We start from the raw sequence: 243793 nt of genomic DNA on the forward strand, positions 1-243793 counted from the left end.
TGTTATGTAAGGCTGCAGAAAAAAACAGGACCCAGTTTATCTACCAGGCCAGAATAAGTGGAGGCAAATGTCCCCAAATCCTGCCTGTGATGACTTCTGTATTGTCATTGCAGTGATTTCTTGGTTTCTTTGGTCTCTTTGTTTTCTCCTATTTCTTGACATTAGCCTAAAAAGTGAGTAAAAACTCATTTTTTGCTGGCTTTGCTATTGAAGGAGTTCTGTGTTGAGTTGTGAGAATTTCCTAGTAATATACAGTTTTTGTCTGGTTCTAAGTCAGTATTTATTTTTGTTAGAGACTCAGTATGTTCTCAATAATCACCTTAGAAGGCATTTTCACACTTATACTTGAATGATATATGGATTGTAATTTGTACAACTAACCTAAGAAGCAAAGAGATTTTGCAGAAATACAAAGATTAAGGCAACAAGCCCCATTCTGCAGAAACTGAAGCTTCAGATGACAGGCTTTCTTGGCTTTTGACATTTTTTTCAACAGCCTTTTAAAAATTTCTCTCTACTGGGGATAGAAGTTAAGTCTGGTAAAGACATTATTTAAGTGCCTGCCCTGCTATTCTTGTGGGAAGCGAAATGACACTGATCATGAAAACCAATTATATAGATAAAGCCAGTGTGTTGGATTTGGAACTTACTACTTCACTTGGTGATACAGGAATTTCCTATAAAAGACCAGAGGGATATATATATTAACTATGACCCAGCCTACACACACACACACACACACACACACACACACACACATATATGTATGTGTGTGTATATATATATATATATTTTTTTTTTTTTTGAGACAAAGTCTCATTCTGTCATCCAGGTTGGAGTCCAATGCGTGGTTTCTGCTCACTGCAACCTCCACCACCCAGGTTCAAGCGATTCTTCTGCCTCAGCCTCCCAAGTAACTGGGACGACAGGCTCCTGCCACTAGGTCCAGCTAATTTTTGTATTTATTTTTATTTTTTGAGACAGAGTTTCACTCTTGTTACCCAGGCTGGAGTGCAATGGCATGATCTCAGCTCACTGCAACCTCCACCTCCCGGGTTCAAGTGATTATCCTGTCTCAGCCTCCCGAGTAGCTGGGATTACAGGCATACACCACCACGCCTGGCTAATTTTGTATTTTTAGTAAGATGAGGTTTCTCCATGTTGGTCAGGCTAGTCTCGAACTCTCAAACTCAGGTAATCCACCAGCCTCGGTCTCCCAAAGTGTTGGGATTACAGGCATGAGCCACCGCACCCAGCCAATTTTTGTATTTTTAGTACAGACAGGATTTCACCATATTGGCCAGGCTGGTCTCAAACTCCTGATTTCAAGTGATCCACCTGCCTCAGCCAACCCTGCCTATGTTAATAATACAAGTAATTTGACATGAGAAAGATAATTCTATACACTTGCAATCTTTCCTTCTTATGTTTTCTGAGGAAAAGATCTAAATCACTTTGCTAAAAAGAGAGGACAGATAGTGAAAATACTCTTTACCCATTTTAGGGAAGATACTGATTTAATATATGAAAGATAAACATTAAACATCAAAGATGCAGTTCAAATGTTAGATCAGGAGATACATGCTTGACATCATAATTTGTGGTTTTGGAGCTGGAACAAACAGTAAGCCTGAATACGTTTAATATTAGACTTAGAAAATAAGCGTGTTTTTAATGGACCAAAAAAGTTAAAGAATTACTGACAGAGATCCCTAAGGGCTAGCACTATGGATTCATAACCAGAAGAAAATGAAGTTTAATGTTGAGAGCAGTCCTAGGCGCACATCCAACTGAGGAGAAAATACACAAGGAAAGATGGATGAGAAGTTTGAAGAGCTCAGGGATTTGCCCATGGTGGAGGCCTTGGTTGGCACTGGTGCTATAAAGACGAGATCTGGAAAATTACACATCCCTGTGGGTACTGGCAGCTCCCTCTTGGTGGACAGATACTCTGATCTCACTTTTTATGACGATTAGACTTTAGTTATAATTGGTGGCCAGGTGTGGTGACTCAAGCCTGTAATCCTAGCACTCTGGGAGGCCGAGGTGGGTGGATCACTTGAAATCAGGAGTTTGAGACCAGCCTGGCCAACATGGTGAAACCCCATCTCTACTAAAATACAAAAGAATTAGCTGAGTGTGGTGGTGCACACTTGTAATCCCAGCTATTTGGGAGACTGAAGCACAAGAATCGCTTGAACCTGGGAGGCGAGGGCTGCAGTGAGCCGAGATCTCACCACTGTACTCCAGCCTGGGCGACAGAGCAAGACTCAGTCTCAAAAAAAGACTTTAGTTATAATGGTCTTTTATAAATTGTTTGGATCAAATATTTAGGTTTTAGGGGTTAGGGCTTCAACATATGAACCTTGTTCAATTATAATTTATTTATTAATATTTATTTATTTTTATAAATTCATTTTTGTTTATAAATTTATAAAAATTTATTTATGTATAAATTAATTTTTTATAAATAATAATTTATAAATTTTTATTATAAATAAAAAGACTTTAGTTATAATTGGTCTTTTATAAATTGTGTAGACCAAATATTTATGTTCATATGTTGAAGCCCTAACCCCTAACGTGATGGTATTTGAAGGTGGGGCCTCTTGGAAGATGATTTGGTTTAGATAAGGTCTTGGGAATGGGACCTCTCTGATGGGATTAGTGCCTTTCTGAGAAGCAGAAGAAATGGAAACTTGCTCTGTCACCCCCATGTGAAGACATTGAGAAGGCAGTCATCTGCAAGGCAGAAAGAGAGCTCTCACCAGAACCCAACCATGCTGGCACCCTGATCTTAGACTTCCAGCCTCCAGAACTGTGACAAATTGATTTCTGTTCTTTAAACCACCCACTCTATGGTATTTTGTTACTGGCAGCCCTAGCTGACTAATACATAAATTTGCAAAGATCATATACTGTAACAACGTTCATTTATAATATGAGGAAGCCGATCCCTTCCTCTCACTGCCTCAAGGCAGTGAGCTGGCCTAAGCATTATTAAGCCTGCTCCTCTCTCACTCAATAAGCAACTCTCCGCAATTGTCTATGTAGGTGCTAGTAGGAAGAGGGGGTAAACTAGCTGCTACTTTGGCACCTAAGTTTGGAAGGGTGAACAGAATCATTTGTTTGTCTCAACAACTGAATACATTACTCATATCCAGAAAAGATCATGCAGAAAATTCAAGGCCGTTATGTTGTCTAATTCTGCAGTGTAGGGCAGAAGAGATACTCAGATCTGGAGCTGCCTGCCAGGTGCCAATTTGCATTAAGGGCTGGAGAATTTCATGGGGAAAAAAGTCTTCTTCTTAAGGAGGAGAGAGCCATGCTTAAGCGGCTTGACCCAGGAAAAATGTCTTAGACCATGGAGAGGAGGAGAGGAGTGCTCCCTAGAATAACATTGAGTCTTTCATTCTCATCTATGTCTGGCACCATCTCAACAGAGACTGTCAGTCAGAGACCAGCTTCATCTTATCATAACTGAACGTTGTTACAGTATAAAATCTTTGCAAATTTATGTATTAGTCAGCTAGGGCTGCCGGAACAAAATACCATAGATTGAGTGGCTTAAAGAACAGAAATCTATTTCTCACAGGGAGATGGGGAGGAAAGATTGCAGCGAAGAGGGCCTCTAAGTAGAAACCCAAACAAATATTTCACTCAAACCTCTGTGAGACATAGGAAAAACACAGAGCTAGGCAATTCTGAGTTGAAGGCTCCAAATCTCAGCTCAAACATTTACTGGCCCTGTAACTTGGGCAAGTTGCTTTAAACTTCCTATGCCTCAGTTTCCACATCTACCAAAAAGAGCTAGTGATTATACCTACTACCTACCCCACTGGGTTAGATTAAAGGAGATAATAAAAAACAACACATTTGGTGTCGTGCTCGGCAAAGAAAACCAACAATGTAGTTGGTATGTGTCATGATTAAGTACAGTGCATACTGTCACAGATACAGAGCCAGTGCGACAGAGAGAGACAAGAACCTTGTCCACTTTCCAAATGAATACCGATTTTGGAGCTTTGTTACCTCAAAGGTCCCTGGCTGCAACAGGAAACAAGCAAAAGAGAGTTGAGAGAAGAAGACAGAAGCAGCAATTTAGATGTCATTAGAAGTTCAGGTCCAGTTCAAAATTGTTTCTTGGCATTCAGCACTATACATAGCGCATCACAGGGATACAGATTAATAAGTGATACGTAAATGAGTGCTTGGGTGAATGAATGAACAATCAGAACCACGCGCAAAAGCCACTCTGCATAGTTTGGGAGGACACTTTGCAGGCTCTTTGCAGCCCACAATGATTTGAATTAATAAGCAATTCAAACTTTTCTTGGAAAAAAAAAAACTACTTAGCTGGAGCATTTACAGGGTGGGAGGCACTCTGCTAAGAGCCTTATGAGTGTTTGGTGAATGTTGTATGGGTGCCAGAGCAAATGAAGTCAATGCTGGGCAGGTCCTTCCAGAGCTTGATAAAATCTGACCAATTGGGTTCCCCTATCTAAGATCTTTGTGTAATCCTCCCAATGACTTTTTGAAGGGTCACTGAGTTCTGAGCTCCATTTGCAGATGAGGAAATCTGCCTATAAGTAATATAAAGTAGCAGAACCAGAATTACAGCACAGCTGTATTAAAACATCACTGAACTGCTCAGTTTTATAACTAACCTTCCCCAACTTCTATTCTTTCTTCTTTCTCTTTCTTTCTTTCTTCTTTCTCTCTTTCTCCTCTTTTTCTTTCTTTCTTTCTTTCTTTCTTTCTTTCTTTCTTTCTTTCTTTCTTTCTTTCTTTCTTTCTTTCTTTCCTTCTTTCTTTCTTCAAGGTCTCACTCTGTCACTCAGGCTGGAGTACAGTGTGCAGTGGCACTATCATGGCTCACTGCAGCCTCAACTTCTTGGGATCAAGCAATCCTCCACCTCAGCCTCACAAGGAGCTGGGACCACAGGTGCATGCCAGCATGCCTGCAACATTTGTATTTTTTTGTAGAGACAGGGTTTTGCCATGATGCCCAGGCTAGTCTCAAACTTTTGAGCTCAAGGAATCTGCATGCTTTGGCCTCCCAAAGTGCTGCGATGATAGGCATGAGCCAGCATACCTAGCTTAGGGGTTCTATTTTTCATCAGATGCAGGATTGGCCCTCAAGAGTGATAGAGAATTGTCAACTCTCAGAGCTAATAGAAAAGTCAGAGATCACTTAATCCTACAACTGGATTTTACTGACTTGGAAACTGAAATCCAAGAGGCACTATGAAGGTCCCAGTGCTGGCTACTGGAACATTCCACATACACCACCTCTCCCACAGGGAAGTCAGGTTCTAAAGACATTTTGTTATAACAATAACTCAAGTTAAGTTGTATATCTCACCAAAATAATACTGAAAAAAAAATTAGTGCAAATGAAATCACAATTCATAAAGGTACTCATTCTTTTTCTTGGGTGGCATAATTTTTAGCTGTGACTAACATGCACTCGTATTTGCTTGTGTATGAACAATAACAGGAATTCTAACGACAGTGGTAGGTATTATATTTTTATACCCAGCCTTTCATCTCAGATGTATAAGCCATGTTAGCTTCATCAACTCATTAATCATGAGAACACTTCTTTGAGGTTCTCTCAGTGGGTAATTTTATTGCCCTTTTTTATGGGCTGAGAAGCTGCAACCAAAGTATGGTGACATCCCAAAGTCACTTGACAAATTGACAGAAAACCCAAAACGAAATTTTTCTTTCATGCTTGCGGGCATCTATCCTCCAGATCATAGAGCATTATTTATTACATTAGTATTTATATATCCTCATAAACTTTTTTAGTAAGACAATAAGTTTATTAAGATTAATATTTTAAAAGCCAATTACTTCTTCTTCATATGCATCTATAAGGTGCTGTTTCTAACATTTCCTTGCATCCTATCCTCAAATTCATCCCATTTTTAAAAATCCTGATTTTTTTCACAGTCCTTTCTTTAAGACTTTTTTAAAGAGCAGTTTTAGGTTCTCAGTGAAGTTAAGAGAAAGGATAGACGCTTCCCATATGCCCCCTTCACCCACATGCATGGTCTTCCCAATATGAATGTCCCCACCAGAGTGGAATGATTATTAGAATTGCTGAACCTACATTGACACATCATTATCATCAAAGTCCACAGTTTACACTAGGGCTCACTCTTAGTGTTGTACAGTCTATGAGTTTAGGTAAGTTTATAATTACATGTAGCCATCATTACAGTATCATGCAAAGGATTTTCTTTTCTTTCCTTTTTTTTTGAGACAGAGTCTCACTCTGTCACCCAGGCTAGACTGCAGTGGCACAATCTTAGCTCACTGCAACCTCTGCTTCCTGGGTTCAAGCAGTTCTCCTGCCTCAGCTTCCTGAGTAGCTGGGATTACAGGCATGCAGCACCATGCCTGGCTAGTTTTTGTATTTTTAGTAGAGACGGGGTTTCACCATGTTGGTCAGGCTGGTCTCAAACTCCTGACCTCGTAATCTGCCAGCCTTGGCCTCCCAAAGTGCTGGGATTACAGGCCTGAGCCACTGCACCTGGCCATGCAAAGGATTTTCAATGTCCTAAAAATGCTCTGTGCTCTGCCTATTCATTCCTGCCTTCCCCGAACCCCTGGAAACCATTGATAATTTTAATTGTCTCTATAGTTTTGGCTTTTCCAGAATGTCACTTGGAACCATACAGTACATAGCCTTTTCCAATTGTCTTCTTTCACTTAATAATATCCATTTAGGTTTTCTCCATGTCTTTTCATTGCTTGATTTCTTTTTAATGCTAAATAATAAGCCATTGTCTAGATGTACCACATTTTATCCGTTCAAGTCCATCTCATTTTTAACTGGGCACAGAACCTTAGTTACTAATGATACATAATTAGGAGTAACTGATGAGATGAACAGGCATGCCTGCTTGAAGTTTAAGAAAATTTTACTGTGAAGGGACTTTGGGCTGAGCCACAGGAAGAAGAACTTCCTTCTTGAGCAAGGATCTCCTTTTCCTCTTTCCCTTCCTTCTGTTTTTTCCTCTAGTCATGGGGGGGTTTCTAGGAATTGCTGGCTCTTTCAGTGTGTTTTATTTCAAGAGAAGTGAGGCATGGAAGAAAGAGCCTCAGCTGAGCCAGTTACTTGGGTTCTCTGGGCTTCAGTGTCTCTAACTGTAAGATGACAAGGCTGGAGAGATGATTTCAGGGGTCCCTCTGAGCTCAGCTAACCCAAAATTCTACCTTCTTTGATTTCATCTTTGACGTCTGCTTCTATCTAATGGTTTAAAAGGCAGGCTTATTTTATACATGTCAGCAAAAATAGTTTGCCTTACATTTATTTGAATGTTCCACAAAACCAAATCCTTGTTTCATGGCCCATAGTTTATATCATTTTATTTTCACTTATTTTTCCTTCTTGCTCTTGAAACTCCAACAGCCTGAGAGTCTGGCAATCTTCAAGACTCTTCTCAGATGTTTGAAATGTACTTGGTGGTACTAAATATTTGCCAAAGTCTGTGAGTTGATGGAGAAATCAAAACAGACTGGTTTCCACCAGGGTTACTGCCATCAATTTTGCCGTATTCCAGACTCAGTTTCCTTCCAAGGATATTCTTACAAATGCCACTACCAAATTTCCATCTTTAGGATCAGGATTGACTGCCTTATTCATATAAGAACTTTTTCATGAGTCTCTCACAGCAGTATAATAACAAATTTTTTCCCCAAAAAAGAATTGTATAGGCGGCCGGGCGCGGTGGCTCACGCCTGTAATCCCAGCACTTTGGGAGGCCGAGGCGGGTGGATCACGAGGTCAAGAGATCGAGACCATCCTGGTCAACACGGTGAAACCCCGTCTCTACTAAAAATACAAAAAATTAGCTGGGCATGGTGGCGCGTGCCTGTAATCCCAGCTACTCAGGAGGCTGAGGCAGGAGAATTGCCTGAACTCAGGAGGCGGAGGTTGCGGTGAGCCGAGATCGCGCCATTGCACTCCAGCCTGGGTAACAAGAGCAAAACTCCGTCTCAAAAAAAAAAGGACTGTATAAAGCAAAATCCTCATAATTAATCTGGGATACAAAATTATGAAGGTTCAACCGAAATCTCATGCATTTGGGTAGCTTTAGGAGCAGATCTTTTCTAGATTGTTCTAAATCATTAATCTGGGTTACAAAAATATTCCATCTACACTGTCAGTTACCCCCAGATCTGCCTGTCACCCCCTTTTTAAAGTAGTCTTTATTTTTTTCCAGCCTTGGCATCTTTATTGCATAAATAAACTTTATTTTTTAGAACAAGTTTAGGTTCACAGCAATTTTAAGTGGAAAGTACAGAAAGTTGCCATATTACCTGACCTTTTTTAGTGGCCTAAGCTGGTTTGATTGAATTTCTTTCACTGACAAGCAACAGAATTCTAACTAACACAGAAATTTAAATGACTCGATGATATATGTATTACCGGATCTTTAAGTATTATTATCAAGATGATAACAAATGCTTCTTACTTTCATAAGCACTTTCAGTTGGCAAAGTTGTTTAAAATTAAATTTTCAAGGCCAGGCATGGTGGCTCCTGCCTGTAATTTCAGCACTTTGGGAGGCTGAGGCAGGCAGATCACCTAAGGTCAGGAGTTTCAGACCAGCCTGGCCAATATGGTGAAACCCTGGCTCTACTAAAAATAGAAAAATTGGCTGGGTGTGGTGGTGCACACCTGTGGTCCCAGATGCTCGGGAGGCTGAGGCAGGAGAATCACTGGAGCCCAGGAGGTGGAGGTTGCAGTGAGCTGAGATCGCGCCACTGCACTCCAGCCTGGATAACAGAGCGAGACTCCATCTCAAAAATAAATAAATAAACTAATGAATTAAATTAAATTTTTACCCACACCATTTGTGTTAGCTGTTAATTAAGCATGAGTCCCTTCAGCCTGTCATCTGTCAGCCCCCTTCCTTGGGATCTCTGTTTTACTGAACATTCAGGCACCAGATTCTCTGCCTCCCCTCACTTCAAACTCCCTTGCTTTTCTCCACCCCTGCCGGTCTCTGTGCCCTCCCCACGTGGGCTGGCATTTCTGGGTTCCTCTGAAGCAATGTTTTGAAGGATTATTGTGAAACTACAGACTTTTCTGTGAACATCTACATGGGACACAGTTCATGTTCTAAGTCAAGCTTACACAGCATGTTATTTGTGTAAACAGATTAAATGTTACAACAATGTTCACTTCAGAAAGCATTAATTACTTTACATTTCTTCTTATTAAAAAATCGTGGCTGGGTGCAGTGGCTTAAATCTGTAATTCCAGCACTTTGGGAGTCCAAGACAGAAGGATCACTTGAGGCCAGGAATTCGAGATCAGCCTGGGCAACACAGTGAAAACCCTGTCTCTACAAAAAATAAAAAATTTTAGCTGGGCATGGTGGCAGCCCCTGTAGTCCCAGCTTCTCAGGAGGCTGAGGTTAGAAGATCACTTAAACCCAAGGTCAAGGCTGCAGTGAGCCATGATCATGCCACTGCACTTCCACCTGGGTGACAGAGCAAGACCCTGTTTCCAAAAAAAAAAAAAAAAAGAAAAATCAAAACCAAACAAAAATCATAACCAAGTTGACCATTCCTTATTAATTCTTCAAGGTGGTTCTTTCTTCTGGCGTATCTAAAAGTGGTTTTAAATATTTACACAGTGATCCTTTTACTGACTTTTCCAAGGGGCCTAATTGTCTAGGAATTGGTAAGATATATTAACTAGGGTTGTGCTTTCTTTGTAAGCCATAGAGGAGAGCTGAAGGAGGCTTTACTCTTTAATCTATTTTAGCATCACATTACCTAGCATGGCGTACCAGCTATCTCAGTCATATAACAATCCCAGCTGTTGAATTGCCCTCAGCGTACCATAGGACAGTTTAGATTAGAAAATGAAAAAGAATTGCATGTCCAATTGAAGTGACAGGGAGGAATTTGACAGCAAGTAAATGCCTGTTTTTGGAAGGCAGTGCGCTTTCCAATCAGACAACCCTCCTCTGTCCAAAAGTGCTGAGACAAATGTGTGCTTCTAAACACTGGGTCGATTTTGTTCCTGGAACCAGTACACAAGTGTTAGATTTTTAAAACCGCATTACTAGATCAAGGGGAAGCTTAGTGCAGGCTTCTTTTAGGAGAGCTGGGACATACACTGCCCTAGATTCCCATCACCTGCCCCTTTATGTTCTATTACATGTTGAGGGAAAATAACTTCACCCTCCTTCCCTTTGTTTTTCTTTCGGTGCAAATGAAGTCAAGGGCAGTTCTGGGGCTGGGTGGGGACAGGCGGAGTCTGTGCAGTACCGGAGACTTTCTTTAATGGTATAAAAGTAGCCCTGAGCTAAATGGCTCTGACAACAAGATTAACTATTCAAACCAGGTGAGACTTGTTTTTCCATTCATGACAGAGCAGGTTGGAATTCACTTCAGTTTACTAACCCTATGTTTATATTGATTTATTTCAGGAAAATGAAATAAGCTTTAACATTTGGACTTTTCCAAGCAGTTTCATAGGAATGTATGTTATTCTCACAAATGCTTTTGGCTTTTAAGAATTTTTTTTTCTGAGTATAAACATAAGTCGTATTATAAATCATTGTGAAAAAACTTTAGAGAGCATCAAAGAAAATAAAAATTACCTTTACTACGATTCCCATGCAGAAACAACTTCTCTTGATCCTTAGATTTACGTATTTATTTATTTAGTCCCTTAGAGCTCCTACATTTTAGTTTCAAAACATCCCTTTGAAGAAGGTAGGTCAGGAAGTGTTAGGTCAGTTTTGCTGATGAGGAAACTGATGAAATTTCATGACATGTCCAGAGGCCCACAGAAAATCAGCATCAACCCTCAAGCTGTCCCCACTGTGGCCGCCCTGGGACACTCAGAGATGCCCTTCTTTGTAGATCAGTTTACTTGCTCTGTGTCTTCTGCAACCACTGCTATCTTCCTCAAAGGGGAGGGAGAATTTCTTTTTTTTTTTAAATGATTATGGTATGAGTTACTCCTTGTTAGTCCCAGGTTCTATACTTGCAAATTCACCTACTGGCTAAAATTTCTCGTAGTCCCCAGACCAATCAATCTTCCCTGTGCTCTCTCAGTCACTTGTGGACAGGCACAGAGCAGGGAAAAATGTGAGCCCATCCCGACCCCTCCCAGCAGAGGTCAAACACACTGGCACTCTGTATTAGTATTGTTGCTGCTGTGGTTGTCATTGCCTAATAATAAATGGCATGGCCTCTCAGTGGATTCAGCTTATGCAAGCGATTCTGACTTACAGGAAGAAGAACTTCCTCCTGCAGATGCTACGAAGCTGTCTCAGAGTTTTTGATGACCTCAACCCCGGCACCCTCCAGAGCACCTCTATCCCCCTCCGATTGCAATTATTCACCTGTTCCAAACTCTGACACCTGTTACCTGAGGCTTTCTGTCACATGCCTGGTTCTCTGTGAAGCATCAGGATAGTCCATGCACAAGTTAGGGCAGGCTTGTTTATGGTCTTGCTTTGGGAATGTTTATGTCAGAGTCCTAAGGGCCTGGCCATCAGCCCTGCTTTCAACATTGTTGCTTTCAGGAAATGTAGGGTAATCCATGCAAGAATGTCAGGTGGATTTGCAGATTAGACCTCAATGCATAACAGTGTTCTTTGAGAGAAAAGTATTTACCTTTCACGACTTGCTAAGAAAAAATACAACTGATTTGTGCAGAAGTCCCAGAATTTCAGTACAATAAGCTTAAATGAATCCGAACATATACAGATTTGCTTACTCCTTAAAGAAAACTTAGTTTCAAAAGAACAAACTCACTTGAGAAAATGTCTAATGAAGGAGGGAGAATATTTAGAGAAAGAGTATTTTTTCTTTCTTCGGGAAATACTAAAACTTATTTGTTCTAAGAAATTCCAAATGGGACTGATGACAGGCATCTAACATGTAATGAAGTAGTTCAGTGGGTAGCAAATAGATGTTTTGTTTTTATTTAATGTGGATTGCAGTTTCATAATAAGGACAGTTATGTTGCCAACCAAAATAACCTTAACTATTGAATGATAATTAATTTCTTATTAAATTATTCTAGGAAAATAAGAGCAAAATAACTTGAGAATAAACAAATTATATTCATTTTGATACTTTTGTTATGAAAATAATTATTTATGCTTAAAATATATATCTTCATTATAACTGTCAGTACAAAAATACAATATGTAAAAGATGTTAAAAGTCAAACACTGTGGAAAATCAAATTATCATAGCTGACAGACGGCAACCACCACTCTGATGAAGCCAAAAAAAATGTAGTTCAAACAAGGATCTCCTAAGAATTGTCAATAACTGCCTATATCAATCTCAACCGTAATAAGAGATATGCAAATGAAAACCACATGGAGATGCTCTGTTTTTTCAACCCATAGATTAGCAAAACCCTAAGAGTTTGACAACATGTAATCCTGGCAGGGCTAGAGGAAACAGGCTTCTCATACATGGCTGGTGGGAGTGTCATATAGTGATTTGGCACTATCGAACATAATTACATTTGCAGTTACTATCTACTCCAAAAGAATCTCAGTTCTGGGTATGTGTTATGCATATGTACCAGCACTCATAGGAAAACACATATGTTCAAGGTTATTCACTGCAGTGTTGTTTGAAAGAGCAATGACTGGGGACAACCCATGTGTCTAATAAGGGGATGGTTGTTCAAACAAACTGTAGTTCTTCTGTATAATAAAGTACTATGCCTCAAAAGAACAAGGGGACAACATGAATGAACTTTGAAAGCATTATGTCACCTGAAAGAAGCCAGTCACAAGGACCACATTTTGTATGATTCCAGTGCCATAAAATGTCCAGAACAGGCAATCTACAGAGATAGAAAATAGATTGGTGGTTGCCTTGGGCAAAGGAGAGGGAGCAGGGTGGGGAGGCTGGGGAAGTAGTGGTTAAAAGGTACAGGGCTTCTTTGGAGGCAACAGAAATGCAATAAAATTGATTGTGGTGATGGATGCACAACTTTGTAAATAGAGAAAAAGCCACTGAATTGTGTACTTCAAATGGTGATGGCATAGTATGTGAATTATACCTCAATAAAACTGTTTAAACAAATAAAGGCCGGTGTGCTCACGCCTTTAATTCCAGCTCTTTAGGAGGCTGAAGCGGGCCAAAATAAATATAATTTGTTTATTCCCACTTGAGGTCAGGAGTTTGAGACCAGCCTGGCCAACATGGTGAAACTTCATCTCTTCTAAAAATGCGAAAATTAGCCAGTAGTGGTGGCATGCACCTGTAATCCCAGCTACTCAAGAGGCCGAGGCAGGAGAATCACTTGAACCCAGGAGGCAGAGGTTGTAATGAGCTGAGATTACAGCACTGTACTCCATCCTGGGAACAGAGCAAGACTCCATCTCAAAAATAAAATAAATTTATTTTAAATAGATAAATTTTATTTATCTATTTAAATATTTAAATATTTAATAAAGGATACTTACAAGAATATTTAAATAGATAAATAACATTTAAAAATAAGGATGTTCACGCTGATATAGAAAGGTCTGTAAGATATTTTACATAAAAGAACAAAAGGCAGAGCAGTCAAGTTATTGTACAGTCTTTTGAGTAGAAAAGGTGGAAAATAAAAATGCATCATTTTTTCACATACATAAAGAAACACTGGGATGAGGTTGTACATGAAGCTAATGAAAGAGCTCACTTTGGTGAAGAAGAATGTAGACAGAGCCAAAGCGTCCATGTATTTGTCACTGTACTTCTTGGCTATCCATATTAATTTGACATGATTGGTTTAGTTAATGTACATACTTTAGCACTATGTCTCAATCAACAACATTTTAAATTATCCAGACACATAATACATTATTTTTCCTAGCCAGACAGCTTTATCAAAGTGCCCAGAGAGTTCCTATTTGTTCTAACAGAAGATGTTTGCACTTGGACTCGTCAAAATGGTGGTAAAAGTCACTGCTAGAAATACGAAAAGATACACGCTGGATGAATTGATGAACTGGTTTCATTGAGCAGGTGTCCCTGAACTCTAAAGAGGGTGTCACTCAGCCTCTGTTCTGATTCCTCAGCTGTGTGCAAGGAAGTGTCGCACTGTGGCAAGGATTCCCAGCATCCACAGATTGTCACCCACTTGCTGGCTGATGTGACCGGAAAGGCAAATGATGGCAAATGACATGTGGAACAGACTCAACTTCAGACACCACTTTGAAGCAGCAGCAGCAGCTGTCAAGTTCTGCTTTGTGCCACACTTATGAAAGAAAATTATAATTCACAGGTTTCAAAATATTAATACAATCTCGGCTCTTTCAATGGATTCTAATCCATCTCCACAGTGGAGACAGATCAAAACCTGGCACTGCACACCATTATGTTGTCTAACAGCTGGTGGGAGGCACAGAGTTGCCTCCAACGCATCAGCTAGGTAGAGCAGTTCCACAGTTAACAGCACAGCTGGTCTGTAACCGTGTCCGGGGGATTCACTTTTGCAATGTGTTTCTCTAGGTGTTCTGTTGGGTTGTCTGTCTTCAAAAACACTAATTTCAGATGTCAAAGCATGTCATTCCTCTTAGGCCACAAGGCAGTAAATTGTCCAGTTACTCCATTATATTAGGATTAGAAAAAGAATTATAGTTAATAAGGATTAGAAAAAGAATTATAGTTAATAAAAATTATGGAAAGTCTTGTTAAATTAGTGGTAAAGGACTGATAGGATCTTCCTTCCTTCCCTCCCTCCCTCCCTTGTGCTCTCTCTCTTTTTTTCTTTCTTTCTTTCTTTCTTTCTTTTTTTCTTTCTTTCAGACAGAGTCTCACTCTGTCCCCAGGATGGAGTGCAGTGGCATGATCTTGGCTCACTGCAACCTCTGCCTCCCAGGTTCAAGCGAGTCTCCTGCCTCAGCCTCCTGAGTAGTTAGGACTACAGGCATGTGCCACCACACCCAGCTAATTTTTGTATTTTTAGTAGAGACGGGGTTTCGCTATGTTGGCCAGGATGGTCTCGATCTCTTGATATCATGATCTGCCCATCTTGGACTCCAAAAGTGCTGGGATTATAGGCGTGAGCCATGGTGCCTGGCCCAGGAAGTGCATTCTTTCATAATACAAATTGTTAACAGTACTAACATCCTTTTTAAAAAAAATACCTCATAAATGCCAGAAAACTAAATATACTGTATAGAAAATAAGCCTTCATATAAAAGTCACTTGTACCCTGCTTAACTCTATGAGAGGTGGGGAGGTGGATAGGGGAGATGAAGTCACCCTAAAATGAACTCACTGTTGTCATTTTTTATCTATTCATTCTATTTAATCCAAACTGCAGTATACTACAGGGTCTTTTTTTAAAAAGAACAATTCTTAGATTAGGGAAAATTAGCATTAATTTCTGCATTTACATCATTTATGTTACCTTGTCCAAAACATTTTCCTCTCTATGTTTGCCCCAAATGCCCTTAATCTGAGTTTTGCAAAATAACTTACGGTGAGATATTTATTCCAGACAAGATTGACAAGGAAATATATTAAATGAAAAAAGAACATTGCAAAAAAAAAAAAAAAATAGTATGTGTAATACATGTTACCTTTAAATGTAAGCTTAGAAAAAAACTAGAAGAAAAATATATATCAAATTCTTTTTTTGTTTGTTTGTTTTGTTTTTTGCTTTTGAGACAGAGTCTCTCTCTGTCGCCCAGGCTGAAGTGCAGTGGCACGATCTTGGTTCACTGCAATCTCTGCCTCCCAGGATCAAGGGATCCTCCCACTGCACCCTCCTGAGTAGCTGGGATGACAGGCGTGCACCACCAAGCTCGGCTAATTTTTATATTTTTAGTAGAAACAGGGTTTCACCATCTTGGCCAGGCCGATCTTGAACTCCTGACCTCAAGTGATCCACCCACTTCAGCCTCCCAAAGTGCTGTGATTACAGGTGTGAGTCACCATGCCTGGCCTCTGTCAAACTCTTAACAGTGATTGGGGAGTAAGAATATTTTAACTTTTTTATTTCACTTATCTGCAATTTTTTATAGTTAGCATAATGATTTTCTGTAGTCTAAGAAATAATAAAATCCTATTTTAGAAAACAGACGAGAAATCTAAAAATGGGAGTGGGAGAACTGATAGACATCGATACCTAATAAGTCAGAAGACAGCCTTGAAAAGAGGTCATGGTTTCTGGTACAAATGATCCTTTCTTGTTAGTTTTTTATTTTTATAAAAATAGAGACAGGGTCTCACTGTGTTACCAAGGCTGGTCTCAAACTCCTGGGTTCAAGTGATCTTCCTGCCTGAGCCTCCCAAAGTGCTGGGATTACAGGCGTGAGCCACTACATCCAGCGGCAAATGGTCTTAATACAAAACCAAATTTCTCTTTTATTCCTCTTCCTCAAAATGGGTAGTTACACATAAGATAAATTAAATAGCTAGATATGGCACCATGGATGATTGATTTCTTGTCATTACTTCTAAAAAGTGGTTTCAATAAATCAAGGTACTTGCATTGTAATATACAAATAAGGTTAACTGATGGTAGGTCAATTCTTAAAATAAAAACAACCAAAAAAAAAAAATCTGAGAGCTTTACTTGTACTTTATATTCCAAACAAGCAACATTCCATTGGAAATACTTAATTGTTTGATTAGGTAAAATAAAATAGATTTTATCCAAAGATAATTTTTAAATACCAGTAACTCCAATTTTGTCATCTCAGTTAATAAACTTATTCTATATTAACTATCTAGGGTTCTAGAAACATCTATTTTTAAAAAGAAGTAACTTTTTATGGCTTAAGAGAAAAATGTTTAAAATTAATTTTGAAGTGGCTATGATTTTTTTAAAATGCAGCAAGAACGTATGTCTAATTATGTATGCTTGATTCAACCTACAATAATGCCATATTTTCCCTGACATAGCGTAAGAATTTCTGTTTGTATTTTATGCACCTAATGGAATCCACTCCCTTAGGTGCATAAAAAGCACAAACAGAAATTCTTACTCTATGTCATGCTCCATTCAATCATTCATTCAGTCAGCTCTGTTGAGTTTCTACTCAACACTTGCCCTGGAGAACGTAGCAGTGAGCAAAATTCTTCCGGTTTTCCCTGCCTTCTGAACTGTGGATTCTCTGGTCCAACTACTTGTTCTGAAACTGTTAGAGACAAGGACTTGGAATCTCCTTCCTCCGTGTGCCCAGCCACCCAATAGGGGATAGGAAGGCAGGTGAGGGAATCCCTGCTTCGGCTTCCAGGGGCCAAGTGCTGCTTGTGGAAGGAAGAACATCTCTCTCTCTTCCCTTTCTTCTCTCTCTCTCCCCCTCTCTCTCTTTCTCTCAGATTCTTGCTCTGTTGTCCAGGAGAAGGGGTCCTCAGTACTTTGGAACTAACTAGTCAGTTAATTCCCATTCATTTAAGCACATGTAGGAAGCCCAAAGAGCCATTTTTTTGTTTTTTGTTTTTAAGCTGGAGTCTTGCTCTGTAGCCAGGCTAGAGTGCAGTGGCGCAGTCTAGGCTCACTGCAACCTCCACCTCCCAGGTTCAAGTGATTCCCCTGCCTCAGCCTCCTGAGTAGCTGGGACTATAGGAGTGCCACCATGCCCAGTTAATTTTTTGTATTTTAGTAGAGACGGGATTTCACCATGTTGGCCAGGATGGTTTTGATCTCCTGACCTTGTGATCTGCCCCCCTCAGACTCTCAAAGTGCTGGGATTACAGGCGTGAGCCACTGCCCCCGGCCCCAAAGAGCAGTTTTGAAGGGAATGGGTACCAAAACACTACACTGACATCCACATTATCTTCTTTCTCTCTCTCTCTCCTCCTACCCTTTTTTTTTCCTCTCTCTCTTTCTCTCTCTCTGAGACAGAGTCTTGCTCTGTTGCCCAGGCTGGAGTGCAGTGGCACGATCACAACTCACTGCAGCCTCAATCTCCTGGGCTCAAGAGGCCCCATCTCAGCCTCCCAAGTAGCTGGGACTATAGGTGCACACCACCATGACTGGTTAATTACTGCATTTTTTGTAGAGATAGGTTTGCGCCATGTTGCCCAGGCTGCCCTACTGTCTTTAATGGTGTTTAACATCACTCCTGCTAAATCAATGGCTTCAAGACTGTTTCTTATATTCCCTTGTCTTCCCCAGAAGAGTTTACATAGCACATGGCTTCCACAGAGCAATGGTACAATGAACGTTTGTCTGTATGTGTTGCCTTCTTTCAGGAAGAGAACAGCCACACATGATGATCGGCAGAGTGCGTGAGTTAAACGGCAGAATCATGAGGACATTCCAGTCCTACTGGGGTTGACTGCCTGTGTGTGGAGTTGCACCTTACCCCTCTACTCCTTTTTTATCACCTCCCTTTTCTATCCACATCTCTAACCAAGAAAACAGTGCAAAGGCAAATTTCCAGATTGGATGCTTCCAAACCAGCTTATCTGTACCCTTACGGATGTACCAGTTAGAAAACTATTTTGTGTTTCTCTTTAAACAAGCTCCTGAATCCTTCCTTGAGCAATAAAAACAACGAATTTCTCTTACTGTGAAAAAAACCTTCAGAAAGTAATTACAAAATTGCACATAGGTAACAACCTATAAGACCTATAAGAAATATCCTCTTGGTGTTAGAAGAACTCAACCTCTTTGGTATAGTGATATGATTTCCAAAATTACATTTGCAACATCAGGCAATGAAACACAGTGAAATTTTAATAAATTAATCCTAAAATAACTTGGTTATAGCAGAATGTCATCTGAATTTAGAAATGGGAAATCCTGAAGTATATGGCAGAAAAGAATTTTCCTATGTACAGCAATTTGCCAACAACTTCAGGAGGGAACTGAACTCGAAGCTATGTTGTCAATGTGCAGAGTGTTCATGTCTAGAACTTGGTAAAATGGCTCCCTTTAAGGTTCTGGCTACAGTTGAATGTGAACCTAGAATGAATGCCAGTAGGTTTCGTTAGGCTATGGGGCCCATCCTACCTGACACCCAATCTCACCTCACACCTGAGGCTCCTGGGATTGGGATTCAGGCCAAGAACATCTGTGCACCTCAAAGAGATTCCCACTGTACGACCAAGTGGCTTCCTGCTAAAGTACTCTCCAAGCAAGTGGTAGGTCAGTTCTAAAAGGAGCAGCTGACCTGTCACGTTAAAGGGAATGCTGATTCAAAGAGTTACACCTGGGCCACACCTACACCTTCAGAGCTGCATACTTACCTCAAATCTCCCCATGACCCGGGAAAAGAAAGCAGAGGTAGCTGAAAGACTGGGTCACCTGTCACCATAGTTGGGTCATCTCTCATTGCATCAACTAAAGGGTATTTTCTGGGCAGTAGATAAGCTGGGATTTTAGCATACCAATCCACTCCATTCTTTAAATATTGTCTAGAAAATTGGAAAAATAAGGCTGAGTATGGTAGCTCATGCCTATAATCTCAGTACTTTAGGAGGCCGAGAAGGGTGGATCAGTTAAAATCAGGAGTTCGAGACTAGCTTGGCTAATATGGTGAAACCTTGTCTCTACTAAAAATACAAAAAGTAGCCGGGTGTGGTGGCACTTGCCCATAGTCCCAGCTACTCGGGAGACTGAGGCAGAAGAATCCCTTGAACCTGGGAGGTGGAGGTTACAATAAGCCAAGATTGTGCCACTGTACTCCAGCCTGGACGACAGAACAAGACTCCATCTCAAAAACAGAAAAAGAATATTGGAATAACAAAAAAGAAAAGGAGAAATCATTTTTCTCAGTGCCACTCAGAAATAGGAAGTTTACTGCGTTTTAGTCACTGGAGTTAAAATAAGTCATTCATCATCCTCTTCCCCTATCTTTTAAGAATCATCATTACCATCAAGTGTCACTTAATAAGGATACATTCTGAGAAATGTGTCATTAGGCAATTTTGTTGTTACTTGAATGTCATAGATGTACTCATACAAACCTAGATAGTATAACCTGCCACACACTTAGGCTGTATAGCACAGCCTATTGCTCCTGGCTACAAATCCTGTGTAACATGTGATTGTACTGAATACCGTGGGCAATTAAAACACAATGGTAAGTATTTGTACATCTAAGCATAGAAAAGGTACAGTAAAAGTACAATATAAACATTTTTAAAATGACATACCTATTTAGGGCAGTTCCATTATAATCTTACGGGACCATACTGTATATATATATGAGCTCCATCTTTGAGCAAAACATCGGGATTTGACACATGATTTACTTTAAAGCAAGTGAATGACTGATAAAGTAATAGGCAGAAAGTTGGTCATTGAATAGCTAGAGCTTTTCCTAAAAAAATAAAATAAAATACAAGGCCAGAACTGACTTTTAAAGTTTTCAAGTAATTTACTTCAAAAACAATACTAGGGCAATTTTTGCCGAAGGCAGATGGCATCAAGTTCAAAAGGAATAAAGACTTCATGGCTATGTCTCCTAGAGCCAACGGAGATAAGCTGCAGGAAAGATTATTTTGAAGGAGGAGGAAGCTTGGGGGAAAGATAGTGACCCTTTTACATTTATTACAATAGCATTAACTTGAGCAAATAAATATCATCTGTATTTATCTGCTGAGAGTTCAGAGACCCTGGCAGCAGTCACAGAAGTCTGTCCTAACAAGATTAAACATTTTAAAAAATGATTTCTTAAGTGTGGACCCTAGGCAGCCTTCCCCTTCACCTTAGGTATATGTCCTGCTTGTCAGGCTCCTGTTTTTTACCTTTGTACTGTAGGAAAAAATTCATAATTCCTTTGACACATGAAGAGGATATTTCAAAAGCTGCAGTTCATCTGAAGTGTTTCAGGTGCAGCAGGGGAGGCTCCTTGGAGAACCTCGATTATTGGGTATTGTCAGAGCAGCTCATTGTCCCTCTGGCTCAGCAGGCTCACACCACTGCCCATCGGTGCCCAGGATGATAATTCACTGCAAAGAGCCAAGGAAATGGTTAGCTAAGCTCCCTGAGGCCTGGTTCAGGATCTATACTGACTCTACGGTACAGTGTTTACAAGAGAGATGGTGCTCAGTAAATATTTGCTGAGTGATGAACAAATGAAGGCATGTCAGCTCTTGGGCAGCAGCCTGGAATCACTTCTGGGTTTTTGGTTCAGGATCTATACTGACTTTTCCAGGATGTCCCTTGATCACTGAGTGTTGACTTTTGCAGTGCAAATGTGGAAAATGAGTCCCTCCTCAGAGCAATTCTCAGGCATGAGGACATACAGCAGACCCCCATGAGGAAGTTTCGGCTGTGAACATCATGCCTTTCTGTTCCTGGGACCAGCCACAGTCCAAGAAACAGACAGTTTTACAACATGGTGAGACGACGTCTTCGCTGTCATTTCATTAACAGTGCAAAAGAAAAGTGTCCAGGACATCACCCTGAGACTAAGACCTTTGGAGCCTTAGAGGGATACTTTCTGGAGACAGGAAGTCTCTCTAGAGTCATTGTCAAAAGGCGATTTGCCATTACAAGTTCTTGACAAAGAGTGCCTAGAATTCGTACATAATACATAACCCAGAAAAGAAAACACAATGTCCAGTATGTATCAAAGGGCAGCTAAAAACTGGCTTTTCATTTGTCAAAATGCTAAGTATACTTTGGATTTATCCTCAGAACAAAGTTCTGCTTGTACTACAAATATTTATTCTAGTAACATGAGTACAGCAGGATGTAGGGCCATAGAATAGTTTGTGCAGTGGAACTTTTTTTGAAGAAGGGGAGCTGGTCCACGTTTGAATATGATAGCAGATTTTCCAGTCACATAGTATTTCTCTTTCCCTCTGGATAAGGTGACATCTGGGGGGAAGTGTGGTAAAATTTGGGATAGGCAAGGTTGCTTTTTAATCTTTAATGAAGGTGCCTTGTAAATGACCTAATTCTGGTTGCTTGTAGGTGTCACTGACTGACAGAGAGGTTTATAGAATGTCCCACAGATACACTCTGCCCCTCACAGCCCAGGAGACAGGGATGTTCCTAAGCCCCAAATACCAAGTGAAGGCTGCTCTTTGGGTATGTACTAACACAATTTTAAAATAGAGGGAAAAGAAAAAGAAGAAGAAGAAAAGGATGAACATGGGAAGAAAGAAAAAACAAAATTACCCAAGCACGGTGGCGTGCACCTGCAATCCCAGCTACTTGGGAGGCTGAGACAGGAGAATCGCTTGAACCCACGAGGCAGAGGTTGGAGTGAGGTAAGATAGCGCCACTGCAATCCAGCCTGGGTGACAGAGGGAGACAAACAAAAAGAAAAAACATAAGAAAGAGAGAGAAAGAATGAGGGGCACTTAGAATAGGAAGAGGAGATCATCGGGGAGGGGATTAAAGGCCTTTGGAGGAAAGTGTCCGCAGCTGAGATCGAAGTAGCGTGAAAAAAGAATTTGGCAGGGAAAGGGGGCACACAGACAGCATTGTGTGCGGTGTTTGGGTACTTTGTGATGCAAAAGCAGGCTGTAGCCTGAGCCCCAAGATCAGGTCAGGTTAGGGAACAAAGGCAGCATGTAATGAGTATGGTGAGTCAGCACGCACCTGAATCTGGATTGACAGTGGAGGTCAAATTCATGGAAGAAGGCAAATGATCCCAAAGACTCGGATCTGTCTTCTGGAAAAAGACAGCTTGGCCCAATGCAAAGACCCAGATACAGAAACACTGCAATAGTGTCAACTATGAGCCAGCATGGACAGCAAAGACGATCCCCTGCCACCAGGTCTAGGTCGATTCAGAGAGGAGTCAGTGGCCAAACTGACTCAATCCCAAACCAGCCTCTGCCATGGCAGGCACAGTCTTTGAGTTGTGAACATAATGGAAATAACTCAAAACACTCAAACACTCACAAAAGTAGAGAAATATGGGGATCTCCCACAGATAACTCCTGGCGAGGTAGCAGACAGGCAAAATAATGTTGAGTAAGACAGACGTGTCCCTGCTCCACCGTTTGCCGGCTGTGTGGGCTTGTCCAGTTCCCTTCTCCTTTACTTGAGCCCCTCAATTATTTGGGGCTCATCTTTGGCCAGCGTGCACTGGAACAACAGCCAGTTATTTATACCTGGTGTTCATTCTGACTAGTCAGTGCTCAAATCATACCACTTGTTAAATATTTCTAGTTTCAGTCATTCTGGTGATAATAATGTCCATTTCATGGAGTTATTTTGAGGACTCTAAGTAATATGCATAAAGCATGCTGTACTTTGCCTGACACTTACATAATAGCCGTTATTATTTTATTAAAATAATTATCAGTGCTGCTAACTGTTATGAACTAAATTGTGTCTTCCTCCACCCCTGCCAAATTTATATGTTGAAGCCCTAACCCCTGATTTGATTATATAGGTGCTCCTCAATTTTAGATGTGGTTATGCTCTGATAAACCCATCATAAGTTGAAAATGTTTTAAGTCAAAAATGCATTTAGTACACATAATCTACTGCATGTCATAGCTTAGCCTAATCAACCTTAAAACTGCTCAGAGGCCAGGCGCAGTGGTTCATGTCTGTAATCCCAGTACTTTGGGAGGCTGAGGTAGGCAGATCATGAGGTCAAGAGATCGAAACCATCCTGGCCAACATGGCGAAATCCTGTCTCTACTAAAAATACAAAAAAAATTAGCTGGGCGTGGTGGCACATGCCTGTAGTCCCAGCTACTCGGGAGGCTGAGGCAGGAGAGTCGCTTGAACCTGGGAGGCGGAGGCTGCAGTGAGCAGAGATCATGCCACTGCACTCTAGCCTGGCAACAGAGTGAGACTCCATCTCAAAAAAAAAAAAAAAAAAAGCTGCTCAGATTACTTTTATTATCCTACTGTACTGTCGGGTGAATCATCTAACACAAAGCCTATTTTATAATAGTGTTGAATATTTTGTGTAATGTATTGAATACTGTACTGAAAGTGAAAAACAGAATGGGTATATGGGCACTCGAAGTATGGTCTCTACTGAACTTGGATCTTTCCCACCATTATGAGGTCAAAAAATCATAAGTGGAACCTTGTAAGTTGGAGACCTTCTGTATCTGGAGATAGGGTCTTAAGGAGGTAATTAAGGTTAAATGGGGTCACAAGAGTCAGTCTCTGATCTGACAGAATTAGTGTCCTTATAAGAAATGAGACCCCAGAGAGCTCCCTCTCTTTCTCTCTCTTTCTCTCTCTCTATCCTCTCATGCACACAGGAAATGCCAGGTCCACGTGAGGACAGGATGAGAAGGTGGCGGTCTGCAAGCCAGGAGGAGAAGCCTCACCAGAAACCAGCCCTGCCAGCACCTTGATCTTGAACTTCTGGTCTCCAGATCTGTTAGAAAATAAATCTGTTGTTCGAGACATCCAGTCTCGAACTATGGTATTTTCTCATAGCAGCCGGAGCTGACTAAAACACTGATTGATTTGCATTTGTAGACAAAAGATGGATTCCTTGTAGGTGCTGCTGGCAAAATAATTGACTTGTTTGTGCCCCACAATTTAGACTTGGAAATCGTCTGAATAAGATTTTATTTTATTCCACCTCACCTAGTCAGAGATGGATGTGTCTTCTGACTCATGGATAAAAAACAGGACAATCCTATAAAGAGTTCTGCAGGGATCAAAATATCTGGGAGGGAGCCTTATGGCCTTACATAATCCACATCATGACCTCGCGTTTCTCCTTCGGAACACCAGGATGCTCTTTAACTGGGTTGCAAATCTTGTTTTGTTTCTGGGGAGCTCAAAATAACATGTCAGAATATACTTATGTACATTAGGTTGGTGCAAAAGTCATTGCGGTTTTTGCAATTACTTTTAATGGCAAAAACCGCAATTACTTTTGTGCAACCCAATAACATATCTCTGGAAGTAAACACACACAACTGGTAACAAACTGTCTTCAGAGGAGAATTGAGAATAAAGATGGCGTTTTTTTTTGCAATGTTTCTGTACTTTATGCTTTAAAGGAAGTATTTCTGCATTAAAAAAAAAAAATACTAGTTTACGGTATTTCTTTTTATACCTCTTGAATTTTGACCATGCTCAGACATAACATTTTACTGAAGGAGGAGGGGGAAGAGGGTAGAGAATCTTTATTTTGAAAATAAAGAGAAAAAGGATGTCTTCCAAAAAGTGACATAGCAATTTTTATCACGGGTTTTTGGGATTCTTTTTTTTTTTTTTTCTTCTTCTTCTTCTTCTTCTGAGACAGTCTTGCACTGTCGCCCAGGCTGGAGTGCAAAGGCATGATCTTGGCTCACTGCAATCTCTACCTCCCGGGTGCAAGCGATTCTCCTGGCTCAGCCTCCCGAGTTCCCGGGATTACAGGCACCCACCACCACGCCTGGCTATTTTTTTGTATTTTTAGTAGAGATGGGGTTTCATTATGTTGACCAAGCTGGTCTTAAACTTCTGACCTCATGATCCACCCGCCTCAGCCTCCCAAAGTGCTGGGATTACAGGCGTGAGCCACAGCGCCCGGCCTGCATTTTGGGATTCTTGACCACTAACAGGGAATCTTGTTTTTGGAAGAGCAGTAGATTTAAAAGGAAGAGAACCGCAGCTGCTTCTTCGTACCATGGATGACCCTCTGTCCTGCCCAGACCCCACAAAACTCCACCATCCTCCTGATCCTTCCAACGTCCCCACGCCATCTTCATTGACTTGACACGTTCTGTCCAAATGCTCGTTTCTTTTTTGCATTTGCATGTCTCCGGGAGCCTTGTGCTGAATCCACTCATTCTCTGAGACAGACAGATCTGGACTGGAAAGGCGAGGGGAGACTGTGACTAGCCGGAAGAATCCTCGGCTCAAGAACAAGGTCCGGCTTTCCAGCTATTGATGGGTGTGCTGTGAGTCGCCAGTGGGTTAGTCTGCGGGGAAGGAGCAAGAGCTTAGAAACGCCTCTTTTCAGACCAATTTAGGAAGGTGTTTGGCCTCGATCCTAATAGTTGTCAGACGGGGCCTGTGATGAATGAAATGATCGCCCGAGGAAGCCGTGAACATTAGGAAGTTGTGTTTAATCCGCTGCAACTGTTAAAGACTTGGCAAACGTTTCCACGGACGCGCAGTCGGGAGCACACAGTGTCCAGGCTCCGTGTCCCTGTCGGAGGCAGTGGTTTTGTTCTGTACAGTTCAGCTCGAATGAGCCAAGCAGCGAAGGCACCGAGTGTCCTACTTACAACGAGGAAGGAAAGGCTTGGGCCTGAACAAAGACGGAGAGCGGCCCCCACCAAGGGCTGGCCGCGTCTGTTTCATTTCCCTTCAAATCCTGTCCCTGAGTGGAAATATTCATAAGGAAATTCCTCATCTCTGTTTTTAAATTTAACTTAGTAAAACAGAAGTATGGACGAGGAACAAAAAAAGCAACATACTTTCAAATACCGCTTGTAAGGAAATACTTCGGAAGTTAATTTCAGGGGCATTTTTTAGTGGAAAAATATGACCTTTCAGTTTCACGGAATGAAAGATGGGATGAAACTAGAATTCTCTAAGACTGACTTTGAAATGAAAATATGGTGAACTCCATTAGTTTGGAATAAATTGTGCTAATTTAACCTCTTTTAAAAACCATCAGATTAGAAATGTTAAAGAAATAAAGTTTGGGGTTTTCGGCTTTTGAATATGTCCAGGGTTAGTAAGTAAAGATTTTCTTTCCTCTTCTTCAAATGACTAGATAAATGAGAGCAGATTATTTGTAAGTAAAATTGTTCTTTTAAAGTTGTAAAACATTTGTTTTCCAAATGATTTGAGCAAAGTCAAAAAATAGAGCTTCCTTATATTACTGTTAGGAGGTTTGGTTTTTCCTCGACCCCACCCCCATTGGGTAGATTTAGGTGGGGGAGGCTGGGGGTGGGGGCAGAGTGTATTTATTCACTGGGACTGCCATAGTGAGGTACCATACACTGGGTGGCTTAAACAACAGATATTTATTTTCTCACAGTTCTGGATGCTTGAAGTCCGAGGTCAATGTATCAGTAGGTCTGGTTTCTCCTGAGGCCTCTCACCTGGACTTGCACGTGGCTGCCTTCTCGCTATGTCCTCAGGCGATCTCTCCTCTGCATCCACACATCCCTGCTATTTGTGTGGCTGAATTTCCTCTTCTCATAAGGACACCAGTCAGGCTGGATAAAAGCCCACCCTAAAGACCTCGTTTTCACTTAATCACGTCTTTAAAGGCCCTATCTAAATATAGTCCTATCTTTATTTCTTTCTGTCTCCTTTCTTTCTCTCTCCTTCCTTCCTTCTTTTTTTCTTTCTCTTTCTTTCTCTTTCTTTCTTTTTTCTTTCTTTCTTCTATCTTCTTTCTTTTTCTTTCTCTTGCTCTGTCTCCCAGGCTGGAGTGTGGTGATGTGATCTCGATCTCACTTCACTGCAACCTCAGCCTCCTGGGTTCAGGTGATTCTCCTACCTCAGCCTCCCAAGTAGCCGGGATTACAGGTGTGCACCACCATACCCAGCTAATTTTTGTATTTTTAGTAGAGACAGAGTTTCATCATGTTGGCCAGGCTAGTCTCAAACTCCCGACCCCAGGTGATCCTCCTGCCTCAGCCTCTCAAAGTACTGGGATTACAGGTGTGAGGCACCATGCCTGGCCTAAATATAGCCAACTCGTAAGTAGTTTGGCATATGAATTTTTCAGGGGACACAGCTTGGGCCATGGCAGAGGAAACACCTAATTCAGTCCAGTTTATTCCAATTCCATTATTTAAACAGTTCCTTTAGACAAATGCTGGGTTCCTTGAGGTCTTTTCCTCTTCTTCTCCTCCTGCCTGCTCCCCTCCAGCATGGCCTCTGGGGTTACTGGGGTATATGTGGTTTATAGCAGGGGTCCCCAGTCCCTGGGCCTTGGGCCAGTACTGGTCCGTGGCCTGTTAGGAACTGGGCTGCACAGCAGAAGGTGAGTGGTGGGCAAGCGAGCATTACCTCCTGAGCTCTGCTCCTGTAAGCCCAGCTCCTGTCAGCTCAGCGCCAGCACTAGATTCTCAGGAGGCCAACACTATTGTGAACTGCACATGCGGCAGTTCTCGGTTGCACTCGCCTTATGAGAGTCTAACACCTGATGATCTGAAGTGGAGCAGTTTCATCCCAAAACCATTCCTTTGCCACTGTCTGCAGAAAAATTGTTTTGCATGAAACCAGTCCCTGGTGCCAAAAAGCTGGGGGACCACTGGTTTACAGGACCCCGGCGGGGATGATGTTCCATGCTTGTCTGCTGGATCCACACTGATCTCCACAGAGGGACTAGTGTCCTTCCCGGTCTGGTTGAGAGCTGAGATGTTCCTGATCCCATTCTTGGAGGAAGATCCGCTGGTTCCTCTAGCTGGCACCTGTGGTGCTGGTGTCCCTGGGTCTTGGGATCTCCAACTGCTGATCCAGACCCCTGCTGGTCCACTGCACACTCAGAACAGCCATGCCCTTCCTTCCAGGCATATGAGGAAGTCTCATTCCCGTGTGTGCCAGGCTTTGGCGAGAGGACCACTGCCTCAGGCTCACCTCATTCCTGGCTTCTCACGTGCCTGCCCACCATCATCTCAGGCTGAGTTACACATTCCCAGCTTCAAACCTGCAGCTTCAGTTCTCCTGGGGGTCCGAGATGCTCTGGCTTCCCCAAATCTAGCTGAGTCTTTCTCTCTCTTCTCTCACTCAACACACACACACACACACACAGTGGCCCTCAGGGAGCAGCTGGTAGCAATCCTTATTTAAACTTCTCTGCTTTCCCATTTTCTCTCTTCTTCTACTTCCCAGATGTGGGTTTCACTTTCCCTTCATCATATCCTCATAGCCATGAAATGTGAAAAAGAATGACATATTGGTTTTTAAAGTTTTAAAAAGTGAAAGGACTTTTTTTTTTTAATTTTTAAGGAAGGAACTTTATTGTCCAGCCTTAGTTCTTGATATATAAGTTTAGTAACTAAGTTAGTAATCTTTGCTGTCACTCCCACGCCCTTTCTCGAGTCTGATAGTCAAGCTGATGGTGTTGTTGCATTTGATGCAGTTTTTAAATTTGAGTCAAATCTCAGAAGTAACTGAGTTGCTCTACTGAATATTTGCCTTTTACCTAAAGTCCTGAAATGTCCTGTTTCAGTGGGTGAGAAGCCCACGGGGAAATAAAGTTTGTTTTTTTGTTTTTTGTTTTGTTTTTTAGACAGAGTCTCGCTCTGTCGCCAGGCTGGAGTGCAGTGGCACGACTCCTCACTGAAACCTCTGCCTCCTGGTTCAAGTGATTCTCCTGCCTCAGCCTCCCGAGTAGTTGGGACTACAGGCATCTGCCACCGCGCCCAGCTAATTTTTGTGTTTTTAGTAGAGACGGGGTTTCACCTTGTTGGCCAGAATAGTCTCGATCTCTTGACCTTGTGATCTGCCTGCCTTGGCCTCCCAAAGTGCTGGGATTACAGGCGTGAGCCACCACCCCGGCCGGAAATAAAGTTTATAGGAGATGAAGCCGTACTTCACGTACTTCACAAGTGTACCTTCCTTATACTCATTTGTGAAGTCCATGTGTATATCACAATTGGAACAGGATTCTGAGCTCTGACTGGTGCCTTTACCATTTCATCTTTGCTTTAAAATGCTCCTGTGATGTGACATTTGACAGGTTACTTAAACCTTTGAAGCCTAATCTTCATCTGTAATATAAAGAAAATAATACCATACCAATAAAGTTATTGTGAAGATTTTATAAAACAATGCTTGTAAGTCCCAGATACCTTGTCAGCATTCTGTAAATATGAATAATTATTATAGAAAACAGCTACTCTGTTGAACCTGGTGGCTTACACCTGTAATCCCAACACTTTGGGAGATTGAGGCAGGAAGATCACTTGAGCCCATTGAGCCCACGAGTTCGAGATTTCACTATGATGCCTGAGCCACATAGTGAGATCCTGTCTCTACAGATTTTCTTTTTTTTACAAAACAGCCAGGCATGTAGTGTACATACCTGTGGTCCCAGCTACTTGCAAGGCTGAGGCTGAGGCTGATGTGGGAGGATCTCCTGAGCCCAGGAGGTAAAGGTTGCAGTGAGCTGTGATTGTGCACTCTAGCTTGGGTGACAGAGTGAGACCCTGTCTCAAAAAAAGAAAGAGAGAGAGAGAGAAGAAAAAAAGAAAGAAAGAGAGAGAGAAAGAAAGAAAGGAAGGAAGGAAGGAAGGAAGGAAGGAAGGAAGGAAAAAAGGAAGGAGGGAAGGGGAGGGGAGGGGAGGGGAGGGGAGGGGAGGGGAGAACCCAGCTACTCAAGGCTCATGCTTCCTAGGAAAGTTTAGAAGATGCAGCCTTGAGTGGTAGCCCCTTGGAACAACTGTTCTGGCTCTGTTCCATCTTCCTAGAGGCTCAGGAGTTGGAATTCTTGGTCACCCAAACAGAGTCCGCCCTGTTTACTGATGTCCCCATGTGAGTAAATGGAAGAAAATAATCTAGTCAAGGAGCATGAGGAGGTGCAGCACTATGAAGCCTGAGGCTAAACAATGGGACGTGATCCTGTGGGGAAAGAATGTGACACTGTATGGCGGGAAGTCAGGGGGGTGTCACATTGGACATCAGGCACTTGGCTGAAGCCAAAAGTTAGTGAGAGCGTGGGTCAGAATCTCCTGCCCACTTCTGAGTCCTCTCAGCTGAGCCTTGCTGCCGAGCAAGCATCATACACAGGGTCAGTACTCTTCCTTATGAAAAGGTAAAGGGGCTCCTGCCAGCTTCATAGCAGGCTTCAAGCTCAGCCAGGCCTGCTTGTCTGGATTCTGGACATTCTGGATTCATTTCAGAGAAAGAGAGAAAGACTCAGCTAAATTTAGGGAATCCCAGGAGCAACAGGGCTAGTGACCTATGTTCATGAATATGACATAAGGAGCATCTTGAACCCTTAGGAGAATTAAAACTACAGGTTTGTAAGTTGGGGCAAACACAGCCCCGGCATTAACTTTATTGAGGATTAATTTCTAGACATTGCAGTGAGGCTTGACAAATTGACATACCTCTTAATCATCACCACAGTCAAGATACAGAAACTTTCTATCATCCCCAAAAGTCCTGCCTCTTGTTTAAGAGCCCATCTCTCTACCTGTGCTTCTCCCAAACCGAAGCTTTATTGAGATATGATTGCCATATCATACAATTCATCCATTTAAAGTGTGCAATTCTGTGGTTTTTAGTATGTTCACACAGTAGTGCAACTATCTTCACAATCAACTTTAGAACATCCTAATCATCCCCAAGGCTGTGCACAGTGGCTCACCCCTGTAATCCCAGCACTTTGGGAGGCCAAGGTGGGCGGATCACCTGAGGCCAGGAGTTCAAAACCAGCCTGACCAACATGGAGAAACCCCGTCTCAACTAAAAATACAAAATCAGCCAGGCGCGGTGGCCCATGCATGTAATCCCAGCTACAAGGGAGGGTGAGGCAGGAGAACTGCTTGAACCTGGGAGGCAGAAGTTGCAGTGAGCTAAGATCGCGCCATTGCACTCCAGCCTGACAATAAGAGTGAAACTCCACCTCAAAAAGAAAAACTCATCCCCAAAAGAAACCCATTACCAGTCATTCTCCATTTCTAGACAACTCTTTTCTCCCTCTCTCCTCCCCAGCCCCTGGCAACCACTAATCTACTGTTTATCTCTAAAGATTTTGCCTCTTCTGGACATCTCATAAAAATGGAATCTTATGATTTGTGACATTTTGTGTCTGGCATCTTTCACTTAGCATTATGTTTTAGAAGTTTGTTCATGTTGTAGTATGTATCAGAACTTCATTCCTCTACATGGCTGAATAAGATTCTATTGCATGGATATATCACGGTTGTCTATCCATTAATCAATTGATAAATATCTGAATTGCTTCCATCTTTGAGCTATTATGAATCATGCTGCTGTGAACATTTGTGTACATGTTTTGTGTGGACATATGTGTTCTTTTCTCTTGGGTATATACCTAGGAACGGAATTGCTGGGTCATATGATAAGTTCACGTTGAACCTTTTGAGGAGCTACTAGACTATTTTCCGTAATGACTGCACCATTTTCTTTCCCCAACAGCAGTGTATGAGGTTTCCAATTTCCCCACAATCTGGCTAACACTTAGGTCTTTATGATCATAGCCAGCCTAGTGGGTGTGAAGTGGTGTCATATGGAAAGGAGGAATCTTGGAACCAATGACCAAAATTATGAAAATTGAGGTGAATTACATCCCAGGACATTATTTCACTAACATAATGGCACTAACAATGAGAAAGAAAGAAATAAGAGCAGCGAAAGAGCGAACAATCCTCTCCCTGAATTAAGTAGGAATATTTAAATGTGCCAAAAGAGCTACGGAAAACCAAAACATGTTATCCTCCTCGAATTAGGAGACATTTGCTTAATTAACGTCAGTCGGTGCCCTGAATCGTTTTGCTTCCTGTTCGTTTAGTCACAAAAATGAAATAGGCTACAAAATGTCCTGAAGACTATGTTATGCAAATTAAGTGTTGAAGCAGTGAGACTCTTAATCAGTGGCTTTCAAACATTGTGTATTCTTACTCACAGTAAGGAATATATTTTACATCAAAATCTGGAACAGACCAGGCACGGTAGCTCACACCTGTAATCCCAGCACTTTGGGAGGCTGAGGCTGTCCGAGCACTGGAGATCAGGAGATCGAGACCAGCCTGGCCAACATTATGAAATCCTGTCTCTACTGAAATACAAAAATTAGCCAGGTATGATGGCACATGCCTGTAATCCAAGCTACTTGGGAGGCTGAGGCACGAGAATGGCTTGAACTCGGGAGGCGGATGTAGCAGTAAGCTGAGATAGTACTTCGGCACTCCAGCCTGGGCAACAGAATGAGACTACATTAAAAAAAAAATCTGGAACACACACACACACAAACACACACACACATGCACACACACACATGCACACACATGCATACACACACAGTAACAGAAGTTTCACATTAATTACCTCTACTATAGGGAATGCACTCTGATCTTTTCTTTCTAACCTATTTTATTTTATTATCTTTCTCATTAAAAAAAAAAAAATGCTGTTACAGACCCATTAAGTTAATTTGATGACGAGCTAATGGGTTGCAGTTCATAGTTTCAAAAGTATTTATTAAGTGGCCTATGTGCAATGTCCTAATTTCTGAGGCCATACCTTCCTCTGCTGTTTCTGAAAAATCTCGGACCTCAGTTACACTGGAAACTTTATTGAGCTCAAGCCCGCAATCAGAGTTTCTGGAATGTAAACTGGACTTTCCAGCTATGTTTCCAGAGGTTTTCTCCCATCTCCTAAGGGCGTTGTGGTTTCTAGCCCTCCTCCAAATTGCCTGAGAAACCACAGCTCTTGGCAAATCAGGATGGAGTCTTCAGGCTAACCGCTCCCTGCACACACCCATCTCTTGGTGGTGTTGCCTTTGGACACTACCAAGGCACCAGCATGGGTTCCACCTCCACTTGTGGTCAGAGTTGGCTTGAGCTCTGTCTCCTCTCTACCAGACTAGGCTCCCTTCTGCTTCTACAGCTGACCATAGCATCCCTGCTTGGATACCCTTCCATCTTGCAGGGATGCCAAGGCAAACCCTTGTTCCTAGGCCACTGTCCACCTTGTCTCTGAGGTTATGCTGGTGTGCAGGAGACTGACCCTCAATCTGAGGGCTCCAGACCCTTAGCCAACCAGGATTATGCTAGAATAACTTCACAGAAAGGAGATGCCAGTCTCAGAGGAAGCTATTCAGTGGGGGTCTCCATCCAACGTGCTGGGGTTGAGACTTCTCCCGACATTCTTCCCCATGTTCAAAAGCGGGGCAATGACCACAGGTTCTCTCCTGGCTTGGGGATACACTCTGCTTCCCCAGGCCACTCTAACACACTTTATGTGTGCTAGAGGCAAGGGGAGATGTTGACCTAAATGTCAACCTAGATGTTAACCTATTGGAAATCCCAAAAATTCTCTTCACAGGCCCTGGGCTAAAGGACACAGCTCTTTGAACGAATATGGATCTAGGTCTGAAACAATGGTCATCAACTACAAAATTGTATTAGAATTGCTACGCAAAACTCATTCCAAAGTAAAATCATCTTTTCTTACAATGACATCAGTGTGGGATTGATTCCAGAATACTATTGACTCACAACGAAAAGTAAGAGGCTTTGATACTGTACACATATAAGGGAGCGTTCCGTGCTCCTAGTATACCAACATCTATACAGTAAGTACTTAGAAGGATACTTGATTATTAAATGTAGGAAAGTTTAAGAATATTAACTTAGATGACGCACTAAAAGTTCTCCAGGTTGGAAGGACTCTGGAGTGAGTTATTCTGTTGCATTGGCTCTTTGTATTCTACTTTTCCTGGGTAAGTTAGAAATGCATTTAGCTACAACTAACAGAATATCTTTTTTTTTTCTTTTTTTTTTGAGACAAGGTCTTGTTCTGTTGTTCAGGCAGGAGTGCAGTGATGCAATCTCAGCTCAATGCAAGCTCCACCTCCCAGGTTCAAGTGATTTTCGTACCTCAGCCACCTGAGTAGCTGGGATTACAGGCATATACCACCACACCTGGCTGATTTTGGTATTTTTAGTAGAGACAGATTTCTTTTCCTTTTTTTTACCCCCCAGTAATAATGAACGTGATTGCTATAGAAACAGATTTTTACCATGTTGGCCAGGCTGGTCTCAAACTCCTCGCCTCAAGAGATCTGCCTGCCTCGTCCTCCTAAAGCGCTGGGATTACAGGTGTGCACCACCACACCTGGCATAAATAACAGAATATCTGACTGCACTAGCTTATACAAACAAAAATGTGTTTTTCTCACACAGCAACGTGTCTGTAGGTAAGCACTTGCTGGCTTTGGTTTAGCAGCTCAGTGATATCAGAACTAATTCTCCCTGATTTTCTTGGCTTTTCCTTGTGGTTTTAAGATGGCTTCTGCAGCTCTTAGCATCCATCTGCATTGCAGGCCGAATAAGAGAGAGGGTGGCCACCAGCTACATCTGTCCCTTCTTATTAGGAAATCAAAATCTTATCCAAATGTCGCAGCAGGGAATTTCTCTAAGATCTAAGGTCTAAGGTTGTAACTGGGTCGTCTGTTCACCCTTAAGTAAAATTAGATATAGTTGGAAAGAAGGGAAGTAGAGGATGGATATTGACTAGGCATTGTGAGTGATGGCCAGATTTCCTCAATCAGTGACCATTCATACTTGCTTGAAAATCTTCAGGGAAAGGAGACAGACTATTCCATTTTTGGCAGGTCCAGAAAGATGTTTTTATTTTGAATCGGAATCAGCCTTCCTCTAACTCACCCCTGTGGTTGCTGGTCCTGCCCTGTGGGATAGATACAAGTGGATTTGAATACTTCTTCCTGATGACAGCCATACAAATATTTGAAGACAGATGTCATATCTCCTTCTTTTCTCATTCACATGAAGCATCTCCAGTTGAGTCCTCATGGGACATAACTTTAAGAGTTGTGTTTTAGATGCTCTCCTTTGAACCTACTCCAGTTTATCAATGTTTCTATTAGATTTCATTGTCCCAGATTACACTGCTGGTCAAGGGGTAGCTTGTGAAAAGCCAGAGACGTCAGATTATTATTTCCACTTTCTGGATTATCTCTAAGGTAGTTCAAGTTTGTATCACCTTCTATGTACTTCCTGCTCGGGATGGAGCCAACTAAAGAACATGCATCTTTCCCACCTTTAATCTTCCTTTACTTATGTAATTGGACTGAAGATCCTAGAACAAAACTTAGAGTCACCATTAGTATATTTCATGGTGTTAAATTTGAGTTGTATTTCTAATTTATTTGAGTTATTTTCAGATTTCAATTCTGTTATCCAGGGCCTTTGATTCCTTCCAGATCAACATTATCTGCAGATGTGGCAAATTTATGCTGTTTATAACTCTGAGGAGATCAGGGTAGAGTCTCTCAACCTGTCCCCAGTGTCCACTTTAGTTAGGGGGTTAAATATATAATATATAATAAATTCATTATTATTAATGAATATATAATAAATATATTATAATTAATATATAATAATAAATATATAATAAATAATTTATAATACAATACAATATAATTATAATATAATATAAAATAATATAATATATAATAAATAATATATAATATAATAATAAATATATATAATAAATAATATAATAAATATATAATCAATATATAATAAATTCACATAGTGATCATTCGGCTCACACTTCACCTTTTGTCCTAAGGACGTTGTGAGATCCTCTTTCAACTGCTTTGCAAAAATTCAGATCAAGAGAAGCTGTCTCCTAATCAAATAACTGGTGAAGTTTACATAGAGGACTTTTTACCCCAATGAGTCCACACTAGCTGCTAAGAGTACCAGTTCCCCTTCAGAGTTCTTCTAAATTAGCCTTCACCTATGCTAGTCCAGAATTTTTTATGATTATGTTGTCCTTCTAATACTGGATACTGAAGATCCAGAGCAAACTTTGGAGCTGAATCACAGCAACTGTTATGAAATTGCACATTAAACCAGGGGTATGCATAAAGGCAAAGATTATGTGTAATTAGAGTGATTTTTGAAAATCCCTTAAATGACTCACAAAGTATAGTATGCATGGCACACCATGTACAATCTTGTACAGTAAGTCAAATCATGAGAACCACTGAGTTCTCAAGATACTAAATAAAAGTATTAAAAAAAGTCCATCACAGAATATTTTAAACATTTTATCAAATCCATCTCTAGGAGTACATGAGGGAGGTAGTGAATTCCAAGGTATCCCTGTTTGTCAGTAAGGTATATTTGTGTTGTTTTAATATGAATACTTTATTGTTTATTTATTTATCTTGAGATGGAGTCTCGCTCCGCACCCCCCAGGCTGGCATGCAGTGGTGCAATGTTGGCTCACTGCATCCTCTGCCTCCTGGATTCAAGTAGTTCTCCTGCCTCAGCCTCCCAAGTAGCTGGGATTACAGGTGCGCACCACCACGCCCAGCTAATTTTTGTACTTTTAGTAAAGATGGGGGTTTTATCATATTGTCCAGGCTGGTCTCAAACTCCAGACCTCAAGTGATCTGTCCACCTAAGCGATCTGTCCACCTCAGCCTCCCAAAGTGCTGGGATTACAGGCATGAGCCACAGCACTCAACCCAATATGAATACTTTATAATCTTAATACATATTAATAGATTTTTTGCTGGTATGAGTATTGAAATGTTATTACCTATGAAAGTGCCTACTACAAGATCTGACACCTAGGAGGTGTTACTAGATTTGAATCTAAATCTTTCTCAATTAAATACTTATACACACTATTCTTTGAAAAGTTGAAGAAAAGGTTTTGGACATTACCATCTTATTTTTTCAAAGCAGCCTCTTCTTTTTTTCACCATGGGCATTGACCTTGTGATGATTTCTTAGTGTAAGTTGATCCTTATCATCAGTGCTTTTAATAAATTGCAGAGTTGAAAGATGAACTTTAAGAGGACAGTTAGTTCACATAAGTATCTCCATTATTTATCAGTCCTGTGATCTTGGGCAAGTTAACATTTTAGAAATTATTTCCCCATCTTCAGAAACGGTTATTGATAACTACTTCAACAATTTAAGTCATATATGTGAAGCACCTAGTCCAGAGTAGATCCAGGTCCCAAAGTCATATTTCAGGAAAAGATAACTTATTTCAAAAAGGGTTCTAAAGGAAAATTATTTCCATGAGAATTAATGTAAAAGTTCATCTAACTAACCAGAAACCCAGCATTCAATTCCCTTTATCCACTAATACCACTGACATGGCTTGGCTCTGTGGCCCCATCCAAATCTCATCTTGAATCATAATCCCCACATGTCAAGTGGGGAACCTGGTGAGAGGTGATTGGGTCACGGTGCTGGTTTTCCCCATGCTGTTTTCATGATGGTGAGAAAGTTTTCACGAGACCTGATGGTTTTATAGTATTTGGCAGTGCCTCTGTTGCTCTCTCTTCTCTTTCCTGCCGTCTTGTGAAGAAGTGCCTGCTTCCCCTTTGGCTTCTGCCATGATTGTAAGTTTCCTGAGGCTTCCCCAGCCATAAGGAAATGTGAGTCAATTAAACTCCTTTTGTTTAGAAATTACCCAGTCTTGGGAAGTATCTTTATAGTACTGTGAGAATGGACTAATACAATTGCCTTGAACCACATTAAGTACGAATTTAAGATGAATTACACATATGATAAAACATAACGAAATGTTTTATGTAATCAGTCTTTCCTTTAAAATGTTGACTATGTATACATTTGTTTTTTAGGGCTACCATGACAAAGTAACAAAAACTGAATGACTTAAAAAGAGGAAATTTGTCATCTCACATTTCCAGAGGCTGGAAGCCTGAAATCATGGTGTTGTCTAAGCCGTGCTTTTTCTGATGGCTCTAGAGGAGAATCTTTCCTTGCCTCATTTAGCTTCTGGTGTTTGCCTGTAACCCTTGGCATTACTGGGCTTACAGAGGCATCACTCTAGTCCCATGGCTGTCTCCCTGTGTGTCTTCACATCATCTTTTCTTTGTATCTGTCTCTGTATCCAAAGTTCCATTCTTTAAAAGGATACTGATGATAATGGATTGGGACTCAACTCTGACAACTTCATTTTAAGTTGACTTGATCCAACTTCCAAACAAGGTCACATTCTGAAGTAGTGGGGGTTAGGACCTCGACATGCCTTTTTAGGAAACATAATTCAACTCCTAATGCTGGGCGTGAGCAAAGAATTATGGAGTCATACCTAGCTATTTGAGCAAAGGTAATGGCCATAGAAGCTAACGTCAGAGCAGTAGGATTTGGGCAGGAGGAGAAGGTGGAAAGGAAGGATTTTCCACACCCACATCTGTTAACACTACATTTGTAGAGGCCAGATGCACGTGAAGGCTGAAAAGTAGAGCTTCTTCAAGGCCTTAAAATGTCACCATTTTAAACTAAGAGTTAAGAAAGCTTCAAATGTCTACTGCTTTTCACTATGAATCTTAGAGTTCAGAATAACAAGATAAAGACTTTACTTTTTCCTAGCTGACATCATAGTGTAACTTAACACAGATTTATAGCAAATATATTTAATGTGTTCAATACAAATTAGCAACGGAATTGGATAACAGTTTGACACATAATGAGAAGCTACACTTATAGTCAATAAATATTTGTTATTTCCTCCCTTCTGTTGACTGTCAATTCCCCCAAAGCTAATTTTGTTAGACTCACTGTAGCGAAGGAAAACACCACCTTGACAGATAGATACTGTCTCAGAAGGAAGATTCCGAGAAAAGCTATTTAGAGAACTTGGGGTCAGGCTCAAGTGGCATTAGGCTGATTTTTTACCACAGGGAACTAATTGATGCTAGGCATAGTTGATGACATAATAGTGTAGTATTGACAGACCCAGAGAGAGAAGGCTTTGATGAGATACACAAACTTTTTCTCAGGTGAGCAATCTGTTTCTGATAGGACAGCTGGTTTCCCACATGAGCAAACTGTTTTCCTAAATAAATGAATTTGCAGGAATCTCCTGCAGCAAATTATTAGAAGTCAAATTATTTATTGGTTTACACATATCTTCCCCAGCAATAATTTCCAGAACATATCAACATAGGTGTCATCAGTTCTTACCTCTCTCATATTTTGCCATTGAAAGTATGGTGAAAACCACAACAACTTTTGCACCAACCTAATACAACTTGAAATGTTTTTATTTGAGGAATTCATGTTCAGTTATCTTTAACAAGTGAAACTATTCATACTTTAGAGCACTACTTTCAGTAGATGAGAGCAGCTGTCTCTTTTTGCGATAGAAAGACCACATTCATATCAATAGTCCTTTTTAAAGAGGTATCCGTAAACCTGTGGTCAATACGTGGGGCTAATCATATGACTGTCATAGGTTTGGTTTCTAGGCAGGCCAGAGACCCTTTTGCTGTTTTATAACCGTGACTATAGCTGTAACTTCACATTTTCCATTATGTGTGCCATGAATCATAAGAGAGAATAAATCGAGAGACTTTGAATGTATGCTAATTGAACGAGGGAAATCTATCTCCATAACCACAAACGGAACTCAAAGCACATAACCCTCAAAGAAGCATTTCTCACAAAGCTCAGCACATTGGCCAGAAAGCCAATACGTTCCTCACTTGCTGTCAAGGTTTACTGACAACGTATAAGTTCACTGAGTTAGGAAATATTAATATGATAGCATTGGAAGAAATCTGCATTATCAGTACTGGACATCAGAATGGAAGTATGCGGGAAGCCGGGTTAATAGACAGGTGTGAAGCTGCCAACCTATGAGATTTTTCTCTGAATAAACAAACTATGCTAAAATAGCAACCTTCCCCTTAATAGCAGATCGGCATTTCTTCACATCGGACCGTCATGTTTTCTGCAATAGCAATCACCGATTTGACAACATAAGAATCATTTCTGATTCTCATTTTGAGACAAGATATTCCACTGGAAATGTTCGAGCATGGGAATGTATTTTGATATAATATTTTTGACACCAAAAATGAAGACCCAGAAAAAACAGTCTCTCTTAAGAAACTCTAAACAACATGGCTTGAAGCTTTTTTTCTTTTTGAGACTGGGTCACTGTCGCACAGGGTAGAGTGCAGTGGCACGACACAGCTCACTGCAGCCTCAGCCTCAAGGGCTCAAGCAATCCTCTTGCTTTATCCTCTTGTGTAGCTGGGGCTACAGGAGGGCACCACCAAGCCTGACTATTTTTTTTTTCTAGAGACATGGTTTCACCATGTTGCCCAGTCTAGTCTTGGACTTCTGGACTCAAGTAGTCCTCCCACCTCAGACTCCCAAAGTGCTGGGATTACAGGTGTGAGCCACCATGCCCAGCCTTATGGCTTGCAGCTTTAAGAAAAATCTCTTTTTTCCTTTTTTTTTAAAAATTTTTTGAGACGGAGTCTCCCTCTATTGCCCAGGCTGGAGTGCAGTGGTGTGATCTCAGCTTGCTGTAATCTCCACCTCCCACGTTCAAGTGATTCTTCTGCCTGAGCCTCCTGAGTAGCTGGGATTACAGGCCTGTACCACCAAGACTGGATAATTTTTGTATTTTTAGTAGAGACAAGCCATGTTGTCCATGCTGGGCTCTAACTCCTGACCTCAAATGATCCGCCCGCCTTGGCCTCCCAAAGTGCTGGAATTACAGGTGTGAACCACTGCACCCAGTCAGAGAAATCTCTGACAAGGCAGCCCGAGAAGGTGAATATTTATAACTGTAACTTTGATGGTTATTAGAGAAGAATAAAGAAGCATATTTGCAACTGCGCATGAGATACATCCTCATACAGAAAGCTTAAACCGGTCTGTTGGCGAGCTGGTGAGAGGCAGGGAAGAACTGCCCCAACAATAAACATAGTCACATCCTCAAGGTCACAGGCCGCGTGTTTACTTTGAGACAGGTTCCTGACTTGCCAGCTGGCTTGCTTTCTCCTTGATGACCTCAATAGAACCAGGACTTGCATTTCTCGGGTCATTTGGATGATTGCACACACTTTGGTGTATCATACAAGTGTATTATACTTCTTGCTGATAGAATTTTGTTCTCTTTCTAGAATGTTCTTCTTCTGAACATCAGGATGCCACAAGAGGTTGATGGAGGTGATGAGAAATGGGTTGAGTTCCCCTGACTCTACCCTTCTAGGCTGGTTTTAAATTCTGATCCTCTTCCAAACTCCATGCTTTTTCTAATGCTAATTTATTCATTCACTCAACAACATTTCAGAACCTCCTATATGCCTTTATCAGTCAGAAACCCTAGAGAAAACAGAGGAAGCAATTAAGAGCTCTAGGAGAGTTTAATAAACAGACTGTTTAAAAGGTTCAGGAAACATATTAGGGAAACCACAAGGAATAATGTAGCTGTCTCTGTTGCCATCCCTAAGCCTCGAGGGACAAAAGGATAAAGCAGCCGCTCTGTGAAGACGGCCACCTCACAGGAGCTGTGATCTTGGTTGCAGGACTGAGCCAGCTTGCAGCAACCCTGTAGGGAGGAAGCCAGGGAAGTAAATATCCTACCTTCATCCTCCTCCCTCTCTCTGACCTGCTGTTAATGTTTCCCACTGGTAGAACCATAGGTGGATTTGCCATGAAGATGTTGACTGCTAACCAGCTGCACCTATCATGTACACTGGCTCCTTCTAAGGCTCTGGGTGGGTCCTAGCAATGTTCACACGGTCATGTGTTTTTGTAAAATGTCCAAATGTAACACTTTTTTTTTTTTTTGACAAAGAGTTTTGCTCTTCTTGTCCAGGCTGGAATGCAATGGCATAATCTCGGCTCACTGCATCCTCTACCTCCCAGGTTCAAGCGATCTCCTGCCTCAGCATGCCATGTAGCTGGGATTACAGGTGCCTGCCACCATGCCACGCCCGGCTAATTTTGTATTTTTAGTAGAGATGAGGTTTCACCATGTTGCTCAGGCTGGTCTTGAACTCCTGATCTCAGGTGATCCACCCGCCTTGGCCTCCCAAAGTGCTGGAATTACAGGAGTGAGCCACTGCACCTGGCCTTTTTTTTTCTTTTTTAAGACAGGGTTTCACTCCCATTACTCCAGGATGGAGTGCAATGGTGCAATTTTGGCTCACTGCAACCTCCACCTCTCAGGCTCAAGGGATTTGCCTGCCTCAGCCTCCCGAGTAGCTAGGAGCAAAGGTGCACGCCACTGCACCCAGCCATTTTTTTTTCTTTTTTTTTTTGTATTTTTTGTAGAGATGGGGTTTCACCATGTTGCCCAGGCTGGTCTCGAACTCCTAAACTCAAGTAATCCACCTACCTTGGTCTCCCAACGTCTGGGATTACAGGCGTGAACCACCATGCCCGGCCTCCAAATGTAACACATCTTAACTGCAGCTAGTTAAGTCTGCTGTCTCTTCACCTTCTAACTTACTCTCCACCAGACTTCTATATCATGTGGTGCTGAAAATGATCATGGGTATTTGAAGGGTCCCGCTGAGGGGAAGCTGCGTTGGAGATAGGCTTACTTTGCGTTTTGGGGGAAATGTGTGCGGTTCACAGTCCTATCTGTGTCTTTGCCTTTCCAGTGGAGGAATTTTCAGGAATACCCTACCATCCTCTGTGCAGGGCCAGAGTCGCACTGTGAGGTCACTGTGTCCTGTGAAGTGTGTGTGTGTGTGTGTGTGTGTGTGTGTGTGTGTGTTTGTGGGGAAGGGGCTCAGGGATAGAGTTGAAAAGATCCAGAAGCCAGTCTTAACATTTCTTCAAATCTTACAGCTCATTGAGGGGAAAAATGAAAGAAAACAAAACACATTGGCAATGTATCTCCCGAATTTACAAAAATACTAGAAATTTAAATGATGTCACCAGTAATAATAGGCTAAGTTCTTTTGTAAAAGAACTTTTACAAAACAGTACACTGTGCCAGAAGAAAAATTGAATTATCGAGTCTCTTCATTGTAAATATTATTACAAGATTGTTTTCACATGAAGAGGCACTCGAGAATTCAGATCACAAATATGGGGGGAATATTATCACAGTGGCATATCAGGAAGTTCATGAACAAAAAACACGATGCTGTTTATCAGGATGTATTTTTTTTAATTGAAAATAAATATTTACTTTTTTTGGGGGACAGAGTCTCACTCTGTCGCCAGGCTGGAGTGCAATGGCATGATCTTGGCTTACTGCAACCTCTGCCTCCTGGGTTCAAGTGATTTTCATGCCTCAGCCTCCTGAGTAGCTGGGACTACAGGTACCCACCACCACGCCTGGCTAAGTTTTGTATTTTTAGTAGAGACGGGGTTTCACCATGTTGGCCAGGATGGTCTCGATCTCTTGACCTTGTGATCCGCCTACCTCAGCCTCCCAAAGTGCCAGAATTATAGGCGTGAGCCACCGCATCTGGCCAAATGTTTACTTTTGTTCCTTATTTTGTATTCATAATTTTATAATCTTTTTCTTTTTTTAAAAAAAAGAAATTTTATCATAGAGTTGGGTGTCTCACTATATTGGCCAGGTTGGTCTTGAAACCCTGGCCTCAAGCAATCCTCCTACCTTGGCCTCCCCAAATGCTGAGATTATAGGCATGAACCACTGTGCCTGGCCAATAATCTTGTTTTCCTAAAGAAAACTCCGAAGATGCTGTAAGCTTCAAGCCTCAATGAAACCTGCTCCACCCCCGCCAGGTCAAACCCACCTAGAAGCCAGAGGCAAAGAGTTGGTTGGTGTCACTACGGGCCAGCTTCCCAGGGCACAGAGCAGAGCAGAGGAGGTGGAGTAGGTCTGAGTTGCAAACAATAGATGCCAGGACTATACCAGACATGGCCTCAGGTGCTGGATTTATCGTGAGAAACAACATGGACATGTTTCCTGCCCTTGAGAAGTTTATTGTTTAGTGAGAGAAAGAAGCTGGCAAACGGGCATTACAGTGCAATCTGCTGAGCACTGTGCTCTGGGAGCACAAGGTGACACAAGAGGTGGCTTCAAGGGCTGCCTAGCAGAAGATGCATTTCTACATGACAGGAATTAAATGAGTGAGTCATTGAAACACGCCCTGAGGTCCCAAATGGAAGGGGAGGGAGATGCAAGTGGAGTGGAGTGAAAATTTCAAAAAGGTTGGGAATAAAGGACATTAACAAGTGTACCGTAAAGTTGTGCTATCATCATGGTCAACTCACACAGAATGCAGACCTGGGCTACTTACTTTTTTTGTTTTGAGACAGTCTTGCTCTGTCTCCCAGGCTGGAGTGCAGTGGCATGATCTCGGCTCACTGCAACCTCTACCTCCTGGGTTCAAGCAATTCTCCTACCTCAGCTTCCTGAGTAGCTGGGGATTATAGGCGCCCACCACCATGCCTGGCTAATTTTCGTATTTTTAGTAGAGACGGGGTTTTACCATGTTGGCCAGGCTGTTCTCGAACTCCTGACGTGAAGTGATCCATCCGTCTCAGCCTCCCAAAATGCTGGGATTATAGACATGAGCCACTGTGCGCTGCCTACTATTTTAATCTGTCAGTTATCAGATCAAAACATATCTGGCAATTTCTGTAATCCCTTTTATCCTTTAATATTTAAAAAATTATAGCAACATTTAAATAATTTTTCCTTTTTATAAAAGTAATGTATGTGGTAATTATAGACCATCTAGGAAATACAGATGAATGAATTGAAAAAGGAGACAGTCTCAACACTATTAACAGCCACTGTTAGCATTTAGGGGTATATTCTTCTGATGGTTTTTCTAGGCATCTGAATCCTTGTGAAAGTTATACTAAACGTGAGAATTTAGCCCAGGCGCAATGGCTCACGCCTGTAATCCCAGCACACTGGGAAGCCAAGGCAGACAGATCACCTGAGGTCAGGAATTTGAGATCAGCATGGCCAACATGGTGAAACCCTGTCTCTACTAAATATACAAAAAATGTGCTGGGTGTGGGGTCAGGTACCTGTAGTTCCAGCTACTCAGGAGCCTGAGGCAAGAGAATCGCTTGAACCTGGGAGGCAGAGGCTGCAGTGAGCCAAGATCGCACCATTGCACTCCAGGCCGGGTAACAAGAGTGTAACTCCATCTCAAAAAAAAAAAAAGAAAATTATAACTCTTATGAGTTATAAGACCATGAACCGGCCGGGCGCGGTGGCTCAAGCCTGTAATCCCAGCACTTTGGGAGGCCGAGGCGGGTGGATCACGAGGTCAAGAGATCAAGACCATCCTGGTCAACATGGTGAAACCCCGTCTCTACTAATACAAAAAATTAGCTGGGCATGGTGGCGCGTGCCTGTAATCCCAGCTACTCAGGAGGCTGAGGCAGGAGAATTGCCTGAACCCAGGAGGCGGAGGTTGCGGTGAGCCGAGATGGCGCCATTGCACTCCAGCCTGGGTAACGAGCGAAACTCCGTCTCAAAAAAAAAAAGACCATGAACCAGCTGCCAGGGAGTTGGGTAAATGTGGGGTTGCAATTGTGGATCTGTACATGATGGTGCCAAGCAAGCTACAGCCTGCCACACTGTGATGGCATGGATACAAACAGAAAGAAGGTTTAACATGTGAGAAGCTAAAGGGAGATTGTCTCAAGCCCTATAACCAAAAGTCTCTTGGTCTAATCAGTTCAAAGGGAATCATCAGGCCCAGAATGCAAATGTAACCTAGTTGAATCATGAGCCAAGTGATTCATCTCGGAACGGTGTTTCCTTCAAAGGAGCATATTCCAGCAATCAAAGTAATTTCAAAAAATCTCAAGCTCTTGGTCTTTTGGAATATCCCAAAGGGATATGTACCCACAGAAGTGTTTCTTTAAAATTTTCTTTCCTTCCCCAACAACGTTATTTAAAGATAAGAGATACCTCTGTGCCATTCACCAGCCCTACCTGGGAAAAAATACACTTTTCTCCGCTCTAGCCTTTGCACTTCCTCACTTCTATTTCCTCCTCCAGTTTTTCCAAGTATGTGCCAGAAAAAGCCAAAAGGGGTCAATCCTGCAAGGAAAGACCCGGTTGGAGGACTAGGGGAGAAAAGAACTGAGTAAGTGAAGCCAAACTCCTTTTTAGCAGGAGGGGAGAGGAAACCTGGGTTCACTCACACATGATTCATTTTTATCCATCTAATCACACAGAGAAAACCATGATCTCGTCTGATGGGGACAGGTATTCTGTGGAGTCTGAAAAAGCAGTGTCAGTCAGCAGCACTCCATCAGCGTCTGGCCACATTCTGGACAGCGGTGGGTTTAGCCGCAGCTCAATCAAATCTGAACCTCACTGTGGGTTCCTCATATCACTGCCCCCCACATCCGATCGGTCACTAAGTCCTGTTCCTTCTGTCCCTGATCAGTTGGGTAACAGGGCTCAGAGCATTTATTGGTACAACGCTGCTTTATTCAGATGCAAAAAACTGAGTTGGAGGCTGTATTAGTTTGTTCTGGCTGCTGTAACAAAATATCACAGACTGTATGGCTTAAACAACAGAAATTTATCTTCTCACAATTCTGGAGGCTAGAAGTCCAAGATGAAGATTTTTGGCAGTGTCAGTTCTCCTGGGGCCTCTTTCCTTGGCTTGCAGCCGGCCACCTTCTCCCTACCTCCCTACATGGTCTTTTCTCTGTGTGCATGCCTGCATCCCGGGCAGCTTTTTTGTTTGTTTGTTTGTTTTTTGAGACAGAGTCTTGCTCTGACACTCAGGCTGGAGTGCAGTGGTGCGATCTCAGCTCACTGCAACCTCTGCCTTCCAGGTTCAAGCAATTCTCCTGTCTCAGCCTCCCGAGTAGTTGGGATTACATGTGCTCGCCACCAGGCCTGGCTAGTTTTCATGTTTTTAGTAGAGACAAGTTTCACCATGTCAGCCATGCTGGTCTCAAACTCCTGACCTCAAGTGATCCAGCCAGCCTCTGCCTTCCACAAAGTGTTGGGATTATAGGTGTGAGCCATGCGCCCAGCCGAGGTGTGTACTTTCTTTGGGAAGATTCTGCCACAGTTTCTTGCTATAGCCAGAGGACTATAGTGTGTATGTGTGTATGTGAGTGAGCATATGTGTGTGTGTGTATGAGTGTGAGAGTGTGTGTATGAGTGTGTGGGAGCATGTGTGTATGTGTGTGAGTGTGTGTGAGAACATGTGTGTGTGAGAACATATGTGTGAGTGTGAGTGTGTATGAGTGTGTGAGAGCATATGTGTGTGTGAGAGCATGTGTGTGTATGAGTGTGTGTGTGAGAGCATATGTGTGTGTATGAGTGTGTGTGAGAGCATATGTGTGTGTGAGAGAGCATATGTGTGTGTGAGTATGAGAGTGCATAGTATGAGTGAAAGTGGGTCTGTGTGAGTGTGTGTGTATGAGAGAGTGCGTGTGTTGGAAACCATTATTCTAAGGGCAGTAACTCAGGAATGGAAAGCCAAATGATGTATGTTATTGTATAAGCTAAGCCATGAGGATGCAAAGGCATAAGAATGAGATAATGAACTTTAGGGACTCAGGGGAAAGGGCTAGAAGGGGGGTGAGAAATAAAAGACTACACATTGGGTACAGTGTACACTGCTTAGGTGACAGGTGCACCAAAATCCTAGAGATCGCCACTAAAGAACTTGCCAAAATCCACCTGTTCCCCCAAAACTATTGAAATTGTTTTAAAGCAATTTTTGGCTGGGTGAGGTGGCTCATGTCTATAATCCCAGTACTTTGGGAGGTCGAGGCAGGCAGATCACCTGAGGTCAGGAGTTTGAGACCAGATTGGCCAACATGGTAAAATCTCATCTCTACTAAAACTACAAAAACTAGCCAGGCGTGGTGGCAGCCAATTTTATCGTATGTAAATTATACCTTACAAAACAGGGAAAATAATGCTATAGAATACCTGATGGCCAGAAATTTCAGTCTTTTGGGAGGCCAAGGAGGGAGGATCGTTTGAGCCCAGAAGTTGAAGTTTGCAGTGAGCTATAATTGTACCTCTGTACTCCAGCCTAGACAACAGAGCAAGACCCTCTATCTCTTATAAAAAAAAAAAAAAGAAAGAAAGAAAGAATAGCTTATGGAATGAAAACATGTTATTGACATATTAAGCAACTGAGAAAATTTTTAAATAGCTCATATAATTCTATATATATTACATATATATAAAGAGAAATAATATAAAATAATAAGTATATACCAAAATGCTAACAGTTTTACCTCTGGATGGATGAGACTATAGAGAAGCTTTCTTTTTTATATTAAGTTTTTTCTATATTTTACTTTCACAACCTTTTTTTAAGATTTTTTTTTTCTTTTGATAAAAATGATCTCTCTATATTGCCCCGGCTGGTCTCAAACTCCTGGGCTCAAGCGATCCTCCAGGCTCAGCCTCCTGAAGTGCTGGAATTACAGGCATGAGTCACTGTACCTTAAAAAGATTTTAATTTAAAAATTCCTTCTGTAACATATGTGGTAGTCAATGACTGGGATGGCCCCTGTTTTTCAGCCCGAAGAGTTTTGTGAGTACAGGAAATACAATTAGAAAAAAGTCACCAAAAACATGTGAGCTATTGAAGCTTTTGTCATCAGAGACAATCTTCATTTATCCCTGACAGCAGTGGGCTTGCATGGACAGTGAGTGTTGACAAAGATTGTTCTTTTTCCTTCTACGTTCCCCTTCTCTCTCATACAAACAGAATTTCAGAATCTCTAGTTTTTAGCTGGGCACATGCCCACCCCAAATTCTGATCACATTTCTCAGTATTCTTTGCAGGCAGGGTGGGTGTGTGACTAAGTTCAGGCAATGGAATGAAAGTAAGTGTTGGAGAGAACTTTCAAGTTTTGCCCTAAAAGGAAAGGCTTATAGCCTCACTCTGCATTTCCCTCCCCTCCCTATTCCCATTGCTTGGAATTGTGGGAGCTGGAGCAGCCATCTTGGATCAAGAGATGAAAGTCACATGTTACAGACAGAAAAGCAGTAAGATTGGAGGAGCCTAGGGCTCCTGATGATTATGGTGTCACCATGCCAGCCTGGACACCTACTGTGACTATTATATGAGAGTGAAATTAAATTTCATCTTGTCTTAGTCACTACTATTTTTTTTAATTTTAGTATTTTTATTTTTATTTATTTGTTTATTTTTTGGAGACAGGGTCTTGCTCTGTCACCCAGGCTGGAGGGCAGTGGTGAATCACAGCTCACTGCAGTCTTGACCTCCCATATTCAACTGATTTTCCTGCCTCAGCCTCATGAGTAGCTGGGACTACAGGTGTGCAGTGTACCTATGCAGTGTACCTGGCTAATTTTGTAAATTTTTTATAGAGATGGGGTATCCTGCTTTTTTTTTTTTAATAAAAAATGCATGTCTCTTTTTTTTATACAGACATGTATCCCTATGTTGCCCAGGCTGGCCTCCAATTCCTGGCTCCAGTGATCCTCCTGCTTTGGCCTTCCAAAATGCTGGGATTACAGGTGTGAGCTGCCACACTCTGAGTCACCACTATTTTGAATATCTATTCCCCATTAAAACTTTCAGTCTATCAGACTTAATAGAAAACATAGTAAAGCCTTTATTTGGGGTCTTTAAAGTTAAAGATTTAGGAGAAGTCATTCTAAGTAATCCCAGAATAACACCTAGATTATTAAAGAAGGCTACTATCTCTAGAGAGTAAAATCCCATGATTTAGCTCCAGAGAACCTATGAAAGAATTCCTTTACTCTTCTGTTTCTATTTCTGAGTTTCTTTGGAACTCCCAAGTCCAGACCTGAAAAAGGAGTCAACCAGGTTTACCTGTGGGCAAGCTCTTAGCTCCTCCAGGGGATCCATGGACTCTGAAAAGATTCAGACCTGACTCAGGATACTCAGGACATTTATAAATGTATTATGATGGATATAATGTGGACCTATCGTAATTGCTGCCATTTACTGAGACCACCCTGTGCAGACATTGTGCCAAGTGCTTTTATGTCAGATCTCATTTCATCCCAAGATACCTTTGGCATGAACTTGTATCATTATATCTTATTTTAACAAAAAGCCTGAAGCTCAGAAAGGTGAAATAACTTACCCAAGATCATACTGAAGGGGGCTGTCTGACTCCAAAGCTAGTTTCTTCAAAAGTTCTAGAAACGGTCGTGGTCTGGAAGCAGCCTTCTTCTGGCATAGAATCCAAAGGCCAGGCCTACCAGAACAAACAAGTCAGCATCAGCCTGTGTTCAAATATCAACCTCATTTTGTCCCTTGAAGTTTGGCTTGGAGGAAGCAGCAAACAGCAGTGTCCCATTTTTTGTTGAAATGCAATTGAAATGGCTCATTGTTTTTTTTAATCCCAGTCCCCTATGAGCCAACAAATTGTCAGGACACAATTGAAAGCAGTTCTAACACAATGACTGCAGAGAGTTTTTGTGATAATAAAATGTAATGGAAGCTGGCAGGGAGGATTTGGGGGCAGTCTTGCTATCTTAATTGTCAATAACGATAATTAGTTTATGTAAGGACATTGCCTTGCTTAGAATTTAGTATTTTTTTCTCTTCTGAAGCTCTGAAGTACCTGTTGTACTTCCCTGGCATGCTAACGTTTGCTTTTTATTTATTTAATTTAATTAATTTATTTCTTTTTAAAGACAGATTCTTGGCCAGGCACAGTGGCTCCTGCCTGTAATGCCACCATTTTGGGAAGCTAAGGTGGGCGGATTGCTTGAGTTCAGGAGCTTGAGACCAGCCTGGGAAATTTGGCAAATTCCCATCTCTATAAAAAATAAAACAAAATTATCTAGGCATGGTGACACATGCTTATAGTCCCAGCTACTCAGGAGGCTGAGGTGGGAGAATCTGGTGAGCCCAGGAGGTCAAGGTTGTTATAAGCCTAGATCGTGCCACTGCACTCCAGTCTGGGCAACAGAGCAAGAACCTGTCTCAAAAAAAAAAAAAAAAAAAAAAAAGAGTCTCACTGGTCTCACCCTATCACCTAGTGAGACTCTTTTTGTAGAAATAGTGAGACTCTATCTTTAAGATTAGCCAATGTTGGCTAAACTTTATTCATAGAGATAGAGTCTCGCTATGTTGCCCAGCCTTGTCTGGAATTCTTGGCCTCAACCTACCTTCCTGCTTCAGCCTTGCAAAGCACTGGGATTACAGATATGAGCCACTATACCTGGCCAGCATTTTAAGAATATTAACAATTTAGGTCTACTAAATATTTTATTTCAAATAGTAGATATTTTTCATGTAGAATTATATTGCTATTAGGGATCGTTATGCCCCAGATAATAAATGGAAAAATGCATATAACTTTGGTAGTTTTGAACAAATAACTGATATGGTTTGGCTGTGTCCCCACCCAAATCTCATCTTGAATTGTAGTTCCCATAGTCACCATGTGTCGTGGGAGCGACCTGGTGGGAAATAATTGAGTCATGGGGATGATTACCCCCATGCTCCTGTGCTTGTAGTAGTGAGTGAGTTCTCACAAGATGTTAAGGTTTTATAAGGGGCTTTTCTGCCTTTGCTCAGTATTTCTCCTTCCTGCCATCATGTGAAGAAGGATGTGTTTGCTTCCCTTCCACCATGATTGTAGGTTTTCTGAAGCCTCCCCAGCCATGTGGAACTGTGAGTCGATTAAACCTCTTTCCTTTCTAAATTACCCAGTCTCAGGCAGTTCTTTCTAATAGCCTGAGAACGAACTAATACAGTTACTGCTAATGTGAGAGTTCCTACATCCTCCTCTTGTTCCTCTGCGGTGTTTCTGCTGTGAATGTTGGACAGAAGCACACTTTGAGTAAAGCATCATTCCCAGGTAAAGCCAAGTCTCTTAAGTACAAAGAGCTCAAAGGTCCCCTCTTGGGCTTGAGAGGGCCCTAGCTGTATGTTCTTGGGGTTTTTTGGAGGTGTTTGTTTGTTTGTTTTTTGAGACAGAGTCTCACTCTGTCATCCAAGCTAGAGTGCAGTGGTGCTATCTCAGCTCACTGCAACCTCTGCCTCCCAGGTTCAGGCAATTCTCATGCCTCAGCCTCCTGAGCAGCTGAGATTACAAGTGCATGCCACTACCCCACCTAATTTTTGCATTTTTAGTAGAGACATGGTTTCTTTGTGTTACCCGGGCTGATCTTGAACTCCTGGCCTCAAGCTATCTACCCACCATGGCCTCTCAAAGTGCTGGGATTACAGGCATGAGCCACCGTGCCTGGCCCTTGTTCTTGTTGTTAAAGGGCAAAGCTACTGATCTCATGCTCCCTTTACCCCATCCACCCATCTCCCATATAGCCTAATTCTAAAACACATGGATAAAGAGAAAACTCATTATGCCTGTTTGCTATCATTTTGATTTCGATCAAAATAGAATTGTTTAGTCACACAAAAGCAAAGAACAGTGCATTTTTTTTTTTTTTTTTTTTTGGAGACAGGGTCTAGCTCTGTCACCCAGGCTAGAGTGCAGTCATAGCCCACTGCAGCCTCGACCACTCGGGTTCAAGCAACTCTCCCATCTCAGCCTCCCAAGTAGCTGAGACTACAGACATGTGTCACCATGACTGACTAACTAAAAAAAAATTTTTTTAGAAATGGATCTCACTATCTCAAACTCCTAGACTCAAGAAATGGATCTCACTATCTCAAACTCCTAGACTCAAGCAGTCCTCTCACCTCAGCCTCCCAAGTAGCTGGGACTACAGGTATGTGTTAACATGCCTGGCTAATTTAAAAAAAAAATTGTAGAGATGGGATTTTACTACACTGACCAGTCTCAAACTCCTAGGCTGAAGCAATCCTCCCATCTCAGCTTTCCAAAGTGCTAAGATCACAGGCATGAGCCACTGTACCCGGTCAATAATATTAAGCATAAAAAAGAAGAATGCCAAATTAAATAAAAAAAAACATAAGCCATAGTAATTGCTGAACTGCCACCCTCTAGAATGGCTTCACCAAGGAGTATATCTTATTCTCTAATTCAATTACAGAAGCAAATTCAACATTCAATAAACATTGACTACATCTGTGTTCCAGCCAGGCAGTGTGCTATGCGTTAGGGATTAAAATGCAAACCAAAAAGCATGCACAAGACAAAGTCATGAATTCCTACGCTCATAGACCTCCCAATTCTACAGGAGGAAATGACCAGCAGTCTGTCATCAGCACCATAAGTGAGGTGTGTGTACAGTCCTGTGGGAATGCAGATATGAAAGAAGACATTCCATCTGCCTGAGATTAGTCAGGAAAACATGCTAAAAGAGAGACGCTTAGAGTGAAGGCATGGAGGACTTTCTGGTAGCTTGCTAAGGGATGGAGGTGGGGCCGGCATTCCAGGGAGAAGTAGTCATATGAAGAGAGGCACATCTGCGGGACAAGGTGTGACTTTATGGATGACTGTGCCCAGGACAATACTGATAGAAAATGCCGAGATATGCTGACGGTTACCCCTTGGCTCTGGGATTAGTGGTGAATCAGTTTCATCTTCATCATTCCCTGTCTTTTCCAAAATTTAAACAAATAGACTTCAGTTGTTTAACGAGGAAAATTATCAGTTTTTCTTTTGGTTTTGTGCAGTGACTGGAGCATTTGAGAATATGGCTAGGAAGTAAAGAGGCCAAGATGCTGAGGGGGAGAAATGATTCTGAAATACACACTCCAGTTAGGGCACCCTCAGAGTTCCCCAAGTTGAGGAGATTGGCCTCTAAGAAAAATGATTCTTAATCCTGGCTGAGGAGCTTGAAAATATGAATGCCCAGGCCTCACCCAGATAGAGACTCTCTGGAGTGGGATTCAGCCCTAGTAATTCCCCCAGAGAAGGCTTTTGAGCAAAGGGCAGGTACGACCAGACACGGACACCCAGGAATGTGTGTGCAATAGTGAGAGAAGCTGGAGGCTGAGAGGAGGAATGAGGCCAGGAGGGAAAGGGGAAGTGCTAAGAAGGGCAGCAGCCAATGACATTTTGGGGCTAGGAGAGGTAGAAATATGCCAGATGAAGGAGAGGGGAAAGGGCATTCTAGGCAGAGGAAACAATGCGCAAAGGCGTGGAGGGTTACAGGAAGCAGGAAGCAATGTTGTGACCAGAGTGAGGTGCAGAGAGGACGGGAGGAGATGAGCAGGTGAGGTTGATGACAGTGGGTTTAATTTATTTTTAAAAACATCTTTGCAGCTGGGTATGATGGCTCATGCCTTTAGTCCCAGCTACTAAACCCTTAGCTTTTCATGATAGACTTTCTTTTTTGCCACTAATCAGTTAAGTGCATGGCTATAACTGTGTATGAGTTAATACTGATTTTCAAATTATTTCATCTTTCAAGTTTCAGTTGTATGGACACTGTAGTTAGTTCTCATTGGCCAATGTGTATAGTCTATAATTTGCTTAACAGAGACAGGCTCTTTCACTCTATTGCCGAGGCTAGAGTGCAATGGAGCGATCTTGGCTCACTGCAGCCTCAAACTACCGGGCTCAAGTCATCCTCTCATGTCAGCCTCTCCAGTAGTCAGGCTACAGGTGTGTGCCACCACACCTAGCTGATTTTTCCAATTTTTGTAGAGATGGGGTCTTGCTATGTTGCCCAGGCTTGCCTCAAATTCCTGGCCTCAAGTGATCCTCCTACTTTGACCTCCCAAAGTGCTGGGATTACAGACTTGTGCCACTGGGCTTTGCCCATAATGTTAGTATTTAGAACAACAGAGTCTACTGGTCTAGATCAGGGGTTCTCAGTCTCAGTATGACTGACTTTTCATGCTGGGTAATTCTTTTATGGTGGGGGACTATCTTGTACATTGCAGGGTATTGAGCAACATCACTGGCCTCTACCTACTAGATGCCAGTAGCATCCACCCTCCACCCTCTTTCATGCCCATTCTCAGTTGTGATGACCAAATGTCTCCAGTCATCACCAAATGTCACTTGGGGACAAAATCATGCCCTGCCTTCAACTGAGAACTACTCGTCTAGAGATCCAGAGTCTAAATTCAGATGGATTCTTCTCAAGTGTCCGTGCATATGAATTCCCTGGAGATCTTGCTAAAGTGCAGGCTCCGGTTCAGTGGGCCAGGAGCGCGGACCCAGAGACTTTGTCTGTGTTAAAAGCTTCAAGGTGATGCTGATGCTGCTGATCTAGGAAGAACACTTCTGAGTAACCAGGCTCTAAATCCCACATATAGTAAGTGCTGATTTAAATGGGATGGGGTCATGTTTATTGTAGCTTTCCATTAATGCACTTGAGAATCGGTGTGGACTCTGAGTATTCCTAGGATCCCTTTATGCCATTTTACAGAATTCATGAATACGGGGCCCACAAACACACTGAAGGCCATCATTGTGTAGCCTGCAGCCTGGGTTAATTTATGATGTAATATTATTCACCTGGAAAGCTTTCTTTAATTGGCACATTGTTAATCCATCCAACTTCAAGAAGAGCAATTATAATTTGATCTTCATGGGCAGCAAATGTTCCCACTTAGTCACGTGACACTTTATTCCAATCACGCTCCACTGTCTAATCAAAGTCCATTTTTGGATCATGATAAAATGTCGTCCCTTTAAATAGCCTAGGAGTTTTTCAGCTGGTGTAAATTCAGATTGTCCAACCAGATGAGCCTCACGTGATGGAACAGATGTGATTTGGAAGAGTTAAGCTGGAAAATACATTTCCCCATATGAAATAATATTTTCTCCAACTTACATCATAGGAAGCGTATGTCCCTTGAAATGATACTTTTAGAAGACAATCCATTAAATATTCATCTATTTCACAAATATTTACTGATCACCACAACAGGCCAGGGACAATGGTAGGAGCTGGCAAGAGAACTATGACCCTGGCAGACAAGAGGTGGCCTAATGGGGAAAGCAGACAACATATGGGATGATGCTGGATAGAGAGACGCGCCCAGAAGAAAAACAGTGATGCTCTGATGTGGGAGGTGGTATGCGTGGTCAGGAGACCCTCTCTCAAGAAATGTTGCGTGGAAGCCGAGATGCAAATGAGAAAGAGATGGCTCTGCAAAGATCTTGAAAGGACATATCTGAGGAAAGCAAAGTGAGGTCATGTAAGAATAGTGAACTGAGGCCGGGCGCGGTGGCTTACGCCTGTAACCCCAACGCTTTGGGAGGCCGAGGCAGGTGGCTCTCCTGAGGTCAGGAGTTCGAGACCAGCCTGGCCAACATGATGAAACTCCATCTCTACTAAAAATACAAAAATTAGCTGGGCTTGGTGGCAGGCGCCTGTAATCCCAGCTATTTGGGAGGCTGAGGCAGGAGAATCGCTTGAACCGGGGAGGTAGAGGTTGTAGTGAGCCAAGATCGTGCCATTGCACTCCAGCCTGGGCGACAAGAGCTGTTTCAAAAAACAAAACAAAACAACAGCAAAAAAAAAAAAAACAAGAATTGTGAACTGAGATAGCAGAAAAAGGAAAGGACAAAGTTGAGAGTCAGAAAAGGAAAGGTTTGTCCCCACTTAGACATTTGCTAGTTCTGGGAACTTGAGCAAAATTCTCTCATCTTCTCTAGGTCCCAGTATCTGTGAAAACAAGGGGAATGACCTAGATCCGTGGTTCTCAAACTTGGCTGCAATTTGGAATCACCTGGGAAACTTTCCAACCACTGATGACTTCATCGGTCTGGAGGATGGTTTTGGGCATGGGGATTTTAACAGTCCCCCGGTGATTCTAATGTACACAGCAGTTTGAGAGCCCTGAACTGATTATCTGTGAAGCTGTGCCCCAACCCTACCGCCTACAGACATAGGCTGCTCCTGCGGGGAAGTTCAGTGACCTCAGCTGGCCCAGCCTCCCCGGGCCTCTGTCGTTACAGCTGCTGAATGTGGGGAGTTGACCTGGATTTAACTATCTGCTTTTATTTTATTATTATTCTATGGCATGGTTAGATTGTTTGCTTATTTAACAACAGGGCTGAAATCCCATCTTGGGCCAACCATCTTTTTCCCAGCTGGAAGAGGTAATGTGATATTCCCTGCAGGGCTGCTTTCTGTCTCTCGGCCTCTCCAAAGCAAATGTACTCTTCCATCCCTTTCAACTGTTGTATAAAAAGAGAGGACTGCAGTCACACAGTCACAGGCATTTCCTTTATAAATGAAGGCAAGCAATGAAATAGCTCTTGGCCTGCCATCCAGACAAACTCAAGACAAATTTAGAAACATCGAACTTGCACCATCCTTTGACAAAACAGAGTGAGAATGTATTTTATTTTGTGCTTTGACCATTATGCACCCCCACCTTTCTTACATTCCTTAAAATATAATCCAAAAAGACAGGTAGTGTTTTCAAAGGCCAAAGCTCACTAAAGAGCTTAACTCTATTAACGACAGAGGCCACTAAATTCCAGCTCAAGCAGATTAGCCTAGTTAAGTCCTTGGCATTAGGGTCTTCTAACACCAGGCCCGCTGAGAAGCTGTCAGCCCTCCTTCTCGAAAATCCTCCCTAAACTCCCAATAATAGCAACTTAATCTACCAAGAAAGCAACAAAGGAGAAGCTCTAAGTACAGCCTGTGCCTCAGAGAAGAGCTACCCTTTGGAATAGAATGTGTGCAGCGTGGATTATTTTAAACTTTCTAGTCATTCTATCAAACAAGTAAAAAGAAACAGATGTAATGAATTGGAATTCATGTTTTATTTTGCCCCAAAAAGCCATAGTACTATCATTTCAACACGTAATCAATATAAAAACGTTATGAATGAGATATTTTACAATTTTACATTCTCTTTATCTTAGCAAGTTTTTGAAATCCTGGGAGCCTTTTACAGCACATCTCAATTCCAGCTAGATACATTTCCAGGGTTCAATAGACCACATGTGGATTGTGGCTGCTGTCTCAGACAGCAGAACCTCAGAGGATCCTCAGAGGATCCTTTGCAGTACTGACAGCAGGGGGAGAAGCAGGGTTGGCTGCGGGGTAGGGAGATGGAGCCCACTAAACATTTTTTTGGACAAATATAAAACATATTATTCTATGTAGGAAAACATGTTAACAAATTTACTTCTTTGTTAAAGAGATCTCATAGTGAGCTGAAATGAGGAAAGGCTGCCTTTGTCCACTTGCGCTGCTGTCATCAAATGCCATAAACCAGGTACCTTTGAAATAACAGAAATTTATTTCTCACAGTTCTGGAGGTTGAGAAGTCCAAGACCAAAGTGGGGCAGATTCAGTGTCTGGTGAGGGCCACCTTCAGGCTCAGGCAGGCACCTTCGAGCTGTGTCCTCCCATAGCGAAAGGTTCAGGGAGCTCACTGGGGCCTCTTTTATAAGGGCACTAATCTCATTAATGAGGACTCTGCCTTAAGCCCTAATCACCTCCCAAACACCCCACCGCCTAATACTGTCACCCTGGGGATTAGGTTCCAACATAAAATTTTGGGGGGACCACAAATACTCAGACCTAGATCATGGTGAAGGCTTTGGAGCCAAATAGATCTGGGTTTAAATTCTGCCTAAGTCAAAGTCATATGATTTTTAGGCAAGCCAAAAAAAAAAAAAAAACACCTTTATGAGTTTCTGAGCCTCACTAACTGTTAAATGGATAGAATTCCTCCTCATCGGACTCATGATGACCAGCCACCTTGGCCATACAATTAACCCAAACTTGTAACACACAATGCAAGGCATGTTTAAGAGACTAGACTGTTAAAGCAAACTAAATATGACCTGAGAAGGACTTTGTACTTCTCTATTTGAGTCCTTGTAAATGAAGTGCAACCTAATGTAATAGGTAGACAAGACTGAAAATCGAACGTAGGAGTATGTGCCTGAAACAATCCCTAAGTTTTGACCAATCCCAGCAGGCATGTTCCCACCACTCACACACTGCCAAGTGTTCAAACTATATTCAAATAAGGCAAACACAGAGCTATACCCAACCCCGTTGTTTCTGAACCTCACTCCCGATTTCGGTACGTTGCTTCCCTTTGTCTACAAATCTTCTTCCACCACGTGGCTGTGCTGGAGTCTATCTGAATCTGTTGTGATTCTGGGGACTGCCAGCTTCGCAAGGTCATTGCTCAATTAAACTCCTTTAAATTTAATTCTGCTGGAGTTTTTCTTTTAATGAGACAAAGCTAAACCTTAACTGGGCTGTAAATTGCTAAGTTTAGGTGCTATGTCAGTATTGGGGGCTTATTAAAATTAACTTAATATTTGGCCGGGCACAGTGGCTCACACCTGTAATCCTGGCACTTTGGGAGGCCGAGGCGGGCAGATCATTTGAGGCCAGGAGTTTGAGATCACCTGGGCAACATGGTGAAACCTTGTCTCTACCAAAAATACAAAAACTAGCTGGGCATGGTGGCGTGCATCTGTAATCCCAGCTACTCAGGAGGCTGAGGCAGAAGAACCGCTTGAACCCAAGAGGTGGAGGTTGCAGTGAGTCGAGATTGGGCCACTGTACTCCAGCCTGAGCAACAAGAGTGAAACTCTGTCTTGAAAAATTAATTAATTAATTAATTAAAGTTAGTACTAAATGTACTAAGTACTTAATTTAGAACTAAATAAGAGACTGGGCATGATGGCTCACATCTGTAATCCCAGCACTTTGGGAGGCCGAGGCAGGTGGAACACCTGAGGTCAGGAGATTGAGACCAGCCTGGCCAACATGGTGAAACCCCGTCTCTACTAAAATTCCAAAAAATTAGCAGAGTATAGTGGCAAATGCCTATAATCCCAACTATTTGGGAGGCTGAGGCAGGAGAATCACTTGAACCCAGGAAGTGGAGGTTGCAGTGAGCCGAGATCTCGCCACTGCACTCCAGCCTGGACAAGAAGAGTGAAACTCTGTCTCAAAAAAAAAAAAAAAGAACTAAACAAGAAAACATCCAGCAGAGTGCTGATCACAGTGGCTGGTTGCTGAAGAAACGTGGCACCCTCTTTGACATGTGCATCCCACAGTACCTTGCATACAGCAGTAAATTATGAGTTCACCACAAAATTATGGCATTAACAAAAGCAGCAGCTGTGACCTGATTCTGATTAAAGGAAAGCTCAAGAGCCTTAAGCCATATATGTTGAAAGAAATTCCAATGCTATTATTTTATCTATGCTTTCCTTTAACTTCTCTGGCTTTTACAAAGGCTATTTGCAGCAAGTTATCATATCAAATGTTAACATGGCTCCAGAATTTACTTTTAGCTTTAATTTTTCTTTTAGGTGACTTTTTTTTTTTTTAATTAAAACAGAAGGCTGTGATTTTATTCTCTCTCGGGCTCCAATTTTTTGATGAAAATCAACCTTCCTCCACTCTCTGCTTCATAAAAATCCCTGCTAATGACTAGCCCCAGTGTGTAGAGTCCTATGGGTCTTTCTGCCTGCCTTCATAAGAAGGGTAAGGAGACAGGCATGGTGGCTCACGCCTGTAATCCCAACTCTTTGAGAGGCCAAGGCAGGAGGATCACTTGAAGCCAGGAGTTTGAGACCAGCCTGGGCAACATCGTGAAACCCTTTCTCTATAAAAAATAAAATAAATAGCCAGGTGTGGATGTATGTACCTGTAGTCCCAGCTATTTGAAAGGCTGAGGTGGGAAGATGGCTTGAATCCAGGAACTGCAGGCTGCAATGAGCTATGATGGCACCACTGTACTCTCTCCAGCCTGGGCCACAGAGTGACACCCTGTCTCAAAAAAAAAAAAAAAAAGAATAAAAGAAAGAAAGAGAAAGGAAGGAAGAAGAAAAGAAAAGAAAAAGCTTAAATTTTATTTTAAAAGAATAAAAGAAGGATAAGGGTTTTCAGTGCAATTTTTATCACAATTCCAATGACACTTTTCACATAAATAGAAAAATCAATTCTAAAATTCACATGGAACCACAAAAGAGCCTGAAAAGCCAAAACAATTTTGAGAAAGAACAAAGTTGGAGACATTTGCTGATTTCAAACTATGTTACAAAGCTATAACAGTAAAAACAGTATGGTACATGCATAAAAATAGAGACTAGACCAATGGAACAGAATAATAAGCCCATAAATAAACCCATGCAAATACAGTCAACTAATTTTTGACAAAAGTACCAAGAACGTGCAATGGGGAAAGGAAATTTTCTTCAATAAACGGTGTTGGGAAAACTAAATATCTACATGCAAAATAATAAAAACTGATTCTTGTTTTATAACATATTCAAAAATTATCTTGAAATAAATTAAAGAATTACATATAAGATCTAAAACCATAAAATTCCTAACAGAAAATATAGCCAAAAAGCTCTTCGCATTGGTCTTAGCAATAATTTTTTTTTTTTTGGCTGTGACACCAAGAGCACAAGCAACAGAAGCAAAAAATAAACAAGTGGGGCTACATCAAAGTAAAAAGCTTCTGTGCAACAATCAAGAAAAGGAAGAGGCAGTTGACAATGGAATGGGAGAAAATATTTGAAAACTGTATATCCAATAAGGGATCGATATCCAAAAAATATAAAGAACTCACACAACTCAATAGCAAATAAGTGAATAAATAAATAATCTGATTAAAAAATGTACAGAGATCCTGAATGGACATTTTCCAGAGAAGACTTGCAGTCAATAGATATATAAAAAGTACTCAACATGACTAATCATTGGAAACATGCTAATCAAAACCACAATGAAATATAATCTCACATTTGTTAGGATGGTTATTTCCAAAAAAAGACAAGGGATAAGTGTTGGTAAGGGTATGGAGAAAAGAAGGCACCTGTACACTGTTGGTGGGAATGTAAATTGGTCCAGCCGTTACCAGAAAATAATACAGAGGTTACTCAAAACATTAAAAACAAAACTATGGTATGACCCAGCAGTTCCACCTCTGGTTCTATAACTGAAGAAAATGAAATCAGTTGAAGAGATATCTGCATGCTCATGTTCTTTGCGGCACTATTCACAATAGCCAAGATATGGACTCAACCTAAGTCATGATCAACAGATGATTGGAGAAAGAAACTGTGGTTCATATATGCAATGGAAGATAATTCAGCCATACAAAAGAAGGAAATTCTGCATTTCTGACAACATGGATGGGACCGTGAGAAATTATGTCCGTGAAATAAACCAGACACAGAAAGACAAATGCTGTGTGATCTCACATACGGAATCTAAGAAAGTTTAACTTAGAGAAGCAGAGAGTTGAAGAATGATTACCAGGGATTAGGGGGTGGGGGAGATGGGAGATGTTGGCCAAAGGGTACAAACACTCAGTTATAAGTTAAATAGTTTCTAGGAATCTAATGTAAAGCATGGGTGGTGATGGATGTGTTCATTTGATTGTGGTGATTATTACACAATATATACAAATATCAATCATCACATTGTGCACTTTGAATATATACTATCTTTATTTGACAATTAAATATTCTAAAATAAAATTTAGAAGAAGGATAAGGGCTGAGAATGGAAAGAAAGAGAAAGATCAAAGACAGAGTTGGCAGTGTTAGGAAATCACCGAACTGCACTTGCTAAAATATACGATATTCTAGAATGCTTAGGAGTTTCAAGAAGACAAGAAATACCTAATTTTAAAAGAATCTGATGTTGATAATGGGGAAGGCTGAGTGTGTGGGGAACAGGGGATTATGGGTACACTTTACTTTCTGCTCAATTCTTCTGTGGAGCGAAAACAAATTTAAGAACATAAAGCAGCCAGGTGTGGTGGCTCATGCCTGTGATCCTAGCACTTTGGAAGGCTAGGGCAGCAGGATCATTTTAGTTCCGGACCAGCCTGGGCAACATGTGAGCCCCTGTCTCTGCAACAAATTTAAAAATTAGCAGGTATAGTGGCTCATGCCTATAGTCTCAGCTTCTTGGGAGGCTGAGGTAAGAGGATCACTTGAGCCCAGGATTTTTTTTTTTTTTTTTTTTTTCTGAGGCGAAATTTCACTCTTGTTGCCCAGGCTGGAATGCAATGGCATGATCTTGGCTCACCGCAACCTCCGCCTCCTGGGTTCAAGTGATTCTCCTGCTTCAGCCTCCCGAGTAGCTGGGATTACAGGCACGTGCCGCCAAGCCCCTCTAATCTGTGTTTGTATCTGTAGTTTTGGTAGAGACTGGGTTTCACCATGTTGGCCAGGCTGGTCTCAAACTCCTGACCTCGTGATCTGCCTGCCTCGGCCTCCTAAAGTGCTGGGATTGCAGGCATGAGCCACCTCGCCCAGTCATCTGAGCCCAGGAACTTAAGGTATCAATAAGCAAGATACTACACTCCAGCCTGGGAGACAGAACGAGACCTTGTCTCAAAATAAAATAAAGCCTATTTAAAAGATGGTGGGACCGAGATCGCGCCATTGCACTCCAACCTGGGTAACAAGAGCGAAACTCCGTCTCAAAAAAAAAAAAAAAAAAGATGGTGGGAAAGCAGTCCGGCTCAGGTAGAAAGCCCAATTACAAACATAGAATGCTGCAATGGCCACCAAGTTATTGTGTGTGTAAGGTTGGCCGCGTCGTGGAGAGTTCGGACACGCCTCCTCCCCCCGCCGGGAGCCCGGGGAAAAAAGCCCCATCAGGACTTACCTGATACCATCCAGGCCCCACTCCCTTCCATCCGGGTCCCACTCCCCTCCATTTTGTCCCACCCACCTTGGCCACAGCCAATCGGATGCCTCCACTCCCTATAAAACCCCGTGCCTGAGAGGAGTCCGGGCGACTTCTCCGGCCCTTCCTGTCTGGATCGCAGAACCTCCTCCGGGAGCCTGAATAAATTCCCTTGCATTGGATTATTTTCGTGCTGGCCTCAGTTTCTCCGTTTCGTCTTCGGCGAAAACAGACCTTACAGTGTGCAATTTATTTATTTTTTCTTGTATTTAGTCATAATGAGACCGAGTCTAAAAAAAAAAGTTTCCAGGAAATACAACAGCTTCAAAAGAGATGGACATAGAGGCAAAGCTTAAATTAAGAATTGCAATTAGCAAGTCAATAAAGGTTTGGAGGTCAGCTTGTGTTGCTCTTGTTTTGCCAGACTTAGAGCTCAGAGGATCTGCAGAATCTTTTTATTTTGGTGGCTGTGAGAAAGTCAGACTGGATTTCCAGTGCCTGGGTTCCTGTCTTAGGGTTCTCCAGAGGGACAGAACTAATGGAATATATATATACACACACACACACACACACACACACACATACATACATACATATATAAAGGAGTTTATAAAGTATTAACTCACACGATCACAAGGTCCCACAACAGGCCGTCTGCAGACTGAGGAGCAAGGAGAGCCAGTCTGAGATCCAAAACTGAAGAACTGGGAGTCCGATGTTTGAGGGCCGGAAGCATCCAGCACGGGAGAGAGATGCAGGCTGGGAGGCTAGGACACTCTTTCTTTTCACGTTTTTCTGCCTGCTTATATTCTAGCCATGCAGGCAGCTGATTAGATGGTGCCCACCCAGATTAAGGGTGTGTCTGCCTTTCCCAGCCCACGGACTCAAATGTTAATTTCCTTTGGCAACACCCTCACAGACATGCCCAGGATCAATACTTTGTATCCTTCAATCCAATCAAGTTGCCACTCAGTATTAATAACATCACAATTCTCATAGTAATACAACATCTAATACAACTGAGAGGATGCCAGAGGTAAATTGCACCAGCTTCCTAGTTTAGGTTTTCTCAAAGCAGCCCCCAAGACAGCTTGAGGGCCGTAGTTTTTTGAGGTTATCTCACTCAGTAAGCACCAGTGAGAAAGTGAGGGCAGTGAGAAGGGATAGAGAGAAAGGTCAACCAGTGGTCTATAAATAAACAGTTTTCCCCTAGGGACCATCAGGGCTCAGTCTGGCTGGGGACCCTCTGAGGAATCATGCAGAAGCTTCTCAGAATTGCCTCCACAGAGAGAAATTAAGTCCTCGTTGTCTGAGGGCTGCCCCTGAGATGAGGAAGTTCCTGGTCTTCCAGGCTTCCCTGAGCACACACACAGAATGGATGCCAAAACTTCTTGAACTAGAGAAAAGTTCCTGGCAGAAAAGCAGAGAGTGGGTCCCCCCACACTGGGGTGGGAAGCTGTTCCTGTGCTGGGCACTGCCCACTGCAGCCACCAATGGACTCAGATGAGCAGAGGGGACTCGGTGGGAAAGGAAGGGAGGGAGAAGGCACTGGCCCCAAGCAGCTCTGCGAAACAAAGAAAGAGAGAGAGAGAGAGAGAGAGAGAGAGGGAGGGAGGGAAGGAAGGAAGGAAAGAAAGAGAGAGAAAAAGAAAGAAAAAGAAAGGAAGAAAGAAAGAGGGAAGGAAGAAAGGAAAGAAAGAAAGAAAAAGAAAGAAAGAAAAAGAAAGAAAGAGAAAGAAAGAGGAAAACACTTATCAATAGATGAATCTTGTTAATTCATAATGATGTCCTGACTCTTTTTATTTATTATTTTTTTTTTTTTGAGAAGGATCTTGCTCTGTTGCCCAGGCTGGAGTGCAGTGGCGCAATCTTGGCTCACTGCAACCTCTGCCTCCTGGGCTCAAGCAATTCTCCTGTCTCAGCCTCCCAAGTAGCTGGGATTACAGGCATGAGCCACCACGCCAAACTAATTTTTGTATTTTTACTAGATGGGGTTTCACCATGTTGACCAGGCTGGTCTAGAACTCCTGACCTCAGGTGATCCCCCCGCCTCGGCCTACCAAAGTGCTGGGATTACGGGCGTGATCTACCGTGCCCAATCTTCTTTTTAAATTAAAACACAAAACCTCTATTTTTCGATCTCCCTGGAGAAGGGAGACTGTGCATGGAAACTGGCTCACTACCACCTGGTGGCAGCTCCTGGGATTGCAGGCAAAGAGCTTTGGCAGATACTATGTCCTAGCTATAAATAATTTAAATCTGATTTATTTCCTTGAAAAAAGTGCCATTGAAAAGTAAGATAAAAATAAAGGCTTTTGTTATGGGATGATACTTTGTGTAGCATAAAGCAAAGTATTATTTATTATTATATATTTAATAATTATTTTATTGCCCAGTTTCCTAATTTGTAAAATGATACTACACAGGAAAGGAAAAGAATGGCAGAAAACAATTGTGATACATAAACAAAACTCATCTTGATGAAGGTTAATTTTAAGGACAACAAATAAATGGTATTGCAGTGAAAAGAAATATTTTATGGATCCAGATCAAATGACATTACAGCACATACGCTAACCTCTGAGAAAATTGAACGGGTTCACTTTTATGACAGGACTTCTCCAAGTCTTTACACTATGGGTGGGTATTGAGAATTTTCAAGGAGGAGACTTAGTTTACAGTTTTCTATCCCTTGACAGTGGCACCAATCAACAACTCAAACCAGTGGGTTTTGTTTGTTTGTTTTTTACTTTTATAGAGATGGGGGTTGGGGGGTTGCTTTATGTTGCCTAGGCTGGTCTTGAACTCCTGGCCTCAGATGATTCTCCCTCCTCAGCCTCTCAAAGTGCTAGGATTTCAGGTGGGAGCCACCACTCCTAGCCTTCAAACTGGTGTTTTCTTTAAATTCCTATTTGGGAATACCTGGCCTGTATAATGCCTAAAATACAGCTGAAGCAAATACGTTCTGTGCTTTATATGAAAATCAAAAACCCAAAGTTTAAAATATGAATTTGACTTTATTTTTGCCTTTATTTTTGATAGAGCAATAAATTTTTCAGGTAAATAAACACTACTTGTTTACTCAAAAGAAAAAATTTTTTTTGAGACGGAGTCTTGCTGTGTCACCCAGGCTGGAGTGCAGTGGCGTGATCTCTGCTCACTGCAACCTTCACCTCCCAGGTTCAAGCGATTCTCGTGCCTCAATCTTCCAAGTAGCTGAGATTACAGATGTGCACCACCATACCCGGCTAATTTGTGTTTTTTTAGTAGAGATGGGGTTTCACCATGTTAGCCAGAGTTGTCTTGAACGCCCAACCTCAGATGATCTGTCCACCTCAGCCTCCCAAAATGCTGGGATTACAGGCATGAGCCACCACGCCTGACTCAAATTTTAATAATGCTTATATGTTTTATGTTGTTAAAATTGTTAGAAAGCATACAAACAAGACAAATGGATTGAAACTGGATGATAGGCTATTTTGGTATGGCTTCTTTATGCCACTTTCTTTTTTTAATTTTTTTTATTTTTAGTAGAGACAGGGTTTCACCATGTTGGTCAGGCTGGTCTCAAACTCCTGACCTTGTGATCTGCCCGCCTCGGCCTCCCAAAGTGCTGGGATTACAAGTGTGAGCCACCATGCCCCACCTCTCTTCATGCCACTTTCAGTGCACTTCCCACCTCACCAAATGATAAGAAGAAGGTAGTATCTTATTCTTTCTGCCCAATCTAACCACCCATATTGGGTTCAAAAAGAACTGAAGTTCTGTTTCTTAAAAGCAGTGGCTTTTAAGATACACTTAGCTATGACTTTGCCTCTTTAATTTCAGAGACTCTTTTAGGAGATTTGGGGAAGTGGGTTTTTGGTAGCATAGATTGGGTCCCCTTTTAGGTATGTGAAATTAGACAAATAAATTTGTTCTGCTTCCTGCCACTCACCAATCATTTTCATTAGTAAACAAATAGCTTTAAAAAAAATGAAGCCACTGAGCTATACATTTAAGAAGAATTACAATGGTAATTTTTATATTATGTATTTTTACCACAATTTTAAAAATTAAGAGTGTTAAGGTAGAAATTTGAAAATATTTCTCACGTCTGTAATCCCAGCACTTTGGGAGGCCGAGGTGGGTGGATCACGAGGTCAAGGGACCGAGACCATCCTGGTCAACATGGTGAAACCCCGTCTCTACTAAAAATACGAAAAATTAGCTGGGCATGGTGGCGCGTGCCTGTAATCCCAGCTACTCGGGAGGCTGAGGCAGGAGAATTGCCTGAACCCAGGAGGCGGAGGTTGCGATGAGCTGAGATCACGCCATTGCACTCCAGCCTGGGTAACAAGAGCGAAACTCCGTCTCAAAAAAAAAAAAAAAGAAATTTGAAAATATTTGATAAGTCACTGGAAGCTGGAAAGGATCCAACTATAATACATTTGATTTCCTTTACTGCTTTTTATTACTAACATCTTAGAGAGTTTCCCTTATTCATTGTTCTTCGGGAAAGGGTATTTTAATAATCTGTTACACCAAATCGGACAGACTGCCAAATTACGATTCATGAGAGACAAGTACCTTGTAAATATGCTGACTGATGCAGTATTTCAGTCTATACCTTAAGTATTCACTTTCAAAAATGCCAAATGATTGTAAATCATCCTGTCAATTACTAACAAAGCAGAATGAAACTTGGTTTGATATCTGTGCCTAAAAGCAGGTCCTGTGATAGAGCAATAATTTATTTTACTGTCCAAAATCCATGGCCGTGAGGTTGACTGATTATCACAGTGGTTGAAAAATACAAAAGTCCTGTTTCAGGAAATGTCCAGCCTGGCCTACTGTCCCTGTACCTGAGAGCTGCAAGAAGCTGCGTGGAGCAACGCACTCGTGTTGTGCTTGGGGAAAGCACAGGCCTGGAAGATTCCCTAAAAGTGTAACAAGAGAATGAGCCCAACTCAAACACACTGAATGGCCTACATCTGACATCATGAAGATGTTTGTTTGATTGATTTTTTGTTTGTTTGTTTGATTGATTGTTGTTTGTTTGATTGATTGATTTTTGAGACAGAATCTTGCTCTGTTGCCCAGGCTGAAGTGCAATGGCCCAATCTCAGCTCCGACTTCTGCGTTCTAGTGATTCTTCTGCCTCAGCCTCCCGAGTAGCTGGGACTACAGGTGCCTGCCACCACACCTGGCTAATTTTTGTATTTTTAGTAGAGGCAAGGTTTTACCATGTTGGCCAGGCTGGTCTCAAACTGACCTCAAGTGATCCGCCCACCTCAGCCTCCCAAAGTGCTGGGATTACAGGCATGAGTCACCACGTCCAGCCTAAGATGTTCTTAATGGTCCAGAAAGAAAGTACCAAAGTAGAAGATCAAACTAAACCCTGGGAGACCTTTATGTCTCAGTCATTGACATAGACACCTGATTGTCTAACTAACAGTTACAGTAAACCATGGTTTAAAAACGTTCCACCTGCCTTCAAGCATGTGCGTACCAATTTGTGAGGCCCTAATGCTCACTTGAACCTTCATAACTTATCAAGGTTGTTCTCTTTGAGAACTGTGCTCCTGCTCCTGTGCCTTAATCTAGTGTAATGACTGGTTGCAAAGAGGAGCTTATGATCCACCCCAGGAGACATCAGACTTATATTCAGTATGTATTTGATGTACTATTTTTTTTTTTTTTTTTTTTGGCCATCATCTAGCTCTTTCACTTCTGTTAAAAAGATCTGCTGATATTGCACTTGAAATAATACAGCTTTCCCTTTTCAGGTAAACACATACATTCAGTTTTGTCTCAGACTGCTATATGGCAATCTTTGTTAATTTCTCTTCTACACCGTACCATAATAGGATACTCAATGTGAAATCAGAACCCAATTATTCTAAACATTTATTTATTTATTACTATTATTATTATTATTATTTTGAGACAGAGTTTTGCTCTTGCTGCCCAGGCTGGAGTGCAATGGCCTGATTGTAACCTCCACCTCCCGGGTTCAAGTGATCCGCCCACCTAGGCTCCCAAAGTGCTGGGATTACAGTCATGTACCAACAAACCCAGCTAAATTTTTGTATTTTTAGTAGAGGCTGGGTTTTACCATGTTGACCAGGCTGGTCTTGAACTCCTGACCTCAGGAAACCCACCTGCCCCAGCCTCTCAAAGTGTTAGGATTACAGGCATGAGCCACTGCGCCCAGCCCAATTATTCTAAACATTTTAGAGGTACTTATTCTAGGCATTGAAAATTTACATAATTTCGGGGACCGGGCAAGAAACACAATCCAAGGGACTGGGGCAATACCAAGAAGATGGAGGACGCTCCGCAAACTGGTAGATGTGTCACTCTTCTAAAGAGGAAGCTAATTCTCAGCTCCAGGAATTGTGGTCACATGGCAATGCTAGTCAATGGTTGGCCGTCTTCTGATTCTCTTTTTTTTTTTTTTTTTTTTTTTTTTGAGACGGAGTTTTGCTCTTGTTAGCAGGCTGGAGTGCAATGGCGCGATCTCGGTTCACCGCAACCTCCGCCTCCTGGGTTCAGGCAATTCTCCTGCCTCAGCCTCCTGAGTAGCTGGGATTACAGGCATGCGCCACCATGCCCAGCTAATTTTTAGTATTTTTAGTAGAGACAGGGTTTCACCATGTTGACCAGGATGGTCTCGATCTCTTGACCTTGTGATTCACCCGCCTCTGATTCTCTTAGAGAAGTTGCAAATCTGTATTTTAATATGAACATTCTTGCAGTTTAATAGGACTAAATATAACATAGCTCCAAGTCTGTGAGCTGCCACTTTGTGGCTTCAGGCTTAAAATAGTTTAAAAATTGTATTGGGTAATGGAGATAAAAGCGCTGCAGGCTGCAGAGGAAACAGCCACATATATGCAGGAGTGAAGGTATAAGGTAAAGTGCTATAATAAAGGTAAGCTCAAGGTTGATGGGGGCACAGGGAAACTAGGAATTTGCAGAAGATCAAACTCTTGGCTCCTCTTGTCTTTGCAATGTGTCAGACATTTATTTGAAACTTGAGCCTGTATGGGCATGGCACATGTCTACAACATTAGTATAAAAGTGTCCCAGTACAATAAGCCTATAGTTACGTCCTGTTTCCTATTATAAAAGCATTCATCTTGGCAGCTGACTGTTGGCTTAAAAAAAAAAAAATAGCAGGCCAAGCGCAGTGGCTCACACCTGTAATATCAGCACTTTGGTAGGCCAAGGTGGGCAGATCACCTGAGGTTGGGAGTTTGAGACCAGCCTGACCAACATGGAGAAACTCCATCTCTACTAAAAATACAAAATTAGCTGGGTGTGGTGGTGTATGCCTGTAATCCCAGCTACTTGGGAGGCTGAGGCAGGAGAATCACTTGAACCTGGGAAGTGGAGGTTGCAGTGAGCCAAGATCATGCCATTACGTAAATTCCAGCCTGGGCAACAAGAGTGAAACTCCATCTCAAAACAAAACCAACCACCAAATTAGACTTTGCCAGTGGTTCTCTACCAGGGATGATTTTGCTGCCCGAAGGACAGTTGGCAATGTCTGGAGACATTTTTGGTTATCATAGCTGGGGGCAGGAGGAAGATGCCACTGGCATCTGGTGGTTAGTGGCCAGGGATGCAGCTATACGTCCTACAGTACACAAGACAGCCCCACCATAAAGAGTTATATGGGCCGGGCGTGGTGGCTTACGCCTGTAATCCCAGCATTTTGGGAGGATGAGGTGGGCAGATCATAAGGTCAGGAGTTTGAGACCAGCCTAACCAACTGTAAAGTCTGTTCTCGCCGAGAATAAAACGAAGAAACTGATGCCAGCACAAAAATAATCCAATGTGAAAGAATTTATTCAGGCTCCCGGGTGAGGTTCTGTGGTCCGACAGGAGGGGCCAGAGAAGTCTCACGGACTCCTCTCAGACGTGGTGTTTTATAAGGAGTGAGGGAGCTGGATTGGTTGTGGGAGAGCAGGACTGCTATTGGTTAAGTTACAAGCCTTTACCTAGGACTTGGCTTGTTGTTGGTTGGAATTACTCGGCTGCTATTGGTTGTTAAAACTCGGCTGCTATTGTTTGTTAAGACTCGGCTGTTATTGGTTGTTAAGACTCGGCTGCTATTGGTTGTAAAGACTTGGCTGCTATTGGTTGTTAAGACTTGGCTGCTATTGGTTGTTAAGACGCTAGGGTTGTCGCACCTTGTTTGCATACTGGGCTCTTTTAAGGGAAAGTCAGGCTGTGCGAGCATGGGAGAAGGGAACAAGCCTGAGCATGTCTGAGCTTGCCTGAGCTCGTCCAGGCTTGTCTGAGCTTTTGAAAAAAGCGGTGGGGGGTGTGTGTCTGTGCTCCCGGTGAGGCAACCGGCCTTACACCAACGTGGTGAAACCCCATCTCTACTAAAAGTACAAAAATTAGCCAAGCATGGTGGCACGTGCCTGAATTCCAGCTACTCAGGAGGTCGAGGCAGGAGAATTGCCCGAACCCGGGAGGCAGAGGTTGTAGTGAGCTGAGATCACACCACTGCACTCCAGCCTGGGCAACAGAGTGAGACTCCATCTCAAAAAAAAAAAAAAAAAAGAGTTATATGGCCCAAAATGTCAAAAGTGCCAGTGATGAAAGACCTTGACCTAGGGGTTTACAGTCACACCCTATAGCAAAATACCAGATACTGCAATGCAGTCTGCTTTCAGATGTACCATGACGGAGAGTTGTTTCTTTCTGTCCTTTCTTCGGCAGTGCCAGGCTAGCCAGGTCTCCTATGTGTTATGCAGGGACAATCTGCTTTTCCTTTGCTACCACTCCCAAACGGGCGCACGCAAAACCAACTCACAGCACAGCAGAACAAGTGAGGTCCTGTTCACGGGACTCAGGCTTCATACATTCACTACTGTTCTTCTTCTTATTACTTAATCATGTCCTGGAGATCTCACCCTCCCAGCTCAAGTAACTTAGCAAGATATTTCTTTCCAATAAACAGGGAGCTTTCCCAAGAGGAATTCTGGTGCAAAACATTTTCATTAACTGGTTGTTTCAAGTGACTGTGGTAAACTTTGAAATCTTATTTGTCAGACAAAAATCTGGCACATCAGTGGACCTTTGTAATGAAACGGATATGAAATTCTGATTTTATCGTTTGGAAATGTTGGAATTTTAATACCTGAAGAGTATTGTAAGAATTGAAACAGCAGCACGTGCAAATACACATCAGATGAAAGCTAACAAATGTGCTATTTTCCTGTTTCCCAAAAACAATACAGCGTTTTGTGAAGCTGGCCTAGTTTTTCTTATGGCTCTTTGTCAATTTTTGACTAAGTAGAGGTTATGTTAAAGGGGATGTGGGAGGAAAGAGAAGCCATATGTGTGCACTTGTGTGTGTGGGGGGGTGTGTGTGTGTGCACGCCGCTGTATGTGTGTATGGATGGTGGCATAGAGGAGGTGAGTTCTGTTACCTCCATGGCTGACAACACTGAAAACATTGAGAAAACCCCATCTGGATATATAGTTCATAAAATATAGCTTTTAAAAAGTATCTACGATTTCAAATTCAAATGAAGGGCAAAGAAATTCAGCTTGATCTAGATTCAGTGAACTGGCCTGAAGGACTATAATTCCCTTCTGAATTCTCATCCCAGCTTTATTCCTGATGGTCCTACCATTTCTCCTTATCTTGTGGTTTTCAGTCAATGAATATGTGATATTCAAGTCAGGATCAGATTCCTCCCTCCTTACCTATGAGGATGGAAACCCGCAGAATTTCCTGTGTCTGTGTTAATACTGGGATAGGAAATATCGTCCTGATGTTAAATAATAAGCAAAACCATCTTTTCTACTGGCTCCAGGAAGTAAAGACTTGCTCCTGAAGGATAAGATTAGAAATGAGCAGAGGCTGAGAGAGAGGGAAGAATGGGGAATTACTGGTTAATCATTACAGAGTTTCCACTCAGTATAATGAAAAGGTTTTGGAATTAGATAGTGATGATGGTTGGACAACAATGTGAATGTAATTAATGCTACTGTACTGTACACTTAAGAATGGTTAAGATGGGTCAGGTGCGGTGGCTCATGCCTGTAATCCCAGCACTTTGGGAGGCCGAAGCAGGTGGATCACCTAAAGTCAGGAGTTCGAGAGCAGCCTGACCAATATGGTGAAACCCCATTTCTACTAAAAATACAAAAATTAGCTGGGCATGGTGGTGTGCACCTGTAGTCCCAGCTACTTGGGAGGCTGAGGCAGGAGAATTGCTTGAACCCAGGAGGCGGAGGTTGTAGTGAGCTGAGATGGCACCACTGCACTCCAGCCTGGGCAACAGTGCAAAAGTCCATCTTTAAAAAAAAAAATGGTCAAGATGGTAAATTTTATGTTCTATTTTGCCACAATTTTTTTTTTTAAAGCCTGGAGGACTTTGCTGCTCTCCCATCTTTTCTTTCCTCCCCTTACCCCATAGTTCTGCACGACAGAGTTTAGGGAAAGGAGAATGCAGATCTCCTGAACCCAAATGCTTTCAGAAAACCAGGCCAGTAACATAAATAAGTGAAACCAGCTAAATGGTCTGCTTTAGGGGGTAGGAGGGATTGGGGTAAAGCGGAGAGCGTGAGCCCTTTCTAAACAGGCACACTCATGGCTCCTCTCCTAACAGTTGTTGCCATACAGAAATGTGAGCCCCAGTGTTGCCAGGCCTTCTCATTTACTTTTTTTTTTGAGACAGAGTCTCGCTCTGTGGCCCATGCTGGAGTGCAGTGGTGCCATCTCGGCTCACTGCAACCTCCACCTCCAAGGTTCAAGTGATTCTCCTGCCTCAGCCTCCCAAGTAGCTGGGATTATGGGCATGTGCCACCCTGCCTGGCTAATTTTTTTGTATTTTTAGTAGAGACAGGGTTTCACCATGTTGGCCAGGCTGGTCTCAAACTCCTGATCTTGTGATCTGCCCATCTCAGCCTCCCAAAGTGCTGGGATTACAGGCTTGAGCCACCACGCCCGGCTTACTTTAAAACAAAAAAAAACAAAAAAAAAACTTTTTTTTTGAGATGGAATCTCACTCTGTCACTCAGGTTGGAGTACAGTAGCACGATCTTAGCTCAATGCAACCTCTGCCTCCCGGGTTCAAGCAATTCTCCTGCCTCAGCCTCCTGAGTATCTGGGATTACAGGTGCCCACCACAATGCCCAGCTAATTTTTGTATTTTTTAGTAGAGATGGGGTTTCACCATGTTGGCCAGGCTGGTCTCAAACTCCTAACCTCAAGTGATCTGCCTGCCTCAGCCTCCCAAAGTGCTGAGATTACAGGCATGAGCCACCGCGCCTGGCCTTAAAAAAAACTTTTATTTTAGATTTGGGGGTACATGTGGGTTTGTTGTACAGATTATTTCATCAGCCAGGAATTAAGCCCAATATCCAATAGTTGTCTTTTCTGCTCCTCTCCCTCCTCCCACCCTCATTTTTTAATAGACCCTAGAAATCAGGACTTTTATAAGAATTTTGTTTTTTAAGTCTGTGTGCCATCTGGAACTTGGGGCAGACGTAGATGGAAGCCGTCTGTTTGCACTTCCTGGTCTTCTGCTGACCCAAGCTTGCAGCTGGCATTGCAACACTGGAAGGCGGTTCAAGATAGGAGAGCGTATTTTTCTGGACTTAATGTATAATTAGCATAAAGGTTACTAAACAGGATGATGGGTAACTCCATGCATATAATAAATATGTATCTATGTGTGGACTATCTATAGACTCTATTTAGCAGTCCTCATTCTTATTCCGCCCATAGGCTTTGTTGATACAATTGTCAGGCATGATCTTGTCTCATTCCCCTGTCCTTTCTGATCAGGAATCCACAACAGTGGTCATGTCATAAATAAAGTGAAGGGAAGTATGAGATTAGGACACGGAAGAGGCCGGTGGGAAGGAAAACCAATAAAAGAAATATGGGATAACAGGTAAAGGAAGAGAAAAAAGAGAGGAAGGAAAGGAGGGATGAAATGAAGACCAAAAAAAAAAAGAAATAGAAGAATCCAGAGTAGAGCGCTAACACTTATTCCACTTCAGTAGGTGCCTGGTGGCTCCCAGACAAATCCCTTTTTCATGTGGGCTCTTCTTTGTCACAGAAGCTGGAGACGTAGTTGTCACAGAAGGTTGAGAAGTAGAAGCTTGAGTAGGGCTTCTTATGCTCATTTTGCAGCTGGGAAGTGAAATGCTGAGAGGTTGCCATGAACTTTATGGTCCACACTTAGGAGGTGAGCCATGCGGGCGTACACATGGGCCAACCTGGTTCCCAAGTCCATGCCCTTCCTGTAACACCTCGTGGTGTGTGTGCAAGAGCAAGAGAGAAAAGAAGTCTGAGGGAAGAAAAGGAAGTGGCGTGTTTGGTGGGTAGCGGGAGAATGCCACCGACCACTGCTCTCAGAGTCTAAATGGCAAAGAGGGATCTTGACTTATTTCCTGTGTTATACTTCTTAGCCTCTGTGAATAACCCACCACCAGCTCAGCTACCCTGATTGTGTGCGTCCTGATGCCGTTGGACTCTGCTGCAGGATGGCATCAGCTGCTCTGAGGGCAGTCCCCAGGGCGGAGGAATTGCTTTTCCTCTCTTCTGCCAAGAGGCATACTAGGAATTGCTATAATATTGACATGTGACTACATTAGGCACAAAAGTGAAATTTGAAATCATCGAATGTTAGAAGCTTCAGAATGAAAGGTGGAGGGAGAACGTGGAAGGAAGTACATGAGATTGGTCACCTTTTTTTGTTTTTTTTTTTTTGAAACAGGTTCTCTGTTGCACAGGTGGAGTGCAGTGACATGATCATGGCTCACTGCAGCATCCACCTCCTGACCTCCTGGACTTAAGCAATCCTCCTGCCTCAGCCTCCAGAGTAGTTGGGACCACAGCATGTGCCACTACGCTCGGCTCATTTTTTTATTGTTTGTAGAGACAGGATCTCACTGTGTTGCTCAGGCTAGTCTCAAACTCTTGGGCTCAAGTAACCTCCTGCCTTGGTTTCCCGAAGTGCTGTAATCACGTGTAGGCATGAGCTACTGCCCCTGGCTGAGCCCAGGAGTTTGAGGTTACAGTGACCTGATTGCACCACTGCGCTCCAGCCTGTGTGGCAGACTGAGACCTGTTCAATAATAATAATAATAGGCTGGGCACAGTGGCTCATACCTATAATCCCAGCACTTTGGGAGGCTGAGGGGAGCAGATCACTTAAGGTCAGGAGTTCGACCAGCCTGGCCAACATGGTGAAACCCCATCTCCACCAAAAATACAAAAGTTAGCCGGGCATGGTGGTGAGGGGCGCCTGTAATCTTGGCTACTCAGGAGGCTGAGGCAGGAGAATCACTTGAACCTGGGGCAGAGGTTGCAGTGAGTCGAGATTGCACCACTGAACTCCAGCCTGGGTGATAGAGCGACACTCTGTCTAAAGTCAATAAATAAATAAGAAATATTCTGTTGTATGAGTGGGGTTAGCAAAGATGATGCCTCATTGTCACATCTTTTGTTTCCTTAAAATTAACTTCAAAATATTATAAAATTGTTTATGAGTTCACAACCACTTGTATAAAAGTTGGTATTTGCCAGGCAAGGTGGCTCGCGCCTGTAATACCAGCACTTTGGGAGGCCGAGGCGGACGGATCATGAGGCGGCTGGTCAGGAGTTCAAGACCAGCGTGGCCAATATGGGGAAACCCTGTCTGCATTAAAAATGCAAAAATTAGCCAGGCATGGTTGGGGGTGCCTGTAATCCCAGCTACTCGGGAGGCTGAGGTAGGAGAATTGCTTGAACCCTGGAGGCGGAGGTTACAATGAGCCGAGATCGCACCATTGCACTCCAGCCTGGGCAACAGAGCGAGACTCTGTCTCAAAAATAAAATATTGGTATATATACACATGTGTATATGAGTGGTGGCTAAAAGTGGAGGAAAACTTTTCACTTCATACTCTTTAATATTTAAATTTTGCATGTTAAAAATATAACATCTACTCCAAATATAAATAAATAAAATAAACATACAAGTTCAATAAGACTTGCTATGTTTGGTTGTTTATTGGTTACTATTTTTCATAAAGAAAATACTGCTAAAACATAAACTTCTGGAAATGCAAAAAATTTTAAAATGCAGCCAAAGTTTTTTCTCTTTAATTTTTAACTTTCTATGTTGATATAATTTTAGACTTACAGGAAAGTTGAAAAAAAAAAGTACAGAATTCCCACATACCCTTCACTCAGTTTTCCTATGTCAACATTGTACATAAATAGTACCATTACCAATGCCAGGAAATAAACACTGCTACCGTATTACTACACTAGACAGACTTTTTGGCCAAAATATTAACCTTGAAGCCCAAATAAGCATTTAAAAATTGCTTTACTAACAGAAAAAAAAAAAAATAGTAAAAAGTTGGCCAGAAAGTTTCTTTCTTTCTTTTTTTTTTTTTTTTTTCTGAGATGGACTCTTTACCTCTGTCTCCCAAGCTGGAGTGTGGTGATGTGATCTCGGCTCACTGCAACCTCTGCCTCCCAGGTTCAAGCGATTCTCCTGCCTCAGCCTCCCGAGTAGCTGGGATTATAGGCACATGCCACCAAGTCTGATTAATTTTTGTATTTTTGGTGGAGACAGGGTTTCACCATGTTGACCTCATGAGATCCACCCACCTCAGCCTCCCAAAGTGCTGAGATTACAGGCATGAGCCACCGCGCCTGGACCGAAAGTTTAGTCTTTCACTGCAGCACCTGAAGAAATTCTTCAATTATTTAGAACGAGAAAAGGGGTCACTTAGGGTTGTCAGTTGTACCATCTTTCTTGTTCCCCACTTTGCTAAGTAAGAGTGAATTTCCTTGATTCCTCATCCATTCCTCACCATGTGCATCTTCTTTGATTTAAATCTGCAGTTTGTTTCCAACTGAGCCCAGGCCAGGTGGTGATGTATCTTCACCATCCCCTCCCCTACTCTTCGTTTTGTGACTTTTAATTTGGGTTCATCAGGATTGCAGCTTCTTCTTCTTCTTCTTCTTTTTTTTTTTTTTTTGATATAGGGTTTCACTCTGTTGCCCAGGCTGGAGTGCAGTGGCGTGATCACAGCTCACTGCAGCCTTGACATCCCAGCCTCAAGTGATCCTTCCACCTCAGCCTCCTAGGTAGCTGGGACACCACACCTGGCTAATTTTTTTTTTTTTTTTTGAGATAGAGTTTCGCTCTTGTTACTCAGGCTGGAGTGCAATGGCGTGATCTCGGCTCACCGCAACCTCCGCCTCCTGGGTTCAGGCAATTCTCCTGCCTCAGCCTCCTGAGTAGGTGGGATTACAGGCACGCGCCACCATGCCCAGCTAATTTTTCGTATTTTTAGTAGAGACGGGGTTTCACCATGTTGACCAGGATGGTCTCGATCTCTTGACCTCGTGATCCACCCGCCTCGGCCTCCCAAAGTGCTGGGATTACCGGTGTGAGCTACTGTGCCAGGCCATTGGCTTGCAGCTTCTGCAGAGGAGCCTCAGGACCAATGCTTCTGCTTCTCACCAAGACTCACCTGGTTCTCCAGCTCCCACGCAGCCTTCTGAGTCAATTCTGCCTGGTCTTAGTCTCTGAAAAATAAATGTTTGATAAAATATTGGTATTGGATTCATGTGCTACTCCAAGAGAAATTTACCTGCATTGTGGAAATTCTATAGGCATTATGGTACAGTGGGATGGTCTGATGGTGAGTCAGGGAGGAAGATAAGGAAACTTGAGTGCTATAGTTTGGATGTTTGATCTCTCCAAATCTCATGTTGAAACTTGATTCCCAATGTTGGAGGTGGGGTCTAATGGGAGGTGTTTGGGTCATGGGGCAGATCCCTCATGAATACATGATCGCCCTCCCTGTTGTGGGCAGGGGAGTGAGTGAGTTCTTACTCTATTCGTTCTCACCAGACCTGGTTGTTAAAATGAGCCTGGCACCTCCCCATCTCTTGCTTCCTCTCTGGCCATGTGGTTTCTACATACACCAGCTCCCTTCACCTTCCGCCATGAGTGGAGAAGCTCCCTGACGTCCTCATCAGAAGTAGATGCCCATGCTTCTAATACAGCCGGCAGAACCATCAGCCAAAAAAACCGATTTTCTTTTATTTTCTTTGAGACAGATATTGCTCTGTTGGCCAGGCTGGAGTGCAGTGGCACGATCTTGGCTTACTACAACCTCTGCTTCCTGAGATTCAAGTGATTCTCATGTCTCAGCCACCCAAGTAGCTGGGATTACAGGTGTGCACCACCATGCCTGGCTAATTTTTGTATTTTTAGTAGAGATGGGGTTTTACCATGTTGGCCAGGCTGGTCTTGAACTCCTGGCCTCATGTGATCCACCTGTCTCAGCCTCCCAAAGTGCTGGGATTACAGCCATGAGCCACTGTGCCAGGCCAACCTCTTTTCTTTCTAAATTACACAGACTCAGGTATTCCTTTACAGCAACACAAAAACAGACCAAGATACTGAGTATCTGCAGAACTGTCACTAGCAAGCTAGGTGGCCTCGGCCAAATCACTCAAGGGCGCTAGGTCTCATTTTCCTGAAAAACAAGAGAATGAGGCTACATGCACAATTCTTAATATTGTTGGCATCGAGGACTGGTTTGAAAATCTGATGAAATAAATCTATAGACTCATACCCTCAGAAAAATGCATACTGTGCCTAAATATTGAAACCACCTTTGCAAAATTATGACTGAGACAGTGAAAGAGGTTAAATTTAAATGACTCCATCTTGCCTTTAACCTCCAAGCTGTCCTTGTTCATTCCTGGGCACAGGTGGAACTAATTTTGAAAGAAAATTAGTTTATACTTGAAAACAAAGATGATTAACAGCTCTTTCCCATAACAAACTTTCTTCTTGCCTAGAGACTAGACTACTAACATTAGCCACAAGATTAGAAATGATGGTTTAGTAGTCACAGAGCTGGAGGCTACAAGAATCTGACCCTCCCTAAAGTGCTCCTATGATCAGTGCTTGAGATATTTTGCAGACTCTACCCTTGATGGATCACCCAGCACCACCCAGATGGAGAAACCGGCCCATCTGATCTTGTGACCCTCCCCCGACGCCCACCCGGGAACTGACTCAGCACAAGAAGACAGAGACACCCCTTGATTTCACCTTCGACCCAACCAATCAGCACTCCCCAACTCACTACCCCTCCCCTCCCACCAAATCGTCTTTTAAAACTTTGATCCCCAAATGTTGGGGGAGAATGATTTGAGGAATAATAAAACTCCCGTCTCCCGCTCAGCCGGCTCTGCGTTAATTATTCTTTCTCTGTTGCGATTCCCCTGTCTTGAGAATTCGGCTTTGTCTAGGCAGTGAGTAAGGTGAATCCATTGGGTGGTTACAGTATTTTCGTATGTCGGAAAAGAACAAAAATATGAAAATATGGGAGGTCACAGACATTACTTATCTTTTCACATTTTGCTCCACTTTCCTCAGGATCTTTGTTATACGGATCAGGGACATGTAGAAAGGATAATTGGATGTAACAAGAGAGGCTGGATTGATTTACCTAAGAAAGGTCAGGGCGCTGATGTAGAAGGTAAGAATAGATCTGGGGTAGATAAAACGTACTTCATCAAAATTACAAAAGTGAAAAACAACCCAAAGCATGGGAGAAAATATTCACAAGTCATTTATCTGACAAGGGACTTGTATCCAGACAATGTGACGAGCCCTTAGCAACTCAGCAATAGAAAGACAAATTGCTAGATTTAAAAATGGGCAAAGAATTTGAAAAGACATATCCCCAGCGAAGGTAGACAAATGGCCAATAAGCTCATGAAAAGATATTCAATCTCATTAGTCTCATTCACCATTAGGGAAATGCAAATTAAAACCCACAATGAGACACCACTTTACATCAACTAGGCTAGAATAAAAAAGGTGAACAGTAACAAGTGTTGATAAGAACACGGATAGTTAGAACCCTCATACGTTGCTGATGGGAATGTGGAACTGACTCAGCTACTCTGGCAAACAATATCTCAGTTCCTCAAAAAGCTAAACATGACCTAGCAATTACACTCATAGGTATGCACCAAAGAAAATTGAAAAGAAATATTCACAGAAAGATTTGCACATGAATATTCATAGCAACATTATTCCTAATTGCCAAAAAGTGGAAGCAGCTTAGATGCCCATCAGACAATGAATGGGTAAACAAAATGTGGAATGTCTACACAACAGAATCCTATTCAGTCATGAAAAGGGATGAAGTACTCATATATTACATGCTGCAACATGGATGAACCTTGAAAACATGATGCTAAAGGAGAGAAGCCAGGCATAAAAGGTTGCAGTATTTCATTTATGTAAAATGCCATGAATAGGCAAATCTATAGAGACAGACAGTAGATTAGTGGTTGCCAGGGGCTGGAAGAAAGGGATAATTGAGAAGGACTGCGTTTCTTTTCTTTCCTTTTCTTTTCTTTTTGGAGATGGAATTTTGCTCTTGTTGCCCAGGCTGGAATGGAATGGTGTGATTTCAGCTCGGTGCAATCTCAGCTCACCGCAACCTCCACCTCCTGGGTTCAAGCAATTCTCCTGTCTCAGCCTCCCGAGTAGCTGGGATTATAGGCATGCGCCACCACGCCTGGCTAATTTTGTATTTTTAGTAGAGACAGGGTTTCTCCATGTTGGTCAGGCTAGTCTCAAACTCCCGACCTCAGGTGACCTGCCTGCCTTGGCCTCTTAAAGTGCTGGGATTACAGGTGTGAGCCACTGCATCCGACCGGGTACAGTTTTTTTTTATGGGGTGATGAAAACATTCTGGAATTGGTGATGGTTGTACAAGCTTGTGACTATACTAAAAATCACTGATTTGTAGCCTTTGAAAAGTTACATTTTAAGGTACATAAATTATATCTCAACAAAAAGAATAGATTTGGGGGCACAGAGGAGAGAAGAAATCAGGATGACAAGGGCACAGTATAAAGAGTTTTGGGAAGAACGAGAAAAAGCAGCTCAACGTATCTCTGCCTTGATGTGTGAAATGTGGGAGAGATGGGAGGGTAAAGAGGAGTTTTAGGAAGCTTGATGTATATTTGGAATATATTCCCACCTCCTTGTGTTACTTATTCTAGAAGCTCCAGAAATTACATAGTTTAAAAAGATTTTGGAATTGGATGTGTGAGTTTGGGGAATGTGGAATTGAACTGGGACTTACTTGGCTTACACATTCATTCAGTCAGCAAATGTTTATTGAGCATCTGCTGAGTGCCAGGCCCTGTTCTGTGAACTGTGGGATGCAGTGGTGAATAAGACAGAATGAAGTGCTACCCTCCTGGAACTTACAGTTGTGTGTGTGTGTTTGTGTGTGTGCACGTGCAGTGTGGAGCTCAGGCGCAGAATTGATGACAAAAGGTACACGACAATTTCAAGTGGTGACAAGTGCTGCGAATAAAGATGGTTGAGTAAACCAATAATGAATGACAGGATTCTGAGGGCTACCTTTGGGGGTGCGGTTCATGGGAACTTAAAGCCTACAGGTTTAGAGATCTTAGATTTAGAATCCTGGATGAGACAATCTCTAGACATCCCTTTTATCTAAGAAAGAAAAATCTGTAACTCATGGATCAGACATGAAAGATGTAAAAGTGACATACTCCAAATTAAAAACAACTAATATAAAATGTCAGTAATTTGGAATGTGCCAATTTGGAATTTATGCTAATGCAAAGAGGGGCTGGGCTGAGATTTAGTTTTGTATTTATCCGTAAAATAGATTTGGCAAAATAAACAGTGTGGAAGTCAGACCACTGAACTGACTCCCTCAATCAACTCATGGGCATTTCCTGAGAGTCTCCTGTGTCCAAGGAACTGAGATGACACTGAGAGGAGACACTTGGTAGACGCTAAAACCGGAAGGAACTCGGGTGATGATGTAATAACGACTTCAATCCCTTCATTGTCCAGAGGAGGAAACTGATATTCAGAAGCCCCAGGGACTTGGCCAAGTTTCCACAGTTTGCTGGTCACAGAGCTGGGCTTACAGTCCAGGTGCCCTAATTCCAGGTTCAGTCACAAGCATTGATTTGGAAATAACTGATATGTTAATGGAAGATTGTCTATTTACTAAACCAAGGACCTGAAGTGCCCTCTGAAACAACACATTACTTCTAATTTCTGCTTCTACCCGTGAACAATAACGAAACAGTATTTTGTTCATGTTTTCCCTTTATTTATTCAGGTTCTTTATGAAACAATACATCACTTCTTAATTCTGTTTTATCCGTTAGCAGTAATGATTGGCTGATTTTTTTCTTGCATTCAGTGTTATACTCGGAACCATTAGGAATGGGAACATCATTTAGATACAGCCCCTGACTTCAAAAAGCTAAATATCCAGAAGAGAAAGTAAGAGATGTTCACAGATAATTATGATGTAGGGTAGATCTTGATGCCACACGAGAGCGTCACCCTTGTCACCAGGTTCCCAGGGAGCTAGGTCACCTCGGCTTGGGTGAGGGGAAAGCAGGAAAATGTATTCTGACTTTACAAAGCTTTAGAGAAATAAAGTCTGGAGTTGATTAAAAACTGTTCAAATCTTTGGGCAAGAAAAAGCATATAAACTACAAGGGAAAATAATAAGCAATTTCCTTAAACTTCCCACCACCCCCAAACAATCATTGTTTAACCACAGGGCTCATTTTTAAAATTGGTTGCGGAGATTTTTAGAAGCCTTAAGCAATATTCTGGGCAAATATCTAAAAGTGCACTCAAGTTGACATCCATTACACCTACGTTAGACTAATGTTAAAACACTTTTAAAAATTCAGTTCCCTCTAAACGGATACCTTTAGCTGTCATGGTTTAAGTTGCAGCTGTAATTGGATAAGGATCTGCTGAAATGACAGCATTACATGTTTTTAATGAGGCTTGATGGTTTGTCATAGAATAAATACTTCAAAAAAAATCAATTTTATTAAGTTATTACTTACATATAGTAAAGTGAGGGTTTTTTTTGTTTTGAGTTTTGGTTTTTTGTTGGTTTGTTTTAAGAGAGGGTCTCACTCTGTCACCCAGGCTGGAGTACAGAGGCATGGTCACAGTTCCCTGCAGCCTCAAACACCTGGGCTCAAGTGATCCTCCCACCTCAGCCTCATGAGTAGCTGGAACCACAGACACACAGACACACACACACACACGCACACACACACACACCTGGCCAATTGTTTTTTGTAAATTTTTTATAGAGGTGGAGTCTCTATGTTGCCCAGGCTGATCTTTTTCTTTTCTTTTTTTTTTTTTTTTTGAGACAGAGTCTTACTCTGTCACCCAGGCTGGAGTGCAGTGGCACTATCTCGACTCACTGAAACCTCTGCCTCCCGGGTTGAAGTGATTCTACTGCCTCAGCCTCCTGAGTAGCTGGGACTACAGGTACATGCCACCACGGCTGGCTAATTTTTGTATTTTTAGTAGAGACAGGGTTTCCAAGGCTGGTCTTGAACTCCTTAGACCTGTGCTGAGTAGCTCACACCTACAATCCCAGCCTCCCAAAGCTCTGGGATTACAGATGTGAGTTACTTAGCCCAGCTCTAAGTGTGTTTTGATGAATGGAACACTTCTTGTTGGGTTCCTCACAATTAGCTATTAGCACACTAAAGAGTTGCAGAACTGAACAAGAGAAGCTGTCTAGGAATCAGTAATAATAGAAACCAAACATTTGAGCTCATCCTGTGTGCTCAGGCAGTAGAGTTTGCTCTTTACATAAATAACCTCAACCACTTCTTTCATTCCTACAGAAAAGGCACTTCTTTAATCCCTACTTTACAGATGGAGAAACTCTAGCTTGGAGGGAAGTTTCTTGGCTAAGGTCACACATCCAGGAAGCGGCTCCCAAACTGGATTTTCCCTGAACCAGCTCTACTACCTTGGGGGAGAATTTCATCCCTTTCTTGCCTCTGTCACTAACTAGTTTTGTGATTTGGGGAAATGCATTCATCCTGAAGAAGGCTGGACTAACCCTCTGCTTCCCAGATGCTTTCACTTCTCTTCCAGATCCCCACCATCCTGGTTCACAAGTAGAAATAAAACACTCTAACTAGCAGTAGCCCCAGGGCCGAACGTCTCAGACAAACAGCTCTAGAAGTTAAAGAAACAAGCAGAAATGCCACATACGCTTGGACATAGCCCAGCCTGCTCCCACGCAAAATCTTCCTTCTTTTTCCCACCCTGAGCAGCTGGCACAGGGGCCAGTACAATGCCATCAAGCAAAGTTCAGGAGGCTAAAGAAACACATGGTGAGGAAGTACATTCGGCCCCAGGCCAGCAGAACAATGTGGCCTCTGTCTTCTGTTCTGGCTTCTCTGGTCTTGTCACATCTTCACAGACCACGAACAAAGAGATTTGAGCTGGCTGAGCCACCCTCGTTCTCCTGGCTTACATCACATCACCCCATTCACTTCCTCCTCCCAGCACCCCCTCTCAGCAATGAAAGTCCGCCATTGTCAGGTAGGCTCCGAGGAAAGTGTACAATGAGGATGGAGAGCTGGGAATAATAAGGATGCCTTTTCTCTGCAGCAGTAGAGTGAGTCTGGAGCCCTAGTTCCAAATTCTGACTGTGCCACCAAATGGCTGTACAGATTGGGGCGCTGAGATTTAAATCTCAGTTTCTGCATTTGGAAGATGAGATTAATAATAACTTCAGAATGCTCCTGTGAAAACCAAGAGAGAGAATGTACGTGAATGCCATGGGTAAATCCCAGAGTATGGCTTCCTGGCGTATTTCCCTTGACAGCACTCTGAAGAAAGGATTAGATTTGCACAGTGCTTTGGGTAAACAGGTAAAGAGGCCCAGAGGGAGTTCTCCCTGCTCTGGGGCTCTGGTAGCCCTAGAGACTCCTGCCACTCCAGTCCTCTCTTGGTAACCCCCAGGATTGAGGGGTCAAAAAGTCATCGCACGTGGAACATTTGTGTGTCAAGGCACACCTCTCGAGAGGCTGCGTTGTAAATTTTCTTACAAATGTATGAATGGAATGGAATGATCACATTGATGTGAGTAACTCATTTTACCTCCCTTCACTCAATACCGCCTAATCACCGAGACGATGATATCGTTTGTAAAAATCACACAGTGGCATATTCGGACCGATGGTGAGGGTAGGGATGCTTTCGGTTGCAAATATCAGAAAGCCTGATTGACCTTGGCTGTATGGCTCTTGCATAACAGGGAGACTGCAGTTAGTTACTGGTGTTTGCTTGGGATGTATCGACACCAGAACTTTGGAGTGGGGTCTTTATAACTCCTTTGGAATTGCCCTTGTGGTTTGCTAAGGTGACCACAGAGAGCTCCAAAATGACATCCTCACACTGTTCAAAAGCAGGAAGCAGAATCTGGCTCCCTGTGCACCAACCTCCTATCAGGTAGGAAGAAACAACCCAGAAGCCCCTAAGCAGACTTCCTTATATCTCATTGACCAAAACTAGGTCACACGTGTATTCTTGGCTGAGAGGAAGACAGACAGGTAGATGGGAGGATTTTCTTTTTTGAGGAGTCAATTAGTAGCGTTTGACTAAAGCTATGCAAAGCATTTCTGTTATAACTTAAAAAGAAAAACAAGTTTCATTTCCGGATATTATCCAAACAAACTGACTTCCAATTATTCAAATATATAAACAAAATTTTAAAACCAGAGGATCTGCAGTTTCTACAACACCTGCCAACCCTCTGCAGACATTTGGCAGCTTGGTTTATGACAGTTTCCTCAGGCTTCTTAAAATAGGAATTCCCACTTTCTCTCATGGAAGTTCTGGGATTCTTTCAAATGTCTCAGGTCTTAAGTCCGAGAGTTCCCTTGTAAGTTGCCTCTTCACCCTCGTGCTTTGATGCTACTCTCACGCTGATTACTTCACATAGAGTCTTCGCGTACATTTACATCCCAACATCTTGTTGGAAAGTAGTCTTTAAAATACGAAGTAGTAATTTTTTGTGATTTTAAAGTATAAAAGATGTCAATATTGAAACCAATACAAATATTAAAATACAGTTTAATGTCATCACGGGCATGGATTAATCAAACAGTCCTAGCTCATAGTGAAAACCAGCATTCTTCTTCTTCCCCTTCTAATCTTGCTTCTAGAATCAGTCATTTTCAACTCTTGTTGCTTTTTCTGTATTTCTACATTGCCTGCTTAAGCTGCTGCTTTTCACTGTTTTATTTTAACCTCATCTGTTGGCACTCTCCCGTGCAAAAGGAGGATTTGACTCCCTCGCATTCTCGCACCTATTTTTCTCCTCCGCCCATCCTCTCCATGGAGTTATGTCACTTTCCTTTTTTAATAAATGTTCCTTTTACATTGCATTCCGTTCTTGTTTTACTGTTGTAAAATTTTCTCTTATCTTTCCAAAAATATCAATTACCATTTTCTGAAGTTTTCTCCTGCTGTCTCCATCTCTCCCACGTTCCTTGTTTGGTAGATTCTCTCCTGTTGAAGCCTTTCTTGAAATGTCTGGTGATTCCTGGATGAGCGCTACTGTCACTAAAAGCTGAGCGGCAGCTCTGTGTGAAGACTGTTGGTGGCCTTTGCTATGGTGTGGCAGATGGGGACCTAGAGAAATTGGAACCTGGCAGGTTTTCTCTCTTCTGTAGCTCGGTTTCCCAGAATGGAACCCTCCAATCTCCTATTGGAGGAATATAAAACTGGCTGCCTAGGATCACGGGCACCTACTGTGGGAAGGGGACTAAGGAATTTACCATCTAACAGGAAGTACTTTACTTTAAGAGTATTGCTTTAAGAGTACTTCACCACCCCCACCCCCTCAGTTGAGCCTGGAGTCCCAGAGCTCAGAGGTTCCTAGAATTTCCAAGAGCAAAGCTCCTGTGCCTATCCAGGTAGGGGTGACCATGCTCCAGGAACCAGGGCAGGAAATCTGAGAGCCTTACTGCTACTTCAAGGGACTTCCCATTCCTCTCTGGATTCGGTTCCCTCCACCCCCAACCTTCAGAGATAGGTGGTGCCTTCCACAGCTCAGCTTCTCCCAGGTTCTGCAGCAGGAATCAGCTTACTCCTTACTGGACTTTCCCTTTCAATTCTCCCTGGCAGTAAGTTTCTGCTTGTTCTGCGCTGCCAGGTCAGTTTCCACTTGTCCATCTGTTTTCCATTTTGCAAAGTAGTGTTGACATCACTTTCTCCTCTTACTCCTCTCCTGTTTTCTTTGGGACTTCCTTACTTTTGACCGTTTTTTGTTTTTTTTTTTTTTTGAGACAGAGTTTCGCTCTTGTTACCCAGGCTGGAGTGCAATGGCGCGATCTCGGCTCACCGCAACCTCCGCCTCCTGGGTTCAGGCAAGTCTCCTGCCTCAGCCTCCTGAGTAGCTGGGATTACAGACACGCGCCACCGTGCCCAGCTAATTTTTGTATTTTTAGTAGAGACGGGGTTTCACCGTGTTGACCAGGATGGTCTTGATCTCTTGACCTCGTGATCCACCCGCCTCGGCCTCCCAAAGTGCTGGGATTACAGGCGTGAGCCACCGTGCCCGGCCACTTTTGACCGTTTTTATTCCTTTATTCAGTGGAGTTTCAGGAAGGAATAAATAAGCCATTCAATTTATGATGTTTAACTGAAAGTAATGAATGTTTAATTTTTAAGTGTCTGATTTTAGCTCAGCATATGCCCACCTACCTATCTGTGCGTGTGTGTGTGTGTGTGTGTGTGTGTGTGTGTGTGCTTGTATTTTGAGAGACAAGACAAATTTTTTTGTCTTAGGTGAGAGAAAGACTACACTTTCCAGCTTCCTTGCAGCTTGTTGTGCCGTGTGGCTAAGTTCAGGCTAACATAATGAAAGTGGAAGTGGTATGTGCCACTTCTGAGCCTCGGCCTTAACACACAACTCCATGCTTCTCCAGTCGTCTCCTGCCGCTTTCCCCATGAGCTGCAATGTGGATGTGGTGGCAGCCAGCTTCAGCTCTACAGACAAAGACAACACCCTAGGGGCTGGTGAACAACAGGATGGAAGAACTTTGGTCTTTGAATGAACACATGAAGCAGAGCCACCCACCATCCCGGATCATCCGCCTCCAGACTATTAGGTGAGAAAGAAATCAGCTTCTTGGTCAGGCCTCTGTCATTCAAGGTTGTCTTGCAGCTGAGCATGTGCTTTCATGCAACTCTGTTCAATGGTTCCCAAAGTGAGTCTATGGCTAAGCTGCATTTCGATTGCCTCGGGCGATTAAAACATTTACAGAATCCCAGATCCCACTCTCAGAGATTCTGATTCACTCAGCCTGGGGTATGGTGCAGGAATCTTTTCTTAACTACCTAGATTTTTCTGATTCATTGCCAAGATTACGAAGCACTGACCTTGTCCAACTTACTAAAAGACGTTTTCTTTACATTCCCACATTTTTCTCCTTCCGCATTCATTTTCTCTCCGTCTCTGTATTCTCTTCCTGACTCTTTTGTTGAAAGTCAAATGGAGACAATTATTTTTGTTTTTCCAGAATCATTTAACCCTGATTTTTCCTTTGGGGAACCACCTATTTTCTATACTCAGTCTACATAGTTCAGACAAACCAGCCTCGCTCATCGTACCCCCGACTCTTGAGAGCACACTCAACCACACAGCGTACGCCAGGGCAATCAACGTATTCCAACCTCTGGACCATACTGATGGTTCATAGATGGGTAAGTCAGTTTAATGAGACCCAATACTAGGGAAAAGAAAAGCTATTCTTTTCCAGGGAATGCTGCCCTTGTGGGATGTGTGCTTGCAGCAGCTGGTAGCCCTCTTACACCAGAAATATGGTGCAAGATTGCATTCTGATGATGGCATTTGTTATTTATTTATTTATTTATTGAGACTGAGTTTTGCTCATCACCCAGGCTGGAGTGCAATGGCATGATATCGCTCACTGCAACCTCTGCCTCCTAGGTTCAAGCGATTCTTTTGCCTCAGGCTCTCAACTAGCTGAGATTACAGGTGTGAGCCACTACACCTGGCTAATTTTTTTGTATTTTTAGTAGAGATGGGGTTTCACCATTTTGGCCAGGCTGGTCTTGAAATCCTGACCTCAGATGATCGCCTGCCTTAGCTTCCCAAAGTGCTGCGATTACAGGCATGAGCCATCACACCCAGCCCTGATGATAGCATTTGAGTATCTAGATCCATGCTTGAATCCCTAGACTTTTCAGCTATGTAACTCAGTTTATTTTCTTAAGAAGGAGAATGTCCTGCCTATTAAGTATATACATGTGTAGTATATTTATAATGTTGTATTATTTTATTATAATTATATATACCTATATAGCTTATATATAATATATATTTATACACCTATACATACATACATTATAATTATAAAATTAACTGTGAAGTTCAAAAACAAGAAATTTCTAAGTAAATGAACAGGTAATATTTTAAAGATATTTTCAAAAAGAATGATCATAGATCAACATATATATTACTCTTCTGTTTTAAATAGTATTTAGGACCAGATCTGGTGGTTCACATCTGTAATCCCAGTCCTTTGGGAAGCCAAGATGGGAGAATTGCTCGAGACCAGGTGCTGGAGACCAGCTTGAGCCACATAGCCAGACCCCATCACTACGAAAAAATTTTTAAATTAGCCAGATGTGGTGGTGTGTGTTTATAGTCTCAGCTACTCCAGAGGCTGAAGCAGGAGGATTGCTCAAGCCCAGGGGTTCAAGGTTTCAGTGAGCTGTGATCATGCCATTGTACTTTAGCCCGGGAAACACAGTGAGACCCTGTCTCTGAATAAATATATCTAGGGTATTTTCATCTCTGAATTTTCAAAAAGCTTATGCAAACAGAACTTTGAGGAATTATGCAGATGTCTATGTTACAGTGCCAATTTTCTGGTTACAGTACTAGACTGTATTCTAGAGTTTTCTCAGGTCAGATCTGATCTAGTTTTGCAAGCACTATAAGACAATTTAAAACAAAAGATGTAAAATACATTAGGCCTCCTGTCCCAGGAGATCAGCAATACAGATTTTCGGCGTTAAAGGTATTTGGTCAACTTTAATTTGCTCATGATAAACAACATGATTTAGAAGCAGGCTTTTCTTGTGGCTCTCAGGAAAATTAAAGTGGCTCTGATAGATTGAGCTTGTCATCACTTTCCAATATCCTACATTCAAGGCACAGAACCTGTATGTGGCAGTACTGTGGATGGACTGCCCAAAGCCCTTCCTACGCTCCTCTCGCACGTGGGCACACCGTGGCCCAAATCCAGTAGGCTGCTTACTTTTGTATAGTTGTGACCTAAGAATGGTTTCCACCTTTTTAAATGGTTGAAGAAAGATCAAAAGAAGAATAATATTTTATGAAAATCATATGAAATTCAAAATTCAGTGTTCCTAAATGGAATTTTATTGGAATACATCCACATTTGCTCATTTATATATTATCCGTGCTGCTTTTGCACTATAATGGCAGTGTTTAGTCTTTGTAACAGAGACCAAAAGGCCTGCAGTGCCAAAGCTATTTATTATCTTGGTAGTTACAGAGAAAGGTTGTTGACTCCTGTAATAGGGAATGAAAATTCAGATACTTTCTCAGCCATTATTTGCAGCTGGGAGTGACCCACATGGCCCATTTCTGACAATGAGATGTCAAGAAAAGTCTGCAAGAGGAATTTTAGGAAAGAAGAGTAGTTCCTAAAGAAAGTAGAGCATGGCCAGGTGGGATTACATGGCTCAAGGCTGTAATCCAGCACTTAGAGAGGCCAAGGAGGGTGGATCGCTTGAGCCCAGGAGTTTGAGGCTGGCCTGAGCAAAGTGGCAGAACCCTGTCTGTACACAAAAAGAAATTTTTTTTTTTAATTAGCCAAATGTGGTGGTACATGCCTGTAGTTCCAGCTACTCAGGAGGCTGAGGTAGGAGGATCACCTGAGCCTGGGAGGTCAAGGGTACGGTGAGCCATGATCAACCAGTGCACTCCAGTCTGGGTGATAGAATGAGACCCTGTCTTAAAAATAAATAAATAAAGTAGGAAACTTTAACCCAGATGTGATATCTGGAGCAGTGGTGACCGTTTTGCCACCTTAATAAAACAAGCATGAGGCTGACAGCATTCCTATCTAGGATATACCTGGGTGTGTTGGTCAAAGATCCAGTGTTTCTTGTATCTGGAGCTGGAGTTGATTTGAAGCCACGTTTAGTTTGTCTAAAGCTAGTCTCGACAATAGTCACTGGGGAGAGAATAATTTAGACAGATGCTTCCACTGGGCAATTCCATTTCTTTAGGAATTTGATTGTTGTCACTAACCACAGATTCCAACTGAGGGGAGCTCAATCTCAGCCCAAATTAAATCTGCCAAGGTGCTTGGAGTAGGAGGGACATAGACACATGTTTAAAAAGCTGTGTTTCAAGATAAAATGTGCTCATTAACTGTGGCGAAGATGTAAACATATCAATAATTGCTAATTCCCACTACTCAGTGAATCTCTTTTTGTTGCAATTTGCTAACTTTATTTGATGTATTTGGTGATCAGCAATTAGTTCTCATCCATATTGACTGTCTGTAGATTTTTGCAAATGGTAACACATACATAGGTAGCCAAAGTATAGAACTTATTTGGTGGATCTTCATTCTCGTTATGTTTTCTGGATAACCGCGCATGGATTCGGTATGGGACATTCCTTATTCCTTTGGCCCAGACAGCTTTGTTGAGCCTGGTATCAATGCACGCATCTGGAGTTTCCATCTCTTTTTTGGAAGATTCTCGAATCTCTTTGAGCACCCAAGGGGCACGCTTCTCGAAGCCCGCTCCGTGAATGTTGATGGTGTATTCTCGGATCACCACCTCGTTGATGGCAGAACAGCCCTTTTTCTTCTCGCCATCCTTCTTTGCGGGAGCCATTCTGCCAGGTCTAAGTTGAAAAGGAAGCTTTTTTTAAAATTTTTTTGAGATGGGGTCTCACTCTGTCACCCAGGCTGGAGTGCAGTGGCACAATCTCGGCTGACTGCAACCTCTGCCTTCTGGATTCAAGCGATTCTCCTGCCTCAGCCTCCCTAGTAGCTGGGATTACAGACATGTGCCATCACACCTGGCTAATTTTCATTTTTTTAGTAGAGACAGGGTTTCACCATGTTGGCCAGGCTTGTCTTGAACTCCCGACCTTAGGTGATCCACCCACCTCGCCTCCCAAAGTGCTGGGATTACAGGCGTGAGCCACCATGCCTGGCCTACTCAGTGAGTCTTTCATATAGGAGAGATAATTTTATTATTGCAAGTGAATATTTAATAGGTCTTGATTGTTAAGTTTTGTAGCAGCAATTTAGATCATGAAATCTCTAGCAGAGACATTCCATCCATAGTCTTTTTGGGAACAAGACATAAATAAGTAAGATTTTGATATGTATATTTTTAACAACTAAAAGACTGAACAAAATAAAAACTTAGAGTAAATGCTATGTAAAGATTCAAGCATTTCCTTACATTTCATATCTTCAATCATATCTTGAGTTTCAAAAGCCACAGGGTCTAGGCCCACCTTCATTAAAAATATGTTAGAAATCCATTATAGGAAAAGTTTTCTCCCTGCGGAAAGAGAAACTGAAGCACAGAAAAGATGGTCACGATCGCAGAAAAACCCTTTCTGTGGGACTCAGACTCTTAGGGAGTAGTCACTCTGGTTAGTTTAAGGCCATTCAGACAAGACAGTGCATTCAGGGAAACTCACAGCAAAATCTCACCCAAATAAACAGAGACCTTCTAGAGCCTTAAGCCGTCATTCAGACTCAACTCCCAGAAGCTGGGAAATTTCAGGGTATCATAGGTTATATAGCTAAGTCGGAATTACTTGTTTTCCAAAAATTAGTTTAAAAGCTGCCCTCTGGAACATTAAAAAAAAAATGTCTCCTGGCCAGGCATGGTGGCTCACACCTGTAATCCAAGCACTTTGAAAGATCAAGGAAGGTGGATCACTTGAGCTCAAAGCCCCATCTCTACTAAAAATACAAAAATTAGCTGGGCCTAATGGTGCACACCTATAATCCCAGCTACTTGGGAGGCTGAAGTGGGAGGATCACTTGGGCCCAGGAGGCAGAGGTTGCAGTGAGCCATGACGGCACCCCTGCAATCCAGCCTGGGTGACAGAGTGAGACCCCATCGCCACACACAAAAAAAATGTCTTCCTACCATCCCTTCCAAAGGTAGAGAGAGCTGCTAGCTAGGCACTAGATACCAGGGTTGTGCAGTATTCTTTGCCTAGGTTGACTAATTTGCCTCGGATCCTACTTTGCCTGGGACTGAGGAGGTTTCTACTGAGGCAGGAGAGAAATAGGACTTGTTTTCTGTGCATTGGTCAGGATTCCCACGGATCAAAACAGGATGTAGTAAAGAAATCAGCGAGAACCAGCTAAAATCAAGATGGCAAAGAAAAGCCTCTCTAGTTGCTCTCGCTGCTTATTGTACACAATTACAATTCATTAGCATGCTAAAAGACACTCCTACCAGAGCCATGACAGTTTACAAATGCCATGGAAATGCCCAGAATTTACCTTATGTGGTTGGAAGAACCCTTGGTTCCAGGAACTCCACACCCCTTTTTTTGGAAAATTCATATCACGCCCCTCCTTTAGCATATAATTAAGGAGTAGCTGTCAATGTAGCTAGCCAGCAATCCACAAGGGCCACTCTGCCTATGGGTAGCCTGCTCTGTCTCTGGAGCAGTCATTTTTACTCTGTTACCTTGCTCTCAAATTCTTTCCTGTACAAAACTGAGAACCCCTCTGGGCTGAGCCCCAATTTTGGGGTGTGCGTACATCACTAGGACAGGAGCTTTTACTACTAAACCAGGAAAGTCTCAGGCAAACGGCGACAAGTTGGTCAGCCCATCTGACTCCTTGGCTTGAGCTTTCCCTTAGTGCCCACCTAAATCTTCCTCATCCTTGCATGCCCAAGTCAATTCCATTCCCTCCGTGACTCTCTTCCAGATCCCTCAGCCAGAACGACTCTCTCAACATGCCCAAAGCACTGGGTTGGTACTGCTCTTTTGACACTGGCTTCGCTCTCGCTCCTATGAGATGCTTCTCGAAGTGTGAGACTCGAGAGGGCAGCACACACGTCCATGCCTCGGCTCTTTTCACCAAGTCAGCGCTTGATCACAATTTTCCATCACACACTGGGAGGATGCACTGAAGCACTGGGCCCCGTGCTGCATCCAGGCTTCTTACTCACTTATTTTGAGTCATGGTCTTGTTCTGTTGCCTAGGCTGGAGTGCAGTGGTATGATCATAGCTCACTGCAGCCTCAGTGGCATGGACTCAAGTGATTCTCCCACCTCAGCCTCCCAAGTAGCTGAGATCACAGGCATGCACCACCATGCATGGCTAATTTTTAAAATTACTTGTAGAGATGGGGGTCTTGCCATCTTGTTCAGGCTGGTCTCAAACTCCCATCCTCAAGCAATCCTCCCACCTTGGTCTCCCAAAGTGCTGGGATTACTGCACCTGCCTGGATGTCTTAATTTTTTTTTTTTTTTTTTTTTGAGATAGGGGCTTGCTCTGTTGCCTAGGCTGGAGTGCAGTGGCACAATCTTGGCTCACTGTAACCTCTGCCTCCCAGATTCAAGTGATTCTCATGCCTCAGCCTCCTGAGCAGCTAGTATTACATGTGCCTGCCATGGCATGTGTAATTTTTATATTTTTATATATATATGTATAATAATTTTTATATTTAGTAGAGATGGGGTTTCCCCATGTTATTAGTCAGGCTGGTCTTGAACTCCTGACCTCAAGCGATCCACCAACCTCAGCCTCCCAAAGTGCTGGGATTACAGGAGCAAGCCACCGTGCCCAGCCTGGACTTCTTAGTGTTTCCTGGCATAAACACACCTTACAGCCTGGGCCTTAGTCCCTCCATGAGAATCTCTGAATCATGGAGAGATGCAGGAAATTCCAATTTAATCTAGTAACCACAAACAAAGCTGAAAGTCATTCTTCAGTGGATTCTTGCCAAATAATTCTGGCAAAGAAATAATCCTGATGGAACTGAGAGAATTAGCAGAAAACACATTACATACCCCCGATAGAGTATCAGACTAAAGTCACTGCATCCACATGTTTTCAAAATCTAGAGCCCAGAGCAAAGAGAAATCACAGGCAAAATGGAAGAGAAATTGCTCCTTTGAAATAATGGTGGCCCTGGGGCAGTTTCTAAGCCTATCAAGATGTTGAAAGGGAAATAATCTCTGCAATAAAGGCAGTCCAAAAAGGTGTGGTAAAGGCTTCCATGAGATCCAAAAGTTTATGATCAACAGTTCCTTATGAAGAGTGTTTTTCTCTGGCCACAATCACCATTTGGGCACACTGCTTTGCATGAGCTTTGTCATCTAAATGTCTAAACTCAGTGACTACAGTCAGGTCATCCTGATGGTTTGTTTCATAGAACCCTCAACAGTAACAGTGGAAACATGTAGCTCTAAAGGTCACCTTGCCTATGCAGATCTGAACAAAGCAATTTTACTATTCTGTTTTCACTTGACTATTTGAAGTTGCTGTAATATCACCCATCAACTTGTCATAGTATTTGAGGGGGAGGAAATGGACTTTAAAAGTCTCTCATAATTTCAGCTAACATCTTCAGCTGTCTGGCTGTCTAGGTAAGAGGTAGAGAATTCATAACAGTAATCAGGTAAATAATAAAAATCCTTATGATAGTAGTCTGATGGGGCTAGGAGAGTTTGAACTTCTGGTATGCTTTGGCTGTGTCCCTGCTCAAATCTCATCTTGAATATCTCCCATAATTCCCATGTGTCATGGGAGGAACCCAATGGGAGATAATTGAATCATGGGGTGGGTTTTCCCATGCTGTTCATGTGAGTAAGTCTCATGAGATCTGATGGTTTTATAAAGGGCTGTTCCCCCACACATGCTTTCTTGCCCGCCGCCATGTAAGCTGTGCCTTTGCTCCTCCTTCATCTTCTGCCATGATTGTGAGGCCTCCCCAGCCATGTGAAACTGTAAGTCCATTAAACTTATTTTTCTCTGCAAATTACCCAGACTTGGCTATTTCTTCATAGCAGTATGAAAATGGACTAATACAGTAAATTGGTAGTGAGTAATGGGGCATTGCTGTAAAGATACCTGAAAATGTGGAAGCAACTTTGGAATTGGGTAACAGGCAGGGGTTGGAACAATTTGGAAGGCTCAGAAGAAGATAGGAAAATGTGGGAAAGTTTGGAACTTCCTAGAGACTTGTTGAATGGCTTTGACCAAAATGCTGATAGTGATATGGACAATAAATCTCAGGCTGAGGTGGTCTCAGATAAATTTAAGGAACTTGGGAACTTGAGTAAAGGTCACTCTTGCTATGCAAAAAGACTGGCAGCATTTTGCCCCTGCCCTAGAGGTCTGTGGAACTTTAACTTGAGAGAGATAATTGAGGGTATGTGGTGGAAGGAATTTCTAAGCAGCAAAGTGTTCAAGAGGAAGCAGACCATAAAAGTTCAGAAAATTTGCAGCCTGACAATACGATAGAAAAGAAAAACCCATTTTCTAAGATGAAATTCAAGCTGGCTGCAGACATTTACATAAATAATGAGGAGCCAAATGTTAATCACTAAGACAATGAGGAAAATGTCTCCAAGACATGTCAGAGGTCTTCACAGCAACCCCTCCCATCACAGGCCTGAAGGCCTAGGAGGAAAAAGTGGTTTTGTGGGCTGGGTCCAGGACCTTGCTGCTTTGTGCAGTCTTGGGACTGGGCACCCTGTGTCTCAGCCATGGCTAAAAGGGCCCAATGTACAGCTCAGACCATTGCTTCACAGCGTGCAAGCCCCAGGCCTTGGTGGCTTCCATGTGGTGTTGAAACTGTGGGCACGCAGAAGTCAAGAACTGAGGTTTAGGAACTTCCACCTAGATTTCAGAAGATATATGGAAATACCTGATGCCCAGGCAGAAATTTGCTGCAGGCATAGAGCCCTCATGTAGAACCTTGTTAGGGCAGTGCAGAAGGGAAATGTGGGGTTGGCATCCCCACACCAATTCTTCACTGGAGCACTGCTTAGTGGAGCTGTGATAAGAGGGCCACCATCCTCCAGTCCCCAGAATGGTAGATCCACCAACAGCTTGCACGGTGCACCTGGAAAAGCTGCAGACACTCAATGTCAGGCCATGAAAGCAGCCAGGAGGGGACAGGGCTGTACCCTGCAAAGACACAAGGGCAGAGGTTCCCAAGACTATGGGAACCCACTTCTTGCATCGTTGTGACCTGGATGTGAGACATGGAGTCAAAGGAATTTGTTTGGGAGCTTTAAGATCCAGCCAACTGCCCTGCTGGCTGGATTTTGGACTTTCATGGGGCCTGTAGCCCCTTTGTTTTGGCCAATTTCTCCCATTTGGGATGGGTATATTTACCCAACGTCTGTACCCCATTGTATCTGGAAAGTAACTAACTTGCTTTTGATTTAACAGGCTCAGAAGCAGAAGGGACTTGCTTTGTCCAGATAAGACTTTGGATTGTGGAGTTTAGAGTTAATGCTGGAATCAGTTAAGACTTTGGGGAACTGTTGGGAAGGCATGATTGGTTTTGAAATGTGAGGACATGAGACTTGGGAGGGGCCAGGGGCAGAATGATAGGACTTGGCTGTGTCCCCACCCAAATCTAATCTTGGGAGGGACCCAGTGGGGGGTAATTGAATCATGGGACGGGTCTTTCCTGTGCTGTTCTCATGATCGTGAATATGTCTCACAAGACCTAATGATTTTATAAAGAAGAGTTACCCTACACATGCTCTCTTGCCTGCTGCCATGTAAGACATGTCTTGCTTCCCCTTCACTTTCTGCCATGACTGTGAGGCCTTCCCAGCCATGTGGAACAGTGAGTCAATTAAAACCTCTTTTCCTTATAAATTACCCAGCTTTAGGTATGTCTGTATTAGCAACATAAGAACAGACTAATACAACTTCTAAAGCAGAAATTGTTCCTTCAGACTACCAGGAAAGGATTAAAAAGAGGCTATACCTTCCTTCAGAGGGATACCATTTCCAAGATAATATTTCATTCAGGCAGCACCAAGTGTGTTCCTATCATCTGTGGCTGAAATGAACATCCCCCAGGACAAGGACACACCATGCCCTGGGATGTGAGAGGCTCTTTAATAGAAAACGTAAAACGTTTAATAAGAAATGTATAATGATAGGTACCTTCCTCTCCTTGTCTCCTGTCCTTCCTCCTCAATACCATTTCATCTCTTCCTTTTCACCTCTTCCCGACTTTCCTGGTCCTTGATCTTACCTCTGAGAAAACACAAGTTCTCAGTGCTTCTTGCAATTCAACTTTCCTCTTTCCCCACTTCTCTTCCTTTTATTTTTCTTTATCCTGGATGATGGACAAAGCAGAAGCCAATGCTAAGAGGAAAAAAATATGTAACAGAAGCAGGTAGAAAAGGGAAGTATGTGGGTTGACGTCTCGTCAAAGGCTTCCCTGGCTGGAAACGTTACCCATTGCCCCCAGAGCTCTCAGTGCCCACAGGCACAGGTACGCTTGTGACCTGGTTTGAAACAGCAAAATGTGTTGCTCTCCATAGAAATGTGCTAGAGCCTCCCTAGGTCACATCCCCAGTGCCTCCATGTAATCATACACTAAGTTCAACCGACCATATCTTACTCAAAACATAAATCAAATTCATCTTTTCTTTTTTGAGACAGGGTCTTGCTTTGTCACCCAGGCTGGAGTGCAGTGGCGTGACCTCTGCTCACCGCAACCTCTGCCTCCTGAGCTCAAGCCATCTTTCCGCCTCTGCTTCCCAAGTAGCTGGGACTACAGGCGCACACCACCATACCTGGCTAATTTTTGTATTTTTTGTAGAGACAGGGTTTCTCCATGTTGCCCAGGCTGGTCTCAAACCACTGAGCTCAAGCAATTCTCCTGTCTTAGCCTCCCAAAGTGCTGGGATTACAAGCATGAGCCATCACGCCAAGCCCAAATTCAGCTTTCAAGGTATAATTCATTGCTAAATGAAACACATTTGCTGTTATTAATGATTTAAAATTTCCTTTGTTTTGGTATTATTTCAATAATAGTAATGAATCTACATCAATATCTCCATCTAAATATGTAATGTATGAACCCTATATAATATATAAACCCTTCTGTAAATCTTGTTACAATTCTTTGAGATGAATGAAAATTCTATATTCATAGATCCTGTAAATTGTATGATTCTGCTCTTATATCATGAACCAACCTAAGATAAATTACACCATTCCTTTACTTCAGCAGCACATAAAATATCAATGCCAGGTCAAACTAAAGTTTAAATTTTCTTTACATCTAGAATTTTTTAAGATGTTGTTGGAGAACTGGAGAAGGCAGCAAAGATTCTTCTTAAATTTGGAACATGTGGTCATCTTATGAGAAACATGTGTCAAGGTACTTAGAAACACACACCCTTAGTATGCACATGTAAGAAATAAAATGAATTTAAAGATACAGTTTTGAAAAGCTTTGTTTCCCCAGCAAATGCTCTATGTACCATAGTAATAGCTTCTAAAAATCAAGACTTTTGACTGCACAAGTGTTTTTTCTTTTAATTTAAATTTAAATTTTGTTGAGATGGTGTCTCCATCTGTTGCTGGCTCACTGCAACTTCCACCTCCCAGGTTCAAACGATTCTCCTGCCTCAGCCTCCCAAGTAGCTGGGATTACAGGTGCCCGCCACCACATCTGACTAATTTTTGTATTTTTAGTAGAGATGGGGCTTCACCATATTGGCCAGGCTGGTTTCGAACTCCTGACCTGAGGTGATCTGCCTGCCTCGGCCTTTCCAAGTGTTGGGATTACAGGCGTGAGCCACTGTGCCTGGCCAGGTGTTCTTTGTAAATACTTAACTCTGACAACAAATATTAGTCCATTTATGAAACTTCCTGGCTTTGTCCTTTTAATAATGGGTATACCATTTTGCCATTATATAAAGGGTCCCCAGGCGCTGTCCTCAGTGCTGAGGATGGCTGCTGTGCTCATTGGATTTTGGAAAAGAGAGATGCTCAGAAACGGCTTTAGAATAGAATCACAACTTAGAGAGACCCAGAAAGAACCTTAACCTTTCTGTCTCGTCCTCTCCTTTAATAGGTAAAGGGTATGCAGTTACTTACCCAGAATCTCACAGCAAACATCACATACCCTCAAGGCTTTTGGGTCCTATATCCAGAGCATGAGGCCTGGCCAGAGGACCTGGTATTACTGTGTCTGAGCCCCACCACCTGCCATCAGGGGTGCTTCAAGCATAGTTTTTAACCCCTTGGAGCCCCAGTCTATAGAATAAAAACAGTACCAACCTCATAGGGCTATTTTAAGAGCTAAATGTCACAACATACATAAAATATTTAACCGTGTATCTGGCACCTCGCAGATGAATAGAAAATGTTGACTACTGTTTTATATGAAACATAATACATAGTATTATGCTACAGTATAATGAAAACACTGGGAAAAATTAAAGTCAAGCAGTATTTTACACCGTAATACAACAGCGTGTTCTTTATCCAATAAAATACTTTAAAAAGAGGATGGAAAACACTGATTTTGATGATGAACACCAGGTACACCAACACGTCTCAAAAATCAAGACAGAAGCTTTATCCTACAAAGCGCTGACATCCAAAGAGAGGCAACTTCATTCTTGACACAGAAAAGGATTTCGCTTTTAGCGTCTTTCATTATTTTGGCAAGTGCCTGACTCACTTGATTTTATACCATAGCTTTATTGAGATATAATTCACATACTATCCAATTTACCCACTTAAAATGAAGAACTTGGGTAGGGGTTAGTATATTTGCAGCACTATGTAACCATGACTGTGATTTATTTTAGAACATTTTTCATTACTCCAAAAGAAACCCCATGCCATTAGCAGTAATTGACTTGATTTGTAATCTGCAATCCTTTCTACTAGTTTTTGAATATTTCTGAATCCGAGGAGCCTCTCTGTTTTTCCAACCACATGAGACCATGGCAGCTGGTCGACTCACTTCCTCGTCCATCCGCAGTTCTTCTTTCATTCCTGCCCACCTGCAGTTTTCAGTTAACCCCGCCCCTGCTTTCTGTTGTATTTTGTATTCCACCAAGAGAAGTTAAAGTACCGACTCCTCACTCTGACAATTTGCAATACTCACAATTTCGCGCCAGTTCTCTTGCCAATATTCATCCCCAATCTAAATTAATTCAGCTTTGCCAAAGTGTGGGAGATGAAAAACATTCTATCCAGGTTAAAAACCACACTCATAACATTATCATTCAGGCATAAGAACACATTTATTGGTCAAAACTTTTACAAATGGAAAGCTTTTAAAAAACACACTACAGCACATCCCATGTAGAAAATATAAAAACTTCACAGTCTCCTATGAAGATTTTAACAAGTAATAAACTGTGTTATTCCAAAGTTTTGAATGACAAAAAGGAGGCAGCTTCTTAGATAAATTCCACCTCTTTTTATTTAGGGAATTAAATTATTTCTCAGAAACACATGACTAAATATCATTGTGATCCTGGATAAATTCCAGTAGCAATTTGATATATATAATTTGTGATTACATTATATATAATTTGTGTTTATATATATATATAATTTGTGATATATACAGATATATAAAACGTGTGTGTGCGTGTGTTTGTATATGCACGTATAGATACACACACGTACGCCAAGAAAGTGAGACAACCATTTCAGCTCACTGCATTTCTGGAGGAACAGAAAAAAGTGACAGAGGCAGAGGAAAAGGCAGAATTATCAGATAAACCTACAGCTCCGAAGAGACATTATTGCCCTGACAGATAAAAGGCCAGGCAGAGACCATAAGATACAGGCAGAAGTGACCTTGAGGATCATTCGCTCTTAACCCTATTTACATAGGAGAGAATGGAGCCCAGGTCACTTAGCCAGTTACTAAAAGATCAAAGGCTGAAGGACTATCTAAAACAGAAGACTGGAGAGTAGAAAAGAGTGGGGCAACCAGGTTCTCGTTCTCTGATTGTCCCTACATCACTGCACACCCATACTGCAGGGGCTGGAATCCGACCAGAAAGATCTAAGGCTCCAAGTTGGTCTGGAAATGGAGTAGGAGAGAATGATGCAGCCCTTGGGAACAGCAGGAACATCAGGTTTATGTCTGTTCTCAAGAGAGCCTAAGATGATTCTTCACCAGAATCTAAGAGCTGTTTTTTTTTTTTTTTTTTTTTTTTTAAAAAAAAGCAGCTGTGATAACCACCCAGCTGAATGAGGCTGGAACCAGAATTGAGTCTGGGCTTAGCACTGTCACTGAGGTGACAGAAGCTTGGCCTCCACCTCTGTCGAGTAACAGGATTGCTCTGGCCTGCATTAATGATCACAGCACGACTGATGAAGACTTTTTTCTGGGTCTGTCAGTTGTCATGGGCATATGACACCTTGCCTTATCCACTCCTCCAATACGTAAGGCTCTAGAGGCTAAACTTGTTGTTGAAAACTTGGACTCTGCCCAAGACACATCACCAAAATAGCTCTCACTAAAGGGAAAAGTCAACGATGATGTATACCGGCCCCCAAAAAGAAAAACGTTCTCAGTGCCAATAAGATAGCTTGCTTCAGCTTCAAGTGGATTTTTAATCACACTCTACTTTTTTTTGACACTTCTGTTTTATAGGAGGATTTTTAAGTTTATTGATCAGCAATCACGGACTAGCAGTATCGCCTGCTCAATCTGGGGCAGAGTAATACCAAGGTGGAGTTATTTTTCATCTGCATGAAACTTCACTGGGGTTCAACTGCTTCATCGGCAGGAGGAATAATTAGGCAGATGGTGAAGTCCCTTCTAGTGCTAAAATTTGGCTTCTTTGGCATGATCCACAAGATTTCCAGGTTAGTGCACAAACATTCCCCAAGAAACTGCTAGAGACCACCTTTGCCTGGGTCAGGATCAAAATGCAAACAAGACCCAGATTTTGCTACTGAGGAAGTCATCATCTTATGGGTTAACATGGATTGAGATAAACTTTCTCCTTTTGATATAAGATTGTAAGGCACTAAGCTGGAGGTGTTTGGGAAGGATTGACTATAACAACAAAAATATAAGATACTAGAGAAATCCCTTTGTTTTTAATATAAGGAACTGCTCTGTGTTTGCTCTCCTAGAGAAACTAGAGCAACTGGTTGGTTATTTTAGAAGTCGCTCTGTTTTTCTCCCTTACAAAGAACAAATTCTACTTGAAGTAACTCCTCCAGCTCTACAAATAGACATTTGGCCACTTAGGTTAAAAAAACAAATATGCTGTAATCCCAGCACTTTGGGAGGCCGAGAAGGGCAGATCACCTGAGTTCAGGAGTTTGAGACCAGACAGACCAACATGGTGAAGTCACCCCATCTCTACTAAAAATACAAAATTAGCCAGGCGTGGTGGCACATACCTGTAATCCCAGCTACTCGGGAGGCTAAGGCAGGAGAATCACTTGAACCCAGGAGGTGGAGGTTGCAGTGAGCTGAAATCATGCCATTGCACTCCAGCCTGGGCAACAAGAGTGAAACTCCATCTCAAAACTAAACAAAAACAACAACAAAAAAAACTACAAATATGAGAACCAGTCATCTTGGGCTACTGGAAAAAGCAGCCAATCAACAAATCTCGTCAATGGTATCTTTTGTCAGAGGAAAAGTATGGAGCTAATGCACCCCAAAACTGTTTTCATCTTTATCACAAACTTTAGTAGGCTGCATCAGTGAGGTAGTTTGAAAGAAATGTAAAGTTACAGATGTGTGGACATTATAACCAGATTCCATCTCCATGCTTCTTATGGATAGAAAGGTACATTCTACAGAAAGCAGGGATTTCACTTTTAATCCTATGCATACAATAAAGGCTCACCCATCATCCCTAAAGTATACACATTTGGACTGTTTTCATAGTAGTTGCCAGGGATTTGCAGCAAAACATCTAGCATCATTTACTGTTCCCCTTTGAAAAGGGCAAACCTGGCTGTCCTTCATAAGCACTGAAGCTGCAACCTTCAATGTGAGCATAATAGACTTAGCTGGTCATCAACAATTTCATATGCTTCTAGCTGCAAGACAAAAGCAATGACTCAGGCTGTACCCAGTATGCAGTGGAAACACAGGGGAAAATGTCCAAATCAAACAGCATACATGCACGTTTTCCCAAGGAAATGTTTCTCTTACAGTGTTCCAGGGTTATTTCTGTTATCATTGTTTTGCCTTGCTGTTTAAAAAAAAAAAATTTTTTTTTTCGAGATGGAGTTTCTTTCTTGTCACCCAGGCTGCACCCAGGCTGGAGTGCAATGGCGCGATCTTGGCTCACTGCAACCTCTGCCTCCCGGGTTAAGTGATTCTCTTGCCTCAGCCTCCCAAGTAGCTGGGATTACAGGTGCACGCCACCACGCCCGGCTAATTTTTGTATTTTCAGTAGAGACGGGGTTTCACCATGTTAGCCCAGGCTGGTCTCGAACTCCTGGCCTCAGGTGATCCACCCACCTTGGCCTCCCAAAGTTCAGGGATTAGAGGCATGAGCCACTGTACCTGGCTGCTGTTTAAAATTTATGTGCAATTACTTAGTAGATGGGAACCTTTACACTGGAAGAGATCTCCATCAAACCATACTAGTGAATATGTCCAATTCTTGTCTGGTAGCAAAAATTCATATCAAAAAATTCATTTGCAATCTACAGGACTATATGGAGCTTACAGGTATGCTTTGCATACATGAATAGATTTCTGGCATGGCTGAATTAAGATCTCTAGATATTGCAATATGCAAAGAGATAACCCCATCATCCCACCCCCTACCATGTGTACTGAAAAATAACATTTTATATATGCCAAAATTACAGTTGCTTATGCCTAGATTTTTAATGGCAAAATTTTAGATAATTTCATGCAAGCAAACTTTTTTCACTTTTTAATGCCTCTGATTTACAAGCATGGGCTTTAACTGCCTGATAGATAATTCAGCTGATGTTGGGTGGTCAGCTTGGCCTCTGAATACTAAGTGTGAGATTAAAACTCATACCTCTGTGAAATCGCAAAGATGATGTGGCATGGGTTTTTAATAACCTGCCCCAAGGGGATACAACTCATGGTTTTTGTTTAGTTTAGTTTAGTTTTGTTTTGTGAGACGAGTCTTGCTCTGTCACCAGGCTGGAGTGCAGTAGCGCGATCTCGGCTAGCTGCAATCTCTGCCTCCTGGGTTCAAGCAATTCCCCTCCCTCAGCCTTCCAAGTAGCTGGGACTACAGGTGCATGCCACCACGCCTGGCTAGTTTTGTATATTTTAGTAGAGACGGGATTTCACCATGTTGGCCAGGCTGGTCTCGAATTCCTGACCTCAAGTGATCTGCCCACCTCGGCCTCCCAAAGTGCTGGGATTATAGGCATGAGCCACCACGCCCAGCCCAACTCATGGGTTTTTAAAAATAAGTGAAAGGCCCTGCTTTGATCAAAACTGAAATAATTTCAAGCCCACGGGTCAGTGGACTCCTGGATTGCTCAACAAGGGTGAAATCAAAGGGATTCTGGCTTAAAAAACTTCCTGTAGAACAATTGAGAAGTTTCCGGGTTTTGTGTGTGTGTGTGTGTGTGTGTGTGTGTGTGTGTGTGTATGTGTGTGTGTGTGTGTGTTGGGGGGCAACATGCTTTCCTTCTTAAGGCACTACCCAGCATGATTGTGCTTTGCCGTGACTAAATCTCAATCTGCGCTCTAGCCCAGAGCTGAGTATTTAAAAATTGGAAACCTGAAGACATATTTCCAATAAGTGGGGAGGCAACTCCATGAAGTTGCCTACAAACACCCACATCTAGCAGTGGACATGGTTTGGAAACAGACATTCTTCTTGTCCACTGACTAGTTACTTAACACTTAGTGACTAATTATCAGAAACCTCTTTCTGACTTGCTCCCTATCAATTGGTTTACCAGTTGTTGATTACCGGTGCAGAACAATCAGACACAGGAAATATTCTCCTTCCACAGTGCAATGGTGTGATCTCGGCTCATTGCAACCTCTGCCTCCTGGGTTCAAGATGTTCTCCTGCCTCAGCCTCCCAAGTAGCTGGGATTACAGGCATGTGCCACCATGCCCGGCTAATTTTGTATTTTTTAGTACAGACAGGGTTTCTCCATGTTGGTCAGGCTGGTCTTGAACTCCCAACTTCAGGTGATGCATTCACCTCAGCCTTCCAAAGTGCTGGGATTACAGGCATGAGCCACCGCGCCCGGTTAGGTGGGTCTTACCTTAAAACAGGTCTCTTCCTATGGTGCAGCTTTAAAAATTCTCAGCTTAACGGCAATGTTTGTTTGCATGTTCAGCTACAAATACATTTATCAAACAAATACTTATTTTGTGCCTACTAAGCACCATAAGCTGACCTGGGCACTGAGGGGACATCAGTAAGCAGGAAGGCCAAAGTCCCTGATCATGCTGGGTCAGAGAAGAATCTGAAGCCTGGCAAACTATGAACTGGACATATCTCACCAGGGAGAGCACTTTCTTTTAGAGAAAATTTTATAATGAAAAGGCCATTCAGGCAGAAAATTAACACCATTTCTATCAGCATGAAACCTTTTTGGAATTTCCCAATTTGGAATTTCCAGAATTTCTAGTCCTAAATCATGTGGAAAAGCCTATCTTCCAAATAGATTTCCTTCTCTACAGCAAAGGAGCATGATTCTAAGCATAAATAGAAGTGAGGAGACAGCTCCCGTCCACATGAGTTTTTGTATGACCGATTCATCCCATTTTGAAAATGGCATAAAAATCCTGCACTATTGTATAAAAATGTGTTGTTGGTATGACCAAAGGCTCAAACTAAGTATTAAAAGTATGTTTAGTCATTAACAAATGACCTGTTCAAGCAGAAAAAATATTTCCTCTAGCTGTATATGGCAAACTATTTTACACACTGTCTTCCAAATGGCTGGCTGTGGTGAACGCCAGCTGTCACACTTCACGAAAACGCCACCTTAAGTTATTGTGATGTTTAGTAAAAGGGTCTAATTATTATTATTATTATTATTATTATTATTTGAGACAGTCTCACTCTGTTGCCTAGCCTGGAGTGCAATGGCATGATCTTGGCTCACCACCACCTCTGCCTCCTGGGTTCAAGTGATTCTCCTGCCTCAGCCTCCAAGTGGCTGGGATTACAGGCATGCACCACCACGCCCTGCTAGTTTTGCATTTTTAGTAGAGATGGGATTTCTCCATGTTTGTCTCAAACTCCCGACCTCAGGTGATCCACCCACCTCGGGCTCTCAAAGTGCTGGGATTACAGGCGTGAGCCACCACACCCAGCCTAATTTTTGTATTTTTAGTAAAGATAGGGTTTTACCATGTTGGCCAGGCTGGTGTCAAACTCTTGACCTTAAGTGATCTGCCTGCCTCAGCCTCCCAAAGTGCTGGGATTACAGGCGTGAGCCACCACGCCCGGCCTAATTTTTGTATTTTTAGTAAAGACAGGGTTTTACCATGTTGGCCAGGCTGGTCTCAAACTCCTGACCTTAAGTGATCTGCCTGCCTCAGCCTCCCAAAGTGCTGGGATTACAGGCAAGAGCCACCACGCCCAGCCAGGTCTAATTATTTTTTGAAGCTTTCTTCTGTTTTTCAGAGCACATGAATAATTCTAAACCTGCTCATAACCTGTAAAATGATTTAGCCTTCATAAGCAAGGAAAATTATTAAAAGTCTGATAGTCATCTCCATCCTTATCCTACAGTCATCTACTGTGCTTGTATTTACCACGGATACATCAGCATTCATCACCATAAATGATACTTTTCTGTTGCAAATCTGATGCCACAGGCAAAAGAAAAAATAAACTTATGTAAAATTTTTATTCCCACAGTTGTCCTTCTTTATGCCTTATTCCAGTCCAGTCATTTAAAAATGAGAGTCTCGTGCTCTGAAATGCCATACTTTACTTTGTGCTCCTCAAATAATTTCCTAAGTTCCTCCATATAGGTCTGATGTAACTCCTCAATCTGCTCCAGGGTCGGGTGCAGAGTCTGACGCACAGGGATCGGGCGGCCAACTGCAGAAACAGAGAATACATCATATGTGAGGAACTAAAACCACCCCACCACAGACCGCCGCCTGTAATGCACAGCTGTGGACACGACTGCCAATCAGAATCCCTGGAGCCTGCTCATCCAATCCTTGTTTCGTTTCACTGGCTGCCTACGGTGGTCACACCATTCCATCCGATAACAAATAACTTTCTTCCGCAGCAGACACTGCATTGTCAGGACCCTGGTGGTTTTGACTTGGAGTCAATGAGCTACTGTGCTGACTGCAGCTGGGAGGTGAGTGGACATAGCTGTGTGTCCACATCACCAGCTTCCTCCCTCTGGGACAGTTGACAGCCAGACCACAGTGCCCTGATTATTACTGTGAATCCTCGAGTCACATGGCAGTCCTGTAGTCTCTCTCTCTCTCTTTTTTTTTTGAGACAGAGTCTTACTCTGTCGCCCAGGCTGGAGAGCAGTGTCACAATCTCGGCTCACGGCAACCTCCGCCTCCTGAGTTCAAGCAATTCTCTTACCTCAGCCTTCCACTGAGTAGCTGGAATTACAGGCTCCCACCACCATGCCCGGCTAATTTTTTTTTTTGTATTTTCAGTAGAGACAGGGTTTTGCCATGCTGGTCAGGTTGGTCTTGAACTCCTGACCTCAAGTGGTTCACCTACCTCGGCCTCCCAAAGTGCTTGAATTACAAGCATGAGTCCCCCTGACCTGGGCCTAGTCTGTCTCTTTTGAATGTCTTTTTTTTTTTTTTTTTTAAACAGAGTCTCACTTTGTCACCCAGGCTGGAGTGCTGTGGCTCGATCTTGACTCACTGTAACCTCCGCCCCCTAGGTTCAAGTAATTCTCCTGCCTCAGCCTCCTGAGTACTGGTGCTACAGGCACACACCACCACACCTGGCTAGAATGTCTTTATAAACAATTAAAAACTATATATCTTCACAGCTAAGTATCTATATTAGAGAAATACACAAGAATTACATGGATTCCACTGTTTGTAATAGTGGATAACTGAAAAACAACTAATGTCGCAATAGAAAAGCTGTTATATAAACCATATAATAGTCATTCAATAGAATCCTAGGCAGAAATTTTTAAACAGTGAAATAATATCAATATAAATATGTGTACACAAACACACAAATATACACATTTTAGATGTCTAAAATGTATTGTGGAAAAATAATTTGCAAAATAATACAGCATGATCCATTTTTGAAAAAACAAGTTTATATTTCTAGAAGTATTATAAGTTTTTAGTGCATGGGAAAAGTCTGGGAAGAGAGAGAAACATTTTTCAGAAAGGAAGTAGGAATGGGGAAATTTCACTCTAACTGTATTATATAAATTTTCTGCAAATGAGAATGCATTTGTATTTTTCCAAATATACTAACTAGTTAAAAACAAATCTGGCAATCTCTATACATATTTTAAAAGGTGTTTACATAATGACATCTCACTTGTCTGATTTTTAGAAAATACAAAAATTCCCATGGCTTCGGCGCTTGCACTCACTGCGCCCCCTGCTGGTCAGATACTGCTACTGATGCCAAGCGTTGAAAATCTACAGGATGTGCAATGAGGTGGCAAACTGCTGCCTCTGACCTCATTAGCTTGGGCATGAGGTCAGGTGGGCTCTAGGTAATGAACAGGACTCACAGTGGAGCGATCTTTGTCCTACCCTGAGTCACCCCATGTCACATACGAAGCTCTGATTCATGTTAGTAAGAGTAGGCGGTTAGCTAAGCAAAAAATGAGCAAATGTTAAGTCACAGAGAAGGAAGAAAGTGATAAATGACATCAGTATGGGAGCTGAGGGGGCACAGAGAAGGACACACACACACACACACACACCCTTACTGCAACACTAATATTCTCAAATTCCTAAGAATTCAACCAGATATAGCCTCAAAAATCTCAAGTGGTTTTCTTTGATAGCTTGCCTGTCAAATTTAGTAGACATAAGTCCTGTTTAACTCAATGCAAAGAACTGGAAGCAATCATATCACTGTCAATCGTGGTTGGAGACACGGATTAGCAGAGGCTAATGTAGTGATGAGGTGGAATTGGGAACAGGAATTGCACAAAATCACCAGGCTGGGCTGGGTCAAGTCACAGTTCACCAGCAAGTGCACTGGGCAAGTGACTTTCTCTCTGGCCTTAATTTTCCTTCCTTCCTTCCTTCCTTCCTTCCTTCCTTCCTCCCTCCCTTCCTTCCTTCCCTCTCTCCCTCCTTCCTTCCCTTTCTCCTTCCTTCCACTGGGCAAGTGACTTTCTCTCTGGCCTTAATTTTCCTTCCTTCCTTCCTTCCTTCCTTCCTTCCTTCCTTCCTTCTCTCCCTCCCTCCTTTTTCCTTTCCCCTTCCCCTCCCTTCCCCCTCTTCTCCTCCCCTCCCCTCCCCTTCCGTATTAAACTGGGCTGGAGTGTAATGGCGGGATCTCAGCTCACTGCAACTTCTGCCTCCTGAATTCAAGCAATTCTGATGCCTTAGCCTCCCAAGTAGCTGAGATTACAGGCATGTGCCACCACACCCAGCCAATTTTTTTTTTTTTTTTTTTTTTTGTATTTTTAATAGAGACGGGGTTCACTGTGTTGGCCTTGCTGGTTTCGAACTCCTGGCTTCAAGTGATCCACCCGCCTCAGCCTCTCAAAGTGCTGGGTCAGTGTGAGCCACCAAAGCCAGCCTCTCTGGCCTTAATTTTCACATGCATAGGATAAAAGAGTAGAACTCCAAGATCGTGAAGCTTTCTTCCTGTTGCTTGAGGAAGATATTGAGAAATCTACATGTAAATCTACTAGCACATTTGTGGTTTTATTGAAATAGTTTCTGTTTTCTTAGTGATATTATTCCAATGAGAGAGTCAATGTAACTATGCAGGGTGAGTGTAGGGGACTAATAAAAAGACACAGTGGTCTAAGAAGATGAAGTGTGTTGTTCTCTGCTTACTTTAGTTAGGACTCAGACGTTCTGAATTAGTGAGTCTTCTTTCCTCTGAGCTATCCTATAGCTAATTTCAATCCTGTTCTTTTCTCATTAATAGTTCTACTACATTTCAGATGGTTCCTCCACGTTTAAGCGATCAACTTCCCGAGTAGTTGGGATTACAGGAACACACCACCATGCCTGGTTAACTTTTATATTTTTAGTAGAGATGGGGTTTCCTGTGTTGGCCAGGCTGGTCTCAAACTCCTGACCTCGGGTGATCCACCCGCCTCGGCCTCAGAAAGTGCTAGGATTACAGACATGAGCCACTGCGCCCAGCCTAGAGTGAATTTATGATCACTGTGAGATAGAAATAGTCTACTTGTCTTTGCCTTATTTAGTTGCAGGAAAAGTGAGGAGCTGAAAGTTCCTAAACTACACTCAAAAAAAAAAAAAAAACCCAGGAAATTAATATGACTTAAACCCAGCATTCCTGCCCCTGCTTCCTAAATTAACCCCAAACTGGATTAAAGATTAAGAAATCTTTCTTAATTGCTTTTTAGAGATGAAGCCAGAAGTAACAGAACACAGACCATAATCATACCTTTACTAAAGAACTCAGAAAAGCCCATCTTAGGAAATGAGGTTGAAAGCTGTTGGAAATAGATGCTCAGTGCAGCAAAGAAAAATTAGCACTGAGACAAAGGATCTTTCAGCAATGCAAGTTTTACTTCCTGGACTGCAGGAAGGGTACCCTTGCCAGCCATCTTGCCATGAGAGTACAATAAACAAAGGAAAACACACAACTTCATCCCTTGCGCATTTGGGGTCATCCTTACTGCTGTGTCTGATCTCTGTTGGCTGGAGTCAGACCTTACAATTAAACTAAAACCCGATTGGCTAACGACTTAAAACTTTTCTAAACAGGTAAAAGCAATGGAGAGCTGGGACATGGCTGTAAGCACATCCAGCTCAGATATTCTGGTTACAGTACAAGGACATAGAATGTACTACGTGCCTGTAAGCATGGCATGTCTGACAGCTACATAGGATAGGGCTTAACAAAGTTATTAGCACACTTATTCTTTAACAAGAAAGGAAACTTAAAAGAGGAACTTTACTACTTCCCACAAAAGCTACCAGCCCATTAGTAGTGGAAAACAACCTGCTACCAATATAGTTCAGCTCCAATAGAGCTGCCCTGAAGCTAACTTGTGCCTGTGTTGGAAATAAAGCTATTATCCATCAAGAGTCTTCTAGATGTCTGTAAGTCAAATCCCTGGAACAACCTGGCAAGGCGGCCATTACTGTCCACGTTTTACAAATGAGAACAAGGGACACAGGAAGGCTAATCAGCCAGTCCATGGAAAAACATCATGAACCCGAATGGCAGTGTCAGAAATATAAAACTTCAGGGAATTAGCTCCAGCCAAAGGCAGAGAAATTAGGATACTGAGGTATCCATGCACCCTCATGGCTCTGAGATGGTCACTTCACCTTCTGCAAAAGGGAGGACAGATGGAGAGAACAGCTGATCAGGGCCTTGGCCCTGAGGGCCCCCAGCTTGCCTCAAATCCTAGCCCTGTCGTCAGAGGCACTGGAACCAGTGCAATTCCATCTTGAACAGGGGCTGGGTGAAATAAGGCTGAGACCTCCTGGGCTGCATTTCCAAATGATTAAGGCATTCTGAGTCATAGGATGAGATAGGAGGTTGGCACAAGACACAGGTCATAAAGACCTTGCTGACAAAACAGGTTGCAGTAAAGACGCCAACCAAAACCAAGATGGCAATGGGTGACCTCTGGTCATCCTCACTGCTACGCTTCCATTAGCACCATGACAGTTTACAAACGCCACGGCAACGAACGTCAGGAAGTTACCTTCTACGGTCTAAAAGGGCAAGCATAAGGAATCCACGCCTTGTTTCACAGATAATCAAGAAACAACCATAAAAATGGGCAACCAGTGGCCCTTGGGGCTGCTCTGTCTAGGGAGTGGCTAGTCTTCCATTCCTTTGCTTTCACTTTATGGACTTGCCCTGAATTCTTTCTTGCGTGAGATCCAAGAAACTTCTCTTGGGGTCTGGATCGGACCCCTTTCCTGTAACACTATCATAACCTACCCATAATCCCTTAGGCCCAACACTCAGTTACTTGGGGTCTCAGCCTACATCAAAGATCTAAAGAATTACAAGCTTTCATCACATTTAACTGTTACTTATCATTAGAGCTCAAGGTCTTCATCTGCAAAACCATATAAAAAACATCCCAGCCATACCCAACTCCAGTGCTGTGAAGGTCAAATAAAAAGATCTGGGCTGGGCACAGTGGCTCACGCCTGTAATCCCAGCACTTTGTGAGGCCGAGGCGCGCAGATCACGGGGTCAGGAGTTCGAGACCAGCCTGGCCAATATGATGAAACCCCGTCTCTACTAAAAATACAAAAACTTAGCTGGGTGTGGTGATAGCACCTGTGGTCCCAGCTACTTGGGAGGCTGAGGCAGGAGAATCGCTTGAACCCAGGAGGTGGAGGTTGCAGTGAGCCGAGATTGTGCCACTGCACTCTAGCCTGGGTGACAGAGCAAGATTCCATCTCAAAAAAAAAAAAAAATCTACTTGGAATTGTTCTGTACTGAGTTATTGCTAATTGTTATATTCTTAAAAGGGTCCCTGGAGCCCTAGAAGACCAGAATTTTCTCTCTCCACAGAAAGATCTTTTCAGTACTAAGGAGAAGAAAAAATGTTTTCAACATAAGACTAAGCTAGTTGCAAACTTCTGCAAAACTCCCTTTTTCAAAACAAAGGGGGAAAAAAACAGCTGCATCAGGCTGCTCTTGGAAATAGAATTCCTTGCCCTGGAAAAAAATCTGCCAACGCCTACTTGTGGCAGAGTCAGGAATCACAGCTTTTGTTTATGCTGCACTGCTTTTTATAGCTGGTACGCTCAGCTGCTCTATTTTCCAACTCCCTCCAACAATTCAAGATCACTTATGCACATATTGCCTTACACAGCAATCTTGCTCCAATTTCTACGGTGCTATGCTGTGTTTAACTAAGATAAGGGAGCTTTGTGGGCTGTGGTAGGTATATGCAGCTGGAGAAGCATTTAGAAATGGGCATTATTTTTTTTTCTCGTGGAGGCAAGTAGTAGATTTTTCATAGCAAAAAAAAAACTTTGTTGTATTTTTCTGTACTCATAAAGATTCCATAGAGTTGACTGCTCTAATAGTCTCATGCAGGAATTGCTCTTAAAGCTGCCACATAGCTGTACGCCAGAGAAAAAACAGGCAGGGACTATGTGGCCAATGAGGGTTAAAAAGAACAGGAACCGGGTTGGGCGAGGTGGCTTACGCCTATAATCCCAGCACTGTGGGAGGCCAAGGTGTGTGGATCGCGAGGTCAGAAGTTTAAGACTAGCCTGGCCAAGATGGTGAAACCCCATCTCTACTAAAAATACAAAAACTTAGCCAGGCATGGTGGCAGACACCTGTAATCCCAGCTACTTGGGAGGCTGAGGCAGGAGAATCGTTTGAACCTCAGAGGTGGAGGTTGCAGTGAGCTGAGATCATGACATTGCACTCCAGCCCAGGCGACGGTGCAAGACTCTGTCTCAAAAAAAAAAAAAAAAAAAAGAGCAGGAACCTGGGTGTCAGATGAAGCCAGAGCACAAATCAGGGCTCACCTGTAGCTTATGGTGGAGGCTCAGAAGATGCCCAACGTTCACTGAGCATTGATATGTCGTCCTGGGTGCTGAAAGGTGGAAGAATATGCCATCCTAAAATATGCCACTTTGGCACAGAGATTATTTCTAGCTAAAGGCACTGAAAAAAACAAACCCTCAGGTACAAGAAGGGCTGTCTAACCTCCCCTTTTCTTCTTGAAAGCAGGAAACAAAATTCCTCGTAAAAGATCGCCTCCCTGTAGCAGGAAGGAAGAAACATTATCACCAGAAATGTGGACACAGGCCAAGAGAAATCTGTTCAGACCTTGTTAAAACAACTGATCTTCTTTTAGTCTCTCCACTGACTTCAGCCATTTTTCCACAATTGCCTTTCCTTGCTGAACCTCGTATATAAACTCAGCCCTTGCCACTTCTCTGGGTCTTCATTTTCTTATGGAGGTTCCCACATGCTTGCAAAACTCTGTGTGCTTTTCTCTTGTAGGCTCATGTCAACTTCATTCTCAGGCCCAGCCAGTGACCCTAAGAGGATATAGGCAAAGTTTACAACATACAACACCTCCCCTATACCACGCTAGTGCCCTTCACAATATTATTTTCTTTAATCCCTTTTATGTTACAATGAAAACTTAAATTAAGTTCCTTTTTTCTTTTTTTTTTTTTCTATTTTACTAAATCCCTTAGTTAGTCTGCCTTTTTTTTTCTACACACTTTTCTTTTTGAAACAAGTTTCACTCTTACTGCCTAGGCTGAAGTGTAATGGCACCATCTCGGCTCACTGCAACCTCCGCCTCCTGGGTTCAAGTGATTCTCCTGCCTCAGCCTCCCGAGTATCTGGGATCACAGGCATGCACCACCATGCCTGGCTAATTTTGTAATTTTTTTTTCCTTTTTAAAATGAGTATATATTTGTCTAATAAGTGGAAAAATACAAATAAAAACAAATCATGATTAGTAAAGCATTTCTCATAATTATTTTAAAATGTCTTACTTAGCATAATGAATGATGCATACAGCTATAATTCATCCATCCTTATTTATTTTTTGCATCAGGGTCTCACTCTGTTACCCATGCTGGAGTGCAGTGGCGCCATTTCAGCTCACAGCAGCCTCAACCCAGGCTTAAGCGATCCTCCTGCTTCAGCCTCCCCAGTAGCTGGGACTAATTTTGTATTTTTAGTAGCGACGGGGTTTCTCCATGTTGGTCAGGCTGGTCTCGAGCTTCCGACCTCAGGTGATCTGCCCGCCTCAGTCTCCCAAAGTGGTAGGATTACAGGCATAAACCACCTTGCCCGGACTTTATTATTTATTTATTTGTTTAGAAACAAGGTCTTGCTCTGACACCCAGACTGTAGTGCAGTGGCTGGAGTGACTGCAACCTCCACCTCCCGGGTTCACTCTGCATTTTTCCCATCAGAATATAATAAGGACTTGAAACACAATGGATTATGTTTGTCCTCATGTGGTTTCAAACTAGCTTTATTTAAATAAACTGCATTCCCTTATCTTTTTTATTTAAAAAAAAGTCAAACCTTCAGAAGGAATACAATAAGCACTTGCCTACCCCCATCCAGGCGCATCAGTTTCTAACACTTTGCGCACATGTGCACACATATGTGTACGTATATACATATGCAGTATTATTTCTATTTTGTAGGGCCATTTGAAAGTAAGTTGTGGACATCAATGATTCAATCATGTGATTCATCCCTAAATACTTCTGCAGTATTACTTAAAAACAAAAACAGTGTTCTATATAACAACAGCATTATTATACTCAAGAAAAGTCACCTCTTCACAATATTATTTTGTACTTAATCCAAATTGAAACTTTATCAATCATCTCCTACCATTCATAGTTATTATTTTCTTGTCAATTCACAACAGCTGTTGTGTGTCTCTGAGGACCCCCTCCCTCTTGTCTCTTATGACATTGATTTCTTTTTTTTTTTGAGACAGAGTCTCGCTCTGTCGCCCAGGCTGGAGTGCAGTGGCGCAATCTCAGCTCACTGCAACCTCCACCTCCCCGAGTCAAGCGATTCTCCTGCTTCAGCCACATAAGTAGCTGGGACTACTGGTGCCTGCCACCACGCCTGACTAATTTTTTTGTATTTTTAGTAGATACAGGGTTTTACCGTGTTAGCCAGGATGGTCTCGATCTCCTGACCTGACGATCTGCCTGCTTCGGCCTCTCAAAGTGCTGGGATTACAGGCATGAGCCACTGTACCTGACCAACACTGATATTTTTAAAGAGTCCAGGCCAGCTGTTCTGTACAATGTCCCACAATCTGGATTTGTCTGATTATTTCCTCACGATTTGATTCACATTAACATCTTGGCAAGTTACTTATATAGGGAAATGGAAACACATTTGAAAGCTCTCAACAAGCTGGTCAGGAGGCCTTTATTCCCTTTACCAACCTGCATTTGCCTAGCACCTGGAGTCTAGAGTGCCTTCCCAAGTATCATGACATTTAATCCCCATAATAACCCTGTGAGAAGACAGAATCAGTATAACGGTCTCTTCTTTCATAGTTCTAAACTCTGAGGTTCAGAGAAGATAAATGAAACATTCAAAGTCACTCAGAGTCAGACCTCAAACCCACACCACTTCCTTCTGTACATCCAGCTGCCACATAATAAATGACTTCTCAATGCCAAGATCAGTCTCTATGTGGCTAGTGCCGGAGCATCAGCCACAAGCCATCAAGGCAAGCCTATCAATGGAAATAACCCCTTCTCTTCCCCTCACCCTACTCCCCTCCCCTCCGCTCCCCTTACTCCCATCCCCGTCCCCTCCTGTATTCCTCTCCCCTACCCCTATTCCCCTCCTTTTCCCTTCCCTTCATGTGATTGCACATGAAATAGAAACCACTTATAAAGTGATGGTAATAAAATCCTAGCCTAGCAAAACAGACCAAAAACAATATTTGACTATATCTGAATTTCACTTAATGGGCTATCCATGGTGAACATATTACTTCCAGCTTCATATTAAGTTTATAGTTTTAGTCATTCTGCTATTAGTGCCAGGCTCAGCACTTTCTCATCTTAGCTCTCCAATCCTCTTCCAATCTGAGAAGCTAAATATTTTGCTCCTGGGTTTTTATGTTTGTTTGTTTGTTTGTTTTGAGATAGGGTCTTGCTCTGTCACCCAGGCTAGAGTGCCAGGGTGCAATCATAGCTCACGCCAACCTCCAACTCCTGGGCTCAAGTGCTCCTCTTGTCACAGCCTCCCAAAGCATTGGGATTACAAGCACATGCCACGGTGCCCGGCTAATTTTTAAAATTTTTTGTAGCAATGAGGTCTAGCTTTGTTGCCCAGTCTGGTCTCAAAATCCTGGGCTCAAGAAATCCTCCTGTCTCAGCCTCCCAAAGTGCTGGGATTACAGGTGTGTCCTACCACGCTTGGCTAACTCCTCAGTATTTTTGTCAACATGGTCTTCACCCTCCTCCTCCAACTGGATTCTCCCAAACATGCAACTTTTTAAAATAAAATGAGTCTAACTAACTGCCAGAATCGACAAGGAATTCAAACAAATCAGCAAGAACAAAACAATCCCATCAAAAAGTGGGCTATGAACATGAATAGGCAATTCTGAAAAGAAGATACACAAATGCCCAATAAATGTATGAAAAAATGCCCAACATCACTAATGATCAGGGAAATGTAAGTCAAAATCATAATGCGATAACCACCTTACTCCTGCAAGAATGTCCATAATCAAAAATTCAAAAAATAATAGACGTTGGTGTGGATGTGGTTAAAAGGGAACACTTCCACACTGCTGGTGGGAATGTAAACTTGTACAACCACCAGGGAAAACTGTAGAGATTCCTTAAAGAATTAAGAGTAGAACCACCATTTTTTCTAGCAATCCCACTACTGGGTATCTACTCAGAGGAAAAGAAGTCATTTTGCGAAAAAGATACTTGCACACATATGTTTATAGCAGCACAATTTGCTATCGCAAAAATATGGAACCAGCCCAAATGCCCATCAATCATCGAGTGGATAAGGAAATTGTGATACACACACACACACACACACACACACACACACACACAACATGGACTACTACTTAGCCATAAGAAGGAATGAAATAATGGCATTTGCAGCATCCTGGATAAAATTGGAGACCATTGTTCTAAGTAAAGTAACTCAGGAATGGAAAACCAAACATCGTATGTTCTCACTCATAAGTGGGAGCTAAGCTATGAGGACACAAAGGCATTAAGAATGATACAGTGGGCTTTGGGGATTCGGGAAAGAGTGGGAGGTGAGTGAGGGTTAAAAGACTACACATTGGGTATGGTATACACTGCTCCAGGGATGAGTGCACCAAAATCTCAGAAATCACCACTCAAGAACTTATTCATGTAACCAAATACTACCTGTTCCCCAAAAACCTATTGAAATTTTAAAAATTAGAAAATAAAATGAGTCTATAGCAGAATATATATAGATAGCTGCAAAAAAAAAAGCTTTTGCTATAGAAACTGATGCCTATGTGAACTGAACATGATGAGGACATTTATCACACAGAAATTTTAATCCATCCATAAACTCTGATAGAACTTGTCATCAAAGAATTGCTGTTAAAATCAGCTGGCACAAAGAAATAGATTTATTATGAGTATTAGAAACTTTATTTCAAAAATTGGATTTTATTTTATTGTAGTTTAACAGCAGTATCCGTGTTTTCTTTTTTTGTTTGTTTTTGTTTCTGTTTTTTTGAGACAGTTTCACTCTTGCTGCCCAGGCTGGAGTGCAAAGGCTCGATCTCAGCTCACTGCAACCTCCACCTCCTGGGTTCAAGTGAGTCTCCTGCCTCAGCCTCTTGAGTAGCTGGGATTACAGGCATGTGCCACCACGCCTGGCTAATTTTGTATTTTTAGTAGAGATGGGGTTTCTCCATGTTGGTCAGGCTGGTCTTGAACTCCCGACCCAGATGATCTACCCGCCTTGGCCTCCCAAAGTGCTGGGATTACAGGCGTGAGCCACTGCACCTGGCCCAATAGAAGTATTCTTGAAAACAATCAATTCCTATTCTAGTGGAAATGTAGGCATTTCATAAATAAAAGCAATATCAGAAACAAAACTCAAATCACATCTACAGGGTTATTATTTTAGAAAGTTCTTACTCAAAGCCACTTTTCTTGCATTAGCACCTCAGTCAATAACAAGAAACATTGCTTAAAGTAAGCTAATAATTGTAGTCATTTTATGTACATACCAACAGTGTGGATGGCTTTCCTATATGGCATTAGGCCAAAATTGTACTGAAAAACTCCCCTGGCGTGAAACAGGGGCAAAGCGAACCCCATGATCTTCTGTAGTTTCTCTTGAACAGTTCTAAGCCATGAGCCTTCAGGGTTGCTAATTTGTTTAAACAGTTCATTTTCACCAAAAGAAAACACTGGGACCAGATAGGCGCTGCAATAACAAAGGGAACAGATGAGAGTTTTCAATGAAAATGATTCAAATGACTTATTCCGTCCAGCAGACTCTTGCGACAAATCCTTAAAATTTTTTTTAAAGTGCCCAAGCCTTTCTATATTGGTAACTTCATGTTCATTGAAACTGCCTTAAACTTGACATTCTTTGGGAAGGAACTTCAGTAGGCTAGCCATTGATGGATGGAATTGTATTCTATAGAAAATTAGGGTTCTAGGTGATCGGGCACAGTGGCTCATACCTGTAATTCCAGCCCTTTGGGAGGCCAAGGTGTGCAGATTACCTGGTTGGGAGTTTGAAACCAGCCTGACCAACATGGAGAAACCCCGTCTCTACTAAAAATATAAAACAATTAGCAGTGCGTGGTGGCATATGCCTGTAATCCCAGCTACTCGGAAGGCTGAGGCAGGATAATTGCTTGAACCCAGGAGGCAGAGGTTCAGTGAGCCAAGATCATGCCACTGCACTCCAGCCTGGGCAACAAGAAGGAGATCCTGTCTCAAAAAAAGAAAAGAAGAGAAAGGTTCCAGGCCGGGTGCAGTGGCTCACGTCTGTAATCCCAGCACTTTGCAAGGCCAAGGTGGGTGGATCACAAGGTCAACAGATCAAGACCATCCTGGCACACATGGTGAAACCTTGTCTCTACTAAAAATACAAAAATTAGCTGGGTGCTGTGGCACGTGCCTGTAATCCCAGCTACTCGAGAGGCTGAGGCAGGAGAATGGCTTGAACCCGGGAGGTGGAGGTTGCAATGAGCCAAGATCGCGCCACTGCACTCCAGCCTGGTAGCAGAGTGAAGGCTACTGTTTGTTTATTTGGCTGGAAAAGTACACTGTGTGTATAGGAAGAATGTTGGTGTTTATTGTTGTTCTCGTTGTTTTGCTTTTAGAGTGAAGTTTAATGGCTGAATGTCATGGCATTGGGCTACTGTGGTAACAAGGTCATATTCCATTCCCCAAGAACTTCCACACCTGCGTTTATTGTCAGATCGACTTGGAGGAGGTCTTTAAGGGCTAGAAAATCACCTTACTTCTTCCTGGTTTGTTCAGTAACGTCTTAACTTTCCTGACCCACTACTTTATTCAAAAAGCCACTTACCCTTGGGTCAAAGCAATTTTAACAAATCCTTTCCGCTGGCGGATGAACAGAGTGAATTTTCCAGGATGGGCATCCAGTGATTCTTCTGCACCCCCAAGGACAATGACAGAGATGTTTCCACCTCCGTCCTTGCTTAGCACATAGGACACACTTTTCTTGGAAACTGAAACTGGCCCTTAGTGAATAAAACAAAAAGTGTAACTAATTATCCTTTTAAATAAATTATGTTTTATCATAATCTTCCATGACAATAGTAAACATTTAACAACATTTCCTACACTGCTTACCTCTGGAGCACTTTGCAGGTTTGTAATTTTTCATAGCCAAATCTTTAGTAATGCATTCTATTAATAAGTTAGCATTTTGGCAGGTAATTGGGCTAGGTCTTTAAAATGTCATCTAATTATTACTAGGTCTACCACTTGCTTCTTTAGGTAGGCTGTGCACTGCTGAACTCTACAGGATACCATTTATACTGCATTCTAAGTAAAAGAATCCCCAGCCCCTAGAGTTGTTCAGTGCACAACCTACACAGCTGTATGTGGTGGTCTTGATACTTACCCTGGTGAATTTTTACACAGAACCAAAAGGTATATTCTCCAAGAGGCTGCAGTGGATTTTCTGAATATACAACGGCCTGTTTTCAGATATTCTATATGGATATTATTTTCCAAACCTGGATTTCTAACATAAATGTGATATTACTTTTCTGTTTTTTTTTGTTTTTGAGACAGAGTTTCACTCTTGTTACCCAGGCTGGAGTGCAATGGCGTGATCTCAGCTCACTGCAACCTCCACCTCTTGGGTTCAGGCAATTCTCCTACCTCAGCCTCCCGAGTAGCTGGGACTACAGGCTGCGCCACCATGCCCAGCTAATTTTTGTATTTTTAGTAGAGACGGGGTTTCACCATGTTGACCAGGATGGTCTCGATCTCTTGACCTTGTGATCCACCCGCCTCGGCCTCCCAAAGTGCTGGGATTACAGGCGTGAGCCACCGCGTTTGGCTGTGTCCCCACCTAAATCTCATCTTGAGTTGTAACTCCCACAATTCCTTTGTGTCGTGAAAGGGACCAAGTTGGAGATAACTGAATCATGGGGGCTGGTCTTTCTCATGCCGTTCTCATGATAGCGAATAAGTCTCGTGAGATCTGACGGTTTTATAAACAGGAGTTCTCTTGCACAACCTCTCTCTCTTTGCCTGCCGCCATCCATGTAAGACGTGACTTGCTCCTCCTTGCTTTCCACCATGATTATGAGGCCTCCCTAGCCATGTGGAACTATAAGTTCATCAAATCTCTTTTTCTTCCCAGTCTTGGGTATGCCTTGGGTATCAGCAGTGTGAAAATGAACTAATACAAACAGTAAAAAAAATAAAATAAAATAAAAATCAAGACATTTGACAACCTCGATCACTTGCCAGCTCTCTCTACACATTTCCAAAATGTGTAGTCTGACTTTGTAAATTGTTCATTTAAAACAGATAATTGTTCAGTCTGTATTTCAGGCTTTCTGATGTAAAAATAACTTAAAAGATTCCTTTTCAGATTTTACATGATCTGCATGCTTTTGGAGGAAAATATAGAAAAGAACAAAGACAAAAATACAAACCACTCTTGACCTACATTTCAGAAATAATCACTTTTTAATGTCTTATGTTTCCTTCCATTCTGGGCTTTATCCATTTTTATTCAGTCATAACAGAATGTGTTAGACAGGCTTTATAAAGACATAGCATATCACATCTCTTGAAGGAAATGATATGCTAATTTTACTCTGGGTTTCTATTACGGGAGGAATTATGACAGGATTCTGAATGACCAACTATCCTCTTAAGAGGTAGAGGATTCTAGGTTAGAGATGGAGAACCTGAGCCTGCCTAGACTGGTTTGAACCTTCACTGTGGTCAAAGCGTGCCATTCTGTTCTGTGTGAACCTGAGTGACAGCTGGGTGCATCTCTCCCACCAGGAAGAGGGCCTCTTGGGTTTCCACACACCTGGCTCTGGCCTCTGGCCACTTCGCAGTTTTCCCTCAGTATCCCTGTCTTCAGGCCATCCTTCAACACTGCTATTTTTTTTTCTTTCTTTTTTTTAGATGGAGTTTCACTCTTGTTGCCCAGGCTGGAGTGCAATGGTGCCATCTCGGCTCATCGCAACCTTCACCTCCCAGGTTCAAGTGATTCTCCTGCCTCAGCCTCCCGAGTAGCTGGGATTACGGGCGCACACCACCACACCCAGCTACTTTTTGTATTTTTAGTAGAGATGGGGTTTCTTCATGTTGGTCAGGCTGGTCTCAAACTCTCGACCTCAGGTGATCCACCCACCTCAGCTTCCCAAAGTGCTGGGATTACACGTGTGAGCCACCATGCCTGGCCCAATGCTGCTATTTCTTAGAGGTCCTTCATTATCTCTCTTGTCCTCTAACACCCGTGGATTTAAGCACCACTTATGTGTGCTGAGTTCTCCCAAATCCATCTGTCAGGAGATCTTCCTCCTGAGGTTCCAGGCCCATATCTCCAATTGCCTAACTGACATCTCTACATTGACAACTCTAAGACACCTCAAATTACACATCTCCAAACCAAATGCATTAAATTCTCCCTCAAAGTGGTCCCTCTTCCAACACTATTTATCCAGGTGAATGGGACCATTGTCTATCTGGTCAAAACACAACTTCTTCCATATGTAGCCACGTTTCCCTTTCTTAGCCGCCACATTGACTGATCATTCATTCATTTAAAAGCATTTATTGAGCACCTGCTACAGGCCAGGTACTGGGCTAGATATTGATAATAATGACAAAATACAGTGGCTGTCTTCGTGAGGATGAATCCATCACTAAGTCTTAGTGACTCTATCAGATATTTTTAATATTAATCTCTTGTTCTGTATCTCCAGTGCCATTGCCAATGTTAGCTCAGCCCTTATCACCTCTCCCTTCATCACTCAACAGGTCCCTTCTATCATCACAATCTCCAGGACTACCCACCTCTAACCACTCTCCAGTCTGTCACCTGAATTATCTTTCTATCACACAAAATCCATCAGATCCCTCCTTTGCTCAAAATCCCTCCAAGTTCTCCATGGCTTATCTACAAGATAAAATCTAAAGTCGTCTGTATGATATATAAGGTTGTCATGATCTGATCCTGTTACCTGTCCAGCCTTAAGGAGTAAACAGAAAGGAATATGAACCCTGAAACACAGTCAGCTCTGGCTGACACCTGATGGGTATAGATACACCAAAATGGGACCAGAGGAACGGGCTGGAGGTGGGATTTAGAAGGACTTGCAGATGCAGAATCCTCTTGGGTAAGAGCAAAACAGACTGCCATCAGCAAAGGCCCTCTGAAGCCCCATGATTCCTTACTACGTGAGCTCTGGTGCCTATGTCTGCCAGTCTTTCACACCAAGAGAGGCAGCCACTTGGGCAGGCAGAGTGAAGAGGGGCAGCCTTGGACCAAGGGCTGTCCTAGAAAGCTAGTTCTAGGAAATATAGAGAACTTTCTAGACTTAGAGACAAGGAGAGTCTAAACCTCTACCACCTAAAAGTTTGAATATTTCTATTCTGAAATAACTGAAGGTTATAACACAGAAAAGAATTCATGATGTCAGAAACCAGTGATTGCATTCTGTTACAAAGACAGAGATGCACACATACGTTTATTCAGGCATGTCCACAATAGCAAATACTTGGAACCAACCCAAATGCCCATAAATGATAGACTGGATAAAGAAAATGTGGCACATATACACCATGGAATACTATGCAGCCATAAATAAGGATGAGTTCATGTCCTTTGCAGGGCCATGGATGAAGCTGGAAACCATCATTCTTAGCAAACACACACAGGAACAGAAAACCAAACGCCTCATGTTCTCATTCATAAGTAGGAGTTGAACAATGAGAACACATGGACACAGGGAGTGGAACATCACACACGGGGCCTGTTGGGGGGTGGGGGGATAGGGGAGGGATAGCACTAGGAAAAATACCTAATGCAGATGACGGGGTGATGGACGCCGCCACCACCATGGCACGTGTATACCTATGTAACAAACCTGCACGTTCTGCACATGTACCCCAGAACTTAAAATATATATATATATATAAGAAACCTGTGATTGCAAACAGGTTTCCTCTCCAAAGCCAACGTTAGTAGACTGCAGTAGCTGTAGGGGCACTACATGGAGAAAGACTCTAAGATGGAGTATATGTGTCTGACATGGCCATGGAGAAGCAGGTTCCTACATCTCTAGTGCCATGAATTTGCCAAACCTGCTCTCAACTATATGACTGAAACTCACCTGTGATGTGACAATGCTTTGAATAAGCAAGCAGTACACTTTAAATGTTTCTGTGATTTTGTGAAATTTAAACATTTTTCCCTGTAATTTTCTAAAACTCTAACACAATGTATTCAAAACAAGGAAGAGAAGTAATCCCCACCCCACCCCCCCACCCCCACCCGCAACCTTTGGTGGTGAAGAAGGGGATCGTGCACCCTCTGCAGGTTAGATACAAGATCTTCTGGTAGCTTGGAGGGTTTACTGCGCCCTCTAGTGTGCCCTCTGGCTCAGACTGGACTGAGAAAACAGAACCTGAAAACCCAGCCGTGAATCCTGGTCCTAGGGTGCTCAATAATAGCCTACTAGGTATATAAATTCACAGGAAGTAATAAAAATCTGGAATACCATGAAGAATTCTTTTTTTTCTTTATTTTTTGAAACGGAGTCTCGCTCTGTCGCCCACGCTGGAGTGCAGTGGCACCATGTTGGCTCACTGCAACTTCCACCTCCTGGGTTCAAGCAATTATCCCACCTCAGCCTTCTGAGAACCGGGGATTACAGGCACCCGCTACCATGCCCTAATTTTTGTATTTTGATATTTATTTATTGAGACCAAGTCTCACTCTTGTCCCCTACGCTGGAGTGCAATGGTGCAATCTTGGCTCATCTGCAACCTCTGCCTCCTGGGTTCAAGCAATTCTCCTGCCTCGGCCTCCCAAGTAACTGGGATTACAGGTGCCTGATACCACGCCTGGCTAATTTTTGTATTTTTTTACTAGAGACAGGGTTTCACTATTTGGTCAGGCTGGTCTCAAACTCCTGACCTCAGGTGAACCGCCCACTTCAGCCTCCCAAAGTGCTGGGATTACAGGCGTGAACCACAAACACGCTCGGCTCGTCTTATTTATTTTTTTTATTTGTGACGGGTCCTCGCTCTGTCACCCAGGCTGGAGTGCAGGGGCACCATCTCCAGTTATTGCAGCCTTGACTGATCACCCGGGCTCAGGTGATCCTTCTACCTTAGCCTCCTGAGTAGCTGGGACTACAGGTATGTGCCACCATGCCTGGCTAATGTTTGCATTTTTTGTAGAGATGGGGTTTTGCCATGTAGGCCAGGCTGGTCTCAACCTCCTGGGCTCAAGAGATCTGCCCACTTCAGCCTCCTAAAGTGCTGGGATCACAGGCGTGAGCCACGGCACCCGGCCTGAACTCTTATTTCTGAGCCAAGTTATTTTTAATCTAGGAAGACAGCCAGTTGAATATGTTTAGTTTTATCACTGCTGTTACTTCAAGACACAACAAAAGACATTTTCCATTTCTGGTATTCGTAACAGCAGGCATGGTGCCTCTCCAAGGGTGTCATTTGTCACTTACTTGATCCATGATTTCTTTTTCTACACCTGAATACACAAAATGCACTCATTACTTTATTTGTTCATTGTGTTAATATTCATTGACCATTCCTATGTTCCAGGCACCATGCTAGATACTTGGGATAGAACAAAAAAAAAGGACATAGTCTATGTCTTTCTGACACTTACAGTCCAGTGGGGGAGGGCAGGAAACCCCTAGACAGCATAGGAAGTGCCAGATGAGGCTAAACCAGGTTTTGGCTGGTGCGGTGGCTCACGCCTGTAATCCCAGCACTTTGGGAGGCCAAGGTGGGTGGATCACCTGAGGTCAGGAGCTCAAGACCAGCCTGACCAACATGGAGAAACCCCATCTCTACCAAAAATACAAAAATTAGCCAGGTGTGGTGGCGCACGCCTGTAATCCCTGCTACTCGGGAGGCTGAGACAGGAGAATTGTTTGAATCTGGGAAGCAGAGGTTGCAGTGAAGTGAGATTGTGCCACTAGACTCCAGCTTGGGCAACAAAAGCAAAAACTCTGTCTCAAAAAAAAGTCCGAGGGGTTGGGGGGCAGCCCTGGAATAGGGGCTGTGGCGGTACGTGGGGACCCAGCTGCGGTGGCTGCCGGGCTGACGAGAAACTGCTAAAGTTCCTGGGGAAGCAAAGTAGAATTTTTCATAAGAACAAAATGGATGGAGAGGAGAAAACCTATGGTGGCTGTGAAGGCCCTGATGCCATGTATGTCAAATTGATATCATCTGATGGCCATGAATTTATTGTAAAAAGAGAACATGCATTAACATCAGGCACAATAAAAGCCATGTTGAGTGGCCCAGGTCAATTTGCTGAGAACGAAACCAATGAGGTCAATTTTAGAGCGATACCTCCACATGTGCTATCAAAAGTATGCATGTATTTTACATACAAGGTTCGCTACACTAACAGCTCCACTGAGATTCCTGAATTCCCAATTGCACCTGAAATTGCACTAGAACTGCTGATGGCTGTGAACTTCCTAGATTGTTAAATAAAATAAATTATAATAAACAGTTAACTCTTTTCAGTATTTAATACCTGTAGTTCAGTTAGTAATCTTTTCTTATATAGCATGTTGCCTATATGCAGTTGAACTGTATAAAGTTCAGTGCAAAGCAGATTATCTTCTGTTTTTTGCATAGCAATCAAAGTTGAAATTCATTTGATTCGTCAACAAATTAAGGACATTTTCACAAACTGAGAAATTAATAAATATGCCAGTTAAAAAAAAAAATCCCAAAAAACAGGTTTTACTCTAAGAAACCATAAACACACATGGGCTCGGGAGGGAATGTTCTGTGTGCTCCTGCTACCCTGTGGAAGCAGTGATCTGCCATCACTTACCACTGCTCATCAGATATTCTCGGAAGAGAGGACACCGGAACCAAAATGGCAGCACATGAAGATATGCAGTAAAGCCAGGAAACAGCTCCTTGAAGTCGGAATAATTTGTACAAAAGTTTCCAAAGGCTCCAGCCACGAGGACTCCATGGGGGTGAAACCCAAATATATAGTTGTGACTTGGATCCAAATCTTGAGTTTTAATGAGCTACAGTGCATTCATATTGAGATTAAAGAAAGAAAAAAAAAGGAAGTTCCCTTACTATTTTCCAATGAGCAACAAAAGGACTAGTTTTTATGTCAAGAGAAAACGGAGAACATGACTCGTTTTAGCTCCCTGGATTGGAGCTGTTTCCAAATTTCTAAACTGTCTTCTGAGCCCTGATCCCTTTATATACTGCCTTCTAGATTTTGTCAAGTCAGCTGAGAGTTCATTGAGTAATTGGAACTGAACTGCAGCCTTTCTCTCTGCTATGGTTTCAATGTGTCCCTCCAAAAGTAAATGTTTAAAAACTTAATCCCTAATCCAACAGTGTTGGGAGGTGGGGCCCAATGAGAGGCGATTAGGCCATGAAAGCAGAGTGAATGGATTATCACAGAAGTAGGTTTGTTATCTTGGGAGTGAGTTCCTTATAAAATAAGGAATTCGGCCAGGCGCAGTGGCTCACACCTGTAATTCCAGCATTTTGGGAGGTCGAGGTGGGCAGATCACAAGGTCAGGAGTTCGAGACCAGCCTGGCCAATATGGTCAAACCCTGTCTCTACTAAAGATACAAAAATTAGCTGGGTGTGGTGGCCTGCACCTGTAGTCACAGCTACTAGGGAGGCTGAGTCAGAATTGCTTGAACCCGGGAGGCGGAGGCTGCAGCGAGCCAAGATTGCACCACTGCACTCCAGCCTGGGTGACAGAGCGAGACTCTGTCTCCAGGAAAAAAAAAAAAAGAAGAAGAATGAATTCAACTCGTTCTTGTTCTTTCTTGGCCTCTCCTGCCCTTCCAGCTATGGGCTGATGCAGCAGGAAGGCTCTTGCCAGATGCCAACATCTTTGGTGTTGGCCTTTCCAGCCTCTAGAACTGTGAGACACAAATTTGTTTTCTTTATAAAGTACCTAGTCTTTAGTATTCTATCATAGCAGCACAAAACAGACTTAGACGCCCCCTCTGAAAAAGAAGCTTGAGGTATATGTGACGAAAACAAATTTCCCCTCTTTTGCTAACTCAAAATAATACTTTATAAAACAATCGTACTCACATGGATTGGAAAATAGTCCTTAAAGTATTTCCAAACAGTCCAATTTCTGACCCAGTTGGATCTCCTGCCTCCTTGCTCTGGGGTACGCCAGTCAAAGTAAAGCCACGTGAAATAAGGGATATAAAGGAACCAATAGTTGTGGATGATCAACATCACAATGATTCCAATGCACACCTGCGCTGTAAGAAAGAAAAAGTCTCATGGAATCAGAGTCTGTTAGTAGCTGCTCACCGTAGTGGCCCATGGCAGGGGGACTAATAAAGGTATGTTAAACTGAGCCTCAGTTGAGGTAAGGTAACATAACCAGGCAGTGATGACACAGTATTATTTAACCTGTATTGGATGTTTACTATATGGCAAGCATTGTGTTATGGACCCTGCCAAGGTATTTTAATTTAATCCTCATAAAGCCACATATCAATAAAGTAGCCATAGCACTCTTTTTATTTTTGAAGGGGGAGGTGGAAAGAATGGGTACAGGAAACACCAAGCCACACTCTTTTTTTTTTTTTTTTTTTTTGAATTGGAGTCTCACTTCGTCACCCAGGCTGGAGTACAATGGTGCAATCTCGGCTCACTGCAACCTCTGCCTCCCAGATTCAAGTGATTTTCCTGCCTCAGTTTCCTGAGTCGTTTGGATTACAGGTGTGTGCCACCACACCCGGCTAATTTTTGTATTTTCAGTAGAGATGGGTTTCACCATGTTGATCAGGGTGGTCTTGAACTCCTGACCCCGTGATTCGCCCGCCTCAGCCTCCAAAGTGCTGGGATTATGGGTGTGAGCCACTGCGCCTGGCCGCATAGAACTCTTAATGTTCTTTTTAAAGAAGACAAAAATGGAAGCTTACAGAGGGGTTAAGTGATTTGCCCAAGCCACACAGCATATAAGTGGTTGATCTGTCTGAATTTAAAGTCTAACTACTTAGTCATGGCTTTACATCTCCTCCCCTATGTGAATATGTGGAAGGATCATTGCCGACAGGAAGGATGTAGAGAATTTCCTGACACAGGAAATCCCATCTTCCTACCTTGACTGAGCAGGCATTATTCATGTGCCTACAAAGAGGGCACATTCTGGCAACAAACTTCATTTTCAGGAACTGCTGTCAGAGACAGAAATAGCAAAGGTGGGACTCTTTAGCTCTTAGCATGCATCAGTTCTTGCAACATTTGATAATGAGCGAGCAATCCTAATTGTTTAAGCACCTAATAACATACTTCAAAATACACGGGGCAAAAACTGTCAAAACTTGGGTGGTAGTGACAAGTTTGGTTATCTTCAAGTAACACATGAAGCTCAGCTATACATTTTTAAAATGTCTATGTTATATACTACAATTAAAAAAATGTATGAAAAGAGAAACATGTTAGCAAGAGAAAGAGAATGTACATGAAGACATAAAGCCTGGCACATAGTAAATGTTCACTAAATGCCATCTACCTTGACTTTAAGGAGTGCTGTTGCCGCTTTCTTTCCTATCACACACTGCAGTCTCCAACCTAGGGCTCACGTCCATCCCCAAACTCTTACCTACTGCCAATCATCTTCGTTAAAAACAACCCTGTCCCCAAATGATCCACCAAAGTCTCTGAGAAATAGTGCCTTAATCTATTATTGAAACATATACATATGTACTGACATAGATGTTTTACCAAAAACAGAACATTTATTTATATATATATATATTTTTTTGAGACAGAGTCTCACTCTGTTGCCCACACTGGAGTGCAGTGGCACAATCTCGGCTCACTGAAGCCTCCGCCTCCTGGATTCAAGTGATTCTCCTGCCTCAGCCTTCCAAGTAGCTGGGATTACAGGCACGTGCCGCCACGTTCAGCTAATTTTTAAATTTTTCAGTAAAGATGGGGTTTTGCCATGTTGGCCAGGCTGGTCTCAAACTCCTGACCTCAAGTGATCCATCTGCCTTGGCCTCCCAAAGAGTTGGGAGTACAGGGGTGAGCCACTGCACCCAGCCTATTTATATTTCTTAATACATATAAATCAACAAATTTCTCAGATATATCATTGAACCCAGTCAGGAAACTGACTTGCCGCTCTCTCCAGAGTTGGTTAAAGGTTAAAAGACTGGATGACATGCAAATTCATAAAGCGTTCCATTAAAAAAAAAAAAAAAAAAAAAAAAAAGACTGGGTGAAAGGTTAAGGGAGCATGTGTCTTCTACCCCTCTGTGGGGTATCCTGTTACATTCTGGACCTGCCAGAAAAGTTTTCATGAGTCCAAAGCATGATGGAAAGAACGCCCTCTGTCCTCATTCCTACAGGATCATTCCATTTTGCTTCCTCTGCTTTCTTCTATTCAGGCCCGAGTGTTGATGATTTGCCACTATTGGTTAGTTTTCTGTTTATTTTCATAAAACGTGCAAAAAAAATGACAGGAAAATTACATGGGCCTCGTTCTTTTGTACTCAAAGCTTGATCAGGTAAGGTACAGTGAAACAGGGCAGGGAAAGAGCAGTTATTGAAAGGAGAACCATCCTCCTTCACCGTATATAGGGCATCTCATTCATTCCTCCTTGCAACCCCCAAGGTACATGTAACTGCCCCATTTTACAGTTGTAGAAACTGAGGCTCAGGGAATTTGAGCATCCAAAGGATTTGCAGCTGGATCTGCCTAATCCTTAAACCCACGCACTTTTTCACAAAGCCACATTATCCTCCAGCTAATGACAATAACACTGTAGACTAACTTATTACAAGTGCATAAGCAGGTTAATAAGCATAAAGAATCAGGCAAGTGGGAGGTTCTGTTTTCCTTACTACAAAGATGGAAAAACTGACACCAAAAGCAAACTGACTGAATTTTAATCACAGAGTGAGCCAGGAACAGATCCAGAAATAATGTCCCCAAGCTATTCATTCGATCTTCCACTAACCGAACCACGGATACCTGAACACATGCTGCATATCTCTTTAATGCTCATTACATGTTTTGCATCAAAGGAAGAAACCATGGCCAGCCATGGTAGCTCATGCCTGTAATCCCAGCACTTTGGGAGGCTGATGTGGGTGGATAACCTGAGGTCAGGAGTTCGAGACCAGCCTGGCCAACATGGCGACACCCCATCACTACTAAAAATATAAAAATTGGTGGGGTGTGGTAGTAAGCACCTGTAATCCCAGCTGTTTGGGAGGCTGAAGCAGGAGAACTACTTGAAACCAGGAGGTGGAGGTTGCAGGGAGCTGAGATTGTGCCATTGCACTCCAGGCCGGGCACCAGAGCAAGACTCTGTTTCAAAAAAAAAAAAAAAAAAAGAAGAAGAAGAAGGAGAAGAAAACACTATAAAAACTAGGTGACTAGATAACCTCTATTTTCTATTATATATATATATATACTGCATATCTCTTTAATGCTCATTACATGTTTTGCATGCATAGCAGTTAAGATGTAGGTCTGGAATTGAACTGTTAGTTGGAATTTGCCACTGACTAGTCTTTACCCAGGGCAAATTCTATGAGCTCTTGATCCTCAATTCCACTGCCTGTGAAATGGGCTTATGAAAGCTCCTGTTTCCAAATGCCATAAAGGGAATAAATAACATAAGGGTGTACGGTGCCTGGCACAGAACTAGTGTTCATCAAATGCCAGCCACGGTTATAATAACTTCCTTTATATTACACATTTGGAGAATGCAAAATGTAACTGCAGACAGGACATCAGGCAAGTTCCTCAACAAAAACTACTCTTAAACTGTTCCTTTTGGCCTTTTTTCCCCTATGAACAGGTTATGTTTCTTTAATATGACCGATTTTAAAATTCTGTATTTTATCACTTACAATTGTGTCACATTAGCTGTTTTACAACCCCTTCATGTTATTTTTAATGACTGATCAATATTCCATTGATGGTTAGTGCTAATTCAACCATTCTCTTCATTTTAAACATCTGTGATTCTAACAATTTTTCTCTATAAATGTAATCTTGCATAAAGTTTCCCCACATTTTGATTTGCTTCCATAGAAGAAAAAGAAGTAAAATACGGCCGGGCACGGTGGCTCACACCTATAATCCCAGCACTGTGGGAGGCTGAGGCAGGCGGATCACGAGGTCAGGAGTTCAAGATTAGCCTGGTCGACATGGTGAAACCCCGACTCTACTAAAAACACAAAAATTAGCTAGGCATAGTGGTGGGCATCTGTAATCCCAGCTACTCAGGAGGCTGAGGCAGGAGAATCATTTGAACCTGGGAGGCAGAGATTGCAGTGAGCCGAGATTGCACCATTGTACTCCAGCCTGGGCAACAACCTTGAGGCTCCGTCTCAAAATAAATAAATAAGTAAGTAAGTAAGCAAGTAAAATACTGGATGGCTAAGCAGAAACATCTTTGTCACCTGGTACACTTTGATATTTTGCTATCCAAGGGAGTTGTTCAAATTTAAATTCCCACTCTAGACACTGCATACATTTTTTGTTTCAAATCATAAAGAGCATCAAAATAGTTTTTTAATCCTTTGATTCTTTTTTTTTAAGACAGAGTCTCACTCTGTTGCCCAGGCTGGAGTGCAATGACCTGATCTTAGCTCACTGAAACCTCCACCTTCCGGGTTCAAGGCATTCTCCTACCTCAGCCTCCCAAATAGCTAGGATTACAGGAATGTGCTACCAGATCCAGATAATTTTTGTATTTTTAGTAGAGATGGGGTTTCATCATAATGGCCAGGTTGATCTTGAACTCCTGACCTCAGGTAATCTGCCCACCTCGGCCTCCCAAAGTGCTGGGATTACAGGTGTGAGCCACTGTTCCCAGCCCTATAACCCTTTGATTCTAAATGGGATCAAAAGAAGAAAACACTACAAAAACTAGATGATTAGATAACCTCTATTTTCTGTTTTTATCTCATTAAGCAATTCAAGGTAACTGGATTCTTCCAAATTGGAGTTCCAAGAGACAAGGAAGATACAAAGGTCTACGCTATTACATTGTGCAGCTCTCGAAACTCAAGCTGATAACTTTAAAAGTCGTCTAGATTCGCCGGGCGCAGTCGCTCACGCCTATAATCCCAGCACTTTCGGAGGCCGAGGCGGGTGGATTACGAGGTCAAGAGATCGAGGCCATCCTGGTCAACAAGGTGAAACCCCGTCTCTACTAAAAATGCAAAAATTAGCTGGGCATGGTGGCGTTCGCCTGTAGTCCCAGCTGCTCGGGAGGCTGAGGCAGGAGAATTGCTTGAACCCAGGAGGTGGAGGTTGCAGTGAGCCAAGATCACGCCATTGCATTCCAGCCTGGGTAACAAGAGCGAAACTCCACTCAAAAAAAAAAAAAAAAGTTGTTTAGATTCATAAACCAAGTTAAGTTGAAGGCCAAGTTGAGTTGCATTTTAGTTGGGTTGATTTATCTATATTCTGGATTAAAAACCACAACTCAGACCCCCATCAATGACACTCTATTCTCACTTAGTTCGAAAAAATTCTACTTTCTCCACATTGTTGGGGAAGCTGTCCCTCACTCACATTTTTTTTTTTTTTAAATGAGATGAAGTCTTACTCTGCTGCTCAGGCTGGAGTGCAGTGGAGAGATCTCGACTCACTACAACCTCCACCTCCCAGGTTCAAGCAATTCTCCTGCCTCAGCCTCCCAAGCAGCTGGGATTATAGTCACGTGCCACTACGACTGGCTAATTTTTCTATTTTTAGTAGAGACAGAGTTTTGCCATGTTGGCCAAACTGGTCTAGAACTCCTGACCTCAGGTGATCCAACAACCTCGGCCTCCCAAAGTGCTGGGATTACAGGCGTGAGCCACTGTGCCCAGCCCCACCCCCCCCTTTTTTTTTAATTGAAGTGAAATTCACATAACATAAAAAAATGGTGATTTTAAACAAACACTTTGGTGGCATTTAATTCGCAATGTTGTGCAATTAATATGACCATCTAGTTCCCAAACATCCCCATTATTTCAAAATAAAACCCTTTACCCACTAAGCAGTTACTCCCCATTCCTCCCTCCTTGCCACCACTGGCAATCACCAGTAGTCTGCAGTCTGTTTCTGTTTGTTTTTTTTTTTTTGAGACAGGATCTCACTTTGTCACTCAGGCTGGAGTACAGTGGCATGAACATGGCTCACAGAAGCCTCCACCTCTTGGGCTCATGTGATCCTACCACCTTAGCCTCCCAAGTAGCTGGGACTAGAGGTGCACACCACTACACCTGGCTAATTTTTATATTTTTTGTAAAAGTAAGATCTTGCCATGTTGCCCAGGCTGATCTCGAACTCCTGAACTTAAGTGCTTACACGGACAATTCCCGTATCTGCAGCTCATTAATGATTTTTCTTCTGTTGTCTCTACCCTTTCTGACTCCAGTCCACTCACCTAGATATTTACAATAAGTGAAACTGTTCTATAAAATCTCCATGAGCAACCTGCATCAGCCAAAACATTGTGAAAACTGTTGAATGTGTGTGTATTTACTTGCATTAAATAATGACCATAATTAAGAAATAATTTAAGACATTTAACTTGTATATGTATTCTTTCATCCTAGTCTCATCTAAAACATTTTCTTATTTTTTTTTTCTGCATGTAAATTGTTTCCATACCTTTTTTTTCCTTTTTTTTTTTGAGACAGAGTCTCACTCTGTTGCCAGGCACCAGGCTGGAGTGCAGTGGCACGATCTCGGCTCACTGCAACCTCTGCCTCCCAGGTTCAAGCAATTCTCCTGCCTCAGCCTCCCAAGTAGTTGGGACTACAGGCACGAGCCACCATGCCCAGCTAATTTTTGTATTTTTTTTAGTAGAGACAGGGTGTCACCATGTTGGCCAGGATGGTCTCTATCTCTTGACCTCGTGATCTGCCCACCTCAGCCTCCCAAAGTGCTGGGATTACAGGCGTGAGCCACCACGCCCGGCTTCCATACTTATTTTTAATGATTTAACATAGTATGGAGAAAGTAAGTAAAATTCAGAGGCAAGCGAAGTCCATTAGCACTTCTTTTCCTTCTTATTCCTGGAGACACTGTATCTTTAAAATACCTATCTGTGCCATCTGTAGAATATAAGAATGTAAGTGTAAATTCTTCCGATTTAAAAAAATTTCTATTTTAAGAGAACTTGCCTCCCTGAGTTTTTAAGAATTGTGCTAAAAGACAGATCTCATCAGACCCCTTTGCAGAATTTTGCAGCCTAGTTTTTTTCATATGTGGGTTTATTCTACACTGCTTTTAAAAAGTGTTTCATACAGGGAAATACATTTTCCTTGTTTTATAGCACATTCAATATTGAACCTACTTCCTTGCCCAACGAAGACAAATAAATTATAACAAAGATCCAGTAGAAACCAGCCCCATGTTCTGAATATTTCAGGAAGGTTTCTATAAACACAAATACTTTGTATAGCTCAAACTGAAATCCATGGAGATAATCCATAATAAAAGAGAAGGAGAGCTTTTACTGAGCAATGGCAGAGCAGTGGGTAAGGAAGAAAGAAGGAAAACAGAACAAGAGGGAAAAAAGTGGACTGGTATTGTCATGTCACTTCAGGTTTCTTTTTTACGAAGTTTAAAGCAAAGGAGACTTCCTTATTACACTGACTCAGGCAGACTGGATCTCCTGTTTTCAGGAAAACTGGTCTGTCTGGAGATCTATTTACTTCCTTGAAGTTGCAGTTTGATTATGTGCACGTAGGATGAGTGACTCCACTTTAATTTGCTCAGGTCTGCTAGAGCCTAGTATAGGAGCTCAGTCCAAAACAATGGCTGCCAATAATTTCTGTTTAACACAACTAAATACAACATGTGGATTCCTTTGCTATACGGAACATCAGTAAGGGAGCTGCTAAAATATGAATAATGTCTATAGATCATAATATTGTGTCGTGTTATTTTTCTGATTTGGGTAATTGTACTGTGGCTATGGAAGAGAAATGTGCTTAGTTTTAGGAAATACATACTATAATCAGTTAGTTTCCTACAAATTAAACTATAGGGTAATTCCCATCAAACAGCAATCCCAATCAAAATCCCAGGAGGTTTTTCTTTGGTGTGGAAATTGTCAAGATGATCCTGAAATACATATGGGGATGCTAAGGACTTGGAATAATCAAAACACCTGTGAAAAACAACAACAAAGTTTGAGGACTAACACTATCTGATTCCAAGAATTATTACAAAGCTACAATAATCAAAACAACATGGTACTGGCATCAAGATAGATAAACAGATCAATGGCACAGAATAAAGAGTCTAGAAATAAACCCATGCATATATGGACAACTGATATTTGATAAAGGCACAAAGGTAATGCAGTGGAGAGCAGAGAGTGCTCTTTTAAGAAAAATGGAGCTGGAACCATTGGATTATATATATGCAAAAAAAATGAACTTAGACACTGTACCATATATAAAAATTAACCCTAAATAGATCATAGATCTAGATGGAAAACCTAAAACTATTAAAACTGGGAGGAGAAAACAGAAGAAAATTTTTGTGACCTTGGATTAAGCAAAGATTTTAAAGATATAACACCAAACACAATCCATTTTAAAAAAATGGATACACTGGATGTCATCAAAATTAAAACTTCTGCTCTTCAAAAGACACTGTTAAGAGACTGAAAAGATAACCCACTGACTGAAAGAAAAATCTATACAAAGCACACAGCTGATAAATGACTTTATATCCAGAATATATAAGAACTCTCAAAACTCAGGAATAGAAAAACAAGCAATCTAATAAGAACTGGGCAAAAGATTTAAACAGATACTTCAACAAGAAACACAGATGGCAACTAAGTACATGAAAAGATGCTTATTGGGGAAATGCAAATTAAAGCCACAATCAGACACCACTACATACTTATTAAAATTGCAGAAACTAGGAGGTCAGCAATATTCCCTTGGCTCCGGCCAGGAAAAATGCTGGCTCCTGTGGTCAGTGGGGAGAGTGTGTGGGCAAGTCGGCACTCATCATTCAGTTAATCCAGTCGTACTTTGTAATGGAGTATGACCCAATCACTGAAGATTCCTACACAAAGCAGTGTGTGATAGATTACACAGCAGGCTGGCTAGATATTTTGGATATAGCAGAACAAGAAGAGTTCGGAGCCATGAGACAACAGAATATGACAACTGGTGAGGGCTTCCTGTTGGTCTTTTGAGTCACAGGTAGAGGCAATTTTGAAAAAAATGTATACATTTCAAAGACAGATTCTCAGAGTAAAGGATTATGATGAGTTTCCGATGACTTTAGCAGATAATAGAACAGTTCTGGATTGTCAAAGACAAGTGACACAGAAAGGACAGAGTTAGTACATCATCTTAGGGCAGCATATCCAGAAGGCATTAGCAAAGATTAGAATGAATGTAAATTAAGCTTTCCATTAACTTGTCCAAGTTATAAGGAAATTTCAAGAGCAGTAATTTCCTTCTTCACCAGACCAGACGCGGAAAGAAAAAGACAAGAAAGGCTGTTACTGTGTTATTTTCTAGAATCCTGTGAGTTTTAGCTATCAGCCTCCATGAAAAGCCTTCATCTTCTTCTCTCCTTACAGTTTACATCTCATTGGTATCTTTCTAGACTTAGACACATGATTGCCATATTAGCCTTAGACCAAGAAGCTGGAGAGTCCTTTCCATGAAGCTAATACAATGGTCATTTCCAGACAAATTTAAAGGAAACGCCAAGGCTGCTTCAAAATTATCTGATTTCGTTAAAATATTAATGCCAGGCATGGTGGCTTTTTGGTAGAGAAGGGATTTTGCTGTGTTAGCCAGGATGGTCTCGATCTCCTGACCTCATGATTCACCGGCCTCAGCTTCCCAAAGTGCTGGGATTACAGGCGTGAGCCACTGCACCCAGCCAACAGGTATTTTTATGTTTATAAGCAAATATATTTCACAATGTACCTTGTATATCTGCAAAGTTAAGTATTTAATTCTCATGCTCACTTTCAACTGACATGATAAAAGTGGAAACTATAGAAGCGGTGGAAGAATTTTCACTTGCTGGTCTGGTTTTGGTCTACCCACCTTTGGCTAGTCACATATCTACTCAAGAAACATTCCCAATAGAGTACAACAGGATGAGACTCTGAAATCCTTTTCAATACCCCCTACTAGATATTGACTGTTACAGCTCAAGTATGAAGTATAAAACTATAGTTGACAATTAGTGTAACTGTGGACGGCTTCTGATCTTGTTTTTTAATTCTGCGATTCTGTTTAAACAATTCAAAAGTATGTTCCTGATTTTGAGATACTAAAGTACATAGTTGTCACTTTATTGAATGTGTGCAAAAGTCCCATGAAGTTTATAGAGCATACCCTTATATAGCTTCAGGTGCTAGAATTAAAATTGATGTGTATCACAATAAAAAATAAATTGCAAAAATTAAAAAGACTACATCGGCTGGCCACAGTGGCTCATGCCTGTAATCCCAGCACTTTGGGAGGCTGAGGCGGGCGGATCACAAGGTCAGGAGTTCAAAACCACCCTGACCAACATAGTGAAACCCCATCTTTACTAACAATACAAAAGTTAGCTGGGCGTGGTGGCAGGCACCTGTAATCCCAGCTACTCAGGAGGCCGACGCAGGAGAATTGCTTTAACCTGAGAGGCAGAGGTTGCAGTGAGCTGTGATTGCACCACTGCATTCCAACTGGGGCAACAGAGTGAGACTCTGTCTCAAAAAAAAAAAAAAAAAAAAAAAAAAAATATATATATATATATATATATAAAAAACAAGTGATGGTAAGGACATGGAGCAATTAGAACTTTCATGCCCTGCCAGTGGGAATGTAAAATGGTATAATATAATACTTTGGAAGAAACTTTGGTGGTTTCTGGAAAAGTTAAACCTGCAACTATCATATAACCAAGTCATTACATTCTTAGGTTTACCTATGAATAAAGAAAGTATATGTTCATTCAAAGATATGTAAGTGAAAGTTCATGGTAGTAGTATTAATAATAGCTATGAGCCAAATATTCATCAATAGATGATTGGACAATTTACAATATATTCATTCAAGAGAATGCTGCTTAGAAACAAAAAGCAATGAACTATTGATATATACAAGAAAGAGTCTCAAAATAATTATGCTGAGTGAAAGAAGCCAGACAAAAACAAAGTATATAGGATGTGATTCCACGTATACAAAACTCTAGAAAATGCAAACTAATCTGTGGTGACAGCAGATCAGATCAGGCACAGTGTGGCTCACACCTGTAATCCCAGCACTTTGAGAGGCCAAGGTGGGAGGATTCCTTGAGCCCAGGGGTTCAAGACCAGCCTACTCAACATAGGGAGACAGAAAGAAAAGAAAGAAAGAAAGAGAGAGAGAGAGAGAAAGAAAGAAAGAAAGAAAGAAAGAAAGAAAGAAAGAAAGAAAGAAAGAAAGAAAGAAAGAAAGCCAGCCTATCAGTGGTTGCTTGGGAAAAGGGGTAAAGTGGGGCAGAGAAGGAGTATGAGAAATCTTTGAGGATGGTGGCTATGCTCACTATCTTAATTGTGGTGATGGTTTCTTACCAAATTGTAAACTTTAAATATGTGCAGTTTATTGCATGTCAATTACACCTCAATAAGGCTGCTTAAATAAATAAGTGAATAGCCAGGCACAGTGGTTCACGCCTGTAATCCTAGCACTTTGGGAGGCTGAGGTGGGCGGATCATGAGGTCAGGAGATCGAGACCAACCTGGCTAACACAGTGAAACTCCGTTTCTACTAAAAAATACAAAAAATTAGCTGGGCATGGTGGCACCCGCCTGTAGTCCCAGCTATTCGGGAGGCTGAGGCAGGAGAATCGCTTAAACCTGGGAGGTAGAGGTTGCAGTGAGCCAAGATCATGCCACTGCACTCCAGCCTGGGCAACAGAACAAGACTCTGTCTCAAAAACAAACACATATAAGTAAATAAACCCATTTAGTAAAAGATTGTGGTTCCACCAGTTATCACATATAACATTGGGCAAAAAACTTCTTGAGCTTCAGTTTTCTCATCTAAAAAAATAAATACAATAATCCTTTCCATTGGACTGTAGGTAGAAGATAGCCAATAAATGTTGTCTATTTCTTTTTCATTTTTCTACTTTTCAATTGGTAGCTTAGTACAGGCTAGTAAGAAATATTTCAGTTTTTTTAATATTAAGGTTGGGTGACTGGTACTTAACATGTATCTCAAAGAAACTGATTTTATTACTAAATGAAACAGTTGATTATTTTAAAATATATTTCAAGTACTAATAGCTTAAACTCACTTTCCTGGTGGTGGCAAGAAAAATGCATTCTGGGATTTGGATTTAGAGATCTTAAATAAAAACATCTCTTATTAATCGTTAATAAAACATCTCTCGTCACTACTGGGAGTAACTGTTATATCAACTCCTTACTTGAAACTTGATAATTAAATGGAAAGAAGGTAGCATTTATCCTTTCTTTCCTGTAAGAATTGAATTATAGGGTAGTCAAATGATACTATATGATAAGATAAAATTTTTAACTGTGGAAATTCTAGCTAATAAATGAAGATTAAATGATAGAATAAGAAAATTACCATTTTGCAGGTTCAAATAAAACAGTTGGGGCAAGGATCATGACTGAAATCACTAGATGAAAGGTCAATTGCCAATGAGGAACGTCTGCAGCATGGCAGTCATTTTATCTCATATTACTTTCTTTTTGGGACAAGCAGACACATCCTGATGTGATGTGATGTGAAGTGCACAGCAACACCTAGGAAGAAGTCTTGCCCAAGAGATTTCATCTAAATCTAATCAAGCATTTAACTCTAACTTCCATCTTTTAAAAGAAATACAGGGGATAGAGGAACAAGGTAACTCTACAAAGAAGCAAACTCACAAAGTGAGGCATTCTCAGGACCTATGTCATGCCTTCTTCAAGGCTTCATAGACAAGAAAACAAATGGGAAGCACTGTCCTACACAAAAGACATAAACACGAAAGACATAAACACCGAATAGAACATGAGGCTCTTATTTGGATCTGGGTTCCAACAAATTGCCAGTAAAAGTGTTTTTTGTCTGGACGCAGCGGCTCACTCCTATAATACCAACACTTTGGGAGGTTAAGGCAGGAGGATCACTTGATCCTGGGAGTTCAAGACCAGCCAGGGCAATATAAGGAGACCCCGTCTCTACCAAAAAGAAAAAAAGAAAAAAAAAAGCATAGTTTGGCAGAATTTAGGATACTTGAACTTGGTTTAGATGATTTTAAGCAATGTTTGTTAACTATGGTAGGTATGACAAGAGTACTATGGTTACATACAAAATACTTATTTTTAAAATATGCAAACTAGGATTAAAATATCAAAATGTGTGAGTTCACACAGACACAAAGGAAACAACAGACACTGTGGCCTCCTTGGAGGATGGAGGGTGGAGGAGGGTGAGGAAAAGTTACCTATTGGGAACTACACCAATTATTTACGTGATGAAATAATCTGTATAATCCCCATGATGCACAATTTACCAATATAGCAACCCTGCACATGTACCCCTGAACCTAAAAGTTAAAAAAAAAACCTATACAAAAAAATTTGATTTGTTTTAAAATATTTTTGCAAAATAATAGATAAAATAGATATGACAAATTATTAAATAATTATAAACCTAGGTACTGGGTATATGGGAATTCATACTCTTCTCTCTACTTTCCATATGTTTGAAACTTCCCACAATATAATTTCCAAGATATATGATAATACAAAATAATACGCTCCAGCTAACACAAATGTCAAATGTGTGAAACAAAATATTGAAGTGAATTGGATCTAGAGCCACCGTAGTTTGATCAAATTAGATACAGGTCATTGAGCACCTGCCATGTCCTTGTCACTAATCTACTCACATGCCACTGCTGAGCCATAGGACCTTGAGCAATTTACTTTTACCTCCTAGTTCCTTCCTTGGTAAAATGAGGGAAAAGGGTGGTCCCTCTCTCACCCAGTTGCTGTGAGGATTACATGAGTTAATACTCTAGGCAGCTGGGGGATGAATATCTTCTCTTCTGGATGATAGACCAGAAACAGCCATTCAGCAAGTATTTGTATATATCTCAAGTATTTGTGTATATCTTCCACGGGCCAGACACATACTGGGTGTTCCCTCACTGAGCGTGTAGATGAGGACAGCCATACAGAAGTCTGTCAAATCACTGCAGTTATACACAGATACAAGCAATGATAAGGGCCATGAAAGAAAAGGACCGTGGCTATCAGAGATGTGTTGGATGATCAGTTAGGAAGTCGGGCTCCACGTTCAGGCCATTAAAGAGAGCAGTTTAGTGGTTAAAGGAGAGACTTGGGAGCAGAATACTTGGGTTTGCAACAAGCTCTATCACGTACTGCTAGCTGTATCACCTTGTGCAATTTACTTCACCTCTTAGTTCCCTCATCTGTACCTTGAGTGCAGGAATAGTCTTTACCTCATAGGGGTGTTGTAAAGATTGTGTAGTTGATTGTGGATGTTGCTTAGAACAGGACCTAGCACATACCAAGCACTGGATAAGGTTGTGTGTTGTTATCTCCATGGTGCTTTGATCCAGAGCAAAAAGGCGGGTAATGTTATCAACTCTGCCTCAGTGTGGCCTGTGAGGACTTAATGAGTTAACATTTTGAATTACTTTTTTTTTTTGTAAACTCTACCTAGCAGCACAGGAGAGTCACTTGGAGAGGTTTTTTTTGTTTTTTGGGGTTTTTTTTTTTTTTTTTGAGATGGAGTCTCAATCTATTCCCCCAGGGTGGAGTGCAGTGGCACGATCTCTGCTCACTGCAACCTCCACCTCCTGGGTTCAAGTGACTCTCCTGCCTCAGCCTCCTGAGTAGCTGAGATTACAGGCGTGCACCACCACACTGGCTAATTTTTGTATTTTTAGTAGAGACGGGGTTTCACCATGTTGGTCAGGCTGGTCTCAAACTCATGAAGTCACGATCCGCCTGCCTCGGCCTCGAAAAATACTGGGATTACAGGCGTGAGCCACTGCGCCTGGTCAGAGAGTTCTTAAAAAGGAAAAAGGGAGGAAAAAACGGTGCACAGGCTTTATTCTGAAACAAATGACTAGAAATTCTAAGGATGGAGCCTGGGCATCTATATTTTTTAGAAGCTTCTCTGGTGATTCTCATGTAGAGCTAGGGTTGAGAACCACTGATCCAGGCTTTCAAAATGTGAAAGCAGTTTTAAAAGTGTAAAACTCTGGCACAAAGTAGTCATGAGTTTTGTCAAAAAAATAAATAAATAAATAAAAGTGTAAAACTCTCCCAGGCAACGGGTTTATTACTATTATTACCACCCAACGCTGTCCAATACATGATCTTACATCATATACATGATCTTAGTTTTCAGAAGAGTTTATGTTTCCAAAGAAGGGTCGCCCCCAAATTACCCTCTCCTCCCACATCACCTCGATTTACTTCAAGAGGAGAACAAATATGAAGGGAAAAACCCAAACCACCCAGGTAAACACCTTTGCCCCGTCTAATGATTCGGCTCTTGTATGTTTCATGGGCTCAACTTGGGAACCAACCGAAACACACATGCTCCTGGGTCAAATTATTTCCAGAGAGAAATCGCTCAACGAAACGCAATGAGTGGCGCAGCCTTCTTTACAGAAAGGCACTTCTCTGCATCCAGGAGATCTACAAAACGGAAAAGTGAACACTGCTTTCCGTCAGGAGGAAGGAATCAAGTTTGAACTACGGAGACATTACTTTTCCATCTATGAATCAACAGTTCCAGAAACAAGTTTGCCAACTTTTGAGGGCTAAAGAGCTCAAGCGCTTGGTGGGGTCATGGTTACATTTCGGTGGATACAGTTGACAAAAGTCATCGAGCTGTATCCGTACAACTGCACCTTTTATTGTAGGCAAGGTGCACTTCAATTAAAAAAAATAGCACAGGGGAAAATAAAGTGGGTTAAACAGTCGTTCGCGATGAGGTTCTCCTGGGAAAGAAACCAGAGCCCACGTTAATTCCAAATGCCCTCTTTGACCTGCCCGCTCTGGCCGAGAGGGGAACGAGGGTTGGAAGGCTCTATGCAGGTCCTGGAATCGCGACCATCCCGAGGGAGGAGACGGAGCCCAGGCGCCGCGGCCCGGGGTGCGGGGTCCTTACCCAGCAGCAGGAAGGACAGGACCCATTGCAGCACCGCCGCCGTCTGCAGCCGCCGCGTCAGCGGGATGTTGAGCGGCGCAAACTCGACCTTCATGGCCCGGCCGGGCGAGGACCGCGTCAACCACAGCCGCCTGCACCCCGCTGCTCTGCGGCGCCTGCGGGAAGTGCTCGGCCCGGTCCGGGCCCCGCGCACCGGCTGGGCGGAGAGGAGGAGGCAGAGCTCAGGCAGCGGGCGGGGACTGGACTTCGCCCCGGGTGGGAGGGCGCGCCGGGCTGGGGCTGGGGGCCGCCAATCACGAGCTCCCGGCGCCAGAGCTGGCCCAGAGCGCCCTGGCCCGGGAGCAGCTGCCTCGGCCCGGGCGCATTGGCTGGCGCGCCCGGGCTCTGGCGAAAGCGCGCCGCGTGGGACACAAGGGACGGCGAGAGGGGTCAGCTGGCCGCCGGCCCGAGCCGGGCAGCGCGGGCTCCAGCCGCCTGGCTGAGGATCTGGGATCTCCACCAGGATCTGACCATTGTTCAGCTGATCGATCACCCAGCACTTGCCTTCAGCATCCGCCCTTAAACCCACCCCTTCCTCCGAACCCTCCGTAACTGGGGGAGGGTTGGTTTGAGGAATCGCGCACCAACTGGAGAGAGGCGCGAGACTTGCTTCTTAGCTTATTGATCTGTGTCCCCCGCCACCCCTGATTTCCCCGAGGAAGGGGAAGGAACCTGGCTTCCTCACTCTTGGGTTGTCAGACCCCTTCAGGAGCTTTGGGAACCTTTCATCCATTCATTCATTCAACCCACATTTATTGAGCACTTGCCACCTGCGGGGCACCATCGGATAACCAAGCTATTGTCTTGTTCTCAGAGTACAGCGAGAAAACATAAGCAAAACGACTAAACAATTTGGTGTGTAATTACAAGACTCTACTGTGGATGACTAGAAGACTTGAGAGCTAAGACTGCTGCATGGTCAGGTAAGTGTCTGAAGACACTTACCTTGAGCTGTAGCCAAATTCAGTTAACCCGGGAGTCATCCAGGCAAAGGGAAGCACATGTGCAAAGGTCCTGTGGCTGAACTCAAAGAAGAGCTCAAACAGTGGGAGCTTGGGGAACAAGGGTGAGATTGGGGTAACATCACGCAAAAATGAGGGGCAAGGGCCAGACCCTTGCAGACTGTGTTTAGGGTCCAAGTTTGTACCCCAAGAGCAATACAAGACACTGAAGAGTTTCAATTATGATGTGCTAAATGGATAAATGGATGGACAGATTCTAAATGGTGCCTAGTCATTGGGAGCAACCACTGCACTTTATTTGTAAATATTAATTACCACATAGTTGAAAAACTCAAAATGATGAGTAGCTGTCAAGTCATTGCTGGAGAGGTCTTGGAACAGGGCAATAGAGTTGACCTTCCCTTCTCCCCCATGTGATGCCCCTTTCTTCAACATTTTAATACAGAGATTTGATTAAAACAGGGCCACCTGGGGGAGTTGTTTGTGACTTTTTGTATGCAAAACCTGTTTGGGATTTTCCCCTCCTTCTGAAGGAGTCACTTTCTTCTTTCCTTTTAGATTTCTTCCTTGAACCTTGCCCCAGTGCTAGATGGGCCACAACGAACACACATTATGTCAGACACTCTGCAGAGCCCTCACAGGCATTTTATCAAAACCCTACAAAATAAGCATTTGCTTCGATTTTGCAGCTAAGGAAATCAGGGCTTAAAGTCACACGGCTGGTAAATGGCAGAATAGAGAAGATTCAAATGTAGCTTTCTGTAAAACCTGGAGAGGCAAGTCATCCCCTCATCAACTGAACCCAACATGGAATAAACATGTATAGAGTGCCTGCTTTGCACTAGGCATTGTCCTTGGTACTGGTGACACGAAAGTGAATTAAGACGAGGTCACTGTGCCTTTGAGAATTTATGTACATTTATTGACTACTTGTGGATCGCTTTCTATGAATTAGGCACTAAGTGAGAGTGGAGATGAGCTACAATGGTGACTAAGAAAGGTCCCTGTCCTGCTGGGGCTCACAGTCTAGTGAGACAAACAGAAAATGCCTACCTATGTAGAAACCAAATTTGTGACAGTGCCCTGAAGGAAACACGTAGGCTGATACAGAATAATAGGCACCTATTTAGAACAGATTGGAGGTAGCAAGAGCGGAAGTAGGCATATCCCCTGAGGAGACTATTGTAGGATGATTGTAGAGGATGGTTGAAACTTGGGAAAATAGATAGAGACTTGAGATATGCATGGGAGATATAAATGGTAGGAGTATTTCATTAACTGGATTCCTAATCTATCAGTAAAGAAGAGCAAAACATCCAGAACTCCTGACCCTGACCACTTGGTGTTTGCTCTGCCTAGTAATGTGTTTGTCACTTTCCCAGAGCACTTAGCTGATAGAAAGAACTGTCATATCTCATCACAGCCATCACAACCTACCGAAGCAAAGCATGGACTCACCAGCACTCAGTCAATGCAACAGTCCATCACCATTTCAATCAACAATTAAATCATTTACTCATCCTTTTGACATTCAACATGTATTTATTTGTTTACATATTGTATGCCAAGTTACTAACGTGAGATCACTGGATTGACATAGTGGGAAAATTTTAATTCATCGAGCTATTCAAAACAATTATTCTATATAAGCCTAAGATTTACAGACTTTACAACGAACTAAAACAGATTTACAAGAAAAAAACAAGCCCATTCAAAAGTGGGCGAAGAATATGAACAGATACTTTACAAAAGAAGACATACAGGAGGCTAACAAATATATGAAAAAATGCTCATCATCACTGGTCATTAGAGAAATGCAAATCAAAACTACATTGAGATACCATCTCACGCCAGTTAGAATGGCAATCATTAAAAAATCTGGAGACAACAGATGCTGGAGAGGATGTGGAGAAATAGGAACACTCTTACACTGTTGGTGGGAGTGTAAATTAGTTCAACCATTGTGGAAGACAGTGTGGCGATTCCTCAAGGACCTAGAAATATAAATTCCATTTGACCCAGCAATCCCATTACTGGGTATATATCCAAAGGATTATAAATCGTTCTACTATAAGGACACATGCACACGAAATGTTCATTGCAGCACAGTTTACAATAGCAAAGACCTGGAACCAACCCAAATGCCCATCGATGATAGACTGGACAGGGAAAATGTGGCACATATACACCATGGAATATTATGCAGCCATCAAAAACGATGAGTTCGCATCCTTTGTAGGGACATGGATGAACCTGGAAACCATCATTCTCAGCAAACTGACACAAGAACACAAAATCAAACACTGCATGTTCTCACTCATAGGCGGGTGTTGAACAATGAGAACACATGGACACAGGGAGGGGAGCACTATACACTGGGGTCTGTTGGGGGAAAATAGGGGAGGGACAGTGGAGGTGGGGAGTTGGGGAGAGATAGTATGGAGAGAAACGCACATATAGGTGAAGGGGAGGAAGGCAGCAAATCACACTGCCATGTATGCACCTATGCAACAATCTTGCATGTTCTTCACATGTACCCCAAAACCTAAAATGCAATAAAAAAAAAAAAGATTTCCAGAGCCTAACTGGTATACTAGGCTGCTTCTCAAATAATATAAGGAAGAAAGAGAGTGCTGTCACACCAGAGGAACAAGTCATTGAACGGTATGTAGAAGAGTTATGACTGAGCTTGCCATTTGGGTTAAGGTTTAGCTATCCATTCGGTCAACAAATATTTTAGCAAATGACAAAAGAAAAATACATTTGGCATAAGTGTCAGCGTTGTTCCCATGGGCCTGGAATTGGCTAAATATGAGTGAATAATACATATATATGTTTACAATAATTCAATGAAAATGTATCAATCACCATGGCTGTGGCAAGTCCTGGGGAAAAAAACCAACACAGACCCTTTGAAAATCTGGGATTTCACTGATGGGTATGGTTCCTCTTTCTATTTCTCAACTCTGATGAAGAAATAAGGTCACAGGCCAGATTGCCTCAACAATTATGAAAGGCTACTCTTGGAAATGAGAAATAAGAAATTATTTCCTTGTTTTATCTATTTCTTCCTGTGCACTTTACTATAACTTCTACTAGTAGGAAGGTGACAATATTTTTCTATAATAATGAGGTTTTACTGTAACTTAAGTAAAAGCATTCTCATTGTTAAGTTAAAAAGGATGTAGTACTCTGCTGGTATTCTGTCTAGACTCCTTAGAGGGGATAGTTTAGGGCAAAGAAAATCATCTGATTTTCATAAGATGATTAATCATAAAAGTAAGGAATCACCCACACCCCACCCCACTCCTCCCACACACACTATTGAGAGCAACCAGCTCTGGTTAAAGTCAGATAGAAGGCCATCACTATGGTAGTTTCAATGGAATGTTCTTCAAGTTCTATTTTCAAGGCTCTTTTGAATAAAGTTTAAGAAATTTGCTGTGGTCCCTCTGCATTCTTATTGTCTTCTCAACTATTTGATCAATCTGACAAGGCTTGGGTATGTTTGTTCTGGGCGAAGTTGCAGGAACCTTGCCTGAGATGGTGAGGCTTTGTAGCCCCCTCATTACAGTCCAAGGTTTCCTTTCCTCCATATTTTCTTAATGCTGCAGATACACACAAGGTCTCAGACCCCATGTACCTTCCTGACTGCCTTCCTTTCACATTTTCCTTTGAAAACTCCATTCATAGAAGTTCAAGTGTTATCTCTCCATTAGTTAATTTATGTTAATATGTGATGTTTTCTCTACAAAATAAACACTTCCCTAATTGCTCTTTTGTTTGTTTTTTGAGCTAGAGTCTTGCTCGGCTGCCCTGGCTGGAGTGCGGTGGTGCAGTCTTGGCTCACTGTAGCCTCTGCCTCCCAGGTTCAAGTGATTCTCATGCGTCAGCCTCCTGAGTAGCTGGGACTATAGGTGCGCACCACCATGCCTGACTAATGTTTTGTATATTTAGTAGAGACAGGGTTTCGCCATGTTGCCCAGGCTGGTCTCAAACTCCTGAGCTCAGCCAATCCACCTGCCTAGGTGGATTGCTAGGCAGGTGCTAGGATTACAGGCGTGAGCGACCATGCCTGGCCCTTAATTGTTCTTTTAATTTGTTATAACATTATGACGGATTACTCTTAGAAATTATGAGGATAATCACTAGTATTTATTAAATGTCCTTTCTCTTCCCATGATCCTCACCCACACCTTCATGTGCATTTGCCCTGGGACACTACTTGGGAATCCAGCAACTCATGCAAGGTAGGAACAAGAAGAAAGACACTAGGAAGGTTTACTGCAACTGTCCTGAGTTCAAGGCCATCTTATAAAACAGGCAGTCAGCAACTCCAACAGCAGTGCCCTTGGGGACATGACAAAGCAGATTCCATTATTTAGCTCCAGTTTCCAAGAAGATCCAGGCTATGGTCTGCATGTTTGTTTTCCTCCCATTCTCCTCCCCCAAATTTACATGTTGAAATCCTAACCACCAAGGTAATGGTATTAAGAGATGTGGCCTTTGGGAGGTGATTATATCATGATGGCTCCTCCTTCACGAATGGACTTAGTGCCCTTATAAAAGATGTCAAAGGGAGCTCTTTTGCTCCTTCTGCCATATGAGGATCCAGTGAGAAGTCAGCTGTTACAACTCAAAAGAGGGCCCTTACCAGAACCCGACTATGCCGGCACCCCGATCTTGAACTTCCCAGAGTCTAGAACTGTGAGAAATACATTTCGGTGGTTTATAAGCCACCCAGTCTTACAAACAAAACATCACAGGATGTTTTGTTACAGAGCCCTCAATGGATGAAGACAGTCCCATCCAGTGGATGGGCTTGAACATGTTTGTATCTTTCTTGTTGTTTATGGGTATTTGGTATTTGACTTGTTGATTCCACTGGTCTATTATTATTGGTTGTTTTGTTTTGCTTCAACATATGCCATTTGCCCAGTCCTGACTGCTCTCATTTCTCCCCTGCATTATTGCAATCTCCTAACCGATCTTCTTGCCATGAGTTTTACCCTCCAAACCACCACTCCTTATCCCCTTTCCACAACATACCCAATGTAATCTTTTCAATTACTTTTCAAAGATCATTAAAAATCTTTGATTTCTTCACAATTGCTGTCAAGATAAAGTCCAAACTCTTTAATATCGTTTTGGATTCTGCATTATATAGGTCATCTATATCTCACCCCTTGAGTCTCAGCTATAGCCTTCCGATGCTCACACTCTAAGCTTTGATAATTCTGAACTTATTTTGTTGTTGAAAGGTCAAGTTTCAGGAGGAAGAAAGAGACACATGGGTCTCAAGAACAACCAGGCACTTCAACGTGTCTAGATCTTCTCTCTCCTCTGTCTTCCCTCTTGCTGTGAGAGTCATTTTACCTCACTGGAGACTAGTTTTCTCCATGGGGTGGGAAACATGGCCACGAATGGCCCCACACTTGTACCTTACAGCTTCCACTATTAAATCAAATGGAATTAAGTTCCCTATGGTTCCAAGTCCAAAATCCAGCTGGCATCAGGTGTCTACTTCTGTATCAATTCATTCAAATGAGATACAGGGTCCCATTGCTGTATTATGGTGGCTCTCACGTTTACCCCTGTGGCACAGAAAGAAAATTCTGGGCAGATGCCGCCAAGTTTCTGTAATCAAAACCAATCAGAAGGGAGAAGTGAGTGAGGAGGAGTTGACTTCAGTATTTCTTATTTGGATAATTCGGTGGATGGTGGTGACATTGAAAAGGAAAGGGGGACATAGGAAAAAATGGGTCTTAGGGGAAACTTCAGTTTTCGACATGTTGAGTATGAGATGCCAGCATGTTGGACAGCCAGGTGCAGATGTTCAGAAGCTGGTAAGAAATATGTACAGAAGAGAGATAAAGGCTGAAGATAAGAAGGGAGCCATCTATGTTTAGGTGGTAGTGGAGGCTGCAGACCTCACTCCAGGAGAAGCTCTCTAAGCATGCAACTCTGGAGAGCACCCCACACAGAAGGAAGGGAAAATGCAGTGTAGGAGGTACAGGAGGGCATGAGAGAGCTAATATTAATTCAGTGCTCATGATAGGCCAAACCCTAGCACGAACCATCTCTTAAAATTCTCACAACCATCCCATGGCCTACCTACAGGGTAGGTATCATTATTATCTTTGCATTACAGATGAGGAACTGAGGCTGATCAGGATTCTCTCACTGGTCCAAGGTCTCAGTGAACAGCAGATCCAGGATTTAAATCTGTGACCGATAGAACTCAATACTATGCTGTATTGCCTCTCACATAGTGACAATAGAAAAATCCAAGGAGCCAATCAGGAGCCTGGAGTCAGGAAAACTAAGGAAGGAGAATTTCAAGAATGAAGGAATGGTCAATACTATAAAATGGTCTAATGGGTTTATTTTTAAAATCCAGTTTAAAATGACCATTGTTTCAGCAAATTCCTTAGTGCTGATTAAACTGATTCTTGTGAGGTTTTGCTCTCAGCCCTTCTTGATTCTAGATGGATCTAGCAGAAGAAACCCAAAAAGATAGATGGACTTTGGTCATGTCCTAAAAGTTTCAGGGTAATCAACAGATTGTCCAAGGAAATTTACAAGAAAGGCATATAAGATTTTGGATAGAACAGAGCCAGTTTTGGATATGCAGCAAGTAAAAGCAAGGCCAGCTATAGTAAATTCTATCATCTATTACCTGTATTGAAAGCCCTGTCTCACCCTCTGGGAGACAGCATCTCAAGTTTTACAAAGCTTCATACCAAAAAGAAGTCCTGGTCTCAGATCACTTGGGTAAATATACTGGGTAATTACCTGCAAATAAATATCTACTAATCAAATAGCACTTTGAAGGTTTCAAATTGTCTCCACATACTTTATCCTGACAACCCTCAGATGGAATATGATCTCCATTTTGTGAATGAAGAAACTGAGGCTGCAAGCAGAGAATGTTCGCTTTTGGAGAGGAAAGCACTACACGATATCAGCATGCCCCTTGAAGCTGTCTGTGGCTCCAGTTTAAAATGTCATATTGCCTCGAACTGCAATTTAGGATCTGTGTCAGAAGAACTTCAGACCTGACGGCGTTGCTTTCGCAATTACTAGCCAACCCACAAGCAGTACAGGAAAGTGACACAATAATTTCAGAAATTTCCTCTGAGCTGATTATATGTTTTACAGGCAAAAACAATACACCTGTGCAGGCTCTGATTCCAGGTAATAATGAGAGAGCTGGACAATCTACCAAAGTCTGATTAATCAGGGAAAAGAAGTGAGCATGATTGTGTTTTATAACAGCCTTTTTTTCCCTCATAATAAAATAATACTTGTTAGTTACAATTCTGTAAAATAAAAGATACAGTTTAAAAAATCTCACCACCCAAGGAGACTGACTGTTAACATTCTGTTGTATATCATGGTAGCCATTTTATTTTTGTTCACACTCATATACATACAAGCTTTTTTTCAATATTCAGAGGGAGCCTTGCTCTTGTTACTCAGGCTAGAGTACAATGGCACAATCTCTACTCACTGCAACCTTCACCTCCCGGGTTCAAGTGATTCTCATGCCTCAGTCTCCTGAGTAGCTAGGATTACAGGAGCGCACCACCACACCTAATTTTAAAAATATTTTTAGTAGAGACAGGTTTTCACTATGTTGGCCAGGTTGGTTTCAAACTCCTGACCTCAAGTGATCTGCACACCTCAGCCTCCCAGAGTGCTAAGATTACAGGCATGAGCCACTGCACCCAGCCATACAGGCATTTTTAAAACAAAAAATTGGTCATTTAAAGTATATTGTTCAGCCTGGGCAACATAATGAGACTCTGTCTCTACAAAAAGTAAAAAAAAAATTGCCAAGTGTGGTGGTGTGTGCCTGTGGTCTCAGACTGAGGTGGCAGAATTGCTGGAGCCCAGGAGATCAAGGCTGCCGTGAGCTATGATCATGCCACTGCACTTCAGCTTGGGTGAAAGAGTAAGACCTTATCTCGAAAATAAAATAAAATAAAGTATATTGTTTAGTAACTGTACTTTCATATCATAAAGTTCATTTGTTGTGAACTTTTTATCATGTTAAAAATGTAGATAGCTAATATCATTTTTAATGTTTGCATAGTAGTTTATTGCATAAAGGTATCATATGCTATTTAATCAAGCTCATGTTGCTGGATGTTTAGGTTGTTTCGAAATTTTCTACATTACAAAGAGAGGAAGACTTGTTTCACTGTTTCCTTAGAATAATCATAAAAGTAGAATTTCAGGATAAAGAGAAAAAATGTTTAAAATATTGATTCGTATTGTCAAACTGCTACTTACATTCTCAACAGGAGTTAAAGTGCCTACTTCCTAAATTTTTGCCAATATAAGGCTGGTATGATTGGTTTCTTTAATGCCTGCCAGTCTCCCTGGAGAAAATATCCATAACTTTCATTGTTGTTTTAATTTATATTCCCTTCTCTTTTTGTTTGTTGTATTTAATTGGTGCTCACTTTCTTTGCTCATTTTTTAATATTAAAGTATATATTTACAAAAAGAAAAGGTAACATACCAAGTATTCCAAATGTTAAAACCTCAAATATACAGCTGGGCACAGTGGCTCATGCCTGTAATCCCAGCACTTTGGGAGGCTGAGGCAAATGGATCACAAGGTTAGGAGTTCGAGACCAGCCTGGCCAATATGGTAAAACCCCGTCTCTACTAAAAATACAAAAATTAGCCAGGCATGGTGGTGCACGCCTGTAATTCCAGCTACTCAGGAGGCTAAGGCAGGAGAATTGCTTGAACCTGGGAGGCAGAGATTGCAGTGAGCCGAGATTGCGCCACTGCATTACAGCATGGGCAACAGAGAGAGACTCTGTCTCAAAAAAAAAAAAAAAAACCTTCAAATATTTATTGATGGTCTGCTTTCTGCCAGGCAGTGTTTGAGATTCTTGGCATGTATTAGTGAACAAAACACAAAAATCTCTGCCCTTACAGACTCATGTTTTAGCAGGGAGAGACATTTAATATCTAATAACCATAACTAATAGTATAGTCAGGGATAGGCTATTCTGGGAAGTCTTCAAGGAGCCAAGGGATCTAACTCTGTGGAATCTATGGGCAAGAACATTCAAGTGGAAGGAAGTGCTGCTTCAAAGGCCTAAGGTGGGCCACTGCTTGGCACACTCAGGAAAGATTGCTAATCCACAAATTATGTTTGATTCCTAATAAATGATAAAAGAACATTTTCCAGAACTTGAAAAAACTTAAAGTTCATGTAGAAAAATTAACATGAGATAAAAACCATGAAAGTTTTTAAAAAGAAGGCATTGAAGGGACAGGGACACCAACTTACCAACTTTTCCAAGGGTTAAAATGTATTATAGCACTACAATAATTGAAAAAGCTTGGTACTGGCAATGGAATAGATAGTTCAGGATAAAGAACATATTTCAAATACATGGGTAAAAACAAGCTTATTTAACAAATAATATATTAACTGAATTATTTAAAAACCAAAATAAAGCAGGTTCATTTAATCATTCCAAAACAAAAACAAATTTCAGAAGGATCTGAGATTTAAATGCAAAAAAAAAAAAAAAGAAAAAAAATAGGCCAGGTAAGGTGGCTCATGCCTGTAATCCCAGCACTTTGGGAGGAAGGTGGATCACCTGAGGTCAGGAGTTAGAGACAAGCCTGGATAACACGGCAAAACCCCGTCTCTACTCAAAAAAAAAAAAAATACAAAAATTAGCTGGGTGTGGTGGTGGGTGCTTGTAGTCCCAGCTACTGGGGAGGCTGAGGCAGGAGAATCACTTGAACCCGGAAGATGGAGGTGGCAGTGAGCCGAGATGGTGTCATTTTACTACAGCCTGTGCAACAAGAGTGAAACTCTGTCTCAATAATAATAATAATAATAATATTAATCTTGAGATTAAGGAAGACAGTTTAAAACATAACCTAAACCCCATCATCTATAAAGGAAAAGAATAATAAAGTTTTTTTTTTGTTTTCGGGTTTTAATCAAAGCTTGTATATAAGATTACTTTATTCCTGAATCTTCTCAATTGTTTCTTCCTTGTATTTGCCCTTTTCCTTTCCTACTTGGCGAGATTTGGCTTTCTGTTCAAAGATCTTTTTGCGGTCTTTGTTCACTTTTAGCCTAGTGATAACCGCCTTGCTGGGTGAATGCCTACGTGGACAGTTGTGCCAGTAGCCTTTTCGCCCTGCACCCGTTCAATGTAGACAACATATTTCTTCCTGTAAACCTGGAACTTTGTCAATTTGCTGACCTAATTGCGTCCTCGTACAACCTGAACTTCATCATCCTTTCGGACGGGCTGGGATCGCACGTCGTTCTTCTGTCTCGGCTCTTCGGAAAGAGAGGAAGACATAATCTTCCGGCGAATGTGGGAAGGTACACTGAAATGGCTTTTTCGATTCTTGGTTCGGTCAGAAGTCACAAAGGGATTGAACTTCATTTTGGCCACTCCCGCTTCGGTGATGGCCGCAAAAGGGAAATGCTAAAGTTTTTTAAAAGCCCTTTATCCGCCGGGCGCAGTGGCTCACGCCTGTAAGCCCAGCACTTTGGGAGGCCGAGGCAGCTGAATCACCTGAGGTCAAGAGTTTGAGACCAGCCTGGCCAACATGGTAAATCCCCTACTAAAAATACAAAAATTAGTTGGGTGTGGTGGTGCGCACCAGTACTCCCAGCTACTTGAGAGGCAATTCTCTTGAGAGAGAATCTCTTGAACGCAGGAGGTGGAGGTTGCAGTGAGCCGAGATGGCGCCATTGCACTCCAGCCTGGGTGAAGAGCAAAACTCAATCTCAAAGGAAAACAAACAAACAAAAAAACCTTTAAGCGAAATCAAATGCAAGTATTCCTATTGCATTTCTGCTCAGCTATAGGCCACCCAACATTCATGTTTCCCCACTCCTGAAACAGACTGTCACACTCATCTGTTGTTTCCCACCTCCGTCTTTACTTTATTAAAAATACATCCACAAAGGTATACTGGATAAAATAGGGCATTACCAATATTTTTGAAACCCCTTGGGTATTGTGATGGTTAATTTTATGTACCGACTTGACTGGGCTAATGGGTACCCAGGTAGCTGGTTAAACATTATTTCTGGGTGTGTGAGGGTGTTCCTAGAAGAGATTAGCATTTGTTTTTATTTTTATATTTTGAGATGGAGTCTTGCTCTGTTGCCCAGGCTGGAGTGCAGTGGCGCAATCTCAGCTTGCTGCAACCGCCACCTCCTGGGTTCAAGTGATTCCCCTACCTCAGCCTCCCAAGTAGGGACTAAAGGCATCTGCCACCATGCTCAATTTTTGTATTTTTAGTAGAGGTGGGTGTAAGGTTTGTTCTTGCCGAGTTTAAAGTGAAGAAACTGAGGCCAGCACAAGAAGATCCAATGTGAAGGAATTTATTTAGGCTCCCGGACAAGGTTCTGCAACCCTACAGGAGGGGCCGGAGAAGTCGCATGGCCTCCTCTCAGACATGGGGTTTTATAGGGAGTGAAATAGCTCGATTGGTTGTGGGAGAGCAAGACTGTCACTGGGTAGAATTACAAGCCTTCAGCTAGGACTTGGCTTGCCGTTGGTTAGAATTACTCGGCTGCCATTGGCTAGAAAGGCTCGGCTGCTATTGGCCAGAAAGACTGGGCTGCTATTGGTTAGAAAGACTTGGCTGCTATTGGCTAGAAAGAGGCTAGGGTTGCAGCACCTTGTTTGCATACTGGGCTTTTTAAGGGAAGGTCAGGCTGTGTGAGCATGGGAGAAGGGAACATGCCTGAGCACGTCTGAGCTTGCCCGAGCTCATCCGAGCATGTCTGGGCTTTGGGGAAAAAAAGGGGGGTGGTGTGTCCGAGCTTCCGGCGAGGCAACCGGCCTTACAGTGGGGTTTTGCTATGTTAGCAAGGTTGGTCTCAAACTTCTGACCTCAAATGATCTGCCCGCCTTGGCCTCTCAAAGTGCTGGGATTACAGGCCAAGATTAGCACTTGAATTGATAGACTGAGTAAAGCAAATGGCTCTCCCCAACGTGGGCAGGTATGATGCAATCCATGGAGAACCTGAAGATAATAAAAAGGGGGAGGAAGGCTGAATTCACTCTCTGTCTGACTACTTGAGCTGGGACATAGATCTTTCCCTGCTCTTAGTTCTCCTGATTTTCAGACCTTGAGACAGTATCTATATCACCACCTCTTCAGCTCTCAGGGCATCAAACTACTTCACTGATTTTCATGGGTCTCCAATTTACAGATGGTAGATTGTGGGACTTCTCAGTCTCCATAATGGTGTGAGACAATATTTCATAATAAATATCTGTCTACCTATTTCCTATTTATTTCTCTGGAGAGCTCTCACTAATACAGTTATTCCAACACCCTAGACTGCAGCCCTTCCATCCCACTCAGAGCTAACTAGTCTCATATTTTGTGTGTGTCATCCTCTGCTTTTTATTATAGGCTTACCATTCTATTTATGTATGCTTAATAATATACTCTTTAGGTTAGCCTGGTTTTTAGTGTTTATATTAATGGCATCACATGATACATATTCTTCTGTGATTTATATTTTTTCCCTCAAATTTACAGTGTAAGATTTATCCAAGTTGATACATGCAGGTGTAGTTCATTTGTTTACACAGCTGGTGTTTCATTGCATAAATTTATCATAACTGTCTACCTATTCTACTATTGACAAACATTGGGTTGTTTCTAGCTTTTTGCTATAATGAACAATGTAACCATGAAAATTCTTATTTGAGTCTTCTGGTGCACATGGGTAAGAGTTTCTCTGGGGAATACTCCTAGAAGTACAATTGCTGGGTAGTAGGATATGGACATGCCCCATTTTTCTAGGTAAGGCCATAGTTTCCAAAGAGTTCATATCAATTTCTACTCCCAGATTCTTGCCAAGATCTATTGTTTTCAGACTTTAAGATTACCAGTCTTGTAGGTATAAACATGTATGTCCTTATAATTTCAATTTACATCTCCTTAATTTCTACTGAGCTGAGAGTTTTTCACGTCTTTTGTCCAGTTTGTCTTTCATTCCTAGGAAATTCTGCCACCTCATCCCTGCTTTCAGTCTGGCCACAAAATTAGATGAAAGAAGCATGTACCTACATTTGTATCTACATTTTGTGATATACAAGCTCATCATTTTCCATGTACCTTTCCTTTCAGTTAGCTAATGCCATTTCTGATGAGCCCTAGTGGCCTAGTTTCCGGTTTTCCATTAGAATCTTCTAACAGTTTAGCTTCTCAAAGAGAAGGGACAGAGTACCTGTAATGTGTGCAACGATAAAAAGCAGGATGGGTCAGTTGGGGAATGTGAGAGATGAGAACAGAATGTTCCTTGGCAGTCTGAGACTAGCAGAAAACTAACTAGGAGGGTAAAAAAAAATAATGACAGTTGCCCTAGTTCCAGGACCTCTGACATGATAAGAACTACACTAGTTATTTATGAGTATTATTTCAAATTCTTAAAATAATTCTTTCTTAGTTTTGGAGACAAGGTCTCACTTTGTCACCCAGGCTGGAGCGCTGTGGTGCGATCATGGCTCACTGCAGCCTTGATCTCCCAGGCTCAAGTGATCAGAGTAGATGGGATCACAGGTGTGTGCCACTGCCCACTTTGGCCTCTGATCTGACCAAAGTGTTGGGATTACAGATGTGAGCCATTGCACCTGGCACTAGCCCTTTATTAATTTGGCACGAAGCACCAATTTTAGGTGGAAAATTGTATTTTGCATCAGGGATGTTTGCCATTTATGGGGTGTTGCCAATCTGTTATGTTGGCCATGGAGGGGAGCTAATACTGTACAGGAAAAACTGCTTGATTAATAGTTAGGGTGACTTAAATCTGGTTCGGCTTTTGTTCCTTCATGTAAAGGACCTTGGAAGAAGCCCTCACTCACTGTACAGTAGAAAGAATAAGGGCAAAGCTCCCCTTTGAACTGCCAGTTTGTGCCTCATTTTCATTATTTGTAAAACAGGGATAATGGTACCTACCTTAATGTATTAGTTTCCCTTGGCTGATGAAACAAGTTACCACAAACTTGCTGACTTAAACCAAAAATTTATGCTCTTTCAGTTCTGGAGGCCAGAAACCCAAAATCAGTTTCACTGGGTTCAAAACAGTGCACATTATAGGGCTGTCCCATAGGCTAGGGGTGAATCTGTCCTTGTCTCTTTATTTCAGGGGTACATGTGCAGGATGTGAAGGTTTGTTACACAGGTAAATGTATGCCATGGTGGTTTGCTGCACAGATCATCCCATCACCTAATTATTAAGCCCAGCATCTATTAGCTCTTCTTGATGCTTCCTGCTCCGCCTCCTCCCTCCCACCCCCAGGCCCCAGTGTGTGCTTGTCTCTGTTTCTGGTGGCTGCTGGCATCCTTGGGTTGTGGCTGCCATACTTCAATCTCTGCTACCATGGCTACATCGTCTCTCTCTACCTCCCTTTTATGATTTTGTGAGGATACTACTGTGATTCCATTTAGTGTCTGTCTTTAGAATCCAGGATAATTTTCATCTCAAAATCCTTAACTTAATCTGCAAAGACCCTGTTTCCATATAAGGTTACATTTAGAGATTGTAGGGATTAGGGTCTGATATTATTGGGGGCAGTTATTCAGCCTATTACACTCAGGGTTGTTTTAAGGAGGAAGTTTAATGCTGGCAGAGGGCTGAGCACAGGCCACTAACAGCAGAGAGTATTGAGCAAATAGACTAAAAAGAGGTCTCTAACAACGCCTCCCTTATAGAGCTGCCGCAAGGTTCAAACAAAGCACAGGTATATGACTTACACGAGAATAGGAGAGAGTAAAGAATGAAGTAAAAGCTGAGGTCTGTTAGCAGCCCCTCTCTCGCCGCCAGGATCTGCAAACCTCTCTCCGCAGGAACCTTAAATTCCTCTACTAGCATTTCCACCGCCTCCAGGCAAGATTTCCCAGGTGTTGGCACAGTCTGCTCCCGGACACGCCCCTCTCTCGCCCCGCCCACCTGGTTGGGCGTCCCCTGCCCTTAGCGCGCTGGAAGCATCTGGGACTTCGGGGTCAGTCCATTATAATGCCTGACAAAGCCTAGCTAGTTCTATCCAATTATAGCTCTCCTACAAGCTTTTAAGCTATTAGTCCCAAATAAATAAATTTAGTCAGCTAGATAATGGCCAGATGAGTGTTTTTATATTAAAAAGAGAACAGGAACTGTTGGCGGCAGAATGGCGATATTCAAGACAGCTCTGATAAGAAGAGCCGGGTCCTACACCCTTCACTGGGGAAGCCCGGGCCAGCTCGCCGCGCAGGCGCAGTGAGTTTGACTCGCCATGCCGACTGTCAGCGTGAAGCGTGATCTGCTCTTCCAAGCCCTGGGCCGCACCTACAGTGAGTGCCGGCCCTGTACATTGGGCCCTACTCCTCTTCTCGGAGGCTGGGCCTCCCTCCGAAAGGGCATTGTGGCGACATTCATGCCTTCCTGAAGGTTTTGACCCCGGGCGGCCGGGCTTTACACGGGAGGGATGATGATGGTGACTGTCCGGCTGGGCTGTGGTAGCCTCGGAACCGGCCTCGCAGCGGTGCCGTTGCATCACCTGCATGTGCCTGGCTCGCCGTGTCATTCATTCAGTGATCTGCCATCGAGTGCCTACAGCGTACCTGGCACCGACATCCAAGCCAGGGAATAGAACAGGAAGGAAACCCGGGGCTGCATCCCAAGCGTAGCCAGTTCAGTGCAATTAGAGCGCTGTGGGAACTCGGGGGTAGGAGAGGTTTGTGCAGCAGAGTGGAGAACGACATTCCATCTGTCTTCGTTTTATTAATGTTTCCTGAGTTTCTGTTATGTGTCAGGCACTGTTCTAAGAGCTTAGGACTAGAGCTGTGCACATGACACATCAGGTCCACGTTCTGTCTGATGGAGGCGGACAATTAACCAGCACATTAATAAAATGATTTCGGATAATGTTAAATGCCATCAAGGAAAGAAAAGGTGTTGTGCCAAGAACAACCTTAGATAGGGTGGTAACATTTGATTTGAGACCTGAATGAGGAGTATTCGATGGGCGTAGACTTCATTCTACATTTTATCTCTTATTCAGTTCTAAAAAACACAACCATTGAAAAAAAGGAGGGAGATAATCAGTTACCACACAGCTGTAGCAGCTGCCCCAACCCATAATTTTTAGCTTGTATAAAGGCTGTATAGCAAATGGTTTGTGAGAACTGTGTTTTTTTGTTTTTAGGGCTCAGTGTGATAACAAAGGCCTAATCGGTTTAATGGCAGCCACCACTTTCTAGAATATATTACTGTTACCGTGAAAAAAAAGACTTTTTTGTTTGTTTATTTTATTTTTGAGACAGAGTTTCACTCTTGTTGCCCAGGCTGGAGTGCAGTGGCATGATCTCCACTCACTGCAACCTCCACCTCCCAGGTTCAAGCGGTTCTCTTGCCTCAGCCTCCCGAGTAGCTGGGATTACAGGCACTTGCCACCACTCCTGGCTATTTTTTTGTATTTTTAGTAGAGACAAGGTTTCATCATGTTGGCCAAGCTGGTCTCGAACTCCTGACCTCAGGTGATCCACCCGCCTCGGCCTTCCAAAGTGCTAGGATTACAGGTGTGAACCACCGTGCCCGGCCTAAAGCTGTTTAAAAATCTTTCCTAAGTGTGTACTTTTAGGTAGTACCTATTCTTAATGTGACATTCTCTGCAAGTTTTGCCATAAATCCCTGAAAGTAAAGGAAATACAAGGGTATTGCATTACTCTTCCCTTTGTACTTGGCTCTATTTCCCTAATTGCTTTATTTAATATTTATATTTCTTAACTGCCCTTCTAAACCATATTCTCACTAATAGGATTTGGTACAAGTTGATAATCCCTTATCCAAAATGCTTGAGACCGGAAGCGTCTTGGATTTTGGATTTTGGGATATTTGCATAATTGTAATGAGATATTTTGGGGGTGGGACCCACGTCTAAACATGAAATTGATTTATATTTCATATATACCTTATATACATAGCTTGAAGTTAATTTTATGGAATACTTTAAATAATTTTTTTTGTATGAAACAAAGTTTTGACTGTGTTTTGACAAGTCACATGGAGTCAGGTGTGGAATTTTCCATTTGTGGCATGCTGTCTGCACTTAAAGGTTTTGGGTTTCGGAGCACGTTGGATTTCAGATTTTTGGATTAAGAATGCTCAATCTGTATACCTGAATTGCGTAATATGGTAGGTGGTAAATATTTGTTCAAAACATCTATAATTGGTTCCCATCCCAGTCTCCATTTCTAGGAAAGTAAGAAATAATCCAAGTTCTTAAAAATGGTAAGATTTATAACCTATTTACTATCATTTGATGTTTTAACATATTCTGTCCCCTTCTCTTTTTTTTTAATATTGTTAGTGATCAGTTAAGATTGAGTTTTTCACAAATATGTGTTTGTTAGCTACTCAGTCTTTAAAGGGCCAGGTACATGGCTCATGCTTGTAATCCTAGCACTTTGGGAGGACGAGGTGGGCAGATTGCTTGAGCCCAGGAGTTGGAGACCAGACTGGGCAACACGGCAAAACCTTGTCTCTACAAAAATAGCTGGGTGTGGTGGTGTATACCTGCAATCCCAGCTACTCGGGAGGCTGTGGCCAGAGAATCACTTGAACCTAGGAGGTCACCCAGGAGATCAGGGCTGTAGTGAGCAGTGATCAAGCCACTGCACTCCAGCCTGGCCCATAAAGTGGACCCTGTTTCAAAAAAAAAATTCAGAAAGATTGACTTTATTTATTGAGATATACTTTACAGAGATCAGAAACAATACTCCTCATTAGTTTACATGTATTGTGTTCTTTCTTGAAACTTAACTGGGTTGAGGTCAGAACTGGAAAAACATGTTCAGCAAAACATGTGGTTTCCAAGTAATATGGATACATCTTGTTTCTTACCCCTTTTTTTTTCAGTCTTCCTCTTTTTTTTTCTTGTTTTCAGATAATGTCTCAATCACACTTTTTAAATTCACATTCTCTCTTTTTAGTCCCTCCAAGAGTTGCTTTCTAAGTGAAATTCCGTTGTTTCTGCCAGTCCTCACCTTCCTTTTCACCACCTCTTTGCTTAGCAAGTGTTCATCTCTCTCAAGCCTTTTGCCATTTTGGTTATTTTGCTTGTCTGACTCCTTTGGAGCAGTTTTGTCTCCTTAGTCTACCTTTTCAATGGACTTTCTGTGCAGGTGGTTTCCTCTTGCAGCTCCGTTTCTTGTCAACTGATTTATTATCACTGCTCTTCAATTATAGTCCTGTTCTGGCTTGGTGTAATGGCTGGCAGTAATGTCAGAGCCTTCTGTGCATATCACACACCCCCCTAAGGTATGGTTACTTGATGTGTCATTTTGTTGGAGGAAATTACTAATCACGATTTTATTGTTGATTTTTCTTTGTATCTAAACCCGTGAAATACAGCTGAAAGGAATAAAACATAATTAGGATTCAGCATATTTTAATAGCTCTGTACCATTTAGTTATTTATTACTGTATACTAAATTATCCCAAAATTTAGCATCTTAAAGCAACTATCATTTGTTACATAGTTTCTGAGGGTCAGGAATTGGGGATTGACTTAGCTGGGTGGTTTTTTGCTCTGGATTTGTTACTAGATTGAGGTTGAAGTGTTTGCTAGATCTGTAATCATCTCAAGGCCTAACTGGGTCTGTGGAAACTGCTTTCAGGTTCATTCAAGTGGTTGTTGGCAAGCCTCAGTTCCATGGTGATTTTTGGCCAGAGGCTTTAGTTCCTCCCACCTTATTTTCTCCACAGGACTATTTAGAACATGTTAGCTTGTTTGCCCCAGATGGAGAGGTCTGAGAGAGTAGTTATGTAAGAAAGAGTGCTCAAGATAGACGCCTGTTTTCAGTAACAGCTCGGAAGTGATATACTAGCTCTTCTCATATTCTCTTGGTCATAGACCAATCCTAGCACAATATGGAAGGGAATTATACAAGGGTGTGAATACCAGAAGGCCAGTATTATTGGAAGCCATCTTGGAGGCTGACTGCAGCCATTCCCCCTCTAACCTCCACTGATTCAGGTTCCTCCCATATGCAAAATATACTCACCCTCTCCCAAGGCCCTCAGAAGTGCCATCGCATTACAGCAGCAGCTCAAAATCTAGAATTTCATCATCTCAATCAGGATCAGATGTGGATGTGGCTCCTTGGGTGTAGTTCCTTCAGTATAGCTTCTTTAGCACAAGTCACTCTTGGCCCAAGAGACTTGAGAGACCAGTTATCTGCCTCACATATACCTAACATACAGTGGTGGGATGGGCATAGTATAACTACTGTAGACCGTCCTTTTCAAAAGGGCGGAAATAGGAGACACAATGAAGTCAGTGGTCCATGGCAATTCTGAAATCAAGTGGCAAATGCTGGATGTTCTTGATTAGGTCTGAAGGCCTGGGATAATTCTCTGTGGCTGTCTGCCCTGCCCTGTAGGCTCTTGGTTCCACCCCTCTGAGTGATCTCTAGAAAGCATGTGCTTTACAGCTGGTTAGTTTTCTCAGTCTACTTACTGCTAATAGAATTTTGAGAGTTCAAAGACTTAATTTTATCCTATTTCTATCCCTTTCAATTCTAGCTGGCAATGCTTCTGCATATGTATTTCTTCTAAAAACTTTGCGGGTCTTTAGTGCATTTTACTGGCTTCCATTTTATTAGTCAAAAGCCACACCACCTATACATCTCTGAAAAATATTGAGTTTCTGCTGATAACAGTGCTCTTAATTAAGCTCTATTGTGTGATTAATTGGATTTATGAGGCACATTCTTTATAATTCTTTATAGCAACCCTTTGTTTGAATGATTAGTGCCTTTGATCTTTCTGAGTCTTAGGATTTTACAGTCATACCCTTGATTTTTATCTTTGGACCATGTTTTCCTGGCAGTGCCTTGGATTTGGTCTTTGCTCAGAAGTTATTTCTTAATTTTAGCATTGTTTCACATCTGGAGAAGATGAGAGTTTTTAAAGTCCTCAACATCCTGGCTACTTTTTGTTTAATAGCCCTTCTTTTAGCTTATCTCTTTTTTCACATAAGCCCAAGAAAAACCCGGGTGGCACTTTGAACACTGGTTGGAAATCTTCTTAGTTACATTGCCCCATTGGTTTTTTCACAGTCCACATAACTGCAGGGAATGGTGTTGCTAAACTTCCTGCCTCTATTTAACCAGGATTCCTCTTCTTCCACTTTCTGATAACATTACCTCACTTTCCTCCATGTCCTCATTTGTATCCTTATCAAAGACTATGAGGCTTCTTTTAACAACGTTTTCAAGGCCCTTTAGGTTTTCATTTACACTCCTCAAAGCCCACTGCTTGGTTCCAAAACCATTCCCATGTTTTTCATTTGTTACGGCAGCGCCCCACATCCAGGGACTAAAGTTTGTATTAGTAATCTATTGCTATATAACAAGTTAATCTGAAGTATTAGTAGTTTGTTGCTATATAACAAATTATCCCAATACTTAGGAGTGTAAAACAACAAGCCTTCATTATTTCACAAAATTTTTGAGAGACAGGAATTGGGGAGTGGCTTAGGTGGGTGGTTCTGACTTTGGGTCTCACCATGTTGCAGTCTAGCTATCAGCCGTGGTTGCTGTCATCTCAAGACTTGGCTGGGCTGGAGAATCTGCTTCCAAACTCACTCACGTGATTGCTGCAGACCTCAGTTCACACAAGAGCAGGAATACCAGGAGGCAGGGATCATCTTGGAGGCTGGGTACCTGTTATAATTTGCCCTAGTTAATGATACCCCCACCTACTCTTTCCTCCAAACCAGAGATCTGGGAGTCATCCTAGACTCCTTCTACAAACTCCCTATTCCTACCTGCCATCATTTGGCCAGTGAGCCTTACGCATTCCACCTCTTTAACGTTTTTCATATTAATCCCTTGTTCCTTATTCTTGCTGCTGCTGCTTTAAATGAAGCCTTCACTGTATCTCATCTGTATTACTGCAGTAGACTCCCTGCTCTAATCCATCCTCTGTTCTGTGAGCAGTCTTTAAAATGCAGATCTAATCATGTTTTTGCCTAGCTGAAAAATCCCTTCAGTTTAATTCTCCATGCCTGCTGGTAAGACAGAGGGCAAATTGTTAGTTGACCTCTTTGTCCTTGTTCCATCATATCTTCTCCTAACTTAAACTTTAGGTTTCATCCATGTTTAACTACTTAAGAGTTTCCAAGTTTGCCATGCTGTTTCACTCCCCACAATCTCTACCTAATGAACTCATCCTTTCTGTGAAGGTTTAGCTGACTGTGAGTGGAACTGATTACTTCTTTTGCGCCAGCCCTCTACCTTGTACTGAACACAGTCATATTTATTTACATATCTGGCTTCTTTACTAGATAAGGAAGCAGTTAAGGCAGGAATTGTGTTTTATTTATCTTTGTAACCCCAGTACCCAGTACCCTGGAATAGGTGGGTATTCAGTATGTAGTTGTTACATTGAATTGAAATTTAGTGTCTGAATCAGGAATATTAAGGCCAGTTTTCACTAGAATATACTGCTAATGATGTTTTGTGTTCAATTTTTGGTAATGTGAGAACCCTGAAAATGCTAGAATAGTATTCTTTGTATTCTAATAGTATACTATTCTAATAGTATTCTATTAGATGGTAGAATACAATATTAAAATAAGGAAAAGAACTTATTTTATTAATTGCTAATAAACTATTAATTTTTATAGACTCACTGTGTCTCAGGGTCCTATGCCAGGTCCATTTTATGCATTATCATTTAAATCTTTCCAATAGTACCATGCCATAAATGGCTGTGAAGTACCCTCTTATAGATGAGGCATCTACAATGTTTACACGAGATACCAAGAAAGTTTACATAAGGTGCTAAACTCTCAGATCTAGTAAGTGGGATAGAATTCAAACTATGATTGGCGTGGCTTCAAAGCTAAAAGTGTTAGTCCACCTCAGAGAATTTTACATGATAGGACTTATGTGACATTTTGTTGTGGGGGGGGTCTGTGATTTGGGGCCTACTTTATATCTGATCTCTACTTAACAGTTTGTTTGTTTTTTCTGTATACTTGCAAACTTCCCAGTGCAGGTAACCTAAACTACAGTGATATTAGTGTAGATTAATTAAGCCTTTAATAGTTTTTTCTTTTTTTATTGGCCCAGCTTTTATTTATTTATTTATTTTATTTATTCATTGGGCCAGAGTTTCACTTTTGTCGCCCAGGCTGGAGTGCAATGGCGTGATCTCGGCTCACTCCAACCTCTGCCTCCTAGGTTCAAGCAATTCTCCTGCCTTAGCCTTCCAAGTAGCTGGGATTACAGCCATGTACCACCACGCCTGGCTAATTTTATATTTTTAGTAGAGATGGGGTTTCACCGTGTTGGCCAAGCTGGTTTCAAACTCCACCCACCTCGGCCTCCCAAAGTGCTGGGATTACAGGTGTGAGCCACTGCGCATGTCAGCCACTGCTTCCAGCCTGTTTGTTTTTAAATGTGATACCTGGTATTTAGTAGTATGGTTGGTGTAAGGGAATTAGAAATAATAATAAGAAAATGCAGTTTGTATGTAGTTTTCACTTATGCTGAACAGAGTAAAATTAACCATCTCCTTTTTTATTTTCCTAGCTGACGAAGAATTTGATGAACTATGTTTTGAATTTGGTCTGGAACTTGATGAAATTGTATGTATTGGATATTTGTTTTTCAATGATTGTGTGCATAAGCTGATTTTTCAGGGGTGTACTATATTTCATCTTTGTTACCTTATAGTTAGACTAAGATGGTAACATTTGTGGGCCATGATGATTTCTTTGTTCTGAGGGTTAAGCTCCAGTTCTGTTTGTTGCCTTGACTAAAATCTCAAAAGGGTTTCATGCCTTATTTTGTCTATAATCACTATGTTATCAGGCTCAAGCTGTGGAAATAGAATGTGTTAGATAACCCAGTATGAAAGTAAGCCCCCTCCTTTGGCAAATTCATCACAGAAAGGGACCAAGAGGCAGTAGAAATGTTGCTTCAACCAGAGATGCACTGTCTCCTTCACCTCCAGCGCCTCCTCCTTCAGCCCCTCTTTGCTTCCACCACCTTCCTCCGTTCCTCTTTAACCAAATATAGTAATGTATAGTATTAATACATTGCTATATTCACTGATCTTGTAAAATGAGCTCATAATTTTTGAAGACTAACTTATAAAAATGATGAAGCATTTTCTTTGACTTTTGATGGTATAGTGATTAAAATATTTTTAAAAAATCAAGTCTGGGCTATACATTTTAATATTGTTAATAATTATCTATTAAAGACATTATACTTTAATTTAAAAGATACTTTTCTGGTAGTTAGTATTTTTTTTCCCCTAAGTCTTCTATTTCTTCACCTATTCAATGTTTTTACAACACTATCTTAGGTGTGAAGTTAAAAAATCTTCAGGCTAAAAAACTGTACATTGTCTTACCTTGTTTTTCTTGCTGCCTTACTAATGTTACAGAAAGATCATCTTGATACTAATTAATATTTGTATACTTGAGAAATTGGCTGACATTTCTGTAGTTTATAAGTTGCTATTAGTAATTTTGCTGCACCTCAGAATTATATTTGAGGTTATGTGATATCTAAGAGTGCTGGACTGGATATTAGATAATTTGAATTCTAGTTCTAACATTTACTAGCTTTGTAACAAAGACAGTTACTTTGCCTGTCTGGATCTTACAGTCCAGACTAGTCTCTCTGAGCCTCCTTTTCATTTGTGAAATAAGGGGTTTGGATTATATGATCTTTTTTTTTTTTCTCTTTTTTTTTTTTTTTTTTTTTTATAAAATAAACTTTTTTTTTTTTTTTTTTTTTTTTAGAGAGAGAGAGAATAGGAAGGAGAAAAAAGGAAGAGAAAGAGAGAGAGAGAATGGGGAGGAGGGAGAAGGAAAAGAAAGAGGGAGAGAGAATGGGAGTATTGCTTTCTTGCCCAGGCTAGAATGCAATTTAGTAATGGGTATTGAAAACCTCTTTTATACTGATAATTATACTTAATGATGTAGTCAGGAAGGAATAAGGGAAGAAGATAACAAACAAACAGCCAACCAATATTTAATTTAAACCTATGAAATGCTATGCGGTTACTGAGGAGTGATTTACTTCCAATTATATAGTCACCTTTGGAATAGGTGTGAGGTGGTAATGTATGTTTTGTGTATTTGAAGTGGAGAGTACTATAAATATTAAGTTTACTTGTTCCGGGTCTGAGTTCAAGTTCTGAATATCCTTGTTAATTTTCTATCTCGTTGATCTATAGAATCGTTAGCTCTTCTTGTTGCATTGATCCTTTTGCCATTATGTAATGTCATTCCTCGCCTCTTTTGATCTTTGTTGCTTTAAAGTCTACTTTATCAGAGGTGAGAATTGCATCTCCTGCTTTTTGTTTATTAGTTTATTTTTACTCTCTGTTCAATTGGTAAATCTTCCTCCTTCTCTCTGAGTCTTTGTGTATTGTTTCATGTAAGATGGGCCCGGATGCAGCATACCGATGGGTTTTGGCTTTTTATCCAATTAAAATATATATAAGTTTAATACCAGCATTTGATGCTAGCTGTCTGTTTTGCCCATTAGTTGATGTGAATTTTTTATTGTGTTAAAGTTCTTTGCTTTTTGATGTACTTTTGGAAAGGCTGATATTGATTGTTCCTTTATATGTATAGTGCTTCTTTCAGAAGCTCTTGTAAAGCAGGCCTGGTGGTGGTGAACTCTCTAAGTACTTGTTTGTTCGCAAAAGATTTAATTTTTCCTTCGCACATAAAGCTTAGTTTGGCTGGATAGGAAATTCTGGGTTGAAAGTTCTTTTCTTTAAGGATGTTAAATATTGGTCCCCACTCTTTTCTGGCTTGTAGGGTTTCTGCTGAGAGATCTGCTGTAAGTCTGATAGGTTTCCCTTTATGGGTAACCTGAACTTTCTCTCTAGCTGCCCTTAGTATTTTCTCCTTCATTTCAACCCTAGTAAATCTGGCAATTATGTGCCTTGGGGTTGGTCTTCTTGAAGAATATCTTTGTGGTGTTCTCTGTATTACCTGGAGTTGAATATTACCCTGCCTTGCCAGGTTGGGAAAATTTTCCTGAATGATATCCTGAAGAGTATTTTCCAACTTGGATTCATTCTCTTCATCACATTCAGGTACACCTATCAAACGTAAATTAGGTCTTTTCACATAGTCCCATATTTCCTGGAGACTTTGCTCATTCCTTTTCATCCTTTTTTCTGCATTCTTGTCTTCTCGTTTCATTTCACTGAGCTGGTCCTCGACTTCTGATATCCTTCCTTCTGCTTGATCAATTCGACTGTTTAAACTTGTGCATGCTTCGCGAAGTTCTCGTGTTGTGTTTTTCAGCTCCATCAATTCACTTATATTCTTCTCTAAATTGTCCATTCTCATTAACATTTCGTCAAACCTTTTTTCAAGGTTCTTAGTTTCTTTGCATTGGGTTAGAATAAGTTCTTTTAATTCACAGAAGTTTCTTATCACCCACGTTTGGAAACCTGCTTCTGTTATTGGAACACCCGTGTAATCTATTAAGCCTTGTTCCGTTACTGATGAGGAATTGCAATCCCCTGTAGAGGGAGAGGCATTCTGATTTTGAGTACTCTCTACCTTTTTACGCTGGTTTCTTCCCTTCATTATATATTTGTCCGTCTGTCGTCTTTATAATTACCGACTTTCTAACTGGGTCTCTGACGTCCAACTTGTTGATTCCCTGCGCCGAAATCTGAGCAATCCACTGAGCCGGCCAAAACAGCGGTGTTAAGATTGATGGTGCTTTTCTGCCCCGGAATATCCGGACTCTGCACCAAGAACTGGCGTGCTAAGGCACCAGCAAAACCGCCACGCCGGCCACAAGAGTCGCCCTGGCGACCCGTGGAGCTCCTCCACTGGGAATCTCGTGGTCCGTGAGCAACTAATATTCGTCTGAAAGTGTGGCGTCCTCTCGTTCTTTGCGCTTTCACTGGGAGGTACGTGCCCGAGCTGCTAATCATCAGCCATCTTGGATCTCTCTATATATGATCTTTATGTTTGTTTTTTTTTGTTTTTTTTTTTTTCTGGCTCTGAAATTTATGTGGTTTTTGATTTCTGTAAGATTTTTGTCAGGTAGCACTGACAAACTCAGTCTTTACATATGATCATTGTATGAGCTGAGACTCTGAAACTGAAAGAAGATGTAAGCTTCTGTGTCTTGTTTTTGCAAAGGAATTAGATCTTTTTTTTTTACAGTAGTTCCTCCTTATCCACAGTTTTTTTGTTTCCACAGTTTTAGTTACCTGCAGCAAACTGTGGTTTGAAAATAGGTGAATATAGTACAATAAGAAATTCTGAGACAGAAAGAGACTACATTCATATAACTCTTATAATTATATTATTATACTTATATAAGTATATTATTATAATTGTTCTATTTTATTATTAACAAATCTCTTACTGTGCCTAATTTATAAATGAAATTTTTCATAGGTATATATGTATAGGAAGAAACAAGGCATACTTAAGGTTTAACCTATGCCAGGTTTCAGGCATCCACTGGGGAGCTTGAAACATATCCCTTGTGGATAAGGGGATACTGCTGAAAAAATGAATGCAGTTGCCTTTTTTGCTGTGGTTATTTATATTATCTTCCCTGTGTTTAGGTCCCTCCTGAGAGCTGCTATCTCCTGTGAGGTGACTCAGCTTTCTTAACTAAAAAACAGTGATTTTATTGACCCCATTGATTGAACGTTGTTTAAATTCAAATTCTTCCTCCTCTTTTTTTGTCTTTCTCCATCCCCTTCTCTTTTCTCCGTCTTTCTCCCTCTCCTCCTCTTCATTCTCTTCTTTTCCATTTTCCCTAATTTTAGAAATTTGTCTCCTGAGTTTGAGATGCCCGAGGTAGATGTTTTCTGCAGCCCAGCAGCACCTTGCACAGCCCTAGCATTGCATAGACTCCTGTGGTTCCTTGGGTGGGACTTTGGCACGTAATACTAAGTGGCCAGAGGTGAATTCCTCCGCATACTGTGCAAATGTGGATGTAATTATTAATTTAGGCAAGAATTTGACCTACTTATATTATAGCAGTGGGAGGGCATCATGTAAAACAAAAATCATTACATATTTTGATAGAAATCCATTTTTAGCAGGTTGTTGTTGGTGGAAATAGTAGGATTTCTGGTTAAGTGGAGTTTCCAGATAATTAAAGGGTAACATTTACAATTGGAATACAACTCTTAAGCATTTTGAATGAAAGTTTCTGAAATATATTTACAGTTCCCTGCTTTAGTAAACATAAGGTAGAATGTAACTTTTCTGCAGTGGTTATGTTTAGGAAAATCTGTTACTCTGCTATATAGTGTAGTGGTTGAGATAGTCTGGACTCTTTGCCTCTGCGTTAAACATGATTCTAGTGGTGTTTCTTCTGTCATCTCCCTCTTGGTTGCCTTCATTCTGCTGCACTATCCCTTTACCATCACTAGTTTGCTTCCCATTGTACCTATTATCCCTTCTAATTTTCACCAGTTTCTGATGGTCTCTGAATGTCTTTTGTTTTTATATTATCCCTCACATTCTCATGTGTACTTGGGTGCCCACAGGATTTAGGTTTTAGAGTCATCGTATAAGAAGTTGTATTTCTTTTATTTAGTGAATTCTCTTTCTTTTCCCCCTTTGACACTTTTGTTGTTACTTTATGTTCTTGGTGGTGTTTTCATTTTCTTTTAGGTTGAGATGGGAAAAGTTTTTCTGTAAAAGGCCAGATAGTAAATATTTTAGGCTTTGTAGGCTCTGTAGTCTCTGTTACAACTCAGCTGTTGCAGTTTGTAAGTAGCAATCGATAGTATATAAATGAATGGATCTGTCTGTTTTCCAGTAAATCTTTATTTACAAAAACAAGTATCAGGTATGATTTGGCCAGGGAGCCATTGCTTGCTGACCCTTGTTTAGGTGGATTTGTGCTGTTCTGGGGTGACTGAGGATGCCAGATATCCGAACTCAGTTAAAGTTGAAGTATTTTTCAGTCTGCTATGATTATAACACTTAATATTTTCATGTTGTTTTTGTCATGGATATAATAATCCCGTGTTCTTGTTGCAGAAAATATGTATAATGTAGTTACTGCTTTATAGGGCTGACAACTTCTACTTTTAAAAAGAGTTTATTTAATTTTATCATCACTTTTTGGCTTGTTTTAGACGTCTGAGAAGGAAATAATAAGTAAAGAACAAGGTAGTGTAAAGGCAGCGGGAGCCTCTGATGTTGTTCTTTACAAAATTGACGTCCCTGCCAATAGATATGATCTCCTGTGTCTGGAAGGATTGGTTCGAGGACTTCAGGTCTTCAAAGAAAGGTAAGGAAATGTGTTCCTTAAAGACTTTGCTAAGTTGGATTTTCTTTTTTTTCCTTGTCATTATCAGCAGCCACGTTTACATTTCTAGGAAAAAACTTGTACAGGCACACAGCTTTAGCTCTCAATAGAGGGTGACTTCAGGATAAGATTCATGTAGCTTGTAGCCATTTGAAAATTTCCATGAAAATTTAAGACATAACTATCCATTTTTTGGGAGCGTATTTTAAAACTGGTGGTTAATGCTTTTACGGCTTCTTCAAAAATCCTTTAGCAGGTTTGTATGATTTCTCAATCAATTAGATCAATGATCTAATTGGAATGCGTAGTTCACTTGATGTGTTAAAAAGGTCGAGAGGAAAAGGAGAGATAGCAGTCCCCTTAATTTATGAGTTCTGAGGAAGCTCAGGAGTGGAGCCCCTAACTGGAAAACCAAAGATCTTGTGACGGCTCCGTGATATCGAGCAAGTTAGTTGGGCTCTCTTGTTTCAATTTCCTAATCTGTAAGCAGATTTATAAGGCCCCTTCCAGCTTCTCGTTTAATAAGATAGAGGGGCTGGACGTGGTGGCTCATGCCTGTAATCCCAGCACTTTGGGAGGCTGAGGCTGGTGGATCACTTGAGGTCAGGAGTTCAATACCAGCCTGGCCAGCATGGTGAAACCCTGCCTCTACTAAAAATAGAAGTTAGCCAGGCATAATGGCCTGCACCTGTAGTCCCAGCTACTCAGGAGGCTGAGGCATGAGAATCGCTTGAACCTGGGAGGTGGAGGTTGCAGTGAGTTGAGATTTGCATCACTGCACTCCAGCCTGGGCAACAGAGGGAGACTCCATCCCCCCCAAAAAAAGATAGAGGGTAACAAATACATAAAGTAAAAAAAAATAACAGCTATCAAAATTAATTGTTTTTGATTACTTCTGTGTTACCTGGTCAGCTGCAAAAGAATGAGTTCTAACTGATGGGTTAGATTCTGAAATTGTGGGGCTTTAGGTGAGTGATGGTTATTGGTGAAATGATGGTAATTAGACATTAGGTTAAAGATGGTTAAAATGTGGAGTTGACCCAGTTGGTTTCCTGCAGGACAAGCAGATGCTTTATTTTAGGATCAAGGTTAACTCCTAAGAGGTCGTTTCCCAAACCTGCCCAATGAGAATCTGTATTTTTAACAGTCTCCTTGTGATTTTTATGGTCAGACAGAATTAGGAAAGCAACATTAAACCTTTTTCACTTAAAGTGAGTCCATGGACCAGCAGCATCTAAATCACCTGAGAACTTACTAGAAATACAGTCTTAGTTGCCACCCAGCACCTATTAAGTCAGAATCTGTGGTTTAACAGACTTCCCAGTTGATTGTAAGCACATTGAAATTTGAGAAGCATTGCCTTAAAACAGTAATTTCCAATTTCTCGCTATGATAAGAGTTCCCTAGAGATGCCTTCAGAATGCACCATTTACCAAACCTTTGTCTTCACTTTTTTGATTCAATAGGTCCAGATGGAACCAGGGAATCTGTATTTTCCATAAGCTCTGTTTTTTTCCTAGAAGCTCAGAATCTCATAGTTAGAATAACTATGTTAACTTAAAAGTTAATCCAGTCCCTCAGCTGATGTTGAAATGCTTCTTAAATAATTGCTCAGTTAACAGTTTTGTAGCCTTTGCTGGAATGCTAGTGATAGGAAATACATGACTATGAGGCATCTTATATCTTTTTTGGACAACTTTAGATGTTAAAAATGTTGCTATTTTTTTTTTTCGTGTTCAGCCAAAATTTGACTTGCTGTAACTCAGCCCATTGTCCTAATTCATTTTGTATACTTCCTCTACATAGCATAGAATGTAATTAGTTTATATAATTAATTTTATAATGTCTCAATTAATTATGAGTAAATTTATTTTAATATTATTTTAGGATAAAGCCTCCGGCGTATAAACGGGTAATGCCTGATGGAAAAATTCAGAAACTCATTATCACAGAAGAGGTAATAAGGATAAATTCTTATTTTTCTTAAAAAAAATTTTTTTTATACATGTTTGTATAAGGTGGGGAGGAAAAAGAAATAAAGCTTACTCTTTTTTTTTTGGAGACAGAGTCTGGCTCTATTGCCCAGGTGGCAGTGCAGTGGTGCAATCTTGGCTCACTGCAGCATCTTCCCAGGCTCAAGTGATCCTTTCACCTCAGCCTCCTGAAGTTGGGAGTACCGGCACACGCCACCATACCTGGCTAATTTTTTGTGTTTTTTAAAAATGGGGTTTCACCATGTTGCCCAGGCTGGTCTCAAATTCCTGAGCTCAAAGGATCCTTCCCTGGTAGCCTCCTACACTGCTGGGATTATAGGTGTGAGCCACTGTGCCTGGCCCAAAGCTTATACTTCTAAAAAATGTGATATTCTTTGATCATTTGCTAACATGAGTATATACTTAGCCCCTAGCTCTTAAAAAAAAATTTTAACCTAGGAATGATAACAAGCAAAGCCTCTGCTTTCCATAAATAATTTTGGATAATAATATTAAATGCATATTTAAAACACACTTGAGATATAATTGTTTAAATTGTGGAACATTAATGAAATTTTAAAAGATTTTAAACTTTTCAGAGGGAATATTTTGGTAAAAATATGAATTAAGAGCAAACTTTTTCTCAATTGTTTAATGCATTTTCAGAAATCTTACTGAAATGTAAATTCTGTCAAGACAGTGACTTTGTTTCTTGCTTACCACTTTATTGCTTGTCGATTGAATAAATTAATGTATACTTGTTTGAATGAAAATGTATGCCAGTGGCAAGAGTGCAGATGCCTTTTATTATAATATATTACAAAGAAAAGCCTTCCTGTTTGCTACCTCTAATGATATCATGAATTTCAGACAGCTAAGATACGTCCTTTTGCGGCAGCAGCAGTTCTCCGAAATATAAAGTTTACTAAAGATCGATATGACAGCTTCATCGAACTTCAGGAGAAATTACATCAGAATATTTGCAGGTTTGTGGCTGTATCTTCTTTCTTCCTTGCCTTCCCCTTTCCCTGTCCCCATCTCCTTTCCATCCTGATCCCTCTCCCTCTTCTCTCTTGCCACTTCTGCCCTCTTTCTATCTCTCCTTCCTTTCTTCCTCTGCAGATTTTTTACAAAGCATTTCTAAATTAATAGAATGTGACAGATCATGAGAATTTAACTTTGCTTCACCAGATACATGTTACTGCTTGTAAATGGTACATGCATGGAGAAACAGGAGGTCTATTTTGAATACTACATAGGAGAAGAATTATCTAGACCTAGAGACTTCCCTGCTTTTTGTTGTTTTTTGTTGTTGTTCAGATCAGCAGTGAATTATACTACCAAGTATAATCCATAGGAATGAAGTATGATATATCATTTTTAAAATGGAAATAAAATTTTGGCTTATTCTCACTTTTTGAGTGAGAATAATTATAAATTGACAGATAAAACTTGAATTTAAATGACTAAATTTTACTTATTCGTTCTTTACATTACTATGCATAATTTCCTGCACAGCTCCCTCTAAGGCAATGATCTTCAAACCTATATAATTCCTGAACTCCTAAAGGTCAGTGAAGGTAACAATGGGAATCCTTGAACTAATTTAAGTATTTCAAAATCCTAATGGAAACTGTATACTTACTGATGAGAAACCTCAGACTTTAGCTAATATATTAAGCTTATTTGTGTTGGTCCTGAAATAGATCAACATATGTTACTGCATGTTGATCCAAAGGTATGATTGATAGTTACATATGTCTCAAATAAAAATAGAAAAAAGACTTTTTGTTTATTTATTTTTGTGTGCGATCTGCCACAAATAATCATAGTTTGGTAATAGACACTATTTAATAATCGTAGTTTGGTAATAGACACTAGGAGGAGCTTAGGTGTATGGGATGGTCTAGGGACAGGATAGAGGAGAACCGTAGACATTTTCTGCTATGGTGAAAAACACTGAAAAATTAAAATCACACATATGCTTAAGCTCATGAGGCTTTTTTTTCCTGAAACATGTTTGTGCATGTGGTAGAAGCAACATTTTTTTCAGATTCCAAATAATGTTTATTCCCTGTTCTTTTATATAAAAAGAGTTTATATGTCAGCTTGCTAATATGTCATTATTAAGCAAAGCAATAACAATAACTATTTATTTTAAGGAGCTATTTTAATCTAAACAAACATTTTCTTTAACTTTAAGCTCTGTTTTATTTGGTATTTCTGGAAATCATGAGATTTTTCTAAGGGGAAGAATTGAATACATCCTAATACTTTGGTGTGCCAGAGTTCTTTTCTGTCAGTAAATCCTAATTAACCTCTTTAATAAGCTTTGGAAATTTACGTGTTTCAATGAATATATCCATATTGTCTAAGTTATTAAATTTATTGAGATAAAGTTGTTCATGTTTCCTTGTTATCCTTTTAATATCTGTGGTATCTGTAGTGATGTCACCTCTCTCATTCCTCTGTCTTCTCTCTTTTTTTCCTTTGAGCAGTGTGGCTAGAGGTTTATCGGTTTTATTGATCTTTTTGTTTGTTTGTTTTGAGGAAGGATTTTGCTCTGTTGCCCAGGCTGGAGTCCAGTGGCATGATCATCTCATTGTAACCTCAAAACTCCTGTGCTCAAGGGATCCTCCTGCCTCAGCCTCCTAAGTAGCTGGAACTACAAGCATAAGCCACTACACCTGGCTAATTTTTAAATTTTTTGTAGAGACAGGGGTCTTGCTTGATTGTCCAGGCTGGCCTTGAGCTCCTGGCTTTAAGTGATCCTCCTGTCTCAGCCTCCCAAAGTGCTGGGGTTATAGGCCTAAACCACCATGCTTGGCTAATTGTATTGATCTTTCAAAGAATGAACTTTTGATTTCATTGATCCTTCTCTTATTTTTTCCTCTATTTTTATTAAGCCTCTTTCTTTGGCTAGTTAGTCCCTACTGCTGAGGCAAGACCCTTTTACCTACTGTATCCACTGCTACATGAGCAGTGAAGTTTTAGTCTGTGTGAGTGTAGGCACTGTTTCCTCTAATTCTCTTGGATAATTCTTTCCTGGCCTTGGGTAGTTTTCTCAGCTGTATGTTCTGATCAGTACTCACCTCACCAGTACTTAAGTGGGCCCCTCTGCATATCTTCAGAGTTCTTTCTCTGTGTACCTCTGCTTTTCTTTGGGACTCTGCCCAGTTTGACCTCCCCAAACTCTCAGCTGTGTTTCTTGCTCTCAGCGAGTCTCCTGGGCTTCACCGGGCCCCCTTTCCTGCCCTATAGTCAGGGCTCGCCTCACTTGTTTCCTGTGTCTCAGGGATTGCTGCCCTACATTGCCTTCTGTTAGGTGCCATGAAAACTATTGTTCCGTGTATTTTGCTCTTTAGTTGTTTCAGGCAAAAGTCAATCTAGTCTGTTACTCTGTGTTGGCTTGAAGTGCCTAGCGAGTCTTTTACTTCAGTTATTTTACTTTTCTTCTCTGCAATCCACTGTTTTTTTTTTTTTAAAAAATAGTTTCTTTTATGCAGATATTTCCTCATCTATTTATTATGTGTGTATTTTTCCATAATTCTTGAACATTTTTTGGTAGCAGCTTTAAAATCTGTGTGGCAGTATCAGAATCTGGGGCATCTTGGCGTTGGTTTCTGTGGACTGTGTTCTGTAGAACTTCTCATGTGTTCCATATTACTTCTCACGTCCATTGCCTTTTGATGACTATAGAATATTATGTTAGGAAAGAGTCTTGACTTTGCTTTGTTTCTCTGAAGAGTGGTTTTTGTTCTTTGAGGCAAAGACTTGAATACTTAGCTAGACTCAGACTCGGCAGCAGTTCAGTTTTCTGCTCAGCTCTTTTACCTTTCAGTTGCCACTCTTTTATAGCAGGACTTTGAAATTTTTACCATTATGTTGAATAAAATCTTGATTTCTGAGTATTTTTAGTTTTTTCATATCTTACTGTATTTGGAATGTTAATCTTTTTCCTGTATATGTTGTACACCTTTCTGTGTTTTTTGACGTTGGGTGTCTTCTGGACCTGTAAGTTGGGTATAGTTATCAGTCTTTCTGTATGACTTTTCGGTTTTATGACCTACTTAAGAAGTGGTGTCCTATTCTACAATTTTAAGCATTTTCTTCTATATTTTCTTATTTTGTTTTATTTTTTTGAGACAGGGTCTCACTCTGTTGCCCAGACTGGATGGCCTACAGTGGTGCAATCACAGCTCACTATAGCCTTGACCTCCCTGGCTCAAGTGATCCTCCAGCCTCAGCCTCCCAAGTAGCTGAGACCACAGGTGTATATACCACCACACCCAGCTAATTTTTAAATTTTTTGTGGAAATGGGGTCTCACCATGTTGCCCAGGCTGGTCTTAATCTCTTGGGCTCAAGCAGTCTTCCTGCCTTGGCCTCCCAAAGTGTTGAGATTACAGGGGTAAGCCACCTCACTTGGCCTCTATTTTCTTTGAATAATTTTTATGGTGTCTTTTGTATGTGTGCCTGTATGTTTGTTTTTTGCTTTTCAAAATGCTTAAGTCTTTGATTCATCTGGAATTAAGTTTTTTTGTGTGTTTTTTATTTTTTTGAGAGAGTCTTGTTCTGTTGCCCAGGCTGGAGTGCAGTGGCGCCATCTCGGCTCACTGCAACCTCCGCCTCCCAGGTTCAAGCAATTCTCTGCCTCAGCCTTCCAAGTAGCTGGGATTACAGGCACCCACCACCACCCCTGGCTAATTTTGGCACTTTTAGTAGAGACAGGGTTTCACCATCTTGGCCAGGCTGGTCTTGAACTCCTGACCTCATGATCCTTCTGCTTCAGCCTCCCAAAGTGCTGAGATTACAGGTGTGAGCATGCCTGGCTTGGAATTAATTTTTTTATTGCTGATTTGAAATTGAAATTTTGGTGATGTTTTGAGGTAGTGTGTTAAGATTAAGGGACCAATATTAATATCTAAGGAAACGGACTTACCTGTGCATTTGTCAATTATCAATTTACCTAGGTTTGTTGAACCATGTATATTTTATCCTATGATAGTTGTGGGTTTATTATCTTCTGTAAGCATATGACTAATTGAGTAAAGTAACACTTCCTTTTTGCCTGTTAGCAATTCTCTTCAACCCTATTTATTAAAGTTCTAGTTCACCAGTCCTGCAGTCCTGGAAGTTGACCAAAATGTAATATTAAGCATTTTAAACTGATTTTAGTGCACATACATTTTGTGCACTAAAGAATTTTGACCAAGTTTTTCTTTTCGAATTGACTGTTAGAAAGCTTAGAAACAAACTTGTGACCCTCCCTGGTAAGACTTAGGCCCTTAGATCCTAATTCAGAATTAACATTTCCTGCCTCGGTTTTACATCCCTACTTCTGTTTCTTTCTCTCCAATTTTGTAGCTTGCTGTAATTTCCTACAATTACCTTAAATTTTTTGTGGGTAAACTGTAGAACAAGTGAAATGAATACCTTTTGAACTTCCTTATACATTAAACTCAAACTGTTATTCAGAGCTCTTAAAATTTTTTTCCATGACTAAAGTAATGCAGCTATATGATAAAATTTAAGAAAACATAGAAAAGCCAAAAAAAAAAAAACCACAACAATTTGGTAGTTTATTCTAATTTATTGAAGCATGTTTAGTTGAATATATCAAGAAGAAATAGGTTACAAGAGGTAAAGGAAATGCTAACTTTGAAGATATCCTAGAAACAGTATTTGGGAAAACATAATGGCAAGGAATTTTCTTCAGCTTCTGAAATCATGTATTTCAAGTAGTTTTGTGATTTCTCAGTACTCTTAATGGTTGTGAGAATTTGTTCATTATATGCCACTAACGATGCCATGTAGTAGCAATTTGCTGTTTCAGGGAAGTATCTGAAATAATTTACAAAATATATATAGTCTATGTTTATGTTATCTTTAGAATTTCTGCTTTAGAATATTCACATCTTTATCATTGTCTTCCTTTCCTTTCCTCCCTTCTTCTCCCTCACCCTCTCAACAATTAGGAAAAGAGCATTGGTTGCTATTGGTACCCATGATTTGGACACTTTGTCAGGCCCATTTACTTATACTGCAAAGCGTCCTTCAGATATCAAATTCAAGCCTCTAAATAAGACCAAGGAATATACAGCCTGTGAACTGATGAACATATACAAGGTAAGTACTGTTTCTGATTATGCAGTAGCTTTGCAAAAATCATGAAATTCCATCAGAGTCAAGCCTTGCAACTAGGGAAATGTAGTAAATACTTTTAAAAAATAGCACTGTTTGAGCTCCAACCTAGAGATAGTGATTCATCTGATCTAGAGTGGGACTTGAACACAGTTTTCTTTTATTTAATGTTACATTTTTAACTTCTGATATGATTTCGGTGTACTGCTGAGATTGAGAACCACTGAAGTAGACATACCACATTGTAATCTTCATATTTGGGTATAATTGAAACTCATTATAAAGTATAAAGAACAGTAAGACTTAGTGTTTTTGTGGGGAATACTGTTATAAATACTACTTCCCATTATTTAAAAGTCCAGCAGCAAAAATGAATTCAGTAGTCATTTTGGATTGTATTTAACAAATAAAAAAAATGGGTGTCATTTAGAAAAAGCAGCTGTCATCCTAGCCCTGATTTGCAAGTAACTTCTTCCTGTTTATCTAAATAGTTTTGTCATGTTTTATGTTTCCGTTGAAATGATTGAGGCATACCAGTGCAAATCTGTTTTCACTCTTGAGAAATGACTCAATTGTGTTCATTGAATATTGGAATATTAATTTATATTAGAAAATCTTTTAAATTCAGAACTTTCTTTAATTTGGGACTGTTTTAATGTTTTTCTGACTTTTCCCCTTCTTTTTTAATATTAGGTCATTATGTAAACTATAGTGATAGAAATTTAAAAAACTAATTTTATTTGTTTTGTTTTCAGACTGACAATCACCTTAAACAGTATTTGCATATCATTGAAAACAAACCCCTGTATCCAGTTATCTGTGATAGCAATGGTGTTGTCCTTTCAATGCCTCCCATCATCAATGGTGAGTTATTTCATAAGCATCACAGATCTTTGCTGTTTCCTTTTAATCTTCAGCATTTCTGTAGAATTCTCAATAGACTTGGCTGAATCAAATTCAAGTAACTCATAATCTGAGTATCTCAGGTCTTTTGTAGATTCTAACCATTCTTTTCATTCATTTATTCAACATTTTACTGGTGATTCTTAGGTAATTTATAATATGTTCATACATTTATAAATATTTTCTGATGCTAGGCTTTGAGTTCTGTTAAATTCCTCCAAAGGCAGTTGATGTTTTGGTTTTAGTAGGTATTCATTTGGTTAAACTCAGAGTCAAACTCTGTCATATATGTCGTTTTTTTTCTTTCTTTTCTCTTTTTTGTTTTTTTGAGACAGGTTCTTGCTCTGTCACCAGGCTGGAGTGTAGTGGTGCAATCATGGCTCACTGCAACCTTAAACTCCTGGGCTCAAGTGATTCTCCCACCTTGGCCTCCCAAAGCCCTGGGGTTATAGATATGAGCTGCCATGTCTGGACTTGCCTATAGTTTTATAGTTAAACTAAAACTTTTAATTTAAATTTTGCCCTCTTAATTCCTTTCTGACGGCTATTTTTATGAGGCAGTTTGAATGTATTTACAAAACGTAATGATGTTTGAGCCATAGATGTTTGCCTTTCTGGAGGTAAGAAGGAGGCTTAGCTGATTTGCTATGAGAAGGAGAAGGTTCGTCTCAAGATATTGGACTCTAGTAGTTACAGCGGTTAAAAACATGGGCCCCAGAGTTAACCAGATCTAGACCCAAATTCTAGCCTTGCTGCTTGTGATCATGGTCAAGTAGTTTAATCTCTCTGAACTTTGTTTCTTGCCAGCAATTACATCATGGTGTTGTGGTAAAGATTAGAGGAGACAACCTATGTTAAGTGCTTGGCATAGCATCTGACCCACTGTATGCGTTCAGTAAAGGCCTGTTAATTATTTTATTTTCATTCTTCAACTTGCAGTGGGGGCTTAAATAAAAGTTGTTTATCCCTTTGCTCTTAAGGTGTTTTTAATGTGTTTCATGTTTAAAATGTAGTTTCTGTTTTGTTGAGCTTAATAGTGCACTTCTATTTCTGAAACTAGTTATTGTGTTGTTATTGTTTTGTGTTCATTGCAGGGGATCATTCCAGAATAACAGTAAATACTAGAAATGTTTTTATTGAATGCACGGGAACTGACTTTACGAAGGTAAATAAAACTTTTATTCAATTTGTATATGATCAGATGGGATAGATTTTATTTCTGGACCAAGACTAAATGGCTAAAATGTAAAATACATGCATTTTGTAGATGGGAACATATTTTAGAAATTTAAAAAGATAGATATTCTACACTTTGGTTATGGTGCTTTCATTAATTTAACAAATGTTTAGTGAGCACCAAATGTCTTTCCAGTGCCAGCAATTTAATAATGAGTTACATGTTTCGTCACTTCAAAGAACTCCTGGGGGAGAGTTAGTCATATACGTAACTATAAAACACAAAATGGAATGAGTACTGTAGCAAGATCTATATAAATTGTTTATCTAGTTGACTTAATTTAAATGCTTAGTAATTTGGTACCTTTGTGTACTTAGTAAAATCTTAAAAAAAAAAAATGAACTTGCTATGAAGAAGCTTTATGTAGTAAATTGATAAATGGTTTATGCACAAAAATTATCTAGAATATAATTCTTTACTCACTTTTAGTCACTTCATCTATTGGATTCCTATGAAAGCTTTTTCTGTGACATGTCTTCTTTACATATGCTAAATGAGGTAGCAGTTAAACAAATTAAGAAAAGTAAACTCAAATGGCAGGAGAAGGCTGGAGTATAGAAACAGGTCAAATAAATGGTATTCATGTACATCTTATATGACTAGAGGCCGTTGTGATATATTTCATTTATAATTTTATGTATTCCTTGCCTTCAGAAATATTGCCAGGATAATTCAGCTTTTAATATTAATTTTTTTTTTGAGACAAAGTCTCACGCTGTCGCCCAGGCTGGAGTGCCGTGGCATGATCTTGGCTCACTGTAACCTCCACTCCCAGGTTCAGGTAATTCTTCTGCCTCAGCCTCCTGAGTAGCTGGGATTACAGGCACGTGGCACTACGCCCAGCTGATTTTTGTATTTTTAGTAGAGACGGGTTTTCACCATGTTGGTCAAGCTGGTCTCGAACTCCTGATCTTGTGATCCACCCGTTTTGACCTCCCAAAGTGCTGGGATTACAGGCGTGAGCCACCACATCTGGCCTAATACTAAATTTTTTCAAAAAATTTAATTCATGCATTTACAGACCTTGAATGTCTTTCCTGAAGCCTGTATATATAGGGAGTGAAATATATATATAAGAGTAAAGCATATATCCCAATAAGGTTACTGTATTTTTTTTTAAGAATTTTTTTTGAAAGAAAAATTATTTTAACAAATCTATATGGCCTTTACTACGTGCCAATGTATTATTTAATCTTCGTAATAACCAAATGAGATAGGAACTTTCGTTATCTCCACTTAACAGATAAGAAAAGCAGCTTGCCCAATGTCATGCTGCTAGTAAGTGCTTGAGCCAGGATTCAAGCAGTCTGGCTTCAGAGACTTAGAGAGTGATAAGATTTATTCCAGTAACTAGCCATTTGTCGCTATTGAAGCCCAGTGAACCTGAGGTTGGGAGTGGGGGAACAAAATGATTTGTCTCAGTCATGGATTATAGCTGTCAGAGAACTGCATAAATGCAGAACACCTGAAGATAAGGGTAGGCCTACTCATGTTTTCATTCCACTTCCTTTCCTAAAATGTATATGTAAAGGTCCATTAGATGTTTGGGGACGCAATTATATTAAATATTAATTCATTTCCATCTGAGTGAAGAGAAGATATTTATAGATTACCATAATATTTGTTTTTCTTTTCTTTGTAGGCAAAAATAGTTCTTGATATTATTGTCACCATGTTCAGTGAATATTGTGAGAAACAATTTACGTAAGTTCATCCAGCACCATTATTGATGGCCCACTGTTCTGAAGGCAAGGCCTTGTGCCAAATATAAAGATAGGCCAGGTGTGGTGGCTCACACCTATAATCTTAGCACTTTGGGAGACTCAGGTGGGAAGATTGCTTGAGCCCAAGAGTTCAAGACCAGCCTGGGCAACACAGGAAGACACTATGTCTACAAAAAATTAAAACTTAACCTGGGTTTCCTCCTGTAATCCCAACTATCGAGGAGACTGAGGCAGGAGGATTGCTTGAATCTGAGAGGTCAAGGCTGCTGTGAGCTATGTTTGTGCCGCTGCACTTCAGACAGAGTCACAGAACAAGACACTGTCTAAAAAAAAATGAATGAATAAACAAATAAATATAAAGATTAAAAATGTGGTTCCTGTAACTAGAACATATAATCTATTCAGAAAGATAAGACATATGCATAACCATTGGATAAAGTCATAAGTGTTAAGTACTTTAAAAAGTTTTGGTGATATTCTGGCTGTTTGTAAGGGCAAATTACTGCCAGCTGATACAATCTGAGAAGGCTTCATGGAGGCAATGAAATTTAAGCTGTGTTTGGGGATCATTAGATTTGAGAATATATAAATGGAGGAACAGCAGAAGAACAGCTAAGCAGAGGTAGAGAAGCATATACAAGAGCAAAGCATGCATCCCGTATCAGTAAGATTACTGTATTTTTTCCAAAGCATATTTTTAACTTAGAAAATTATTTAACAAATCTATATGATCCTTGGTACTAGCATCATAGTTTATTCTAGAATATTAATATAATTGAAAAGAAATATATAACTATAGAAAGCATGATTGAAATTATATGGGCAGCATCAGGTTTTTTTTTCAATTGATTTTCATTTCAGTGGTTCTGTCAGTTTTGTCGTATGGTACACTGCCCTGGTAAAGCCTAGAATGTGGGTATCAATATTGGCAAGGAGTCCCTGTAGGATGCATGCTTTGCAGTACTGGAAAATAAACCTTTCAAGTAGGTAGTGCCTGAAAACGACATAGGAAGCCTGGGAGATGAAATGATAGAGTAATACTGTATATAGCAAGATCAATCCAAACGGTGTTGGAATCGGGTAGATGGAATATGGTGAGGCTGTAGTTGTAGCCCAAATGAAAGATTTGATAATCATGGCACATTTTTTTCTTAAGTATTTTATTTCTGGCTTTTGTTTTCAGGGTCGAAGCTGCTGAGGTGGTTTTTCCTAATGGAAAATCCTATACCTTTCCAGTAAGTGCTTAAGAAACTTCATGATTATGACAACAATACTAATGATAATATCTATAGAGCACTCATGTTCTGTCTGTCTACCCATCCCCTACCTACCCACCTGTGTGTCGGGTGCTATACTATGTGCATTACATGGATTTAGGCCTCACAATAATCCTGTGAGGGTAGGTGCTATTATTACGCTTTTTCCAGATGGAGACCCTGAGACCTTGAGATGTCAAATACCTTGCCTTTTTTTTTTTTTTTCTTTTTTGAGACAGAGTCTCGCTCTTGTTGCCCAGGCTGGAGTGCAATGGTGCGATCTTGGCTCACCACAACCTCCGCCTCCTGGGTTCAGGTGATTCTCCTGCCTTAGCCTCCCAAGTAGCTAAGATTACAGGAGCCTGGAACGACACCTGGATAATTTTGTATTTTTGGTAGAGACAGGGTTTCCTCCATGTTGGTCAGGCTGGTTTCAAACTCCCAACTTCAGGTGATCCGCCTGCCTTGGCCTCCCAAAATGCTGGGTGGCCACCGCGTCTGGCCACCTCACTTATTTTAAAGTAGTAGAGCTAGAATCTAAATTCAGACAGTTGTATGCTAGCTGTCAACACACAACATTATACAACAACATTGTGTGATTATAATTCCTATGATTTATTATCTTATTAACTAGTTAACTGATTAGTTTTTTCTTAATGTTTTTATTCTTTAATTGGCACATAAAAATTGTACATATTTATGGGGTACAGTGTGATATTTCAACACATGTATATAATATGTAATGATTAAACCATGGTGGTTGGCATATCCATCATCTCAGACATTTATTATTTTGTTGTGTTGGGAACATTCATAGTCTGCTCCTCTACATTTGAAAATATACAATAAACTGTTGTTAATTATATTATAGCACCCTATAGTGCTGTAGAACAATAGAACTTTTTAACTGGATAATTTATCGTCTCACTCCTTTTAAGATTACTCAGCCCTCCAAATGTAATTAGTCTGTTCACACTTGAATTAACAGTTGCTGAAGGCCATCATTGTAACTAATAAATAATTTCAAATGTATTAATAAGACTAATTTAGTAGTAAGCACACAGTTATTGTCAAGACGTAAGATCTTGGTAAAAAATCTAAACCCCTTCTTGGAGGGCTTTGTCCCTCCAAGATGACTGTTTTAAGACATAACAGTATCATAGTCACTTCGTGGTTTTCATTCAGTGAGGCCATTCTTTGATGAGCTTTTTCTTCTCCTTCGAATCTTTCACTATTCCCTTGTTATTTATGAAGTATATCACAGCCTGAAATAGTTTCTACTATTTAGATAGCTTTTATAGTAGATGAAACCTGCTAAGATCAAATCCTCCCTATTCCAGAAAACATTTGCATTTAGCATCATATTTTATTCTAGAGCATTAATTATACTTCAAAAGAAACATAACTGTATGAAGCATAACTGAAATTATATGGGCAATATAATCAGTTTTTAAAAGTTGATTTGGATTGAAGTAGCTGTTATCAGTTGGCTTTTGTTATTTAACAAACTACCCCCAAGACTTAGTGGCTTAAAACAGCAACCATTTATTTATCCCATGATTCTCTTGGTCAATAGAGTAGTTTTCCTGGTCTGAGCAAATCTGGCTAATCTCTGCTGGGCTTGCTCATATGTAGTCAGTTGACTGGTTGACTAGCAACTGGATAATCTGGGATGGTCTCATTCTCCTTTGCTTCCTGGCAGTGGCGTCAACAAGTGACGTGCCCCTCATCATCCAGCAGACTAGCTTGGACTTTTTTTATGTGGGGTTGGTTACAGGGTTCCTAGCAGCAAGAGAGCATGGCTGGTGCCCAGGTCTTTTTCAAACATTATTCTGTTGGCCAAAGCCAGTCATTTGGCTAGATTTAAGGAGTGGAAGATAGATGCCATCTCCTGATTGGAAGATTGGCAGTGTCACATTGCAAGGCCATGGATACAGAGAAGGGAGAAATTTGTGGCTGTTTTTGCAATTTATGATGGTAGCAGGTTAGGATTAGCTGGAGATAGCTTTTTAGATGGTTTTAAAATAATGTCTAAGAAAAATTTCTTTTTCTTTTTCTTTTTTCTTTGAGACGGAGTCTTGCTCTGTCACCAGGTTAGAGTGTAGTGGTGCAATCTCGACTCACTGCAACCTCCACCTCCCGGGTTCAAGTGATTCTTCTGCCTTAGCCTGCTGAATAGCTGGGACTACAGGCGTGTGCCACCATGCCTAGCTAATTTTTTGTATTTTTAGTAGAGATGGGATTTCACCATGTTGGCCAGGATGGTCTTAATCTCTTGACCTTGTGATCTGCATGCCTCGGCCTCCCAAAGTACTGAGATTACAGGCATGAGCCACCATGCGTGGCCTCTTTTTCTTTTTAATATGAAGACTTGTCAAGTGTTACTAAAAGTGATTATATATTATTGGGAAGAAAAGGATAAATATATTTTAATATTTGGGTCATTCTTATTCTCACGTGGATAATCCCTTAAAATCATTTCTTCGTAATATAGAGATCTTTTGTAAGTTTGAGATGGTGGACTTTGAAAAGGAGTACTATGTGAGTGTTTTGGCATTTGTTCATTTATTTTCTCCTAAACTTAAATTAGAACAGCTTTTCTTAGTGAAGGATCCTCTGGGGGAAGCTGATTCTTTCTCACATTAAATGGCACATTTTCTCAAACTCTTTTTTTCTAGTGTTTTGTTATTTCATAGAAAAGAATAAAGTTTTAAAATAAGAGAACTAGAGGAGATAAGTGGTCAGTAGTCAGAGTAATGGTTAAACGTGTGTGCTCTGGAATCGAGTAATGGTTAAAGGTGTGTGCTCTGGGATCAAGTAATGGTTAAAGGTGTGTGCTCTGGAATCGAGTAATGGTTAAAGGTGTGTGCTCCGGGATCGAGTAATGGTTAAAGGTGTGTGCTCTGGGATCGAGTAATAGTTAAAGGTGTGTGCTCTGGGATCGAGTAATAGTTAAAGGTGTGTGCTCTGGGATCGAGCAATGGTAAAGGTGTGTGCTCTGGGATCAAGTAATGGTTAATGGTGTGTGCTCTGGGATCAAGTAATGGTTAAAGGTGTGTGCTCTGGGATCGAGCAATAGTAAAGGTGTGTGCTCTGGGATCAAGTAATGGTTAAAGGTGTGTGCTCTGGAATAGAGTAATGGTTAAAGGTGTGTGCTCTGGAATAGAGTAATGGTTAAAGGTGTGTGCTCTGGAATAGAGTAATGGTTAAAGGTGTGTGCTCTGGAATAGAGTAATGGTTAAAGGTGTGTGCTCTGGAATCGAGTAATGGTTAAAGGTGTGTGCTCTGGAATTGAGTAATGGTTAAAGGTGTGTGCTCTGGAATCGGGTTGTCTTAATTTCTTTATTAATTCATTTGTTCATTAGTTACTTTTTTTTTTTTTTTTTTTGAGATGAGAGTCTCATTCTGTTACCCAGGCTGGAGTGCAGTGGCGTGATCTTGGCTCACTGCAACTTCTGCTTCCCATGTTCAAGCAGTTCTCCTGCCTCAGCCTCCTGAGTAGCTGGGATTACAGGCTCATGCCATGACAGCCAGCTAATTTTTGTATTTTTAGTAGAGATGGGGTTTCGCTATGTTGGCCAGGCTGATCTCGAACTCCTGACCTCAGGTGATCCACACGCCTCTGCCTCCCAAAGTGTTGTGATTACAAGCATGAGCCACCACCTGTAATCCTTATTACTTGTTCCATGCATGCATTCACTCATTAAATATATATACCAAATGCTTATTATCTGATAATCATTTTCTAAGCACTGGGCATATAGCACCACTTGAACTCAGCAGCTTACTATTGTTGTGACCTGGAACTAGTTATTCAGCTAAAATTCAAATTCCTTATCTGTCAAATGAGAATACTAATAGCATCTGTTGTGAAGATTAAGTAAGATTATCTTAAAAATGCATCTTGTACTATTCAGCTCGTAATAACTATTTAGCTTGTAGTAACTGTTCAGAAAACTTACTTATTACTTTGCAGTCTTCATCATGTACCTCCAAACCCTACAGATCTTGAAAACATGCAGATTGGGTGGGCTTCAATAGCTCTGGTGTCACTGGCATTAGCTGTCAAGACCTGCAGTCTGCCTTTCTCACGAGCACTCAGGTGATGCTGGTGCTTCTGCTCTGAGGACTGCATTTTGAGTAGCAAGGCTCTGGACCGTTGCCCTTACTTGAATCAAAACAGGTTTTTAAATTTCCTTTTTGCTAGTGGCATTTATACTTTTGAGAGTGATTCAGTGATAAGACATAAGGACATTTCCAAAAGTGTTGAAAAGCCTGGGTTTTATGCTTGTGGATTTTCACCTCACTAATACGGTGGAGTTATGTATTTGAAGGAGACTGAGTACCAAATTCATTAGATGCTCCTATCCCTGCTGTCTTCTGGAGCAGATTGGTAGCCAGGACTTGGGACATCATTGCATTTCCCCACCTGGAAATGGTAAGAAAAGAGTATCTTCATCATGCTCTTAGACTTAGTATGATGGATAGTACATTGTGACATTGGAATTATTCTTTCCTGGTCGTATCCATCTGCTTGCATAGGATGAGACTGAAAATCTTCCACTGGATTTATAAACATCTTTGGAATGATGTGACACAGCAGTGTTTTACTGTGGGGAATAGAGATTGACTATCTAAAAGGCAAAAATGTTTGGCATTTTATATATTTCCAGGCAGTGCAAATTGTCTAGCAGGTAGAATGTTCATATATGGATCTAATGTAGCAAATGTAGTCCTCACAATACTGTTTTTGCAACATTAAGTTTATTTTCAATATGTGGCTCTAATGACAGTTTCTTCGGGACGTAATAGAACTGCAGTAATGACTAATTTAATGGAAAAGAGTCTAAAGCTGTATCTGATGGGAAATGATTTACTTTTTAAACTTTTTCTCTTTAAGGAACTAGCTTACCGAAAGGAGATAGTGAGAGCTGACCTCATTAACAAAAAAGTGGGAATCAGGTATGCTCTGAAAACTTCATTTATGTATTTACTTTTGGAGGTAATTCAAGAACAAAGTACACATGTGACTAATTTTTTTTTGCAATCCTTCAGAATCGGTTAAGGAATGACAGAACAGCAGTTAAGAAGTCTGGTTTCTGATAGAACTCAAAAAGAAAGATTATGATTTGGGCTAGTAGCATATTTTAAAACAAAATGTAAACATTAAAAAAATAATCCAATGAAGTTTATGGTTTGTTCATTCATTTTTCAGAGAAACTCCAGAAAATCTTGCCAAACTTCTGACCAGGATGTATTTAAAATCAGAAGTCATAGGTGATGGGAATCAGATTGAGATTGAAATCCCTCCCACCAGAGCTGACATTATGCATGCATGTGATATTGTAGAAGATGCAGCTATTGCTTATGGATATAACAACATTCAGATGACTCTCCCGAAAACATACACCATAGCTAATCAAGTAAGATTGTACCCTTAAATAAACACTTCTTATTGTTAGAAACTGATTATTGAATGCCAGAAAGGCTTCCAGAAAACAGAACGTAGGAATCAAGCAGTATTTGGACATGCTCTGCAATGAGAGGCATTTGCTATGGAGAGGATACAAAACAGATGCCCAGATGATTAGAGTAAGTTGAAAACCTGTGATGACTAGTTCTTTGAAGAAAGACAGGTTTCAAGTTTGGAGCCCTTGTTGAATCTCTAACTCAGGGATTCATTTTCTCAATTTGGGCCTGAAGGCAGAAGCTGTGTGTGGGAGAGGTGGAAGTGGGGACGGTTTGTACATCTGTGTAGGGGCAGAGGGGTGGCAGAGCAGTAGGGAGGGAGGAAGTAATATTGGTAGGGAAATGGTGGCATTAGGAGTACATTAGTAAGGGTGAAAAGGTTTTTAATCTTTTAAACATTTTTATTAAAAACATTTTTTTAATGACATGTTCTGTATAAATCTCCCTTTTAAAAGACAAGAAATTGTATTGAGGTGAAATAAAGTGGATACTTTTTTTTTTTTTTTTTTAGTTTCCTCTTAATAAGCTCACTGAACTTCTCAGATATGACATGGCAGCTGCTGGCTTCACTGAAGTGCTTACCTTTGCCCTGGTATGTCTTACATCCTTTTTCTGCCCAGCTGATTGTTTGCTTAGACTCTCTGAATTATTTATTCTATGATTCTTTATATGAATTTATAAAATCTAGACTGTTAAAACTTCCAGATTCTGGAAGAATAACTTTGTTACTTGAGATTATACAATTCCTGGTAAAGTAATGTTGAAGCGTTTCTTTTTACAGCCACAAAAGAACATGAAGGCCTAGAAAAAAAGACCTTAAATGACAGATGACAAAGTATTTTATAGTTTCATGTGAGTGTTGAGAGTTCACAATGTATTTCGTAACCAAATTTATTAAGTTAGAATATTTGGTCTTTATTTGGTTACAGCTCTGCCCACTAGATGCCGCCCTGGGTAAAAGCTTGTGGACTGTTCCACATTAAATTTATTTCTTTGTCTTTGAACATGTTCACAAACATTTGCTTTGAGTTGAAAAGCTGACATAAAAGGCCTAAATCAGGAAATGACTTTTATTACAAAATCCGAAGGAAATGTCCGTCCCCCACCAGATTGACCGTTTGAAAGAATAAAATGTGTATGCAATTTGTAGTTCCGTTTTTCCCTCTTGCTGAGCATTTCTGCGGTGCCTACAATATAGTTCTTAAGGATTCAAGTATGTTTAATAATCTGGGGCGGTGGGGGAAGGAAGCTACTTCTTTTTCTCCCCTGCAACTCAGCCCTAGCCCTGAAATTCTCAATCTTTTAGAATATTTAAGGGACACTACTTCCAGTTTGCTTTGTACTTTGATTTTTCTGATTCAGCAGTCATTTATTCTACATTTATTGGGCATTCGTTATATGTCAGGCACTGCACCACTGAGGAAGACTGAGGCTGAGAGAGGATAAATACGTAGCACACTTTACACGGACAGCAGGAGGACTGCTGTGTGCCAGGCATCATACTTGCATTATCTCATTCTATCATGAGCAGAGTCCTGACCTTTGGCCTCCTAGAACAGGCCTTTTCCATAGTATCATACTGTGTACAGTAGTTTTCTAATACCATGTCATTCGCCTATGTACATATTTATACACACATTTGTAGTTGTGGGCATCCATGATATCCTGTAAAATGAAATACCAAAAATAATATTGAGAAAGACATTTTTATTTTTTAAAACATGTAAGTGTCATGGGAATCCATCTCATTTTAAAGGACTCAGACTTTAACCATGTAGAGTAAACCATGACAGTTCTTTTCCCCACTTCGAATCCTGTTTTCCTTTCTAGAAACAACTGCTGTTAAAACTTGGGTCTCCTTTTTTCCCTGCCCTTTTGTATTAGTGGTGCAGTTTGATTTTGTGACCTTGGAGCCTCAAGGGTCTTTGGAGAAGCACAGAGGCTGAGTCCTGTCTAGTGGCGGCTCTGCAGGGAAAACCCTGTGCCAAGGGCTTTGTGTACATGATTCCATTTCTTCTCAGTATACTCCTGTGAAGTAGGCGTTCCTGTCTTTCATAGCAGTTAATTTAAGTAACTTGTCCCATGCCATGGCTGTGGATCAGGGATTCCTGCCCATGCCTGTCTGCATCCAAGGTCTGTGACTGAACTGACACACCAGGGATGTTAGAAACAGTCTGTTAAGCTGTCCAAAGTCACTTTAATATATTCATTGTTCATCCCTGCGGGGAAAGGAAGGAGTGAGCTCTTGGACAGTTTCAGATTTGTACTAAATTTTCCTATAGGATTTTCAACATGAAAGATGTTTATGAAGATGTGTACAGGCAAGCCTAAGCATCACTGAGCAAAGATGGTTTATATTTTTAAAACCAGTTTTACACAAGAGTAACAACCATTTTCTTTTTGAAATGTAGTCCCTGACTTTCTGAGTATAAATAATTCACATTTCATCATAATGATTTTTGCTGTATCTGCATAGTAGTTGTAATACTTTCTTTTAAATTGGCTCACTTTTAAATTGGCTCATGTACTTCAGCCTTGTTATAGGAATAATATTTGTAAAAATTATGAGCTTCATTTACTTGTTATATTTTTCTAACACATTAAAATAAACACTAAATATTAACTTTAAAAAAAAGTTTCTGGCAGGCACAGTGACTCACGCCTGTAATCCCAGCACTTTGGGAGGCTGAGGTGGGCAGATCGCTTGAGACTAGGAGTTTGAGACCAGCCTGGTCAATGTGGCAAAACCCCATCTCTACTAAAAATACAAAAATTAGTTGGACATAGTAGTGCACACCTGTAATCCCAGCTACTTGGGAGGCTGAGGCAGGAGAATCACTTGAACCTAGGAGGTGGACACTGCAGCGAGCCGAGATTACACTACCGCACTCCAGCCTGTCTCAAAAAAAAAAAAAGTTTCTTACTGTGTACTAACTGCTGCCATTGAAGGTAGCTTAATTTAAATTGCTTCTTGTTACTATCCCTTATTATCCATTGCCATGAGAAAACACAAGGTCACTCAGATACACAGCTGCATTGCCACATGTCTGTGGAGTCTTCTTCTTTTACACAGAAAGGACTAGTTTCAGTTGAGAGTAGATTGCTTCAAGTCAATTGCATTTCCTAATTAATCAATCACATTATACCTAAATCTTGCTGTAAAGCTTCTTTATGCTGTGGGGAAAACACTTATCCCCAGTGTGCGTGCCACCATTCTTCACCTCAGCAGCCATAGCAGATCAGGGAGCTGTTTTCTGCTCTGCCTGGATGTGGCTTCAGGATCTTTCTTAAGAAAGCATGGCAAGAAGCACTAGAACTGACATTGACATGAAATGAATTATTTTTACCATTTCAGTTGGTGTGTACCGTTTTGTTTTTATAAATGAAATATAGGCCAACTAGTCCTTGAAAACTAGTTGTAGAAGAGTATAATGAACAATATTGCCTAACACTGGACAATAGTACAATAATCTGATGGTACATCAGTTTTTGTGTTGCATTTTAAATGCTTTTTCAAAAAGTTAGCATTAATATACATGATAATAGTTTATCCTTGGTAATGATTTGTCATTTATATCATCATTGTTGATATTTTTTGAGCGCTTACTCTGTGCCAGGCACCATACTTGCATTTTCTCATTATATCATTTATTATTAGATTTGATGCATCTAATAGTCAAGTGAGTTTTTAATTTTATAACTTCTGCCTACATTGCTAGTTTCTGAGGATGACAAGCATCTTTCTCTCTGATGGGTGGGTACTAAGGAATTTATTTGTTATAAGAGTTTCAGGCATGTGCACAGAAGCTAAGTGATACAGTAAAAGAACACTGGGCAGAGTTCCAGTCACTTGAATTCTGTTCTCAGTCCTACTATTCTGCCACAAGTCAATATGGATTTAGCAAGGGTTACAATGGTAGTCAAAATAGAAAGTCATGAAATACCAAGGAGGGAGAGAAAGTTTCTGACTGGAGTCATTAGGAATATTTTTATGGAAGAGAAGTTATTTAAGTAGGGCCTTAGGGAAGGGCAGCAAGTGGGGCTGGGAGTGCATTTCAGGTAATGTTGGGAAACATAAGGTTTAGGGAATGGCTAGGGCATCATGGGAGATTAGATTGGAAAGGTAAATGAGAAACTAGCTTAAGAAGGGCCCGAGTACAGGTTATACCATCTCCACATGAGAAATTTACTTTAGCTCTGCATGATGGCTAGGACTCACTGTGAGAGAAGTATTAATGTTAAATTCCATCTGCTGTGGGGCTGAGATTGATGTGTGTTTATTTTTAGCTTATTCTTTCTGTTTGTGTAGTTTTTATTATTATTACTACATTTACTTCAGCTCACATCAAGGCTGTTCTTAACTTGTTGATATGTGGAGAGAATATAAATTGCTCTTAGAAGTTGACTTACAGCATTACTTTTTACTTTAAACTTAATTGTTTTTCCATATTCATCTATTTTTTATGTACTTTGCAGTGCTCCCAAGAAGATATTGCTGATAAACTTGGTGTGGATATCTCTGCAACAAAGGCAGTCCACATAAGTAATCCTAAAACAGCTGAATTTCAGGTAAGAATTCTAAGTAGGTGAGAATTCAGGTAAAAACTGAGAGGCAGTACCTGAGTTAGGAAAAGTCTCTTCAGTTATTATACCTGAGATGGTGAAATCTTAGAGCTTTTTAATAGTATCTTCTTGGGTAAGTTTATAGTTGGTTATTACATGCTTTGCTGCCAAAAATTCTTAAAACTTTAAAAAACAATCTTTTCTTGATTAATTTTATGCTTGGTTCTTACTTGCATTGTATTATCTGGCCCTGTCTCTCTTGTCTGAGCTTTCCATTTCATAACTGATTTTATTTAATACTCTTTTCAGATTTCATCTTTTTTTTTTTTTTTTTTAATTTTTTGAGACGGAGTCTCACTCTGTTGCTCAGGCTGGAGTGCAGTGGCATGATCTTGACTCACTGCAGCCTCTGCCTCCCAGGTTCAGGTGATTCTCCTGCATCAGCCTCCCAAGTAGTTGGGATTACAGGTGTGCACCACCACGCTTGGCTAATTTTTGTCTTTTTAGTAGAGATGAGGTTTCACCATATTGGCGAGGCTGGTCCTGAAGTTCTGGCCTCAGTGATCCACCTGCTTTTGCCTCCCAAGGTGCTGGGATTATAGGAATGAGCTACTGCGTCCAGCCAGATTTCATCTCTTTTCCATTCATTTGTAATAAATAAATCAGAACCTCTTCCCAGTTTCTTTGTAAGTCATTCACTTTGAAATTGCCCATTACATCAGTTCTTGACTGTGCTACTTATGTCTTTTATTGTAATTGTCTAAGTTTATTGGCAGTTTCATTTAGAGTTTAGGAATATTTAAATGATAATCATACTACTTTAATATTAAGTATTAAGTTATCTGTGTTATAGATTAGGATAATAACTATAAGAGGAGCATATTTTAAGATGATAACAGCTTTGCTTATTAATAACTTTAAATAGTTATCTCTCTTTTATACTAATAAGCTCTTATTCTCTTTCTCTTGCATATACAAGTCTGTATGTTTTTTAACCCAGACTTTAGAGAAAATCATGTCTTCTAGAATCAAGGGGAAATCTTAGAACTGGAAGGTTATATTTTAAAGAAGGTTAATGCTATTATAAATAATACCTGAATTCTGATTTGAAATAGTTTCTTTGTATTTTGGTTTTTACTTCTGCAAAAATAAGGGACTGAGTTAGTTCTAAAAATCTAAAAGTTCTGCAAGTGTTTAAATCTAAATTTAAAAATTCTAAATTTTATCTGTAGAACTATTTACTAATGTAGATTAGAGCTAGACTAAGGAACTAATTGATAATATATATCAAATAAATGAATTCTTTATATTTAGGGTCAGAACTTTGAAAAATCCTTGCACTAATTTTGGAAGGATTGTAATAATGAATTGTTATATTTTGTATTCTGAGGTCTAGCTTTCTTACTGCTTTTAAAATTTGCCCATGGTGTTCTTTTTAATAAGAGGTATTCAAATTTATTTGCATAGAATGATTTTTAGTAAATCTTAATGGATTTTTGTTTATTCCAAATGCACCCTTTTCTCCCAGTTATCAAGCTTGATAGATTACTTTTTTTAAACTTTATTTTATTTTTATTTATTTTTTGAGCCAGAGCCTTGCTTTTTTGCCCAAGCTGAAGTGCAGTGGTGCAATCTTCGCTCACTGCAACCTCCACCTCCTGGGTTCAGTCGATTCTTATGCCTCAGTCTGTCGAGTAGCTGGGATTACAGGCATGTGCTACCATACCTGGCTAATTTTTGTATTTTAATAGATGGGGTTTTACCATGTTGATCAGGCTGGTCTCGAATTCCCGGCCTCAAGTGAGGCCTTTGACCTTCCAAAGTGCTGGGATGACATGCTTGAGCCACCTCGCCTGGCCTTTTTTCAACTTTTATTTTAGATTCAGTTAATACATGTGTAGGTCTGTTACAAAGGTTTACTGCATGATGTTGATGTTTGGAGTCCTATTGAACCCATCACCCAGGAAGTGAGCATAGTACCCTATAGGTAGTTTTTCAGTCCTTACCCCCACCTCCCTCTCTGCCTTGTATTCCCTAGTGAAGCTTGATAGATTTCTTAAGATGTGGTAACTGTTATGATCTTCAGGATTTATATCCTGTCTTATCTATTTTATATAAATAGAAGGAAAACAATCAGAAATGCATTAAATGTCACTATAAATAGCTGTGGCTTAGCATACTTAAGGATCAATTTTTCTGCATAAAATACCTTAAAGATGAGAGACAGTGTCTGTCTTTTGACCTAACAGATTGTATATTTTACCCTGCTTTACCAACAGGCGAGTCCTACCATTACTAATTTGGTTAAGAGGTTTATATTTATTTTTGGTTAAGTTAAATGTGAAGTTCTTCATGGGCCTGTAAATCAGTTTCTTGTCTAAGCCCATTCTTTCTCCTGCATAATTCTTAACTTTGGGCTCTTTTCTGATAGTAAATATGTTAGAGAATGGATAAGATAAAAATATAACTTAGCTAAAATATGTAAAACTTTATTATAGTAAACAAATTTACAGAATATTGCCACACCCCTTCCGAATTAACAATAATATTCCTTAATCTCTCATATCCAGTCATTGTTTTAGTTTTTCTAATTGTCAATTTTTTTTTTAACAGTTTGAGTTGGGATTCAAATGTGGTTCATACATTGACATTGATTTATGTGCTTTTCATGTCTCTGTTAATCTGCGAGTTGCACCTCCCATCCTTCCATCTTTCTTTCTTTTCCTTTTAGTTTGTTTATTGAAGAAACTAAGTCATTTGTCTTACAGAATTCTCACATTTAGGATTTTGCTGAATATATTCCACTGGCCCCCTAAATTTCCAGTAAATTAGTGGCTGGATACAGAAGCTTGATCAGATTCAGGTTTAAGTTTTTGTATTGCTGTAGATTTTTAAATATGCAAATAAGGCATATCTGTAAAATATACTGATAAAATTAAGAAAAGTTTTCTATAAAAGTAGTTTATTGTATCTCACTAAGTTAAATTTCCTTGTAACTTTTAACATTGTAGTTTTGTTTCTGTGAATGTTTTGGGCACTTGCCCTCCAATGGGGAAAATGAACAATATTTAAGGAGCACCAAGTTGAAGACGAATAGCAGCTTGTTGGTATAGTGAATGTGATGGGAAAGATGTTCCCTTTTTCCTTCAAAGCACGATCTAGCAATTCCATTTAAGGTCTTATGGTTTCTTGTGCAAGATCTAAGAGGGTCTGTGTTTTAGCTTGGGTGTTCAGGGCAAACCTCTGTAGAAGGGAACGTTTGAGCAGATACTTGAAGGAAGGAAGGAGGCCACATGTGAACCTAGAGGAAAAATGTATGAGTAGAGTAAGCACGGAGGCCCCAAGATGGAAACCTACTTGCTGACCAGTGTGGCCTCCAATGTGGCTGGAGTGCAGTAAGCCCACGGGAGCAGCAGGGGTTGAGGGTAGAGAGGGAGGCAGGGCACATCACACAGGGCCCCAGGTAGGCCATGGATTTTATTTGAAATTTAATGGAAACCTGTTGAAGATTTTTGACCAGGGGAGATGCATGATCTGATTTCCGTCTTAAAGGACCACACTGTACGAATAGGCTGTAGGTGGCAGGAGTGGAAGCATAGAAGGTTACGTAATAGTCTGGGCAAAAGATAATAGTGCTTGGGAGCACTGCAAAGCCTAAACTCTCACCAAGAATGTTATACCACTGCTTATAAAACCCTTCTGGTAACATGTGTTGGAAGCTAATATATTTCGTATAGCTTATAGGGAGAAATTTATTTCACAGACAAAGCAGGAAAGTTTTGCTTGTTTTAATATACCAGGATATACATTTCTTAGGAATAGTAAGAATGAAATGACTATACATAATTTCACATTTGTTTTAGTCAATGAAAAGTTTAGAGTTATTGTTACAGCCTACCCATAGCAGCTGTATATATATTTTTAGCACCTACATATTTATATTCTGTTTTCCTCATTGTGATGATATTTGAATTGCATTTATATTTTTCCTGGTCCTAATTTTGATTAATTCATATTTAATATATTTATGGTTGTATTTATTTGTTTAGAGACAGGGTCTCTATTGCCTAGGTTGGAGTACAGTGGTATGATCATAGCCTTGAACTCCTGGGCTCAGGCAATCCTCTACCTCAGCTTCCCAAGTAACTGAAACTACAGACGTGTATCCATACCCAGCTAATTTTTAAATTTGCAGAGGTGGTGTTTCGCTATGTTGCCCAGGCTGGTCTCAAACTCCTAGGCTCAAGTGATCCTACTACCTCGGCCTCCCAAAGCATTGGGACTACAGGTGTGAGCCATGGTCCTTGACCCACATTTAATCTATTTAAACATTTGTATTTCTTATAGTTTGTGAAATGGGGCAGGCTATGAAAACTTGCATACATGTATTTGACATCTTGATAGCAAACTTTAATTTTTAAGATGGTAATCAATTAGCTGGGTGCAGTGGTATGCACCTGTAGTTCCAGCTACCTGGGAGGCTGAGGCAGGAGATCACTAGAGCCCAGGCATTTGAGGCTGTCGTGAGCTATGACTGTGCCCATTGCACTCCATCCTGTGCAAAAGAGTGAGACTGTGTCTCTAAAACAAGAAAAAATGAAATAAATAAATAAAATGATAACGAATAAAATAACCAATCCTTAGACATGAGCAAACATATTTAAGTTATATTTGTTTCTCATTTATTTTTAAATCAAATTTATGATTTTGCATTTTGTAAATTTGGAAGCCAGAATGTTTTCAGTTCCTTTCAGTTCAATTTCAGTGTCCTGGAATTGAAAATTTAAAGTGACTTGGATATTTTAGGGCATAGCATTTTCCAGAAGTGTCTTCCTATGAAGCCATAGTCTTTGTGCCATAGTCTTTGTCTTTAATCAAGTCTGTTTGTTTGGGTCCTATTTGGTCAGTGCAATTGCATGTCTTTTCCTGTAGGTGGCACGCACTACCCTTCTTCCTGGCCTCCTGAAGACCATAGCAGCAAATCGTAAGATGCCTCTTCCTCTGAAACTGTTTGAAATCTCTGACATTGTAATAAAAGATTCTAACACAGGTAAGAATAAGTCACCTTTGATTTGATTTGTGTATTTAAAGCATTTTTTTCATTATGAAAACCTTAACTATATATAAAAGAAAAAATAGTATTATTAGCCCCTGTGTACCCAGCACCCACCTTCAACAGTTACCAACACATGGACAGGCTTATTTCATCTATACTACTATTAACTTGTCATATTATTTTAATATGAATCATAGACATTGTATCATTTCATCAGCAAACACTTTAGTATATATATATATATTTTGGAGACAGTTTCATTCTGTCACCCAGGCTGGAGTGCAGTGGCGTGATCTCGGCTCATGGCAACTTCTGCCTTCTAGGTTCAAATGATTCTCAGGCTTCAGTCTCCTGAATAGCTGGGATTAAAGGCGTGTGCCACCACATCCAGCTAATTTTTGTGTTTTTAGTAGAGATGGTGTTTCAACCATGTTGGCCAGGCTGGTCGCGAACTCCTGACCTCAGGTGATCTGCCTGCCTTGGCCTCCCAACCTGCTGGGATTACAGGTGTGAGTCACCAACCACACCCAGCCACTTTAGTATGTGTTCCTAAAAGATAAGCACTACCACTTTAGTTTTATTTGTTTTATAAATTTAATTTTGATGATTAATTTATTTGAATCAGAATTCAAGGTCCAGCTATTTGGTTGCTATATCTCTCATTTCTTTTAATGGAAAGCATTTTAAACAAAGGATTTAGTAAATAAGATTTCTGTTAAAATCTCACTTGACAAGCACCGTGGAACATTTTCTTTTTGTTTGTTTGTTTTTTTGTTTTCTTTTTTGTTTGTCTTTTTTTTATCTTGGAACATTTTCTTATATGACGTGATTTATATGCATATTGTCTTAACATACTTGATATCATGTCATTCTAGTTTCGCAATGACTGTCCACTGTTACCATTGTACCAGTGACTGCGAATGTGTTTTACCAGTTTTTGTTCTTTTGAGTAAGCCCTGGACTTGTTAGTATAGTAGGTTGCTTGGTCCAACACTTGGAATGTGGTGGTTATTTAATGAGTATATATTTAGTAAATACCTCCACTTGATTGCCAAGGAATTCAGTCTGGTTCAAACTCCACATCTCCAGTCTCTGAAACAATCTGACTGTTTGAAGCTGTATGTGCATTGGTCCCCTGGGGAGCAGTACCTTAGGTGACTCAATTGCTCTGTTTCCTTGGCTCTTGGATTTAACAGATCAATTCCTAGCAGCATTTATGCAGCGATGCTAGCGATGCTTACTCTAGACTCTACAGAATTCACTATGTTCTTTTGAATCAGCTGACAGAAGCAGAGACTTTATTCTCAATTTCTTCTGAAGAGGATAATGCACATCATTGTTAACTTCCCAAAGTAGTCACAACTATTGACTGTAAATCAACCTATCGAGGAAATATAGAGATATGACCAGAGGTAGTATTGTCTATGGCAAACTCTCCAGCCAAGGCTGGATTCCATCCGTTCCCCAGTATTGTCCCATTTAATGGATTGGAAAATTAAAACAGAAAGTGGTAATTTGCCCAGGGCTGCATAAAATATTGAACTTGCAGCTGGAGCCATAGTATAGGTCTCAGTCATACATCCTTAGAGAATGGAAGTTCATTTTTTTCTTTTTTTGAGACAGAGTCTGGCAAGAAGGGTAGTGCGTCCCACCCTTCTTCCTGGCCTCCTGGAGTGATCTCGGCTCACTGCAACCTCCACCTCCCGGGTTCAAGTGATTCTCCTGCCACTGCCACCTGAGTAGCTGGGACTGCAGGCATGCGCCACCACACGCAGCTAGTTTTTGTATTTTTAGTAGGTTTCACCATGTCAGTCAGGATGGTCTTGATCTCTTGACCTTGTGATCCGCCCACCTCGGTCTCCTAAAGTGCTGGGATTTCAGGTGTGAGCCACTGTGCCTGGCCAAAAGTTCATTTTTAATATCACTATGTAGAATTTTCTTTAGATGGTAAATTTAGTATAATAGAAATCAGAAACACTTTTAGTGCCAGCTGCAAATAATTTTGAGTGCCTTAAGTCCTCCATTGGTACAGATAACTAAGAATTTGATGTAATTCCTATGTTGAATTTTTCTGTTAGCCTTGACTTGTTTCCATTCATCCTATTTCTTTGGGTTTTATATTGTTTTGATCCTTGACGATCTGTTCATATTTTGAAATATATGGCTATGTTTATAAATACAGGATTAGGTTAATTACACTAGGTTTCTTCAAAAGTTTTGTAATACTGTTTCAGCAGTAGGCCTCTTCCCTAATTGCCAGGGCTCCCTAAGGGCTGTGCACAGTTCTGTGGGGCTGGGCATGCTCATAACCAGGCAGAAGGTACGGGTGAGGAAGCTGGGGTTGTTGTAGGGATGGGGCACTTGACTGTATTTTAGTCCTGGGTAGCGGTGCCTTTGCTATATTTGTTTTAATTTGTGTTTGTTGGAAAGGCCCAGGCATAGACTATACTCTGCTTCTCTTTCTGGCCCCAAGGCCTGTGCTTAGAATGACTTCCCTATTGAAAGAGCTGTTTTTAAATGCTAGTGCTATAGGCCATCTTCTAACAAATTACCTAGGTGGCTGGGCATGTTGGCTTATGCCTGTGATCCCAGCACTTTGGGAGGCCAAGGCGGGAGGATCTTTTGAGCCCAGAAGGTTGAGGCTGCATTAAGCTGTGTTCATACCAACTGCACTCTAGCCTGGGCGACAGAGTAAGACCCTGTCTCCAAAACAAAACAAACAAAACAAAAGACAAATTACTGAGGTGATTATCCTAGAAACTCAGTTCATATACTTTTTAGATTTGCGTTTCCGTGGTGGGAAACATAGTTCCAATTTCTGTAGGAAACCTCTTTTATATGTATCTTCAGTTATAATTGCTCTGTTTTCTTCATTGATTCATTTCTGATATTACTTTTGCCTATTGATTTACAACATTCTGCTTTATTCTTTTTTTTAAAAAATTTTCCATCATCAATGGGATTTAAGAAATGAAGGGAGGTAAATGTGCTTGGTAAGTCTGCCATCTTGAAAACATAGTTTATTTGGAGTATGTTTTCTGTTTAGATAGGCCTGGATTTTATTTCATAACAAAATGAGCTTCTCTGATGGAGTATTTTAAACATGTACATGCGAATTCCCTACTTGTTTTCTGGTGTGCATAGAGGACTATAGGGAAGGCAGCAAGGCACCACAGTTCCATAGAAAGACTGCATGCAGCCAGAGTGCTTGGCTTGGAGTCATGGTTCTGCCTTTACCAGCTGCTTAACTTCAGACTATTTATTCTCTCTATGGCTCAGCTTCCTCATCTATACAGTGGGAATAATGATAGCACTTATTTCATTGATGTGTTATGAGGATTAAATGTAATTGCAGTTGGAAAAGTTCTAGCCACATAATAAGAACTGTTGGTGTTTGCTCTGGAGGATTGCTTGAGTCCAGGAGTTCTGGGCTGTTGTGCACTATGCTGATTGAGTGTCCACACTAAGTTTGGCATCAATATGGTGACCTCCTGGGAGCAGGGGACCATGAGGTTGCCTAAGGAGGGGTGAACCAGCCCAGGTCGGAAATGGAGCAGGTCAAAACTCCCATGCTGATCAGTAGTGGGATCGAGCCTCTGAAAAGCCACTGCATTCCAGCCGGGGCAACATAGCAAGACCCCGCCTCTTAAAAAAAATTTTTTTTAAAATAATAAAATAAAAAAGAAATTTACAATTCCTAAGCTCAGATACCTTAGCATCCTGGTTTATGGGAATTTTTTACATGAATGACTTAGCTGTCCATTAAAGGGCTGATGTCACCTTGCTGAGGCACTTGGGGCTGATTTTTATCCTAACTTTTGACTTAATTAGTTCTGTTATGCCCTACTTTTTTTTTTTTTTTGAGACGGAGTCTTGCTCTGTTGCCTAGGCTGGGCTGGCGGTGGCACGATCCTGGCTCACTACAATCTCTGCCTCCCGGGTTCAAGCGATTCTCCTGCCTCAGCCTCCTGAGTAGCTGGGATTGTAGGCATGCGCCACCAAGCTTGGCTAATTTTTGTATTTTTAGTAGAGATGGAGTTTCACTATGTTGGTCAGGCTGGTCTTGAACTCTTGACCTTGTCATCTGCCCTCTTCGGCTTCCAAAGTGGTAGGATTATAGGCGTGAGCCACTGTGCCAGGCTCTTTTTTTTTTAAGAATAAGAAGAACAAAACAGACTAATGTGGGAATGTATTTATGGAAACAGGAATGTTTTTTTTTAAGTAATTTGTCACCTACTTTTTTTCAGTGAATTAATGTGTTTTTACTGTCTCTCAAACCAGTAACCATTTTTCTCTGTTGGATTTACATTAGCGATTTCCTTCTAAATATTGAAACTTTTTTGAAGAAAAAAATCTAAACAATAGTTTTCCAGTTAATGTGATAATTCCTCAAATTTTCATTGGTGGGAGCAGTACCCAAACTACTGGTTCAAGATAGTGGAGGTGGAGTGGCAAGAATGAGCAGGGCAGTCTCATTCAGCACAGCACTTCGGCAGAAGATTTTTAAGTTCCTCTTCTTTGCTAGAGACTGCTTTAGAATATCAGAGAAAGAGTTGCCAGACTTGAGGGAGACAAACCTGTGAGCAGATTCTTACAGATCATGCTCAGAGAGAATATACCAGTTGTCCCTTGGTAGCTCAGAAGGGAGCAACAGTTGCCATTAACTAACTTGTTTTCTAATATGAAGGGAAAACCCAACATTCTCAGCCTTGTATCAGTTTGGGGTGGGCAAGCATGTCTTCCAAAATGAAAATGAAAATAAAATCCCTACTAGATTTTGATATGTCTCCACACATTTTATGTGACCAGTATTCCTATAAAAGTAGATGAAAGACTGCTGGGCCTGTTTTCATGCTTGACCTCGTCAGACAGTTTCTTATTCTAATGTAGACTTTTTTGATTGACCATCCGTGTTTGTGAGGCTGTCAGGCACATTTTTCGAGCATTAAGACTTCCACTCTAAATCAGACACATTCAGGTTCTTTGAGGCTGAGCCAATCTTTGCATTTACTGAGTCTCCAAATACGAAGTTGCTGCAACATTTAAAAAAATTAGTCATGACTCAAGGGACTCAGCTGATTTATGCCTCTTATTGGGCAGAGTGGCATATGTTTTTGGAATGAGAAGTTGAATGCAGACTCTGCTGTGGGGTAAATTTTTTAGTTGATAACAAGGAAGTCAGCAGACGCAGCACTGAAGCTGCCATATCAGGATGCTGTGTGAGCAATTGATTGGTTTCAGTCCTTAATATTTTTATTTTTTCTGTTAAATGTCAGGAACAACTAAACTATAAACAAAATAGTAAAAAAAAAAACAAAAAACAAATGACTTCTGGGGTGCAAAGGACCTAATTGTGAACTCCTAAACTTTATGCCCAGAAAAGCAATTGTATTTTGTAAAATCTAATATTCTAGCTTTTTCTTAAACACAGATTGACTTCTGCAATTGCAGTTTATTCCTTTATGGTCACTGAAGCTGCCAGTATACATAAAATTTCCCTGAAATGGCAAGAGAAAACATATCACTAGGTTGAGTAAGTTTAAGTATAAAAGGAACAAGAGCCTAAGAAAGATTGGTTTGGCTTTGTAATGTAAGTGGGTGATTTAGGCTGGGCGCGGTGGCTCACGACTGTAATCCCAGCACTTTGGGATGCCAAGGCGGGCGGATCATCTGAGGTCAGGAGTTCAAGAGCAGCCCGGCCAACACTGTGAAACCCTATCTCTACTAAAAAAAAAAAAAAAAAAAAAGGAAAAATGAAAAATTAGCTGGGTGTGATGGCTTACACCTGTAATCTCAGCACTTTGGGAGGCCAAGGCAGGCAGATCACATGAGGTTGAGAGTTCGAGACCAGCCTGGTCAACATGGTGAAACCCCGTCTCTACTAAAAATACAAAAAATTAGCTGGGTATGGTGGTACGTGCCTGTAATCCCAGCTACTCAGGAGGCTGAGGCAGGAGAATTGCCTGAACCCAGGAGATGGAGGTTGCGGTGAGCCAAGATCACGCCATTGCACTCCAGCCTGGGTAACAACAGTGAAACTCCATCTCAAAAAAAAAAAAATAGTGGGGTTGGGTGACGCATGCTTGTAATCTTAGCTATTCAGGAGGCTGAGACAGGAGAATCGCTTGAACTTGGAGGTGGAGATTGCAGTGAGCAGAGACTGAAGCATTGCACTTCAGCCTGGGCAATAAGAGTGAAACTCTGTCTCAAAAAACAAAAAACAAAAAAAAAGAGGATGATTTAGATTTAGCAGGATACAATCATCCAATTGTCAATTTGACACATATCTGTGGAGAACCCTGAAAATCAAATTGCCATGCATTTTGGTTATAACTACTACATTTACAAAATTTTGGATTTTAATAAATATAGTAGATGGAACAGGATAGGTTAAAGCCTCTTGACTACTGATAAGGCTCCAGTTAGCGTCAGTTTCTTCATGAAGCATGCTAAGCCTTCACCTTTTGCTCAGAGCATTCTTACTTTCTCTAAAGCATTGCTGTAGTCCTTTTGCAAGCCACATTTCTACCCCTCAAATCACTGACAGAATAGTTTTTAAAATTTCACACTCTCCCTGAAACTTCTAAACGAGAAAATGATCTACTTCTTCTTACCCTGCTTAGGTAAAGATGTAGAAATCCAGATTTTTCTTTGAAACTTTAGTCACAAATATATGTTGAAGATTCTTGTTCCTTTCTCCTCCCTTGACCACCACAGCCATCAAAGAACAAACCTAATTCACTGTTATTTTATGATTTGGTGTGTTCATTCAATTTGCTGTTGATTTGTACTGTATATGTATGTTGGTGTTTGTGTATCTGTCTTATAAGTTACAAAAATGTAGTGGTCAGATTTTGTAAGGTTTTTGTGTAAATCTATGCTTAAAAATAACTCAATAAAAGCATTTTCATTATGGGCTTGTGAAATCCTTCAGTTCTGAGAAGTTGTCCAGTAATTTTGGAGCCCTCAAATAATGAAGGATTATCTAGCGTCCACATGTGGAATGTGATTTTCCAAAGAGAGCTTATGTCATCAGTCTGGATTAATTTAATTTCACTATTTCATATTTTTGGCATGTAGAATTTCCAATTAATAATTCAAAAAATATGGGTGTAAGGAGCATTGACATTAACAATTTTTGAAGTACCATCATTTGTATACGTGATGGCATCTTAACTGTGTAAATATATCATTTTTAATATAGAAAGTTACTTTAGTATATTTGGTTCCACATAGTTAAGATCTGCTAACATGAGTATAATGTGCCCTGTCATGCATTGAATATTGTATTTTTTTAATAGGTAAAAAATCCGTTCCAGGTTTACATTAACTAAATAAAAGCCAACCCACAAGGTTGTAACTTTTTCTTTCATGCATTGAGAAGGTCATAGATTTTTTCTTACATTTGTTTCTTGGCTTTTTAGCACTATTTTAAAAAGGAAAGTTTGTACTTTGGCGCTATGATGTAGGAGAGCATTTTAAGGAAAATTGTTCTTAAGCTTTATTGTGTTTTTTTTTAATTGAAAATATATTTGTGATGTTTTTAAGACCTTTCATGGATATGTATTTTTAAGAGTAATTCTAATCTTTTCTTTTTTTTTTAAAAAAAAAGTATCCAACTTCTTAATACTCTTAGAATTAGTTGCCAGACCTTTTCTGTGCATATACAAACATCTTTTACGCTTTTATGTACAGCCATAGATATGGATAAATACTTTCTAGTGTTTATACAAATGGGATATATTTTACCTGTCTTGTTCTGCACCTCATTTTCTCCTTTGAACACATTCTATCGACTTCATTTCTTTTTAATGGCTGGATAATCATCCATCATATCAATGTACTATAATTTATTTACTTAGACTATTATGAATATTTACATTTTTACCAAATTTTTGCTAAACTATGTCTGTTGCAAGGAATGTCCTTGTACTTTTATACAAATAGATATTTTTAGAACTAGAACTGATCATTCCATAGGTGTAAACATCTAAATGTTTGATAATTTGTTAAATTCTTTTCAAAAAAGGATTTTTTACAAACTTAGAGTCCTACCAAGAGTCTATAAAGGTGCCTGTTTACCCTAACATTCGATATGATTTTTGGTGGCATTATGTTTTCACAAGATTCTTTTTGCATTTGTGAATCATTTAGGCCTGCATTGAAATTCTTCAGGAGATGTATAAAATTTGCAATGTAAGTTATAGTTTTTTGGGTTGCAATATGAAATACATTTGTTGGATGGAATAGGCTTAAAAATCAAGGTGCTTTGTTTTCTTTTCTTTTCTTTTTTTTTTTTAAGATGGAGTTTTGCTCTTGTTGCTCAGGCTGGAGTGTAATGGTGTACTCTTGGCTCACTATAACCTCTGCCTCCCAGGTTCAAGCTATTCTCCAGCCTCAGCCTCCCAAGTAGCTGGATTACAGGCATGCACCGCCATGCCCGGCTAATTTTGTATTTTTAGTAGAGATGGGCTTCCTTCATGTTGGTCAGGCTGTTCTCAAACTCCCAGTCTCATGTGATCCACCCACCTCAGCCTCCCAAAGTGCTGGGATTACAGGTGTGAGCCACCACACCCCGCCAGCTTTGTTTTATTTTCTGAACTTGGCCAGACTATTAACCTTAAGCTCCATATCAGCCTCTGATTATTCTAGAAGCTATTTTGGTATCCCAGTAGGCTTTCTCCTAGCATCTTTCTTTGGGCTTCTAGGTGAATGTGAGAATAGGAATAGAAAGGCTCTCTGGAAGATTCTGCCTTTTTCCAGTCTGTGCCATGTGTGATAACATAACCAAACACCTTAGCTTTTAATCACTGGGACTTTGGTGGAAGAGGATCTACACCAAGCCAGAGCCTATTTGAAAAATTTGAGTTATATGTAATAGTCATTTACTAGTGGACATCATGTAGCATTCCTTTTTCTTTTCTGTTAAAAAAATCATTTGGCGTGTTCTTTCAGCTTATAGAATTGTAGCTAGCCGCCCCTCCTTTGCACAGCTTAGATCAGCCCTCTCCAGGCAGTACTTTGAAGTCTGTGAAATACATAGATAATTTAGGCTGACATACTTGGCAGGCCCATTTAAAAAGCAGAATTGTTTGATAGCATGACACAAGCGGTCTGTTAACTGAGTTATAAAGAACTGAGGCATTTCCAACAAACCCTAGTTTTGGCATGACATTTAAATAATTCTCATTTTGTGGTGTGTAGTCAGTGGACTTTCTGTGATGTAGTATGGTCTCTTAGTGCAACATACTAGGAAATGGAAATTTTACTATACCCAGCAATTTCATGAAGAGGAATGGGTAGAAATGAGTTTGTGGTTATCTTCTCCTTTGATTCAGTTCAGCTACAGTAGAGGGAGTATTTTAACAAGACATGATGAAGTAAGTCCAGAGAGAACAGTAACCTTTGGGAAATGTAAAAAGCCAGCCAATCAGTGTGGAGTTGGGAGGGGGGCACCTAAATAATGAGGTTAATCTAATTATTATAGTGGGCTTAATACAATGCTCTAGAAGTCAGGCCTTTCGTAAAAATATTGCAAAATTAATTCTAAAAATATATAGTTCATTATTGTATGTGTATGCTGTAAACATCCTGAAACCTTTCCTGAATGAAATCAAGTATAATGTTTTTAAGTTCTCTTTTGGTTTTGGTTTTGTTTTGAGGCAAGGTCTCATTCTGTCACCTGGGCATGATCATAACTCACTGCAACCTCGAACTCCTGTGCTCTACGGATCCTCTCATTTCAGCCTCCCAAGGAGCTGGAACTACAGGCACATGGCACCACCACTGCACCTAGCTAATCTTTACATTTTTTAAAATTTGTAGAGATGGGATCTCACTTTGTTGCCCAGTCTGGTCTGAAACTCCTGGGGTCAAGTAATCCTTCTGCCTCAGCCTCCTAAAGTGCTGGGATTACAGGCATGAGCCACTGTGCCTGGCATAAATTCTATATTTTTTATTGTGATTTTATTATTCTCATTACAAGTCTACTTAATTTGTTTTTTAAAATTCTTAAGTTTTTAATCCTGATGCTGCTGTTCATATCAGAAATAAAAAAGTTTAACATAATTTGGAGATCAGGAAAAAAATATTTAGAATTTGGCAAAGTTTACCAAAATAAAGCTTCCAGTTTATGTTGCTAAGCTCTCAATGATGGTATTACTGTTGGGCTATTCTTTCACAGAAAAATGGAACTATAAAGTTGTTTCAATACGTCCCTGTGTGTTAAAGTGGAAGCATGTGACATCCACACCAACAAATGGGTACCACATGGCAAAAATACCCAGAAGCAAGTCAGTGGTATGAAAGGGATAATTTAGTTCTGTTTTATTTCATTTTTTCCCTTTAGAGAGAAAGAAATAAAGAAAGAAAGAGAGAGACAGAGAAAGTAAGTTTATATTCCTACAGTGGAATCAGGATCTTCATTTTAGTTTATGCATGTGGTTGGTTTAGTGGGGTTTTGTGCCTGTCTGATTTTAATGTCCACTTATAGCTTTTAGATACCAAATTTCTTTATCTTTAAAAATAGAAATGATAGAGGGTGACAGTAGTATCCTACTCGCTTACCTCAGCTGGCATAGATATGACCCACTGTCTGCTCCTGGCCCAGTTTAATAGCTATTTATGTGTGTTTATCTTTTTTTCTAGGCTTTAAGCATTTACTCAGAAAATAATTATCTGAGTAATTATTTTCTGAGTAAATACCAAGAGCCTAGCCTGGTGGCTCATGCCTGTAATCTTAGCACTTTGGGAGGCTGAGGCAGGCAAATTGCCTCAGCCCAGGAGGTCAAGACTAGCCGGGCAACATGGTAAAACACTGTCTCTACTGAAAATAGAAACAAACAAACAAAAAAGTGGGCGTGGTGGTGTGTGCTTGTACTCCCAGCTGCTCAGGAGGCTGAACTGGGAGGATTGCCTGAGCCTGGGAAGTCGAGGTTGCAGTGAGCCAAGATTGTGCTGCTGCACTCTACCCTGGCCTACTAGAGTGAGACCCTGTCTCAAAAAAAAAAAAAAAAAAATTGTTGAGGGTTTAGGTTGTGGGTGCCTTGTACTGGCTTTGACCTCTATTGTCAAAGGATATCTAGAATAGAGTGCCTTGAATACAGTGTGTACTGGAAAATGTTAAATGGCAGAGGCAGTTATTTCTTTGTATCTTTTCAGTCTGAAGTTCAACTCAGAATATACTTCCCATAAGTAACAATACTGTTGATGGCTAGAAACTTCACTGACCCTTAAAAATAATTTATTTCAGTTGCTTAAATGGAATTCTTAAGTATCACAAAAACTTTTGAAAATTAAAACATCTGTTTATCATATAAAAAACATTTCAAGAATGCACATATTTGACCACATTAAGTGGATATGTAGCCATACATAAGTTTGCACTTATGTGTTTGTTTTCATTTAAATCCTTTTGGGTGTACCCTATAGTGGAAAGAACATGGATTTAAGAGTCAGTCAATTCTAGTCAAATCCTGGTTTTGTAACTCATTAGCAATGTAATTAAATGGATTAGCTCTAGCCAATTAGTTTGACTTTAGGCAAGTTGCTTAATCATTCTGAGCTTTGTTTCTCCATCTGTTTTATAGGAATATTAATACTTACCTTGCATGGTTATCTTGAGAATTAAATAAGATTATAGATAAATTGATAGATAGGTAATACCTGGCATGCACCAGATAATCGATACCATAGACTAACAGTTCGGGTTAGTTTTCCTTTTACTCCATTTATGTGCTTACTTTTATATTATTTTAATATTAGAGTACAGTATCTTAAAATATTCGTGGTTTATTTGGATATCGAGAAGATAAAAGGCATTCTGTATTTTATGTCAACCATTGCTAGTAGCTCTTACCTATGGGAGTAAATCTAAGGAAAAAGTTTTGCCCAATATATACTAACATGAAGCAGCTTTCTATTTTCAGTTTATTCCCTCAGATATTAGTTTGTTCTTTCTCTTTAATTTGAAAAGCAAAATGAGTCCAGTATTCATTCTGTTTGTGTTGGAGCAGCAGTCTCCAGAATTTATTGAAAGGCCACAAGTGTTATAAAGTTAAATGATGACTGCTGACTTTGAGTCTTCCTCTTTATACTATGTACTTCTTTTAAAAATAAATTTTATTACAGGTTTAGATGATTATAACTATCACTACAAGACCAAAAAGAGTTCCATTACCCCAAAAACCCCTTATTTTAGTCACATTTTTTTCCCATACCTGACCCCAGACAACTACTACCTGTTGTCTGTTGCCATAGTTTTGCCTTTTCCAGAATGTCATATAAATGGACTCATATTGTCTGTAGCCTTTTGAGAGCCTTCTTTCTTTCAGTATAATGCCTTTGAGAGTCATCCAAGTTGTCAAGTCTTATCTACAGTTTGTTCCTTTTTATTGCTGAGTAGTATCCTACTGTATGGAAGTACCAATTTGTTTATCCGTCAGGGTTCATTTGGACTGTTACAATTCTTTTTTTTTAAATATTGACTTTAGCTGGGCGTAATGGCTCATGCAATTCCAGCACTTTGGAAGGCTGAGGTGGGAGGATCATTTGAACCCAGAGTTTGAGACCAGCCTGGACAACAGAGTGAGAGTCTCTGCAAAAGACTAAAATATTAGCTGAGTGTGGTGGCACGTGCCTATGGTTCCAGCTACTCTGGAGGCTAAGGTGGGAGGATTGCTTGAGCCAGGAAGTTGAGGCTGCAGCGCAGTGTGATTGTACCAGTATGGGAGACACAGCGAGACCCTATCTCAAACAATAAAGTGAAATAAAATGAAATACTGAGTTTGCAAATTTGTTTTAATTTTCGAAGTAGAATAATATATACTAATCATGGAAAAATTGAGAAATAAATAAAAGTTGGAAAAAAGTAAACTTGCCCAAACATAACCTCTGTTAACATTTAGGTAGGAATATTTCTTTCAGTCTTTTTCTCTGTGTATGGAGTTTTTTGGCTTATGGTTATATTTATGTAGTTGTGATTCTGTTTTTCATTTATTTTATTTTTTAGTTTTGTAGAGATGTAGTTTTTTAGTTTTAGTTTTGCTGTGTTGTCCAGGTAGGTCTCAAACTCCTGCCTTGGGCTTCCAAAGTGCTGGGATTACAGGCATGAGCTATTTTGCCTGGCCTCATTCTTCATATACTTTTTAAAATTATTATTATTGTGGTAAAAAAACATATGAGAACTACCCTCTTAGTAAACTTTTAGGTGCACAGTACAGTAGTGTTCACTATATGGACATTGTTGTGGGTCTCTGGAACTTTCCATCTTGCATGGCTAAACTTTTATACCCATTCAATATCAATTCCCCATTCCCTTGCTCTCTAGCCCCTGCCAGATACTGTTCTACTGTCTGTTTCTCCTACTTTCTGTTTCTCCCAATTTCATGGCTTAGATACTTCATATAAGTGGAATCATGCAGTATCTGTCCTTCTGTGAGTGGCTTATTTCACTTAGCATAATAATGTCCTCAAGATTCACCCATGTGGTAGCATGATTTCATAAACTTTAGTATTCTGCTTTTTTTTTCATGCTTTGTGAAGAATGTATTCAACATAAATAGTTTTAAAAAGATTCTAAAACACACACTAGTATAACCATTAGCCACATGAAGAATAGAAGATTGCCAGTATCCTAAGCTCCTTGTATGACCCCTCCCTGTCACAGATTCTTCGTTTTACCTAGGGTAATTGTTAGCCTACCTTTGGTCATCTTCATTCCCTTAATTTGCTTCATAGTTTTCCAACCTATGATTGTTCTTTAAATAATGTAATTTCGTTTTGCTTCTTTTTGAACCTTGTGACCTCTTTTTTTATTGTCATTTACTATTACAAGTATTTGTTGTTGCTCTGTTATGATAAACCACCATAAAGATGCTTTCTAAGAGCCACTTAGTATCCTGATGAGTTATCGACTGTTCTTTATGTAGTTATTCCTAATTTAAGTTGTTTATAATTTTTACTATTGGAAATAATGTTGTGGTAAATGTCTTTTTACATAAAGCCTTTTTGTATTTAGGATTATTTTCTTTGGATAGTATTAATATTACAAATAAAAGAGTATGAAGTTTTAAGGCTCTGACATATTGCTAAATTGTTTACAAAGAATTTTACCAATTTATACCTCAATGAAGCCTCATTTTCCCCGGTCAGCTTTGAGAGTTTTTCACTCTTTTCCCGAAATAAAATGCCTTAGGGAATTTGATAAGCTGAAAAATGACTGTTTTATCTTATTTTGCGTTTCTGAGGTTGAATCCTTCTCTGTATGTTTAATATTTGGTTTTCTTTTCTGTCGACTTTGCCTAAGGGGGTAAATCAGTTTCATAAACAATGGTTAATACAGTCTTTATTTTTCCAGATGTAGGTGCAAAAAACTACAGGCATCTCTGTGCTGTGTATTACAACAAGAATCCTGGGTTTGAGATCATTCATGGGCTGCTGGACAGAATTATGCAGTTGCTCGATGTGCCTCCTGGTGAAGACAAGGCGGGCTATGTGATCAGAGCATCAGAAGGTAAGACAGATGAGCTGAGTCCAGAGTTAGTGACAATGTCAGGAAGGTGCTACACCCTGTTTTTGATAACGTTGATAGTTTTGATTTGGGATTGTAGAAAGGAAGGGAGATAGAGCTTTATTTCAATTAATTGTCAGTATTATCCAGAAAATGTCCCCTTTCCCTCTAGCATTTTAAGAAAACACTTTTTGGAATTCTCATAAGTGCTGCACAGTATCCTTTTATTCCAGCTGAGCTATGGTAACCCCTAGTTACGACACCTTTAAGCCATCAGCACCATGGTGAACCCACAAGTTTTAACTGGAAGCTGAGAAGACCTAAAGTGATGGCTTGTACTCAAAAGCTGCCTGTCTGACAGCTTTAAGGCAAAAAAAAAAAAAGCCTCAAAATGTACTTTTTTGCACATATTAATCAAGTCATAAAGTTGGCAGAGCAAGGGTAGGAATCCTTGTGTATGAAAGCCCAAGTACAGTAACATCTTTGTTGGGGAGTTTAAGTTAGGCTAACTAAATGGTATATATGTGCTCCTAATATAGTATTAATAGTTGCCATTATCCAAGGAATTCTGAAATTTTTGCTTTTCGTATTTTTTTTTTTTTTTTTTTGAGTCGGAGTCTTACTCTGTTGTCCAGGCTGGAGTGCAGTGGCACGATCTCGGCTCACTGCAACCTCCGCCTCCCGGTTCAAGCAATTCTCCTGTCTCAGTCTTCTGAGTAGCTGGAGTTACAGCCTACAGCAATATGTAGGTTGGGTGGGATGGAGAGCAGAGGTGAAGAGAATGATGGGAAGGGATTTTAGCACATTGTAGAGCAGTGAGAATGAGGACTTGGTCTGAATGGTGGTCATAGCTATACCAAGGATAAGACTGATTTAAGAAACCTTGGGAAGATAGAAGCTACAGCATTCATCATTTGGAAAAGTTTGTGATGTGTGCCACTTGGAACCTTATAAGAATACAGCTAATTTGTGTTCATCTTCTTTTTAAAAGTCAGGTTTTTCTAAATCTAAACTTATGATATTATCTGAATTTCATATAATTTAGCTTCCATACAGAATATAATACTTAGTGTCTAGTTTCCCTAACATGTAGATGTCTGCTGTTTTTGTTTAGAATTTTTTTTTAATTAGGAAATATGCATTCATAAACTGTCACTACTTCTGATGTGGTTGTAGATCTTTATGTTCAGTTTTGTTAGGCTAGGTTGTTATTTTGGTTTTTGATTTAGCATGAATATTACAGATTCAGACTTTTGGTTCCTTTTGAATCTACATTGGCTGTCATAGAATATTGAAATGTTTTGAAGTTTTTCCATCTATGAAACGTCCAAGATTTATGAACGTGAGAAGCTTTATACACATGGGCAGCCTGGATCTGTATATATTTCAGTATATCTAACTGGCTTTCTTTGGAAAAGGGCAAGAGATTTACTTTCACTCCCTATCACCGTCATTGGCCACATTAGTCTGTTGGAGTCCTGGGCATGCATCAGCTCTGGGTGCTTTTTTCTCAGGGTGCTTTCTGCAAGAGCCATCAAGCCAGAGAGAATTAGTATCTTTACAAATAATGGTTCCTCATTTCTCACAGGGATTTCTAAAGTCTATTTTGATTATCTAATGGCAAATTTAATTATCCTTTTTTGTTTATGGTTAAGGAAACCAAGGCATGAAGAAGTGGCTTGTCAAAATAAGTCAGTAACAAAGTTGGTATTAGTTTTTCTTCTAATATATGGGGTGTGTGTGTGTGTGTGTGTATGTGTGTGTGTTTGTGTGTATATGTATATATACACAAACACATATACATACCACAACTAAGGAATAAAATTGTTTTTCAGACTCCTCAGCAAATTAGACACAGGAATTTTGTTACTGGGGCATGTTTAGCTGCATCATTTTCTCTGATTTATTGTTATTTTACATACAGCTTTTTCTGCTAAGAAAAGGTCTTTAGAGTATTAAAAAGTAGAGTAGAAGCAGATTAAGAACTACCATTCCCTGCCATTCTTGATTACTGGGTTGTCTTATATTACTCTGGCATATGGTTTACTTTTTAATAATTAAAAATCCCTAGTGGCTTTGCAGTTATAGTTGAGCTAAGTCTGTTCTCCAGAGATTCCTGCATATGTCAGTTGCATTGGCAACTATTTCTTCCTGTCCTTCTAATATATGCTACTAAGCTTTCTTTTGTTTGTTTGGTGGTAGGGATGAATGGAACAGAACTTGATTTGCTGTTGAGACACTTGACCCTGTGCATTGTGAGAAATAAGGAAACTCATCTGATTGATTCTTGCACTGATCTAAGGAGTTTTATTGACACTGGAGCGTAACCTTGCTTGTCAGGCAGGCAGCAGGCCTGGAGTATCTGTAGAAACACTCAGAAAGCCTGTAGCTGAAGCCAGAGTGAAAAGCTACTGTCCCCTGGTCTTACATATTTCTTTTTTTTTTTTTTTTTGAGACGGAGTTTCACTCTTGTTACCCAGGCTGGAGTGCAATGGCTTGATCTCAGCTCACCGCAACCTCTGCCTCCTGGGTTCAGGCAATTCTCCTGCCTCCGCCTCCTGAGTAGCTGGGATTAACAGGCACGAGCCACCATGCCCAGCTAATTTTTTGTATTTTTAGTAGAGACGGGGTTTTACCATGTTGACCAGGATGGTCTCGATCTTTTGACCTCGTGATCCACCTGCCTTGGCCTCCCAAAGTGCTGGGATTATAGACGTGAGCCACCGTGCCCTGCCAGGTTTTACATATTTCTTATTTGCTGGGCATCCTTGCAGTTAACACCATAAAGTGAGCTAGAATGTCAGATTGATGACAGAATAAGGCCAATGTTGAATGGGAAAAAAAGAACCTTTAACTTTTTAGCAGATTGCAGAACATTTTAAGAGTTTCAAAAGGGTTCAACTCCAAATATTTTAGCGGCTTTGGATCAGATTATTATGGCATATATATATATATATATATATATATATATATATATGCTTTTTCTTTTCTTCAGGCTTCTTCCCTTTTGTTTTTGTGGTTTCTTGCAAACTAAATTATGTATGTTAAAATGCATTTATCCTTTTCAAAAACCACTTCTGGGCAAGGAAAATTCTCAGCATTTTTGTGTTTAGAACAGTTATGTGGTTGCTAGGGATCGGGGCAAAAATCATTTCTTGTAGAATGTAGTGGGCTTTGTGTGTGATTGGCGGCATTGACTCGAGCCCGTGGCTTTTTTCGCCTTTAGCTTGTTTCCTAGTTCAGTTTCGATTATTTATAGTTCTACAGAAAACTTGAATTTAACTTGTGACAAGATCCCTGTTGGAGAGACATCAGGTTTAGAACTTTAGTTTTGACAGTTCTAGTTTGCATGCTGCTCAGAATTCATTTTGTGAAATGAAAAATAACCTTATAAGTAGTACGCACATTTAATCCTGTACCATATGTATACACAGTGGGTAGTACCTTCTGCTACAGTAATTCCTAATGATCATTGGCTTGACCTGGAGTTCATGACCTATTTCCCCTTTCCGGACACCTGTGAAAGATTTCAGATGCTAAAAAATATGGGTGAAATTGTGATGTTTCCCTGGTCGTCACACTGGTTTTTAGTGTAACATGAGCTTGGAAATATATGAGAAAAATATCTATTGAACAACTTGTTGAAGTAAAAGTGTTCGATTTATGGTTTGATTTATACAGAACGTTCTGGACTATAATAAAGGGAGATCTTTCTGGCATGTTGATGATAACATATAGTTAATATCAACAAAGAAATTGTTAATACAACAGGTTAAAGAAAAATTGGAAGTTTTTAAGCTTCTGACCTTTGGTTAGTCTGTATGCAAACAGTTTTTATTCCTCGGGATGTCTGCTGTTTTGTGTTTAAGGCAAGCTTTCAAATCGTACCATTTTTCTTAGCTTCTTTGAATGAATTAAAAGACAAAACAATATTAAACAAATAAGCGGTGATTCCCACACAGTTGGAATAGCGGTCTAACATGGGCACTGTTTTTATAAAAGCTTCAGCAGTCATCACATGAGTCACTTCGCCCTGCCTTGTTTTTACTGTTCTTGCCTCACTCTTTTGTATGCGCAAGGCAAAGTTCTCTCCACTCATGTTCACTTAACGCTTTTTGATGGTCAGGTGTTTTGATGCTTCCCTGATACTTTAGTACTTGTAGCAAATTGGAATAAAGTTCCAAGATGAATGGCTTGGTCAGCTTGATACTCCATCTGATAGATATTGTAGTAACAGAGTTTCTTAACCTTTTAAAAATTAGTCTCTCCCCTAAGGGCCTTTTTTAGACACTTTTTTTCCTTAATTGTTCCTTCATAAAATTTTAATACCATAGATACATTACATATATACCGTACACTATATATAGTATATGTACGCTATACTGTATATATGTATAGATACTATATATATGTATTATTCTGTATTATATGTGTAGCTATGCTGTATACATAAAAAATAACAAGTGTAGTAAAGCTTACTTTAAAAAATTTCAATTCAGGGTTATCAATAAGCAAAATTTTTAAGTTAAATTTTAAAATGTTTAACACTTAACTTTATATCTGTTGGATAACTTTAATGTTATTTATTTACATACGTAAACTATAATATATCAAATTATATTTGCCAATCAGTAGTTTATACACATATATGGTAATAGTAATAAAAAATTGAAAAATCATTCAAAACTAATTTTAGCAAAAGTAGAACAGTTGTTATGTTTTGAGACAGGGTCTTGCTCTGTTGCCCAGGCTGGAGTGTAGTGGCCCAATCACAACTCACCATGATCTTCCCACTTCAGCTTCCCAAGTAGCTGGGACTATAAGGCATGCCACCACACTAAGCTATTTTTTTTTTTTTTTTTGTAGAAGTGGAGTTTTGCCATGTCACCCAGGCTGGTCTTGAGTCCCAGGATCAAACAATCCATCCACCTCGGCCTCCCAAAGTGCTGAGATTATAGGTGTGAGCTACCACACCTAGCTAAAATAATTTTTAGTGAATTTAACTTTTAACTTTTCCTTGATATAAGAGAATAACTTTGATTTAGTTGATATTCAGATATTGTTGTTGAGACAGGGTCTGTCTCTGTCACCCAGACTGGAGTGCAGTGGTGCCATCACCACTTAACCTCTCAGGCTCAAGCGATCCTCTCACCTCAGCTGGTGTAGCTGGGACTACAGGTGCATGCCACCGTGCCTGGCTAATTTTTGTTTTGTTTTGTTTTCTGTAGAAACAGTTTCTCTATGTTGCCTAGACTGGTATTGAACTCCTGACCTCGAGTGATCTTCCTGCCTCAGCCTCCCAAAGTGTTGGGATTACAGGCGTGAGCCACCGCGCCTACTCTTTTGAGTACTTACCATAACTAATGATATGTTAAATAACCTTTTGAATTAAATAATAAAATATAAACTATTTTGTTTAATTCTGAGAGCCTGAGCTACACACAAAAGTTCTAAAGATCAGTCACAAGACAGTCAAATGGCAGCCCATTCAATGTGATGTGGAGATCTAGCAATGGATAGAGTCTTCCAATCACAACCATCTGTTGCCATAGTTTTTTGTAGCAGTGTTCTTGTATACATTTACTGTATCTTCCATATCAATGCTGCTTGTGTGATACTCAAGAAAACCCAGTGAGAGAATTTAAATAATGAGTAAGTTTTGTGTCGAGTAGGGCTAGCTTTCGAGCAACACAAACCATTTTAATATGGAAGATTTATTTCATGCCCCTCCCCCACCGCCTTTCCTCTAAGAACCAATTTTCACCCCTGTGGAAAATTCATGCTATAACAGAATGAATACTTTGGAACTACAGTAGTCTCCTTTTATCTGCAGGGTATACATTCCAAGACCCCAATGGATGCTTGAAACTGCAAATAGTGTTGAACCCTATATATGACATGTTTTTAGTCTGATAACCAAGGCAGCTAGTAAGTGACTAATGGGCAGGTGGTGTATACAGCATGGACACGCCGACAAAAGGATGATTGATGTCCGGTGGAGGACAGAGAGTGACAGTTCTACTCAGTGTTCCATCATACTCCTCAGAACAGTGCACAAGTTAAAACAGGAATGGTTTATCTCCGGAATTTCCCAGTTAATATTTTCAGACCTCAGCCACAGAAAAGTGAAATTGCATATAAATAGGGACTACTGTATTTAAATCCAACTGTAAATACTGGGCAAAAAAAAGAGGAAGATATTTTAGCTCATGGTACTCTCTTTTCTTCTGCATCCATACTAGATCTTGGCCTCCACTGGTCTATAGAAAACGATGTTGTGGCTCAAATACAAAGACTTATAAAAGAAGTTCATTTTTAGCTTGTGATCTTTCAAGGGCCCAGGTCCTGAAAGTTCGAAGGGTTTTTAGGATGATTCTGATTACTCAGTTTTTATCTTACACATATAAGATAGTTTTTGTTTCCTCGGATATCAGCAGTTTATACATTGGCCAAAATGGGGCAGCACTTGGTTTTGACACATTTGTGTGCTGCAGCATATTGGTTAAGAGTCACTGTCCTGGGAGTTCCTAGAGCATGATGTATTCTGATAAACTATCAACCCTCTAAGTGGCCAGTCCAGCTTTACTCCAGAAGGATTAAGAGAATGGATGGATGGGTAGCTAGAAAGATGGATAAACACATTGAATAAATCCCTAGGTAGGGATGGTAACTGTGAAATAGGGTCCTGAGCACATGACCACAACAAATAAAGGCCTTTTCCCCTGGAGCACTTACTACGGCTTTGACAAGAGAGAGAAAACCTTCATCTTGTTTAAACCGTTGCCATTTGGGAGTTTCTTTCTTAAAGTTGAAACCAATCCTCGCTTACAAATGATATTTTAATTCCTACTTGATGGAACCCCTTGGCAGTATTAAGATGCCATCCAGCTCTAAACTGAGTCAAGTTTCAAGCTAACTTCTAAGTTATTTTAAAATTAACTTTTAGTGAAATTGTTCATTCTCATTCATTCCCTGTCCCCACTATACACACTTCACTTTTGAACACATTTAGATGGCTCACTGGTGTATCTACATGTAAAGTGTTTTGGTGGACACACGTTATCTTATTGCCTTGAAGACTATTATTGGTTAACTACTGGCATTTATTTCCGGTTTGCATTTGCATTTTTACAGCTAGTGAAGGCATTGGCTACTCTCAGGGAATATGCTATAGAGGACTGGCTTTTAAAAATGTCTTCTTGGCTCCCACTGATAAGCCACTTAAAAAAAAAATTGTTTATATGCTTCCAAGTAAGATTTGAACAAAGGATCACCTGTCTTAAAAAAGTTTGAAGCCTACTCTTATAGAAAATGAGGAAGTTTATGAATGCTATAGCAAAGATGATTAGGTATTTTTATTCTTCTCTTTCTAAATTACTTTCGTTTGTTTTTCTTTGGTGTGCCGTGCTTATGAGTACAAAGATTGTAGCAATACCAACTCATCATATTACATAGAGGTGATGCACTGTGAGTGTGAAAAGTGATTGATACCTGTTTAGCTACTTATATAAATCAGCAATTAAATTTCAGGCTTTGGGTGTTTTCTAGTTCTATTTGCACAGCAACACTAGGTACTTGAAGGTATTTGAGATTTCTGAATACTGGAAAATTAAGAGTAATTATCTTTCATTAACACTGACTTAAAAAGGAATGTCTGCCAGAACATTGATGGTTCAAACTTTCCTTCCTTCCTTCCTTCCTTCCTTCCTTCCTTCCTTCCTCTCTTTTTCTCTTTCTCTTTCTCTCTTTCTTTCTCCTTTTAAGAGACAGGGTCTCACTCTTTAACCAAGGCTGACGCACCCTGGCTTGATGATCATAGCTCACTGTAGCCTCAAACTCCTGGGCAAAGGTGATACTCCCACCTCAGCTATGGCACATACCACCATATCCAGCTAATTCTTTTATTTTTTAAGTAAATGTATCCAATGTCCAAGCAAATGAGTTTATTGAGTTTATCTGTGTTCCAAAAGCCCCTCTAATGTATTCACATTTAGTTATTTCCTTTTCTATCAAGGTGTAGGACTAGAACAATAATTTTTAAAACTTTTTTGGGAGGAATTGGATGGAAACTCCCTTTAAGCAACTTCTATAACTGAAATCCCCATTTTGTTAATTTTTTTATTTTGAAACAGTCAAAAATTTATATTAAAAATGCAAGTGGGGCCGGGCGTGGTGGCTCAAGCCTGTAATCCTAGCACTTTGGGAGGCCGAGGCGGGTGGATCATGAGGTCAAGAGATCGAGACCATCCTGGTCAACATGGTGAAACCCTGTCTCTACTAAAAATACAAAAAATTAGCTGGGCATGGTGGCGCGTGCCTGTAATCCCAGCTACTCAGGAGGCTGAGGCAGGAGAATTGCCTGAACCCGGGAGGCGGAGGTTGCGGTGAGCCGAGATCGCGCCATTGCACTCCAGCCTGGGTAACAAGAGCGAAACTCCGTCTCAAAAAAAAAAAAAAAATGCAAGTGGTATACAAATTTTTTTTCTGAACTGTTTTGAGAGCTAATCTGATAACACGTAAGCCTGAATACTTTGGTGTGTATTCCTATTAACAAGGACATAATTCTCTATAACCATAATAATAATCATCAAAATCAGATAAACATTGATGTTTATGTTAACCACCATTTAATCTTTAGGCCCTATGCAAGTTTTATCAGTTGTCCTTTATAGCTGTAATAGTCCCTTCTCATGCTGCTATGAAGAAATATCTGAGACAGAGTAATTTATAAAGAAAAGAGGTTTAATTGACTCACAGTTCTGCATGGCTGGGGAGGCCTCAGGAAACTTACAGTCATGGTGGAAGGCACCTCTTCACAGGTGGCAGGAGAGTGAGTAAAGAGGGAAAAGCCTCTTATAAAAACATCAGATCTTGTGAGAACTCCCTTACTATCATGAGAACAGCAAGGGAATAACCGACCGCATGTTTCAATTACCTCCTGCCCAGATCCTCGCATGGGGATTATGGGAACTACAATTCAAGATGAGATTTGGGTGGGGACACAGCCAAACCATATCAATAGCAGAGAGTCACTTGTTGTCTTCAGCCATCATGTCTCATTAGTCTCCTTCTGGAGACTTCTAGAATAGTCTTTTCTTGACTTTCTTGACATTGACACTTGAAGATTACAGACCAGTTATTTTGTAGCATTTTCCTTAATTTTGGTTTGTTTGATGTTTCTTCACTAATTAAATTCCTGTTAGCATCTTTGGAGGAATGGTACAGAACTAATGCTAATTTCTCAGTGCATGCTATGAAGTGGCACACAATTTTCATTTATCCTATAACTGATAATGTTCACTGTAATCACTTAATTAAGGTTGTATCTACCAGTCTTCTCTACTGTAAAGTTACTCTTTTCTTCATTATAATTAATACATATCTTATGGGGAAGAGCTTTGAAATTATATAAATACACTATTTCTTATCAGTTTTCCTATATACTTAGTTATGTCAGTATGGACTCATATTTTTGCTGATTTTATTCAGTGTATTTAAATCCATTACAGTCATTTATTTTGATGCTCAAATTGTCCCCAGTTTGCCCAGGAGGAATCCCTTCAAGCTGGCTTCTCTTTGCTTCTAACGTGTTCCCATTCTTGAGCACTCCCTTGCTTTTGGCACAAGATATCCTAGGCTTATCTTGAACTTTCTCTTACCCCATTTCTCAAACCTGGTTTCTTTTAGTGGAAAATGGTATCTCGAAGCCAAGATCTAGGGTGCAAGGTGTGATTATTGTTATGGCAGGGGAGGGTTGCTTTTCCAAGACCTTCTTCTCAGAGGACTGAGGGAGGATTGGGCATGATGCGTGCCTGTCCGCACACACTCACACACACCTGCATCTAAGCATCTGTATTGTTTATGTACATACATATGTATGTACACAAACATAGATCCATATGTATATATAGGACCATAAGTCTACAGTATGTCCAGTTCCAGCCTAACACTTTACGGTTTATTCCAGTTTTCTCCTGATCCATATTGGTACCTCTCTTCTCCAACACTGAGACAACTAGCTCCCATTAGTCTCAGTTTATTTACTTACTTGATCTATGCCCCTGCATGTAGCTGAACTCTCTTCTTCCTCATCTTCTCTGCAGGTTTGCCCCGCTCATCACTGAGCCTCTGATTCCCCCACAGGACTCTCTCCACTCACTTGTGGATGCCCCCCCGCCCCTTGGGCTCTGACACCCCATGCTAGATTTCTCTCTCTGCCCTGGGACACACAGTTTTTATCTCCTCACCCCTCCAGGTAGGGATTTCTGCCTCTTCAGCTCCTTTATGGCTGAATTGTTCTGGAAAAGAGGGGGATAAAGACTTTTAAAGTCTTACAAAGCCTTTATTGATAGAGACGTTCTTGTTAAAATGAAGGGGAGAAAATGGTTGTATATAGTGGGGCTTTTTTGAAAGGGGGTGGTAATGTAGGAAATATATTTCTGGGCTTACCTAACGTTTCTTCCTCAAATCTGGCATATTTCTCCATCTGGTCCTGGTTCTTTTCAGTAAGAAATCAAATTTAGATCACAGTCTGGATGTTAAGGTTGCTTGTTGCTCCTGAGAAAGTTGTTGTTTCCAGGGATTTTTAGTAGGCAAGGCTGCAGAAAACTTTTTTTTTTTTAAGAAAAAGCATTGAGTTTCTGCAGACATTTTCATGATTTGAGGATTTTTATGTAAGATATATGACTTTAGCTCTTTTTCATTTTTTTAAAAAAAATAATGTTGAATAATATTTAAAAAAAATTTTTTTAATTTTACTTTAAGTTCTGGGATACATGTGCAGGACGTGCATGTTTGTTACATAGGTATACCTATGCCCTGGTGCTTTGCTGTATCTAGTGACTTCTAAGTTCTCTCCCTTTGTCCCCCACCCCGCAACAGGTCCTGGTGTGTGGTGTTCCCCTCCGTCTGTCCACGTGTTCTCATTGTTCAATGCTCACTTATGAGTGAGAACATGCAGTGTATGGTTTTCTGTTTCTGTGTTAGTTTAGCTCTTTTTCTTTATTGAGAATCTTGGTTCCTAGTGAATTTACATTATTGCTCTTTGCTCTGTTTTGTTTTGGAGACAGAATCTTGCTCTGTCCCCCGGGCTGGAGTGCAGTGGTGTGATCTTGGCTCACTGCAACCTCTGCCTCCTGAGTTCAAGCAATTCTCCTGCCTCAGCCTCCTGAGTAGCTGGATTATGGATGTCTACCACCACACTCGACTAATTTTTTTGTATTTTTAGTAGAGATGGGGTTTTGTCATGTTGGACAGGCTGGTCTGGACTCCTGACCTCAAGTGATCTGCCCCACCTCGGCCTCCCAAAGTGCAAGGATTACCGTATGAGCCCCTGCACCCGAATTTGCATTATTGTTTGTTTGCTCATTCTGTTTATCTATTTATCTATCATAGTTTCAAAATAAAAATACTGATACTATTGTCAACAATATGCTTATTGAAAGCATTTAAAATTTATCTTTATTACTTTTTGTACTTAAAATATAGACTATAAATAAGGTCTATATGTATAGTACAAATATATATTTAAGTACAAATATATACTTTATATATTTAAGTACAAATTAAGTTGAGGGAACTCTGGCTTATTGAAAGCATTTAAACAACAATATGCTTATTGAAAGCATTTAAAATTTATCTTTATTACTATTTGTACTTAAAATGTAGACTATAAATAAGGTCTATATTTATATAAATTTTTATTATAAAAATTTATATAAATATAAATTTTTATAATAAAAATTTTTATAATAAAAATTTATATAAATATAGACCTTATTTATAGTCTACATTTTAAGTACAAATTAAGTTGAGGGAACTCTGGCTTCCACCTCTGTTCCATCCTCTACACTGTTCCATCCCTGCCTCTATAGGGTATGATTTGTATTAGTCTTCAGTTTATCCTTCTAATGTATGTGTGCACACACATGGGTATGTGTGTTCATATTCTCTTCCACTTTCTCATCTGAGGGGCTGATACTTTACACACTGTTCTGTACCTTGCTTCATTTTACCTGACAGCCTACACTGGAGATCATTCTGTAGCAGCATGTAGAGATCTTCCTCGTTCCGTTTGACTTCTGTTGGGTACTCCATTGCATGGAGTTCCACGGTGTGATCAACTAATTTCCTGTTGGTAAACATTGAGTTGTTTCCAATCTTTTGCTGTAACAGATTGTGTTACAGCGAAGTCTTGTGCACATGTTATTTGGTAATGCCAGTGTATCTTTGGGACAGAGACCTAGAAGTATGGGATCACTGGGACAAAGTAAATAAATTCATATTTTCACCAGACACTGCCAGACACCCTCCATAGGATTTCTAGTTCAACATTGTACAAACACAGCAGCAACACTTGAGAGAACTTATTTCTCCACAGCCGTGGTCACTAGACTTTCTGTCTTTGCTAGTCTTTCAGATGGGAAGTGGTGTCTCACTGTAGTTTTAGTTGAATTTCCCTTGTGAGCAGAGTGTAAACATATTTATGTGTTCACAAGGACATTTTTATTCCCTTTTCTGTGTTCCACCTGCCTTGCTCATTATTTCTTTAGGTTTGTCAGTCTTCTCTGTTTTTAGCAACCTTTTATGTAGTGTGGCTATCAACTCTTCATGATATACATCTGCTATATATATATATATATATTTTAGTTTGTCAACTGTCTTTTGACTTCAACTGCTCAGAAGCTAATAGCTTATCTGTTAATGGTAGGAAATGAGAAGATTGTTGAAAAAACCACTTTTTTTTGACATTTTCCTAGTATTTCTTTGTAACAAGCAAGATTCTAGAAACCTTTAATAACTAAATGCTTGCTCTAATTTTTAAAAATATGTTCATAATCTGCTTGGTTTAAAAATTAGAAATGTTTCTTTTACCACGGACTTTTGTGGCAGTGGGGAATAACTGAACATCCATTAGATACCTGTCTTCTCCAGAGTTTCATTCATCGGCCAGCACATTTCTTCTCTCCCCATATTGTGCTTTGTTTGGAGAGACTCCTTTCTGCTTTTTAGCTAAAATTACTCTTCTATATATGTTACATCATTGCAGAAATCCAACAGATTGACATTCATTTAAAGTATTCCCAGTACCTTCATAAAAATGATAGGAGGGCTGTTAACTTCGCTGAGGTCTCAGTTGTGGTTTGATTTTGACCAATTATTTTGTTTAACACTGGGGTTGAATAGCTGTGGCCTGACCTTGGCCTCTTTGAGAAGTGAATGCTGTCATTCGTTTGGATGACTTGGGCAACCTTGGAAATATGCCTGAGCACTTGTTGGCTCTCATGGGCTGTGGGTCAGGAATGTGATCTTCCTGCTGAGGGTCGTACGAGGCCAAGTAAGATGTCTCCAGACCCCTGTGGCCCTTCCTGCCTTATAGGTTTTTTTGTGTGTGTCATAGATGTACTTTCCTCCTTCCCTTCACAGACCCAAGACCCTCATTTTCCCCCTTCTGAGTCACTGTACTTTGTCACTCACCTTCCAGAAGATAAAGGTTTATAGTCACTCTCTTAATCCCTAAAGGCTTTAAGTTTGTGAATTACATTCTCTGAACAAAGATTTCCTCTTGGAATTATTTTCCTAGGTTGATTTGAGGCATTTTTTTTTCCTACCAGTGGAATTTTTTTTAAGGCAGTAGTGTTGTTAGGCAGAAGAAAGTGTTTTATTGGTGTTGTATAAGATGACATCGATATAATCTTCTATTATTTGTGGTTTGTTGCCAGTACCACTAGTCGTGCGTTGTTTAACATTTTGCTATATAAAGAGCTATATGATGATTCATTTTCTTTTTACCTGTGTAGTACTATTTTTTTTTTTTGAGATGAGATCTCACTATGTTGCCAGGCTAGTTTTGACCACCTGATCTCAAGCTATCCTCCTGCCTCAGCCTCCCAAAGCACTAGGATTGCAGGTGTGCACCGCCATGCCTGACTTTAGTTCTACTTTTAGAAAAGAGAGGTAATCCAAGACAGACTATAAGCTTATAGAAACCTTATTTATACTAATGAATAATAGGAAGCAACTCCAAGATGAAATACTTAAAGAATAAGTTGACAACTGTGATATATAAATATAATGGAATATGATTAAAATGTCTTTAGATGTGAATATAAACTCAGTTGAAAAAGCAGTTCCCAAGATGGAATAGACATTAGTTCATTATAAATATTATATATATTATATATAATGAATATTATATATGACTATTATGTTTATATAATGAATATTGTATATTTATGTATAATATAATAATGAATATTATATATTTATATGCAATATTATATAATATATGAATGTTCATATTCAAATATGAATATTGTATACAATATTCATATATATAATGAATATGTTGTTTGTAAAACCCTAGGATGCATGCTAATCAACTGTGATAGAGTCAGTATGACACTGAGTGTTGCAATAAGTTCTTCTGTCACTTTAATCCATGTGATTAAAGACTTAATTCCTTCACCCCAGTTTCTTCATCTGTAAAATGGCAATGACGATATCTGTCCCGTTGACACCCTAGGGTTGTCAGGAGAGGCAGATGCAAGAATTTGTTAAAGCATTTCGGAATGTGTAAATCACTCTTCAGAGTAAATCTGGAGTAGATCCTAGGTCTGGCTTCAGGAAAGCAACATTGGATGAGTTGCAGACCGGATTTCAGGAAAACCTGATTTCTGATCTCAATTCCGCTCTTACCTACAGTTTTCTTAACCTGTCTAGTATCTATTTTCTCGTATATCAAGTGAAGAAAATGGACAGGGTGGCTTCCAGGGTCATTTCCAGTTTTAAGATTCTGCAGGAGTTTAAATTCAGAAGGAATCTCTGCCATAGGTTCTAACATTTCAGCTCTTTTTCTTTGCCTTCAGATGGTGTCCCTGTGGTACTTGTCTTCTGAAATAATTCCAGCTTTGTTTCAAGAATCTGAAATTGATTCATACAAGTACCTGCATTATATGGGATTTAAAAAATAAATAGTTCTGTTTTCCATGGAAGGCTCTAGGTTTTTGTCAGTATTATGCTATGCTAATATTGCAGAGCCTACCTGGGTATGTCCTAAGGTGAGAGATGAGAGAGATGATGAACTGTCAGTCTTTTTTCTCTTAAGTTTTGTTTGTTTATTTAATTTTAAACCAGAAGAAGTTTGCAAACGTGAAATGGACAGCTTGACCAAAAGCTTAAAAACATTCTGCTGTAGGCCTTATGTGCCTGTGGGCCACACACAGAGGAGCCGATTCCACGGCCCTTCTTCACCTTTAGCTTGCTCTCCAGCCTCTACTATTTCTTGCCTAGGGCAAGCCTCCTAATCTCCTTGTGCTTCACTTTTTCCCATCTGTAACTTGTCTGTCCCACAAAGGGCTTGGCCAGGGCTGCAATGGGAATGGCTTAGTGCTTTTACTGGGAGAAGTGATGAATAGAAAGCGGGGTACCATGTTTTTACAATTTCATTATTCTTTCCTTTTTTTTTCTTTTTTAGACAGAGTCTCACTCTGTCACCCAGGCTGGAGTGCAGGGGTGCAGTCTCGGCTCACTGAAACCTCCACCTCCTGGTTCAAGTGATTCTCCTGCCTCAGCCTCCCGAATAGCTGGGGTTACAGGTCCATGCCACCACACCCAGCTAATTTTTTTGTATTTTAGTAGAGACGGAGTTTCACCATGTTGGCCAGGATGATCTTGATCTCCTGACCTTATGACCTGCCTGCCTCGGCCTCCCAAAGTGACAGGAATACAGGCGTGAGTCACCCTGCCCTGCCTCCTTTTTCTCTTACATGCCCTATTTGTCACCTGAAATCTTACTCTGAAACTAAAACATCTATCAAAATTACATGTTTAAAGGGATGTTTGCACAAAGTTAGCTAAAGGTCTCAATTGAGTAAGTTAACTAATAGTGAAATTATGGATACAATCTCATATAGTCAACATTTCCATTCTTAATTAGCCCCACCACAGTCTCTTTTTAATTATTTCACTGTACTTCTGGAGGAAGCAATAAGTTATTCCTTTTGGCTTGAGAAATCGCCTCCTTTAAGATTTTTTCAGGCAAAAGACTAGATAAAGAACCATTTGTTGGCCCAGGAAGGCAGAGTGATTTCTTTTATTTTTGAAGTTGTTGTTCTAAATATATTCTATACATATTGAAGAAGTGTGAAAATTTTGAGGGAAAATGATAAGGGTGTCAGACAAATATAGGATGATGGCATTATTTAAGAACATAATTTTTCAAAACAGACTGACAGAGTACTTTTTAACCTAGAGGTAAAAATCCTTTGGTTTTACACAATTTGAGATGGATTTAAAGTTGCAATTAGCTGGGTCATTTTGAAGCTCTTCCAACATTCATGACCTCCTTTAGGTTTTAAAATATGAGTGTGTATGTGTGCATGAGAGATACAGAGTTAAGATTAGACTTTAAAATAGATCTCAACATCTCCCCAGCATTTGCTATTTAATCATTTTGTATTCACCCTGCTAATTACCTAAATGTTTCGAAAGAAATGTTAAAAAGCAAAAACCACAGAAATAAATGATAAATGATAAATTTCTCTACACAAATTAAGACCAGGAAATTCTGGAGTTACGATTCTCAATCTTTAGTCATAAGGAGATTGTGGTAATTTTTAAAAGATGGTTACTTATTGAGGACATTGCTTGATTACTTAGAAGACTAGGTAATGTGGGTTTTGCTGCTTTCTTTTTAAGCATAAGGTCCTACTGGATCCTGTCCTTATTTGTAATAGTGTTCCCTGCCCTGTCTTGATAGAATGTTGCTGCGTCATGGGCTCCCTGAGTTCCATGCTGTGGGGTTAAATAGGTACCGGTTCCCTCGCATCCAGTTGCCTTCACTTTAAGAGTTAATGGTGTCTGCAGGTGTGTTGGGATTAGCACTGTAAAGTTGTGTAAGGGGTTTTTCTTTCTTTTGATCTTCAGAACGGGATGAAAGATGGCCATTAAACTCAAGGGATTAGGTCCCCTCTCTTTACAGACTTTAGGTACCATAAATATTTCACTTCAAATGCAAGGTGAAGAATTGTGTACATCTGGGGAAAATGGGTGTTTTATATTACCAGTTGGAAATTATTCAGTCTCCACTTACAAATTAAATGGTCTTTGCAGAGAGCAAATCACTATCAAGATATCAACACAGAACATTTTCTCTCAACTGAGTGTGCCAGGATCTGAAAAATGTTTTGTGTTTATATCTCAATAGTTTTTTTTTTTGCCTCCTCATATTCCTAAGCCTTTTTCTTTCCTTTTATAAGCTAATGTCTTACCTACATTGTACTGTTTTCCCCTTGAGTTCTCCCCTTGGTGTAACTCCATTGGTGCCCTCAAAAAACTGCTGGTTCTAAAACTTTGAGAACAACCACCCTTAAGTAGGACACCACACTCACGTGGGATAAGTGTGTGTTTAGTTTTATAGTCTCTATATTCTATCTCTTTCTTTAAATCAACATTATTTAGAAAAGGAAGGTGATGTTGATGGGCTGGCAGCAGAGTTCTACAATTCCTGTTTCTGCATTCTCAGCAAACTAGTGGGAAACCAGGAGGAAGCTCCTCCTCTGTAGGAAATTATGGTTCCAGCCTCATTTTACTCTTTGCCTTGTCAATTTCACCCCAGAATGGAACACTGGAGTTGTTTTTTCCCCTTTTCTGGGAGGAGAAGGGCTTGGGTAGATGCCCTTAGAGTCAGCCTGTGAAATGATTATTTCTCCCTTCACTCCATAGTACATAATCAGTCACTTAGAGGGATTTACAGTACATTCAGTTGGCCCAGCGGCTTACAATGTCTACATGATTCTGTATTTTTTATTTCATTCCTGAAGTTGGAGAGTTATGTGTAGTTAAAACTCATAATAGTTTCTGCTGTTTGCTATGACATATGTGACATATGGACATTCCTTTTCCAGTGTTCCCTGCCTCCCTTTATATTTTGTTCTTATCTCTTTATTGCAGAAATTTTGGATGGTTAAGTATCATGCAAGCAGTACAATATTTGGGTTTGAGCCTCACAACATGTATTAGTAATGTAAAAAAAAAAGGGAAAAGTAAAATTGTATGAGTAGATAACTTTTTACAGATGGGCCAAATAAAGTACCAAATGAACGAGCTAAATATAGCCAGTGGCAGAGGGATTAAGATCAGGAATGAAGACCCTGATTAAGAAGGGGCTTGATAATGCCTTCTAATGTTTTCAGATTAGGGGGTCTGCTCAGTTACCACCTTAAGCTTCTACTTCCGATGCTCCCTAAAATTACAGGAATGACTCTATGTGTAAAGCTTATGCAAACTTTGGGCCTATAATATTACTCTTAAGAAAAAAAAAGATGAGGCAAAAAGAAACTGTGAAAAGTGTTTAGCATTGAGCAAGAGAGGGAGCTCACAAACTCTTTGATGGTCAATTAGCCAGAAAATGTGCTAAAGACTGGGTGCTGTGCTGGATTACGGGCCCAGGAATTACCCCCAAGGTCCTCAGAGTGGTCCTGCCGTTTGAGCACAGAGACAATTACAGACCTCTAGGAGATGCTACAAAGGCTTTAATTAAGGGACTTACTAACACCCCACTAAGTTTTGGAAATTGAATTCTTACTTTTGCTTACCTGATGTTTCTTTTGTCCAGACTTTCACATATATTTCAACAGAGAACACTATTTCCCTACTGTTTTGTGTTGGAAGCCATTTACTGTGATAGATAGGAGCAAAGCTGAGAGTTTAACCAGTGTAAGGAAGGAGGTAGAAAAGTGGACTGGGAGGCTTTTTGCGGGGGAACATTTTGGGCCCAGATTGAAAATTGTAGTACTCCTTGTCTTGAAACACCAGTAAGCTAGGAACTCTGCAGTTAAATACATGAAAAAAAGAAAACTAATGTCCTTTATAGAATTTGAATTTTAGAATTCCCATTTCACAAAGCAATGTGCTTTTCTTTGAATTGGCAACTTTACGTTTCTAGACCTAGCACGCTGCTCTTTCTCTAAAAGTATGTTTTCGTTTGTGGATGCTATAAGGTTAGCCTTTGTCTATCACCCAGGTCTGATTTTTCACAAGCGTAGATCCACATTTTGTTCCATCGAGATGTGACTGTTTTCATTTCTGGAAATGCTTTGCTTTAAGATGCGTTAGTCCTAGCTAGAGCACTATGATGACATTGATCTGCCGGAGTTACTGCGCTCAGCCACCCCCTTTCTCCTGACAGTGGAGATGCTCTCATCTTTGAACTCTAGAGCCTAATTGTTGCCCAAGTCAGCTGTATCGCACTTGTTTTGTTAGTGAGGTAGTTATTCTCTCTTCTGTCCTTTGAAGTGTTTCACTTCTGCCTGCAAAATTTGCTTTGAACCTTAAAGGTTTTCAAAAGCACTAAGAAATGCTTGTGTTTTAGTAACATCATATTTTTCTTCAGTATTTCTAGTTTACATATAGTATCTGTCAAGTGGCACATTTTTTAAGGTTCTCTCTGTTGTACTGATGGTCAGCTTAAAGGACCTTTTGTGTGCGTACCTCTCAATTTGTGTATGAGGAGGACAGAACCTCAGCCTTGCCGAACAGAGTGGATAAGAAAAGCACAGGAAGTGTTTAACCTGTGATGACAATTTTAACTTACCATTTTTTTCACTTTTCACAAGGTCAGATATAAAGTGTTTGGGCTTCATTTTTACGTGTGGGTTGGTAGGGGAGGATGATTAGTATTGGATGATAGGGCAGCAGGCTTCGTTTTTACCTGAGGGTTGGTAGGGAAGGTTGTTAATATTGGATGTTAGGGCAGCAGGCTTTATTTTTACATGTGAATTGGTATGGGAGGCTGATTAGTATTGGACGATAGGGCAGCAGTCTCCGGTATGTGCTGTCAGCTCCATTGGGCCGCAAGGCCTTCTGACCCCGGAGCAGTTTGAGATGCTGCACTGGCTTACACGGTCTTTGTGCCCCGGTGAGAGCTTTTGATATTTACATTATGTAGAATACTAACATACTTGGATATGTTTTAAGTAAAGCATAATGTGAATTTTAGTTCTTTTTGCTTTCCTTTGGAAAGAGAGAAAATTATATTTAGCGACACAAATATTTTTGTCCAGTTAATGAGCTAAAGCAAAGTTTAATCCAAACTTCCGGAGAGAGGTAGAACTGGCAACTGAAGAAGAATATAACTGAATTTTGCTAAAAAGTGCTGATTCATTACTTTTATGAAGTAAAAATTCTAAGCTCTTATCTCTTAGGCTTTATTTTGCTAACATTGTCAGAGCTAGCACATCTGGCTTAGATTCTAAAATAGTTTGGTTTTATGCTTCAGTAAAAATGAATCCAATCAAATTGGAATTGAAGATAGATGAAAGGATGAATTTTGGTACAATGAGGATTCTTAAGCGCAGCAAAGTTATCAGGGAAGATCTTGAACATTTCCTTTCTGAGTGTCCTTTAAAAATAGGCTGGTGTCAAACCTCAGCATCACACAATATACCCAGGTAACAAGCTTGAACACGCACCCCCTGAATCTATTAATAAAATAAAATTTGAAAAAAGAGCACAGCAGGCTGGTGTCTTTTTTTTCAGATAGTATGGTTGCATTCAAGTCTAGCTCTGTAAAGGGGTGCTGGGTGCTGGGATAAATAGTTCCCAGCAGTCCTTCCAGTTCTGGATTATATTGCTTACCATCAACACCTTATATATAATCTTCACTTATGTGTCATTTGAAGATTTTTCTTTTGTTTTGGGGAGTCGAGGGGAGGAGAGTTTTGTCTTTTAAGTTAGATTTTCATTTTGATAGGATTAAAATGCGTCATCTTTATCAGATTTGGTAATATTCATATCACACTAAGGCTCTGTATTATTAGTTGGGTTTGGTTTCTTCATTGTTTATCTGGTTTCCCTCCCTGTCCCTCACCTCAAGTGTGGATTAGTGCACAGAGCTAGACAGTTAAATGCACTCACTGAAATTCTTGCTTTAAAAGATAGGGAGGCAGAATTGTTGAGTTTGGAGAGATGTGAAAAAGAGGCTACCTTAGTATTTCACTTCTGTTGCTTTGGGTTTACTTAAGAATGACAATGTTTAAATGTTAGAATGTTTTCCAGGTCTTCCCCAAGAAATATAAACAAAGATACTTCTCTGCTGGTCGAGAAATATATGTAATTGTCCTTTGTGTCTATGGTACTAACTTGAAGGTAGCGGATTCCCCTCCCCTCCAACCTGATTCTGTATTTCTTAAGGATGCTGACCTTGGAACCATTAGTAGAGACTCAGCAGTTTACTCTTTCATCAATAATGCACTCACTCTGAAGCGGTGGGCTGGAAGCTGTGGCCCAGCTCTGCATGGGTATTTATAGTTCATGCCAGTAAATGTTTCTTTTGAATCAGTCAGGAGCTGCGGGCCTGATCCCTTTTCAAGTTGGTGGTGAGAGCAATGAGTCAGCAGGTTTGTAAACTTCAGGAGAGGACAGAGCATTGATAAACTCCTTTGGCACTGGTTATTTAATGAGTATGGAGTGGGCCTGTATGTTCGTTTTTGGCTCTGTAAACCTCAAGAACTGTTACTGCCTTGCTAAGCTGTATCAGTGCATTGGCACCCAGATCAAGAGAGAACTTTCTGCCCATCTTGAAGTAAATGAGGTATCATCCCAGGCTTGTGTTGGGCTGGCCTTTGCTGTGGTTTTACAGTTGATGTTCCAGAACTATTTAGAAAGCTCTTTTTAGACAGGAATGTGGGTTGCATTCTGGTAGCATGGCCTGTCGTCAGAGGTGTGGTTCCCATGTTGCCTGCCTATGACACTGTGGCTCCTGGTTTCTTTCTCTAATAAGGTGAGAAAGAGTGACATTGTGCAGAGCAAATGAATTCAGTGTCGATGTCTTACCTGGTGAGTGTCGCTATGGAAAAACCTGTTTGAAAACTGGTTTTTCCCATGCAAATTCATCAGTTTTATATTTCATTATTTTTCCTTTTGTCCATTTTAGGACCAGTTTCAAATGCAGGCAGAGTTCCCCTTTCTGACTATGTTCCTTCAGCAGCCTCCATGATTTCATCCTTCCTGCTCGGGCCCCTGTCACCAAAAACACAGGACCCTATTTTCGTATTTGCCCCTAATTTTTTCTTGCAAGAGTTTCTTGATAGCAAATCCTTCTTTTAAATACTAGAAAGTATGAGGAAGCATTCTCTTTTCATAGCCAGTGGTTTAAAGACGAATAGTTTTTTTTTTTAAAGTAGACTAGTGAGCTTTTAGTGTTAAATGTCTATTGACATTTTTGCCAGAAGAAACATTGATTTTTCTCTCACTTTCTCTTTTTCAGGGCCTGCTTTCTTCCCCGGGCGATGTGCAGAGATCTTTGCCAGGGGTCAAAGCATCGGGAAGCTTGGGGTCCTTCATCCTGACGTTATCACCAAATTTGAGCTGACCATGCCCTGCTCCTCCCTGGAAATCAATATTGAACCATTCTTGTGAAGATTGGTCTCTGTTGTATGATTCTCTTCCCAAGTATCCCTTTCACCTCCCCTGGTGTTCTTTAGTCCTCCACAGGGAATATCCATTGTGCTTTAATGTTTAATAAAGTAGAAAGCACTATCTGTCTCTGTGGGTAGAATCCACCCTTTCCCTGCGTTAGGCCAGTGTGTGCAACATACAGATGTGGTGTCTGTGTGTGAAGCTGCATTGTTGGGTAAAAGCCCAGTGGAGTGTCGGAGAAATGCACTAGCAGAGTGCAGGGTAAGTTCTGAAAGTCAGATGTGCTCCTCAGACATCAGAGCACTGCACTGTAACGGATTACTCCTGCATAGCAAGATCCCATTCTTTTCCTTATTGATAAAACAAGATTATTGATGAGAGTTCATGTTGCATGAGTTTGAAATAACTGAGGTTTAGCTTTGATTTTCTACATTTGACATGTATTCATCATTGAGAAATACTAAAATAACAGTATTTTTAGAAAACGTTTAAGAATCTATTATGGTCCAACAGTTATAGCTTCTGAGGTCAGTTTAAAATGAAAGAAAAATCTGTAATACGAGTATTCAAAATATCTGAGGGTGCATACTCTATCTGTGATACTCTGAGATACAGTACATGCAACAAAGATCTGTTCTCCTGTAAGAGTTAAAATGAGCCAGGGACGGTGGCTCACGCCTGTAATCCCAGCAGTTTGGGAGGCTGAGGCAAGTGGATCACCTGAGGTTGGGAGTTCGAGACCAGCCTGAACAACATGGAGAAACCTCGTCTCTACTAAAAATACAAACATTGGCCAGGACTGGTGGAGCATGCCTGTAATCCCAGCTACTCGGGAGGCTGAGGCAGGAGAATCGCTTGAACCCCCGGGAGGCAGAGGTTATGGTGAGCCGAGATCGCACCGTTGTACTCCAGCCTGGGCAACAAGAGCGAAACTCCGTCTCAAAAAACAAAAGTTAAAATAGACAAGTATTGATATCAGTGCAGTATGAACATTAGGAAACAATGAGAAGCTTATTTTTGCCGTAGGCCAGGCATGTTACTGTAATCAGTCAGTTATAAAATCATAGTTTTAAATACTTAATTGAGCTATAAGTTTCTATCTTGTTTTGTAGGGAGATATTAGACCTTTCTTTTTTCTGAAGCTAAGCTTCAGTCAATCCTCCTTGTTTTATATCCTAATTTCCTTTTTTACTTCAATCTAGAATTCTCCAGTATGTACCATCTCTGGAAAAAAGCTGGGTCTAATGTTTGAGAGAAGTTCCCAAGTAGTATTGAAATAATAAGAAATATGATAAAATATAATATTGTAAAGTCTCAGTAGAAAGAGCTAACAAAAGCCAGGTGCACAGTGGCTCATACCTGAAATCCTAGCACTTTGGGAGGCTGAGGCAGGCAGATCACTTGAGGCCAGGAGTTCGAAATCAGCCTGGCCAACATGGTGAAATGCTATCCTACTAAAAATACAAAAATTAGCCAGGCATGATGGTGTGGGCCTATAGTCCCAGCTACTTGGGAGGCTGAGACAGGAGAATCTCTGGAACCGGGGGGTGGAGGTTGCAGTGAGCCGAGATTTTGCCACTATACTCCAACCTGGGCAACAGAGTGAGATTCTGTCTACCAAAAAAAAAAAAAAAAAAGCTAACAAAGATAATGAAATAAGAATTACGTTCTTCAATCTTTCACTGAGTCTACTACTAGGAGAAAACCCAACCATATCACAACCATGAATCAGGGCAGTAGTGTCTTAACTTTGTAAGATTTGTGAACAGACTTCCATCTGACCTTTCATAGCTCTATTGTAAGCAGTTCCTTACAACACTTTAAAAATGAAATGAGATATACCCTCTAAAAATGATGCATGTCAAAAGGACTTTATCCAGCACGCATAAATATTTCTTAAAAATAATAAAACAACTGTTTTTTTAAAATG

General features: G+C 40.8%; 4 protein-coding genes, 1 long non-coding RNA gene and 1 pseudogene across 6 annotated transcripts; 4 read left to right on the top strand and 2 right to left on the bottom strand.

Annotated features, from left to right (window-relative positions):
* The first annotated feature begins 21713 nt into the window (after nucleotides 1–21713).
* Nucleotides 21714–24232, top strand: LOC135273642 (uncharacterized). Its single transcript, XR_010341397.1, has 3 exons — nucleotides 21714–21783; nucleotides 21887–22185; nucleotides 24154–24232. It is a non-coding gene; the product is annotated as an uncharacterized LOC135273642 (long non-coding RNA).
* Nucleotides 24233–93243: 69011 nt separating this feature from the next.
* On the bottom strand, nucleotides 93244–93609 carry LOC105712768 (large ribosomal subunit protein eL31-like). Its single transcript, XM_064372807.1, has one exon. The coding sequence runs from the start codon at nucleotides 93607–93609 to the stop codon at nucleotides 93244–93246; it is 366 nt and encodes a 121-aa protein (XP_064228877.1).
* Nucleotides 93610–102990: 9381 nt separating this feature from the next.
* Nucleotides 102991–163197, bottom strand: MOGAT1 (monoacylglycerol O-acyltransferase 1). 2 transcript variants are annotated; one of them, XM_064372949.1, is made up of 6 exons: nucleotides 163043–163197; nucleotides 131181–131359; nucleotides 129933–130137; nucleotides 122916–123090; nucleotides 121597–121796; nucleotides 102991–109768 (listed from the first exon to the last, which is right to left on the bottom strand). In XM_064372949.1, exons 1-6 carry the CDS (start codon nucleotides 163158–163160, stop codon nucleotides 109614–109616), a joined length of 1032 nt encoding a protein of 343 aa, XP_064229019.1. In that variant the 5' UTR covers nucleotides 163161–163197; the 3' UTR covers nucleotides 102991–109613. The 2 variants fall into 2 exon arrangements, with proteins under 2 accessions (XP_064229019.1, XP_064229020.1); XM_064372950.1 differs by lacking the exon at nucleotides 163043–163197 and adding an exon at nucleotides 147258–147473.
* On the top strand, nucleotides 129132–129623 carry LOC105712920 (elongin-C-like). The gene has a single exon (XM_064372951.1). The coding sequence runs from the start codon at nucleotides 129241–129243 to the stop codon at nucleotides 129577–129579; it is 339 nt and encodes a 112-aa protein (XP_064229021.1). The 5' UTR covers nucleotides 129132–129240; the 3' UTR covers nucleotides 129580–129623.
* On the top strand, nucleotides 131423–140621 carry LOC135273678 (ras-related protein R-Ras2-like; annotated as a pseudogene).
* A 344-nt stretch (nucleotides 163198–163541) lies between the features above and the next one.
* Nucleotides 163542–241985, top strand: FARSB (phenylalanyl-tRNA synthetase subunit beta). Its single transcript, XM_012446273.2, has 17 exons — nucleotides 163542–163618; nucleotides 170870–170925; nucleotides 176439–176593; nucleotides 178499–178568; nucleotides 179455–179570; nucleotides 184562–184712; nucleotides 185483–185591; nucleotides 186725–186795; nucleotides 188510–188571; nucleotides 189775–189826; nucleotides 194748–194809; nucleotides 195063–195270; nucleotides 195828–195908; nucleotides 199793–199885; nucleotides 204812–204929; nucleotides 219292–219447; nucleotides 241712–241985. Exons 1-17 carry the CDS (start codon nucleotides 163561–163563, stop codon nucleotides 241861–241863), a joined length of 1770 nt encoding a protein of 589 aa, XP_012301696.2. The 5' UTR covers nucleotides 163542–163560; the 3' UTR covers nucleotides 241864–241985.
* The last annotated feature ends 1808 nt before the right edge of the window (nucleotides 241986–243793 follow it).

Source organism: Aotus nancymaae, unplaced genomic scaffold (genome assembly GCF_030222135.1).
Source record: "Aotus nancymaae isolate 86718 unplaced genomic scaffold, 86718_ANA_hifiasm-v0.15.2.pri h1tg000008l, whole genome shotgun sequence".
NCBI lineage: Eukaryota > Metazoa > Chordata > Mammalia > Primates > Aotidae > Aotus > Aotus nancymaae.

Bases quoted from the DNA above. Each gene is read 5' to 3' on its own strand.
- MOGAT1 (XM_064372949.1), bottom strand. From the start codon at position 163,160: ATGCTAGTAGAGGAATTTAAGGTTCCTGCGGAGAGAGGTTTGCAGATC. The intron at 131,360-163,042 runs GTAAGTCATATA...TCTTTCTTACAG, and splicing joins TTACTCTCTCCTATTCTCGT to CGCAGGTGTGCATTGGAATC. The intron at 123,091-129,932 runs GTAAGTGATGGC...TTATTCACTAAG, and splicing joins AGAATATCTGATGAGCAGTG to GGCCAGTTTCAGTTTCCAAG.
- LOC105712768 (XM_064372807.1), bottom strand. From the start codon at position 93,609: ATGGCTCCCGCAAAGAAGGATGGCGAGAAGAAAAAGGGCTGTTCTGCC.
- LOC105712920 (XM_064372951.1), top strand. From the start codon at position 129,241: ATGGATGGAGAGGAGAAAACCTATGGTGGCTGTGAAGGCCCTGATGCC.
- FARSB (XM_012446273.2), top strand. From the start codon at position 163,561: ATGCCGACTGTCAGCGTGAAGCGTGATCTGCTCTTCCAAGCCCTGGGC. The intron at 179,571-184,561 runs GTTTGTGGCTGT...CTCAACAATTAG, and splicing joins TTACATCAGAATATTTGCAG to GAAAAGAGCATTGGTTGCTA. The intron at 204,930-219,291 runs GTAAGAATAAGT...TTATTTTTCCAG, and splicing joins AATAAAAGATTCTAACACAG to ATGTAGGTGCAAAAAACTAC.